The sequence below is a fragment of the Balearica regulorum genome, chromosome Z (genome assembly GCF_011004875.1).
Source record: "Balearica regulorum gibbericeps isolate bBalReg1 chromosome Z, bBalReg1.pri, whole genome shotgun sequence".
NCBI lineage: Eukaryota > Metazoa > Chordata > Aves > Gruiformes > Gruidae > Balearica > Balearica regulorum.
The window spans coordinates 61,734,741-61,976,028 of record NC_046220.1 but is presented as its reverse complement, the minus strand read 5'-3'; the positions used below and the strand labels follow the sequence as shown (position 1 = coordinate 61,976,028).

The following is a 241,288-nucleotide window of genomic DNA, read 5'->3' as shown; positions in this document are numbered from 1 at the left end:
CTCTTTTCTAGCAGACAGCCATTAACCTGCATCATGCAAAATGTTGCAGGGAGAAGCTGCAGTTGATGATAGTAATTTAAAGTTTCCTTCTTCCAAGGAGCACAGGGCATTTGCTAAGTCACTAGAAAATCGAAGAAATCTGCTATTTTAAATGATATGTCCCCCATGGCATATAAAAGGCATATCCCTGTTTTGTGCGGTGTCTCTGCAGGCAGTATTCGTTACTGTTAAGGTACAGGTCAGCAGAAGACTAAAGTATATGCTTAATTCTCATTAATTTCTATGGTTAAGCACATGCTTAGACATTTGGCTAAACCAAAGCTTCCTTCCCCTGTTCTTCGGGATATGCTTGGGCCCTATTCCAAAGCCTGTTAAAATTTGTCTGAGACCACCCACCAACTGCACTGCATCTGGGATTTCATTGCATAGCACTCAGCCTACCCTAAAATGTCAGTGTTCCACAGAGATGTGCTTCTACACTTACGAATAGCTGAGTGCTTGACCAATCTGGATGTCAAAAACAAGCAGTCCAGAAAGGAAACTGCTTTCTGCTCCAGGACATCTCTGAGTAGCTGTCTGGTCTGCAGACTACTCTTACTGCCTAAAATGAGTGAAGAGATAAGCTGGGTTTATTTTGAATCCCTGCTTGGGTTTCAGACCACTCACAATTAATCCTCTAGTTGCACTGGTAGGTTGGGGCTCACTACTTACTTATGTTTGTGTTCCACAGCTGGTGAGACTCCCCTTTCCACCAAAGGTAAGCAGAGAGTAGAAGTGGAGAAATCTCAACATACCACAACTTTTTCCATCTCTACGTAGCATAAGATCTTGCCAAGCAGAATCTTTTTTAAAAAATTATACCATTCTGCCTTTATTGTTTATTTACTTACCTAGACCCAACCAGCCATGGCACTGCATTAAGTCATCTCTACTGCCATTACGCAGTTCAGAAGAGAAGTGTGTGGGCATGGAGAAGGGAAAGGACTTGCCCAAGGCCACGCAAAACAATGGCAGAGCCAGAAGCAAAGCCAGATCTCCTCAGCCCCTGTCCTCTGACTGGAGCTTGCTATTACAGTGAAATGCTGACTGAGAGCAGTTTCGTCTCTTGTGGGTAACTTCAAGCAAAACATTCATGGGTAGTTTTGGAAGTTCAGCCTCTTGACTGGCTTATTCAGGGTTCATGTCTCCAGAGTTCCTCAGTGGCACATGAGATGCTGAGCGGCCGGTGTGACGGCATGTTTCTGGCAGGGCAGCACACCCTGCCTGGCTCCAGGCGTTGCTCACAGAGCCCATCAGGCTCTGAGGACATTTCCATGGTTTGGCTCAGAAGCCAACATGGCTTTTTTGGGGGGGAGAGGAAGGATTGGGTATTCAGCTGTCTCACAAAGACTGAAATAACTGCCAGCACTCCAACAACACAATGCAGTCATTGTCCTTTCAGCCTTGTCCTGTGTAAGGATACCTAGAAATGGAGAAAGAGCTTTTAAGGCACTGTGGCACACATGAGGATACAACCCCTTGGTGGGTGCAGGCTGCTTTTATCTTCTCATCAGAGTAAAAAAAAAAAAAAAAAAAAGAAAAGTTTACTATCTAACTAGCCATGAGATTTAAACTGGGGCAAATAGGAGTTTGATTTCTTTTCAGATAAAAGAGATGTTACAAATGAGAACTTTATCTTGCATGGAGGCGTGACAAAGTATGAGACAGAATCCTTCTTGATTACAATCTTCCATCATTTTGATTTTATAATTACTGAATGGAATCAATCAGCTTTCAATTGTTACCTTGGCGAAAGATTAAAACATCATTACTTGTCATACATATTTCACACTTTAGCAAATTTTAATAAACTGAATGCATGAGAAATGGTCATATTATCTTTCATGGCACTGGGATGCTAATGACATTTCTATTGATTTTAATTCGCATTTGTTGGTCAAAATAACTCAGATTCAGGCAAGGCACAGACTCCCATAATCAACACTAACAAATGAAGACTGCTGAGCACTGGAATGGCTAAAATGGAATCATTAATCAGAAATATCATAAAATAATTGCCAATGAGCTAGGGAGTCTTATCTTCCTAATGACCATCCTTTATGGTCTATCGATCCATTTGTAAGGGGTACATGTTGGTGATCTCTCCGTGAGAGTGCTAGGAAGGAGGTAAAGAACAGCACCACAAAGTAGGCGACACAAGACGAGCAGGACAAGCCGTCTGGGACAGAGCTGCCCATCAGCCACGACAGCCATTTTCACTGCCCTGGCATTTCGGTGGGAAGCTGGGATGCCTCCTCAGGGATCTGGCCTTGGCTTGCTGTGGTGGAGACCTTCTCTTCATGGCGCTCATCGCCCAGGTCAGCCAGAACAAGCCCTTTGGACTTGCCAGCAGTGTCCCTGCCAAACCACAGCTGGTGCCGGCACTAGCCTTTACGGCTGTGGCGGTAAATCCCACAACACCGTGTGTATGCCAGGTCTTGTTCCTGTTGTGCTAGCCTGGTCTGTGCAAGATAGCAACACCTCTTCCACGAATAAAGTGATGGGGAGCTAGTTTGGGAGGTTTTTGGTGGGTTCTGGATACCTTTTAAATACAAATTATAGGACAGCCTGCTTCTCTTACCACATATAACGTGAGTAAAGCAATACTCCAAGTAATCCAACTAACGTAAATAATCCCATCTATTAAGACAAGCAATTACTACCCAACATTCCTGAAAGTTTTAGAAATCTAGTGCGACCAGCACTTCTTTGCTGAATCATGTTTTGTTGTTTGAACTCATATTGGTGCTTTCTCTTCTACTTCTAAGCACAGCTTAATAGCAATATGATGTAACTAGATCTTGAATTACTCAGGCTTCATTACTATTATCAATACATTACAGAACATTTACTAATATACTCTGAAATGTTATAAATAATTAAAACTTAAATATATTTGTTGAATTAATACAGCACATTTTGTGATACATTTTTTTCCTTCTTCTCCTATGGACCAATATTGGGATGCTATTAGCCTACAGACCTGCAAGCTTTTAAAAATCAACTCATCTCTAAGCCCTTGAGGAGCACCATTAACACCAATAGAGCTAGACACAGCATTAAAGTGGAGCACATGCAGAAGTGCTTGCAAGACCAAGGTTTAGCTTTCCTGACTACTACTGATCTCCTTGAGCTCCCATGTCACAGTGGAGTAAGTAGGTTTACCATCGCATAGGACAACCCAATAATACCATCTCAAGACTTTCATGTTTTAATGCATGCACTCACAGACATACACAATTCACTGATTTACAGCAGAACTTCGCCAGTCACGGAGCACATCAGCAAAACTACCCTAGCTGAATTACAAGCTGATCTCTACAATTACCACCAGAAACCTTAATTGTCCCTCTCCTCATAGTCACCAAACATAAACATGGGTGGGTGGGAGTACTATATGTCATGGTTTTAATGTGTGTAATGCAAAACAGTATACTTATTAGTGCCCTTAAATAGGGGGTGTGTGTTCTAGTGGTGCTGTGGTTTTTGTTACACAAGTCTCCCACACAGAACTATGGATGTAGTGTTGTATCTCTTTAGTAAATATTATGATTTGAGACCCAGCTTTACCAGGCATATAGAATGAATACCTGCTGTGGTAATCCTTAGAAACCATGCCCTGTCCTGTTACACAATATATGTGCACACATAACTGTTCAACAGTCCCTGCCCTAAAATTGCTAACTCATATGCAATGCATCATACAGTGGCAGATAAAGTGGATTATACATATCATTCACTACAAATCATTTAACTACATAAAGAAAGTGAGATGTAGGTACTTAGAAAAGAAAATGTGGTGTGTTCCTTGGTATATCGCTGCTGGAAACAAAGGACAAATCCCTGCATTCCCTCTGATGTAGAGATTATCAGTTACCCAGTGAATCTGTCTCCTCCAAGAACTACACTGTGAGCACATGCAAGCCAGGGTTAGAGGCTCACTTCTATCTGTACAGTACTGAATGAAATCCAAAGATACCAGGAGGGACAGAGGGGACCTCTTTAGAGTTTGGCATGGATGAGTAGATGTTTACAGATGATGTGAAGTGGAAACGTAAGAAAGAGCTGCACAAAGCTGTATCCACTGAGAGTTTGACTCTCAGCTTTTTAAAAAATATATCAGGGGTGAGTGCATGTCACTGGGTCATGATATAGGCTTGGGTACCACATTTCAAGGCTGTTTGAGTCAAGTTTTCCTGATACTCTCCCTCTTCTATCAGACATGTCTGCTAAGTTAACTAAGGCATTCCTGTAAGCAGCGGAAACATTACAAGAGCCAATACTTATTTCAAGATCTAACTCTGCTAAAGGTAAAATACAAATACATATGGCAGGAAAATTGAACTGAGCTTGGAGCCGTAATGAAGGGAATCACAGAAGTAGCCAGTGCTCTGGGCCAGCAACACCAAAACCCAATGGACTGTAAATATTAATCTTCTCCCACTCCAAGATGATAAAACATGCTTCCCTTGTCCCCCTGCACATCTTCAGAATGGGAGATACGATAACCCTCAAATGCTTTGGCAGAAGCACATACTACACTGGGTTTTTATGCTTCTTCATGCTTAAAATCACTATTCCAAGCAAAGCCGCTCATGCACTTGCCTTCAGTTTGAGGCCCCAGGCTAGCTCTCCCAAACAACTTGTTCATATCCATAAAATCAAGAAATTCCGGCCTCTGAATTTCCTTGGCAACGGGTGAGCAGCCAGCAAAACAGCCTCTGATATCAGCCCGCAGGACTTCACATCCTCACCAGGAAAACGTGGTACCAGGAAAACAAAACCACACTAACTCACCAGGAAGCCAGCAGCATTTTTCTTCTGATTATAGCGGCTCAGGAACAATCAGGCACTGTCCTTCACGTCCAAAGGCACAAGAAGAGACACTAAGTTTTATCTTGTTGATGATTTGTTGATTAATGGCTTCCTAACAGTCGAGGTCATTTACTGCAAATCCAACATGACTGATGCAACACGCTGTGGTAATAATCTCACATCAGAGGGACATCAAAAATGAGCCTCCAGGACAGAATTGTCCCTTTCCTATTCCCACATAATGGCTATTTATAAAGCTACAACAAGTCTCAAAGTGTACCTTGAAACACTAAATTTAAACACAGGAGTCTGACTTGCAAAGTAAAATGAATGTAGAAGAGTTTACTCACTATATGTTTTGAGCTTCAGAAGCCTCTTACGGTATCACTGTTAAAAAAAAAAAAAAATCAATAAAATTATGGCAGTGACACAAAACCAATAAAGCAGATAAATTTGGACTCAAGGACTCACTCTTACACTACATCAGTCCCTAAGAGAATAAAATGTGTTGCTAAACTAAAGCCTCATTAAGATGTCATGTACTCTTCCTGTTTTCCTTTCCATGGTCACTGGTTACCAGAGTTTTTCCCTTCTAATCAGTTCCTTTTTAATATCTTGCTCATACTGGGAGAAATATTGGCTCTAGAGCCAGTGTGAGATTTTCCACGTACTTCAGCAGGGCCAGGACCTCACGCTCTGATTTTATTGTGCCTGTGGCTTGGCATAGCCCTGCACCTCTGCCCACTACCTGCCCTTCCCAACACTCTGCACACCAAATACCCCCACAGTTCCATCGGTAGCAAGAAAAGCCTACCTCTTACTAAGTACATGGTTCATATACATATATATGTATGGATATGGATGCAGGTATGGATATGCATATGTAGGTATGTACATCTCTGATTCCAAGGAACGATAAAGTATATACAACTAAACTAGATGTTTTGAGTATGTACGTGTCCCACTGCCCTGTTAGCTCACACAGTTATCCTGCCCGGGAATCCAGCTGCACAGCCCAGTCCACTTCAGAGCATCAGGATGCTGGAGAGATGTCATCTCCTGGTCACCAAGTTTTGTCTCCCCTCTGCTCTGAATTAGTGGGACTTGGACCGCAGTTCCCATGGGTATGATACGCGGTCAGGGCCACGGGCACATTCCTGTCCTTCCTTCACTGAGGTTCACGGCTCTCCTGGGGCTCTCATTTTGTGTAGTCCTCTGCTTGCCTGGTCACAGGCTGACACGGGTGCGTCACCACCAGCAAGTTTCGGGGCCAGGGAGGGGCTGCAGGTGAATGGGACTATCTCCCGTAACTTGTTGATTTTGCCGTTCTCTGTTATAACCATAATATGTTTTTAACATCTTTATAGATGTATATGGAAGTGTCAGTTCTGTTGTTATTATGTATTGCTAAAGAAGCTATAAATGCCTTATGACTCAAGCATCTCCAGCCAGAAGAGAAGAGCTTAAAAATGGAACAAAATTGCCAACTATAATTTAAATGGGCAGCTCTCCCATTGAAAAATGCTTTTCAATTTAAACTCTATTAACAGCGAATTAGGAGATCTCCCATCACAGTGTTATTGTTTATTTTAAAATGAAAACTAAGAACATAAAAATACTATCAGCAAAAATGTTTGATATACCCAGAAATAAATTAAAACACTTTATTACATTTTTTTTACCCCCAATGGTTATCTTATAGTCTCCAGCAATTTAAATTTAATAGACAAAACTATTAAGAAGGTAGTGTAAATTGAAATTTTGGGCCAATTCCTCATTGCTCTGGAATCAATGACAGAACTGCCATTGATTTCCATATGATCAGGATTTAGACTAGGGTGTTTGTATTAAGAGTATAGAGGCTGACCCTTGACTCTTCGCATGACCGATCTTCCACTGGTGTCAGGAGGAGAACACCACAATCAATACCTGTGAAATAAAAGTTTCATACTTTCTGCCTGGATTCACTTGTAAAAAATATATCTAGATATAGATGTAATGTGTATGCATTTTAGGGATAAACGCATGCATACATTTGTGTGTAGCTGCAGATGCAGCTGTGTGTACACACGTATGTCAGCCTAAGTATCCGACTGCACTTCCAAGGTGGCAAAGAGACTGTAATGCAAATGGGAAGCTGGCTCTGGGGATTTAGTCCCTGTTAAATAGTTACATGTGCAATGTAGGGTTCAGTAAAACAGGTAACTCAATAGTCCACTCCTGCATTTTTATTTGCACAGCAACCAGAAGCCTGAGGCATAGTTTTCAACTGTCCAAAACTACTTGATTTAGAAAAATTACAACATCACATGCCTTTTCTTCCAGGAAAGATTCTGAAAATTCCTCATTTCAGTCTGGCCAGAAATATAGTAACACCAACCCTTCTCATAACACATGGGTTCTTCAGTGATAATGTCTAAAAACAAGAACTGTAAAGAGATACAAAAGAACAACAAAAAGGCTAGCTAGAATTTTGCAAACCTCAAGAAAAACACTAACAGTAATTGCTTTCACAATTAAAATGTTCCAAATCATTGTAAGACAGCCAAGAAAGCTCCTGGCTTTCCTTAGTTTGAATATTATTTTTTATTTTCATATGAATTGTAGTGGCTCAGTCATTCCTTGATCTAGTTTTCATCAAAGCTTGCTTTTCCCATATGGAGTTTTTAGCAAAGAATTTCCACATGTTTACAGTAAAGAAACGTGACTTCTCACAGTCCAAGGCTGCTTGTTTTTCTAGCTCATATTCCTTGTCATACGCCCTGAGGGCTTGGTCTCCATGAACCAATGAAACCCCAAAGATCACCAATAAAACCTGATAATAACTAACAGTGTCAAAACATTTAGGAAAATGGGACAATGCCCTTCAGTGAGCTACACTTTCTAAAAGCTGCCTAAAGAAAGAAACAAGTGTGTAGGCTGGGGTTGGCTCTTCCATGGCTTCAGCAGCAAAACCTGCTCCATCCCCTGGGTTCGCTCCCAGTTCTCCTCTTCCTCCGGGCCAGCGCCTTCAAGCCCAGCTCACAGCACGCCCCCGATGTGGCAGCATGCTGCGAACCAGGCAAGCTTCTCGATGTAGTTCAGCTCCTTCGGTGTCAGGATGCTCATGCACCACCAGCCAAACCCGCTCCCAGGTCTGCATGTCCATTAAAGAAAGCAAAGGAGGGAGAAGTAGCACCAGGAGCCGCTGAGCTACTGGAGTCTGGTTTCCTGACGCTTTGCCTCTCAGGCTTGGGCTTTCTAAGCGAGCACAAACTCCAGGTGAAGCTTTCTTTTTGAGGAACATCCAAAATATCCCTTTCCCATGTAGATTTTCTATAGGGTTCAATAAAGGGTGAACACAGACAGGCACCGGCCCCTCAAAGGAGCCCTCCATGGCATCTCTCCTCTCTATCCAGGCTGTCATTTTCATGAGAATTATTTGAAACCAATGCTTCTACATCTTTGGCTGAAATTAGCCCATAGGCCCAGGTGAGAGGTCAAGCATACAGACACAGATGCACTCTGCATGGCTACAACAGCCCTCTTTTTGTGGGGAAAAGGGGCAAATAGGATGGGTCTTGACCATTATGGGTACTGATGCCAAACTTCCTGACAGGAACACATACAGGCAACAGCATGTTGTTCTCTGGGTGCTGGAGAGGATATCAAGCTGTAAGACATGTTAGTCATCCCAGTTAAATCCCCAGGCTTTTCCTCAGATCCTTTCATGCAATGTGGCTGCCATCAGAGCTGAAATCCCTCTCTCCTGGCAGCTCAGCCGCCCGTGCTGCTCTGAGCCCTGCCACCCTCCTCACTCCATCCCCTCTGCAGCTTCAGATTTCTCCAGCAGTCACATCTCCAGAGGTTATAGGGTCAACATATCTCCTCAGTGAGGGTGCATCGCCCCCCTGACATTGCTACCTGCATGGGGGAATCTGCAGCAGCAACCAGGCTATAGCCAGTTTTGCACCAACATCATTCCAGACTCATGAGACAGGTCTACAGGGTAGACCAAAGGGAGGAACAGGCCTGCTTTGCCTCCCTCACAAGACGTGAGCGATGCCATCGTGCAAAGCGTATGGCCACTTTAGCCTGATGATGGGCTGAGTAATCCTTCTACGTGCATGCAGCATGCACTCGTTCTAGCTAAGTGTCTCACCATAGCATACTCATGCTGAGCTGCTTGATGTCCAACCATCTCTCAGCACAGGCAGAGCAAGGACCATCCCTCCAGCCTGCCCCATGGCTGTGTTTTAATGGCTGTAAGACTCAAGCTCTCCATGTCGTGGCACATTTCAAGTGCTTCCAGCTGCTCTGGACATGAGAAAAATGAGCCTTGGTAACAGGCTGCACTAGAAGGACCGAGACATGACATCTCCCTCAGCTCATAATCCCAATAATTGTTTATCAGGAGACAGAGAGCAGCTTGATCATCTCCAGTACGGACTAACTACTTAGCCCAGTGTTTTTTCCTGAATTCTGGTAATCTCCTTCTTTCACATCCCATCTGTCTTTACACTCATGACCAAATCCAGACCTGGCACAGCAGGCCACTCTGTTGGTTTCAGCAGACCTGTACTTGTGGATGCCAGTGTCAGATCTTGCCCTTCATCATCCATGCTCCTGCAGGGCTACCCATCAGCTGCTGCTCTCTGAGTGTGCACAAAGCAATCGTTCAAACAGGAGCATCGGCTCCAAGTGAGCTTAGTCTTCTCGGGCTGTTCCAACGACCTTGACTAAATCTTTTCTCCTTTTCTTTGCTAAATCCACCTACTGAAAGAAAGGCCACTTCAAAGGGAGACTCTCGCCCTGCCTGACATCATGGCATGTTGAGATAATTCGGAGTAGTTATGATAAATGTTCTGACTACTGGCATCAAGAAACAAACAATGGGCTCACAGCAACGTAAGATTAAACATGTTTCCACAATTATCTGGGGAATTGTCTTGCTGACCATGTCATTTCTTGCTATTTTTTACTGCCTGAAACAAAGAGAGAACCACAGAGGGTTGTGTGAAACACAGCTGCAGTGCTTTAGACTCCCCTCCAAAAGGCAAGGAAGCTCTGTTAGAAGAGGGTTTTCACTTGTGAGGTAAGAAAGGACATGTTTGTAGCCTCTACACTACAGGCTTCCCTTGGTCCATTTGGGAGGGAAGCAGTGCTGCTTACAAAGGGCTAACTCTCGCTGATGGGAGGGTAACACTGCACATTAGCTTGTTGGAGGGAGGATACACTCAGTAAGGAAAGAACAAGCCTGGTGGAAAAAGCCAAAAGGTTTTCCAGTGAGAGGAAGCATGGCTTGCCAAGCCAGAAAGCAATGCAAGCTTTGATCCCAGCCACCAGCTGTGCCAAAGAGCCTGGTACTCTGTAGACCAGCCATGAAAACACTCAGCCTTGCCAAAGAGCAAGTGGGAGCAGATGGAGCAAGTTGGGGAGTACAAAAACATGAGCTTAGAGCTGTAGACAGGACCAGATTATGAAAGAAAAAAAGCAAGAAGTAGCTCATCGGAGCACCTTCATCGTAATTCAACTGCTCATTTCCTTGTGATCCTCCCCCAGTATGTTTCTTCCTTTGGTTTCCATTTCCATTGCTTCTCCAACAAGGACTTACCACTTGGGTTCCCCTCCTTCCACAGTGTCAGGACAAGCTACCTCATTTGGCCCCCAGCAACTCCACACACATCCTCCTTAAGCCAGCCACCCTCCATTGCACTCTGTCTCCAGCCCATGAGATCTCACAGGGTAAATTAGCTGTAAGCAGTCATGCTGATGAGTTTCCCTGGGAGGAAAACTAAACCCACACCCCAAGATAGCCTGGGGGAACCCACTGTCCATAGCCACACGTGCCAGAAGCCAGTCAAACCGTTTCACAGTCTCAGTCCAGTGCCCAGGCATGTTCACCATTTAACTTCCTATCTAGGTTCACTGCTGCTGGACGTGTGATTTTCTACCAGACTGTTTTCCTAAGCATTGCCTACAGGTAATTTCATTGGCTTTGCATTCGTCCTCTCCTAAGATACTTTTACTTGTTGGGCAGCCTTACCGTAGAGGTCCTAGAGACGTTCAGTTCCCAGAGTTTTGTGAAAATATGCAGCCAGGTGGAGGAGAGAGACCTAGACTGGCATCCCACTAGGGAAAAGTCTTCAGTATGAGTTTGACCCAACTACCAGGCAATAGAGAATCCACATAGATCAAGACCATTCTAAATGCCTCAATAGCAGGAACAGTTTCATTCAGGCCTCATTAATGATTCAGTGGTTAAAAAGTCATTCTAGACAACCTACATATCATTAATAGCTATGGTTTTGGCAATAAAAATGTTCCTTTGTTCACAGTGCCTTTTTTATTTCTCTTACCTCTTCTCCTCACCTTACCTGCCTACATAACGATGTTTTTTAAATTAAAAAAAAAAAAAAAGTCTTTTATTCAACCCTATGTTCCAATATGGGCAAAAATGTATCCTCAGCATAAGTCCTGGTTCTCCAGGGACCAGGCCTGTTATATCTTGTCAAAACAAGACCTGAAGAACACCAGTATGGATGTTAACAAATAACGGTATAGGAAAAAAGCATGATACATCCCAGGACAACATAAAAGAAAACACCTGCCTGTTCAAGCAGTACCTACACATACACAGAAGAGCTCAACAATGGTCAGAAACCCTCTGCTCTGCATCCTGATAAAGTAGACCGGCTGTGCCCTAGGGGCCTGCAGAAGAGGAGATGAATGTGTAATGTGAATTCCGCCTTCAATTTATGGCTTAATTTTAAAATAACTGGAAATAAAACATGAAGAGGAATATCACCCACAGAGAGTAGTCTGAACTCTGCTTTCTATCACTTTCCTACAGCTTCCATTTATCTCTGTCAGCATGGAGAGCTTTCTGAATATGCCTGTTCTATGAGTTACACATCGGGCCAGGCTTGTTCCCAAGACTGGGCTTGCCCACCATCCACGTTGTTTCAAGCCCATACATCTGCAGTCCTCCACAGCCAGGAGCCTGAGGTCCAAGCGCTTACTCGTGGGCTGTACACAGCTTAAACTAGTACAAAGCCAGATATAGAGAGGCACAGTCTACCAGAACATAGCCCAAATATAGGAGGTTTAAAGCACATTTTATTATACTATTTTTAACACATGCCCAGGGGCTTGTTTTTTAACTATCTGGGGGGAGGCAGGAGGGTGGAGAGGCAGATCACAGCGCTTAGACAGTCTATTGCCTTGAATTCGTTATGTCTCCATCATCTCCCCTGCCTGCATTACCGGCTCTCTTCAATTTTCTACTAGTGTGAGAAAATGTAGGTGGGCTGCTGTAGACCGACCATTAATGTTTTTATCTCCGTCTCATCCAGGAGGTTGAAGAGTATAATGTTTTTTATCACTAATGTTCACGTGTTCGCGACCCCATAATTGCTGCCTTCAGTCATGCTGGGGAAGGGGGAAATTAGAGGCAAAACGCTGTTAAAAGAGGTTTGTGTGGTTCAGCTTCTCAGCAGCATGTGTTCCCTGTTACTCAGGACTGTCACAGGGGAGGGAAGACAATACAATGTAAGAGCTAACTGAAGCTGCTGTTTTCGGATGGAAAGTTAGCATCATGCATTTGTCTCTACTTACACTAGCCATGCTTCATGAGTTTCCTAAAGTAGAATTCACTTCGTCAGCAAAACAGAACATGTGTTAATTTACATCCTTAGGAAGGAAAGCAGTAAATCATTTCTAATGGTTCAGGTGCTCTACTCATAGCACCTAATTAATTCTGACTGGAAAGTTACAAAAAATTATCTGAGACATTTTCAAGTATTTATTTCAGCTTTATTATTAAATAAGTCATAATGAATGAGGAATTGACCTTGTGGTTAAACCACTGGCCTGGGACTGAAGTTCAGTCCCTGACTCGGCTCCCTGCAAAACCACATCATTTCACTGGCCCTTGCCGTATGTTCCCTCCACTAAACTTTTCAGCAAACCACACACATGACCTTGGGAGATGCTCAGCTCTCTGCATGCACTGCTGACATCAAAGAGCCAGCCCCTGAAAGGGGGGATGCGAAAGGGAGGACCCATCTCTGGGGTTTCTTGCTTTTCTCGAGGAAAACCCAGCTCAGAGTACAGACTAGGTCTCAGCGGGACCACGCACCTGAGCACAGAGCTAGGCAGGGGAGGCTGACTGCCCTCCAGACCAGAGGCGCCGGAGCCGGCCACAGCCCCACCACCAGCCCCATCTGTACCGAGTACGGCAGAGCCAGAACTGCGCTGGGAAGATGGCGTCAGGCCCGCAACGAGCATCATTGCTTGGTGCCACCAGCACGCAGCGGGGAGTGGGGGGAAAACCATTGCCAGGGACCCGTGTTAAGGAGTCCGAGTAACAAAAGCTGCTTATATCTAAACAAAAGTTTTCTGATAACGCAAAATTAAACTGACAGGAAGCAACACACATGCTAGAATGCAGACTAACAGACACTTTAGGATTTGTTTTATGTAAATTTGAACAGGCACCTTCCTCTGTGACCGGTTCGATAAGGAACACAACTCTCATTCCAGCACCGCAACCTTGTGTATGTTTTCTCAACTTTTATTTTCTGCTACATTGACCTCAGCTACAAATTTCCCAGCAAAAACACAATAGATGGTTTATGTCACATTACAGGAAATCACGAAAGCCTCTATAGTGACCCTGATTTTCAGGCGCTTTGCTGATTTTCTATCAGTCCTTCTTTCCCTTCTCACGCCTGCTACGTAGTTAATATTAGAGCTTTATAACAGGAAAATGTCAGGTTTAAGTCACAATGAGGCTTTCTTGCTATGTCATTTATTTTCTCTAAATTACTACAACAGAGGCTTTTTTTTTTTTTGCTTCCTCTTCTATGACTGTAACTTCACTAGTTTACATAGTAATATACACAGATACACAACAGCAGCACAAGAAGAGATGGCGATTCAGAGTAATCCAGTTCTCAACATTATTTCAGAGACAGCTGCCCCCCTTTCCTCGCTTCCTCAGACACCAATCCTGAAATTTTCTGCAAATTGCTGTGGGTCAGTTTAGTATCACGACTGAAGTGAAATCCATGGACCACTGATGTCTGCACACTCCCAGTAATGCCGCTCTCTGATCAGTTGTTCTTTGCTTGGTGAAAAATTAAAAAGCATGTCTTGCATTAGAATCAGAAGGAAGAAACACAGAAGTCTTAGCAAAGTCACTGTCCTCTCATGCTCAATCAGAAAGAAAAAAACTTTTCTGCCATTCCAATTATTTAGTTAATCCCAGTGAGCTTTTCCTGGAACAGATATCTGTGTTGCCATTACTCAATAAATATGAAGCTATTAAGGTATTTTCTAAACAAAACTCTTAATGAAAGCACAACTTGGAATAAATGCCCATCAGCAGCACAGCTCTGCCAGAGCTCCCCCACCAGGACATTTGCCACCATCCTGAGTGTGTTTCCCCACAGGCTTCTCTTGTAAATCATGAAGTCTCTAGGTTTGGGTCTATTCTTTCTGAGACTTTAGTTTCTGTCTCCTTCAGCTGTGCCTGCAGACTCCAACTCTGCTCTAATTAATAGTTGTTTATTTTCACCATTCCCTTGAACAATCCTAATCAGTTTCACCAGGTGTTTTTTCTTCTGCAATTTTGTTTTTCAGTTACCTGCCCCCTGTCTTTATAGCAGGGCAGTAGCCATCTATGTGTGCAGTAGTGGTCCACTTGAATATATCAACACCCACTTTTAACAGCGCTCACACTGACCCTGGCAGGGTCCAGTAATGTCTATTTTCACAACTAGGGGAAACACAATGTGTTTTCACACATAACAGAGTTCACATGCTGACACCAAGACACCTCTTGGCCAAACCAAATACCACTGCACTAGGCTGACAAGCCAGGGGTGGATTTCCAGTACATCAAGACCACGAGCAGATCCACACTCACGTAAGCTCATGTCCAAGGTATGCTTCTGTATGTACAGGTGAGACAGGACCACCAATGTGGCAGGATACATGTCCTCCTGGAGGGCTCCTTTGAGCCAGGGCTCCTGCCAGGGTGCACAGCCTGGGCAGGGGTGCCCTGCCACCACTGTAGCGCAGGACACCCAGCACCACCAGAAGCCAAGAGGATGCCACCAGACATGTGTTGAGGAGGTGCTCGGTGGGGGAATTGGAGGCCAGCGCCTGGGACAACACAAGGCTTCTGTGTGCTGTCACCACACCAGGAGAGCCACTGATGGGCGGCAGCCTGTCCCAGCATGCCACATATTCCCACCCTTAAAAAGTGTTGAGGACCCATGCATGCATCCCCTGGTCTTTGCAATGCTTTCATTTAACTCCCACCTCTATTTTTTTGTGTTTATCCCAATTTAGGTCCCAGAAAGCTCTCCTCTGCACCTCTCTCGCTTTTTTCTCTTTCCCTCTCTGCATGGCTGTGACCCAGCTGGTGGATTCTCACCCAGTGCCTGCTCCCACAGCGCCTGGTCTCCCTACTCGGCTCCCCAGCCACCCACCCAGCCCTGCCTCTGGTTTGCATCCTCTCCCTTCTGCTGTTTGCCAACATCTCCATCTCCCGGACACAGCGCACATAGCATGTAAATTTTATATTTTTTTATAATTTTTTTGCCTGCCTACAAACATTATTGACATCTTCTGGCTGATCCATGGGCTTCAGGGAACTTGAGGTTGTAGATTAAACTTTTAAGGCCTCTTCATAAAGCAGCTGAAATAGCAGAGCAGGCATGTCTCTTAATAGGCTTATGCTTGCCATGCAGAGGTCCCCACCAGCACCGGGAAAATCTGTAAATCTGCAAATAATAAAAAAAAAAATCTTCACTGACCAGTGAAATTCTGAAATTTTCATTTGCCAGCAGCCATACTCATCTGTGCTCCCATCCCTCCATCTCTTCCCAGTTCAAGTCTACCTAAGCTCGTTACTTCAAAGAAATCTATCATGCAGCTGGCCATTGCCAAGACTCATTCACCACATGATGCTAGCAGAAGCAGACTTGAAATAGGCAAGGCCAGTATTTACAGTCCCCCTTCTTCTCACCTCTTCAGTCTCTCCTCTCTAACACACTCGAGCTGTATCCCTTCCTTGCACCTCCACTCCACCTCCCTTCATATCAGTTGATTTCTGATTTCTTTGTCCTGCCTCAGTGCTGAACTAAGGACCAAAATCATGTGCTGGGATGTCCTAAAACCAGGGAATTTGATAAATGGCTGGAAGAATGCTGCTAGCTCACAGTATGGACATTTCCGACCTTCTGCCTCAATTTTCCCATTAGTTTCAACTGGACATTTTAGTCCTCTGTGATCTTCTGTAGCATCTCTGTAAACTGTGACACACTTTGTGTGTCATCCAGGATGTTGTTCCACTTTACCTGTGAGCGAAGCGACCCCTGTGCAGAGACCCAACTGGTACACTGGAGGTGGGCTGAAACCAGCTGGGTGTCTGGCACTTCACTGATAAATACTAAAACACACCCCTGTGAAGGACTTCCCAGCTTCATGACTGTTACCAGAAAATCCTGAGCAACCTAGTGCATACATGATGAAACAGCCATGTAATAGCTTTGCAAGCAAGATCAGGCTTGAGTAGAAGCATGGTCCTGTTGATGCCTTGTCCAAAAAAGTGGGGGCATGAAGGGACAGAGGCTGACTGTCAACACCGGCACAGGTGGGAGCACCAAGAACTGATTATTCAAGGCAGTGAAAGCACTCAGGCATCCAACAAGGCACATATGCCAAGGTTTCTGGTTCATCCACCAAATCAGCAGGCTGCTGGGGGTGGACTCCATTTCAGTTGACAGGTCTCAAACAAAACATCTGATCCCAGCAATCTGCTTAATTAGAAATGCATCTAGGAAACTAGGACCACACCAGCCTCCTGAAGTGCAAGGGAAAAAAAAAGAATAGATACTCAGTGAAGGATGTGCAGCAATGGTCCCAACAAAAATTAAAAGACTGAATGTATTTTTGGTGAAAGCGCTTACAGACTTGAAGCAGTCAGCAGGGAAATCTGCTCCTGCAGTTTGATCCTGGCAGTGGTGAGGACAATAAGGCTTTGCATATAATAATACAAAATAGATAGGCTTGCATTAAAAAAAAATGCAGTTCCACCTCTCCTTCTAATGGAAACAAGTTGCAAGACTTTATATATATTTGTAGGGCATGATTTGCCCTTAGTGAAGCCATGTTGGTGGTAGCTATCACTAAGGGCAAATCAAGCCTGACAAATGTGGTGGCCTCCTATGATGGGGTTACAGCATTGGTGGATGAGGGAAGAGCAACTGACATCATCTACCTGGACTTCTGCAAAGCATTTGACACTGTCCTGCATGACATCCTTGTCCCTAAACTGGACAGACATGGATTTGACAGATGGACCACTCAGTGGATAAGGAACTGGATGGACAGTTGTACTCAAAGAGCTGTGGTCAATGGCTCAATGTCCAAGTGGAGATCAGTGATGAGTGGTGTTCCTCAGAGGTCAGTATTGGGACTGGCACTGCTTAACATCTTTGTCAGGGACACGGACAGTGGGATTGAGTGCACCCTCAGCAAGTTTGCCGATGTCACCAAGCTGTGTGGTGCAGTTGACGAGCTCGAGAGAAGCGATGCCATCCAGAGGGACCTTCACAGACTCGAGAGGTGGGTCTGGGTGAACCTCATGAAGTTCAACAAGGCCAAGTGCAAGGTCCTGCACATGGTTCGGGGCAATCCCAAGCACAACTACAGGCTGGGCAGAGAATGGATTCAGAACAGCCCTGCAGAGAAGGACTTGGGGGTACAGGTGGGTGAGAAGCTCAACATGAGCTGGCAATGTGCACTTGCAGCCCAGAAAGCCAACTGTATCCTGGGCTGCATCAAAAGCAGTGTGACCAGCAGGTCAAGGGAGGTGATTCTGCCCCTCTACTCTGCTTTCAGGAGATCCCACCTGGAGTACTGCATCCAGCTCTGGGGTCCCCAACATAAGAAAGACATGGAGCTGTTGGAGCGAGTCCAGAGGAGGGCCACAAAGATGATGACAGGGCTGGAGCACCTCTCCTGTGAGGACAGGCTGAGAGAGTTGGGGTTGTTCAGCCTGGAGAAGAGAAGGCTCTGGGGAGACCTTATAGCAGCCTTCCAGTACCTGAAGGGGGCCTGCAGGAAAGCTGGAGAGGGACTGTTTACACGGGCATGGAGTGACAGGATAAGGGGTAACGGGTTTAAACTGGAAAAGGGTAGATTTAGATTAGATATCAAGAAGAAATTGTTTACTGTGAGGGTGGTGAGGCACTGGAACAGGTTGCCCAGAGAGGTTGTGGAGGCCCCATCCTTGGAAGTGTTCAAGGCCAGGTTGGATGGGGCTTTGGGCAACCTGGTCTAGTGGAGGGTGTCCCTGCCCATGGCAGGGGGGGTTGGATCTAGATGGTCTTTAAAGTTCCTTCCTACCCAAATCACTCTATGATTCTACGATTCTAGGTACTGACCAACTTCTACAGATGGAAAGGGTGACATAACACAGTGCAGCCAATTCCTGATACCTGTTCTATCCAATTCCTGCCAGCACAGTGTCCTTCAAAAATGGGTTACTGGCATGTATCATTTCATTAGTGAGAATGGCTGCAGCATACTTCCAGTATCAGATGGTATGATACAGCTCCATTTTCAGCACACCAGGAACTCCAAACCCGCTGAGCCCTGGCAGGGCCTTCTCTGCGGCACCACCTGCGAACCCGCCGTGAGGCAGGCTGCACAAACACTTCCTTTAAAGCACCGTAAAAGCAAAGTAGAAAACCCGAGTATGGGTTGGGAAAGCGAGTCACAAAAAACGTGTGGCAAATCCCTCTGTAGCATACATGCAGTGTATTATATAATTTTTAAAGCTCAGACTCACTCGTGGTCTGTTCGCCTGTGCCGAGGCAATTCTCGGCTTCCCTCCCCAGTGCAGCGCTGCCAGGTGCACAGCGCCACGTACGAACCACCGCAGCTCACTAAATGGGGGGAAAACTGTTCTCTATGGAACAACACAGTGCAAAACGATCAAGTTTCTATTCGCACCGGACACCCAAGACAAGAACAAGGCAGGACGCACAGCCGACCGCCGCCGCCCGCCACCGATGACCGAACCAGACCCTCCGCGGCCCGCAGCCCTCCAATGGCCGGCAGCTCCGCCTGGGCAGCGGAACCCCGCCCCGGCCGGCGGCGGCCCCGCGCTAACCCCGCCCTGAGGGGTCCCTTCCCGCGGCGTGCCCGGCCCCGCCCCCTGCCCGCTCCGCTGGGGCGCCTGCGTACTGCGCTCGGCGCATGCGCGGCCGGCGGGTGGCCTACGGTCCCGTCGCGTCCCGTCCCGTCGGGTCTGGTCCCGTCCGGTCCTGTCTCCGTCCCGCAGCGGCGGCCGACCGGCCGCGGAGATGAGGTGCCCCCGCTGCGGGAGAGGTGTGCCGTGCCGCGTCTGAAGCGCTCGTACACCTTCCCTCGCCCCGGCATGGAGGAGAAGTACAGCGGGCAGGCGTTGGCCGGCGGCGGCGTGCTGGGGCCCGTGGATGTGCCCAGCGCCCGGTAACGGCGGCGGCGGGGGGTAGAGCGGCCGCTCCGCTGGGTGACGGCGGCCTCGAGTGAGCCCTGCGGAGGGAGGCTGCCCGTCGCCGTCCCTCCCTCTGGAGAACAGCGGGCATCGCCCTTCAGCTTTCCAGGGGTGACGGGAGCCGGCGGCCTCCTCCGAATGAGGCGCAGGGCCGCCGGGGAGGGACTGGCAGCGGGGCCTGGGCAAACTGCTCTCTCTCCTTTTGCAGGCTGACCCGGTACATTGTGCTGCTGTGCTTCACCAAGTTTTTGAAAGCCGTGGGGCTATTTGAATCTTATGACCTTCTGAAAGCAGTCCACCTCGTGCAGTTTATCTTTATAGTGCAGCTGGGGTGAGTGTGCAGGGGGTGAAGCGTTGTCTGCTGCTGTTACAGCATGCTCTGTCTACGATATTTGTCAGTGTCAAGCTTATATCCTACATTATGTTACAGATTAATTGAGGAGGAGAAGTCATAGCAGTGGATCCAGGAAATACTCTGTTCGTAGCAGTGTTTTTCCTTCCTATCTCTGATCACTATAATTTCAGAATCATAGAAATCTTCAAGGTGAAAGGGACCCATAAGTCCAACTCCCTGCTTCTTGCAGGACTACTTAAAACTAAACCATATGACTAAGAGTGTTGTCCAGTTGCTCCTTGAGCTCTGACAGGCTTGGTGCTGTGCTCACTTCCCTGGGGAGTCCGTTCCAGTGATCAGCCAACTTCTCAGCGAAGAACCTTTTCTGATGTCCAGTCTGAACTTCCCCTGACACAGCATCATTCCATCTTCTTGTGTCCTATCGCTGGTCACCAGAGAGAGGAGATAAGCACCTCTTCCTCTGCTGCCCCCCTTGAGGAATTTGTAGGCTGAGATGAGGTCACCCCTCAGCCTTCTCTTCTCCAGGCTGGGCAAACAAAGTGACCTCAGCTGCTTATGCTCAGTCTTGCCCTCAAGACCTTTCACCATCTTGGTTGCCCTCCTCTGGACACACTAATAGTTTGATGTCCTTCTTATATTGGCTCTTGACTAGCTGGCTACACTGTGCTTGATGCACCGCAGGACATAGTTGGGCCTTGTGGCTGCCAGGGCACACTGTTGACTTATTTTGAACTTGCCATCAACCCAAACCCCCAGATGTCTTTCTGTGGGGCTGCTCTTCGGCCTCTCATACCCCAGTTTCTACATATTACATATTACCCCACCCCAGGTGCAGAATCCAGCACTTGCTCTTGTTAAATTTCATACGGTTGGCAGTTGCTCAGCTCTGTAGTCTATCGAGATCTCTCTCTAAGGCCTCTCTACCCTCAAGAAACTTCAGTGATTTTGCTACTTGAAAATTGATCATACTATGACAGCACTGATCATAGGAAACTCGGGCATGTGCAAATTTTCTTAAGAAGGGTGTGGAAGACGAGCTTTCTTCCTTATTATTTGTATTCCCATAGTTCTTGTGAGCTTCAACCGCTATTTTTGCCTGATTGAGAGCTGAAGTATAGAAACTAATAGCAAATATACAGAAACAGCCTTCGCAGACACATCCTGCTTCATGTTTGCCTGATACAATGTGGAAGAGCGTTTCTGTAACCAACTTAGCAGACTTGGAACATTTGGAACTTCATGTTTTCCTTTTATTTCAAATTTGTTTATATTTCTGAGCTTCTCGTTTATATGTTCCCGAGCACCATAGTCTTTTTCCCCATCACTAACTCTTGATTCCAGTTGAGGAAGATGCATGCTGTTTCTTAACTTTTCTAATAAGATGCTGTATTCAGCATTCCACATGTGAATAAGCCTTTGGGTGTATGTATCTTGTTAATAAAAAAAGATAGCATTGTTTCTCCTCAAAACTTCTGAGATCAGTTCTTTTCATTTTTGTAAGTCACAGGTAGACTTCTCATAAGCCATTCTCTCAAGAACTTGCATTTAAAGTTGACCAGAACTGAAGTTCACTTGTCATCACTTTTGTACTGGTATCTGACACATGTAATGCAGCAGGGAAATTAAAACCAGTGAGTGTGGTCAGTGTGGCCTTTTAGTGAAAAATGTAGAGGAAGCCATTTTGTAAACTGAGCCTGATATGGGACACCTAGTTATTTAGAGGTGATGTGAATAAAAAGCTGACTGCTAATACACTAATAGAGAAAACTTTCTCCTTTTAACAGGTCTGCATTTTTTATGGTTTTGTTTCAAAAACCATTTTCTTCTGGAAAAGTGGTAACCAAGCGTCAGGTGAGTTGACATATGTAACAGTGATTCACATCTTTGTAGATATTCTTGACAACATACTCTTGCCAAAATGAAAGCACAGTAAAGGTTACTCCACTTGGAAGATATGATAGCAACTTCCAGAATTGTGTAACTAACTTTGCATCTAGTGTACCGTTTTTAGCTTTTGTCAGCTCCTTTTGAGAGTATTGAGAAAACATTGGTCCTTGGCTCCATATAAGCATATATTTTAAGGATTGGATTTTCAAAAAGAGCTTAGTCTACTTAGCTGACTTGAACAGTTTACAAGGGCAATTTCTGGACTGCCAGAATGTCAAAGTGTTCCAGTCATGTCTCCCACAACAAAAGAGTGTTTTCTGCGTGGTGTGTTGTGATGAGGGGCTTCTCTAGCTGCTCTTCAGACCTGTGTGTGAGTTCCCAGTATCCCGAGAAAGGCAAGGCTGGTACCTGCGGTTTTGTAAGAAATTTTCTTCACCTGCTCCATATTCATCTTGATTTTATGTAATGGTGCGCGCAAAAACTTGATCTATGCACAGTGTTACCTGTGTATGTGGTAAGTTGAGAGAGTCTGAAGGATAGCCTTAGAGGTCTTCCAAATGTCAACTGCTTTCATGATTAGACACATGGCAGAATTTTGAAGTGTGAACAGCAATTCATTGCATCTTTGATTTGTGTTCAGAAAAATCTGTGCATGATTTCATTATTGCTTAAAATTTAAAAAGTCTGGATTTTGAAGATGCGATGTTTGTGATAGGCACTTTGTCTTGTTTAATGTATTTCCAAAATGAATTACTTCTCTTCGAAAACTTGCATTTAAAGTTAATAATGTATTGAGTAGCTGAATTATAACCTGCTTCCTGTAGAAAGAATTTAACACATGCATAAATATCTGTAGACTTAAGGTCTTAGTCTCTTTATCTACCTCTATATATGTTTATCAGATATATACAATAGATTACAAAATAAACAGCATCTTTGACAGGTAAATGGACTTGATTTTTTCACCCTTTTTTCAGCCTTTTTGTTAGACATCTCAGATTATACTATAGAATACTGTGGTAGAAAAGAAGTAAGTAATACTGCTTCATAATATGTCTAAACAAACCTTAGTTGCATGGCAAGGTAGATAGGAAGGCAATCATACTCTCAATTTTCTAGGGCATATGTTTTCCCCTCTATTTCTACAGCTACTGTGCCACAAGAATGCTAATAATGGAGTGTTTAGTTTGAAACTGGAGAAAATGATAATGAAATACCTTTCTTTTGTAGTGGATCAAAATTTTTAAACATGCTGTTGTGGGATGTATCATTTCACTCTTGTGGTTTTTTGGCCTCACTCTTTGTGGACCACTGAGGTAAATATATATTTACTGTAAATAATGTTTTCTCTCTTTAAGCTTATTTTTGTAATCTTTCCCTGTCTTGCTCCTTTGGTTTTTTGTTTTCTGTCCATCAGCCTATGATGCCAACCTCTTGCTTTATTTTTTGAAATTTTAAATGAATCTTTATGCTTTTTCCTATGACCTCTGCTATGCTTGGGAAAAACTACATATAATTTTCTGTAGAACTTGTAATTTTCTTCATTCACCCTTTGACAAGATGCCAGTGAAATTCTTGATAATGCTTAAACTATTGATGTGAGTGATACAAGATCACTGACTGTTGTGCTGACTCTGGTTTTCATCACTTCTATAGACTTATTAATGTAACCCCAATTGTTTTAACTGTTTGAAGTCCATGGCTTGACAGCTAGTGATAGCAGCTTGTATTCCTGTGCCAGGTGACTAGAATGAATTTCTGCAATTGTTGTAGGGCACTGCTTCATCTGGTCATATATCTGTGCTATGTTGGAATTTGGTAGTGTTAGTGCATATACTCAAAATCACTTGTGCTGTTTGTTAGCAGTACTGAATAACTATAAAAGAGTAACATTAGACTTCTGAAAATAAAGGTTAACATATTAGAAAGGATCTTTCATTAGAGAGAGGAATGTAAACCCTTAAATGATACATTTTATGAAGTTGAAGTTTTGTTCTCTACACAGGAAAAGGCATACCTGAGAATAATAGGATTTCTTTCAGAAATATTGTAGTGCCTTTCTGGATGCTAGCTGTCTTCCCAGACAGAACCAGTAACATGGGCCCTAGCAGCTTGAATTGTTGTGCAGAGAATGGCACAAGCATTTGGTAAACTTGACACCATTTATTCATGTTCTGCTCTGGAAAGCTGTCAATATAGCTAGTGAGTCAGCTTTTGCTATCTGAAGGAGACAATGTGCAAGTTAGAATTTCGTATCTTCAGCGATTAAGAGTTTCTGAGGTTGCATAAACTACTAGACCATCAACACCACAATAAACAGGATGTAATACAACAGAACAGGACCTCTTTTTTTCTGGGAGCCAGAGACTTTGGTTTAGAGGAGGTATTGTAATGGGAATAATAATTCCATTTTGAGAAATTCAGTATCTTCTTGTGTTACTATAAGAAAGTACAGTTTAAAGTAATCTATAAATGATTGATTTTAATCTGTTCCTTGAGTTAGGAAGTTCTTTGTTTTGTGATATGTCTAGCTGTCTGCAGCTAGATCTATCGTTGGTGAAGGCAAATAGATTTGCATTTATCCTTTTGAGTTGTTTAAACTTACTGTTGAAATCACAGGATAAATCTTTGACTGCTGTGTCATTGAATTTTAGCTGATGTAATATGTATCAAACTTGTGAGATAAACTCCTTGTAAGTGGACTTAATTGTTTATTTCACTTTTTTATAGGACATTGTTGCTGTTTGAGCACAGTGATGTGGTTGTGGTATCACTCCTTAGTGTCTTGTTCACAAACTCAGGTGGAGGACCAGCAAAGGTATTTAAAAATTTATTTTATTTACCATATGTAAAAAATACTGAATGCTATAAATTCAAGTACTTCTTTACCCAGAACAAACAGTGTTCTGGACCTATGTTAATAGAAACTGTGTTCTTTTTTTTTTTTTTTTCCATTTAATTAGTGGTGAAAAGATGTACTACTCAAAAAATGTTACATTAAGAGAGAAACAGTGGGTGAAACCATCAGAGATCCATAGCAGATAGCTGAGAAGTTTTTCTGTTTGTAGACAGAAAGGAGAACCTTGAGAATTTTTGCACCTCCGCATTCTTTGTAATGGGATTGTGGGTTCAAACTGACCAAAGGACATACATGTGTGTAGTGGTCCTGGCCTTTTAAGCACGGAAGTCCAGCAGTACAGTCCAGATCCTTGCCTAGCCTCGTCAGTGTCTGTAGCTTTTCACAGCCTTGATTTTTTTCTGCCAAAAAGTTCTCTTTAAGTACTTTTAATGTCTGCGTGAGCCTATATGTGCTGAATACTTGGGCCCAGTCTTTCACTTAATCAGAGATCTGTACTTGGAACGTCCTTTGTCTGAGTCCCATTGCACAAAATTTTCCAAGGTGTTCTCAAACTCTGCCTAATCAGCCCTAAATGGAATGGGCTTATCCCAAAACCTAGCAGTCTTAGCCACGTACCCTCAACCAGCGATAGCTGGAGGAACATAACTTAGGGTGTTGTATACCTGAGGCTGGAGTACTTGCTGTGTAAGAGAAAGCCTGGCTTTGGTGCCACCTTGGGCTGCAAGTTTTGAAATCTCTTGTCTCGTAACTGCTGCTGGAGTCCCCCAGTCACTTTTAGGTTGACCTTAGAGTGAGTGTCAGAGTCATCTGCTCTGACACTCTGCCTCCCACCCCCTTTAAATTGAGATTCTTAGGGCATCCAGCAGGAAGGTCCTCACCTAGAAGACAAATTGTTTTTCTTCAGCCGTCCATCCAAAGGCTAAATGTAGAGCTTCAGAGAGATTCTTTGTCAGTCTGTGTCTTGGTGGGCCAAGCTTGGCAGTTACGCTGCATATCTAAGGCAGCAGCAACAAGGGAGCAGTAACCCTGTCCTCTCAATGTTTCAGCTTTATGAATTGAACTGTGGCAAAGAAAAGTCAACTGACTTTCTGAAACAAGAATGTGATAGCTGTATTTGGCTTAAGAAAATGAATTGTAATGGTATTTTTTAGCTGTAGAGCTCAATGTTTTGCGAAGATGATGAATACCAAAATTGCAGTGGTTTAAGTCAGGGTGGTGAAAGCTCTGGGAGCTGGGATTTCAATTACCTCTGTCCCTTCCTCATGAAGACTCTGCAGAGCTCTACTTTCTCTGAGCCTTTGCACAGTGATCTAACCTTTACCTCCCATGAGACAAAATACTATGATTTGTCCGCTAGGTATTGTTTATAGCTCCTTGATGCTACAAAATACTAAATCATCAGGCTTAAGGAGTTCTGCATTCTGGCAGGCAGAAACATACCATGAAGAAGGAAGCAGTCATCCTAGATGTTCATAAGATACAGGCTTCTGGCTTGTTACAGTGGTGATTTGCCCTGAGTTACCTGGTAAATCTGAAAAATTGAATATATATTCAATTACATTGTCAAGGTCACTTTTTTTTAAAAAAGGGGGTTGCTTCATGTTTTTCTTACTGAATTAAAATATGCTTACATTGATCAGGATGAGGGGAAGGGAGGGACTGATTTCCTGGATTTTTTTTAACAGTAATCTGTTATAGAATGTTATAAAAATATTTGGATTTTTTTTTTGTTCTTTTTTTTTTTACAGACAAGAGGTGCTGCATTTTTCATCATAGCTGTCATCTGCTTACTACTTTTTGATAATGATGACCTCATGGCTAAAATAGCAGAACATCGTATCCTTTCTTGCTATGTGTAAGAGCGAGTGCCCATTATTACCGGAGCAGAGAGAATGTGAAGTTGAATTAAATATGCTTGCATTTTTTAATAGGAATCTTACCTTTCAAGAATATTATACCATGAGATTTTACTTCTACATCTAAATACTGATATTTACAGCCAAATGTTGCTTACTTTGTTGATAAAACACAGCTATAGATTTTAAGTTGTAGTTAAAGGCTCCCTGCTCGTTTGCATATATCAGACTACTTAGGATTGCTACAAGCTTTTTTGATCAGGTCTTTTTTTTTCTTTTTTCTTTTTTTTTTAAGAAATTCCAGACATAATGGCTGTAGCCTAAGTGTGTGCAGTAGATGGTTGACAGCCTGTCTGGCAGTCTGATATACGCAGAAAGATTGTTTTGTGCTTTTGCAAATGTGGTAATCATCTGCTAAACTGAAAAGGGATGTGAAATAGCCTGCAGTAGCTCCGACAACAGTTGGCTATAAACTGCAAATGGAAGCTAACTAACTTGCTTTCAAAGCCACTGAGTTAATTGGAAGCAATTCTGAAGTAAGTTTTCAAGAGGTCTTCTCATCATAGTGTACTGACAAAAAGTGGTACATCTAAGTGGGCAGTAAAAACAAACAAGGTGAAAATAAACTTTCTCCAAAAAGGATGAAAACATGGATTTACAGATGCAAATGGTATATTCAGGAATAGTATTGATTAATCCACTGAGTTTTCAATGAGTAAAGTAATTGTTAAAGTGCCCTCTAGTAGTTTTCCCAAAAGCTGTTGTTATTTTAATCTTTGCTGGATTGTTCTTGTCAATTACTCTTTGTTTTCTAAAGTTTAAATATCTGGAAACTGGAAAGATATAGATGATACTTACACACCTTACTGGTTTAGTGCTTTTAGTGAAAATCAATCTAATTTTTTGCTGTTGAGTACGTTTTTTGAAGTCTAGTTGCCAAAATTACCATAAATCCTGTATCATGACTACTGTGCAGTATTTAACAGTGACTATGTTCTCATGTTTTAATAAACTCTTTATTTTTTTTTTTTTCAAATATTTTAACTATTTATTTTCTGTGGAAATATTTTCATCTTTCCTAAATGTTAAGGATGTGAACTTCGCTTACTTCTGCTTCCTGTGGTCTTCTGCTACATCTACCTGTTCTTTGTTGTTTGGGTTTTTTTAAACTATCAAATGAAACTCTTCCTTAATTTTTTTTTTTACTTAGCTGAGGGGCATCATGACAGTGCTCTTACCCATGTTCTGTATACAATCATTGCTTTCCTGGGTGTTGCAGATCACAAGGTAAAGAACTTGTGTTTTAGTAGGTTAATATTTATTTAAGTTTTTTAGGTAAGAATTTCACCAGCTCAGAGCTAATTCAAGCCTAAATCAAAACCAAAAAGTTCAACATCCGCACCTGTCCTGGTTTCAGCTTTCATAGAGAGTTAATTTCAACCTGTGTAGCTGACAAGGACTTTGCTGTAATGCATAACCTAAAAAATCTCGTGAAAATTATCATAAAGTACTCCATGCCATCAGTGTTCTGGGTGTTCATAATGCTTTGCCTGCAATATGTTTCTTGGTCACTTTTAGGTCTGTGTTTTGTTGCTGCTTCTTTATCTTGGCACAGTCTTTCTTTTATATTAGACACTCGTATTTGAAGACACAGATTCTCATACTTCTCAGTAGTATAGTCCCATTATAATTGATGGCAGGAATAACGGAGTATCAAATTCGTACTGTATGGGATTTACCTGGCTGATTGAGTTGTTCTGTTAGCTTAGTCTTATTGCTAAAGCGGCTGCACTGAGGACTAAAACAGGAAAAAAAATAAATAAATGGAGCATCTGAGAAAGTATTAATATAAAAATAAATCAAATGTTAGAGAGACTGGTTAACTGTGTGCAAAGCAATTGTGATCTAAGGAAGATGAGGTGCTGTGTGCCAATCTTGTGATTCACTTACAGAACAATTTTGAAAGAAAATTTTGTGAAGAAATATGGTATGGTGTAATTAAAGGTAAGTGAATGAAAAGGTTATGAAAGGATTAGAGGCCAAGGTGACGTCACTTTTGGAGTTTACATATAGTTTCAACACTTTTTTAATAATGGAAGATGGGAAATGCAGTTTCGTGTGATTTTTCTTTTTCCTTGGAAGCTGTTCATTACCAGTTCGCTGCTGTTGTATGCCAGTTAACACTATTGTGAGTTTTAAACTTCAAGTCATATTAGGCTGTTGTGAATAGTGCTGAGGTATAACCATATATGCTATATTACTGTTTTTAACTGGAGTAACAATTAGAGGAAATATTTTGTCTTTGTCTTGGTAAGTTAAGGAAAGCATATTAATCTTTTTTAATGAAGTGTCACTTTGTTTGGAGGGAGGTATTTGGCTCTCAAAAAAATGCTAACGGGATCCCTCTGTATTTCTAGGGAGGAGTACTGCTTCTGGTACTCGCATTGTGCTGTAAGGTTGGTTTTCATATGGCTTCCCGAAAACTATCTGTAGACGTAGGTGGAGCCAAGCGTCTTCAAGCTTTGTCTCATCTTGTTTCCGTCTTTCTCTTGTGCCCATGGGTCATTGTTCTCTCTCTGACAACAGAGGTAAGATAGCAAGTATAAAAATAAAGCATTTTTTGTGATGGTTCTGCTTGTGAAGTGCAATTTAAATCTTTCCTTTAAAATATCTTTTAGATTACCATCTTTATTTTTATAGTAAGCTCTGTTTGAAATTTTTCCTCTAGATTTTGATGTGTATCTGCATGATACCTTAATTTCCTTTGTTGTGTGATAACTTTATTTCATCTTTGTAGCTTAGATATTATATCCTGGATTCATATACTAACATTGTACAAGTACTAATGACTGTTTAAATACAGAGCTCTTTTATTCCTGAGGTGTAGATTATTGTGATTTAAAGACATATTCGTTATGCCTGCATGCTTAGGGAGAGTAGATCATTGCAAACATGGTGTTGCACCCTCAGCAAGTTTGCTGACAATACCAAGCTGTGTGGTGCGGTCGATGTGCTGGGGAGAAGGGATGCCATCCAGAGGGACCTTGACAGGCAAGGTGCAAACCATATGAAGTTCAACAAGGCCAAGCGCAAGGCCATGCACATGGTTCGGGGCAATCCCAAGCACAGCTACACGCTGGGCAGAGAATGGATTCAGAACAGCCCTGCAGAGAAGGACTTGGGGGTACTGGTGGGCGTGAAGCTCAACATGAGCTGGCATTGTGCACTTGCAGCCCAGAAAGCCAACTGTATCCTGGGCTGCATCAAAAGCAGTGTGACCAGCAGGTCGAGGGAGGTGATTCTGCCCCTCTACTCTGCTTTCAGGAGATCCCACCTGGAGTACTGCATCCAGCTCTGGGGGCCCCAACATAAGAAAGACATGGAGCTGTTGGAGCGAGTCCAGAGGAGGGCCACAAAGATGATGACAGGGCTGGAGCACCTCTCCTGTGAGGACAGGCTGAGAGAGTTGGGGTTGTTCAGCCCAGAGAAGAGATGGCTCTGGAGAGCCTTATAGCAGCCTTCCAGTACTTAAAGGGGCACTACAGGAAAGCTGGGGAGGGACTTTTTGCAAGGGCAGGGAGTGATAGGTACCAAGGGGTAATGGGTGCTATAAACTAAGAGAGAGTAGATTTAGATTAAGTGTTAGGAGGAAATTGTTTACTGTGAGGGTGGTGAGGCACTGTAAGAGGTTGCCCAGAGAAGCTGTGGCAGCCCCCTCCCTGGAAGTGTTCAAGGCCAGGTTGGATGAGGCTTTGGGCAACCTGGTCTAGTGGAGGGTGTCCCTGCCCACAGCAGGGGGGTTGGAACTGGATGATCTTTAAGGTCCCTTCCAATCCAAACCACTCTTATGATTTTATGATACGGCATTGCTTTTAAACACATGAAAATATTTAAGGTACTGTAGTGCATGTTACCTATATGTGCCTTTCTATAGCTCAATGTTGGTTTTGTATGATAAATTAAATGTATAAAAGTATTTATGTTTTGATAGACTACTGAAAACATTTGTAACGTAAGCAAACTTGATTTAATGTTGTATATACCATCACATCTAATGGTGAACAGTCCTGTTTGACATGTATTTTTTTTGTTGCAGAGTAAAGTAGAGTCTTGGTCTTCTCTCATCATGCCATTCATAACAGTCATCTTTTTTGTTGTGATCCTGGATTTCTACGTGGAGTCCATATGCTCTGTCAAGATGGAAGCTTCCACATGCGCTCGATATGGATCCTTTCTTATTTTCATTAGTGCACTGCTTTTCGGCAACTTTTGGACACATCCAATAACAGACCAGCTTCGAGCTATGAACAAGCCACCACACCATGAAAGCACAGAGCATGTTCTTTCTGGAGGGGTGGTAGTGAGTTCTGTCTTCTTCATTTTATGTACGTATTCTTAATTATCTTCTAATAAATCTATTGTCCGTGTGACTGGGAAGCCAATCAGAAAATGAGTGTGTGCAGAATTCTTTGGATGAGCTTTTATGGATTCTTTTGAATGAAAAGGGCCTGTAACTTTGTGTTCTTTTACAGTCTGTCTACCAAAAAAAAAGGTAATAGATCTGCTGTGGAAATGGTGATCTAATCTTACATAGCAATGAAATCTAATGATAAATTTCAAGATGAGGTTGACAGTCATTTTGGTATCTGCAAATTTTATGTAAGCTTTGATTGCTGATAAAACACATTATAAAATAGCTGTGAAACTTAGAAACAGCAACAAAAACTTCAATACTTTCCTTGCAGCTGCCAATATCCTGTCCTCCCCCTCCAGGAAAGGGCAGAAGGGTACCCTTATCGGCTATTCCCCTGAAGGCACTCCTCTCTATAACTTCATGGGTGACGCATTACAGCAGAGCTCTCAGTCGTTACCCCGGTTTATTAAGGAGTCACTGAAACAAATACTTGAAGAGTATGATTCTAGGCAGATCTTCTATTTCTTGTGCCTAAATCTGGTAAGTGCATGTTTGTTTTTTTTTTTTCTCAAACCAAATCACAGTAGTATGTACATAGTCCAGTAAGAAGACTTATTCTTTCAAAGTTTCCCATGATTGATGGTTTTTAAAGTGACCTTTGATAAAGCAGTTTCCTTAGATGGAACATTAAAATTTAAGATTCTTATGCTAATTTTACAGTAAGTGGCAGGTCATTTTGTTTTGTGGTCACGGTGTGGCACTGTTGCTGTGTGTAACAGGTATACTAGTAAGTAAATACTGGTATGATGGTACATTTAAGATTGAGGTATCTTGATGTTACCAGTGGATAAGCTGAAACTAATAAGGCCTTCAGAGAGGGAGACAACAAAATACTAAGTGTAGGATTGAGTAGTGTCATTTTTTAGTAGACTGGTTTTTTTTCTAGCTAGAATTTACAAAATATGTATAAACAGCATTGCTTTTACACTAATAATAGATCAGAGTTGTTACATTGTTTAATGACAAAATACTTCAAAGTGGTTTTTTTTACAATGTTTAAAATTCTAAAAAACTTTCAAACTTAGGTTCAAAAATATTTCTTCATAGACTTGGAATATATAACTTATTTTTGTTTCATTGGAGGAAACAGAAAATGGGCTAGAAATACTTTGAACAATGTCTTTGCAAATTATTAAGTGTCCTATGAAAAGAGTTTCCTGCTAGCTACCAAGATGTTAAATTGCAAGTTAATGTTCAAGGAAAAATTCAAACTCTCTTTTATTTTAGGCTTTCACTTTTGTGGAGCTTTTTTATGGAGTATGGACAAATAGTCTTGGTCTTATTTCTGATGGATTTCACATGCTTTTTGATTGTTCTGCATTAGTGATGGGGCTTTTTGCAGCTCTGATGACAAGATGGAAAGCAACTCGCATATTTTCCTATGGGTATGTATGTTAGGTTCTTTAAGGACTATCTGAAAATTATTCTGCTTGCTCATTTTCAAAATGCCCTGCTATAAAGATATCTTTGGGATGTTTTAATAGTGCATGCTTCTATGGGTTTTCTGCTACGTCTCTTCTGTTCCATTTGTGTTCATGCTATTCCCCTCGTATCCCTGTGAAAAAGTGTCTGAAATATAATTTTCATTTATCTCTACAGATAAAACCTTACCACTGTGAATACTATTTAGAAATTGCCTCACTTTATATATGTGTGTATGTCAAACAAAAATACATGTTGAAAGTCAGTGTTTATATGAGGATTTCAGTTCTGCTGACATCATCAAAATTTGTATTGTTAAATTGCATTGCAGTTTAGCAGTTTGAAGCCCTAAATGTGCAGTATATATTAAAAAAATACATTATTATAGTTTTATACTATTGGTGTTTGGACAGTTGCAAACTAGCTACCTCTTGGTCAGAGATAAATAACCCAGAAATTAAAGCATGATTTTATGGCATTGAGGAAAAAAAGCAAAGCAATCTTAATGCTGTATTAAATGTATTATAACCTTATTTATTATAACTTTGAATTTTGTTCAGAGTACCCATTCTTCACTGTCAAAAGTATGTATGTTTGCTTTCAGGTATGGACGTGTAGAAATTCTCTCTGGATTTATTAATGGCCTCTTTTTGATGGTAATTGCTTTCTTTGTCTTCATGGAATCAGTGGCCAGACTAGTGGATCCTCCAGACATAGATACAAATATGCTAACTGTAAGTTTTGTCATTCTGTTTGAATGTTATTTGGCAGTTAATGGTTCATTTATGTTCTTCTTAATTAAAAAAAAAGTTGCATACTCGAAAGACCTAATCTGTGCCTTGACTTTTTAACATATTTTAATTTTAAAATCCAAACTACATCTAATTTTAATATAGAAAAATAGATCAGGGTGAATATAATATTTAATTGTAACAGTTAAATTGAATTTTTTTTCTAAGATGTTACAGCTCTAATCTCTTTAGGTGATGGTCTTTCTCCAATAAAAGATACTAAGGAAATAATCTGTACAAGACTAAATTTGATTCTGCTATTATGTATACCAATGTCAATTATTACAGAAAAGATTTTGCATTAGTCTCTGAGAGACCTAAAAAATCTGCCAGAATTCATTTCAAATGTAATAATTTTCTTCAAACTATTTATTATTATAGAATTCTGCAAATCCAAACCTTCATTTATCACTTCTCCAGCTGCACTTGTTTTCTCTCCCCCATACACACAAGAATTTGTGCTCTTCTGCTATCTTCAACAACAACGAGAAAGATTTTTACGTAGGCACAATTAGAATTGTGCATTGCTGGAATCGAGACCTGATTTTTTTTTTTCTTTTTAATCTTCAATATTTGCTCCATTTTCACTACAGATTTTGTTTCTTGGGCATGGGAGGGGTTACCCCCTCTACATGAGCACAGTTTGCATAGCCAGGGAAAGGTCTAATAACCCCAAAGTAGGATTTGCTTAACTCTTTTATTAGTTGGAATTACTCTTACACTTTGCTAGTTTTTCAAGAGAGGAGTAGAAAAATAGGCAGACCGATAAAAAGCACAACTTAACCAATGAAGAGTAGTTGCTGTCTTCAGTTAGGTACAATTTTAGATGAGTGTGTGTGTCCTAGATACAATATGCAATTTTGGGGTTTTTTTGCCAATGAAAGCGAAGCTTGTATTCAAACAACTTCATCTCTTTTTGAAAGAAATCAAAATCAATCGCCCCTTCTTAAAACTAAATTTGCTGTCTTGTCCTGAATTGTGGATACTGGGCTTTGCACTTTGTTGGCGGTTATTGGGTGGGTTTTTTGGGAAGGTTGGGGAGAACTGGATTTTTTTTTGAGAGGGGAAGAAAATTCCTTTGAAACCAGCTTGTATAAGGAATATGATAAGGAATCCACATTAGAATAATCCTTCTGTTGATGTTAATGCTTCCACAGTTTTCCTGAATTAGGTGCACAGTGTTTCGGATTGCCATGTTCTAGAAAATAAATGTGAACACCTGGGAGGATGTAGTGATGTTAAAGACTTTTCTCCCTCTCACAGCCAGTCTCTGTTGGAGGGCTGATCGTAAACCTCGTCGGTATCTGTGCCTTTAGCCACGCGCACTCCCATGGGGCTTCTCGGGGAGGGTGTCACGCACACGATCACAGTCATTCTCACCACGGGCACAGCCACGGCCATGGGCATGGCCATTCCCACAGCGACCATGGGCACAGCCATGGACATTCCCATGGGTCTTCCGGAGGCATGAATACCAACATGAGAGGCAAGTACAGACTGTTGAATCATAAATGATGTCTGTGATTTCTATCCGACTTTGAAGATTTTTCACTATCAGACCCCATTCTCCCCATCATTCTTAAAATCTCAAGAAGTGATGTGACAGCAATTTAGTGTGTGTGAATTTCCTCAAGCTGTTTCTTCATTAATAAGTTTAACATAATGAAAAATAACTTGAAATATTTGCTTGCTTGGCTTTCTTAGATGTAGGCTAAGGACCAATAAAAAGCATTAATCTACAGTCTTTGTAAACGTTAATGAACAGTCATTGTAAACCTTACGGAAAGAGCTTGTAAGTCCATGGTTCTATAAAGATACTGCTATGCTTCAAGGTATCATGTGACAGCTAGGTGTAAAAAAACTGGGGAGGGGATAAGAAGGAGAAGAACAAATGCAAACCAGCAATCTAGAATATGCTTCTACTTGTGATGCAGAAAATAAGGTGGTAAAGATGAACTTTCTTTTTCAAATCTAAAATCAGAAGCTAACCGAGAAGGGTAATACATACAAAATTTCAGCATAGCTGCTACTTAGAGTTTTTTCCCTAGTCGTTAGAATGTAGTTGTTTACCAGCTGCCTGGCTTATAAAAAAATCCATAAAGGAATAAGGTTTTTTGTGTAAGCTTGTCAGAGCATAAGCTTTTTAGCTAATAGTCTTATATTTCATTGGTTATTTTACATTCTAATTCAGCTGGCTATTCTGTTGTCTGGCATTTTTGTGAAGTCTGCCTGTACTCTTAACTGTTTCAATATTCTTTCAGTCCTGACACTTAACTAGCACTAATCTTACAAATGGTTAGATGTTATTTTTCTGTGTCCTTTGAGAGTATGCTGAGAATGCTGCCCACCATTAAAGCAGTACAAAGGATTACTCCTAGCAGATAGACAATCTTCTTGTAAAATTGGAGCAGAGTTGGCGTACAAAAAACAAATGATACATTAAAATCTGTCCACAATAGCAGGCCAAGGCATTTACACTGATCTTTTTATCCTCTGTTAAGAATCAATGAGTACAGAGTTAAATGATTATGCTGTATAGTACAAATCCCACAAACAATTTAAAGACTTCACATCAGGTTTAACCTGCGAATGCCTGCCTAGATCATTGTGCTGTAGAGTAAAAATGTTTGTGGTTTGTTGGGGTTTTCTTTACATTGATTTGTAATTAAACATCAGAAAACTAAATGTTCTGTTTAGTTTTGCACCCAATTAGGCAGACAGTTGCCTCTAGCTAGGGGTGGTTTATTATATTTAATAAACCGTACTGTTTCTGCTGTTGAACATACATGTACATTTTAAACAGGACTGTTCAACTTAATCACTTAGTTTATTTTGTTTTCAGGTGTGTTTCTGCATGTGTTAGCAGACACTCTTGGCAGTGTTGGTGTTATCGTATCCACGATATTTATTCAGCAATTTGGATGGCTCATAGCTGATCCACTCTGCTCTCTTTTTATTGCTACGTTGATTTTTCTTAGTGTTATCCCACTGTTGAAAGATGCCTGTCAAGTGCTTTTGCTGAGGATACCTCCAGATCAGGAGAAGGATCTGCATTCTGCTTTAGAAAAGGTCAGAACTACAATTCTAAATGTTTTTGAATACAAGCATACAAAACTAGAACTGTTTTTTAATAATTATTAAATTTTAGTAGTTCATTCTGACTGCTTCCATTGTCTTAGACAACTTCATGTCTCAAGTTGTTTTAAATCTGTTTTGCAGAGGTATGACAGGATTAGGAGTTCTACTGATCAAGTTATTTTGCCACTAAAAAAAACTTGTCATGTTTTTTTTACTTTTAAGGGTAGCTCATGGTTTCAGACAAGTATGGTAACACTGTGGGAAAGGTACCTAGTAGTAAGAAAGTAACGTAGCAATTCCCAAAAGCTTGAGGCCTTTTTAAACATAATGTGTACAGATCAGGCTACAGGATTATATCTTGAGCCTGTAATTGCAGGTTTTCTTACTTGCCCATATCATGAAGGGCATGCTAGTTCGCAGGTGGGATGGCAAGAGTAAAGCTGTTTTTTCTAAATACTTTTTCATTCTAGTCCATTCTCTTCCTGTCTGCTGCAGTACCGTATCTACTTTGAGGCTGTGCTTAGTCTTCATGTTGGCTCGTTTGAAGTTTCTGCCCAGAATCATAGTGGAGACCTCAGTGTGGAGAACTCTCTGTCAAAGAACTAGTTACGTGGTCTTTGAGGATGCCATCAACTCGAGGCAGCAAGGAAGACTATCCTGATAGTGTCCTGTCAGTTGGTAGAGTGGGAGATATGTTCTTTTCTGCCTGAGAAAGAACAAATGGAGATTGACTGGGAGAGACTTGTGTAATGAAAGTGAGGTGCAAAGTGGGGTTTCACTTTTTTATGAGGGAAGACAGAAAGCACTTCTGGGAGACTGAGGAAGAAGAAAGTACTGTTTGAAAACAAATGAAAGAGAAATTCATTAAAAGATAACAGGACAAGCATTTTTAAAAGTATGTCACAGTAAAACAATATGCTTGCTGTAGGTTGACCCGAGCCAGCTGCCAGGCATCCACACAGCCACTTGCTCACTCCCTCCTTTGCCACCACTACTGCTGGTGGGACAGGAGAGAGAACAGGAAGAGCAAAAGCAAGAAAAATCTGGGAGCATTACAAAAGGAGTTTAACAGGTGAAGGAGAGAGAGGAGAAAAAAATAAGCAGTGTGCCACCTTCCACAAGCAGACCAATGCCCAGAGTCTTCAAGCAACAGCTGCCTTGGAAGCCAAAAAACCCCCTTCTTCTTCTACTCCAGTTTTTATTGCTGAGCAATGTGATATCCCTCTGGCCAACTTGGGTCCCCTGTCCCAGCTGTGTCCCCTCCCCACTTGTTGCCCACCCCCAGCCTACCCACTGGGGTGAGAGCAGAGTGGGAAAAAGAGAAAGCCTTGAACAGTGCCCAGGCACTGTTCAGCAGCAGCCAAAACATTGGTGTGTTATCAAAACTGTTCTAGCCACAAATTCAAATCACAGCACCTTACCGGCTGTTGTGAAAAAGGTTCGGTCCATTCCAGCCAGACCCAGTATAAAGATCAATTTAAAAATAATGATAAATTATGTGAAGCTGTTATGTCTCTGAATTGAGTCCAGATATGATAACTAAACAGCTGCTTATCCTGGATAGCAAGGTAACATGCTGTAGAAATGGTTAAATGCCGGCTTTCTGGTTGGTCTATTGTTATTGTGATCTGTACACTAAAGCAGTTTTTTCTCATCCTATTTAACATTGTACTCTGGGTTTTTCATTTAGTTTGACTTTCAGCTTCTAGTCTTTGACAGTAGTAGGAAGGTGACCTTTCAATACTACATATTTCTGAATACAGCTTAGCTGGAAAGCTGCTTTGCTCTGCAGCTTTGTTTCGCTGTGGAATATTTGCCAGCAATATCCGTGTACATACACAAGTTTAAAATGTGTTCTTAAATTAATTGTTGCTAATGTGATTTATTTACAGATTCAGAAAATAGAGGGAGTTATATCCTACAGAGATCCTCATTTTTGGTGTCACTCTGCAAGTGTTGTGGCAGGTACAATACATGTGCAAGTGGTATCGGATGTGATGGAACAGAGGATTGTACAGCAGGTAATGTGCAAGCTTTTTAGGCCCTGATGTCTTAATTACTCACTCTGTAGCCCTTTTTCAATCATAGACTGAAGTTTGAAGCTGCTGTTCGTGATTACTTTTGTAGTTCTCGGTTCTCTAATGCTGTACTTCCCCATGCCTGCTAGCTTGGAATTAGTTGCATAGAGAGTTGTTTGCTAAAACATCTGCCAAAACAAAAAAGCGTGGGATTGTTTTTGCTCACTGTTAGTGAAAGTGGCACTAATCTGCTCTGTGAAAAGTTGGACGAGGTGTATTTCATGCTGCAAAACAGGCAGTAAGCAGTGGGGGTATCTGGATGCTAATTGTGGGTTTATAACTGACTTAGGAATGTCTGTCTGCCTTGGATTTTTGTTTTCCGTAAAAAGATACTTGTTTCCTTATGCACGACATTTGAGAATTTCCTGTTATGCAGAAGTTGCAAAGCCATACCGACTGAAGCTAGTCTTCACTTTCCACAAAACTGAATTCTTTATGATGATTTTTTTTTTTACTCTACAGTATTTCAGAGCCAGAATACTGCAAGTTAACATGAGATGCATATGGAGTGTAATACTAATGTTAACCAGACTGTTCTGTTCAGGTTACAGCAATACTGAAAGATGCTGGTGTAAACAACCTAACTGTCCAAGTGGAGAAGGAAGCTTATTTCCAACACATGTCTGGACTCAGTACAGGATTTCAGGATGTCCTCGCAATGACTCAGCAAATAGAATCCATGAAATACTACAAAGATGGTACTTATATCATGTGATAAAAAGTTGTGTTTGCCAAAGGAAGCGTAAATGGTGAAGCTGTAGGTAGGATTCCATATGCGTATTACTTTTTGTAAGGAGATCTTGCACATACGTGTACAGAAACAAATGTACTATATATTTTAATTTTTTTAAGCATACTATCTTTATTAAAATTGGATCAAGATGCTTTCATAAAGGAAGTAAGATGGACTTAATATTTGCTGTATATGTGAAAATAATGGAAATCTTAAATGCTGTACTTGGTGTTTATTAAACAGAAGTCTTGCAACTTGTGGATGAGCATGGATGTATTCCATACTTCCTCTTAAGTATGGAACATCATGATTATAAATTCATGTTAGCAGTGGGAAATGGAAATAGTTTATATTGGAATGCAAACATACTCAACTAAAAATATTTTTCTTTCTTTCAAACATAGCTTGAAGACTTTGAATGAAAAAAATGCACATTTATGGGCAGTAAAAACGTGAAGTCATGGGGTTTTTTTATACTAATAGTAATATACAGTTTTTATATTATGTCTCAGCATGCAAATCTGATTTCTAAACTTAATGCATCAGAGCAAATAGATGTTACCATTTTAAATTTATATTGTTATTTTTTTAAGGAGAGAAATCCACAGGTTAACAGTGAGAAATTGGGAGGGGAAAAAATTGCAGACACTTTTCTGTTTCCTGGGAAGACTTGGAATCAAAAAAACACTCTGTGAAATATTTTTTTGTACTTTTTGTATGAATAACTGCAAATGCAATAGTTTGAAGCTTAAAGTGATTCATCAGTGAGCATCCTAGCACTTCCCTAAACTTCACCTCTTAGAGATCTGTTATTCTGTCATTTACTTGCATTTTATTTTTTTTTCATAATACCATAACACAGCTGCAGGTATACTGTAGCCAACTATACCTTTGTGTATTACCCAAGGAAGCAGTGCTGCTTTAGAATTATAAAGTGTGCTGGTAGTCTGGGACTTGGCAAGTTGCTGAAATGAACTGTAAATCGAGACTTCTTGACTGGAAAGAGAAAAAGTGTGTTTAAGAAAGAATTATGCATGTTGGGGTCTTACTACAGCAAAGAAAACAAATCTCTGTCTTTAGTGAAAACCTGTCAACAGAGTAGTAATATATGTCTTCAGAGGTAGTTATCCTTACATCTGTTTATAGTCTTCTGTGCCCCCTTTTCTCCCTGTCTGAAGCCCTTAAATATTTTCCTTGGAATTTGGCAGGTCAGTTCAATGGTTAGCAAGAATGAGTATGTCTTTCATCGTTCCGTGTATCACAGCAGTCTTACTTTGTTATGATGTTTTCTTGTTCTGGTATTTAGGCTCAGGACCTGAACATTATTATAAACACTGGGCTTGATGTGAGTGGGATTTGAGGGTAGAGTGGTGTAGAAACTACGTGATAAGGTAAGATTCACCAGCAATGCAGTGTGAAATGCCCTTGAGCAAATCTGCTTCTCTTGTGATCGCACAGTTTATATAAACAGTCTAGTTTATTTTGTAACTGTTAAAAAAGTTTGCATTCCATTCTCTTCCTCCGGTACTGTGTTAAAACACTAAATGCAGTACAAGACTGACTTGAAAAACTGGCCAGAAAGTCTCTAGAAGTTGTATTGCTTTTACAGAGAGTGATGAAGATTGACTGCACTAATCACAGTCCCTCATTTCTCAGGATAGTGCTGCAGAACCAGACAAGTTCTCAAAACTTGATCCTGTTTTCTTCCGATTTATGCCTTTGGCAGTGGTTTTCTTACCTTGCCTCCTCCAGAAGGCTCAGGTCAGTTGAATAACAGTGCTACAATTACACTCAGCCTATAAGCAGGTTGATCCTTTTGTTTCTGAAAACCATTTTCAAAAGCTTCAGTTAATATTGACATGTGCCACTCACGTTTGAGGTGATTTTACTGGACAGCATGTCACCAAACTGAGCAATAGCCCCATCGTGATAGGTAGATGAAAGGGGGGGGGGCAATTCTTTCTTTTTAAATCACGTTAGCTTAACATAATTGAAAAGCCTTCCTGCATGCCACAGCTTTCTCTGAGCAAATGCTGATTCCTGCTTCGGCTGCTAGCAACAGGACCTGAAACCAATCAAGGCGGCTGGGACCAGGTTAGATGATCACGGCAGTGAAGATGAGCTCATGGCTGGAAACTTCACAGCCACCCTACACCTTAACAGGCATTTGGCAGCTTTTTGTGCGTGACCCAAGGTACACACACGGTGTTTTTCCTGGCTACCCTGACAGGGAGACAATGGCAATAAATAAATGTCTATCTTAAATGCGCTTAACTAGAGCCCGTATCTGGCAATAATCCTCCAAAGGCGGGTTCGGCCTTCCCCCACACGAGATCTGTTAGAACTGCGCTGTAAGGGCAGGTTTTCAAGTCGCAGGTACAGGCCAACTGAGTTGTATTTTAATTAATGCTATGGTGGGGGAGTTTTAAGTCATTTGATTTGTACGCAGGCATCTGCAACAAAACTCTTTCAAAGATGAAACAGATTTAAAGCAAACTGCAGCTCTGTATGGTATATCCAGCAGCAAGCAATATATATGTATATATAATAATGAAAAAATAAATGCATTTTCCAATAACGTTTTAATTTTACGTAGTGTGTCTTGACTTTTCCAGTCAAAACATGAACCGTGATGTAAGTGGGAAAACGCGTTAAGAAAAAGCCCCTATAGCCTGAGAGCTCTGGTTTCGCCTCCAGGACCTGACTTGAGGTACACAGCCTGAGCTTCAAAAACACATGTCCGGGGCCTTTGCCGGGCGTTTCTCGTGTCCGAAGGCCTCGACCTGGGCGTCGGCTGTTGACAGCAGCCCCTTGTGACGTGACGGAACCGTCACCGAGAGGTCGCCATCAAACGCCCTTTTCCCCGTGCTTCTGTCGTCGCGTCTGTATCCCCCCCGCGCCGGCCCGGCTCTCCTTGTACCCCCCGGGAGAGACTGCGCGGATGGTCCACGCGCTCCCGTGGCGGCCGGGACCCCCGTGGGGAGAAAAGCCCGAAACCGGCCCAGGGGTGCGCGCGGGTGGGTCACGCACACACCGCCCCCCGCACACCCGCCGCGGGCGTAGCCCCGCCCATTCTTCGAAGTCTCGTGGCCGTCTGGCGCCGGTCGCCACGGTAACGCATTGGGGCGGGGCCACGGCCAGCCAATAGAGAGGCAGTGGACGGCCAATGGGCGGTGGCGGTCGAGAAGTTTAAATGCGCGGCGGTTGGGCTGGTTCTGATTCTCTGGCTGCTGCTCCGTCATGGCTCTCAGGCTTGGCAGGGTAAGTACGGGACCGGCCGGCACGGCACGTACGGGAGAGCGCGGCGGAGGAGAGCGGGGCGTCGCGCCCGCTGCTCGCCCTAACCTGGGGGCGCGGGGAGCCGGAGCGGCCGTGCGGCCCCAACGCGTCCTCCTTCCCTTTCCCCTTCCCCCCGCACAGAAACCCTCCGACTTCGCAGGCAGAGGGGGTGCAGCCGGGCAGCCCTCCTGAGATCTTCCATTCACCCCCATTTCCCCTCGGTGGGGAGGGTGGTGGTGTGCGCGCACGCTTCTCCTGCGGCACCCCCTCGGTTCTCCCCGGCTCCCCTTACATCTTCAGGTTTGGGGGGGCGGGAGGAGCAGTCGCACAATCCTTCCCCCGACTCCTCTCCTCTAGCCCTCCGGTTTCGGGCGGGGGGAGTGGGGATGCGTGTAGCTCTCCCCTACTTCCCCTTCTCCAACTCTCCATTTTCGGGAGTGCAGCTGTGCAATCCTTCCTGTCCCCCCTCCGCCAAACTCACGGGGTGCAGGGGGCAGGCCCGGTACCCGGTCCCCCCTCCGCTTCCTCCCCTGTCACGGTGCCGCTGACCGCCCTCCCTCTCCCCGCAGCACACTCGCTCCTCGGCCGGTGCCGCGGCGAAGAGCCGCCCGATTGTCACCAAGCGCGCGGTGGCGGCCGCCAAGATGGCTCTGCTCTCCCGCACTGCCCTGGGAGACATCGGCAACCGTGTCACTGAGCAGAAGACGCGGACTGCCGTGAAGAAGGCAGTGACGGAGGGTGGCTGCAGGCGGGAGCCGCCCACCAGGCCCACGTTCTCCACATCCCTGGTGAAGATGGCTACTAGGGGGACGATGAGGCCCGCTGCCAAAGAGGAGGTGTTGCCACCAATCCTGGAAACCAAGCTGGAGCACCAGCCAGACCCATCCCAGGTACCATCCACAGCCTCCCTGGGGCCATCTGCCCCCTCCCCGGCCCCGGTCTGCACAGCTCCTGTGGCAGAGGGGCTGAGCAGGGGGCACGGGCTCACTCAGTGCCCTGAAATAGGGGTCGTGAGCCCCTGCAGCACTCCCACTCTGCAAGGCTGCTGGGTTCAGCTCACCCCATGGGAGCCTTGGCTTTGCCCACACTGATCCCAAATTTCCTTGTAGTTGGAGCCTCAATCTCCAAGCCCCATGGAAATATCTGGATGTGCCCCATCAGAGGACGTGCTGTGCCAGGCTTTTTCTGATGTCTTGCTTGATGTGGGAGATGTAGATGAGAAAGATGGTAGCGATCCAAACCTCTGCAGCAACTACGTGAAGGACATCTACAAGTATCTGAGAGACCTTGAGGTTGGTAGGAATAGGTCAGAACTGCAGGGGCCATCTGCTAACACTTAGAGTGAACCTCTCATTATAGGTGTGGCTTGGGGCTGGTATTCACTCACTTTCACCTATAAGTGAGCACTAATAAGTGATCCCTCAACTTAAAATACAAGATTAAACTCAGCTGATAACATAAACAGACGCTGGTTGTTAGACCAATCAACTAGTGCTACTAGTATCGTGCTCTATTTCTAGCCCATTTCTAGTAAACAAAGAGACCTTGTGCCCTGGTGGCCCAGCCTACTGGCTATGCCTGTACTAAACTTCTTGATAAGCCTTAAGAAGCAACGCAGGCTAGGCATTGCAAATGCTTCACCTAAGTGACTAGATGTATTAACCCTATTCCTTCCACACAGGAGAATCAACCAGTCAGACCCAAATATCTGGCTGGCCAGGAAATCAATGGGAACATGCGTGCCATACTAGTAGACTGGCTTGTGCAAGTACAGGTAAAATTCAGACTCCAGCAGGAGACCTTGTACATGGCAGTTGCTATCATGGATCGCTTTCTGCAGGTAAGTGTCTCTTGCCCAGTGTCAGGCAATGCTAAAGCATAATGAGCACTGATCAGTAACAACACGCATGGTTAGACATGTTACCCTTAACAAAATACAGTTGACCAGCAAAGGGCATCTGATGTCCAATTGTACGTACCACGTAACCCTCTTGGCTATGAACAGTGACTTGATATATATGAAAAGTGCTTACCTCCTCTCCCTGCTTTGATCTCAAAGCCTTCTAATGCCCCTGCAGATGTCAATAGGTAACAGATGATGTACAGTTATTCTGCAGATGCCAGTATGAACATCCTGAGGTAGCCAATGTAAGGCTTGTTTTACCTTGAAAAGCTGTGTTCTGAGGCAAGTCATTCAGATAAATCTCTACTGCTTATTACTACAGGACAACCCTGTTTCCAAGAAGATGTTGCAGCTAGTTGGTGTCACAGCTATGTTCATTGCCAGCAAATACGAAGAGGTATTTCCCCCGCTCATTGGAGACTTCACTTATGTAACTGATCACACTTACACAAAGCTCCAAATCTGCCAGATGGAGATGAAGATCCTGCAAGCCCTGGACTTTGGTCTGGGTTGCCCTCTCCCTCCACACTTCCTAAGAAGGGCGTCAAAGATTGCAGAGGTAATGCTGAAAACAAGTGTTACTTTAAGCAGCATCTGGAAAATGCAATACTTGACTGTGGCAGCTTGTTAAAATGGTACAAAACTTGTGAGTTTTTCAACAGTTTAGCAACTGAGCCTGTTTGAGGTCTGTCTCCTGTTTAGAAACAGGCCTTGTTTGTCTGCTTTAGTCACGTGTGCCTAGTCCACCCAAAACCACAGTTAAAATGCCTGCCTGGTACTGCACGCGACTGCTAGATTGCCATTGAAAGGAGTGGTCCAGGACTGAGCAGCCTAATGCAGCTCAGAACTGCTCTGTGATTAAGTCACTTGAATTTCAAGCCTACAGCTCTGAAAACGTTCGCTGAGGAAGTATTTCTTCCTGCTTGACTGAACAAAGGCTTGACAGAATGCTCTTGCCTTGGAGATAGCCAATACTCAACTCTGACTTGCTGCAGGTGGACTTTGAACAGCATAATCTGGCCAAGTACCTGATGGAGTTGTCCATTGTGGACTATGATATGGTTCACTTCCCTCCATCCAAGACTGCATCAGCTGCTTCCTGTTTGGCTCTGAAACTCCTCAATGGAAGCGAGTGGGTAAGTCATGCTGTCAGACCATCTCCTAGTTTGGGACTCTGTCTGCTTGTGCACCAGCTTAAAAGGCCATTCTAGGCCAAGTGTCTATGCTTTCCACTTCCCTCATGGTATCTCAGCATCTTCTTGTCTCCCCGTGGCCCATTATAAGGGGACAGAAGTAGGGCAGTAACTGTTAACCCTCCCCTGTGAGACAAGAGACCACAATTGCCCAAACCCAACAGAAGACAAAGAACTCAGCATACTCAGATTGTTCTAGTAGGTTTGTCTAATGACTTCCCTTCCTTTCAGACACCAACTCTGCAACACTACATGGCTTATACCGAGAGTGATCTTCTCCCAGTTATGCAGCACATAGCAAAGAACCTAATTCTTGTGAATGAGGGCATTACCATGCATAAAGTAAGAATCTCGCGGTGCAGGCGGGGAGTGTATGTGGTTAAGTATCAATACGTGGTGCTCTGAAGCTGGCTTAGCCAATGCTGTCAGACTTGGATCAGACCTGCTTATTTCAGCAGAAGATTTCTACCTTGCCAAAGTGGCGTGAGCCAGCCATGAACCGGTCCTGTGTGCTAGGAGGGGCTTGGCTTGAGTGCCAAGCCTTAGATGAGCTGGAGTAGTGGAGGTTTATGAACACGGTAAACTTAAGCAAACTTCTCTTTCTGCAGGCAATCAAGAACAAATATGCCAGCAGCAAAAATGCCAGGATAAGTACCATTGAACAGCTGGATTCATCTCTTATATGGAATCTGGCCCACCCTCTGATTAAAAAGTAATAACTGCTCTGTGAACTTATACTAAATGTTAGCACTGTGTATATACTGTCTCCTGTATGTATGTTTTATGCCTTTTAATAAACTAGCATTGTCTTTTACTTGTATTCCTTGTGTGCGTGCAGTTGACTTCCTCCCAGAGCTGAGGCCTCCCTGCGGAGGCAGGCGAGAGGCGCCAGCCCAGGCCGGGCTCCCGGCCCTCCGGGGAGCTCCACAGGCAGCAGTGCTGGCGTGGCGGCACCTCGCTCGGGTTGGAGTGCGGCTCTATTAATTTAGTATTTATTTACTGTCGTAAATTTTTGTTAATCATCAGCTCCACCTCTAGGAAGGTACTGTGTCTTCCCTTAGAAGTGATCATTGTTCTTTGCCTGCCACCCTTGCCGTTTTTTCTTTTTAATTACCTGAAAAATAGCTGGGTGGAGGAGCTGCTGTCGTCTTCCCTTCTTGTGCCCGCCACAGGTAAGGGGTTTAGGTTTTGTCGTGGGGTTTTTGTTGGGGTTTTTGTTGGGTTTGTTGGTTTTTTTACTGGGAGGTTTTGGGTGGGGAATAAGCTCAGCGACTGGCGCGCGCCGCGCCGAGCCCCCGGCTGCCGCCCCACAGCAGCCTCCTCCCGCAGCGCCGCCTGGCGGCCGGGCGCCGGTAGAGAAGAAGAGTTCCGCAGTTGGGCGGAAGCGGGGGGGGGTGTGGGTGTGCTGGGGAGCCCCGCCTCATCAGGCAGAAGCAATCGCCGGCAGCGCTGCCGAGGAGCGCGCGCGGGACGTTTGAAGGCGCGGCTATGGAGTCCCTGCAGCGGGAGCTGGGCGCGGCGGCGGCCGAGGCTGAGCCCGAGCCCGAGCCGAACATCCTGATGCTGCTCCGGTCAGTGCTGGGGCGGGCGGGGGGGGGGGGGGGGGGCCGGGGGGGGCCGGGACTGCGGCGGGGCCGCCTCAGCGCCAGCTCTGCCGGGCCGCGGCGCGGGCTCTGACCGTTGTCGCTCTGCTTCTGCGCCAGCCTGAGGGACCAGATGAAGCAGCAGCTCATGGAGTGCAGCGCTGCAGTTCGTGCCGGTAAGCTTACCCCCCTCCAACAACCCCTTGTGCTTCTTCTCAACGTGATGTTACGGGAATAAAGAATGCGATGTGGCCAGTATATCTGTTTTAAAAAATACATTTATTAGAAGTGCTCGTTGTGATAATGAAATGTTTTTCTTGGCTGAGCACCTCACTGGCTTTTTCTAGACAGCTCTTGGAGACGTGTTTGATTATTGCGATTATTGCCCGCTGCCCTTTCTTCTCTTGGGTTTTCACTTGGGGTTCCTCTGGCACGTGACGACAGTTGTCAGGAATCTGATCACTGGGGCTGAAGTCTCACCAAAAGTCTGCCAAAGTGTTTGGCAGCAATACTGATTTAAGGTGTTTCTTCCTGTTCCCATTGTGTTTCCGTAACCCGCGTCCTCTTCCACTGAACCAGTCAGCTGCGTGTACAGAGCAATGCTGTGAGCCAGCTCTGGCACGTCTAAAAAGAGCTAAATGGAAATATTTTAAAGCCTAATTACTTCTCTGGTGCAGCTGATTGATACTGTAGTCTAACAGTGGAAGATTTGATAAGACGTGGAGGTAGGAATAAGAAATACCTTGTTAGTATAGCCATCAAACTACTTATCCTTTACGTTCTGTCGATTGTATTTAAAAGTCTCGGTTGTGCTTTCTAGTGATGTTCTTTCTTTGCAGGTCAAGAAATTTGCCATGGTCACATCCTTGAAGAAAACTTTACCATGAAGTATGTCATTGAATAATTTCAAACTTTTGATGTGTTTTAAAATAAACAGGAGAAGGGTTGAGAACTGAACTTGGAGGTTTTCTTCTTTACTCCTTCGTAAATCTCTGGATTAATGATCAGTACTTTGCAGGAGTCTAGTGAAAATAAAGGAAATTAAGAGAAAACGCAGTGAAGAAATATTTTACTCAGTCTCCTAGTGTAGTTCTGTGTCTGATGTGGCTTCTAAATTTGCAGTCCTTCTTGTGATGGCTAGAATTCACTAATATGCATGTTAAAATACTTCTGACCTTAATGATTTGTGGTTTACAGGAAAAAGTCTTGCTTTAAACAGATGGAGACCAAGTTAAAAATGTGATACTGCTTTACAGTTTTTTATCATCTTCATGCTGTTTGGATGGGCTTTTGTTGTGTTGTTGTTTTTTTCCTTCAGTAATGGACAAGATTTGCAAAGAAATGTGGAGGAAGCAAAAGTGTCTTTCCAGAACAAGACATTAGCCTTGCAAAGGTAGAATTTTCTTCCTGTTTATTTGGAGGTTTATTTTCTGTTTGTTTATGTGTGCACACATACATGCACATATACATAATTCTGATTAAAACAGGAATTCAAAGTTACATGGTGTGTGTTCCAAACAAGAGAGATTTTAGTACCATTGAACCAGTAGGAATGCAGATGGAGATACTGCAGAGAACAGGGGAAAAAAAAAAAAAAAACAACCTACAAGTTGAAATGTGTAAACTCAAAGGTTCCTGCAAAATTGTGTGAGTCTGACGGTATGAATCGGTAAACATATTTCTTGGTAGTCATTTACAAATGCCTGTGAAAAGGTGGAAGTAGGTCTCCTCTGTTACATGACTGTTCATTTGAATTCCCACCTTTGCCCAGTTTCCCTTCTGCAGACTCTGGGATTAATGGTGATTGACTATGGCAAGAGAGAACGGAGTTGTCACTCTCACAAATAATCATTGATACACCTTTCTTGTCCTGAGAGTTAAGCCCCCTTATTTAAGTGTGATATTTAAAAGGTACTGAGTATTGTATGTATATAATTCCGATGTGGAAGTGGACATAAATGGAACCTTGGAAATACCTCTTCAATTATTCCTCTAAATTTATTTCTCTCAATTTCTTATCAGTTCTCATGAGTTATATGTTTCTTCCCCATACTATGCAGGATCCAACTTATGGTTGCACTCCGAAACAAAATGAAGCAAAATGACGATGACTCACGGTAAGGTGTTCTTGGGGAAAGGATGGCTAGAAAGGAATGGACTTTACACAGTTTAATGTGACACGTTTCTACGTTATTTCATTGTACCTTTTTTAAAAGCAAGCTTCCTTCTTCTAGTTTTTACTGAATTATATACAGTCCACCTTCTGGCTAGAATCAGCATGATCAGACCTCTTATAGACAGGGTGGATTTACCCTGAATTCAGGGCTCTGAATTAACTAACCTTTGATTACAGAGGTCATAATTTTTGATTCACTAGTGAGAACTGTTTGTAGTTTACAGTTTTTTTGTCTTAAATGCAGGTAACTCATGCATTAATAACAGCTGAGCACATATTACAGGCTTATAACAGAGGCATGCCTCTGCTTTGCTGCCTTTGTTAATTAATTGTGTAGGAGCTTAATGTCTTTGAAAAAGAACTGAAAGTTTCCAACATGTTTAAAATCAGTTTTTAATTTCCTGCCCAATATTGACAGATGCACACATATGAAGTCTAATATGAGAAATTTAGTTTCTGTCAGAAATACAGCTGAACACATTGCATCTCCACAATGTTCCCACCATGCACCAGAATTCAGGAGCTCCAATTGTTAGCCATTCTTAGATGGCTCGGGTTCCTTGGTGCTTTCCAAGCTCTATGATTTGAAATGTTAGACAGACCTAAATGAAATGTTAGGAAAAGTGAGAGGGAAATAAAGGGATTATTTGGCCCCTACAATAATACTTCATATAATAACTGTAAAAATGAAAGGGTACAGTTTGTGTTTAAAAAAAAAAAAAAACAAAACAAAACCATAGCCAAACAAGTATGCTTTATTTTGGCATTCGGGGAAATAAGTATTTTTTTGTTTAATCCAAATAACCTTGCTTAAACATTTATGCTCTTGACTCATATTAATGGTGTTAAGATATGCAACTGTGTTTCTTTCCTTAGAATGATCATGGAAACTATGAAACACATAGTAAAGCTCAGTGTGGCAGTAATTGAGTATCAGCAGGTAAGTGGTAGTCATAGCTTCTGTTGCATTTGGGCGTGTTTACCAACCTCAGCACCAGCAGGAGCACAATTTGAAAGTAACAGGATGGCACAAGGGAGTTAAAATTACTGAAGTGATTACTTAAAGTTAGTATGTAAGAAAGTCTGCTTCTAGGGCTGCCCTTAACTGCTGTGGTGGATTGAATTATCATCTTTCAAAATTTTTTGAAGCCTAGAGTCTAGGAAACACTCTTTTGTTTTGTTTCAGCAAGCACGTGAGAAGGAACAGAAATTGCTTGACATTAAAAGGAAAAGATTATGTAAGTGTCTTAGTTATATTGACTTTGTTTTATATTTGAATGTACAGTTCATATTTTAAAGTTCTTCCTGTAGCAATATGAATTTACATCTGAAGTAACTGTGAAGCTCTCCAACACAGTTGGAAAGGCTGAAAACATCTGAAAAGAGTGGGAAGTACTGTAAAAATGAGCTGATGTGTTGTGTACTTGAGCATGAGACTGTCATGTTAGAATGAGAGATGCAAGAAGATACTCTAAAAGAATGTGGTGGTGTTTCATTATTTAGGGTAAACTCCCCATAAAATTACATATCACTTAGTAATTTAAATCAGTCCTACAACACCTAAGGGATTTTTAATTTTTGTCAGACCACACCTTTATGAAATGCTTGCAGAATAGAGGAGGGGATTTACTTAGAACTCTCATAATAGTGTACATGTTGGTATTCAGTAGACTTGTTAGAGTGAGTCAAATTTAGATGTGAAAGTCAATCTTTACAAATTAATAAGGTAAATATGTTTTTTGAATGCTCCTACTGTCACATGACCAGGTTTGCCCACAGTTTTAACAATAGTTGTTTCATGCATAGGAAGTGGTGCATATGTTGACAGTAGTGAACAAACACAATGAAATACCTGTCTTCATAGGGAAAATGAGCATCCCCGATATCTTTGGAAATAAGGGAAGGCATGCTGTGTCAGCATTCTTTCTATGTGTGAACTGTCCCTAAATGGTTTTATTCAGTCTAGTTTTTAGTCTGATTTCCTATCAAAAGCTAGTAATAATCACTGTTGTTGTCCATATGTCCCTTGTGTGACTTTAATTTGGTTTCAGTCAAATTTGAAAAAGGGGAAAAGGTCTTAAACACCTCTGCCTATAAAAGTTGTGACAACCAAAGAAGTCGTGTAGGACAGGTGTTCACATTGCTGTCCATGTCTGATGGAAATGCAAGACAGCATACAAAGTCCTTTCTGTTTTGCTAGCATCCAGGGAACCAATTAATGTATTTTGATACCAGGTAGCCAACAGCACATGGTGCCTCCTGTGTGAAAGGGAGATCTTGAGGTATATTGGAGGGAAGGGGTGGAGGGTGGAGCGTGGAGTTAGGGTTATTGCAGTGAAAGTGCTTTAGACGTCTGTGAGGAAAATGGCATATCATTAGTTCTACTGCTCACCTAACTACTTCTTAACACTTCATTTTCCTAATAATGGAACAGCACTAAAAAAAGTTGGAGAACAGAAACTACTGCAAATTCATACCATGATGAAAAAACAAAAGGAGGAACAAGCATCTGTGAAAGTGACCAAAATGATGGAGAAGATACATAATGACTTTGAAAGAGAGAGACAGATGACTACAATAATTCAAAATGTGTTCCAGGTAATGTATTGTAGCTTTTAGAAGCAAGTTTGCAGTTTTGCATCACAATCAAGATAACATAGTGTATGGTAAATGTAGCTTCAAACAAAATTGTGTTTTCTGAAAACTTTAAGTAATGATGGTACTGGAAAAAACTGCTGTGTGAAAGGAAAACTATTGCTTTAAAGGCTAAAAGCATGAAGTTGTCACAAACTTCTTTGGGATAATTATTTACAGAGTTTAGAGGCAATCTATCTTTATTCCTTTGTTCCCTTAAGAGTACAAAAATAATGCATTCTCTCAGAGAATGTCTGTCACAGCGCTGGCTGTATTTCCTTATGCTGAGAATCACCCCTAGACCCCCTGCAAATCAGTTCCCCCATCTCACAGTTAAGAAAAACAAGTAGTTTTAATCCCATGATACCAGTGAGCCAGACTGCTGATCCTCAATCTGCCCCTTCTGACCACACGGCGCTTCTTTGTTTGTGTCACCCAACGCAGCCTTGGCCTGCAGCCATGGCCATTCTCCAAATACTTTCAGGGGTGTAGCCTTCAACCTTTCAGTTCCCATGTATCAGATGCTGCCAACTAGTCCATATCCACACAGCTGGTTGGCAGGTGGTCTGGAGTCACACGAAGTGAGGAAGAAAACCTCATGATTTGGGGTAGGGTGGAAGGGCCTCCTGCAGCATCCTGTGCTGAGAGGGACTCTACCGAAGGTCATGTATGCTGTCCTGCAGGCTGGTAATCTGCCTCTCGCTGTGTGATCTGTCCTGGTCTCCGTCACCTGGCCACGTAGAGCCGTGACCTAAGGACTAGGATGGGAGGCATGGTGAATTGCAGTTGCAGTGCTCTTGAGTTTAGCAAACGGGTTATGAAATCCCAGTTAAGGGCACACAAAGTTTATTTAAAAAATTTAAACTAGTGAGAAAAGATAATATATTGGAGGGCTTCAGGTAGAAGACAGGATATAACCATGTTGTGAATTTGGATAATCACAAGAATTTCAAGGACAGAGAGGACAGGACAAGGGGAAACAGGCACAAACTGGAACACAGGAAGTTCCATCTGAACATGAGGAAAAAGGTCTTCACTCTGAGGGTGACCGAGCACTGGAACAGGCTGTCCAGAGAGCTTGTGTATCTGGAGATATTCAAAACCCACCTGGACACCATCCTGTGCAACCTGCTCTAGGTGATCCTGCTCTAGCAGGGGGGTTGGACTAGATGATCTCCAGAGGTCCCTTCCAACCCCTGCCGTTCCGTGATTCTGTGAGCCACAGGTTTCTGTATTGCATGCTATATCTACTACTAGTTTGCTTTGATAACAATGTTACATCTCAAATGGGGAACAAGAAATTAAACATTTTATTGGGGTTTAGATTAGATTCCTAGAATTATCTTCTGGTTTTGTATTCCTGAAATCTTCTGAGCCATAAGTAGAGCAAATCTTCTTTGGTTAGATTTAATAATTCTCATTTTCAATCCAGAATGGCAGGGTGAGATGTTAACTGTGTTATCTTGTGTTTGAGGCAAACTTTATTTCGGGTGGGTTTTGGTGGGTTTTGTTGTTTATTTTTTTAAAAATCCACAAAAAAACCCCTCAAAACCCCACAAGTCTAAATTTCTATATTTAAAATAGGGACGGCGTGCAAGCACCTCTAGGAAATTCAAAGCACTGTTGGGTTTTTTTTTTGCCTATGTAATGACAAGAGGATCTAAACTGATACTTCCCTTTCTCCTCTGCCCCTTTTCCCGCTACTTGAAACACTGCTGTGAATTTCAAGGGCTTCCAAATTAAAAATTAAAAACCAGACAGCTTTTGAGAGATTTTACTAGGAATAATCCTTTTAAATGCTTTTTTTAACCAATAATATTTTCTTTCTTATAGAATATCATAATTGCAAGCAGAGTTAACTGGGCAGAAGATCCATCTTTAAGGGAAATTGTTCTACAGCTTGAAAAAAATGTCAATTTTATTTGAACCAAGAGTAACGGTGTTTCATTTTATGCAGTATATATAATCAGTGTTTTAAACTTGGTAGATTAATGTGCATCATGAAAGCACACTTTAGGAATTTGAAAATCTAACCTTTCTGGAAATAGTTATTCTCTCTAGAGACTTGGAATGTGGCCACGCAACTCTGTTAGTTAAATTTAATTAAATTTAACTCCTGGCACACAACAAATGTTTTAACACATAGCTGTCCTGTCCCAAGAGCTCATTTCCCTCTGAAAGGCAGCAATAACACAAGAAATAGGAATAATGTCTATATTTCCAGCTTTTATGTAAGGCTTTGCCCTTTCTTTCCTCTTCCCCTGGGCACCTACAGGATGCATGACCCTGCTCTGCCCCTGCAGAAAGCCCAAACTGCAAAACTTAGTTAACACAGTCTTTGGGGTTTTGTTTGCTTTTTTTAATTAAAGCATGATGTATAATTTTAAATACCAAAAAGATTGTACTCTTAATTGTAACGGTCACTTGTGACTGTGCTATATGCTGATTAGCTAAGCAGAACATCCGGCTGTAGGTGCAACCGGTAGGTGCCATCCCATGTAGCAAAATGACAACCCTGGGCAAAATGCAGATAAAATGGAAGAGGTGACATCATGCTATCGACTGTGCTGCTGAGCAGTATTTTTAAATATATTTTTCTATTGATACATGCATTTTTGCTTTATGTTTGGAGAAAATTAGTCAAACCGTAGTGAAATATTGTTGCTTTCAATTTAGTAAATGAATAGCAGCTTTTAACAGGTGGATGGGACTTGTCTTGATCCAATAAAAATAAACCACTGTTTTACTCGAAGTGTTCTGTGGGTTGTTTTGTTTTGCTTTATTTTGTATTTTGGCTTAGCTCTAGGGCCGGCCCCCGCCCACAGCGGACGAGGCCCCGCCCACAGCGGGCGTGACCACGCCCGCTGTGGGCGGGGCCTCGTCCGCTGTGGGCGGGGCCCGGCGCTGCCCCTCAGGCGCGGGCGGAGGGACGCGGCGGCCGGGGGTCACCATGGGCAGTAAGATGGCGGCCGCCACAAGGGTTGTTCAGGTAACGGCGCTCGGCCTGCGGAGGGAGAGGGGCGCGGCTGAGGCCAGCAGCCCGATTCGGGCGGCGGGTCTCGCCTTGCGTGCGGCCGCCCGGGCCTGAGGCGGCCGGGGCCTGAGGCGCCGCCGAGGAGGCCGGTGTCCTTGGCGCGGGGGAAGGAGTGTGCGGTGGGGCCCGCCCGGTGTCGCCGGTCGGTTGGTGCCGGTGCCCGGTTCTGTGGGCCCAAAGGATGCTGTAGGGCAGCCCGTTCCCTTTTGTACGCTGTTCAAGAGGGGAGGGCGTGAGCCAGCATCTCCTTTGTAAGCCATCCCGCTTCAAGGTGAAGGTGAGGCGTGGAGGCTTCTTCAAAAGACGCGTTTCAAAAATGAGCTGCGTGGCTTCGGCTACCAAGCTTTATAATTTATAGTTTTTTCTTAATGGAAGTTTTTTTAATCCCGTCCAGCCAGCTGAACAAATATGTACAGGCAGAGCAGAGTGAGCGATTCCATGTGCTGAAACTCTATGATCGCGTTTATGCGACTCTGGTAGCTGTTTCTGCACGCACACACCCTTATTGCTGTGAGAAGAGGACGAGAGCACTTTTTCCTGCTCGGGACGTTAGAGGGGAGGAACGCCTTTAAAGGTGAAATTTCTCCGTGGGTGAACATTAAGAAGTAGTCAGTTTATCAGAGTGGTGGTGCAGAAAGCAGTGGTATAGAAGTGGTGGTTTAATACGTTGTATGTTCTGTTTTATTATTTTGAAGGTAATGTGTGTCTAGAAATATATTTTACTCTCCCTGTTTCTCCTACTACCTTGCCTTGTTCTAGGTAGTCAAGCCGCATACTCCATTAATTAAGTTCCCGGACAGAAAGAGTAGTCCAAGACCTAAAAGTAAGTTATTTAATCTCTAGGTACAACTTGCGCCACCTTTCTTTGCATTGTTTTATTTAAGAACCAGTACACAGTTTTTCTGCTTCAACTACATGACTGATTTTGAGCAGGGTTTCTGAAGCATGCTTGTTCTAATTTGAAGGCAACTCTTTGACTCTTCCTTTACAGATGCTATACAACTGTGGGAATAGACGTAATACATGCATGTCTTCATTTCTGGGTCAAGGCAGATTCCTGAAGATTTCCAGTGTCATTTTTCTACTTGTATATAAAGTCCCATTTTTCCAAAGTTGCTTGAAATGATTGTGCCCAAGTCAGTTTGAAGCAGTCTTAGGTATTCGGTGATATTTGCAGAAATTATGTTGATGATGTGTTTACCTCATCTCTTTTCTCAGTTGGAGTGTGTGATGTCTGTGGTATTTAAAACCCTGATTACAGCTGGGAGACCCATCCCACTGTACATTTTAAGAAGTGTTTCCTTGTGCTGCTAATTAATGCTGAGAAAAAATTAATTTCATTGCGATCTTTGACATTAATTTTTATACCTATAACTATGTTGATATTTATAGGACTCACAATACTGTTACATTTAGACATCAAAGTTACGTGAGTGATATGTTGGTTTAATATTCCTTTTGAGTCAAGAAAGCATTTGAAACTGAGGTAGGAGACATCTTAAGAAGCTCTGTTATGTTATTCTCACTTGTTTAGAAATTATTCTGTACCATGTTATTTGCCACAGCATTATCATGTTTGTGATTTAGAATTCTGTATGTTATGTACAGTTCAGCCAAATCTACCACCTCTCATGCCAGCAAACTGCTTTCTCAAAGGCTTGAAAATGTGTTACCTCATTAGCTCTGCATCCTAAGATTTTTGTGACTGTATCTTTTGAGTATGTTAGACTTTTCTACCTTAATCAGGATCTGTCAGCTGATTAGTAAATTGCAATCTACCTCACCTTGCTTGAATGCTGTAGCAATAACTGTGTTTCGCTGTACCAGACTGGTGCTTCTACGTAGCAAACCAGAGCTCTGCAGATCAAGACTATGCTTTTAGGGACATGGGTGCTTGAAAGGGCAGCCAAATTCTTTTACTGTATTACTACAGCAACATGATGGTCTCAAAGAGGGAAGGGAAAAATTTAGAGACTGTATCTGAGCTAAAGCAACAGCAGTATTAAGTCTGGTACTTTTGAGTCCTGACTTCTGATGTTTTTAATTGGCTAATGCATCTACTCCAGGTACACTTCAGACTTTGAAACATGCAGTGGAGGAAAATGCTTGACAAATCTCTAGACATTTTTGTGATGTATGAAACAAACTCAGAAAAACTGTTTCTTGATTTTTCATATATAAGATGTGTTATTTCTTGAAACAAAAATACTTTGTAGTAATTACCTGCCAAAACTATTCCAGCTGTGTGTTGTTAGAAAGTTGACAAACAGCTATTTCTTCTGTTTTCATCCTGTGTTCCTTCTGTCTCCTGCTCTTAAATTTTAAAATTTCAGCTTAATGGCATGCCCCCTCTTCAGAATATGCTCCTTCTGATGGTCTCTCTTCTTCCTCACTGTTTGGGACCTTCCATTGTTCCTGAACCACCTGATCAACTTGGGACTTTCGGATACAGTCTTCTGACTGAGAGCTGCTGAATGTGCCTCTCAATGGTGGCTTTTTTTTTTTTTTAAACCAATGGTGGTTTGATCACATTGCTGCAGGTGTTTGATCTCCCAATCCTGCTATTGACTCAGACTCACTGTGGCTAAAACTGGCTCCTCTCCTTTGTCCTCATTGATCTTGTTGCAGGCAGGAGGGAGAGAGGCAGGCAATGCTGTGGTATTTTAACTCCTTGCCTTCTTTGACTCATCCAGTCTTAGTGCTGCTTATTTAATGTAGTCCCTCTGTCCCAGCTGTTCAGGTGTTGCATTTGTCTTGCTCATTTTTCAGGAGCATTGAAAGGGGCTTCCTGTGGAAGCATTCTGCTTTATCAGGTGTTTTAACCTTATATATAGAGGTCTGCGTGCTTACGAAGTAAACAAATTGCTGTGGGACTGCGTCCTGCCTGGTGAGGTAATTGCGTACTTCCATTGTAAAATCAGCCATGGTGGGACAGGCTAAGATTCAGCATGCTGACACTGACAACAGTGCCCTTTTGTTATCTGCTTCCCTTCCTCAAACTTAAGGAGCCTTCTCTAATGTGAATGCCTTAAGTCTAGCTCCTGGCCCTCGCCTGTGAAGTACTTCCTGCACTCGTTGGTCTCTGCATTTTGCTAACATTGGTTACTGGTGCCCGATAGTTGGTGGTCATTCTGCACATCATTAACAAAATTTGATATGCTGCTACTTTGTAATATTACAAATGGGTACAACGCTGCATTGCACGTTATGGTATGTTAATAGTTGGGAGCTTTATCTTTCTGTAAGCCTCTACCTCTTTTTCACTTGTCTGTCTTTACAGTCACAGTAAACAAAAAGCAGCATCTCAGTGGATCTTAGTTAATTATGTTACTTATCTTTCTACATAATTGCCTACACACACACACAATTTGGATATTTCATGCTTTTTCTCTAAGTACAGCTTCCCAGTGAAAAAGTCTTTGTTAGGATGTACACTCATTTATCTTCTGTTTCCATATCGGTGTTTCTGCCACTCAAACATGCTTTCTTTCACTGTCTGAATTTTTTCACTGTTTTTAACAACAATAAAAACAGGTTGTGAGAAGTAGAGTGTCTTAATTCTTTGAAGTATTTGTTATAATGAAGAAAATAATCAATAACTGGTAACTTTTATTGGGTGCTCATTAATTAATTTTAAAGCCTTGCTGTATCTCTGTAAATGGTTTTGCAATCTGGGTTTCAGTACAGGAATCTCTACAAGCAAGTGTGCCATCTCTCCATGCTTCAAAAGCACAGGGGTCTGCAGGAGGCAGATCACTGGCATTTCAAAATATTTCTGCTGTTAGTAGAGTACAAGGTACACCAGACACTTCCGAACTAGCAAGAACCTTACCTCAGAAATACAGAAGGAAACTTATGTCAGATGAAGAGATTGAATATATTCAAGTAAGTTTCATGTGTTGGTGTGTATTGTCTGTATCTACCTAGCATGTAGCTTATTTCTGCACCTACTTCAAAGTTTCAAATCTGGTATCTGTAATTCTCGGTAAGGATGCGATCCCAGCTTTCATGGCTTTGATGCCCAATACGCAAACTACAAATTCTTAATACACAAGGTACCCAACTCTCACTAATTAGTAGCTTGTGGTGTCCCTGAGTGGAGACATACGGACTTAAAAAAGACATGCAGATGGCTGTCGATAGGCATAGCCAACGTTAATCCCTGTCCCTACCTGTTTTGTAACAGCTGTTTAATGTGTAATGTGAATGGGCTGGACAGGAGCACAGGAGTCTGCTTTCAGACCAGCAAAGGCTATTTTCAGGTGACTGAAGTCCAAAATATTTCTCAAACTAGTTTTTATAAGTTATTTATTAGTAAGTTAACTCTTGTATTTCTAGTAGTGGAAATATTTTATTAAACTTGATACAAATATCTTCTTCAATATTTGCAAATATGGCATTGTACACGAAAGGCAAGAAAAATCTGTTTTTGTTCCGTAACAATTCTCATTTGCCATCACTGATGCTTAAAAAGGGAGAATGCACAAAATTTTAAGAACTTGTGCACACAATACGTGTGAGTTCAAAATGAAAAGACACTTGCACAGCTTTGTTAAATAAGGACACCTACAGTGTAATCATGTTAGTAGAAGACATCCGTTTTCCTGCATATATATGGTAAGGGTATTACAATTAGAAATAAAATTAGTTATTTCCCATAGTAACACATTTCTTGACCTCTAGCATAAATTTTCTAATGGTGAGTTGTAAAATAATTTTGTTGGCAAATAATGAATAACTTTCTGGTTTCTCATATAGATTGTAATGCCTCACCTTGATTTTGTTTTTACTTTGGAATTTGGGCAGTGAAAAATATTCTAAAACTGGTGTTCACTGCTGCTGTGTTTGTCAGACCTTTCTAAAGTGAGTTACAGGTCAGATTTCTTCAGAGTGAGAGAAGCGGAAGCAGCTGTAACTGTAGGTTGCAGGTGTCATTCTTTTTGTATTCTCTCCTGGAAAAAATGGAGCTGATACTGGTAGATGCTGATATTTGACACTCTGTGCATGTTCTTTTATAGATTAAAAATCAATGTATAAATCAGAAATTAAATCTAGAACTTTGTTAGTCTGTAACAGTTTAAAAGATTTGATCTTCTTTTCCTCCTTTTTTAGTGGAATGTATTTAACTGTCTGCTTTTCTTTTACAGCGTGGAGGTCCAGAATAAGTATGGACGGTAGTTCGTTGGCCACCATTGAGGAATGAAGCGTTGTATTCACAATAAAGGGATTTCCTTAATTAAATAATTGTATACTAATAGCTTTAATAAAAACCCATACGAAGGGTGAGAAGTTTGACACAACATACCGTATATTAATTTGTGATTGAGAAGGATTTTCTGTTGATGGCTAACCGGCAATTGAATATACATGATGTCCACAGCATTAAAATATTTTTCTGATTAGCCGTTTGCAAACTTGACAATATAACTGAGTTACTTTCATTTTCTACTTGAAAAGATGAATTTGTCTCCTCAGGGATGATTTTATGGGCAGGAAAGGGCCGCTGAAGTATTCTCAGAGATGGCTGAGGCACTGTGGTTGTTCTCAACAGTTACACAGCTTTGGTCGCGCAGTTGCGTAGCAGCCGTTTTCCCTGAATATCAGATCTGAGGTTGGGAGAAAACTCAAAACAGGTTCTTCTGGTGTAATTTAAACCGTTAACTGTTTGAGCAGACAGCCCTTCGGGTCCAATTACAGTTCTGGATGTCATCTCTGAGCATGTGGAGGAGAAGGTTATCGGGGTGGTGAGCATGGATTCACCGAGGGGAAATCGTGCCTGACCAATCTGATAGCCTTCTATGATGGCATGGCATGGCTGGCTGTTGGATGAGAGGAGAGCAGTGGATGTTGTCTACCTTGACTTCAGCAAGGCTGTTGACACCGTCTCCCGTAACATCCTCATAAGCAAGCTTAGGAAGTGTGGGTTGGGTGAGTGGACAGTGAGGTGGGTTGAGAACTGGCTGAATGGCAGGTCTCAGAGGGTTGTGATAAGCAGTGCAGGGTCTGGTTGGAGGCCTGTAGCTAGTGGTGTGCCCCAGGGGTCAGTACTGGGTCCAGTCTTTTCAACGTGTTCATCAATGACCTGGATGAGGGGACAGAGTGCACCCTTTGCTGTGCAAGTTTGCTGAGGATACTGAGCTGGAGGAGCGGCCGATACACCGGAAGGCTCTAGGTGATCCTGCTCTAGCGGAGGTCCCTTCCGGCCCCTGCCGTTCTGCGATTCTGCGCTGTACCTCATCCGAAGGCTTAATTTGCAGCGCAATGGTGCCGTGCGGGCCTTAGCTACGGCCTGTGACGTGCCAGAGGGGACCGAGCCCGTGCGGCCGGAGGCTCGTGCCGCGGGCAGGTGCAGGCGCCGCGCGGGGTCGCACTTGGTGCTCAAGCCCGGCCGCACGCGCCCCGCGCCTCCTCCGCCTCACGGGGGTGGGGGCGGGGCCTCAGGCGGCTCTCGCGAGGCGCCCTCAGCTGCGCGCGGGGGGGGCGGGGCGAGGGGTGCGGTGACGCCGGCGGTTGCCAGGGGCGGGGTTGGCTCGCGGGCCGGAAGCGGCGCGGCGCCCGGCGCTGGCGGTGTTAAAAGCCCCGTCGCCGGCCTCGCCGCTCCCCTCCGTTCTCCCCCGGCGGCCATGGACGCGCGAGCGCGCGCTAAGCGCTACGAGAAGCTTGACTTCTTGGGGGAGGGACAGGTGAGCGGCCGTTGGGGCGCGGCGGGAGGGAGGCGGAAGGTGCGTGTGAGAGCACCACAGGCTTCCCCTGGCCTGTCAGGTGCGGGGTCCCCTCTGAGGGACCAGCCGGGGCCGGCCGCCGTGCGAGGGGCGATCAGGAGGTGAGGGCCCTGTTGTGACCGCGGTGGCCGCGGCGGGGTGAGCCCGCGGCCCTGTGGCCGCTTGCAGCCCGGCCCAGCCCCGTCTCGCCTGCCGCACGCAGCGGCGGGATCCACCTGCGAGGCGGGGGGGGGGGTACCGCGGTTGTAGGGCGCGAAAGGAGGCGGCTGGGGAGGCAGGTTGTCCCCCGCCAGCCTGCTGACAGCGGGGTTTCATGGCCCCCTCCTGAGGGAAGGGCCCGGCGCGGGCAGCTCTCCAGCCTGCGGAGCTGGGCTCGGGAGCCGCCTCTGCCACGGCAACGTCCCGGGCCCGGGGAGGGCTGCGCTGGCACGCGCCTTGTCTGCCCCGTGGTCACGGGAGCCTCTCTCGTTCTCCTTAGTTTGCTACTGTCTATAAAGCGAAGGATAAGAACACCAACCGAATCGTGGCTATTAAAAAGGTGAGTGTCGGAATATTTTGGTGTTGTGTGATCAAGTGTCTGGTTGCTCTTGACTTGCCTAATAATATTTTTTTTTTTTAATCGGCTTAATGGGTAATGGGAGAATATATTGTTTCTAGAGTGTTTTGTTTAAATGATCTAGTTAAGCTGTCTTTAATACTTTCTCCTCACCCCCCGAAGAAGAGAGACTAGCTTCAGCCTTACTACGTTTCTGACTTTCTAAAGGGTTACATGGTCTGTAACTTGAAGTTTTGGTTATCTGTTAAACAGATTTATTTTTTTTAAAAAGCCACATATTTCCAAACATCAGACTTTATTAATCCTTGATAGTGGCTGGTTATTTAATCTTTCTTCTTGCTGTGCCTGATTTCCTTTAGTCCAGGAGTGTTACTCCTGATTAAGTTCTTTGGAATGGATGGTAGGTTTTTGACAAAATTTTACAAAAGTGATATTAGATCTGCAACTTACCTGTTCGAATAAAAATGCTGAAAATGCCTATGTTGTCATACAGGGTTTTACTTCATACTATCTGAAGAGATTTGAGGCAGTTTTTCTATTAAAAATAGGTAATTAGCTGTGCTATGTGAGGGATAAAAGTGTACATTCCGGTACTTTGGTTAGTTAAAGGGCCTACTTTACTAGATGAGTTGAACCATAACAATAGTAAGCAATTTTGTTTGATATATTAATCCCTTTTAGCGTTATAATACTTTTCCTGTATGGTTGCTACTAGTAGCCGCTATTGTGAAAAGCTTTCTTGTTTGTATCACAATATTTTTCTTAACTTTTATCATCTGGAAATATCACTGGCAGGATTCTGGACTTGAAAATTTCAGGGCAGTAGATGATTGAGACAGAAGGACTTTAGGCTAGCCCAAGTTTACAGAGTATGCTAATTTTCCTAGAATCATTCGAAGACAACTGTCAATTACTTTGCCCTCATTTCTCCCTGGGGACAAGCTCATTAGTGTTATAATAAAGTTTTGTGGCTACAAAGCATTTTATGCTACCAGCTTGCATTATGTCTGTTTTCAGTGCCATCATGACTATTTTTAAGCTTTTATAAAAGCTAATGCTGTATTTTAAGCTTTTTATTTAAAATTTTAAGCTAGTTATTTTTTTAAGGGAAAAAAAAAAAACCCACCAGCCCCAATCCTAGCTGGTAAAGTGCTTCATGGTACTGAAACTCATTCTGTCTTAGAGTAATACTAAAGAATGTATCTGCTACTGTTGAGGCAGATGGCTTAACCTTATATAATATGAAATCTTTCTTTTCAGATTAAACTGGGACATAGATCAGAAGCTAAAGATGGTGAGTTTAAAAACAAATTCATGCTGCAGAAGATGTGCTTTCTTTGCTTTGCTTTTGTAAATTGGTACATTGATTTCCCACACCATAACTTGGCTGAGAAAAATGAGCTCAACTCTTTTAGTGTAAGGCTTAATAAAGGATTGCTTCCTAAACTGCAGGGACAGGAAAAAAAAGCCAGCATAGATAACTGCATGCATAGTATATGTCTAAATAGGAGTATGTAACCCACTAGCTTCTCAATTTAAGTGGAATACAAACATGAATATAGCATACAGTAATAGTCTTTACAGCACTGAGTTTGGGACACCTTTTTGTATTGATGCATCTCTGCGCCTTAAATATTTAGGAAAGGTAGGAGTATTTATCTCTGCTTTCAGATATTTCCTTTGTTAAATTTTTGTGATTTATGATGAGACAAAAGTTAATAAAAACAAGAACTTAAAGCTCTTGTCTCTGTGTGGGTTTGTTTTATGATGAGAAATCAGGGCTATAGAGCAGTATCTTTTGATTCTGTGCTCTGACTAGCCATATGCCTTTAGGCATGGTTGTTGCAAGTTAAAACCCAATAATGCTGGTCTTCTCTTGCAGCCTGTATGGTACAGTAGAATTTTGTATGTTTGTAGGCTGCCATCCTTCAGGGATCCTGCATCAGCTCACCAACTTTCCAGTGAAGAATCTTTGCTCTCAACTTTCCAGTTCCTTTCTAAGGGAAGAATTTTTAAAGAGAAACTGAGCACTCATGCCAGAGTCTCACAGTTGAGCCAACTGCCAGAGTAGTGATCCATCTGGCCTTCAGTGGACTAATGTCCTTTAAGGACAGTCTTTACTTTTGGCCTATACAATGTCTAGCTATAGTTCAAAGCTATTATTAAAAATAGTGATCATGGTGGTTTCCTTGTGCTATCTGATAACCTGGTGTACTTTTTTTTTTTTAATCTCAGGCTTTGCCCACCCAAAATCAGCCATTGTTGACTTGATTCTAAAATAGGTAAAGCGGGAGTGTAAGGTAATCCGTGTAGCTTTGCCCAAAGTTTTGCTAGAGTACTACGTGTTGAATCATATCCCAGGTTTTGGGAGAACACTGTGTTTCAGCTCATGTGCAGCTGAAACTTTCCATGCAACATACCACAGTAGTATTTGCTTGCTAGTCAGTTTTCATACAAGCCATACATACCAGTGTTGTTAAGGGAGGAATCGTTACCCCACAGGATTCATGGTTTGGTGCGGTGCAGTCACTGTGAGTGTCAAAGTGCACTATCATCCTCCCACATCCCCCCCCCCGGTGGTTCTTCCATAAAACCTGGCTATTAAAGGATTGAATGTGGCACAAATGCATGTGCCTTGCCTTAGTAAATAATGCTATGTCAAAAAGAAATAACATTCATGAGGTTTGTCAGTGTGCCCCTCTCTGGAAGTGAGACTCATTGAAGAATTGATATTTGCAAGACGTAATTTTTCTTTAAAATAAAACCAAAGCTTACAACTCCCTGAAAAAGGCAAATTTTTTTTTTTTCCTAGGCTTTTGCTCAAACTTTTGTGTTTGCCAAAATGGAGGCACGTTGCTTATAATCTAAATCTGATTACTGTGGTGTAGAATTTATTTGCTGTGGTAGAAGGTTTACGTCCACTTTTATTCTGCAGCAATCTGCTTATACTGCAGTCTACTTGTATGTAGTAGTAAATCATCAGTGAGCAACAGAATGAGAGGTTTCTTTGAAGCTTAATCCAAAATTTTTAACTTTGTTCTGTGTCTCTTTTTTTTTTTTTTTAATGTAGGAATCAACAGAACAGCCCTCAGAGAAATAAAATTGTTACAGGAGCTAAGCCATCCAAATATTATTGGTGTAAGTAAAATGAATGCTGTTTCTGGAATCAGTCCTCAAATATTTCTGGTACAGATTCAAACTGAAATTTAGAGTTAGTTGGGTCATGGAGACACTACTTAATTTTATTAGAGCTATTTTTTCCAGCCCAAGTTGGGCAATGAAACAATTGTTACAGCAAAACACCTATTTCAATTACAAAGACAAAGTAGTTTCTTTTGAAATCCTCTTACTTTTTAGCCTGGGGCTATGTTGTTATTAATGGTGGGGAGAATTGTGGAAATTTAGATTACCTGATTTTGCATCTCTCTGATAGACTTGCAAATGAGTGCAGTGCATTATTTACCTGATTGTTTGCTTCACGTTGAACTGGTGACAGCCAAAAGCAGGCTTTTGTAAGCAATGGTACAGTGGATTCATGTGGCTTATTAGGTTTTAGAGCTGATACCTGAAGTCTCTGTTGGCAGGAGTAAAACCTGTATCTTTTCAGTTGCATTTAGGTTGACTTAAAGCTGTGGATACCCAGCTGGAGCTAAAGATATTTTAAAATTAGCTAATAGTTATAATTTGAAAGTCTGCCATAAATATTAGACCAAGTATGAATTTTCCAGATATTTCATTTAACTCTTTCAGAGTGGAAATATGGTTCTTTTCTGGATTGTGAACTTACTTTCAAAGTGGTTGCTTTAGCTATCAAAGTTAGAGAATGTGCAGAGAAAGACAACTAAAATGGCAAAGGGCTGGAGCATCTTTATGAAAAAGTCTGAGGTTCCTCATTCTGGAGATGAAAAGGCTGGTAATGGGGAGGCCTACAAAACTGAGGTGGTAGGTAAAGTGCACGCAGAACTGATATTTGCAAACCCCTAATACATTAATAGAAGTAAGAGATGTGTTTAAAACATATTTGTGTCAGGGGAAGGGGGTGTGTGGAAATTGTACTACCTTTACACAGTGTAGTGAATTTTGATTTTGTTGCCACAGGCATTGCAGAAGCAAATAGCATCAGCAGTTCAAAAAGGAATTAGACAAATTCATGACCAGCAGGTCCAGAAGCAGGTTGTACCCCCTTAGGAGTCCTGATAAAACTGTTGGAGAGGTTGGAAGTGTAAGGGGCATGAATTACAAAAAGTGGCCAAGCCTGTAGGCTCACCTGCCTAGTATCTCCTGTTACAATGGCATCTGCAGAGGAAGAGCATGAGCACATCACTGCTGTTACAAACTGTGCTCACAACTATCTTGCAATCAGGTAATTCACGTGGTCATCATACTGCGACAGTAAGGAATGAGCCACACCATGGAGAGAGAGCTTACCTTCCTGATCATGAGACTAGAATACCATGCTAGATGATGTGTTGTTCTTACTCAGCATCACTCTTGTGTTCTCAGATTAAATACAGCTTCATCCCAAGAAAGGGTCATTTGGATATTCTCCAAAGAGGTTTATTTATCCTAGAAAGCTTGCTACAAAGATGAATACACACTGAAGAATGTATTTGAAAGGAAGTTAATAAGCCTGACACTTAGAATTTATAAATACTACATGCTTACAGGAAGCAGATACAGAGCTGAATCCATGGGAAAACTTAGTCTGGTCTCAAGAAAGGGTAGGACTTTTGTAGAACACTAAAGTTTGGGGAGAGGACAAGATGTGCATTAGATTATCTATTGTAGCTAACACAGTAAAGTTAATTCTTTCTTTTTTTTTTTTTTTCCCCCTAACTCCAGGAAGAAGGGGCAATTGTGTAAAATGTACCATGCTTAATGGGGATTTTTTTGGAGAGTGAGTTAAGAAGCTAAACTAAGTAAGAATTTTTTGTATAGCAAGTTGAAAAACATAAACCAGTTCAGCAAGGTGAAAATCCACATGCAGACTACAATGGTGCAGAATTTTAGAAGACTGACAATGTGAGAGTATGCTTCATCATAATGTATTTTGTTTTACAGCTTCTAGATGCATTTGGACACAAGTCCAATATTAGTTTGGTGTTTGATTTTATGGAAACGGATCTTGAGGTATGATTTTTTTTTAAGATTTTTATTTCAGTATCTTCAAATGTTTTTTTGAAAATACTACTTTAACAGGCTTATATTTGCCCATGTTAAAAAGGTGATTTTCATTATGTCAGTTGATTTAGATCATGTCTTAAAAGTAGTTTGAATAATTTGACAATTTTTGTGAGTTCTCAGCTGATAACGCCTTTACTTTTAAATACTTGTCAGCGTGATCTTCAAGAAACAGATTATGTTTACAGTGTCAGTTTTCTGAGACTCCAGTCAGAGCATACAACCTCAGTCATAGATCAGCATCTCAGAATGCAATTGCTAAGCATAATATCAAACATGTTCAAGTAAGTGTGATACTGAAGTATACCAAGTTATGAGGTGGTACTGAAGTCACACGCACCTGAACCATTCTTTGAAATGTAGCAATGCTAGAGGTACTTGCAAATCAGCATCTTATATGTTTCATTCTCAAAGACTTTAAGTCAATTTGTCTTTGCGGAAGTCTTTGTATGAGATATTTTGGTGCAAGATTCTTCATCTTGGAAGTCTGTCCTTGACAGCAATTCATGTCACATCTGTATATGTGCACATTTTATCTACTCTGGACTGAAATTCACGTAGTTGTTAAGCTAGCTCATCACACATATGCTGTTAAGAACTAGGACTAGCATTTAAAATATTAAAAGAAAGCATTGACAGGCTTGCTGAAACCTAGATGAATGTAAGACTGAAAAGGTTAGATCAGTTTTTTGCTAACAGAAGTTAAAGTAATGAGTAGAGTCTCTAGAGGATTTATTCTGTTTACCTAGTAACTAAGCAACATTTAGAGCTGAAAAAGATACAGTGTACAAAAAGAGGAATGAAATACTCTTGTACTACACAATGCTGTGGTATGCAGAGCATTTAACTGTATTGTGGGGCCACCATTTGGGACTGCACCCTGTTGTGATCGGCCATGTGCTGCATACATGAAATTTTGTGTAGTCTTAGCTATTTTGTAAGTCTCAAACAACTTAAAGCTTAGGCAAGGCTGTTACTGAATGTAGAAAATGTAAGTAGATTTATTAAAATATAGTAAAGTGGCCTTACCTCCTGGTCTCATTGGAAATAGATGAGGAAACTGTTGCATTTACAAAGATTAGATGTGTAGTTTGCATGGAGAAAGAAGGAATAAGTGGGAACATAATTTCAAGTTTACTGACATATTTATCATTTCTATGTGTAGATCTTTGTCTTGTAAGTTTGGGTATCAACCTAGAACTGAGATAAAATAATAAACTTCTGTTTCCTACCCATTTTCTCATTTGCTCATTATGCAAAGTTGATGTGCACTATCTGGACTCTCCATTTCCATTACCGATCTCCAGAATACACCTGTTTTTCTGGAAAAAGGGTGAGAATGGTAGACAATATGTGACTGCTAGTTCAGACTTTGTCTTAATGAATGAAATAACTTTTGAGCTGAAAGAGTGGAAGTAAGTTAGTCTTGCATGGTAAGCTTTGTTATCAAACTAACACTTTACAGGTTATTATAAAGGATACTAGCATTGTGTTGACGCAATCTCACATCAAGGCATATATGCTGATGACACTTCAAGGATTAGAATATTTACATCAGCACTGGATTCTACACAGGGTAAGCATGTATTAAATTGACAGCCTTTATGCTGTAACAAAAGTCACATTTGATAGAATTTGAGTCTACAGTCTATTGAGGTTAGTTTTGAAGTTCAGACATTCTTAGTCCGTAAGCATTCATCCTAGCTGTTTTGGAGAGACAATAGCAGTACCAGGAATATTAAGAATTAATAATGTGGTTATCATTTAGATATTTATATAAAAGTGTCTCAAGTTACACATGATTTTGACTAGCACTGAACTGGGTCTGGCTAGGATGGATTTAACTTTCTTTGCAGCAGCCAGTAAGGTGCTCTATTCTGGATTTGTGGCCAAAACGGTTGTGATAGCAACAGCCAAAACATTGGTGTGTTGACAGTGCCCAAGCACTGTTCAAGGCTTTCTCTTTTCCTTCTCTGCCCTCACCCCAGTGGGTAGGCTGGGGTTGGGCAACAAGTGGGGAGGAGACGCAGTTGGGACAGCAGACCCGAGTTGGCGAGAGGGATATTGCATGCCATGTAACACCATGCTCAGTAATTAAAAACTGGGGTAGAAGGGGTTTTTTTGGCTTCCAAGATGGCTGTTGCTTGGAGACTCTGGACATCAGTCTGCTTGTGGAAGGTGGTGAATGACTTCCATTGTGTTATTGCTTGGGTTTTTTCCCACTGTCCTTTACCTGCCTTTATATTGCTCCCAGAGTTTTCTTGCTTTTGTTCTTGTTCTCTGCCCTATCCTATTGGGAGGGAGGTGGGATGAGAGCAAATGGCTGTGTGGGTGCTTCGCTGCTGGCCAGAGGTCGACCTGCAACACACTGTATTAAACTGTCATTTCCATGATCTCTACAGTTATTTGAAACATTTGCAAGATCTTTTTATTATTTGTTTGGCACCTATGCAGTTGCTGTTCCTGCAGCAAAGCTAAAACCTATGAAGAGGCAGTTTGGGTTTTTTTCAAACTCTGCAGCTTAAATATAGTATTCAAATGGTGTGTTTCACTACAATTTTCATGTGTAATGGAATACTTGATTTCCTGGGGTTTTTCCCCTCACAATGTAGACTTAGGATAGAATCAAAAGTCTGCATTTTAGAATACTGTTATGGCACACGTGCCAGGAGGTTCAATATATGTCTGTTTTTATCAGTACTCACTAAATTCATTTTTTGCTTTCTGTACTGACAGGATCTTAAACCAAATAATTTGTTGTTAGATGAAAATGGCGTTTTAAAATTGGCTGACTTTGGCTTGGCGAAATCTTTTGGAAGCCCAAATAGAGTTTATACACACCAGGTAGTAACAAGGTAAGACATTGTTACGTAGTGATTGTGTAGCTGTTTTGCACTGTTTCTTGAAATATGTCATGTCAAATCAATGTCTGCAAAGTTTGGCATCTAGCTGCTGTGATATGGCTGTAGTGGCAAAAGCCTCATAAAGAAAACTCAAGAAGGCATTGTTCAGCAAAGTTTCTGTAAGAACTACTGGAGTATCCATCATGGGAGTTGTTCTGGGGTATGGTACTCTTTTGAAATGCATGGAAATAATAAGTATCTGCCTATAAGCCTGGCTTTCAGAGCAAGACAGCTGTTACCTTCTGTTAATCTTGAGACCTAGAATCTTTTCTGTAGCTAGTCACATTACCTATTATGAAACAAAAGCTTGAACCAATTAAAATAATTATTAGTGTTATTTACAGCATGCTTATTTAAGATATGCTTTAAAAAGCAGGGCTGCAAAATATGCAGGGTATTTCCTTTTGTCTGCAGTAATGCTAACTACTCGGTCAAAGCTGGTTTGTTTTAACACCTCTATTCAAAAGGCAGAAATGATACAGTAGTTTCAAATGTAGCATGTATAAGAACATGGCATTAAACTTGATTGTTCTTAGGCAGTGGAAGTAGCTGTGTTAAATAACTGCTGTCAAGGTTCATTTTGCATAAAACTAGTTTCTATACTTAGGTCTGTTGGTATGGAGATTTTTGGAAGCTGGAAGGAATCCTATCTTTGTGTCATTTCTTCAACATCAATTTTAAAGATAATTTTGGTTTATAACATGCCAGCCTGCCCGTTAAATGCTTTTTCCTTTGCACATTTGTAGTTCTGTTGCTTGTTAATCAGCTCAGTTGAAACTGTAGTTAATTTATGGTTATATGTGACTCTGTGGTGAGGAATGCACAATTTTGTTCAGTCTTTCTTAAACAAAACACTTTGCAGGGTGGAGTACAGCTCTTCAGTGTCTGGAAAATATATGGGCAGTAGCAGTATCCTCTTTGTAGTTCTTGCATTGCTACAATATACAGCACTTGGCATGAGCAAAGCCAGGTGATTTTCCCAATATGTGTTTTCTTTTCAGGTGGTACCGAGCCCCAGAACTATTGTTTGGTGCTAGAATGTATGGTGTTGGTGTTGATATGTGGGCTGTTGGTTGTATTTTAGCTGAATTGCTCCTCCGGGTAAGTCTTCAAATGTAAGCGTTTTGTATTTGCTCTTCAGTGCATTACAACTCCGTATGTGGGCTTCCTTTCTCCTGCTGACAGCAGCAGGTGAAGGCAGTTAGGCTATTTAGGAAAGGAGAAAGAAGAGAGGGTGAAAAAATCTTCCAAAATCTTGGTATCTGTAGGGAAAGTGAGGTTTTGGAATAGACTAAGGTTCCATAAGCATCACAATTACTGGAAGTCTTTAAAAACATTGGATAAAAAAATTGCAACAAACTGTTGCAGTCTTGCCTTGGGGAAGGTCAAGCAGGTAACAGGACTGGAGGAGTTACCCTTTCACACAGCCTTCTAGTTTTCATTTGCTAGCTGTCTAGAAATATGACATTATAGATACATGCATACTCTGTCCCTTATACATTGTTCCACAATAACTGTAAACAGCTACCTTAATTGTGGGTTTATTTGTAATGAACAGAAGATGGATGTTCTTGACTGTTGTTGACAGTACTGGAATGAAGCTGAAGGTTAACATTAGGCTAATCCTGTGCCACTCCTGAGTACAGTACACAGAAGTAATGGTCCTTAAGTAAGCTTTTTGGAGGGTAGGGACACAGACATAGCTGAAAAATTATACTGCAGGCTACTTCTTGTTATCTTCCATGAGTATGTGACTTCTCCTTGGTTTTTGCACTGTACTTTAAATGTTTGTGTGGCCATGTGGTGAACCAAATTGGGGAACTAGTCTGTCTGAAAACACCTTGAAAGAAATCTTTTGCCTTGGTTTATCACACAAACAGGTGTGCTGGTATGATTTGGTTGACAATTCAGAAATGGAAATGTACAATGACTGTTTAAGCAGCATTAGTGATGTGTACATAAATATGCATTAGACCTGCTAAAGTTGGATAAACTCAAGGAAAGTCAGAAAGCAAATCAATTACTGAATTCTCTCTATTCTTTGGCTTCTCACAGAGCAGAAAATGTGTCATGGTTCAGTTTTATTAACTGTGATAGTTTTAAATGCGTCTGTTCTTTTTCTTCCTAAATGTACTAGGTTGGGGGACAATGCAACTTCTGGGAGCTTTCCAAAAGCAGTTTATGGTCAAGGGGCTTTTATGACACCAAAATGTAGTACACTGCCTACTAGGGATGTTCTTGACAGTTTTTCTGTCCTACTTAGTTAAATACTGCCTCTAATTCTTCATAATATTGCTTTGGTCACAAAGTCTCTTTTTTTCTTGCATTGTGTGCCTGATGCACAAGCTGAACAAAGGGCAATTATGGCCTTTTCTGTCTTCTGCCTGGTTTAAATGAAACATGATCATGATTGGGCAGTTTCTGTCCTAGGGGGTCACTGTTCTCCCTCATGCTGTGATCTCATTCTGTCGTCTAACTGTTACTTGTGTAATCCATTTACAATTCACTTTAAATGTTTTGAATATATATAAAACCTAAGTTCAAGGACCAGATGATGGCAGGATCATTGTGACCAATGAACTTTAAACTGGCAACTGAGATGTAAAATCTTTCTTCTCCTCTGTTTAGTTATTTTATGTTAATGTGGTAGTGGTTTAATCTTATGTTTAGCTCTCTGCTGTCAAGTCAGTGATATGAAGCCTGGGTTGCAAGAAACTTTCAGAATCTATTTGGACATTACTAGAATGCCTCAAATATTCAGTCTATCTCTTTATGGGCAGCTGGTATACAAAGATATATATAAGGGATAGTTCAAAGCTCTTCTCTAGAACTGAAGTTCAGAAGTTAATTCAATCAAATGCTGTTGCCTTCTTCCAGGTTCCTTTTTTGCCTGGAGATTCTGATCTTGACCAGCTGACAAGGATATTTGAAACACTGGGCACTCCAACAGAAGAACAGTGGCCTGTGAGTCCTTTTATTTAACAGACTGACATTAGTTTTACTTGATACTCTCTATTTTAGCTTTTGAAATAAAGGGTGTATCAGAATACTTGAGTAGAATGCCAGAAGGCAGCTGCCTGATATCACAATGCGGAGGATAAGCAGCTGAGATTTATTGTTTCTCTTGGCAAATTTCTGAGCAATATAGCAGTGTTGTTAGCATTAAGCAACAGTAATGAAACTTCGTGGTTTCATTTTTGTGTGTATCCAGTTTCCCATGGCTATTGGTATGAAGTTAAGATTGTTGCTTAATGTTCTTTAGATGCTTGATTAATAATCTGCTTTGATCTGAAAGGCTTTAATCACTTTCAGAAGTAGGAACAATTTGTAGTTGGCCTGGATAAGTTATAGCTTTGGGATACAGTAAAAAACACCAGACCAACAGCTTTAGGAATAAATAGTTAAACTCAGAGTAACTGTACTGTAACAAATACAATTAGTAGTACAATTACCTCTGAGATTACAGTGAATTCAGTAATTCATGAATACCAGAACAAACTTAGTGTCAGGGCACGCAATGATCTCCTTAACCATGGTTATCAGGCAGATTGACAGGAAGCAGGGCATGGCTGCTTTGGATGTGCAGCTTGGACCAGCTGATGGGTACAGAGGGTCCAGAATTCCCTGATCACACTGTTGTCTTTTGTAGTTGAGTTGTGGAAGCGGTCTCTGGACTTGATAACCAGTCGTCACATCATACTTCTGCTCCCTCTCCACGCTGCTTTTCCTTTGTGTGAGTGGTACTCAAATGCTGTGGTATGCGATCACCAAATGGAGCTACAGCCATATGGAGAAATATCATATAAGCCACTACTACTCCCATACAATTTTGTTGTTTTGAGATTCTAAGTGAAACGCGTGAAGATTTTTGCAATGACATTTCTCCTTTCTTTGGAGAGGTAGAGTTGAGATATAGGTGGGGAAAGGAGATCTGCTAGCATGACAGAGATAATGCATTCTCAAATTAATTTGCAAACCATTTCAAGAATTGAAATCTTTACTGTCAAGATTATAACTGAGCACACTTTTCATTTCAGTGTTAATACTTACTTTGCTTGGATAAACTTACTGAAGTGTGATGACTAGAGATTCAAAATACGTAAAATACCATGTCTGGATAATTGTCTCCAACAAGATCATTTTTATGATAGAATTTTAATACAATGGGATTGATTTCATACCTACAGGGAAAAAGTATGCAATTCATCTGTTTTACTGCTTGACATATTTCCCTTCCTTCCCCACACTCCCAAAATAAAGTTTCGGTTGTGCATTTCAAAAGTAGCTCAAAACACTCATGATGATCAACTCATTTTGAGGAGGAAGACAGTCTATCAACTTTGAGAAAATGCAGACTGGCTCTTTTGTGAATCTTGCCTCTTCCACCTTGTCAGTCTGCAAAAGAAAAAGGTGAAGCTATTTCATTTGTCTGCACCTACTCTAAAGTTCTGTCATACTTCCTTTCTTTGTTAGCAGTTTTTCCTTTTGGACTGGTCACCACTAAAGCAAGGGAAGGACAAAACACTTGGAAAGGAAAAGTGTGAAACAACTGTAACAGTTTTTTTTTTTAAAAACAAAAGTCTTTATGACATACTATTCCTACACTTATTTCAGTGACCAAGTATTAGCAAGGTGTTTTGAAAGACAATTTGCTTCTGCTGAAAGGCAGCCATGTGAAGTTCCCTTTGTGTGAAAAGCTGAACTCTTTCTCACTTGAAAAACATATTTTCCATTTTTGTCTTTGTAGGGGATGACGAGTCTTCCAGATTATGTCACATTTAAGTCTTTCCCTGGAATGCCGCTTCAACATATCTTCAGTGCAGCTGGTGATGATTTGCTCAATCTTCTGCAAGGCTTATTCACATTTAATCCTTGCACTAGGGTTACAGCTACTCAGGTGTAGTATGCTTGCATTATGTCCTCATCTTCCTTAACCTACTGTTAATATCAGATAAATGTGCTTTGAAGTCAGTAAGCCAGGTTTGAAATGAAATGTCATGTAGCTGTGTCTGTGAAATACTAGAAACATATTTCCAGCATTTTGAAGAGAGAACTCTGAAAGGCATGAATAATGCTGACTGATCGTCTCCATTTCCAATGTAGAGCACAGGTAACAACTGAAAGGTGTATGAGTCATGGCCTTCAGACAGTTGTTATACTTGACATTCAAAATTGAGTCACCTAACGCTTGAAATTTAAGACTTAACATAGCATATCTTACTCCCTGGTTTTGAAAGGTTTTCGTTCTTAATTCATCCAATGTCATCTTCAATTTTATTTAAACTTTTTTTTGATTCTTTTTTTAACATGAAATTCTGTGGTGATTTAAACCAGCATTCTGATCTGAATATCCTTTTCCTTTATACTTGAGTGAAACTTATGTCAATTTCACTATTCCTTCACGGGGAGAAATGAAGGACTTCAAAATGTTCTAGTTAAGAGTATTGATTTTTGCTATGAAGAAGATAAAGCAGTTGAAGTTTCAAAACTGTATTTCTGTCACCTTACACGGTTCAGAAAGCATGTAAGAGACAAAACTGTCTGCTCAAGGTCAGGGCTCCCTCATTGCTTGTTAAACAAGGCAGATCCTAATCCAGGGGATCAGTGTATGTGTTAAGTGTCTTTTTACTAGAAGACTTTTTTCAGACCACATTCAGGTTTTTTGTCACAGTCTTTAAGAACTTTCAATATAAGTTTCCAAATAATTACTTCTGCTATGCTTGGGACATGTCTGTACTAGTTTGTATGTATAAAGTCATTTTACAGGTCATATTGTAGGATGGTAACTGGAATATATGATTTTTCTAGTCTAGTATTTTTATTGACAATGCCACAGTCTAAGGCAGGAAACAACTTCTGCTTGCTGTGTTGGCTTGATTTATAGCTGGCACCGAATACCATGTAACTGACATAAGCAAGAGTAATGATTACCTGAGACACAACTTATCCTCTTTTCCTTAACCACAGTTTATGGAAGCTGTGGAATTCCTAAAATTTAAAATAGGATATGTAATTCCACTACATGAAATTAATCCTGCTCACCTGTGTTTGTCTTCTGCTCTAATTCAAACTGGTTTTCCCAGTTTACAGTGTAGAAACAGCACAGTTACAGGAATTTTCAGGAAGGACTTAACTTACAAGCTAGCAAAACAGATGGTGTCCTGGTCCTGGATCTGATCAAGACTTCAGATACATTCTTTTAATCTTTCTTTGTTCGTTTCTTCTTTATCATCTTGTGCCATCTGTCTATTCAGAATGTAAGCTCTATGGAGATAAAAACTTGCTGTTTGTACAGACTACCTGCAGTGTAGTCTAGAGTTTTATTAGGATGTCTGAACATTAGTTAAAAATAACAGTACACAATTATCTCTTGGCTTACAAATCAAAGTGTTCTGCATAGTCAGAGAACACAAAATCTTGATTTGCCCCAAGGCCACCTGCTAATATATGTGTCCAAACAGTTTAGGAGTCCCAATTGCAAGTGCTTTATTTCATTGTAACCTCTTTATAGATGGTGTTCTGACACTTCATACTAATCACTTGGGTATTTTTCTTCTATTATCATTAAGGCATTGAAACAGAACTATTTCAGTAACCGACCAGGACCCACACCAGGAAATCAGCTGCCAAGACCCAACTGTCCTGCGGAAGCTGTGAAGGAGCAACAAAATGCACTTATAAATCTAAAAAGGAAAAGAACAGAAGGAATAGATCAAGGTAACCTCTTAATGTTTCACCTGTTTTAAAACAGAAGTTACGTGCTCAGAGAGAATGTGAGACTTTCAGTGTTTCAGAACAAAAACTCTCTGAATAGACTACATTCCTGGGCATCAGCACCATCAGAAGCCCTTTAATGATTTATGCTTTAGAGTGAGAATGACTTAGTTCTGTGTTCTAACAGAATTGGTACAAAAAAAGGCTCTTTTGTGATGCTTAGGAATCTATTTGTTAGAAAAAATACCTAATTCCATTAAATAATAGTGTGGTACTACCCAGGAAATTATAGGTGATTATGATGCCCTTTTTTTTTTTTGAGACATCTTACTGAGGTGGAAATAACTTAACTTTACATCACTTAAAAAAAAAAAAAAAAAAAAAAAGCAGGGGTGTGAGAGAGACTCATGAATCATAGAATGGGTTGGGTTGGAAGGGACCTTAAAGATCATCCAGTTCCACTAGCTCAGATTGCTCAAAGCCCCATCCAGCCTGGCCTTGAACACTTCCAGGGAGGGGGCTTCCACAGCTTCTCTGGGCAACCTCTTACAGTGCCTCACCACTCTCACAGTAAAGAATTTCTTCCCAATCTCATCTAAATCTACCCCTTTTTAGTTTAAAGCCATTACCCCTCATCCTATCACACCATGCCCTTGTAAACAGTCCCTCCCCAGCTTTCTTGTAGGTCCCCTCTAGGTACTGGAAGGCTGCTATAAGGTCTCCCTGGAGCCTTCTCCAGGCTGAACAACCCCAACTCTCTCAGCCTGTCTTCATAGGAGAGGTGCTCCAGCCCTCTTACCAGCTTTGTGGCCCTCCTCTGGACTCGGTCCGACAGCTCCATGTCTGTCTTGTACTGGGGCCCCCCAGAGCTGGACGCAGTACTCCAGGTGGGGTCTCACACGAGCGGAGTAGAGGGGCAGAATCACCTCCCTCGACCTGCTGGTCACACTTCTTTTGATGCAGCCCAGGACACGGTTGGCTTTCTGGGCTGCAAGTGCAGATTGTCAGCTCATGTTGAGCTTCTGACCCACCAACCCCCCCACCCACCAACAGCCCTGAATCCTCAGGGCTGCTCTGAATCCATTCTCTGCTCAGCCTATAGTTGTGCTTGGGATTGCCCCGATCCATGTGCAGGACCTTGCACTTGACCTTGTTGAACTTCATGAGGTTTGCACCTTGCCTGTCAAGGTCCCTCTGGATGGCATCCCTTCCTTCCAGTGTCAACCACACCACACAGCTTGGTGTTGTCGGGAAAACTTGCTGAGGGTGCACTCGATCCAACTGTCCATGTTGCTAACAAAGATGTTAAACAGTGCCGGTCCCGATACCGACCCCTGAGGAACACCACTCGTCACTCTCTGCTCAGACATCAAGCCGTTGACCACAGCTCTTTGAGTAGAAGTGTCCAGCCAATTCCTTATCCATTGAGTGGTCCATCCATCAAATCCATGTCTGTCCAGTTTAGGGACAAGGATGTGATGCAGGACAGTGTCAAATGCCTTGCACAAGTCCAGGGGGATGATGTCAGTTGCCCTTCCCTCATCCACCAACGCTGTAACCCCATCATAGGAGGCCACCAGATTTGTCAGGCACGATTTACCCTTAGTGAAGCCATGCTGGCTATTCAATAATCACGTCCTTATTTTTTTGTGTTCCTAAGCATAGTTTCCGGGAGGATCTGCTGCATGATCTTGCTAGGCACAGAGTGAGACTGATCAGTCTGTAGTTACCCACGTCTTCCTTTTTTCCCCTTTTTAAAAATGGGGGTTATGTTTCCCCTTTCCCAGTCAGTGGGAACTTCACCCGACTGTCATGAATTCTCAAATATGATGGAGAGTGGCTTAGCAACTTCATCCACCAGTTCCCTGAGGACCTGCATCTCATCATGTCCCATGGACTTGTGCACGTTCAGGTTCCTTACATGGTCTCAAACATGATCTCCTACAGTGACTGGTTCTCCTAGTCCCTGCCTTTGCCTTCTGTGACTTTGGCAGTGTGGCTTGAGTACTTGCTGGTGAAGTCTGAGGCAAAGAAGTTGAGTACCTCAGCCTTCTCCATATTCCAGGTAACCAGGTCTACTGTTTCATTCTGGATGGGACCCACATTTTCCCTAGTCTTCCTTTTATCATTGACATACCTATAGAAACTTTTCTTGTTGTCCTTGATGTCTCTTGCCGGATTTAATTCTACCATGGCTTTAGCATTCCTAACCTGATCCCTGGCTGCTCGCACAGTTTCTCTGTATTCCTCCCAGGCTACCTGCCCTTGCTTCCACCCTCTGTAGGCTTGAGTTTGTTCAGGAGCTCCTTGTTCACCCATGCAGGCCTCCTGGTGGTTTTTGGCTGATTTCTTCTTTGTTGGGATGCATCGCTCCTGAGCTTGGAGATGACCCTTGAAGACTAACCAGCTTTCTGGGGTCCCTCTTCCCTCCAGAGTTTTGTCCCATGGTACTCTACAAAGCAGGTCCCTGAAGAGGCCAAAGTCTGCTCTCCTAAAGTCCAGGGTAGTGAGCTTGCTGTGCACCCTTCTCGCTGCCCTGAGGATCTTGAGTTCCACCATTTCATGGTCACTGCAGCCAAGGCTGCCCTTGAGCTTCCCATTCCGCAGCAGCCCCTCCTTGTGGTGAGAACAAGGTCTAACATGGCACCTCTTCTCATTGGCTCCTCTATCCCTTGGAAAAGGAAGTCTCATCCATGCATTCCAGGAACCTCCTGGATTGCCTATGCGCTGCTGTGTTGTCCCTCCAACAGATATGGTGGTAATTGAAATCCCCCATGAGGACCAGGGCTTGTGAATGTGAGGCTGCTCCTTTTTGTTTATACAGGGCCTCATCTGCTTGGTCTCCCTGGTCAGGTGGCCTGTAGCAGACCCCCATTATGATGTCCCTTGTCCCTGTGCTCCCTTTTAACTTGACTCATAAGCTCTTGCTCGGCTCCTCGTCCATCCCTAGGTGGGGTTCCATGCATTCTAGCTGGTCATTGGCAGTGGATAACATCCCCTCCTCATATCCCTTCCCTGTCCTTACTAAATGACATAGCATGTTGGTCTTTCAAATGACAGACTGGAGAATGTAAATCAGGTTCAGAAGAGAGATTTCTGCTTTCTCTCTTATATTAAGCAAGTTAACAGTTATGACCGCTCTAGGTAAGGAACATTAAGCACATTTCTGTGACCCTTTTAAAAGGCAAGCCTATTTCCTAACATTTACTTCTATATAGATCCTCCAGTCTTCCCCAAACAGTAGTGTGTATTTTGTATCTTCATGGCAAGAAAAGCTCTGAGGACTCAAGACCTGTATCAACACTAAATTACTCAGACCTTCTAGTAGAGAGGCAAATACTGGTTCTTAAACTTGGAGTTGCTCTTCTCACAGCTGGAATACGCTAGAGAGCAGCTGTCAGGTTAGCATCAGCTTTTTGTTACTGCCAGTATGAGACTCTGTTTTGATACAAGAATGATATCTTTTTGGAATGGAGATGCTTCCATGCAAGTGCATTTCCTCTTCAGAGAGATAACTACATTGTTAGAGTTTAACTTACTTTTTTTGACACTTTGACTTGTTTCTTAGATGTGTGTCAAATTAAAAGTAAAAATGCATTACTTCACTGTCTTAAGATTCTAATCTCAAAGAAAAAATTCATCAGTTGACTATTTGCATGCTCTTTGACCTTAGTACTATGGGCCAACTGACCTGTGGGAGCTTGTCAAGTTACCATAGCTTTTTAGCTCCTTTTGCAAGGACCATGTGAGGGTCTGCGATTAGTGTTTTGGAGTACATGTCCTAAAATATGCCTGTTAACTAAAGGACAGGAAAGAAGAAGAAATGCTTCCTTGAGTTCTGTGACTTAACCATTTGAAGTCTTGCATTTGACAATGAGCAGTTTCCAGAGCTATATCAAGCTAGAACACTAATTGCTATAATACACCCTGGAACTTAGCAAAATGGACTGAGAGATTACTGAAGGGTACCCTCTTATAAAATGTTGGCATCAGGGTCTGGCTGTGAGGAGGAAGGAATTTATGCTATTCCCATAAGTGCTGTTTTTCCACAAGAACAAAACCCTATAGCCTGTGGGGTGTGTTCACCAAACTTAAATGTGCAGCAGCTGTACTTCTTAAAAAAAAAAAAAAAAAAAAAACAGCCTCTTTATTGTCAGAGGAGAACTATCACTAGATGGATGACTGGCTGTGAAAAGTATTAAGCATGCATCATTTCTAGCTCTTGCTACCATTTATTTCTGATCAGTGAGGTATGTGGAGACACTGATGCTATCATGACATCATTGTCCATCTTGTCCACTCTGGCAAACACTTAATCAAAAGCAGCACTCCTTCCCCAGGAGACCAATTTCTTAGTTCTATTAATCTGCATTTCTACAGAGCTGTAGGTTCACAAAACAGACTGAAAGATACAGTATTAAACTTTTTTCTTTTTAAACGCAGTATAAGGCATCTATCTAATTTCAGAACTATTCTACATTGGGTTGGAAAAAAAAAAACATTCTATTAATATCTAATGTTAAGAATTTGTATTGTTTGGGCATTCATTTAAAGTTCATGGGTGTGATTCAATGTCAGTGTATTTCAAAGGAGACCTCTGCCCATAGGGCAGGAAAAAACAGTTGGATCCTTTCGTAGTAAGCTTCATAGCCGTCGCAGAAGGCAGCTATGGTTTATTCTACGTACATTATAAATAAGTAGCACATGAAGAAATGAGAGGACAAGATGTGGAACAGGATCAGAAAAGTACTGCTGCCCTTATCTCTACAACTGATACTAAACAGAGACATGGTTAAAGAATGAGGCAGAGACTAAAAGGGCTGTCACTTCCTGCAGACAGCTTACTGCTGGGTAGTGACAGCATGTACGAAAAATCATTACGAGTGTATGTGTGGTGGGACAGAGTTAAGCCTTAGAATAGCTTGCTTTTCTTAGGTTTAAAAGTAGAATTAATTGACAAGTTTTTTATACCAACAAAGAGGAATACTTAATGTATCCCAAATGCAGTTAACACTTAACTACAGAATTTTGGACTCATTTGGAGTACTTGTACTGATTCAAGTGAGCTTTGATTCTAGCACTCTTTCATGGATTTGTTGGAAAAAGTCATCATGTACTGCTACTGCAGCAAACAGCGTTAAGCAGCTGAGTAGATGTATCTTGAGAACAGTATCAAATGAATACGAAAACATTGAGGGGGGGGCTGGACCTGTTCTCTTTCTTAACAATGTGATTTACACTTTTCAGGATTACCAAAAAAATTGATTTTTTGATTGCTATGGATGAAAATGGGTGAAAACGGCCTGAGTCCCAACCATTGAAAAAACATTGTAATGGTCACTGGATGGTTATTTTGTAATATTTTCATATGTAAAATATGAGTTTAATATTTCCTTACTGAAAGGATATCATTATCCTTACTTCTGTTTTTAAATAAAAGAATTGTTAACCAAAACAAGAAGATTGCTTTCTCTGATTTGCCGTCTTGTTACTTTGACTTATGCTTTGAAGTAGTAACTGTCAAACCTGCTTGCTGGCTATAGATTTACACAGGCTAATTTTGCAGAACCTTTATTCAAATAACACCCTTCTCACCTGGAGCTTAGATGTACATATGATTGTCTACAAGCCCTATAGTAAATACTGGGAAGTATTTATGTAAGGGAAGGGCAGGATGCTTTTTTGTTCCAGAAGACTTTGAGGCTTATAGAGGAAGAGCAACTGTGTTCTTGCTCCTGTTACTTCATTTTACTTCTGCCTTAAGCCAACCTGAAGTATGCTGTTCTTGTAAGGGACAACTGTTACTAGTCTCCCAATACCCTACTGTGTTCTGTATTGGTTGTTGGCATTTGAAAATTAAATTTCCTACTAGGATCTATTTAACAATGTAGAGAAAACGTTTATCAAATAACATCGGTTACAGCAGTGTTTACTGTCTGTGTTATCAAACATCATCATCCTGAATGCAGGCTGGGGGATTAAGAGAACTGCAGTCCTCCTTCTCACAGGCATATGTACGAAAATATATTAATCTGAATAGGGTGGAGACAGGAGTACTGTACACTTGTTTGCATTGAACTTATCTAGGGCAGCATTCTGACTGGTCTGCAAAGCTTGGAAACCTTCAGTCCCTAAAACCAATACTGCATTTTTCAATTAGTATCCTAAGTATTTTGTGTTATACGTAGAGTTTGCATGGCAGTGACAAGTTTGTCAGCTCTGCTTTGAGAGTAACACCGTTCCCTTCTTGTCACATGCTGTGTGTGCCTAGATGATACCCTTCCCTGAAGGAAACCTTTTCCAGTGGGATAAGTAGCAATCCTCTAAGCTTCTATTGGCAAAAGTTGTAGAGTAGGTACTGAGTTAGATGGGTGATCGGTGTTTGAATGTACAGAGAATGGTTACTGTGCTGTGTCAGAGTGGGATTGAAGAGAGGATATTTTGTGACCAAGGCTACTGTCTTGTATGCTTTGAATTCTGTGTTTGCCACAGCAGATGCTCAAAAATAGCAATGCTTCTACATAATACAAGTCCAGGAGATGTTCCCTTCCAGCTCCCATGCTGCAATTCATTTGGCATACTGTGCACTGCATGTATGGTTGGGGTCTGTTCTATACTGTGAGGGTATACAGTAAGTCTTGTTTTCAGCTGAGTTCATGAATGAAACTGCCTGTGTCAGGGACTAAAATTGCCTTGCTTTTAATGGTGGTGGTGTGCATAGATAAAGTGTATGTACATTACAGAGTAAGATAAGATTAGAAAAAGGATCAGCACAATATTTTTTCTTAATCTCAGGCTTTTGGATAGTTTGATTTAACTTTTGTGACTTAGATCAGAACTCTGGAAGGAATATTTGGGACTCCTGGTGAATATAACTTAATATGCAATCATACACAATTAGTCATCTAAATACTGTTTAATTTGTGACTTGGTTACCTTGTAAGCTTTATACCATGCTAATCATGCTTCAGCTTTGGCAATCTGTCTTTTATCACACCAACTCACTGAATATACAGATACTGCAATCTGCTTGGCTTCTATTCAGAACCACAACAATCAAGGATGGTTTGTCTTGAGCCTGCAATGTGCATGCTTGTGCAAAATGGAGTGTAATCTAAATGCCTTCTCTTGGGTTGAGACAGTTTTTCTGCCCTTGCCACTGTTTTATCGTGAGTTACTGGCCTTTCTTCCTGAAAGGTTAGTACTCTTCTTTGTAAACTTGATAGCTCTTACCTGAAGACTTAATGGAATTTGAGTAACTTGTATGCATTTACTGATACTGCTTATATAACTGAATTAAAACTTTGTTTTCTTCCTTCCACTTTGTTGCCACAATAAATGTAGCAAAACTCATTGTATGAGCACCCAATACAGAAGGGGAAGGTGCTCTTGGTTTTAAACAAAACTGATTTCATTTTCTCACAGATACCAGGATTACTTGTGGTGGCATGGAGAACAAGGACTGCTAGCTTTCACATCGTCATCTTGTCTCACTAGTTCTTGATTGGTGCCAGTGCTGTGTGATCCCTGCAGCCTTTCTGTTTTGAAAAAGAAGGCTCAGAGCCAGACTGAGTTCTAACATAATTGTTGCTTTGCATGTGTGCTACACTCTTACCCATGGTATGGCCTTGATGCTGTCAGCACTCCAGGTGGCACTTCCAGTTCTTTCCTTTTACCTGTATTTGCTCTTGGCTTGGGACTCTTCCTGTTCTTTTGACTTACTGCATGTACACTGCTTGCTTAACTCCTGTTCTTCCATTTCTTCTGGTGCAGAAATGTTTATGCTCCACCTGCTCCAATGTAATGATTCATTTACAGACCAGGTTTCACATCTCAATATTCATTTGCTTCTCCAAGAGAAGGGAGGAATTGTTACAAAAAAGGCTGTAATTAGGCCTGCTTTTCTTTGAATCCCTCCATTCCCCCTTGTATTTCATACTCAACTATGTCGACTTCACCGCTGAGGTAAAGTATTCTTTCCATATGGCTTTAATAAAATCATAGGATAAAACAGGGATAGCTTTGGATGTAGCTTGTTGGGTTGAGATAGTTTAGCCCTCAAAGAAGTTTCTCTGAGTGCTTTGAACACTTTTGGCAGGCTGTGTTTTGACATACACCTTGCTGATATCCAGTAGCGTGAGAGGCTGGGGAAAAGACATGCATGACTGCGGTCTCTTTTTGGCTCCAAAATACAGCACTGCCTAGAAAAAACATCTCTTGATTCTAATCTTCCCAAAAATCTGCTGGGAATTAGATGTGTTCCTCCTGTAGCCCACCAGCACTACCACGAAGGCTCCAGAAGCAGCTTAGTTCTCACCAAACTTTGATCATCGTATAATGCCAATTTCTCATTTTCAAGCTTTCCCAAGTACAGCTGGAATAAAATCGCAGTTTCGATGCTGTTGAGCTAGCCTCATATCATCTCTGTGTTCAATTCTAGTATTCACTTTTTTTTTCTTCTATTTGTGAGCAATTTACTCAGAAATTTTCTATTTATTCCCTTTTAGAAACTCAACTCTTTCAAATAAAAGGACAGGGGATTGGGGGGGCGAGGGGGAGTGGAGGGGATGGTGACTGTCTGTCTCTTTCTTCCAGAGTCGAATCCACAGGCAGGCAGGTCCTGCAGGATTTTCTGAGAGGCTTGCTGTGTGGTCGGCGCAGAGGCCGTCAGTATTGTGACCATTTTCTCTAGAGCTGTTGGCTCAAATTGTGCCCAGAAACCTTCATACTAACAGCATTCATGACTGTGATAAGAACAGAATGGTATGCCAAGCAGGGAGGAGGAGAAAACTCTTAAATAGAAAGCATTAGTAGAATGTGTTTTATTGCCTACTACAAGAGATTGGTGCCGCTTCAGTAGGGACACTGACAGTTATGCTCAGCTGACTTTGACAACAGGTCATCAGCTATGTGCTTTTGTCTTGGGAAACCTCCAGTTTGGGCCAAGCTGGTAGGCACGTACTGTCAGAGAATACTTATGCCGTCCTGCATGGATTTGCCATCCGTGAATGAATCCGTCTCTCTTTTTTTGTTTTGTTTGGTTTTTTTAAGGAAAGAGTTCACTGATAAAGAAAATGAACAGACAATTAGCAAAATATTGCAATGTGGCAATTCTGAAGAAGTGTACTACTGAGTTGACAAATATAAAACTGTCTTTTTCTTGCTACTTGAAACTTACCCATGTGCCCAGGAGCTTCCTCTGGTTTTCTCACATCAGCATCCTGAGGAAGTCAACAGTGCAGAAAGACAGTGACACCATGTTTTCTGTCTTTATATGTGGTGGTAGAAACCGGTTTTAGTCCATCAAACTTAATTGCAGGAGTTGAAATGCTGACTTACAAGCACATCACCGTTCCCTGCCACTAGAGGCAGTGTCTGACAGAGTAGTAAGGTAGATGGTCGGATGTGGTAAGAACTGTGTGATCTTAACCCAACGCTTGTCTCTGAGAGTCATCGCCCTGCCAACTTGAAGCTCCTTGTAAGGATGGAGAACTGGGCTGTCTCTCAGCATGCAGCTTAGGCCTGCTTAATGTCATATTCTTGTAGAACTTCTTTAATAAGACCCTTTATTTTGACCTTATCTAGTAATTTGGGTTCATGCAGGCTTCCTTTCTTCCATCTGTCACTAACTCCAGTAAGACTTACTGCCTCAAGCCAGCACCAGACTCCTGCTGGTTACCTGAGTGTCAGAAATGTGTAAATGTATTGGTAAATGCTGCTGTCTCCTTTTCTCATAGTGCAATGTTTCCTTAGTGTCACCTGAGTTAAATGTCTATGCCAGTTATTTGTAAGGCAAAGGTATTAGCTGTTATTCAGAACCTGAGACATCATATGATAAAAATAGTGATTGAAAAGCTGTACTGTATACAGTTGCTGAGAGGTCAGAAAGAATGACATTTATAATTGGCATTACATGGTATTATGCTAAAAAAGGTCAACAAAGAGTGTGCAAGTGCAGCACCTGGAGAGCTCAGTGCAAAGCTGTGTGATATTACTCTTCTGTGCTTTGGTTACAACAATTAACCTACTCAGAAAGGTTTTGTTAGTGCATTTCTTTAATAGACAATGCAGATTTTAATCCACTTTAACACTGGAGTGAATAAGCAAGCAGTTTATTAAACTATCAGTCTCAAAATAAAAGGATTTTTTAAAGCAAATTTGCCTGGAAATACAAGCCTTGTGGGGTTTTTAATACTAAAATCTTAAAATGCTATGAAATGCTGGTTTTCAAGTCCACCAAGTGATCTAAAACATTTAATTTGATCAGAATCTAACCAAATTTGACTACTTAAGTGCATAGATTTATTTTTCTTTTGATTTTTTTTTAATAACTACTATCAGCTAGAAAATATTTGTGTGAATTACAGAACACTAATAAAGATATAGTGGAAGATACTGCCGCTTAGTATTATGACCAACCTGATATTCTGGAAGGGGCAGTTACATGTGCACATCTGGCCCCACATGCACTGACGGTCTCTGTTATTGGCCCCATCTTGGAGATTTATAGTTGTGGGATGCACTTGCCTTGCACTGGCAGATCACTCTGCTCTCTTTGCTGCTCTGTGTGCCTCCCCCCACCTCCACACACAATCTTGAAGGTGATCATCCAATTATAGCAGTAACAAATACCGGGATATTCCCATTTGTTTTTTGTCAGGTCTCCAGCTGGGCTATACTGTGCTGTGGCAGCTGCTCCTGGCATGATTTCTAGGTACACTGGCTTTTGGGAAATGTCCAAAGGTCATGGCTTCTGGAAGCCCTTGGCTACCTAGGTGGATTTGGGTAGAAGTGTGTCCATAACCCAGGTTTATTATGGCCTGCAGCCACCTAGACTGGGAGAGAAGGATGGTCTTGCAGTCACACACAAGTAAAACTCATAGGTGGTAAATAAGTTCTTTTTACTGTGTCATCACACCTTTGCATGGTGTTCCCCTTTACTGGAATACCTTTTCCGCAAGAAACTATTCCAGCAAACATCCTAGCAGTTAGGTCATTCGCTGTGTAAGAGGTCTGGTTGGGATCTGAGTGTTGGTTTCCAGAGCACGTGCATGCACGTGCACAGACATTTCCCCTCCTTCCCAAAACCACATTTTTGACTGGTGTCTTAATTGCTAGGCCCAAGTAAAATATACGTTTACCTAAAAAGCAATTTCACATCTTTTGTATTTTAAGAGGCACATAAAGTCTAAATTTACACTATAAAAATGAACTAATTTTATGTACATGGCCACCACGATGTGTAACAATCTGGTTTTGTTTTCTTTCTGATTGCATTTACATTTGGAAAGATTTTCTGTATTTCATTTCACCTGAAAAACTGCCAAGTGGTAGATTTTTCCTTCTCATTGGATGCAGACTTTTTGTGCTCTTCTCTTTGCCAGTTGGCACAAACCAAAATCCTTTAATTACTGAGCAATCTTGAAATTACAGAACATTGAAAGCATCATTCCAAGTTGCAGCTTCATTTCAGAAGGTGTGAACAAAACAGCACAATTCCTAATATTCTCACCCTAAAATACACTGAGTTGGTTCATACTATGCAAGTACTGAGGAAGCAAAGAGTCCTTGAGCATTCCTGGTTAGTTATGATTTCCCTGTGCTAAGCCAAAAAGCTTTCTGCTTCACCACTAACATCTTTTGAGTTCTCTATAGTAACACTGTATTCTTCTCACAGAAGAATGTGAGAACCTCTGCTTCTGTTACAATAATCCACATAGAAATGAGTTGGGAATGAGTAAAGCGGATGCATGTAAAGGTGCAACATCTGCCAGTGAAATCCAAGTTGGGATCCAAGGGTAATGTCTTTCCTGGTGACTTGAGCAAAGGTGCTGTGCCACAGAAGATCACTGGTGTGTATGAAGCTGGGCTGGATGTCTTGCAGACAGAGTTTTGTAGGCTCCCTGAAAGTAAGTGGCTCAAAGCGACATGCTTCTGGGGCATCAGGTTCTGCTGCTCTGCTCTGCTTGCGTACACACTCAGTGAGGAAAGTGGTTTGCTCCCAGGGCACAACTGGCTTCTTACCAGGGTTTTTTCTGGGAAGTGCCACATGGTTACAACTTCTCACCCAGCACTTTGCTTTGTTCCTCACTCCCCAGCACCTGAAGTGAGGCCAGAGCTTTAACTCCATTCCGGGGTACTCCTTGGCTGTCTTACTTCCTGTGGGGCCACTTCTCACCCCCATTCTGCCCTACTCATTAAATCTCTTTAAATCTCTGTTCGTAAAATTCCTTAAAAAAAGCAAGGCCAAAGCATCTTGCCTTTCTCTTCTAATGCCATGGACTCCCCGTCACTTGAAAGCCCTAAATCAGAATTAGCATCTCTTGAAAAGAGGCACTCTTTACCTGCCAAAAGGAACAGTTTGAGGCAGAATTACTGGTTGAAGATGTCTGGCCAGCAAATCAGATTAGTCTTATCTGATTTCAGAATATGTATTTCATGGGTAAACCTTACTCTAAATGCATGGATAGTTTCAGAGTGACAGTTCTTTTCATGCAGTAACATCTGCTCATTGCTTTGCTATTAGCCTGCTTCATGCTTGCCAGCAACACAGCAGGAAAGTTCAAGCCTTTCTGGTGACAAATTTTTCACTCAAAAAGCCAAGGTGCAGATCCCAGGGCTCTGGGGTGCCCTAACTGATTGGAAAGTCCGTTACAGAGCTCTGCTCTTTTCTTCAGTGCAGAGGCTGGGTTTGTTTGTGTCACTGGTAACAGTGCTGGCTGGCATTAAAAGACCTGCACGGGCAGTGAATTAATGGTGTTCCCCACCCAGTGAATGCTTGTTGCTATCCCAGACACGCTGACGTGTGGAACAGTCAGTTGTACTCTTCCACTACACCCGTATGTCACTGTCGTGGTTTTACCCCAGCTGGCAGCTGAGCACCACACAGCCGCTCGTTCACTCCCCCCCATCGGGATGGGGGAGAGAATTGGAAAAGTTAAAGTGAGAAAACTCACGGGTTGAGATAAAGACAGTTTAATAGGTAAAGCAAAAGCCACGTGCACAAGCAAAGCAAAGCAAGGAATTCATTCACCACTTCCCATGGGCAGGCAGGTGTTCAGCCATGTCCAGGAAAGCAGGGCTCTGTCACGCGTAACGGTTACTTGGGAAGACAAATGCCATCGCTCCAAATGCCGCCACCCCACCCCCCTTCCCCCAAGTTCCTTATAAACTGAGCGTGACGTCATATAGTATGGAATATCCCTTTGGTCAATTTGGGTCAGCTGTCCTGTCTGTGTCTCCTCCCAACTTCTTGTGCACCCCCAGCCATCCCGCTGGCAAGGCAGTGCAAGAAGCAGAAAAGGCCATGGCCCCGTGTAAACACTGCTCAACAATAAGTCCATAGAACAAAAACATCTCTATATTATCAATGCTGTCTCCAGCACAAATCCAAAACATATCCCCACACTAGCTACTGTGAAGAAAATCAATCCTCTCAGCTGAAACCAGGACAGTCACCTTCATCAGTCTCTCTTTGCAAGACAGTTTCATTTTTTTTAAATTAAACCTCAGATTCTCCTTCATGTTTTGAGTTCATTTTGCAGATGTGGAAATTAAGCAAAACCTGACCAGTCAGCTTCTCGTGATCGTGTAAGAAGTCTGGAACAAATAGATGAATGCAGTTTTGCTGAGTTCGTAATATGCTGTGATGCTTGTGTTTCCATGTCTTGACCACATGCTTCAGGAAGCTGACTATGTTCCGACATTAAAAACACCAGTGGTTTTCCATTGCGGGTTCGCTGGCCGTGCTGCTTTCCTGTTTGTTGCTCAAGTCTTGATTCTTTCTCTTCAGCCCTGCCCCTGGGGAGAGGAGCTGTAAATTGGAGCAGGTGTGCTGAGACTCCAACCCCCAGTCCTCACCTGAGGAGCCCTCACCTGAGTTTGGGGCTTTCACTGCTCCCGCAGAGCAGGAGTGTCACTGCATCAGTGCCAGAACTGTGGTCAGGTCCCCTGCTATGCCCGCAAGCGGGTGTCCTTTGCAGCTAAATGACTGGCTAGCTGGCTGAGAAATACTCTCACAACAGTGGTAAATGCCCCTTCTCTACCAGAGTATAAAGAACGTCTGCTTTTTATAAACTGTACCCTTGTGGTAACTCCAGTCCTCTGGTCCCCAGTATAACACCAAATTATGTAATGCTGATTCATCATACAATCTGCTTCCTAAAGCATTGACTGTCTGTCTACACACATGACGGAAGAGGAAGGCGTTTTACACAATACACCCTGCAACCCATACCAAATGCCTTTTTGGTAGGTGTAGCTATGTTATTTACACGTATGTGCCTGTATGCAGTTTAATAGCTTTTAGTTGCACTGAATTCCTAAAGCTCGGGCAGCTTAAGGAATTTATTTAAAGTTCAAAATAGTTATTTTAAAAATTATAGCACACACAGAGAGCAGCAATAAAGCAGACAAGGCGAAGGAGTCTTTCCACAGAGATCTTCATTGTTAGTATTGGTGGCTTTGTCTGCAATGGCAAGGATATCCTATCGTGAACTGGGAAGCCAAGAATTCGTCAGCTACTCCCCAGGACTACGCCTGGTTTCTAGCAACTGATGCTGAAGAAAGTATTTCGGGAACACCAGGAAAGATCTCGGCTCATTAGGAAAGCACAGCCCTCAAGCCGTGCTTTGAACAAACACCACTTCACCGTGAAGGTGTGCTGGCAGCGTAACGGCCGTGGGATGCGGCAAAGCAGTTTGAACCCCAGGTTGGTGCCTTGCAGTGTTAAACTTACACCTGATGCCTGGTCTTTTAAGATCCGCGTGTTTATATGCCTTATTCAGTGAATTCACTAAATCCAAGCTACTGAAACCCAGGTGTTTTAGCGGGTGCGGGAACAGGCAAGTGCCGTGAGCAGTGTCCCTGCGAGCAGGACAGCCTGCGGAGGGCGGCCCGGCAGGATTCGCTCCACATGTCACAGGTGTAGCTGGAACCGCCGCTCCTGCCGGCTCAGAACGAAGCCCGAACACGCTGCACCGGCCGCTGTGCAAGACAAACGCGCTGCCGCCCTCAGCCGAGGCGCAGTTCCCCCCGGGCCGGGCGGCGAGGGTCGGTGCTCTCCCCACCGGCGGACGTGGGGCTGCCGGTCCGGAGGGGGTGTCCCCCTGGCTCGGGGAAGGAGGGCCTCCGGCGGGGCAGGTCGGCTGCCGGAGGAAGCAACAACAACCGCAGCAGCCGCGGCAGGCGAGCGGGCGAGCACCGCGGCGGGCGTAACGCAGCGATTCGGGCCGCGGAAACGGCGCGGACCCCCCCCCCCCGGCCCAGGCCCAGGCCCCCCCCCGCCGCGCCGGCTGACGACAGCGGAAGCGGGGCGGCGGCGTTGGGCCGAGGGCGTCGCGGCCGGCAGCCGGGCAGAGGCGGTGCCGCTCCGCCCGCGGCGGCGGTGGCCCCGCGCTGCACTGCCAAGCCCAGCCCAGCCCAGCCCTGCCCGCTCCCGCATGAGGGAAGCAGCGAGGGAGCCAGGCCGCGCCGCGCCGCCGGCATGTCCGCGCCCTGCTGCGCCGGCCAGGTAGGGGTCTGAGGGGCGCGGGGAGGCCGGCAGGTGTGCGCGGCGGGCGGTGCGGGCCCCAGAGGCCTCCCCTGCACCGAGCCCGGGGAGCCGGCGGTGGGGGCTCGCCCGGGGGCTGCGACGGCCGTCACGGAGAGCAGGGAGCGAGGTCCCGGGGGAGCACCCCGCGGGGACGGGGTGGTGACAGCCCCGCCGCGGGGGGACCGAGAGCCCGGGGCGGGACAGGGCCGGGATGCCGCATCCCTCCGCTGTCCGAGCGGAGCCGGCCTCCCCAGGGCAGCGTAGCCGTTTTCAGCAGCGCTTCGGAGGGGGAGCCGAATGCGGCGGGCGTGCCTGTCTGTAAAGCTCGGCTCTTTCAGCGTGTGTAGTTTGTTTTTGCGGAGTTTCCTGGCTGAATTCCCCTCGTGTTTCAGGAGGGCAGGCAGCTGCGCCCTGCATGTCTCCCCAAGGCGGGTACGGGCGGCGGGCAGTCGCGCTGCTTGCGGGTGTCCGCATCAGGAGCGGCGGTGGGATGCGGGCAAAGAGGCGGACATTGAGAGGAACCTTCCCAAAAACCTCCATTGCAAGGAGCCATTCCCAAAGGGGTGACGGATCACTTAAAGCGAGAGGGGGCAGGTTGGGAATTGCCACTTGTGCCTGGTGGTGGTGAGATGAAGCCCCGTGCTGTAAGAAGTGGAGAATGGTCTTATGTTCTCTCTTAGCTGCAGGCTGCCTGGCACTCCTCAGGCCCTTTCAGAAACTCCTTTAATTTATTTGGCTGGTGGAAAGATTTCAGCAAGTGCAGGTGCTAGCGGGGGGAACTGAGAGATGAGAGCAAGTGGTGATGGAAGGCGGTGCAGGACCTACACCCCTCAGCATCCAAAGGATGATGAATCGGTGCTCCGCATCTTAACTGCAGTGCACCTGTTTTCTTGATTGAGTCTATTCTAATGGATGAAGGACTGTGGAATGGGGGGAGAAGGGTGGCTGTGAGGCCCTGTCCAGATCTCCTCCTTGGTTGCACTCAAGGGAAGGACTTCCATTCCTACCAGCTGCCTCTGTAGCCTGGTGCTAGACTGCTTCTCCCCCAGGCACTTGATTTTGTGCTTTATTTCCCCAGATCTCCACTTTTGCAATAGAAACCCATTACTACTTGTCCTGTCTGCAACAGACTAGCCAGTGAGCTTATTCCTGTTGTTTTATGTATTTAAACACCTTGCGGTCCTAATTCTATTGGTAATTCTTAACCGGTCACTCTGCCCACTCTCAGCATCTGATTATTCTCTTGCTTCTGTGTGAACCACTTGGGAAAGATCTCAGATCTTTCCTAAAGGTTGAAAATGTGGGCTAGATTTGGTCTTCCAGCTGCAGTTCCTGTAATCTTCAGTGGGCTGGGAGAGCTACTGAGCGTGCCTCTGCATGCCCATCCTCCTGACCTCCCCTGCACTTTACCAAACAGCCCTGGGAGCAGTAACTGCACTTGCTAATATTCCCCTTAAAGCAGGGGGTGTCCCTGACTGCTGCTTCGAGTGCATTTTGGCAGCGTATGAAACAAGTTTTGGAGCAGCCCAACAAAGTGCAGTTAGTAGGTGCTGTTTCTGCAGTGGTTCGTGGCTGTTTGCATTTCCATTGCTTTTTTTGGTGTAGCTCCTGGAGAAGTAACTTAATACCAAGAGGATGAAACCATTGTGAGAGTTGTGTGATGAACGGCATGGTTTTAGCGTGACCAAACTTTGAGGCATTCTTAAAGCCACCGTTCCTACTCTGTGTAGTAATATCAGATAGTAATGTGGTTTATTGACACTGATGTGTCACTTTGGAGTCTGTAAATAAACTGAACTCCTTAGTAATGTTGGAGCTAAAGCAAAAGCCCTAAAGTGGATACGGTCATAGTGCCAAAATTATGCAATACCTCGGGGAGATGTATTCTGCTGGCGCAAGCACTGGTTTTCATGTAAGACTTATCTATGCTAAATATGGCATATTGCTGGAGTTATACCAGCAAACTTAGTGGATAACTTTTTTATAGGCTAAGATGATGAATGGCATAAACCATGTTTCAATAGCATGCAGTGTAACTTTTTTAAAAGGAAAAATGGTCTTTGCCTTCATGACTTGATTTATTCCAACCTTGATGAGGGGATGTTTGTTTAACATAATTAATACACAAGAAAAACGAAAGGGATAGAAATTCTTCTCTTCACCCAACTTCCTCAGGCATTTTACAGTACAGTTAATCAAGCTGGAAAATCAAGAAGGAATTTGGCCTCTCCTTAAATGTTCCCCTGAAGATGAAGTTAACCCTGTCTCCAGAAACAGAGATGATGTGCTTTAGAAAGGATAGAACTTTATATGAGTCCTGAAAAACAACACTCATGTTGGGTCCCTCCTTTTTCCCTAAAAATATACTGGTTTAATGGGTTTGATATCCCACGGGTGGGGTTTTTTTGTGTGAAGTATTTTCACCCTGTATATATCTTATATCTGCCTCCCTGTTTCTGTGGGTCTGCTTTCCTAGAGCTGACTGAGAACTTTGATATTGTCCTTCTGAGCTGTGAAAGTACAATTACCATGCATGGGTGTCTGTAGTTGATGTCAAAGTTTCGTTATGAGTTAATGTGACTTGACTATCCGTTTTTTCTCCATTCATACGCCAGCAAATTTTCCTGGTGTGAAGTAGACAATGAGCGATTGGTACTTTAGGTTTTAGGTCAAACCGTGCTAAACATCTAGTTGATAGTGCCTGTTGGAATAAATGCATTCAGCCCAGACTCCTGTTGTTAAAGGACAGAGCAGCAAGCTGCCAAACTTCAGTGTGCATTGGTTATGCTGATTTTGCACTCAAAAATTATTTAACATTACTGTGTGAATTTTATCTTTGCCAAGTAGACTCTGGGAACTTGCTCTCAAGGAACTTGGCCATTTATAAATTTTAATTTCTGCAGTTGGTTTTTATCGGGCGATGTACAACCTTGTTTTAAAGAGAATTGCGATTGTTAGGTTTCTGGCTGTAATAAGCCTGCTAAACATTTCTTCTTTTGCTAGTGTTTTGTTGGTAGACCTATTTTGAGAATGCAGTGAGAATACAGTTTGGCTTGGGCCTCCATAATGCTTTTGATTACATAAAAACATCTGCTCAAATTGACAGGAAACAGGATTTTACATTTGGCTTTTCTTCACTAGTTATTCTCAAGAGAATAAAATTGAGATCATGGTTAAGAAAAGCAGCTGTTGCGGAAAATCACTATTACAATGAATATGTTTTTTCCAGAGTTAAATAAATGTAATTTAGATGGTTAACATTAATTGGGGGGGGGGGGGGGCAGTATGTTGTAGCTGGATTGTTCAAGAAGATGGATTTTTCAATTAGAACTGGTAGTTATTAAAGCTTATAAAGCTATTTTTGTAGGTCTGTTAAATCTTGAGTGCTTTAATACTGTTCTACACTTAGAAATCATATCGTGTAGTAAATGCAGTAAGATGTGCCGCAAGTGAGAGTATCAGATTTTAATTTTATATCCAAACCACTGAGGGTTTAAAAAAAAAAGCCTCGGCCAATCTTAAAAGTTCTGGGGCTTGTGGCTTTTGGGGCAAGGGAAGGAAGCCCCTCGTACACTCCGGGGCTGCCAGCCTCTCTGGCACTGCCTGTCTCCATCTGCAGGTTGAGAAGGAAGGGGACTTGCAGTCCTTTCTTCGTGGCCTCGTGTTTTCATGACATGGTGAAAAGGGTGGCTCTGTCATCCTCATCCAGGTTTGTGTCCTCCGAGGACGCTGGGGCATTGCTGGCCCACGTGCGTGGTGTGATGTGCTGCAGCACTAAGGGATGGTGCCGGTGGCATTCCTGGCTCCGCTCCACGTGCTGCTCCCCAAAACATGTCTCTCCTTCTGCAAATGGTCTTCCTGGGTGAGAAGGGTTTGGTTTAATTGTGTTTAACCTGAGCGAGTCAGTTAAAAAGAGAGAAATTTAGCTGTGGGTCTTACCCCCCTCACAGCTGCTTTTCCACGCCTCTGCCACCGCTGTTAATCATGACTGTAGATAAAACTAGCTGTCTGAGGTCTGATGTGGAGTGTTGTAGTGTATTCCACTTAGATACAGTTATGAAAAACAGACTGGGGAAGAACTTTTTTCCTGTTTGCAGAAACGTGGAGGTTTGGTTTTGAACAAATGGTTGCCTAAACAACTGAATTAGCAAAGCCTGGTTTTCTGCAGCTTTGTCCATTGGTTGGTATCTTGGTTAATTAAGGTTGCTATCTTATGCTAATTCCCTTTCTAATAAATACTGAACTTGTGTTGCAGCCTTTTCCTTGCTGAGGGTTGAGAGGTCATTTTTCTCTGCTAAACCTTTTGCCTGTTTTCAAGGAAATTATAAGAATGTCTGTGATTCTGTAACGTAGTATCTTGGAGGCCCTCATCTGCCTGCCCTACCTGGATAAAATTTGCTGCTGGAGTCCAAAGTGATTAGACAGGGAGGGAAGAGCGACCAAAAGACAATGAGAACCTGTAAGTGTTGTATCGTTTGACAGCTAGGTTGGAATCCTTTCCCTGGCACCTCATGAGAGGAGGAAGAGACTCTTACTTATTCCAGGCAGAAAACAGTCTTTCTCATTGCTGCTTAATTTCCCATTGCTGCCTTTTCCTCTTGCATCTGACAAGTTGGATGCATTGTGGGTTTAAAGAAACAGCTTAAACACCCATGGATCTACAGTGGAGCAAAGGCAGTACAAGAACAAGACCTTCACTTTTAAGGCCAAGGGGATACTTTTCTGCAGAAGGATATAAATCTTACTGCTGCTTTTATTTTAACTTTTGCAAGTGTAGGTATTCCAGGGTGTTTTTTCCATTACTGAGACTTTGATTACAATGGATGCACTCGCAGTTGTGGTGCAAGACATACTTGTTTCAGGGGAGCAACTGAATGAAAGCCTGAGCTGTGACTGTAGTATAAGCTGAAGGTCTCGTCAGGAGCTGTAACTGCTGTCATCTCAAACACATGCTGAGGCTGGATGGTGTTCTCAGCTTAGCCACGTGAAGACACTTGGTCCTTAGGTTGCTTCCAAGGTCCTTCTCATACCTGAGTTAATGGCGCTTCCATTTCTTTCTCAACTGTGCAGGCTCTAATATGTTTTGACATGTTAAATGCCTGGCCTCCTAGATTTTTAGGCTGTGATCGACCATTCTTGCTGACTGAATTTGACCTATGGCATTGTTCAGGTCACCCAGAAATAGGCTTCAACATCAGCTCGTGCTATAGCATGAGGGATCCAGCTAGCCAAAACTCTGAGGGTCTGTAGCGTTCACCCAGGACCGCATGCAGGGCCACGGCGGCTCCATATTTGCTTTGGAGGGAGTCCTGGCACACCTAGCAATCTCGTCATTTTTATTAGTGATGACAGTGCTGGGACTGATGTTTGCAGTTTAGTGATTGGAACTTCCAGCAATTGGAGATGGTGTATGCTTAGTTATTTAAACATGTAAATATTCACAGTCAGAATCATGAGGGGAAGGTTTGTACTTCTTTCTGTCCAGTAGGACGGATCCAAAATGTGTCAACCTGTTCTCTCTCTCACTGAGTTTTAACAGGAACCGGTCTTAACAGTTTCTGAAGACACCCATCTCATGGTTTTTTGCTACCTTGGCTTCTCTCATGTTACAGTCACTAGTAAAACAGTGGTTCAGCAATACTATTCAAATGAGATTCAGGGTAAACAGTTTGGGTTCCTTCTTTGATGAGTGGGAGAAAAGACCAGGTAATTTAAAGGCTCTCTAAGCTAGTGAAGAAAGCCTCACCAAGAACCAGTGCCTGGGAACTGTAGCGGACGAATTAGAAGGTGAGGATTTTTTTTCCTGTTTTTTAATGATAGATGTAAGTAACCAGAGGGACAGACAGTCCACTTCATGCTGCTGTCAAATCCAGATGGTCTATTGTAACGGAAAACAGCTATACTACTGGGGAGCTGGGTGATGTGATATGCTGCGAGGCTGAAGTCAGACTAAACAATTGTCTTGATTTTTCCAAAATCATCAGGAGAAGCGCAGTTGGGCAGTCTTTAATTTAGAAATTTTGCAGTGACGTTGTTTTCTAATGCTCAGCTGAGTCACCACTTAATAATGTTTGAGCATGGATACAGAAGCTGATCACCCTCAGTTCAGTTTAACTTCGGCTCTGCCGGCACCTGGCAGTGGCTCACCCACATTTTAGCTCTTGGCAATAGCTGTCCTAGATGCTGCTTTCTTGCCTAGGTTTTGAGCTGCTTGGTGCTGTATGCCAGTTCTGCCCCATGGTGGAGGGCACAAGCCCTTTGCTTTGGAAACTCAGCTCAGGGCAGGAAAGCCTCACTGGAAAGCAGTGTTCAGGCAGCCTCTAGGCTGGTGTCACTTGTCTCTGAAGTTGGTTTTAATTTTGCACAGTTTGCAGTGTGAGGTGTGCTCCTAAAAATAGGTCATCGGTTGATTAACTGGTATGCTGGTCACAAAACCTCTTGACTTAAGCCATGTGGGGAGTCTGAATATTAAAGAAGCATTGAAAAACCAGTTAAGTTAGACAAAGGACAAATCCTCTTTGATGAATTTAGTTACTTCAGGGGGACAAACCACTGTGTAACCATGTGACCCGTTGAAACCTTTGCAAAATGTGTACGCACAGCCGGGGTTTTCAGTAATAATCTGAGCCCAGCTCCTCACAGTTGGGACACTGTGAGGGCATCAGGCATCTCTTGTTTTCATGAACCAGTGCACTGGCAAAATGGTTCACTGGCTAGACACTCACTCTTTCCTAAAACTGAAAGTCCAAGGGCAGGTGTGTTTAGGTGCTTCAGGACACAATTCATGCAGGGCTGTCTGCTTTGCTCTTCCAGCCTGCTTGAACGCTCTGTGTAGCTGTGAGAATAGATGTTTGGGTATTTTTGACAGAAGTTGCGGTTAACAGCTCAATGACCGCATTATCTGCAAATCTTACGGCCCAGATAATGCTGGTAGTCAAGTAATCAAGCAGTGCATGAAAAACTAAGCTGCTGTAGGCCCCCATGAAAAGAAGCTTCAGCAAGGCACATTCCTGTGCTCCGCGGACAGGCCGGAAGGCATGCAGTCTCCCCAGCTGCTCCGGCCAGGCAGTCATTTAGGAGGGAAGAGATGAAAAGCTACTAAGTCTTCGTTTCATTTAAGTATGCACTTTTTTTTTCCCCAATGTGCTCTTCTTCCCTTTGATTTTTACCCAAAAGGAAGAGAGCTTTGTTGTGATAAGCCTGATACTTCCCTACGGTTTGTATAATTTACAAATACCATAGGCTGTTTTGGGCAGTGATCATGAACTCCTCACTTTGTTTTAATGGCTACACAAAATATTTCCTAAGACCTATGAGATTTTTTTGGAAACATCTATGGAAAATGCCTTCTAAAAATGTCATTGTCTCTACAAAAGCAGTAGGCAGGACACGTTCACTTTACTTTTCAGTCTTGTATGTAAATAGTTACGTGCGTGCTTAACATTACCATCATGCCTCGTTCCACTGATTAATCAGATTAGATCACAGCTTGCAAAAATTAAGACTTGTGTGTGGCAGATGTTAAGGTTATGTTGGTGGAGCATTCACTGTTGGGAGCCGATAGCTTGTGCGCAAGTTGGTAACCCTGCTTTTACCCTGTTTTGTTAACCTGTCTAACTCTTGTTAACCATAGGTACTCCCCAGGCTGGCATAAGATGGGAATGTGAAAATACGTCCAGGCCTGCCTGTACTTGGAAAAGTGGTTTGCATGAACTAGGGCTGTTACATAGTCTGCTTGCTGGTGTTCCTCACTATGTGGATGTAAAAATTACTGTTCCTCTGCACTGGCAGGAACCTACTGCACTAAAATGGAATGAGGCAGTAGGAAAACACCACTGAAACATCTGTTGAGGGAAGGGCCAAAGTATGCGGGACTGCTGTGAGGCATTCACCTCTGCTCTCCCCTCCCGCTCGTGCACCATGCCTTCACTTGAAATGGTAAAACTCCTTCTGCCGTTGCATAATAAATCAGAAGTCAGCAACTGAGAAGGATTGATATGTCATTTTTCTTCCATACACACACACCCCTTTTTTTTTTTTTTTTTTTTTTTTTTTTTTTTTTTTTTTTTGCCAGTAGGTTGCTTTGTTCGGTCACCCCCAGCAACAGAAATAACTATCAGGGCTACAGAGGTGCTGGTGCCAGGGTAGGAGGGAGCAAGTGGCTGGCAGAGGAGAAAGGCTGGGGGGAGCCAGTGGCTATTAAGCCAGCCTAGCTACCAGAAGAAATGTCTGTCAAACTGCACATTGAATATTTTGTAACAGAAAAATTTCCCACGCAGCTTTCTACAGCTGCTGTTGTGAAACCAGTCAAGTCAGCCATCATCCAGGCAGTTAAAATCATGGCGCAGTCTGTTTTCAAGGACACTAGGTTTTCAAGTTTTGGGATCTCAGGCAAGCTGGCACTGCCCCCTCCTTGAGCTCCCAAAGAGCAGCACTGAGCAAAGCAGGCAGCCGATCTACGTTCTAGAGGCCTGGTGTCGTGGTGGGTTAGCGTGAGGGAGCTGGCTGATTGTAGGTATTTGTGGAAAGCATAAATGTTTGCATAGTGCTCATAATAATTGTCAGATTGTGGTGTTCACCCGGTGAGGAGATGTAAAGCTAGAGAGGGAGCCAGGGTGGCTGTACTTCCTGCTTGACTTGTGGGAGCCTTTGCATGAGAAAGACATGAAGCCAGAACCTGCTGCAGCATGACAGATTTCCTGCCAGAGCAGCCTGGCTTTTGGAGGCCATTATGCTGGGCTCTTGGGGACCCTGGGCTTGGAAGGATCACAGGACTTTGAAGGAGCTCTGTAGGTACAGACCAGGATTTTCAAGATCTGCCTACTGGCAGTGATCACAGACCTTGGGTTGTCTGGATTGTCTATGTCCTGAAAACTGCACAGCACCTTCCTTCTGCAAAACCATCCTTTGGAGGAGGTTTTGTTTAATGATGAGCTAAATCTGTAAAAGATTTATGACATTACTTGCTTTTTTCCACAGCCCATTTTTTTAACATGGGAAGAATTTGTTACCGGCTTGCACTTTGCACCAGTGGGTTCTGAGCTGACCCAGCCCTCGCTGGTGTTGAAGGCAGAGGTGAGGCGAGATGGGCCATGTCCACAGTAAAGCATGTGACATCAGAGGAGCTGTGTAGTTTAACTGCAAAGGCTGACACAACCTTTGAACAGAAAACTCGTTATAGAGGTTGGCTTTGAAGTCTGTCACCCAAAGATAACATCTTTGAAACCTCTCGTGTCAGTAGGTTGTGGCAAGCATCTTACTCTTTGGGACAGAGACTGTTTTCATTTATTTTTGTGTAACACCTATTTCATTGTTGCCCACTCTGGAATGTAGTTAGTCATAACCAGAGTTTAAAAAAAAAAAAAAAAACAACAAAAAACAAACACCAAAAAAACCCCAACCCCCAAACCACCAAATTTGGGACTGTGGCCGAATAACCAAACCAACTTTCTATGTTTTCCACGGCTATTCAGAGTGCTTAAAGGAGTGCATCTGAAAAAAGATGGAGACACTGCTATTTTTTCACAGATATTGCCAATTTATAGGGTACACGCTCAGTATTAGAAACTATCATTAAAGTCACTATAAGTAATATGGAACAATGCATAAATGAGCTATATATTCTATTTAAGTATTTGTTGCTTTAAATAGCAGCTCCGGGGACTCAGGACTGGAATAGCAGACACATTGCTGGATGTCGATGAGATTTCACTGGCAGAGCTGTCTAGCACCTGGCTTAGGAAAATGTTGTTCCCCTTACAAATGCCAAAGCTGCATACCTTTTTATTTCTGTACTATAGTTTTTAACATTACGGTGAGCATGGCCAGCAGTTGAAGTTCATCGTGGATACTTTGCATCTGGCTGATACAGACTGAAAGGCCCTTTAGTCTTAATATTTTCTTTTTTTCCCCCATAACTCTGAAGTGGATGGATTATACTTTTCTAGTATGTTTTTGTTTTGAAATGTTACTATTCCATTTGTTTGCTGAATCAGTAACTTGCCATAGCTTCCTTATTTCTTGGACTTATATGGATGCCGTAAAAGTTAACTTAATTTCGCTACGTATAAAAAATAAAATTGCCATTCAGCCACCCCTGCCTTCTATTTTGAAACTATACTTGCATGATGTGCTTATGCACATAGTATTTTTAATTTCCAGCTTTGGTGCCAACATGAGCCCATTCTGTTTATTCCCCACAGTTGGAGCTTTGTGTGTTTTGGGGAAGATATCTGTTTTGCAGCAGCAGCAGTTTTAGCAGCTGCGTGCTTTGAGGCCCCTGTCTCTCTGGCATGAGATCCAGCATTGAACTGAGAGGAGGGCAGCATGAGAGCTGGGTTGGCTGTCCTCGTTTTATGTCTTCTGCAAACTGAAGAGCTGTTGTCAAGCGAAACAAGGGCCCATCTGCTACCCCCTTTCTGTGGGGCTGAAGGCAGGAAGCCTGAGCTGGGGTGTTGCAGCAGATAGTCATGGCAAGGAAACAATAAGCTGGGAGTCTTTTCAAGACACTTCTTCAAAATATTTTGGGGCTCTTTGATCAATCAGTCTGGTTGTGAGATTCTGTGGAGTTACATTAGATCTGCGTGTTTGCAAACATACATGTGAAACCCCCTTCACCAGGTGAGCCGTTGATGCTGGAAGAGGAAGTGTCCTGGGAGGAAAGCAGCTGTAGTGGTTTGGTGCCTGATGGCACATACAAGCTGGTGAAGTTTGCCTGGGCGACTCAAATGTGGCACTTGTGCGTTTTGAATCCCTTGGCAAGGGCTAAGAAAAGTCATCCATCCTGTACAATAGCTTGCTAGAAAGCAGGGGGAGGGGAGCCCCTGAACATCGCCGTGGCCCTTCCAAGGGCTAAGGAAATGCTGGGAAAAAGCATCCTCGGTGTGCTCAAGCCCCTGTCGCTGGCAGCACACAGCCCCTGTGCTGCACACTATCCACAGGGAGCCCCTTGAAAATGGGAGCACTGAGGGGTGAGGTTGCTCTGGCTTGGCAGCAGTGAGACCTGAGAAAGAGGTTCCCTACTCCTGGCTGCCTGCTGATGTCCAAAAATCCCTCCTGTGGCTGCGGCTGCTGGGAACCATATGAAGCTGCTGCTCATTGCAAAGAAGGGCCTGTCCGAGGACAGTGCCACCTTATGTATAAAAATAAGGCTTATATTTGTATTTTTATATATGAATTTTCTAAAAGCAGAAGGCAGGGAAGGTGAACCCAGCTTCTTTGAAAGTTAATGATACTGTTCACAGTAAGGAATTAATAAGCATCAAGCTAGATCACTTTTAGGATTTATTCAGTACCTTTTTCCCTGTTGAATAGGGCAGTTATGTGCTTTTTGCTATGCTGCTTGGTTTTTTCCTTGGTGCACCCTTAGTTGCAGGTAGAAAAGAGCTAAAATACACAAGGAATTCTGTCTCTGATAACATTTAAACATTGGAGACAGTATCAACTAAAGTGTGATATGGTGTTATTTTCCTTGCAGCTGTGGATTTTTTCCTTGCCATCTTGCACGTGGAGTCTCTGCTTTCAGATTTGCAAAGCATATCTAAATAACCATGAAGTTGCATTTCTTCTCTGGCTTTCCTCAGTACAAGAGGTGCCATTGCATTTTGGGTCCTTCAAGCTCAGCTATCTTTGCTTTGTTTGCAGTAAGCCAAGTATTTCCAGATTCTTTCTCTACTGTCCAAAATATTTAGAACTGTTAACGTAATTTTTTGTTTGTTGGCTTGAGTTTGTCTAGAGGTTTTTTGGTACCTGTTGTCTGTTTTTAAAGCCTTCAGCAGAACTATCCCAAGGTGTGGCTTAAACAGTTTTCTCTTCCCCCTTTAATTTGCTCAAATTTTTTAGTGGCATAAAAATTCTGTAGGGGGGAAAAAAAAAAAACAAACCAGTTTTTGTCTGTGTGTGTACCAGAAAGGGCACCTTAAAAAGGACAGTATGGTTCTGGTGAATTGAAATGAATCTGTACTGGTTGATTTGAAACAAAACCTCCACCTTGTCTTAGAAAGAAAATAGTTTTGTCTGCATGTTAAAAGCAAACAGTTTTGGAGTCTGTGCCCTTCTTGTGCACATTTGTTTTTTCACTAAGAGTGGAGAGAGTGTATTACAGCAAATAAAGCCTTACCATTGCAATGCCTGTTCTGGCTGAAACGTGTCAGGACCACAAGCTGCACAGAGATAGCAAAGAGCAGGATTAAGAAATTGGGAGTGGTTCCTCCTCATCCTCTTCACTCTCATCCACAGCGTGTGGGAAAGCTAGAAACTGATGTGTTTAAACCTAGTGACTTTTGGTAAACAAGACAGTCTGCTTCCACTTAAATACTTCTCAGCTGGGAGGAAAGGACTTAAGAAATTCTGGAGTTTTACAGGAAGTCTCCCAGCTCCCCTGTCTGACTTTTGCAACAGAAACCTAAAGACAGTGATGGAATGACTTGTGTTTTTTGTCTTACTTTCCAGTTGGCCTGCTGCTGTGGTACTGCTGCTTGTTCCTTGTGCTGCAAATGCTGCCCCAAGATAAAACAGTCAACCAGCACCCGCTTCATGTATGCGCTTTACTTCATCTTGGTGACTATCATCTGTTGTGTCATGATGTCAACAACAGTAGCTAACGAAATGAAAACACACGTAAGTAAGAGAGATGAACCCACTGTTGCCCCTGGAAGGAAATGAGAGACTCCTTCCACAGGTCTTCACATATAGAGGTGCTCCCTTAGAAGAGGAGGTCAATTCCCTTCACCCATCCATTTCCAAACCCAGACGGGATGATTTTCCATGCTCAGCCTTTTCCTGTCAATTGCTCACCTATTGAGTGTGTTTCACAACAGTCAAGAATCACAGCACTAGCAGCCTTCCTCCTCATTCCTCGTGTGGAAACCCGCTGCAGTGAACCCATCTCAGGTTTGCTGCACGGGTAGTGTCACTAGAGGCTATTAAGGACCATGTTATAGTAGAACAAATCAATTCCATCTAACGTTGAGCTCATTTCTGGCAACTTGTTTAATAGCAGAAGCAGCAAATTAGAAAATAACTCTTCAAGTGTTGCATTTATAATTTTAATTCTCTATTCTTGGTGCTGTGTGACAGACTACCTCAATGTACAATGCTGTGTATCCTTTACAAGGGGTTTTCTTCAGTGTGCGTTGAGTCATCGTGTTCACGTGGTCTCTAACCACAGCAGATATTGTTCATCTGTAATTGTCTTTTTAATTAAAAAGCTTCAAAAGCATGAAAGGAGCTGTGGCTAAAACTAGATATTAAAACTCAAGTTTCTCTCAGAGTCTTAATATAACTTTTCTAAGCTAAATGCTCACCAGCCTGCTTGCGGTCACATATTAGACCTGTGGTACCACACCTTTGGTTTGGTTTCTTAAGCCACCCAAGTTGCTCTCAGTAGCGCAAATCCTCTCTTGCCCTCTACAAACTACAAAAAGAGAAATCTGGTTTTAAGTAGAGGGAACAATGGCTGGATTGCTTAATTCTTAAAAATTAAGTTTCTACACCAAACATGGCATCAGGCCTGCTTTGAGAATGTGAATGTGCTTGCCCTGGAGGTTCAGAAGACTTCCCTCACTGGTGACATCTAGTTGTTTTGTGTTAACCTTCCCAAAAGGGAGTGCTGATGGGTGCGCAGTTGAGGCTGTTTCCTCGTTTAACCAGTTGCTGGTCAAGTTGATGCCCCGCTTACCTTCTGTGCTTGACTTTCAGTTGTCTTTGAAACACTTCGCTCTGCAGCAGCCCTGATCCAAAAGCTGGTGGTAGTGCCTGCAACACAGATGAACCAGCGGGCTGGGCTTATGACTAGGCTAGTTTGAGGGTTTCTGTGGTCTGCTGCCAGTGATTTTTCTTTATTCCCATTATACCCTCTTTGTATGTTCTGCCTTTGTTTTCTTTCATTTAATAGGGCTTTACTTGAGTTATCCTAGTGCCACCTTCTTACCCCTGACCACCAGAAGTTGCTGACAGCCCTGTAAGACCCAGTAGAGACATACGCTTGCCTGTGAGCTGCGACTGAAAAACTGTTCAACATATGCATGCTGAAACTGCTTGCCAGGAATTACTTTGACTTACTAGATGCTTAGCTTGGCAATAAAGTGAATAACCCAAGGAACTCAAGTGTGTGGGAGACAAATTACGTGCTCATATCCAAATTTCTTAAAGTCGTTTTCCATCAGTAGTGCAGTTTTAATGCAGCTTGTATCCCAAACAAAAAATACTCGCTCTTTATCCCACAGAAAAGTGATTCAAGAAGCCTTCAACAACATGCTTTTCAGTATTGCCAAATTTCTTTTCCAGTTCGTAGTCTTGAAAGCTCAGTGTGGGAAGAAATGACACAAAGAGTAGCTGTTAGTGTGAAGTGGAAGGAAAATCACCCTCTTAATTTAGAGCATTTGATGTCCTTGAATGGGAAATGGACCATCTGAAAGTAGGCTTTCTTTATCTGCTCTCTAATTTAATAATTATGTTCAGGACTATTAAAAGTTCAAAGGCTCCTGAAGCTAATTCAGCCCAATTGTAATAGAGTGCACCTTGAAAATACTTATTCAGACAAACCAGTGTCAGCTTTCCAGTGATGAACTGTTTGAAAGTGCTGGGCACTTACTGATTCCTTTGCTTTTGGCTGGGTCATGGAGCACTCCTAGCTCCTGAAGCCAGACTGTAAGCAAACACTTTGCATGATGCTTCTAGGACCTCACCTTCTCTTTCTTGAGAGGAGACAGAATTTTAATTAATCTTAATCAGAATTTTTAAATTTTTGTAGTAAAATAAATTAAAATTTAAAATATTAGTGCAGTCCTTTATGGAGCCGTAATCTTGGCAGGGAACTGTGTGTCTGCTTTACCAGTTTAGAGTTCAAATACTCCTGCCGATGTTATGTGAATCTCTCTTTTGTCAGTGAGAAGTGTTTTCAGTTGATTTGCTATAAATTCCCAAGTCTAAAGTAGCTCTAAAAATATTTGTTGTAGCATGGTCCTTTGGCGTTATTTTGAGAGGAAGCAACAGAAAACATACATCTCTTAATGACACCTTAAAAAGAGACTTTTAAAAAATGTTTGTATTTGTTCTGCGATATTTATCTACCCCCATGGTCATGCATTCTGTCTATTAAAATACGTTCGTGACAGGTTTTCAGATCCCAAGGTGCCAGACTCTGCAGGTGCCCGCTCACAGCTGGGGACCTGCTCTGTGCCCTGCAACATGGCTGGAAAAATGAGGCACTGTCCCAGGGAGCTCAACTTCCACATCCTCACCAAAGTTGGCAGGTAGACGAAACCATGTCAGTGGGAGAACACGGTACCTGTGGAGTATTTGGTTATGGTTTAAAAAACCTGGGGTGCTAATCTAACCAGCAGTAGTTTGAGGACATCGTATTTTGTGGTGAACTGAAGAATTGAACAGTGTCTTGTGCGAGGAGGGGAGGTTTTTCTCTGTTGTATTCACTCTTCTCCATCTCCTGAGCTGTTCCCGTGTCCACGGGACACCAAGGGAGAGGGGTTCAAAGGATTGAATTCTGAAAAATGTGCAAAGAAACCAAGGCATTTGTGTTAGATCTCTGGCGAAGAAGGAAGAGGCAGTGGAGGGGTAGAGAAGGAGTGGATGGTTTTGATGAGGAAAATATTTTGAATATGAGTGTGTAGAATAGCTTTCAGAGAAGCAAGGTTGTGTATCAAGGCAAAAGATGGGGTAGAGTATCAATCAAGGCATAAGAGCCTCAGTGATGGGGACAGAATGACAGAAAAGACAAATATGCAGTTACACAAAATGATTTAGAGACTTGACTCTGGTCCAAAATGAAGCGAAGCAGGACCCAAGTCTTCTGGTGGTCTCAAAGGTCTTCTGTGCCTCGATCCATATATTATTCTTTTTTCCAGTTATTCTGGTTTTTTGAAAAACAGGTACAGCTTTACTCACAAATGTTCTGTTGAAGGAAAATCTTGCATTTTACAGACTTTCAAAGGATAATTGAGAGAATTGTTTTGGTTTGTTGAAATAGTGTTTTGATTTATTTTTTTAATCAAATTTTTAATGTTAAAGCTGTTTCAAAACTAGTGGTTTCACCCTGAAAATATTCTTGTCGTACTTAAATAATGAAAGGAAAAATAAGAAGGATGTTTTCAGGAAAACAAACACCAGTAAAAATCAGTTCAGTTGTGTCAAAGCATTTCAGTTGTAGATGGTTACATGTTCTGGCAGAGCATCCTTTCAGGCTTGTTTCCCCATGCAGGTTTATAACTTGGCCCTTAACTGCATTATAGTATGTTAAAACCCAAATTTGCTACTAAAAATGAGGTTTTTAAGTGCAGATGCCCGTTGCCTATTTCTCAGAAGAATTTAGCCATTAATGCAAGATGGCATGTGTTTTGGTCCAATTGTTTTTTGTTTTTCTATTCCATTTCTCACCCACTCAAGGCAGGCAGGTTTACCTGGGGTTTTTGCCCTTGTCTCTCCACCTATACAGATTTTGTTTCATGTTTCCTCCATTTCCAAACCAAAGTTCATCTGCCATGTTCTCCCTCTGTTGGATGAGGATGTCCAGATGAAAGCAGTCTCCTTCAGGCTCTTCAGGCCCATTTCTACACAGTTTTTCCTTCCTATTTCCCCTGTGATGCTATTTCCCACCCTCCTGCATTCACACATTTGGGTGCAGACAGACCCAGTCTCAGAGGTGGCCAAGCCCCAGCCGGCTGGAACCTGGATGCGGTGTGGCTGTGTTGGCTTTCTTCTTGCACTGCACATTTATTTCTGGCACCAGCAGCTCACAGTGAGGGCAGAAAGCAAGTTCAGGGCAGTCTGTCCCTGTTTCTGTAGATGTTGCCATCGTCTCAAATGGTTTCACTGCACTTGGAAAATTACCAACTTTGCTGTGATAACTTCATTGCTTGCGTAGCAACCCAGGCGTTTACATTATCTGAGCGGATACTGAGTTTCTGCAGCAAGACGGTTTTGTCCCCTACTCACGAGGCCAAAGAATTTAGCTTCCATTGATTTTAAAGGTATAAAAGTAGATACTTCACTATATCAAACTTGGCAAATAACTAATCTGTGACTTTTAACAGCTGGCCAAACTATCCAGCAAATGGAAAGTCTGGTAAATCACATAGGTTGGGCAGGCTGCTCAGCAGCTGAACATGTTTCAGAGATACAGAATTTTAAAAAAAAATTAATATTTTTTAATCTTCAGTAAAGAAGTCATATAAGCCTTGATAAATTGTTCCCAGCAGTAGATCGTCCTCTCACGAAAACATGCCCTTTTCATTACATCAGCCCTTTTGTCCCCAGCATTGTGCTTGTATTTATTATCTGCCGGGGCCCCCAAGAGTTTGGTTTTATTCTTGTTTTGTTCCTTCAGGATCACGGGTCTCCAAAAAGGGCATTCAATCCCACAGGACTATTCCTGTGGCCATCACTTACTACTGCATAGTGTTGTGCGTACTACAGGACAGCTGAGCTCTTTGTTGCTTGTGTAGGCACAAACTGAGCTATTGTTCTAGTGAATCCATCCATTTCCTCTCAGCCAGATCTGTAAGGAAATTACTACTAAATGGAGAAAAGAACATATAGGGTCAAAAATCCCATCAAGATCTCAGTAGAAACCTATACAATTAAATAAGATGCCCATTTACAGTTACCCAGAGATCTGTTTTTAATTAGCTAGCTGATTAATCAAGTTCCATGGTATTTTTTTGTTTTGTTCTGTAAGTCTCATAAACAAAATGCTGCTTGGTGTCAAGTACAGATCTTAAAGAAATCTGTCTCCTTGGATAGTAGTATCATCTCTATCACACAAATATCTGATTTTCTCAGAAATATTTTTAGTTCAATATTATGCATCGTATTAATCTCTACTGACTGATGGTTATTATAAGCAGAGAACTGGAAAGCATTAATTGATAGCCCAGTTGCTTTCCCTGGCATTGCTGTGGCCCCTTGGCTTGCCCTGGCATCACAGTGGCATTGATAGGTCTCTGAATTATTCCAGTTAATCCATTTGCTTGTTTTGAATGTTGGCATTCAAATGTTTGTCCAGTCTGACATTTCATTGCCTTTCAAGACCTGGGAAAGGCATCGCTGATGCTGCAGACAATTTCTCAGGAGCTCTCTAAAATCTCTTGGATGGAAGTTAGCCACAGTTAACTCATTTACTGTCCAGCTTCTTACACAGTGGCTACTCATCTCTGAGTTACTTCTGAAAGAGCATCTCATAGTAGCCCAGCTTGAATCCATTCTTGTAACACCATGCAGCTGCACTGACACCTGATTTTCATCTCCTAGGCTGTTTCTGGCTCACCTAGGATCCCTCAGTACTGTAGTTACGTTTGCTACCCTTAGCACAGCAACTCAGTGTTGCTGTGAGCTGCTAAAATATTTGTTCTTTTTGGGAAACTGCTAGGAGGGTTGTTTTGCTCCTGACTGGTTTGGGTTGCTGGCACAGGATGAGAAGTTGCATACCCTGCTGAGGGAAGCACGCTTTCAGAGCCTGGTGGCTGGAAGCCGGCAGTTTATGTGTTTATCCCTTGTTTCCTGCATCTCAGATGGTTTTCTGCCCTGCTGGGAAAGGAGCCTGATCACTTGCTCTCAGGTCCTGCTTGTTCTTTCCCTGACCAGATTTTGTGTACCGACCTGCCTGCTGAAGGAAGGAGAGAATACTTTCTTTACTAATGTCTTGGAAATGTTAAAGGACGCTGTTGCCAACAATCTTCATATATTTTTCCTAAGCAAAATGTGGCGTGGCTGAATGCTTTCTGATTCCCGTTTCTTTTGCCCGAGTTACTTATTTGTGCATGTTGTGTCCGGGCACACATTGTCTTCTGTCTCCTCCAGTTGCCTTTGCAGGTAGCAGCGATCAGCTCGAGGGCTTGATGTGTTGCTCGACTGGTCTCACCAGCCTCAGCTGAGGGCTCTGTGTGTGCAGAGAGGCCCTTCTTTCTTTGAAACGAATGGTGGTTTTCTAATTAAATGCCTGTATTTCTGCACAGCTGAATGGCTCCTTTGGCAGCAAGGAGGGGTGTCTACACTGAGGCACCCCACAGGAGTGGGTCCTGGCCACACAGACCTGCTTTTTTGAGCATCCAGCATCATGTCTCTCTGGTGAAACTGAAGCCAAAATGGGCAGCTGTTTGTTTTCCGTCGTGGCGAGAGCAAGGCCTCAAAGGCAAATATTTAATGAGTCAGGAGAAAGGTGGAATTTTCCTACCTCTCTGTTAACTTAAAGCAAAATCAGGGCAACTGGCACAACTCCCTTTCAGAGGCTGTGATGGAGGGGAGGGAGCTTGCTGCCCCCATTGCTGCTTGGGTGTGTTTCGGTCTGCGTTTCCACCGAGGGCAGCTCAAGCCAGAGCTTCCTGCCCTGCAGCCCCATTCATACCCGTTCAGCTGGTAAAACCACTGATCTGGCTCGTGTAAACTGGATTACTGAAGCAATCAAAGTGTTTTGCTTTAAAGCATGGGAAGAAGGGAGAGCATCCCTGGGGTGAGGGGATAGGCAGTAAGGAGCAGGGATGGCTTAAGCCAACAGAGCTGAAGAAAAGGTAAGTGGACTTGTACCTGAAACATCTGGAAGGAGTTGAGAGTGGAGGCTCTGAACAACTGCAGTCCCTTGTGGTTTACATTTCTTTACGTTCCTTGAAACCTTTAAATCCAGGCTGAGGGGTATCAAGAGTGAAAGGTGTTAAATGAAGCCAGTGAAAAGTCAGTGGTGCATAGACTTAGACATGCTTGGTTACGAGGAGCCCTGTGTCTTATCTAATGGCTTGTAATGTGTTATGCTTTTCAGATTCCCTTCTACAAGGAGATGTGCAAGGGTATTCAGGCGGGCGAGATGTGCGAGAAGTTGGTGGGATACTCTGCAGTGTACAAAGTCTGTTTTGGAATGGCCTGTTTCTTCTTTTTGTTCTTCTTGTTCACTATCAAAATTAACAGCAGCAAAAGCTGCCGAGCATACATTCATAATGGGTGAGTATTTGTTTGATTGCTTAATTTCCACTTCTCTTTACAGGTTTGTGCTGCCTACTTGCCAGTTGGGTGTAGGAAGGAAAAAAAAAAAAGTGATTTTACTGCTTTTGTCAGAAATAATGCAGTCAAATTAAAACTAAAGTGTCAGTCATCAAAGGCTGTTTTTTCTGTTGTTGGGCTTTAAATAGAGATTTCTCATGTTGGTTGAATTGAAGACCTCTAATTCCTATTACAACCAGATGATTTATTTTTTTTAATTTTTGTTTTTTTTTACTCTCGTCCAGATTCTGGCTTTTTAAACTTATACTTCTGGCAGCAATGTGCTCAGGAGCCTTCTTCATTCCTGATCAGGACACTTTCCTCAATGGTACGTCCTTCTTGTTTTGTTGTGCTGCTTTATTCTGTACTACCTTGTGAGTGCTTATAAATGCTAAAGGTCTGATCAACGTGAACATTACTGTATTTCTTTAATTAAAGCCAGTATAGTCTAGGTGCAAAAGGAATATTTGGAGCTGCTTGAGGGGAACTCTGTGCATAGAGTACGTGGTCTTCATGTGAACGTGCAGCAAAGAGCATGTTTTTTTCTGACCAAGAGCAGGCCAAATGGGTAGGTAAAATACCACTGCAGTGCTGTCTTGCAAGTTCTTTAAGAAGCGGGGAGCTGTAATGGTGCACAAGACATTCTTCACTCAAGAAGGCAGAGCCGCGTGTTGGTCTGGCTTGTGCAGGTAGCTCTGCCGTGGCTTGGCAGCCAGGGACCGTGCTGCATGGTAGAGAGGTGGCAGTGCAGGAGGCACCTTGGCCTGCTGGGCGATGGTGTTGGGTGCCTGGAAACCTGCAATGCCACAAAAGAATTTGGGATGTTCTTACCTTTCAGGCTGGTGGTGTAAATGTGGTAAGGTAAAATTAGGCTTCTTGGGGTGTGTTGCGAGTGCTCTGCTGAGGGTGCTGTGCCTGAAGCATTTCCAGTTTTGGAAGATGCCCTGGCACTGCACAGGCATGCTGGTACTGCCCAGTGCTTAAATGCCACCTCTAGGGGGGAGCTTCTCACAGCCTCTTGTGGGCTAGGAGCAAAAATCCCAGTGATACCAAGATGAGTTTGTGCTCTTTTTTGCCAGGTACATGTAAGCCCTTTGAGCTTACAGGTGGAAAGGGGTGGGATCAGTAATGCAAAGGAGCGGTGTGTCTGCTGCCTGCTTCCACTGTTTGGTTACCTGTGTTGTCAACACCGATCTCCTCTAGACAGGGTGTCTAAAAGGGGAAGAGGAAGGAGTAACATGGGGAAGAGAATAGAGTGGGCAGACACTGTGTTCTGGGAAACTAAGGTAAAAAACACTTCAAGTAAACCACTGATAGGTGTAATTCAGCTTCTTGCTCGTACTAGCCATTTGGTCATAGTTCAGTTTGATGCCCCAGAAGTGAAGGGCTCCTTAGGCCTCTGCGAGGTCATGGGATGGCTGCGTGTGCTTGTCCTTAGTATCTAATCACTGTTTGGATTAGAAAGATGTAGCGGTGCAACGCCTTGTACTTGTGACCAAGCGAGGCTGTCTATCATCTTTGCAAGTGATGCTTTTCATTGTGAAAAGTCATCAAGAAAGGAAGTGTTTGGGAAAAATGGGAAACAGCACTTTTTGTGCTCGTTAGAATGCTGTTTCTCAACAGCAGTCTAACCTACTGTGGAGATACAGCATAACAAGCTTTCTTCCCCAAATTAGCTCTTGACTTTTCTGTCTAAAGCTGCATTTTGCATATCCTGCTAAACTGTCCTCCAGTCAGCCCCTGAACTTGAGATTTACAAATGGTTTGGGTATTGTGTGGTTTTGTTTTCCCTTTTTTTTTTCCTCCCATCAAGAAACTTACACTTTTTTTTTTTTTTTGGAGCATTCTCTTTTTCTTCCCATGCTTAGCAGTTTGTTAATCATGGAGGAGTGGTATTACATGCAAGCACTAGGTTTGTGTGGGCTGTAGCGTTAAATCCACACTGGCCAGGCTAACCTTATCGATGATAGATCCATAGAACAATCCTGCAGTGTCCTGCCTGTGGCAGTGGGGGACCCTGACAGTCAGGCTATTTAATTACTCACTCTGGTGGTGGTCTGCTTTTTTCTATTCTGTCTCTCCCAAACACACGTGCACACCTTGTTCCCTGCCTATTTTTATGTACTTTTTTACATGCTAGCTGCTTCTTTGTTTTGCTTATTTGAAGAACAGCATGCTTATCAAGTGCATGTAATACATTTAGCAAAACCAGACAAATGTATTTTTGCTTGCTTTCAAACAATGAGTTTATGGTACAGTAATAAATAAATAAACAAAATCTCTACATCATTTGCTAAGGGTAATGTGCCCTGACTGTTCTGTTCTTCCACTTCACTTATACAATTTTTTTTTTAAAAGGAAAACACAATGGTAGGATATGACTGAACTTTGTGAATGCGCTTCCTTGGTTATCTTTGCTGAAATCAGCTGCACACCTGGAGTCATGCATAGTCTATGCACTGCACAGCAGAACAAGCTGTATAAGCAACTAAACATTTAAATAGGTGTCTGTATTTCCTCAGAGACTTCTGATGTTGCACATAAAAGATCTGTTGTCCAAGGTATCCAAACAGCTACCCAAATACAGTATATGTAGGTCAATGGTTAAGTAGTCAAATAACCTGTCTTAAAACTAGTCAGTGAATACTAAGTGTTCCCGTCTCTTTAGGAGTGGCTCGGGACAGCATTTGTAAATAGATAAGCCCCACCTTTGTTTTTCTGTGGTACTGGAATCTGGAAAGGAAGAAATTGCCCTATTTAGTACTGGGTTCCAGTACCTTGCAATTTCAGGGTTTAGATTCCTGTGAAATGCCTTCATACCACCTCCTTCCCGCCAGTCACAAATAAAAGGTTTCAGTATTTTGTGTCTGAATATAGTAACTCATAGTATCCACAAAAATTCACTAGGTTAGGGAAACTTGGTAAATGTCCTAACAGGCTTATTTTGAAAGTGTAGCACGTTGCAAGCTGAATTCATCAGGGAGCTAATCTTGAGTTAGCTGAGCTGGCCTTTCAGCTGAAATCTCTCATCTCCTACATCTGTGAGCTTCAGTTATTCAAACCGTGTAAATGCTTCACTGCATAGACAATAATTCTATTTTATCTCAAGGGAAAGGCGACTGCAGTTTGACCTATTTTCTTCCTCTCTGCCTTGCAGCCTGGCGCTACGTAGGAGCAACAGGAGGTTTCCTTTTCATTGCCATTCAGCTCATCCTGCTTGTTGAGTTTGCACACAAATGGAATAAAAATTGGTATGTGTTGGGCAAGTAGTTATTTGTGTAAAATTCTGGTGGACTCCTGAACAATACATTTCTCGTAACCAAGAATTTAAAAGTAGCATGGATGTAATTTCTCAAACAAGACACTTTAATGTCAGTATTTTGAGCTGTTCATCTTTGCTTCATCCACTTTTCTCCTTCCCCAGCGGAGAGGTTTCCTCTTTATTCACTTCTACTCTGCTGATTTATTCTTAACCTGAACTGCGTCGCTTCCAACAAGTAGTAAAAAAACCTGAAACTCTTACTTTTAGTTGTTTTGTATTTTATGTGAAAATATACCTGCTAAGAAACAGAGTGGTGCAAGAGAATAAAACTGGATTTGCAAAAAAGTAGCAGTAAAACTGTGTGCAGTGATGTAAACTGGTAAATCCTGCTTTTTTGTGTCACAAATGCACATCAATTTTTTTTTTTTTTTTTTTACTTGACATAAGAACTGCTACTTTCTCTTCAACTTCTTTGCTTTCATCTAAATATGCAAGATTCCATTATCAACCCACATGTACCCCATTTTGGCATTGACTTAATTTCTGGTTTAAGCATATTTACTATTACCTTTCTAGCCCTTAGCCTCTCATCAATTTAAAATATTTTAACTGTCCTCCCACATATACGCGGGAACTCCTGCCTCTACCTCCACCTTTTCTGTCTCTCATTTCTTCCTCTACAAACCTTTACGGTCCTCTCTTGTTCTAGTTAGCATACTGACTGCTAAGAAAGAGTCTTAGCAAACCTTTGGGCTTTTATAGATACTTGTTTTCAATGAGAAGAGGTGGCATCTCTTTATACCACAGATATTTTTACTGCTAATTACTGTAGCTGCTTTTCTGTTGATGAAAGATTTCCAGCAGCATTTAATTTTAGCATTCTCTACATCAGATATTCTTTAAAAAATAAGTCATGTTTCCACAAAACAACAACAAAACCAATAAACCTTCCATGCACCAAAAAGCCATTTGTGACAAAAAGACTTTTTTAGTTGCTACTCCTAAAAAAAAAAAAAAAAAAAAGGAGGATGATCTTTTCACCTTCTGAACATCCCTTGCAGATAGTACAACAAGATGGACCACACTTTAGCTGAGGGAGACTGGTGGAATAAACCCAAATGGAGAGGAGGCTTTTTGAGCAACACAGTAGTAAAACTGTCAAGGTAGTGCAAGGGGCAGAGGGAGGCTATGCCAAGCAATATGCCTTTGCTGTCCTTGGGTGAAGAGCTCAGCTCGCTAGCTGAGCCTGGGGCACTCCACGTTCCCACTGAAGAAATCCCTGAAGTATTGAGCTGAGATGCACTGACAGGCTGATCCCAGACATTGGGAGTTCTAGGAGTCACGCTGGGCTATAATTACAGAAACAGCTGGGCAAGATAATGCAGAAGATAAACACTAATGTTAAGTAATGTTTCCCTCTGTTTCATGGGAGGAACCTTGCAATGGCCTGTGTTGGTATAGTCATGTACACATGCTTCAGGAAAGTAAGCACTGTCTTTTGTGTTTGAGGATATGAACTATTCTGCTATTAGAATTTTACTATTTTGGGAAGGGAAGACACAGTTAAGATGCTCGCATCTCTCTCCCCAGGACTGCCGGTCCAAACCACAAGCAGATGTGGAATGGTTTGCTTGCGCTGGTCACTCTCATCTTGTACTCCGTTGCTGTGGCAGCCCTGGTTCTCATGGCTCTCTTCTACACGCGCTCAGAGGGCTGCATGTACAACAAGGTCCTGATTGGTGTTAATGGTGGCCTGTGCCTCTTTGTGTCGCTGGTGGCCATATCTCCCTGTGTCCAGAATCGTGAGTCCACTGATTTCTTCTTCTGGGTTTCTGGTGCTGCCACAGTTGTGTGCCTGAAAGCCTGAACCATGTTCTGGGCAGAAAGACCAACAATAGTTCAGAGCTGGTGCTGCTTTTGCCCCTGACCCTTTATCTGCACTGTGAAGTGCTGTTGCTGGTCATCAGCTCAGCTGCTAAAACTACAGAGGTGTGAGACATTTTGGGTGTGTCATCAGACAGTCATATTGTAAAGAAGGCTCATGTGCTGATGGCTGGTAATGTGTTGTGGAGCTTAGACAATTCTTGCAGTGGTAGCAATTGAGGTAATAGCTTTTAAACTCATTCACCATTGTTTACCATTTACTTCTGACTGCTCGTGATTTACCATCTGTAAAGTTTGCATCTGGAGGAGTTGACAGCAGTATTTCATGCTTCGGTTTATTTTATGTGTGCTGTTAGTATCTTGCATACATTAGACCTGGAAATAGTAATTTGAGTAACTCCAATACAGATTTTACAGGCAAATAAAACTATCATGGCAGCTAGTCAATAGCTTTTGGAAAGCTGGTGCTTTTGGCCAGAGCAGAGTGGTGATTCTTTACTTACGTGGGAATCTTTAATGCCTTTCTAAAACAGCCAGCAGAACTAAAGGACAGACTCTTTTCTCTTTACATGCCAGTGGAAATGTATCTAAACTGTCTCAAAGACTTATGAACTGCTTTAAGTAAAACATAAAAGATACTCTTCAGAAAGATACTAGTGTGCTGTTCTCTAAAGGATATGAATTTCTTTTTAAGTTTGTTAAAATGTCTGTAAAAATCACTTATTTTCCTCTTTCTTGTAAAGGCCAGCCCCATTCTGGTTTGCTGCAGTCAGGAATTATCAGCTGCTACGTTATGTACCTCACTTTCTCAGCGCTATCCAGCAAGCCACCAGAAACTAGTAAGTTATCTAATGCTTTATGTAAATTCTTTTAGACATGCAATGTATTAAAAGCAAGAATTTAGCAAACCTGAGTTAACAAATTAAGACATATGGGAGTGCTGAGTTTGGTCTGTTCTGACCTATGCAGAAGAAATTGCAAATACTAAAAATAAATCAATGCAGCAGAGAGACCATGCAATTGGCGCTTTCCATGTATCTTAAATGCTTTGGTCTAGGGGAGCTTAACTTACCTTGGGTGAGTTGCATCTGTTGCACCAGAGTAATTCCAGCCTTTTTCCTTACAGACAAATTTCCCAGAGTCTTGTAGCCTGTCCTTCATGTGGCAAGTGCATGTTCTTGTATGATAAGACATGACTAAATGTTTAACGTGTTTGGTCACATGATGGGAAAGGAGTTGGAACAAATGACTCTTGGATGCCTCTGGAAGAAGCTGAATGATCAGCTCCATCCAAAAGTTCACTAGGTCCACCACCAGGTAGTAGGTGCTGGCCATCAGAGTTGGATACTAAAATCAGTTCTTTTCTTCTAGAATTGGTATGATAGATAGCCTTCATTCTGGACTCCTAATAGAGCAAAAACTTGAATACCATATGTCTTTTGTTTTGAGAGGAAACATTCTGAAAAAGGACTTGGAGTTATGTTGCAGTTGTTTGAGATGATGCTGTTCTTCAGCAGAGTTCCTATACTGCACTTGGCTTCTAACCATTGCCTTTGCAAGCGAGCAGTAGGGAACTCCCTAGAGTTTTAAGTTCTTTGTGCTACAAAAACACAGCAAGGCTTTACAAGCACAACTCAAACTGTTTCCTCTTTCCAGGTAACATTCTATTCACTTAAAGAGGATTTTTTTTCAGTTCAAATTACTAATGCTAAAAACCCCTTCTTTATTATTGCTCAACTTTTAGTGTTGAATAGTTGAAACAACAATAACTAGAGGAAAATAAGTCTTTTGGCAGCAAGGAGAAGTTTTTACAGACACCTCCCAAGAAGAAAGGGGAGAGATGGGGGAAGAGAATCTCTCTCTGTCATACTTGAGAAGGCACAGGCACACATACACAAATGTATTCTAGAGCTAAGAAGGAAAAACAGATGGTATTTAGATGGAAGATTTACTTACGGAGCTTACACAGTGTTTTTGAATGAATATAGAAGATAATTTAGAAGACATCTGAATTACTCATAAGACAGTGTGAAAAAAGGGGAAGAAAGTGATGTATGGTATTAAATCATTGGTCTTGTGTTATTTTATGCATGTGACAGTCAAAGCCTTCAGCAGTTAAGTGAATGCTCTGATTCTTCTTGCATGTATTGCAAGTGTGGTTATTGCATTTGTCAGAGTATGCATCAAGCACTCTTTTGGAGACCTCCTGAATCCTCCTTGTCTTCCCAGGCCAGAGAATTCTCTCGGTTGTCATCTGCTCTCAGCGATGCTCCTTTCTCCCCTGTCTGTGTGATAAGAACTCTCGTATCAGCCTGTGCAGCTTTTGCAATGGCATGTGCTGGAGAACATATGGGGTGCTGGCACTAAGTAAGGTGTCCCATGCGCTGTGGCTCAGATTTGCCATGGCAACTTACCTAATGTTGACTCGTTCCTCAAGGAAGGACTTGCAAACTGGCCATCTTGCAAACCAGGCTTGAAGAAAATGCAAGCTACAAGTATTTATTTGCAACACCCAAAAAGCAGAATTGCAAATGTCTTTAGAAGGAATGGGCAAACAAAAGGTAGTATCTGTTGAACCTGTGCTTATCACAGTGTACCTTACCTTATTGGTTCCAGTCTTAGCCAAAAGGCCTGCCAAACAGTGAACCTGCCTTACTGCAGAGGTGAGCCTGATGGACACAGGTGGGGGATTCTGCAGGTCTCTGGCCAAGCTGTTTGTGTCTCCAAAGATGATCAATGAAGGTGGTGAAGGGTCTAGGGCACAAGTCTTACGAGGAGTGGCTGAGGGAACTGGGGTTGCTTAGCCTGGAGAAAAGGAGGCTGAGGGGAGACCACCTCGCTCTCTACAACTACCTGACAGGAGGTTGTAGCCCGGTGGGTGTTGGTTTCTTCTCCCAAGTAACAAGCAATAGGAAAAGAGGAAATGGCCTCAAGTTGCACCAGGGGAGATTTAGGTTGGATATTAGGAAAAACGTCTTCACCAAAAGGGTTGTCAAGCACTGGAACAGGCTGCCCAGGGAAGTGGTTGAGTCACCATCCCTGGAGGTCTTGAGAAGACATGTAGATGTGACACTTAAGGACGTGGTTTAGTGGTGGACTTGGCAGAGCTAGGTTAACAGTTAGACTTGATGATCTGAAAGGTCTTTTCCAACCTAAATAGTTCTATGATTCTATAAAAGCTTGCCATCCCTTCTTTGGCTCCCACCTTTGCCCTGTCCCAGCTGCGTGTCCATAAAGCTGTTTGTGCAGCCCTGCTGAACCACACAGAGGTTTCCCCCACCAGGTCAGGGGACTGACTTGCAGTTTAATTTTAACCTGGGTGTAGCCTTTGCTACATTTTGCCCTCTGCCCCTACAAACAGTTGTGCTGAGACAATGGGGATGCAGAGTGGCTGCTGGAAGGAAAGAGGAGATGGGAACAGTTTGCTTTAAGCAGGGTTGGCTCAAAAAGCTCTTGATTTGAGATAAGGTGCAGATGTAATCTCTTGTTTTGGAGTGATGCTGCAGGCTGTTGCTCTGCTTTGCTTTGACCCCAGGTAGACACCAAAAAGCCAGATGCATCTTGGAACATTGAAGACTGAACTGGTTTCATTTCAGGGACCTAGAATTAGTATTTGTGCAGATGTTAAGATAAAATCTTGCCTGGGACCTAAAAGTAGTGTTTGCTTAGATGTTAAGTCTTGCCTTTAACTGGTGCATCTCCTTTTCTTTGTTGTTCAGTATATCAGTCTGATACAGGACAGCTACACACCACCTTTTTTCACTGAATATGAGTGTCATACTTGTCCTCAAGGCACCCCTGCTGTTAAAGAAATTTATGGTCTCAGATCTGTACTCAGTTGCTGTTATATGGCTATATAGTCTTGGGTCAAGTGTTGGTAAACTTCCAACTTCTTATTTCTTAGTTCACCAGACAGTCTTTTTCCTTGTTTGTCTGCTCTGGTCAAACAAGAAATTTTAGTACCCTAGTAACTTGCATTTTTGTTTTGCCTGAAACACAGAATCTGCCAGTTCAGATTTACAGAATATTTTTCTGTATGATCTTTTTAAAAGATAAATAGAAACTACTGATATGTACCTACCCAGTGTCTGAAGCAATAAAAGTATTTTGCTGAAAACTTTCAGTCTGAAGACTACTTTGAAATGCAGTGAAATGAGCATTGCTAACTGTTGTCTTTCTTTTGTGAAGTCCTGGATGAAAACAATCAGAACATCACAATCTGTGTACCTGAATTTAGCCAAGGCCTACATAGAGATGAAAACCTGGTTACTGGCCTGGGTACTACCATTTTGTTTGGCTGCATTTTATATTCTTGGTAAGTCTGTGAGTTTGCAGTTACCTTGCTATAAATGCAATGTTGTGGTCCAGCTAGCGAAGGCTTTATAGCAGGCCTCACACAGACAAAGTAATGGGGGGAAGTAGAATAGAACTGAGCTGGAAGGTTCGTATTCTCCTTAGTTTCAGAATGGTAAGATATTTTAGCCAAAAATGTTCAGCAAGATAATACAACGTTTTAAACAAATGTATTTTATTAAAACTGAATAGAGCAATTTACATCTAGAGGTGGAGGGAAAAAACTTCCAGCTGTCCATGATCCCAAACAGTCTCAGGGTGCTTTGATTCTTCATTTACTCTTCCTGTAAGAAAAACTCTGTGCAGTTATGTCAATCTAAAAAAGCTATCTGAAATTTCTGTAGCCTCCTGGCAGAGGCTGTTACTGTTCCTTGACGGTCTACACAATGAACAAAACTGTTTGGGAGGGTTTAGGGCTTCCTTTGAACAAGTGATGAGCACAGTCCTGCCATCAGGATTTGCCAGCAATCTCCTGCTCTAAAAAAATCTATTTGTGCCCATATAGTTGGGATGCTCACCTTGTGTTACTGCAGCTCACATCAAGAAATTGAGTCATGCTCTGGGGTGGGGAGGGGAAATGATTGAAAGGTGATGCATCTCTTGTTTTGACTGTGCAGGTTCCCAGGAGACAGCACTGCCTGTCTGCTGCAGGTTTTTGAGCAGGTTCTGCTTCTGAATCAGTCCACTTCACAATTCACATACTGAAACTCCTTCATAATTTTGAAGTGAAAACAAGAGACTTTCTGAAGAAGTAACACAGCTACTCTTCTGCTATAAAATATGCATATGTGTTCCATTTAATTCTGATATCATATATATGGATACTATGGGTCATGGATCTAGTTCACATTACAACAGTATTTCCAGGGCCTCAGGAAGGTGTTTCAGGAATGCGGACTACCTTCACATAGCCTGCAGGGGAAGTGCACTACATAGCTGAGGAGATAAGGCAGCCTTCAAGGGGAATGTTTTCAAGTATTGCTTATTAAGACTTAGTGTACACAGCAAAGCATTAACACATCTCCCTGTGGCCAATGGGAATTTTGCATTACACATCCTGAAACGGTAAGACTGGGCAAGAAATGCTTCTAATCAGAAGAAACTAGAAAGGATTCCCCCCAGACAACTGCAATGATGCAAGAAGGGGATTTCCAGTGACTGGTACACTGACAATAGTGGTTGAAATTTACTTTTGAAAACTCACTGCTCCCAGTGACCTGTTATTTTGCTGGCAAAACCTATAGAGAAATGCTGAGCTAAAGTTATGGCTGTGAAGTTAATATGAAAGCATAAGTTCTGCACAGCAGGGGACATCTCTTCTGAATTGCAAATTGGAGTGTGTAGCCCTTTGCTCCTGTCTGATGTGATGAATTTACCACTTTTCAGGAGTGACCTACTTTTAAGCTGGTGATTCAGGCTGAGTTGGCCAGTGGCTGTCTGTCAGGATGGTTAATGCTTGTGCAGAACAAACTTTTTGCATGCTTAGTGCTTGATGCTATGTCCAGGCAAATGCTTAGCTTAGACATGGGACTAGACTATGATTGCTGTGGTGTTGAAAAATCACTCTGTCGGGCTTGTACTTAGGCTGAGAGTTTTGACACTGTCTTCTTTTACTCCTAGTTTGACCTCAACAACACGTGCAAGCTCAGAGGCGCTGAAGGGAATATATGCAACACCTGAAACTGAAGTGAGTTCTTGCTTCCTCCCACGGGATTTCTGTGCAGAGCTCCTCATGTGCTTTTTTTGCTGATGTTTTCATGGCTAGGTAATCTGTAATCAGGTAAAAACAAAAGCTTGTTTGTAGCATGCGTGCTGTGTGCCTCTGGGTATGGACTCGTTAGAACGCTTGTCCACATTGGCCCTTCTGCAGCTCTCTCCCATGGAGCTGCCTTTATGTACTGAAATAATTTGCTGCTCTTGCAGTTTATTTAACATCCTGCAGACTTCCTGTAAATCTTGTTGTGCTTCAGACAAGGTCATGTCCTCTCATGCTGCTGGGAAGCTATCAGATAAAGAAGTGGAGGCGTTCTCAAACGTTTTCAGTCCTGGTTGCCTTTGTTCTCATAGCAACTGACTATGATCCCAAGTTCCTATCTCTTCTTTTTATTTCCACACATAAGTACTTCTTTTTGCCTATAATTTCATCTCGGATTATATTTCTTGTCCCTATTTCTTCATTCCACCTGCCTATTTCTTTGGCCTTCTTATCATGGGATCACCCAGAAACACTGGGAAATGAGTGGTTTTTTGCTAAGTAACAGTTACCCCTTACTTAGGCTTGCTGGTGTATCTCTTCAAATGTACGTGTGTGTTTGGAGGATGAATCTCCATCCCTAGCTCTGTCTATGTTGCTGTTACTTGCATCTGCAGTTTTAACGTCTATTTTTCAAGTCTTTAATCAGATTGTTGTGAGAACCCAGAAATGCAGAAGTGTCTGATGAGACACTTGGTGTTTGCAGTAGCTGGACATGGGGAAGCAAAACGCGTTTCACTGTGGGAACATGTCAGTGCCAGAGGAGCTTCCGTCTGGCAGGACGGTGCGACTAGAGCTGAGCACCCGGTGGCCCCTCGCACCAGCCCCAGCCCTCGCAGGCTCAGCATCCAGCGTGGAGACACGGCTTGGGCTGCCTCAGGCAGATCCAGGCAGGACCTGCGCCTTCCCACCCTGTGCTGAGGGCACCGGGGAGAAAACTGCCACCCTTCACACTCACCTGCCTTCCCTTGCTGGCATTACACCAGAGGAGGTCTCACGAAAGGGCTTGGGGCTGCGGCGCGTCCTGCGGCAGGAGCAGCGGGCAGGTTGGAGGCAGCTGGCACAGCGCGGGCACTGGATGTGGCACCTTCATCCTGGGAAGATCCGGCTTCTCTGCCGCAGTGCTTGCCAACGGGTTTCTTTCCAGACCGTTCGGTTTTAAAGAGCAGTGCAAGAGCTGCTGAACATGAATATAAGGCAGTGACTGGTGAAGAGCAACTAATTGGACTCTGATTCCCTTCCCAGTGGCAAAGGGCCCTTGTCTCCTGGCCAGGAGCGTGAACATGGCTCTGCAGTTGTTTGTGGTGTACAGAGGGTCTGTCAGCATCTGTGCTGAAGACAACTGAGCATTATGAGGGGTTAGTGGTACGTGTGCCAGCGTTGCTAATTGCATCACTCTATGTGTGCAAGGACTTAATTGCAACTGATTAAAAAGTTTGAGGGAACCCAGGACTTGATTTGGAATGTGAGTGCGGGCCAAGGGGAGCTCAGGCTGGCATTGTAGGTGAGGCTTGGCACAGCAGTAGAAAGAGATATGGAACGAGGGTTTTATTTAAATTCTCAGCCAGTCTTGTAAAGAAGAATGAGCTTTTTAGTTTTTCGTGAGTTTGTGAACTCAGTGAGTACATGTAATCGTGGATACGCATGGTAAAAACCGCCATTTGATGTTTCCGTTATACTTTACCTTAAAGGCTTACTATCTGATTTTTGGGGGTGTTAGGAAAACTTGCAACTGGCCTGTGCTGACCAAGGAGAGAGGCTAGAATGCAAAGTATAGAATTACAAGAGTAAATATTTATTCATGCATATGAAGCATCCCAGCCAAACTGGGGCACTCCAAATGTGGTTTTACACAGGGTCCTTATACCCTTCAAGTATTCAGGTATAGCATGATTTGACTAATCACTAATACCCACATCACTGATTACTAGTCATAGTAAGACTTTGCAAAGCAACTGTAATTCTGCAGTGTTCTTGCCGCTTGTCTGTTCATCCGGACATCCCTGGAGTCAGTCTTGCAGTAGTTACTTATCTGTGATGTTGGGAGGGTTTCAGAGATGTGTCAGAGGGGCTAGGTTGCTGGCATTATCTTGATTGTCCAGGGGTATCTTTTATCCTTCATGGACAGCTCTAAGCTTCCAGGAAGCTTATTTCCTGAGCCAGGATGTCCTTCACTTTGTTTTACTTAAGCATGAACAATACCAAAGTCCAGTAAAATTCCACTACCTCATTACATTGTTGTGTATACTGTGAACTAATACATGTTAACAAAGTTAATACACTTTCATATTATAAAGACTGATTGATAAAATAGGGAAGGGAATTTTCCCAACAGGGTTCATTATCTTCATCAGACTACAACCAAAATAAATCCCAGGTTAGGATTTTATCAGAACAAATAATGTTGGTGATGCCTACAGAAACTGCTGACTTGTACTGTGATCTGGTGCGGAAAATGCACTTAGTTATATGTTGATTGGATAGTCAACACTCTCTTCTCATTTACATTACCACTCAACACAAGAAGTTTAAATTTCAGCTTTCCTTTTACCATTGGTTTAAAAAAAAAAAAGAAAATCATCTTTTAAATAAAGCAGTAAAACCATCTTTCTGCTTTTACTCGTTCTTCTTGTACTCATTCTGATGCCATTTCAGCAAATTCTCACAAAGATAAGTACATTTCTGACTTAGGCTTGTGCAGTTGTGATTTCCAGCCTGTGCAGCAGGGTTTTAAAAGTTCCATACTTTCATTTCAGTAGAGAAATTATTTATTTAAGAAGCATTTAGATGCAAGTCTGAAGAGGTAAGCCCCCTCTAAACTATTAAAGTACAACCAACTTTACTGTAGCTTTTTGACCACTTTCTCATCATTATTTGCACCAGTGTTTGACCTTGAGTTATGTAAAACAGATAGAGTAATTCTTAAAGAATGGTTAATTTGCTCCAAATCTTACTGAGTAGGTTTTTCCAAAGCTTAGAAACTGCTGTTATGAACTACTTGGCAAATCCTAATTTGACTTTTATGCTGGTTGGAAATAGAAAACCAGACTTTTGTAAATTAGTGTCGGTAATGTACACATAACAGACCTTTCTTCACCAGCTGTTCTTCTTTGCTGTAGCACAGACTCTTACCCTTCCTGTTGTCTGTTCCACAGGTAGCTCGTTGCTGCTTTTGCTGCATGCCTGACGGAGACGGTAATTATATTTTTACTGCACAATTTACCTCACTTGTGGCTTTCAGACCAAAGACAAAAGAGTAAGGGCACAGCTGCAGATGGAGAGTGGCTTGTACCCTCCTGTAGCATATCAGACTGAAGCAGCTGAAGTGCTCTAAGTTAGGCTAGGGAAGGAAGCAAGAGATGTAACAATACCATTTTAAAACAACAGGGTAGTTAATAATTCTTTAAAGAACATTTAATTACTGCAACATACAAAGAGTAATCTCTGCTTTTTGCATGCTTGTGGGTGTGACTGACCGCTGGATTTTTGGCTCAGCAACTCTGCAGGGACTGCCGTTCGGGAGTCAGTTAGGAAGGGAGTGTCCTGTTTGCAGACCTGGTACAATCAGGGTTATCGGCTTGGACTTGCCAGAAGAATATCATACAGGTAGAGCAATTTAAATGGCCCAAATGCTCAAAAACTAGCCAGTAGGCCAGGAAGCTGATACAAGGCAGGATTTCAATGGCAGTCCAATTTCTTTTACTAAAGGCTTAGGCTCATGCCCTGAGGGCAAGGAAATGTTCAATTATTGCTTTGTGTCATGCTTTCCTAAGTCACAGCATAGATGTTTTCTGTGTTTGTAGTGAAGCCAGCTGCTGTTTTCAGTTCTCATTAAATTTGCAAAAGTTTTTTTTGTTTCCTGTCTCTTACAGCTGATGCTGAAGAGCACATTGAAAAAAGGGGAGGCCAGACTGTGATTTACGATGAGAAGAAAGGCACAGTGTACAGTTATGCCTACTTCCACTTTGTTTTCTTCTTGGCTTCACTCTATGTAATGATGACAGTAACTCATTGGTTCCAGTAAGTATATTTCTTTAAAGCTGAGAAATTAATAGCTCTCTGCATTGAGATGGGGAGATGTGAATGGGAACTTCTGCCATTAGTGTGTCTCCTCTCCTTAAGAAGCTGGAAGAGACATTGCAATTCTTGAGCAAGATCTTGCTCTCTAAAAGGCTGCTCTCCCCTGCTTCATGTCTGGATTAACCTAGTTGAAGTCTGTGACCCACTTGGAAAAACAGAGGATACTGCAGTCTGAGATATGAATAGTGAGTTTATTGCTGCTTTTTTTTTTTTTCCCTTAACAGTTATGAAAGTGCTCAGATTGAAAAGTTCTTCACTGGAACCTGGTCTATCTTCTGGATTAAGATGGTCTCCTGTTGGGTTTGTGTCTGTCTGTACTTATGGACTCTTATTGCTCCACTCTGTTGCCCAACCAGAGAGTTTTCGGTGTGAACATGCAGAAGGTCCTTCTGTGGTTTTCTCCCCCCACCCCCACCCCCCCCCCCCCAAATAAAATACAACTGTCATTTTGGAATGATGAAACACCTATTGTCCACTACCATAATGTACTAGTTAGTAACTTTTTAGTCAGACTAAACAAATGATTAAAGACTTTTTTAGCTTTTTTAATTGTCACGAACAAGCATTGCCCAAGGGAACAAATCTGTTCCAAAACTTTGTAACATTGATGTGTCGAGTGTAGGAAACACAGTTGTTGCATAAACTGGAATAAGCGAAATACTTTTCAAATAATGGACAATCTTTCTCTGGCTTTATTGGCAAGAAAAGAAAAAAACTATGGTGCAGATGTATCTTCTTCCTTCCTGTGAATGTTGGATATCTGCTAGCAAATCTGCATTCTTTTTTATACTCTTTTATTAACTGTGTCTTTTACAGTTTGCAGTGATGATTTGGACTGCTGTTTTGTACAGCATATAATTCTTGTAAGTAGTATCTAGATATTTTTTTCTGAAAATATAACTAAATACTTCTGTAGAAATAGAGAATATGTAAGAATTTGACTGCCAAAGCATCTACTACAAATTGTTTATCTAAAAATTAAATATATTAAGTTATTGTATACCTAGATTGAGAAAGGAATGTACCAATGATAATAGAGTATTTATTCTATTACAACTTTAAAAGGCACCTGAATATTTTATGCAATTCAGATCTAGTCCATTTGTTAACAGAAGGGGATTCTACACACAAATTCTTAAATTCTGAATTTTGTCCAACATTGCTTTGCCAGCTCACTTGAACTGCAAGTTGTGTGTACTGCACAGGGGTTTAAGATACGGTACATTCTTTATTCAGAATGTTTGCTGTTGAGAAAATACTAATTACAGGAGCACTGCCAGTTGCTGTTAAATTTAGCCGTGGAGTGCTCATTTACTTTTATACCCTGCTGTTTCAACTTGTGTCTAAAGATCTCCCAGGATCTTCAGTTCTGTTTCCATTACTAATTTTATAATATTTTAAATGCAGTGATGGTCAGAAAAGGGCTATAGTGTGTCATCTTCCTTTTCTGCCTGTGTGTTGATTGGAAAGTATTCTTTCTAACTGCTATATTTTTATATTCTTCTGTTGATGTTAGTTTTGCTGTTGGGATGGGAGTTAGCCAACCAATCCATTAATGGAGACTAAACTTCTTTTGAACTCCTGTTCCAAGCAGTGGGGTAAGCAGTCAGAAAAAGAAAACCAGAAGACACAAATGTAACAGCAGCTGCAGTAGTACAAATGACTGACTTGACAATGTTAAATCCTACCATGTCACTTTTGTTTGCTTTAAGCAGATGATTTGGTAGAACAACAGCTCCGATGCCCCAAATGCTGAATAAGGTTGAACCCACTACAGTTACGTAGTGGGTCCGGTGGGATAAATTTATCACTTATGTTAGTCACAGAGGTTTTGTCTTCTCTCTCTATATATATATATACACACGTACAATGTGAAATACGCAGGATATAAACAAAATCAACTGATTTAAAAGTTCTTTTTTTAAAAAAAATATGATTGAGCCTTAAATCTCCACCCAATGCTTTCTGCAAAACAAAAAAAAGCACAACACAGGGGCCAATGAGGTGGCCAAAATATTTGCATGCCGTACTTGTTCTGTTGCAATAATTGATGGCTAATGCACACCTGGTGAGTAATCCTAACATAACAGATCTCAATTCTGCTCTTGTTTTCATTACTGTTTTAGCTGCCTTGTTGCTATGGTATCCTAGGGCTTCTGTCCTGCCTGGAGCTCGCTAGGAGTGCAGTCTTCCCCACCCCATGCACTCTTACCTCAAACAAAATCTACAGGTCTGCAGTCCTGTATGCTTATACCACCTACACCAGTGCTTAGGAGCCTCAAAATACATCTGTCGTGAGATCTGAGGGAAGGAGTTGTCTGTCCAGAGGTGGTTCTCTTGCTGCTCTTCTCCTTGTTTGTGCCTAGGGGAAAACAAAAAAAAAAGCAGTTAAGTTTAGCTTTGACATTGAGTTAGAAAAACAACAAATAGCTCTTGAGGGGGAGGCAGATTTTGTTCTTTCCTTTTGCTTCTGCTGGGAGGTTCTGAGCTTGCCAAGAGCTCTGCTAGCATGGGGGCCCGTCAGAGTGTCTCTGCTTGCATTTGGAGTCCAGCCACGCAGATCCTTGTGCAGCAGAAAAAGACTTTTGTTAATGTGTTCACAATCTAGAAGCCTTTATCTGTCCCATCTCTAAGATAAGAGCTTATGGGCTGTGCAATGATGACTAACAGTTGTCCCACCTAACTCATAGCAGTTATTCTTACAAACAATCTTGATCCAGTGCTAGAGCTGTGAGCTGCAGCTGAGATAGTCCAGGCTCTTGTTCCTCCCTTGGCGAATGCTGTTCCCTAAAGTTTAGAGGCTCGCAGGAGTTGCCTTGTAGTGCCCTATGTGTTGTACTATGAGAAACCAAACATATTTTTTTTTTAATTAGCAACGTTTTTTATAACAGAACAATCTGGACAAGGAGCTCTATAACACAAGGGATGCATTGTGTCAAGTTATAAGGCAGGGAATGGTAACTGTTCTCTGGTTCAGATAGCAGGCATCCCAGTCATAACTGTGGATGATCTTAATACATATCTTGGCCAATAGATGTTCTTATTTGTTTACTAAAACACTTATTTTATGCAGGCAGTATCTGCCTGCAGATTTTCTTGTGCCCATTTTTTTTATATTTTGTATTTTAGGAAATAGGTTTTGCACAGAGGAAACAGGGTTGTAAGAGGGAAGTCCACAGTGAGGCATGAGTCCATTCTTTTTACACAGCACTTGCCTCACTGAATTGCTCCTTCATCCTTCCCTTCCACCAACTATTGACCTTAAGCATCTAGATCTGTGGATATATATAGAGTGGGAATGGGACAGTGACTGACTACACTGCTTTGTCTGCTTATCAGCAAATGTTGTGAGAAAAGACACCTAAAATAACTTTGAGGACCTGTGTGTCCATGCCATGGCCCCAGATCCAGCTGTGGATCTCCAGGCCTTTCCAAGGAATCAGGAACCAGTGGCATCTGGGCGTGCAAAGCTTCTAGTTCCTCAGTGAGGCACAGCTTCCTGCTGCCCAGGCAAATGTTACAGCCTTAGCGTTTGCTGTAAAATCTGTACTGTGAACTTCCATGTGCAACTACTTAATAAAATCCTTGGCTAGGGTCTATGATTCAAATGCCCAGCTCATAGATTCCGAACAGTTCATGTAAATGGGCTTTTAAAGCCTTTTTAAGAAGTGCCTTCACACCTACTGCTGTGATAGCTAATAATTCAGGTGGCACTGGAACTGGAAAGCCTGAACTGAGCCTGCGACTGGGTGATGCTGCCTTGTACATGACACTGGTGTGTACAAGACACAGTCAGACCCATGGTGCATGTGGAAGACCAAATAATCTGTGCTTGACAAACTTCTGGGGATGAGACTGATTCAGGTATTACTATGCAGTGGAAGATGAACTGGGAGAACTCACAAATAGCCTGATGCTTTTGTAAATAAATGACTAGTTGTTGCTTACATTTACATTTAAAATGTAAACAGTTAACTTTCTCTCCCCATACCTGAAAGTGTGGGTAACTGCTTGGCTTGAGGCGGTTAGCTGTGTGGTGTCTATCCTGCCTTGTGCCACGATTGTTCATTGAATTTGTTCCTGAATGTAAGCAAGCAGTGCAGCATTTCTGGCTCCTAGTATTTTTGGGCTGTGTGAAGTGAGGAAGCTGTTGTTAGAAAGTCAGGAAGACTAGAGAACATGTCCTGTACTAAATTTCCTCTAGTTAAGCTTGAATTTGAACTAATGCCATCCTTTAATGGATTCTTGGATGAAGAGACTGCGTTAGCAGAAGTTACTATGGCTGAGAAGGTGAAACAAGTTTATTGGCATTTTCCTACTTTTTCAAATTTGCTATCATAAGAAAGGTTATTTGGAACCTCACTGCTGCACTGCCATCTGAGACTGGAACAATTTCAGTTTTTCTCATGAAGGCAAGCGAGAGTCACAGTCATGACTGGTTCTTTTTTGGGGTGAAATCAATAAAATGGACTCAGAGAGCAAGTCTCTGAATCCAAATAGCTGGACTAAAAAATGAGACCATAAAACCTTATGAAGAGCATGTGGAAAGCAGATGGATATGCTTGTTTGCTGTTTACCACCTAGTTCCTCAAAGCGTGCAGGCAGCCCTTGCAGCTGGATGCCAACTAAGGAATTCTACCATGATTGCACATCAGAGTTATTACATGTTTGTGATACTCTTAACTTTGCACTTCAAGCATTTCCATGAGGTTGAAAAAGCTTGTACTTGCCCAGCTAATTCGGTAAATCCTGGCTGGGTTGGTCCACTTTTGTCAGAAACGGGTAATTCAGTGTTGCTGATCTATGCTTAGTCCAGAGAGAGGGTTTAACCCCTCACATAATCATAAATACTGCATGTCTATTTATTTATTTATTTTGTGTTTTAGCACCTTCCTACAAATCTAGAAGAGCTTTGAGAGTATAAGCTTTGCACGTATAACTGCTTCATCAGCCACTGGTACAGCCATTTCTGGGCTAGAACATTGCTATTAATGAAGCAACCTTTGCACTTGCAAAAAAGCTGGTTAACAGTTCTCTGGTTTTGACCAATATATCACGAAAATTTGGGAACTCAAGATAGTGCTGCTTGAACTTTGGCTAGCAGCTCACAGTGACATGGGCATCTCTGAGCAGATTGGTAACAAAACTGACTGCTTTTAAAACATGCTATAAAGAATTCAAGCTATAAACTGATAGGCTTTTCTCCTAAATAAGTTGATGAAGCAAAATACCACAAGACTGTACCTGTGTGGCTAGATGAGATTATCTGCAGCTAAAATTTTGCTCTCATCTTTCCTTCTGGGCTTTAGAAGCGATGTCTTGTGCTTGCAGGCTGTATCTCCTTATTTTATTTGCCTTTTTCTCCTTTTGTTTTTTAAAGGCATTGTAAACTTGCTTCACTCCCATTGTGCTTCCTGTCAAATTGGATGTCTTTGGTGCTAGAAACTAGCAAAGACTTCTTTGCCAGGTCTTGTTGATCCTTTTCTTTATATAGCAAGGCAACCTGCTGTGTTGAAGCAAAGTCAAGGATCATAATTTCTTATATGGATCAGTTTTCCTCTGTGAAAACTGCTGCTTTGTTTTCTGAAGTGGCCTACAAGTTCTTGTGGGAGGAAAACACATAATCAGCGTCGTGACATTTTACTTTGTGTTTTCAATTTTGTAAACAGTAGTTTGAACCAAGTGTTTCACATGACTGTACAAGGGAATGCCAGGGGTCAAGTGTTTAGAAAGCTTTGGCTTTTTATACTCGTAACAGGATACATAGCTTGGGAACTGGTATGTCTCTGCATTTTCAACATGCTGATGGCAAGCATACCCGAGTGCCCCAGGATGGGGATGCAGACACACTGCACAGGGTTTGAAGTAGAAACTTTGGGAGACTGGCATGACGGTGGCTTTCTAATGCCCGAAGAAACTCAGTAGGTTTCAAGTAGGCCTTAAATCCAGTTTTGCTTTTTTTCAAACGTGGTTTCCACACCTGTTCAATAATGATATTTTTTAAAAGTTGGAATTTATTTCAGATATAAGCCACGTTGGCTTCTCCCCATTTGCCAGTCTCTGACAGCTCCCAGTGCTGTAGTGTACAGCTGTTTGCACAAACTTTTTCAGAGCCACAGTCACCAGCTTTGAAACCACTCCAGCAGCTCAAAGCTTCCAGGGCTTTTGCTCGCCAGAGCTGTGGGGTGCAGCACTGCAGCCATGCTTTTGCCAAAGAAGCCTCAGTGTGAAACCAAGAATAGCTTTGGAAAGCTATGGGGAGATAATGTCTCATTATTCATACTTTATTTTTCCTCTTACCAATAGATGTCCAGGTGTCGTTGGATATCCACTCAAAGTTAAAATGAGGAGAACTAACTCTCAGAGAAATTTGTTCAACTTGTCATGTACAAGCTGAGAAAATACTAGGAACATATGGGTTCACTGTCTGCTTTTTGTTTACCGCCAATGAGTGGTGTTTGGTCTCGTATATGCCATGTTCAAAAACTGGATGCAAAGTAGTCAAAATGTAAACACTTTTTCTTAATGGTGAGGGGTTTTTATTTAGTCTTTTTCAAGGTTCTTAATATCTCAAGGGGACTTTTTGGTGTGTATGTGTGGTTTTATTTTATTAAACTGTAGCCCAGTGAAGTGGAGGATTGCTAGTTTATTTAACATTTTTTGTGAGTGTTGTGATCTGTAGTAACTGTAACACTTTGACTTTTAAGAATTGGTAAAAATTTCAGAATTTTAAGATCGTATTGTAAAATAGTCAACAGCTTTGCCTTTCTAAAGCATGTTAATGGTTTTTTATGGACACTTCCTTTTGTATACTGAGTGAATGTATTGTTAGAGATTTAATGTTTAATGGACCAATAAAGTTTTTCGTACATTTGAAATGAATTGTTGTGATATATAAAAGATGAAAAGTCAACTCATTCTAGGAGAAACTTTAAAAATATGTAATTATATGAGCTAAGCAGTTACTGAGCCATTAAAATTAAATTGGTTGATCTCTTTTGTTCACTACATTCAGATGTTGTTTAACAAAAAAAATGTTGGCCTATGGAATATTACATGGCTTTGCTGTCCATGTTATTTTTTGTACTCCTCCAGAGCCTGATCTCAGAAGATGGCAGGTTGCACAGATTTGTCCGTGGCGTCTGCTCTGTACAGTCCAGCTGTCTGAGATGTGTCAGATACTTCTGACAGCACAAAAATATTTTCCAGGCCAAGTATAGCACTGAAGCTCACGCAGTTGTTTGAAACAAGTATCTCTGATTTTACTTTTTCCCTCATTTGCCCAGATAGTGGAGTAGGTAGCTGCTGAATTTGACAGCTAGATCCACACTAGTGCTGTGTCCACATGGGTCCTGGTCCCTTGCTGCTCACCATCCATGTTCAGGCTGTCATGGAGTCCTGTTTCAGCCTGTGCCAGCTGCAGCCTGCCTGCTGGTACTGGTTGGACCCATGCCACAGAGCTGACCCAGACGCACACCAGGACACAGATTCTGTGCGGTGTTTCAAAGGGTCAAATGGTGGCTGGTGTTCCCTGTGCAGCTCTGGTGCATGCAGCTGGGAAGCTATGTGTTTTGACTGAGGCACAAGGCAGAGAGCGGTTCCCAAGTGGTGTTGAGGGTCTGCAAGAGCCAACCACCTTCACTCAGCAGCCTCTGGCCTGTCTGCCCACCCCTGCCTTCTCCCTACCCTGCGGCATCCTGGAGCAATGTTCCGGTGTTTCAAACCAGATGAGCAGGTTCACCGCGAGCTGGGGGAAGAACTGGCTGAAGGGCAGGGCTCAAAGGGTCATAGTGAAGGGGGCTACACGTGGCTGGCAACTGGTTGCCGGCAGTGTTCCTCAGGGCTCAGTTCTGGCGCTAGCTCTGTTCAGTGTATGTATCAACGATCTGGATACAGGAATTGAGTGCCACCATCAGCAAGTTTGCTGGTAATACCAAACTGGGAGGTGCTGCTGACTCTCTTGAGGGACAAGAGGCCTTGCAGAGGGATCTAGATAGATTGCAGCATTGGGCACTCATCAATGGCATGACATTTAACAAGAATAAATGTTGGATTGTGCACCTACACCAGACAGAGTAAGGCCAGGCACAAGTATAAACTGCGAGGGGAGTGGCTGGAGAGCAGTCCTCCTCCAGAGAGGGATCTGGCGGTGCTGGCCAGCAGCAGTCTCAGTGTGAGTGAGCAGAGTGCCCTGGCAGCTAAGAGTGCAAACCACATCCTGGGGTGCATCAAACACAGTGTAACCAGCTGGTCAAGAGAGGTGATCATCCCACTGTATTCTGCGTTGGTGCAGCTTCGTCTTGAGTACTGTGTGCAGTGCTGGGCCCCACCATTTAAGAAGGATGTGAAGGTCCTTGAATGTGTCCACCGGAAGGCAACAGAGCTGGTGAGAGAGCTGGAAGGCATGTCCTGTGAGGAGCAGCTGAGGGCTCTGGGTTTGTCTAGTTTGGAGAAAAGGAGGCTGAGGGGCAACCTCATGGCTCTCTGCAGCTTCCTGAGGAGGGAAAGTGGGGAGGGAGGTGCTCAGCTCTTCCCCCTGGAATCCAGTGCCAGGACACGTGGGAATGGTTCAAAGCTGTGTCAGGGGAAGTTTAGACTGGACATGAGGAAGCATTTCTTTACCGAGAGGATGGTCAAACACTGGAACAGGCTTCCTGGAGAACTGGTCCATGCCCCATGCCTGTCAGTGCTTGAGGCATTTGGACAATGCCCTTAACAACATGCTCAACAGGACTCTGAACTCCAAAGCAGTGGCAGCTGCTGCCCCAGCTGAGCACAGCCCGGCTGCGCAGGCAGTCGGGGCAAGAGAGAACCACATGCTTGGTTTTAAAGATGTGGGATTGCAGCATCTTTACTTGCTAGAGGCCACACATGGAGCAATGTCTGCATTACACAATAGCCCAGAAAGAGGTGGTGGTGCAAGAGGAGCTTGTTTAAACACACATAGGGACTGCACAGTCTCTGATGGAAGCATGAGGGGCAGGAGGTTTCCCAAGCCCGGACTATGACCCTGGGACAGATCTTTGTCTGGAATGGCCGGACTTTGCTTGTTCCTGAACTTGCGGGCTTTCTGGCAGTTGGTGTGTCAACACAGCATAGTGAGCTCCAGCATCCCATTGTAAGGGACCAACGGCACCTTCTGAAACAAAAGAACAGTTCTGGCTGTCTGAGCTGTGACTGTTTCTGTGGCTACCAGTTGAGCAAGCTGGTATGTTTTCTGTCGGAGATTAGAAGCTCACAGCTTTATGCAATTACCTTCAACAGCACAAGAGCCAGAGCCTGTATCTCATCTTCCAGCTTCCGGTGACTGACGGCTGTGGCGTAGACCAGAAGAGAGCCAGGAAACGGGTAAGCTCAAAGGTGGCAAACTGGTGTGGCCAGCGGCCAGGGTGCTCCCTCCCAGCCGCTGCAGCAGGAGGAGAGCCTCTGGCTGCAGGCAGGAGGGCTGGGTGCAGGGTCAGAGTCTGGCAGGGGTTCAGAGGCTGACTGCAGTCATGTTTTCTGATGGAGCTGACGCATGCTTCGTGCTCTGACCAGCATATGCTGCAGGCAGGCCAGGGTGGGCCAGGCCTGTTGCATCCACTTGTGCAAAATGTACGCGCTGCAGGCCAGGTGTACCCTGGCTGTGGTGTACCCATGGTGTGTGTGAGTGTGGTACAAGTTAGCACCTTCTGCCCCAGTTGTGCCCAGACCATTCAGAGAGGATTTCTGCCTGGAGAAGGGGCTCCATCCAGTGAAATGCAAACGGAGTCACTGCTTTATGGTCTGTGTTCTTGTTCATAAGTGAATGATACTGCAGTTACAGCCCATGTTCAGCTAGAAAAATATAGGTTTTTCTCATCTTTTAAGCATAAATTGACAATGTCTTCCATGTTGCTCCAAAGAAACTAGCCTTTCAATCCCCTGTTGAAAACCTGGTGAGTGAAGTTGGGTTTGGTGAAGCCAAGGGGAAAGGAGGACTTAAACTGGAAGACCTCTCATGATGAAGCGCTGCGCTGGGCATTGCTCCTGCATCATGCTCTTTGCTGTGGGACTCGGGTCCCTTGTGGGACACGTCCCAGGGCCGCGCTCCTCCCAGAAGCCTTGACAATGGTGGACAGACTAGCAGTGAAATCTCTTCCCATAGCCAAAGCCTTTGATAGAACCATAAACCTTAAGGGTATTTTTATTGTACCAGTAAACAGAGAACAGTAAACTTCTTTTTTTGTAGTTTTGATATTATCACCTGATAATTTAACTCAGCATTTCCCCTGTATTCTTGTGCTGGGAAACAGCCATGGCTATTCATTTTCTCAGAGCTACTTCTGATTTTTTAAACCCTCACTGTATTCCTCTTCTGTGTATCTCCCCCCCCGCCCCGGCTGAAGTACAGTTTCCCATTGTCCTTTTTAAAGTAATTATCCTATAGGCTGCAATATCCTTCTCTTTAGCTGTCCTTGGAGCTTCTCCTCCCTTCCTTTCCTAGCTCCATTGTGAAAAAGCATGTGGTAGAAATGTACATGGTATCCAACACCTTTCTATACTTTGAATTACAGAATTATAGAATGCAGTGATACAATTTTCTGGGGCTTTTTGTTTTACATTCCTTTCCTAATGGCTACTAACACTTAATTCAGTGTATCGGGTTTTTAACTCGGTGACTGACTTTCATAAAATTGCTGTACCTGCTGAGAGAGCTTGGCTCCAAGTAGGGACAGCAGCCCAAAAACTGGCTTTGTGTATGTGACAGTTGGGATTATTTTCTTTATGATGTAGTTGATTCTGCATTTATCTCCATATGTCTTTTTTGGTCTTAGTCACATGCAAGTCATAAGATGTGACTACAATGACCTGCAGTCAGCTTTTTTGCTTTTACAGGATGTGATAGTGTTGTTACTCATAGTTTTCTGGGAGTGGGAGGGCAGGGAGGTCTAACAGAGTTCTTAGAGGAGGTCTGCCAAAGGTAACCAAGTCTCCAAAGGAGTTAAACTGCTCTAAAGGAGATGAACTTTTCCCTAGGACGACTGGAAACGTACCAAGAAGCCCTTGGCTTGGCCCGGCACCTCCCAACCACTTCATGCATGGATGCAACCTGTTGTTTCTGACATATTCCAGATGATAAACAAAATTGCACCTTGTTCCCAACCCTGTTTAATACTGAAACCAAAATTGCAACAGATTCAAACTTTTCCTGAGGACGTTTTAAGCAAGTGTCATTCCATTACATGCTGCTCCCTAGATTTCAGGGCAAATTTGAAAACAAGTGAAGCCCCAGTCTATTTTATCTCCTTTTTATTTTCACTTTTATACAAAAAAAAAAAAAAAGTCTGACATAGTCACATCAATGAGAACAAGCTGCAGTGTGCACTCTTGCAACAACAATCATATAAGGATTTAAAATACATTGTTTTATTTTTTGCAATAGCAATGTTAGTTTGCTTTTCCTTCTTAAATATCACCAACGCCAAATTGCTGAGCTTGAAATTCTTGAAAGTCCTCTGGGATGGTGTCTAAAACAGGAAAATATGCAAAAGTTTAGTGTCTTCTGGCAAAATCAAGGAGCACTTAAATTAATGAATTACCCATCTACTCTTTTTTTCAGGTAACATGCCTTTTCTTTTGTTTATACATTAAGAACGAATAGGGAATGTTTTCAGTTTGAGCTGTACACCACAGAAAAGCACAGAGGGGCTAACAAGACAGGGGTGCCGCAGTGCCAGCCCATAATGAAATACTATCAATCTTTAAATTACATTTCCACTCAAAAACTTTGTGGCTTCCACTTCTATATTTTTATTAATAAACGCTGACCAGAAAGGGAGAAAAGGTGGTTGTCTTGCTTTGCACCCCAGACACGTTTGTTGTGTCAGTGTCTCTATTTCTCATGTATCCTCATTCAACTTCCCCGTGACGGTTTCCCATGCCACAAGAAGGGACAGAAACATTAACCCAAGGACCGATAGCAACTGGTAGAAAAATTTCAGAACTGGCGAAGGGAGCTGGCGATGGGTCAATGTCGTAAGAGTAACTACAGTTCTGTTTGAAGCATTGAGTTAGCAGTGCGCCTTTGCCAGCTCCCAGAACATTTTATCTGCGGAGCCACAGAGCTAACTGTAGAGCTCAAGCTGCAGCCAAAGATGGACCCACAGCAATGAAGCTCAAGGGGCCTGACCTCAGCTTTGATTATTTCCACCTTGATGCTGCACAGGTAACTCTAAACTCAAAAAAGGAAGTAACTATATAAATACACACAGTATACACAAAAAAAAGGGAGTAAGTCCTCTGCTTTTTGTTGATCACATCTTTTTCTAAGGCTCGAAAATTCTTTTTAAGCTTTTTCTGCAAATGTAGGAAAGCAAGGATACTCGGGGACTGCAGAGACATCTTTGGGTGGGTTTCATTGACTTACTGCAGCACCTGCAGCAAAGCCACTGCATGCTCACCACCAGGAAAGTATCTGTGACTTCACTGGCAGCTTTGAAACATGCTTTCTGGTAAACCACCTGCTGTTTGAGACTCTTATCAAGTAATTTTTAATTGTAAGCACCACTGGCTAGAAGTTCCCCTGCAAGCACCAGCCTAGGTGTAGCGAGTGCCCAAGAACCAGGGTCCATCACCAGAACAAGCCACAGAACCAGGGTCTGCCAGTGCAGCAGCTGCGTCCACTGCAGACTCAGGCTGGGCTTCTTGGATCCACAGAAAGCAGACAAGGAAACTAGTCCAACTTGGCTGGTAGCTTATTTTCCTAAGGCTGCCTTGGTCACGTAGGAATTGATGCTGAGAGGAGGGAGGCAGCCCTCCCAACCCCACTTCAAGCTAGCTGAACTGCTGCCAGGGCAGACGTACCCTGCCATGGTCAGCTTCTGTGTGAGTGACCAAGGTTTGACTTATTCCACAGAGGGGGAGATCAGGGCTAAGCTGCAAGGCTCTTACTCCAAGAAGAGTGAGCCAGCCCACTTCCACAGAGCCTGAGAAGGATTTCTCCGTGGGAGGAAGGGCATCTCATGATCTTGTCCTCCCACAGACAGGAGCAACCACCAAGTACACAAGCGACACTGATGCCTGGTGACTGAACCCACTGGCTCTCCAGATTTATTTCACCTCGTATTCACAGCTCGAGGCATCCTACATACATGATGGCTTCAGTATATTGTGCATGTACAACTCTTCACAGTTGGTTGGTTTTAAATAACGTTTCTAATTCTCTGATGACAGCTATACTACTTAGTTGGCACAATCTCTGCAGCAGAGTGACTGCTCTGGGAGGAGCGGCTGTGAGGTGTTAGTTCCCTTCTGGCTGGGCTGCAGTGTGCTGCTGGTGTCAGGGGAGGCGTTTCACAGCTGCGAATAACTTGTAAATGAAAAGCAAAGGAAAGGATGTAAAATGGCTTAATCCAACAGCCACGCTACTGGTTCTTCATGGTCACTTGCTAGTTGTTAGTTAAAAAAATGACATAGGAGCAACATTACCATTGCAGCGATATTTCAGGTTGGACCAAATAATGTTTTCCTGAGAGAAGCAGAAAACGCCAAGCCGTCCTCCACGCATCGTGGTGTCTATAGTTACACCAGAGTCTGCCACTAGGTCAGAGCCTTCATAAAATCTTGCCCTTAATAAAAGCAAAGAGCAGCTCTGTTAGGTCTTTTCCAAGGCTGCAACATTCATAAAAGTAATATTTCATTATCTGTGGTGCCTCTAGCCTTGGACGTGCTATCCTCTCATGTAGCCCAGGGGAGAAAAAGCAGTTAAGATAGCTCTTCTGTAGGCTGGGAACTGGAGCTACTCTGCGTGCTGGCAAGAGCTGGACAGGGAGACTGTTTTCGTGGTGGTTCTTTTTTCACATATCCTATAAAAGCCTGGGAATGTTTTTTCCTGTCCTCAGGCTGAGAGCTTCAACTCTTGAACATGTCCACAGTTGATAGTTATAGGAGAAAGAGAGAACCAGATTAGATCAGTTGAAGAAGGCCAGATGGGTACTGTCTCACACAGTCTGAAGCTAAACTTCCCCCCCCCCCCCCCCCCCCAATATGCAAAGTTTCAAACAAACTGTTTGGAACCTTAAATTTGACTGTGAGATTTCTTTAAAAATGTGAATATGATTAACTCCAGGAAGAGTTTTGATGATCTGGCATCTTCTTGTTAGAAAACCCATTGGCAAATTCCCAAATAATTCTGGGAACAGCTGCACCCTGCCAGTTCCCCAGCACGTGCCCTGTACCCAGGGCTGAGTGGGACCACACTGGAGCCAGCTGAGCTGTTGCAAAGCTCGCTACACCAAGCCCTCAGCCTCAGGGGTACTGAGTAAACGACTTAGAGGATGATGAGCCTGGAGGGCCCCGGTTTGGATGAAGACACTGCTGATCTGACATGCCAGAAAATAGCAAGTGGTGACTGGAAAGAAAGTTCCTGTGTCTTTTTATAAAATAAGAAAAAAAGAAACCAATTCCTGTTATGTTCCTGAGCTTTTTTCCTGATTTGCTGAGGCAGTTCAAAAGTATCTGTACAATGAATAGAGCTTCTTGTCTTTCAAATTTCCGTGGGAGAGGCTGGCTCAAGTGATTTTTTCCTTGAAAACCTTTCCAGAAAACCTTTGTTAGACACATATTGTGGTCTGTGGTATCTGGCCTAAACAGACCGCAGTGAGATGTGGACAGAGAGCTGGCAGATGTTCGCTTTAGGCCTGGCTGCCTTCAGTTTTTGAAGGATTTTGTGACACTGATTTTGCCACTTTTCCCAGTTGCAGGGGGGAATTACTTAGGCTGGCTAAAGAGGATGCAACTACATGCAGATGTTTGCTCATGAAGCAGCTTCACAAACAGCTTGGTATGAAGGAACATTGCCACCCAAAAATCTGTTCACTACTGCCCTGTGGCTGGGACACAACAATTGACAGTCTCAATGTTCTTAATCCATTTTAGCATAAAGTCAAACACGCTCGCTCCAATTACCACTGAGATGATGCTCTGCACCAGAAAAGTGGAATAATGATACCGTCAAGTTACTGCATCTCAGCTGCAGGGAGCTGATTTTTTTAAAACAACAACTGACTTGATTTACCTGTATTTCTGTTCTATTATAAGGTTGCAAAATCTGAGCTGATGATGCCAGAGCAGTTTATTTTTCACATTTTTACATCAGCTTTGAGCTACATGTGTAATTCCTGCTGATCTGGATGACTGCTGAGTGAAATGTTTCCTCCTGAATGGCAATTATTTTTTTTTAAATACATTTTTCTTTTTCAAAAACCAAAATAAGAATAGATAATATGCATTACATAGCTTTGACAAACTTTCTGAATATATACTGTGTAATCTCAAATCTATCATGTCAGGATAATTACTCATCTTAGTTAGGATCACAGCCTTTAAGTAGACAATTTTTATGAATTCCATTATCCCAGAATATGTAAATGAACTATCACAATTCCAACAAAAGTATTCTAAAAGATCAACAATAACAAAGTTTGAAATGCATTGTTTTTCAGATGAGTGGCCAGTAGTAGCTTGGAAAACAGGGTACTGAAGCCAGAAAAGAGCTTACAAGTGTAGGGCATAGTTACAATAGCCAGATTGTGGAAACTCCAGTTACAAACAGGCTTAGCTTGGAATTGTCTTTCCTAGGAAAAGAATTTCAGGCTGAATTTCAGAAGTCTCACCTGTTACAAGGCTTCATCAGTGCAAAGCCCAGACAGATTATAAATTCTCAGGTTATCATCTGAACTAAGTGTTGAGAAACAACAGTTTAGGCAGACACGTATCTGTACTCACCTCCTCTATCCTTTCCTCTCTTACCTGATATAGCCAACCTGGGGTCGGTGCTGCAAGAACCAGCGGTAGGAGACTTTGTCTTTCCACCCCACATTTCGGGGGTCCTTCCATAGCAGCCTGACCTGATCACTGGTGTCCCCCGTGTGCCAGAGGGAGTTGCGGAGGTGCTCGCCCGGGCCTGTCTTGGATTTCACAGCCTGCAGAAGTACAATTTTCCAATGCTGACCACAGAGAAATGTCACTTTCAAGAGCTCTAAGCCTTTTTGTAGTGGGCAGCAGGTCTGCAGAAGCACCCTCCCTCCTGCTCACAAGCCCCTAACTTCTCTTGAAAAACTGCAGCCACTGCTTGCATGGAAAAGCAGCTGAGTGCCTGGACCAAGGAGAAGGAGGCAATTTGATCAGTTACAGTGAAGGCACAATGAGAGCAGAGACTAAATGCTCCAGATGATGAGCAGGGGCAAGACTGGAGATGACATTCCCTAAAAACCGGTGCTATTAGCGGGGCTGCATGGCAGCCGCCTGGCTTGGCAGTTTCGACCCCCGCTGCAGGGACAGAACAGCGGTGGCTTGGCCGATGCACGGCATGACGGCTTATCCCATGGCAGTCAGATGGCAGGGTGGCATGGCCAACACGTGGCAGGATGGCACAGCCAGGCTGTGCTGACTGCTGTGTCCCCAGCTTGGAGCCAAGACCAGTACCTTTAGCTGAATGCCGGGCTCTGCAACAGCTCTGAAGGGAGTTGCTTGCCAGTACGTCTGTTCAGTCTGTTTCCACATTACCACATAAAAGCTAGAGCTGTCTTGATAGCCGAAAATAAAGCCAGCGTAGTCATCATCTGTCACCGTGTTCACATGAAAAGTGCCCTCAAAGTCAACACCGTTAAAAGCTGTGTAACCTGAGGATACATGCAGGTTAAAAACAAGTCTACAGAAAATCCATTCACATTCTGTAAGTTTTCTGCCATAAAACTTGAATGTCAGGAGAGGGTACATACCAACAGCAAGGCCAGGATCGCTGTTCATGGTCTGCACAATTTCCATGCCCTGTAAGAGTAAATTCAGGGTGGTTAGTGCATGTGACAAGCTGGTCTGCCTAAGCCTGGCAGTCTCTTCTGGCCTCCCTCTAGCATCCCCTCCATCCGCCTCCCCCCTTTGCTCACAACATGTCTCTAACACTTGTAGCTCTGAATTAAGATGAGCACTAAAATCAAATACTAATGTTTCAGCTGCTTGTGTGCCCTGAGTCAGGAAGGATTTTTCTTTTCCCATTGCAGAACTGGCCATACTGGTACTCTGATACTTTCTCGACTGTAAAATAGTCAACCAACCAACAGCTTCCACTTTTCACTTGTGTGGCAGAGATCCAGCAATTACAGAGACAGTTTTACTGTGGTTTTCAAATTATCTTTCTCAGTCACATAAGAAAGCCCAGATATATTTTTACCTGGTTCAATACCACCCAGTTGGGATCAATCTGCGCATCCCCCTCTGGGTCCAGCACCACTGTCTGATAGGCCCTGAAGTCTGTCAAGGTGATCTCTGCATTCTCAGGGCACACATCGATCCGATCGATCACTGTATCCTGGTCAAAATCAGACTCGCAGATATCCCCAACTCCATCACCTGAATGCATCGGAGAAGTGAAAGCAGATTTATGGTGCAGTAAGTAGACACATCTGGCTGAGCCACTGGATCATGGTGTCCAAGAAGCAGGTGGAGTCTCAGCCCTGATGGCCACACTGCCCGGAGAGGGGACCTGAGGACTCCTGCGTGTTGGGGTCCCTCCTGGGATGAGTGTATGCACACATGGTGACTGTGTCGGATCCTGGTGCACATGTGTAATGCCTGGGGAAGGATGTAGTGCCTAAGCACCGAAATAGCTTCTGAAGGCCCATCTTACCATTGTCATCTTCCTGCCCTGGGTTGGGAACCAGCCTGCAGTTGTCAGGGCCTGGGGGCAAGAGGTCAGGAATGCCATCATTATCATCGTCCTCATCACACTCGTCACCCAACCCATCCTTATCCGTGTCCAGCTGGGAGCTGTTAATGATGGTGGGGCAGTTGTCTGTGCTGTCCTGGTGCCCATCGCCATCGCTGCAAGAACAGAGACAAAAAGAAATGGCACACCAGGATCAGCTCCTGCCTCTGCATGGGGGACAGCACAGGTACCTGAGCAGGAAATGCACTGGAGGCACCCCCAGAGCTGGAAACAGACCAGTCGGGCACCATGACCTGGTGTCAATCAGGTGGCTAAACAGTGAGGAGACAAGGAACAGAGACTGTATGATAAGGTGGCAGGAAGATGAAGACTAAGCCTGGAGCTATAAAAATATTCAGGTAAGGAAAAGAAAAAGAAGCCTTACATGGAGTGAGAAAAGGTACCAGAGCCCATGATTCCAAATGACATCCACTCCTAAAGGGCGTGTAAGGCACATCCAACATGTGCATTGTCACTAATCAAAAGACACCCAGGAGACAGCAAGAGCTCAACAGCTGGTGACCCTTGTCACACATGTTGTCCACAAGTGTCTTGGTGCTCATGAATGAAAATTTACGGGAGACTGTGTATAAGCACCGGAAATCAGACTTGCTTAAAAACAGGCACCACTTCCACCCTCCTGCATAGCAAGATATGTTAGCAAATGTGACACCCATCTACAAGAAGGGCTGGAAGGAGGATCTGGGGAACTACAGGCCAGTCAGTCTGACCTCAGTGCTGAGGAAAGTTACGGAGCAGATTATCTTGAGTGCCATCAAGACATATGTACAGGACAACCAGGCAATCAGGCCCAGCCAGCATGGGTTTATGAAAGGAAGGTCCTGCTTGACCAACCTGATCTCCTTCCATGACAAGGTGACCCACTTAGGGAATGAGGGAAAGGCTGTGGATGTTGTCTACCTGGACTTTAGGACAGCCTTTGACACCATTTCCACAACATTCTCCTCGAGAAACCTGCTGCCCATGGCTTGCTCAGGCATACTCTTCACTGGGTAAAAAACTGGCTGGATGGCAGGCCCAAAGAGTTGTGGTGAATGGAGTTAGATCCAGCTGGGGGCCGGTCACAAGTGGTGTTCCCCAGGGCTCAGTGCTGGGGCCAGTTCTCTTTAATATCATTATCAATGATCCGGGTGAGGGGATCGAGTGCACCCTCAGTAAGTTTGCAGACAGCACCAAGTTGGGCAGGAGTGTTGATCTGCTGGAGGGTAGGAAGGCTCTACAGAGGAATCTGGACAGGCTGGGCCAATGGGCCAAGGCCCAACTGTATGAGGTTCAGCAAGGCTGAGTGCCAGGTCCTGCACTTGGGTCACAACAACCCCAGGCAATGCTACAGGCTTGGGGAAGAGTGGCTGGAAAGCTGCCTGGTGGAAAAGGACCTGGGGGTGTTGGTCGACAGCTGGCTGAGTATGAGCCAGCAGTGTGCCAAGGTGGCCAAGGCGGCCAACAGCATCCTGGCTTGTATCAGAAATGGTGTGGCCAGCAGGACCAGGGAAGTGATCGTCCCCCTGTACTCAGTACTGGTGAGGCCGCACCTCGAGTGCTGTGTTCAGTGTTGGGCCCCTCACTACAAGAAAGACACTGAGGTGCTGGAGCATGTCCAGAGAAGAGCAACGAAGCTGGTGAAACATCTGGAGCACAAGTCTTATGAGGAGCGGCTGAGGGAACTGGGGTTGGTTAGCCTGGAGAAAAGGAGGCTGAGGGGAGACTTTATCACTCTCTACAACTACTTAAAGGAGGTTGTAGTCAGGTGGCATTGGTCTTTTCTCCCAAGTAACAAGCAATAGGACAAGGGGAAGTGGCCTCAAGTGTTACCAGGGGAGGTTTAGATTGGACATTAGGAAAACTGTCTTCACTGAAAGCACTGTCAAGCACTGGAACAGGCTGCCCAGGGAAGTGGTTGAGTCATCAGAGTAAAGAAGTTTTTCCTCATGTTCAGATGGAACTTCCTGTGTACCAGTTTGTGCTCACTGCCCCTTGTCCTGTCACTGGGCACCATTGAGAAGAATCTGGCCCTTTCCTCTAGACATCCACCCTTTAGACATTTATAAGCATTGATGAGATCCCCTCTCAGTCTTCTCTTCTCCAGGCTAAACAGACCCAGCTCCCTCAGCCTTTCCTCACATGGGAGATGTTCCAGTCCCCTCATCATCTTTGTAGCCCTCCACTGGACTCTCTCCAGTAGTTCCCTGTCTGTCTTGATCTGGGGAGCCCAGAACTGGATACAGAAGTCCAGATGTGGCCTCACCAGGGCAGAGTAGAGGGGGAGGAGAACATCCCTCGACCTGCTGGCCACGCTCTTCTTAATGCACCCCAGGATAAAAATGGCCTTCTTGGCCACGAGGGCACATTGCTGGCTCATGGGGAGCTTCTTGTCCACCAGGACTCCCAGGTCCTTCTCTGCAGAGCTGCTTCCCAGCAGGTCGACCCCTAACCTGTACTGGTGCCTAAGGTTATTCCTCCCTAGGTGAAGGACTCTGCACTTGCCCTTGTTGAATTTCATATGGTTCCTCTCTGCCCAACTCTCTAGTCTGTCCAGGTCTCACTGAATGGCAGCGCAGCCTTCTGATGTGTCGGCCACTCCTCCCAGCTTAGCATCCTCAGCAAACTTGCACAGCAAAGGGTGCACTCTGTCCCCTCATCCAGGTCATTGATGAACATGTTGAAAAGACTGGACCCAGTACTGACCCCTGGGGCACACCACTAGCTACAGGCCTCCAACCAGACCCTGCACTGCTTATCACAACCCTCTGAGACCTGCCATTCAGCCAGTTCTCAACCCACCTCACTGTCCACTCACCCAACCCACACTTCCTAAGCTTGCTTATGAGGATGTTATGGGAGACGGTGTCAACAGCCTTGCTGAAGTCAAGGTACACAACATCCACTGCTCTCCCTTCATCCACCCAGCTGATCATGCCATCATAGAAGGCTATCAGAGAGGTCAGGCATGATTTCCCCTTGATGAATCCATGTTGACCACTCCCAATAACCTTCTTCTTATATATGTTTCATACAAATATTAAGGTTTGAGGAAGAAAATAAAACATGTTCTTTTCAAAATCAGGAAAAAACCAAGGCCATATCTATGTAAGAGTAAAACAGCTGCCAGCTGGAGGCCTTAGCAGCTGCTGGCCCAAGAATGGGAATGCTCCCTGCAGAGGCAGGGAAGTGGACTCCCCGCACTTACCATCATCCCAGATAGCAGCACCCACCAATAGCCCTGGGGTGAGACCCTGCAGCTGTCTGTGGCTGGTGAAATGCTGTCCCAGCACAGGATTTATCACTTCACTTTCTTCTTGCTTTAAGTGAGGAGCACGGGGAAGACATGCCACCACCGAAGCTGGTTATGTAGAAGCTGCTTCCAGCCAGGCATTAGCAGTTTGTCATGGGGCATGGTCCCCTGAATGCTCATGGCACGTAAAAGACATAGAGGAGCCTTGCCACTCTTGCTGTGCTAAAGTAAAGGTGTTTATCTGCAAATGTTTTACACTTGATAACAAAATTCTGCTTCTGAAACACTAAGTTCTTATGGAAAAACATACAGACCTTAACTGTGAAATTTCTGCTAAAGAAAATAAGAAAGTAAAGAGGAATGAAAAATAAAGAAAAGAAAAAAAGATGTTTCCTCACTAAGAAGCTCTGAGCAGTGCTCTGGGTTTTACAGATAGAGAACTGCTCTGAATGTCACTTCGACAGGAGCTCACAGGAAGCCTATGTGGACATGGGGCTAATGGTGAAGGACTCCGTGACTGTACTTCTACAGGGAAGTGAAACAACAAGGCTGATAAATCATAACACTGTTTTTGAAATAACCTCTCTTTGAGGAGGTATTGGAATTAAATCCAGGCTAGTCTGAGGCTTTACAGCTTTCCAGTAATCAGTGGCATGCTTCAGCTCAAGACTAGCCTCTTCTACTTCCCTGCTGCTGTTACAAGCCACAACACAGCATACCTGTCCTGATTGGTATCACAGGAATCTCCAACCAGGTCATTGTCAACATCTGACTGCAAAAGGAAACAGAGAAAGTTCCAGCATCAGCTGTTGAAAGCATCTACTAAAACAGCAGTATTAAACCAAAACTCAAACAAACAAAATACAATTAAAATAAAAGGATGGAAAAACATTTGTTTTACAAAATGTCCATCTAACCAAAAAGTTAGTTTTATTAAAGAAAAAAAACAGACAATGAGTAAACAGGGTTAAACCTAATTGGGGCAGTTCAAGCAGGACTCCTCAAGTACCAGAAAAAAGTATCCCTCATTTCTAACCAAGGTTGATTTCTTGAGCAACTTTAAAAATCTACTATGTTACTCTAAAGTTTCCAGCATTTTTTGTTAGTCACAAACTACTTAATCAGAACTCAAAATATGTGAAAAGTCTCAGTGACTTCTCACCTAGGGCTTAATCAGAAAATACATGAAAATTCTCACTGACGTCTCACGTAGGAGCAGTGAAAGTTTTGCTAAATAAGGATACCAGCATTTTGTCCTAATTAAAGAAATACCAAGTATAACTAAATGACATCACTGTGTGGAATCTGGCATTGGACTCCGTGGGACTGGAGCATGCCCACAGTTCAGAGCATGCCCACAGTTCAGACCATGACAGCAGAAGATATTGGCAGGGTAGAGGTGCTAACAACATCCCAACTTATAAGAATACACCTGCTGGCTCCTCTTTCCCATGTCAGGAGAATTTTAAGCTCCATAACACTTTCCTGAATACCTACTGAAAAAAGATAGAATGGTTTGGGTTGGAAGGGACCTTAAAGATCATCTAGTTCCAACCCCCCTGCCATGGGCAGGGACACCCTTCACTACACCAGGTTGCCCAAAGCCTCATACGACCTGGCCTTAAACACTTCCAGGGATGGGGCAGCCACAACCTCTCTGGACAACCTGTTCCAGTGCCTCACCACCCTCACAGTAAAGAATTTCTTTCTAACTTCTCATCTAAATCGACCCTCCTTCAGCTTAAACCCCATTACCCCTTGTCCTGTCACTACACTCCCTGCTAAACAGTCCCTCACCAGCTTTCCTGTAGGCCCCTTCAGGTACTGGTAAGCTGCAATTAGATCTCCCCGGAGCCTTCTCTTCTCCAGGCTGAACAACCCCAACTCTCTCAAGCCTGTCCCCATAGCAGAGGTGCTCCAGCCCTCTGATCAGTTTTGTGGCCCTCCTCTGGACTCTCTCCAACAGCTCCATGTCTCTCCTGTACTGGGGCCCCCAGAGCTGGATGCAGTACTCCAGGTGGGGTCTCACAAGAGCAGAGTAGAGGGGCAGGATCACCTCCCTCAACCTGCTGGTCACACTTCTTTTGATGCAGCCCAGGACAGGGTTGGCTTTCTGGGCTGCAAGCGCACACTGCTGGCTCATGTTGAGCTTCTCATCAATCAATACCCCCAAGTCCTTCTCCTCAGGGCTGCTTTCAATCCATTCCTCGCTCAGCCTATAGTCGTGCTTCAGATTGCAGTGACCCACGTGCAGGACCTTGCACTTGTCCTTGTTGAACTTCATGTGGTTCACATGGGCCCACCTCTCAAGCCTGTCAAGGTCCCTCTGGATGGCATCCCTTCCCTCCAGCATGTTGACCACACCACACAGCTTGGTGTTATCAGCAAACTTGCTGAGGGTGCACTCAATCCCACTGTCCATGTCCCTGACAAAGATGTTGAACAGCGCCGGTTCCAGTACTGACCCCTGAGGAACACCACTTGTCACCGTTCTCCACTTGGACATTGAGCCATTGACCACAACTCTTTGAGTGCGACCATCCAGCCAATTCCTTATCCACTGAGTGGTCCATCCATTGAATCCATGTCTCTCCAAGTGAGAGATGAGGATGTGATGCGGGACAGTGTCAAATGCCTTGCACAAGTCCAGGTAGATGATGTCAGTTGCCCTTTCTTTGTCCACCAATGCTGAAACCCCATCATAAAAGGCCACCAAATTTGTCAGGCATGATTTGCCCTTAGTAAAGCCGCGTTGGCTGTCACCAGTCACCTCCTTATTTTCCATGTGCCTGAGCATAGTCTCCAGGAGGGTCTGCTCCATAATCTTGACAGACACAGAGGTGAGACTGATCAGCCTGTAGTTCCCTGGGTCTTCCTTTTTACCCTTCTTAAAAATGGGGGTTATGTTCCCCTCTTCCAGTCAGTGGGAACTTCACTGGACTGCCAGGACTTCTCAAATATGATGGAGAGTGCCCTGGCCACTTCATCTTCCCTCAGGACCCTTGGATGCAACTCATCAGGTCCCATGGACTTGTGCACCTTCAGGTTCCTTAGATACTCTCGAACGTGATCTTCTCCTACAGTGGGCTGTTCTGCATTCTCCCAGTCCCTGCCTTTGCTTCTGCAACCTGGGCAGTGTGGCTCAAGCACTTACCAGTGAAGACTGAGGCAAAGAAGTCATTGAGTACCTCAGCCTTCTCCATATCCTGGGTAACCAGGTCACCCGTTTCATTCTGGAGGGGACCCGCATTTGCCCTCGTCCTCCTTTTATCACTAACATACCTATAGAAGCTTTTCTTGTTGTCCTTGACATCCCTGGCCAGACTAATTTCTATCAGGGCTTTGGCTTTCCTAACCTGATCCCTGGCTGCTCGCACAGTTTCTCTGTATTCCTCCCAGGCTACCTGCCCTTGCTGCCACCCTCTGTAGGCTTCCTTTTTTTGTTTGACTTTGCCCAGGAGCTCCTTGTTCATCCACGGGCGCCTCTTGGTGGTTTTGCTTGACTTCCTCTTTGTTGGGATGCATTGCTCCTGAGCTTGGAGGAGGTGACCCTTGAATATTAGCCAGCTGTCTTGGGCCCCTCTTCCCTCCAGGGCTTTGTCCCATGGTACTCTACCAAGCAGATCCCTGAAGAGGCCAAAGTCTGCTCTCCTGAAGTCCAGGGTAGTGAGCTTGCTGAGTGCTCTCCTCGCTGCCCTGAGGATCCTGAATTCCACCATTTCGTGGTCACTGCAGCCAAGGCTGCCCTTGAGCTTCACATCCTCTACCAGGCCCTCCTTATTGGTGAGAATAAGGTCCAGTGTGGCACCTCTCCTCGTGGGCTCCTCTATCACTTGGAGGAGGAAGTTGTCATTGACACATGCCAGGAACTTCCTGGATTACTTGCGCTCAGCTGCGTTGTCCCTCCAGCAGATGTCAGGGTAGTTGAAGTCCCCCATAAGGACCAGGGCTTGTGAGCGTGAGGCTGCTCCTATCTGTCTATAGAGGGCTTCATCTGCTCGGTCCCCCTGGTCAGGTGGTCTGTAGCAGATGCCCGCTATGATGTCTCCTGCCCCAGCCCTCCCTTTAATCCTGCCCCATAGGCTCTCAGTCGGCTCCTTCTCCATCCCCAGGTGGAGCTTCATGCACTCCAGCTGATCATTGACGTAGAGGGCAATGCCCCCTCCTCGTCTGCCCTGCCTGTCCTTCCTAAAGAGCCTGTACCCTTCCATCCCAACACTCCAGTCACAGGAGCTATCCCACCACGTCTCTGTAATGCCAATAAGGTCATAGCCTTGCAGGCGCACACACGTCTCCAGCTCCTTTTGTTTGTTCCCCATGCTCCATGTATTCGCGTAGAGGAATTTCAGTTGTGCCCCCGTTGAGGCTGGCTTATTGGCTGGGGTGGCTGGGATTCTTTTGATGTATCTTCCCAGTGTTACCCCATTGGTTCCTGTTGCATCCAGAGCCCCTGGCTCATCTCTAGGCTTCAAGCATGTTGTAGTGCATCCAGCATGTCTCTAGGCAGTAGGCTGAGGGCCCTCACCAGCACCCCATCCCTCCAACCTCCATCATCCCGCAACATGTTGCTGGCAAGCCTGATGTTATCCCCCTCCCCCTTTGAGCCTAGTTTAAAGCTCTGTCGATGATCTCCACTAGTTCCTGGGCAAAGATCCTCTTCCCCATTTGGGAGAGATGAATCCCATCAGGGTTCATCAGGCCTAGTGCCGTGTAGGCCATTCCATTGTCAAAGAACCCAAAGTTGTGGCGTTGACACCAGCCACGGAGCCACACGTTTATGGACTGTGTCTGCCTGTTCCTCCCAACATTTCTGCCCTCAACTGAAAGGAGGGAGGAGAATATTACCTGTGCCCCCAAATCCTTCAGTGACTGTCCTAAGATAAACACTGTCTTGCATCTTTTTGGACTCAGCAGACCCTCTCCCTAAACAAGGGTATTTTTTCCTTCTGCCTGCTAACCTGATTTGGGTTGCTGATTGTAGGGCAGCTGTCACAGGCATCACCAACACCATCATTATCCTTGTCCTCCTGGTCTTGGTTGGGGATCCTCTGACAATTATCTAAGAGGTTCCTAATACCTAGCAAAAAGTGGATTAGATGTTAGTTAAAAACAATTCTTGTATTTGTTATTGGACAACGTAAAGATCAAGAACAGTAAAGATACTATTCCTTTTCAGCAACTACTTAATCTTGCAATGACATTATAAACCTGCACAGCAAATCTTTCTTGTGTGTGCATCCATTCATTTGATAGAAGTTAGAAACATCTTGCTAATGAACAGCTTTCAACTCATCACACACACTTCATTAATTACACACAATTCATTCTATCCTGTTCCTGTATCACAGCTTACAGGATGGGACATTTCATCTTCATTATTACCTTTGAAGGTTTGTGATTTTTTCACTTCTTTCAAGCCTCCCACAGCAATGAAAATAATAAATTATGTAGCTCTTGGGCACCTGGGACAGGCAGCAGCTGGGTACTCTGGGATTTGTTTGCACCTTTAAGGAATTACTGAATGACTGATGACCTTAACTTATACATGAAACATAGTTTGGTTTTTCTGTTACAGTGTTCAGTGCTTCCGATGGAGGCTAAAAGATATTCATTAATCTAAATGAAAAGGATTCCAGACACAGGTTTCATGAAGAAAGACAATGCATGGCATGACGCTTAGTAGCTGGTGACAGGAAATCTCGTCACGTTCTGGGCAAGTTTCAAGAATATCAGAGAAGCTGAAAGTAAAGAATTACTAACCATCTCCATCCATGTCATCATCACAAGCATCTCCTTTCCCATCACCATCTGTGTCCCTCTGGTCATTATTCAGGACATTGCGGCAGTTGTCACAAGCATCTCCAAAGATATCTTGGTCGCCATTTCTCTGGTTAACATTAGGAGCCAAGACACAGTTATCCTGCAAGAGACATAGATCCATATCAGACATGAACTGAACCCCAAATTTTTAATTTCTACTTTAGTGGATTTATATAACTCCTGTCTTTATTTCTACTCTCACAAAAAGTTATTACTGTGAGCAGTTTGATGTTTTATGTGAATATTACTTCTGGATCAGATTTCACTGGCTCTCTCAAAGCTCTGATGTGAACCACACTGTGGAAACCCAAAACATAAACACCCAGTGTCATAAGGCTTCATTTATAGCTTTGACTTCTGATTCTCATTTTGGATGCTTCCATGGTGAGCAACCTGTTTTGGTACCCTGGCTTCCTTCCACAGTCCTTCTCAAAAGCTGCAGTTCAGAGACTCTGACAGGGTTTGTAGATGCTCTCAGTGAAAGGCGGTTGCCCCCTTCTGGTAAAGAATCAAACCAAAGCTGAAACACTTGGAAAACCACGACATTTTGATGCAAAAAAAGTACAAGTTATTTTTCCATCAAGCAAGCTGCTGTTGACTCTCTAAGACCATCAGGAGGCATATGGAGAAAACTTTATTTCAAAGTGGTGTAAACTTTCCTCTCCCATGTAGCGCACATCCTCTTGCACACATGGAGGCAGAACAGAGCTTACCAACAGTATAGAAGTTACTTGATTGCAAAGGTGCTGAAGCTGCATATAGATTGACAGTTGAAGGAGGATTTAACATCTTTCCTTATACAACATTAATAAAATCAGTTGCTTCAAACTACCAGAAGTTGGGTTGGCCTCTGTGGCAAAACAGCCTGAGACAAACCTTCTGTGATTGCTAGTCTGCCCTAGCTCCACATGGACATTTCTACTCCGGGCAGAGTGTTCTTGTTGTCTTTCTTGGATTAAGTGCATTAAGCAATACGACAGAAGGATCTTAATGTAGAACAACATTGAATATGTGAGGATACAGGGTGAACACCAAAGATCTTTCAGGGTCTGAAATTATTCCCTGATATATTCTGCAGTAGTGTACCCACATGGAAATCTCTTTCACTTGGAGAACACAATTCAAAGCTTTTTCAAGTTATTGGCAAGACACCCATTAATTTAGGTGGGTTTTGGATCCCTCAAGGAATGTGATACCAGATCAATCTGCTTTTTAAAAAGAAAAACACTTATGCAAGTAATGTTCCTGAAGGCCATGCTATGGGAGGGCATGACAGAAGGACACTAGTTCTGTATACCAAAAACTCTAGAATTAAATGCTAAAATATAATAATGGAGCATACACTGGCGGGATTTAAGGCTGGGTGAGACTGCCTGTGTTTTTTAGGTCTTATAATAGTGAGCATTATATAAAAGAAAAAGACAGGATTTAGAGAGCTGCTGATAGTGGTGGGTATGGGATAATCTCTGGCAAATAGTAGGGAGCCAGATTTCAAAATCACTGCCTATTGCAGTAATGTGAAACCCTTCTGTTTGCACAGAACCTGGTGTATACACAGCACCTGCTCATTGGGAATGCCATCTCCATCTGCGTCGTCATCACAGGCATCTCCAATCCCATCACCATCAGCATCTTCTTGTCCAGAGTTTGGGACAAATCTGCAATTGTCCTAGACAAAAAATGAGATGTGTCTGGTGTTCTATGGGTAAACAGGATGCCTTCATAATTTGAATGACTTTTTCTATTATTGTTTTAATTAATCAATTAATAAAATTAAATACAATTGATCCAGAGGAATTCAGTAACTTGAAAAAAGATGAATACATCTAGTCACTTTCCTTCTACTCTTCCTCTACGTGGTCTGAATTAGTACAGGATTAAGAAAGAATTTCTTACCTTTCTGCAGTTTTCAGCAGAACAGGAGAGTTCTTCATTAGGGTAGCCGTCAATGTCAACATCTTTTCCACAAATATAACCATCACCAGCCCAGCCAATGCCACACTATCAATGAAACACCATACTAGTACTACCAAAGGGTTAATGAGTCACTGCAGCAATATTCAAGTGGAAAACCCTACTCAATATTGAAAACACTAGCACACGGAAGGCATGGACAGACACTAAACTACAATGAGTAAACTACAACTAAACTTCAGCATCTCTCAAATGTGGAAAGAAAATCTTTGTTTCAAGCTCTCTATATGTAGGCACAGCTAGAAAGAGTTAAGACTTGATGTTAAATGGAATGTGTGCCTGCAATACCTAATGATTTCACTGGGAGCTATAGATTTCTTTTAGACACTAATCCAAAATCAATTTTGGCTAATCACCTGCAGGTGGAGAAAAAGAGGGGATCTAGGCAGAATGTTCACCTAGCATCTCAGCTAGGGGCCCATGGTTAGATGGGATGACTGTTTTGTTCAGTATCTCAAGAATACGTCTGAGGAAGTTTTAAGACAAAACTGTGCTGACAGTTACTAAGTTTGCATTAGCAAAGCACGTGCATCTGCACACGAGTTTCTCCTAGCCAATTAATTTGATACTGTTTCAAAGCAATGCCTGATTTGTGTTGTAACTGAAGATACATGCATAGAACTGCATGTCAAACTCCAGCCTCCCCTTAAAATGAGGACTTGCCTAATACAAGTATCTAAACGTCTTCCCATTATAGCATGGACTTAAAATATCCTAGATTAATCTTCTTTGAAATAGATGTACTTAAAAATGAGACCAAAGCAAGTGCCAGCAAAAGCATCCACTGTATCCAAATTTAGGAAATAGGATTAGTCTCTTGCTTCCCTGTGCAAGCTGGAAAAACTAAGTAATATACTTCAGTTAGACTCTCACAATGAAAGTTTATATGCCACTTGGTGCTCCTCTGCTCCCACAGCTGGAAAGCACAGTACAGCCCAGCTGTGCCTAGAATCTGTGGTCTCACTTGGAAAAATACCATCTCTATCATTAGGGAAATACAGGCACGTTGGCTATGCAGAGAGGGTCCCTACACACAGCTATGTAGCTGGACACCAGGAGATGAATCTGTCCTTGTGATGTCTTCTGTAGAGTGCCACTTGACAGTCCTTTCTGAGACTATAGAAAGTCTATAAAAGCTATTCCCAAAAATCTAATTACACAGGCACAGTAAATATGGTACATGAGTATGGCTGCCTTACAGACATGCTTTAAGAAGAAAACAGTTGCAAGATAGACTCAGCCTGGTTATTTTCATAGCTGGGCTGGGCCAGTGTGCCACAATCTGACACCCAATTTTGTACACCCAATTTTGTACTGTAAATTTTGTACAGTTTAAACAGCCAACTGTATAAAATGACCACAAAGACTTTCTCAGTTCCAGCCTAAAAAAGGCTATTTTTCACTGTACAAATGTATGAATTTGTGAACTCACAATACATGTCACTTCTCCTCTCCTCTCCTCAATACAACGGGCATGGACACTGCATGGATTGAGGGCTCGATTTCTGCAGCTCCTCTCAGCCCGGCATCCCCTGGCTTGGTCTCCTGTGTATCCTGGTTTGCACTGGCCACAATGGTAAGACCCCTGTAAGAACAAAAAGTTACTAGCCAGCCTTTTAACAGGACTTCTTTTTCTTTTAAAGCAAGCATGTGAGCAAGATTCATGTCACACTGCTTATGCTGTGCAAATGTAGTTTTTCATTGAGGCCTCTTGCAGTATGAACAAACTTTATTTTCTATGTGAAATGCAGGTTTGGCTCCCACAGTGCACACTGGGAAATGTGCTCAACTCTTAGATCAGTCTTTTATTAAGCCAGAGAAAAGTCATGTAGCAGCAAAAGCTTCTTCATGATGCCTTGTCCTTGCCAGCATCACTCTGAGCTGCCTCCAGGTGGCCAAAACCTTGACTGGATGCTCATAAGAGCATTCAGTGTAATGCAGGCCCATCAGTTTATTTAAACTCGACTGGGCATAGCTTTTAATCAAAGAGAGACAAGAAAGTTCATCATGTCTTTGCCCCATTTTATTTAACTTAAATGTTTTAAAGCCAATTTGAGCCAAATCTTGTTCTTCAGAAAAGAGGTCGAAGTTCAGAGGTCGAAGACACAGCCACATTAATTTACATTGCAATAAGAACATCCTTGTAACCTTTTGCAGTGGTTTACCTAGATACACACACATATATATTTGATGTTTGTGCTGCTCTGTTGTGTAAACAAACCCAAAGGAGCTAAGCCAAGGAATCTCGGTGTGTGCTGGGACAATCACTGTATGAGATACACAGAGATAAAGTCTGATAAGAAGGGGTCTTCTTTAGGCATCTAATGCGGCTTTTGTCCCTGTCTCACATACTTGTAGATTTGTAACCTATGACCTAAAAGTTAATTGAAAATAATCTTTTTTTTTCCTTACAGAGAATAATTATTTTTCACAAGTCAAGGAACAGAAACAGGAAGATCTCTGACAAACTTGCACATCTATCCGTTTGTGAAACTGAGGTGCTTCACACAACTTCACTCTTCCCATACAAAGCCTGTTGGAGGAACTGTCAGGTTTGTCCCAGTCCATCATGATAGATACTTTTACCACCCAATTCAGCATTATTTTTGTCCTCTGTTCCTCATTCCAAATTTTAACTCTGAGCTGCCTGCATACTTTCAGGCTGAAGATGAAGATATATAGATGACTGAAGAGTAAAATAATCACTGGGGTATGCAAATGGTATGGCTATATAAAACATACCAGCCTGTGCACTTTCTCCTAATGGATACCAGGGTATTATCTTCTGGAGTCTGCTGAATTTGCTCAGTATATTCTGTCCTATATCAAGCGCTGGTATGCATTAAAATAGCCTTTAAGACAGTACTTCCAGACTAAAATGTTTCTAAATGGAGACTGCTCTGCTTTGACAGATGGCAGGCCACCTGTTGCCCTCTGCAAACAGGGCCTGATGGCCTCCTGAAGAGGACTAGTCATGTCTAGTCATGCAATAGGATACAACATGTGACAGAAATGTTCTATATATATATATAATAAAAAAAAAAAAGAAAAAAGAGAGAAACATATTGAATAGTGAAAGCAGTCCTAGGAAAATAAGGTTATTCACAAGGAAAACACATCACTTCAAAAACTAGTGATAGCCTCAGTGATACCTAGCGGCAAAAAGGACCACATTTACACTGAGAGAATACTTCTGACCCTTCTCTTGTTATGGACAAAGCCTGCTCTGTGCAATCAGGTACAGCAGAACAGTATTTGACAGTAGCCTAAGTGGGACGTATAGGACAACCAGGTGATCAAGCCCAGCCAGCATGGGTTTATGAAAGGAAGATCCTGCTTGACCAACCTGATCTCCTTCCATGACAAGGTGACCCACTTAGGGAATGAGGGAAAGGCTGTGGATGTTGTCTACCTGGACTTTAGGACAGCCTTTGACACCATTTCCACAACATTCTCCTCGAGAAACCTGCTGCCCATGGCTTGCTCAGGCATACTCTTCACTGGGTAAAAAACTGGCTGGATGGCAGGCCCAAAGAGTTGTGGTGAATGGAGTTAGATCCAGCTGGGGGCCGGTCACAAGTGGTGTTCCCCAGGGCTCAGTGCTGGGGCCAGTTCTCTTTAATATCATTATCAATGATCTGGACAAGGGGATCGAGTGCACCCTCAGTAAGTTTGCAGACAGCACCAAGTTGGGCAGGAGTGTTGATCTGCTGGAGGGTAGGAAGGCTCTACAGAGGAATCTGGACAGGCTGGGTCAATGGGCCAAGGCCCAACTGTATGAGGTTCAGCAAGGCTGAGTGCCAGGTCCTGCACTTGGGTCACAACAACCCCAGGCAATGCTACAGGCTTGGGGAAGAGTGGCTGGAAAGCTGCCTGGTGGAAAAGGACCTGGGGGTGTTGGTCGACAGCTGGCTGAGTATGAGCCAGCAGTGTGCCAAGGTGGCCAAGGCGGCCAACAGCATCCTGGCTTGTATCAGAAATGGTGTGGCCAGCAGGACCAGGGAAGTGATCGTCCCCCTGTACTCAGTACTGGTGAGGCCGCACCTCGAGTGCTGTGTTCAGTGTTGGGCCCCTCACTACAAGAAAGACACTGAGGTGCTGGAGCGTGTCCAGAGAAGAGCAACGAAGCTGGTGAAGCATCTGGAGCACAAGTCTTATGAGGAGCGGCTGAGGGAACTGGGGTTGGTTAGCCTGGAGAAAAGGAGGCTGAGGGGAGACTTTATCACTCTCTACAACTACTTAAAGGACGTAGTCAGGTGGCGTTGGTCTTTTCTCCCAAGTAACAAGCAATAGGACAAGGGGAAGTGGCCTCAAGTGTTACCAGGGGAGGTTTAGATTGGACATTAAGAAAACTGTCTTCACTGAAAGCATTGTCAAGCACTGGAACAGGCTGCCCAGGGAAGTGGTTGAGTCACCATCCCTGGAGGTACTTAAAAGACGTGTTAGATGTGGCACTTAAGGATGTGGTTTAGTGGTGGACTTGGCAGAGCTAGGTCAACAGTTAGACTTGATGATCTTAAAGGTCTTTCCCAACCCAAATCATTCTGTGATGCTAAGTGAAAGGTCCAACTAGCTTCATCGCATTAAAATGGTTGTCCACCCGTTCTATTGCATCATAACATCTTTCAAACCATTTCTACTTCTGCTATGCTTGGTCTCCTGGATTTAATATCTACAGGTATTAAAAGTGTTGTATCCATTGCAGCTCTCCTCCACTTTGTACTTATTTAGAGACGTATCTGGTACTGTATAAATACCTTAATGAATGAAAGACATTACTCCTATAAAAAAAGCACCTAGGGGAACATCTTGCTGCAGTAGTTCCCAGGTGGGAAGAGATGAGGGCAAGCGAAGGTTTAATCTTTCAAAGGAGGTTCCTTGCAGTCACATACTCATAAACACACATAACTGGATGATGTGGAGAGAAGAGTTCCTGCTGTTCCTCAGGGAAAGTGATAAGGATACAGCTCTGATGGACATGTTAATGACAAATCAAGTACTGATTTTTTTATTATTAGCGAGGAAAAGAGGAAAGGATTCTTTGGTTTAGATGAAGCCAACAAACAAATTGTATTATTTAGCTCTCCAATCAGAGCCATAAATCCAATCGTAGCCTCATAGAATTTTAAAACAATGAATTTTTTAAAGCCGCAAATGAAATGGTGCTTACCAAAGTGTTTATGCAATGAGAATTTGGAACACAGAGTCCAAGTCCACCACTCTGACATTCATCAATATCTAAGCAGACCTAGCAATAAAACAAATCAACATGTAATAAAAACAAAGTCAATTTGAGATCCAAGTCTGAAGAAAAGCCACTGACATTTAAGTCTAGAAAAGAGTCATAGCCCCTCCAAAACTACTCTCAGAATGGCACAGACATACCCATAGGCTAACTTTTCAGTGGATCTCCAGACACATATAAACCCTGAAGAGACTGTGATACAGAAAATTTCAAAATTAGGATGGGCTTCTTGTTCATCCACAAGGGTTTCAACAAGAATTATGTTCCCCTTGTAGGGTGCTACAGGAACATGGAAAAAATGACTGTAAAATAGGCCTTTTCTGTCATACTCTTCCTAGTTCAAAGCCAGTTTACAGAAGTCAGCAGAGCTCCCTTTAAAATTGATCAGAGATACCTATGAAGATAATGACATTTTTTCTTGTCGCCATACCAGTCCTGAGTATTAGACTGTTAATATTTCCATTAAAGCCAAGCAAACGCAACTCGGATCTTCTAATTGAAACCCTCTGAGCTCTGCCTAACTGCACAAGGCAATTATGGAATGACTTAAGTATAAATAAAATGTAACACAGATGCATTGATATAAACCAGTACCTTGCAATGACAGTTGCTGCAGGGATGCTGCCACTCACCTGCTTATTGCTCTTGGCATAGCTGAGTCCTATCCCTTGCACGGTTTGTCCTGTATATCCTGGGGGACAGGTCTCGCACTGGAAACCTGGAACAGTGTTCACACATCGCACACCAGGGAAGCAAGGGTTGTAACGACACTGCAAAGAAGAAAATGAACCGAGCACATGTTTGTGCTTCAGTAACATCCAGACTCTGAATATTTGCATAGATTCTCAGTCAAAGGCACTGCTACATGCAATGTCTGTATGTCTTCAGTTCAGAGTTGGGTGACAGAGGAAACAGTGTCTGCAGGTATTTCTGACTCCAGTAGGTCTTTGGCTATCTGTAATTTAAGTAACATTTGCAGTCTTCCATTATAACCTGTAGTTGATGCCATAAGCTCTGATCAAAGCAATTCTTCCTTTTGCTGGGCAGGCTCAGCTCCCTCAGAGGCTGAGACACCCCTGGAAGAGTCCAGACCACAGTATCAGGAAAGCTGCATAACTCCAACCCACCAAATGGTCCTGCAGTTGTGTTTTGTACACACAGAAGTGGCAGCAGAATTTCCCCTCATTTATATTTGGGCAAATCTCATGGCCAGAAGTAATGCAAACGTGAGCCAGATGAGCAGGTATGTGTCAGTGGCACACACATTTCTAGAATGGAGGACCACAAACACCCCCCAGCACTTCTCCCAAAATACCACATGCCCACAGCATCACCCTTGGCCTGAAGGCACCATTTGCTTCAGTGCCTCATGCGGTTTTGAAGAACAGCTGTGACTCATTTCACTGTCCTTGTGGGTGCCAGTTTAGGAACCACATCCCCCATTGCTGCCTCTCCAACATCAATACTAGCTGCTAGGTAATATTTGTAAGGGTACTGGAAACATCAACAAGTCATCATGCTGCATATGGCTCAAAGACAAGAATAAATAAGAAACATGAGAAAGAAATATAAAACCATTTTTAAAATATGCCTCCCCCCCCCTCCATTGCTAACAGAAAAACATCTGCAAGATGGAGGGAGAACAAGCCAGAAGATATCCACCTACAACAAACATACAACTTGTAACCAAACACACACACAAGGGAGCAAGAAAAGGTGCGTTTAATTTCAATAGCATTTGACAAAGATTTGTTAGAAGTAGGTCCACAACTAGCATAAGGAAAATGTAAAACCTAGGACAGACATTTTGTGCTCCTGATTTGCTGTGGCTTTTTTATTGTAGGCAGCAGAGGGCACTCAAATTACACTGTACATACAGCAGAGCTGCAGCTCCCAAGATACAGGGCATCAACATATGAAAGTAACATCTTCAAACTGGTAATGAATAAGGGAGCATATTGCAGAGATGCTAACAGCCTCAGAAAAAATGGTAGCTTTTAGTGAGGAAGCTTCTATTTTGTCTTTATCAGAATTTGTATGCTAGCTCCTTTTTAAATACCAGTTACTAGGTAGTACAGAAATAGTTTATTCAGTTGAAAGGTGCTCTCCCAGAAGAGATTCATAGACTTTTCAAAAAAAAAAAAAAAAAAAAAAAAATATCACTTCTTAGTCTCAGCTAACTCAGGAAAACAAATAATATGACACATCCCCTCTTATTAGACAATGAAAAGCTACTGCAATTTATTATTTCTTTTTTTTTCCCCCTGCCCAAATATAAGTGAAAATCCAGCCTTTAAAGGAGATATTTACTGGTGAACAAAACTGCACCAGACTAGTCGGTATTTTAGTAGCAGTGTTCACATAAAGACCTCATATAAGCAAGACACTACCTCCATGATACCGTTTTGGCAAAATTTCCTTGCTGTTTCTATGTGAGCTCAGGTCTGCCATGTGGAGTGGTGGCAGGAACATAAAGGCATGTCAATCTCCAGTGGCAGAGCCTGACTGCTCACAGAAAACCACGTTAACTTTGGGAGACTACAGACCAGTCTCGGTTTGTGTTCCCCCTGCTGCTGTCATGTGTAGAGTTGCTCCAACCCTGAAAACGGCAGGGAGGAGATTATTGGCATGCTCTGCCTCAGTGGGGGTATGGCTTAGGAGGTGGAACCCATCCGTACTGGCGGGCTCTACCTAGGCTGGCTTGAGTATCTCACCATGGTTGCCTGTGGCATGAAAATTGCACCACAGCTGTCTCAGCTTCACCTCTTGCATTCACATTTCAGAGTTTCACCTCCATTTTTTGCACCTTCTGTTGCAGCAGACACAGTCCTTGCCATGTGAGGCAAAACAAAAGACACCGCCTACAGCTCAGGAAACTGCCACTCAACTCACTTTCTCTCCCCAGTGTTTTTTTTTCACTGACAGATATAAATGGGGCACATTGCATCCTCTCTGCTGCTGGTCTGCAGGAGGGGGTAAACCGAAAGAGCAGTCAAAGCACATCTGTTGGCTAGGAAGGAGAAAAAAGGAATTGCTTTTGCTGTTTTACATTATTAGGCAGATATGGTGGTAGTACTGTGTTATCCACAAGCACAGTTAATGACCTAATTCTCCTGGTTCCCTGGTCTATCACATCCAGATGCTTTTCCACAAAAATCACTAAAGAGCAGTGGCAAAAATCATCACACAGAAAAAATGTGGTTAAGCTGTAAGTGGTTTTGTTGTTTGTGTTCTGAGTAAGTGTCACGTTCCAATTAACAAAGGTTTTATTTAGTTGTTTAAGATATTATAAATTTATTAACTCAATCCTCAATACAAGCAAGCTCTGAATTTCTAACATATAGCACAAGAAAAAAAAAAGATTTAAGTCAGCATTATCAGCTTTCAACACAACCATAAAGAAGCAAAAGGAACAATAACAATAAATGTTTACTTTCTTTCATAGACTTTGAAGGTAAGGCTGAAAACATGGCTCCAGTTTGGGTTGAAGAGAAGACTTTGGTCTCCAAGGCTGGTTCAGGACCACTACAATTTAAAGAAACAAAGCCCATATTGACAAGAAGTGCTTCTGCAGTTCTGCCCATAACAGAAGCTACTGCATCTTCTTGTAGAACAGAAACAACTACATCAAAAACTTGTTTTGGTTGGTTTGGGTTTGTTTGGGTTTTTGGGGTTGTGTGGGTTGTTTTTTTTTCTCCAAACATTAAAGTCCTTTAAGTGACTTCTAAACTCACCAGGGTATTTCAAGTTTTCACACATAAAACCTCCATAAAGTTGCAGCAACAGCAAAATAGGGAGGTAGAATCAAATCAGAATGAATTAATATTCACTGTACAAGCAGTCAAGAAATGCTGAAGGCAGCAAGCATCAGCAACCCATTAGTATTTATGAAACAGTTGCTTTTTAGCTTTATTTTTTCCTTTTTTTTTTTTTTTAATTCAGTGAAAGTCACTATTTTACCTCATCGATATCTGAGCAGGTAACTCCATTTCCCGTGAGCCCTTCAGGGCAGGGGCCGCACTGAAATCCCTCTGCTGTGTCCACACACCTGACTCCCCTGAAGCAGGAATTAACTTCACATCTGGGTTTACTGCGCCTAGGAAGCTGAGTTGGAAAATTCACAGCTCCCAAACCTTTAATGCAGAAAGAACAACAGTTTCAGCAATTGAAAGAAACATCCATCATGGTTTTCAGCTGGAAAGCGCTCTGAAGAGATCCCCAAGATGCTGCACAGCAGGGGCTTTGTGTTTCTGGCGCACTGCTACCAGCTGTGCTGTGGCTGCAGAGACTTCATGCTGGGAATGGCCCAACAGCTTGCTGTGTCCCCAGACAGGGGAAATTAAAGCTATTTTGTTAGGTCCACGTACTTCTGCTGGCTACACATGGAAGCCCTCCTGCTAGGTTAGTCCCAGCACAAATCTGCTGCTGGCCAGGGAAGGAAACTCTGAAAGCCAGTGACTTCAGATGGCCTCAGGGACCCAAGTGTGATGGTACAAGGCATTTCTCTGGCTAAATTGGCAACAGCACCACTTCATAAGAAAAACAGTGCTATGGTTTCGCAAGAGCATATCTGACAGTCTACAAGTAAGAGGAATAAAGCAGCAGCAGCTGGCAGCCCACAAACACACAGCAGGAGATGCAAGGAAACTGGTTTAGGTACACACAGACCGACCTTGGGAAAAATGAGGTTTTTTGGGACTCTGGCAGGTGCTGAACCTTGGTACTGACATATGCAGGATTTAAAGACTTTTTCTTTGGCACTTACACATAAAGGTTAGCCTGTCCGGAGCTCAACTTGAGCTTTGATGAGGCTGACAGACTGGGAGAAGAAATCAACTGAAAGGCTTGATGAATTTAAGGCCTTTCACCCCACCCAGTGAGGGAGTACTTTGGTTTTTATACTGAGTGCATGTGTGCACTGATTGTCAGCTGTGCAGGAGGGCCATGCAGTGGCATTTGGGAAAGCATGAGCTTCTTCCATTTAGTGAAAAGATGGAGACCACCCTTAGGTGGTCTTTACTGCTGTTAACCAGTGACTACCTACTCAGAATCAGATGGCTTTCAGGTGGACTGCATAGCACCTTACTCAGACTGACAATACCAGCTAAAGCAGAACATGGTTCCTTCCTTGTCCCTCAACTAAGATTGTCAGTGAGATTGTTCATTGCCCGGCTGGCAACGTCCCTCTCCCCAGGAACATCTGGCACAGCTTTGTGGCAGAGCGAGAACTGCCAGTACAGGGCGAGTGGTACTGCTTGGTTTAGTGGGGCTTTATCCCCCAATTGTCAGGTGTTTGTCAGGTCTATGGAAACTGAAAGCTTTTTCTCTAATGAAAATACAATTTAAATTTGTGTCCAATACATCTATAACTTTGTATACAGTATTTTTTAAGAAGTACTTCTTAGAAACCACATAAAGCTGATACAATCAATGCTAGTTTTAAAACAACTGTATATCTCATCTGGTTGCCTTTTACAGGCAATAACAGGAATACTTACCACATGCTTGGCACTCAGCTATGGTATTTCTCAGAAAAGTTGTTTCTTTGACCTTGAGGATATAGAAAACAAACTTTATTTGGATACAGGCAGCTCCAGGTTGCACCTGGTTGCCAGAAAAACCATTACAATTTTCCCCAAGATGCCACTCAAACCATGCAACATAGGTACTCTCTTGAAATTAGATATTCTTTGCATTCCATAAAATTAAGGACAGTGATAATGGTTGTACTTCAGGTCAGCCTTCATCAACAGGACCTTTAAGAAGGACATGCTTAACAAAATCAGCAGTTCCAGTTCTGACACTCACCAGCACATGGAACAAATGCAATTTCTGTTCTGTGCAACAAACCTGCCTCTATCTAACAGTGGGCTAGGATGGCTACGCTTGTTCCTCTCCACTTAAGACACTAGATTTTATGGATCTGAATAAGCAAGTCCCCTACACTCCCACATTCATTGATCCTCCATAGCAACCACAGGGTACCAGGACCTATATGGTTACTTCTTTATTGTGCCTCTGAGGCAATGAACTTTACACTGGAGTTTATTGTTTATGTGAATTCTGCCCCGACTCTATAAAAAGTGGCCATCTTGGAATATTTCACATTGAAGCCTTTATACAGTACCTGTTGTCTGAGAAGGTCTTTTACATCTCCCAGTATTTGGTTCATCTGGATCATCTGACTCATCAGCTGCCTATTAAAATCACCTGCAGGGAAACAGCAGCAAAAAAAGAGTGCACAATGCATATAACTCTCCTTCATTTGCCATCATAATTTCTAAGATTCAAGATTGAAACACTGTGAAGAGCCATGAAGGGCAGACATTACTGTTACTTAAGCCATGGAGGAATCCTTAGAGCAAACACAGTATCTAGCTCCAATTTTTATAGTGATTTGCATGAACTCAAGGCTCTTTGGACTGAACTCCACTGGGTACCACAGAAACAGGCAAAACAGAATCCTCTCCACAGAGAGAAAAGCGGTCTGTGATTTTTCTACCATCATTTCAGTGTCAAGGCTCTCCAGTAGGACCTAATAACACTGGCAACTAATGCTACCAGTACCACTGGTTCCCCCCAGGCCTGAGACCAGCAACCCTAAGTGAAACCTTAGGATTTGAAGACTGGGTTTTTGTGATAACCCATTTGGGACAGGAGGGAAAGGTGGGGGCACTAAGTATCTGTGCATACGATGGAAAGTCACCTTCTGTAAATGTATTCCATGTCACTACAACCGATTCCTGCACACATTACAGGGTGAAGTTACCCAGCTTTCTGAGCAAGCTCACTGTGCAGCTCTGACCATGCATCAAGAGTACCTGCTCTGACAAAAACAGTGCTTTTTATACCTGTGATAGTCATTTGGCTTTTCTTCCAAGGCAGCTTATCACACTGTACACAAGTTTCATTTGCTTCTGGGGGGTGCAGAGTTTGTGTGGACTCACAGAACATCTACTCAACACACTATGAACTCACAGCAAAGCCAGTTCTCAACAGCAAGTGACAAATTAAAGACCTCTAAGACAAGACCAAAAACTTACATCTCTAATGAGCCACAGGGAAGGACCAGAACCAACCCAAGATCTTCACATGAGACTCTTATTGGTTAAACGAAACATTAGTTTTGATCCAGTGACAGACATGAAGCGAGAGAGCATGTTTAGCACAGTAGCTCATAGTAGTTCCTGTTTGTAGCTCTCTGGAGCAGCTATTTGTTTACTTCTCTAAGTCTGTATGTCAAAACAAATTTCACAAATATATGCTCTTTTACATTCTATGCAGGCAGGGTATTTTGATATTATGTCCAATGGCTTTGGGGAGGTTTATTCATGCGTTACTTTTGTAAGTATTGAAAGCTTATATGAAAAATGCTTTTCTTAATATTTACCTCATTGCTTTGTACTTCAAAGCATGTCTAACTGTTTCCAAACATTCTAGTGGGAGTCATCCAACTCCTCACATACTACGTTTTCTTCATTTCAGATTTTCTCATCAAAACACTGAACAAGTTTAAAGACTTGGGAACCACCTGTTCCAGAACCTGCCTCCTTTCTATTCCCAACCTTGTCTTATTTTTATTTGGGAGGAAGGCAGCAGGACTTAATATCATGGGTATTTCGGAATCCCATAGTGAAACTTGGCATGCAGGCTGTTGGGACAGATGCTGGGGTCTGTTCTTGTTTTGCTTGGGTTTTTTAAACAAAGAATGGTTTAGGCATTATTGATTGAGACTTGCAAAAAAAAAAAATCTCAAGATTTCAGATACTGTTTGTTGGCTAGCATCTAAATCAAAACCAGATCTATTCTGTACAGTTAGGTTTTGCAGACTGTTAAATTTTAAGGTGGACTAAACAGGTTATACTGCCATGAACTACATGTCCTCTTTGCAAATTTAGACTGCAGAGCAGAAACAGGTGATTTCCCATAGGTTTGTGGTTTGTTTTGTGGATTTTTTTCTCTTCCATTTAAAGCCAAGTCCCACAGTAGGCCCTGCCTGCAACTGAATGACCAGTAATCAGTGATAAGATCTCAGAGAGACCTTTCAGGGAGCTGTTGGTCCACAGTATATTGTGGGGTGGCTTTTCCCTGGAGTGAGCAGGGTAAGCAAAAGGTACAGCCTGAAGCTATACAGCTATCCGGTCCTACCATGTAGTCTCTCATCCATACTCCACCTACTGAGGCAACTCCACAGTTCAGCTAGTCCCTAGCTCTATACTCTGAGTCAGTAAAAGTCCAAGTAACAAAATGGCTTTCACAGCAATAATTAAATTCAGAGAGAGTTCTGAAGAACTACTGTCCAACAGGGAACTGAAGTCCCTTGACATGCTTATTGCCTGTAAGCCTGAGGTCATGTCAAGGAGCCACCTTGTCTTTCTTTTCCCAAGACCTTGTGGTATAGAATCATAGCATGGTTTGGATTGGAAGAGGCACTTAAGGATTATCTAGTCCAACCTCCTTACCATGGCAGGGACATGTTTCACTAGGTCAGGTTGCTCAAAGCCCCACCTAACCTGACTTTGAACACTTCCAGTGAAGGGACATCCACAACTTCTCTGGGCAACATGTTCCAGTACAGAGCCCTGGACTTAGAGCAGGTGACCAGCTTTGTTGCACAGCCCAGGCAGGGCAAACACACAAACACTACCTTGTGTAATTGCAGGTCACTGTGAAATGCCTCATAGAAACTTCTTCTAGCTCTCTTAGGAGCAATACTGGCTCAAGCACCCCACTTGTCCCCATCCAACAAAGCCAAAGCCAGAGTCCTGAAGTATCATTCAAAGAGATTGTGGTTACTTGGCCAGAGATCCAACCAAAGTATGGGTGATGGGGGACAAGTGAAATGCCTGTCAGCCTATAATCTTCCACCAAAGAAGCTGCATATGCAAGTTGCACATGGAATTACAAAGAGGCAGGTTCAAAGTAAACAGGAGATATCTCCTCTGACATGGGATTGACTTCTTGCCAGGAGACATTCTTGATCATATATTCAAAACTGACTGGACAGATTCACAGAAGGAAATGTATATTGAGTACAAAACACAAAGACTCCAGCTTTGAGTTGAGAGCTCTGCATACAATGAACTGCTGGAGAATAGGAAAACTTTCAGGGAAAACCACACTATAACTCCACTGCCTTATACTTTTGCCCTTGGGTCTATATTGGCATACTGTCTCTAACAGTAGCAAGGTTAAAAGAACCTTTGGTCTGGTGCAAGACAGCTATTTTTTTACACTATGTCAGGTTCAGGTACTCTACATGACCCAGATGATGTCCAAACATCCCTTCTGACCTGAATGACTTTGTGATGATTACACGCAGCATACTAATCTCATCTACCAAACTCAGCACACCTTGTATTGCATTTTCCTACCCATACAGGAAGATTGAAATACACATGTTCAACCTCTGGCTGATCATCATATTCTCAACTACACTTCTTAGGTGTCTCCGCCTCACTGACTGAGCATGGAGGAAATGCTGCTGTCATAGCAGTGAGCAGTGACCAGGCACGCAGTCAAAGCCGTATACAGTTATTCAGGTCCAAAGCTCTCCCAAGGATTTTCCAATTAATATGGAAAACACATGCTTTTACCAAGATACATAGGTCTCACACACCCATACAGCTAAGCATTTGCATTCCAGCTTTTTCTGGATGAAGGCAAAATTGTGGTTATCTGATATATTGCTGTTATAACAGGATGTCCTGAAGCACATACAAAGTGCAAGGCAGCTGAGTTAATATTGCTGTTGGAACATTTGCACCTTTTCCTTTGGTGGATTTGACTATGTAGACTTTGGATATATTGATGTGAGCTGTTTTATTATTATTATTAATATGATATTAATTCCACTTGAAGGTTATAAGCAACTGAACTTGAGAGGGTCAGCCAGGTGGAGGCAGCCAGGGAGAGACAGTATCTCTGTCTGTATTATTACCATTTGTATTATTGATTAATGAGCAAAAAGTTACAAGTGAGAAAGCCGCAAGTCTGCAATCTGGAAACCTCGCTCAGAGAGCTGTGAGTTTTTCCAGGAGGAAACGCTGAATTACCCTTCTCTTCTGTGTGCAAATGCCCATTGATTTAGGGAAAGAAACAGATCTTTGGTGATGAAACTCTGTATTTTTTGCCTAGGTGTATATATGTTAAAGAGCAAGAAAACAGAAGCATGTGCAACTGAGGATTTACACAGCTAAAAGGCAGAACAGATTCTGCACACCACTGATGCCTACATTCATGTCATGTACCCAGCATGTTCTCAAATAAAAATTGTGTATCTAGTTTCTATTCTAATCAGAAGTAGCAATGCTGCAGGGTTGGGTTTGGCAGGGGAGGACACGAAAGGGTGTGAGAGAGAGAACTTCTCATGGATCCTATTTCAAACCTTGAACTCACTATTTTTCCCCCATGGTTGTGACACATTAACATATTGCACGTAGTGTGAACCCGTTTTTCTCCCTCACACCCACAGCAGAAAGGCAGATCAACAGGGACTGGAAAGGGATACAGATGGGGCAGAGTAGCCCAGGTTTGCTGCCAGGAGGTTAGAGAGCACCCTCACCCATCACAGAGAATTGCACCCAGCCCCTGGGGACCTGCGGGAATCCCAGTAGCCTCAGCTCCTTCCTTTCCCCTCTGTCCTTAGCTCAGTCTCCACAATGCTTAGCACAGGCAGAAAAGGAATTGGTTTTGGAGCAGCTTTCCAGTCCAGCAGGTGACAAAAGCCTCGGCTAACTTGCAGCAGGACTAGTGGCTGCCTTGCAATGGCTTTTCCCACGTGGACCCGCAGGCTCTGTAGCCGTAGCACGAACGTGCTCTGCAGTCTCCTGTGTCCCCCTTCACGCCTTACTCCTCCCCTCTCCAGGACACTCCAGTGATCAAGAGAAGATGAATACTGGTCAGGCAGATAAGTACATTGATAGGTCTTACTACTCTATCCATCTAGCTATTTTCACAAAGCGTTTAGCAGCGTGTCACATTTAGGACTACTCCCTGTCTGCAATTTGAATACTTAAGATATTATTAAGCTGACACAAACAGATCACGATCACAAAAGTTTGTCTTCCAAATTAAGCTAAAAAGCCTTTTTTAATCATTAGAGACTCCTCCTTCACAACAACTCAGTCACTGCTGCTGTGACAAAGCAATGCTTTCTCTCCGAACTGAGCTATTTCTAAAACATTTACAGGAAATTATCATGGCTGTAATTCAGTCAAACAATTGTTATTACCTGTCTATAGAGCTTCTCCACATTTTTAATATTCATCATATTAGCTTCTTTGCAGTAGTATCCTAAAGAACAATTTTAACTCCTGGTTGCGGGTCTTACCAGTGTACTGAGGAACAGGTTCAATTTGTTGAAGAAAACAATCCTGCAGGTTCCCCACTTGGGCAAGTGTTCCTCCAGTTACCAGTTTCAGCTCGTCTAGCGTATCCTGGACTCACAAGAAAAACAGAGCTCACAATTCTGGTACAATGATGGAAAAAATATGAAATAGCAGACAAAGTAAATTAATTTTTTAGAAAGGTTGTCCATTTCCTAAGCATGCAGGGCTCCATCCCCTTCAGGACCACCCATCACCATCTGAACTGTAATAAGATCCCCAATCTTTGCCTTGCAGATTTTCACATAGCTGTGGTTTTATTTTGAAGGGGTTTTTTACTATTCCAATTCATATGATCTCACATACCAGGAAGTTCATATATTTTTATATCTGCGGCATATAAGAATGAGGGGTTTCTTTGTTGTTGAACTGAATCCAAAGCAGCCTTCTCCCCCCCACACCCCCCCAACAGGTTTACATTCAAGTCAGGAACATGGGTATCTTAGTGATTCTCCATACAAACAGGCTCATTTTCAAGCCTACAATGAAACAAAGCAAGGTGGCAACCTTGGTGGCAGAATGCCTTTGCACCTTCTAATACATATTTTGCATTAATGATGATGGAAGATGCTTGTGGAAGATACTGTTTCCCTCAGACTGACAGTGTGGAGGTGACAGGAAGCTATGCCAACCCCTGGGTGGCAGACAGAGGAAGAAAAACTTTCGTAGTCAAATAGATGGGAGTTGGACTCTTGCACCACATGAGTCCTTCCCCTTCTTTTGTCTTTTTAGTCCATGTGGCTTATCATGAAGAGGAAAGCCACATACACAGCCAAGGGTTGCTCATACTGAACAGCTGTAATAAGCTGGCAAAGAGCTGCCCTTGCTGCATCAGGTAAGTCCTTGCAAAAAAAGTCTAGTCCAGGTGTTTCCTGGGGACTGAAGTGAGGGAGGTGGTAGGTTTTTACTTTTTTTTTTAAATTAGCTAAAAATTGCATTTAAAACAAATAGCATAGCTATTACTGGGTTCAATGAAGCTAAGATTTCACCTGTTCCATAGGGACTTATATTTACATTTATTTCACAAGTTAATACTCAAGTCTTACTGAATCTTGGCTGCTGCGAGGGCTGAGGAGTGGATTCAGTGATCCAGAGGATCCCTGGTGATCCCTTTAAGTGCTCAGCTTGCTCCTAGTTTTCCCCACTTACCTGTGGCTTCTCCTGGAAAGTACGCAACTCTACCGCCGCCGCCGTCTGAGACAGTGAGGAAAATGCTTTTGGCAGATCCTGAACAGCCCCTACTTGCAGGCAGTCCATATACAACTCTATTGTGCTCAATCCCTGCTGCAGGCCACTCAGCCACAAGATGACAGCATGGGGTTTCCCATCAGCCAGCTGGATGTTGCTAAAGATCACAGAATTCAACCTCCCATCGCTCTTCAGATAGCGCAGCACCACTAGTACAAAATACACAGAAGGATTATCAGAGTGTAGCAAATGACCCGAGGCTGATCAAGGAAGATCCTGTGGAAATCTGGAATTGCTCTAGTATTTTTCCACGTCAGCTTTTGCAAATGCATCCCATATGCAGATATGAATGTTAATAATAAACGGGACATTGACTTTCAGACCAGGATTACCAGGACTCTTGTGTGACTCCCTGCTTGTGAAGCTTTGCTGCCTGCACATTGCTTTGTCCAGGCCCCTCTAACTGGCTTAACCAATGTCACTTTACAGGGTATAACATGCTAAGATACAAGTGGTAAAGGGTGCGGCAGACAGCCTGCAGTCAGCAGTTTGGCAAGTGCATATCTAATAGACCTAGAAATACTCTGTAGCAGAAATGCACAACTAGCAAAATCTGTTTCAGTGATGCATATTGCATTCAGTGATGTCATCGGACAGTATATCCAAATGCATCATTCAAGAAACCAAAGGAAGCATGATTCCATGCCAATAACCTGCATTTCTCTGTAACAAATAGTAAGTAAAAACAAAATATAATGCAGAAAAGACATAGTCCACCCCTAAAGATGACAAAGCCCCCTCTCAACTCTTTTTTTAAGGCATTAGCAAACGACCTACTTGATAATTCACACAACAATATCTCATTTTATGAAGTAAAATGCACCATCAAAAACCACAACAGCAGACAAACAAAACCTCTTACATGCTGTGTAATATTGAAAAAATGTCTCCTTCTTAAGGAAATTGGATCAGTAAGCTATGATCTGCAAGCTAAATCTCTTAGACCAGCTAGCTGGTTCTCTCCACAAAATCTCTCTCTGGCTCTGTGAATGCATATCTGCAGAAGCAATGAGCTGTGTACATCTAGACACAGATGCTCTACAATATTAAACAGACCTTGTTTTAAAATTCCCACTCATCACCAGCCTGCATCTCTCTTATTTCCTCATAATAACAGTCATGTGCATTGAGGAGTCAAGCTGCACAGAGGCTGGGCACCTGAACAGTTAAGTGCTGGCTCTTGTGAATATCTGTTTGAAGTTCATAGAGGGCTGCTACTGTTTCATCAAGTGAGCACTCATAAATACTCTGACCTTCAAGAAACACCTACACTAACATGAGGTCAACTAAAAATTGTGAATATAGTGCAGGGAAAAACTCATATTAGCTTCACAGCTAATAACATCTACTGCACTTATCTCATTTCTATTAATTTAACAAATTACCTTCCCATCTCCCCACTACTAAATATATCCTCTTCGATGCTGTGATAGCTCTGTTAGTCGGTGACCTTCTGAGTCACTGGGTACATGTTCCCTATTGTTTTTCTAATTGCTCAGTCTAATGATTAAAAGAATCCAGATTTATACCGGCATGAGCGGGGCAGGGTATGGCTCCATCTCTGAAGTCTACACTAGTGCTAAAGTCTCAGCAGCTGTGATCAATATCAGGAATGTTTTCACTGCTGTCTATGTCAAAACACTGCCAGAGCTGAGATTTCCGCAAAGGTGTATGAGGTCACCAGTAACTTGCTAAAAGTTACTTTGCCAACTTTCTTGGCAAACTCAAAGATCTAGCAAGACAGAGTATGTTGCAGGCATTTTACTTATGTGAATATTATGCACACTTGGTCACAGGAAAGCAAGGTCTTTGGATCTGGGCCCTGCATTCAGAGTGACCAAACACAGCAGTAAGCTAGAGAAAGAGGAGGCCCAGAATGGACCCTGCCAGAAGAGTTTTGGGACAAGGACCAGTCTAGCTTGGATGGACAATCAAGTATTCCTTCCTCAGCCAAAGCCAAATATCCATCTGGTAAACTAGAGTAGGCTTTTGAAGGCAGATTTTACTGGACCACAGCCTCTGCTTCTGTAAGATTTAACTCATCCAAGCCCCCGTATTATGTGTTTGCTGCTAGGATGTTCTACACTGACATTCATGAGAGCAAGTGGCTCACCTGTACTGTTTTAAGAAACAGATTTTCAATTAAACTATTAATCCTGGCAGTAAATAGGACCTGCTTCACAGAATTGTTGAGTTACATCACTTTTATGCACTTACTGCTGTTTGTTCCATAAAGGAATCATTCAAAAAGGGTAAGAAACCCACAGATGCTATTTGCCTCTGAAAAGCACGTTGGTCTAACCAAAATAAATTGAGCAGTTGCCCAGTAATTCAGATCTACGCTTTAAAAACATGTAGGCATTGTGAACATTTTACTATCAGGCATACCACAACAAAATCAGAACATGAGCAAACAATTTGGAACACAGCGCACAAATGTGGCACTTTAAAGGGTAATTAAGGCCTCTTTTGGGCTACTTAGATCAGATTTGGGTGCGTAAGTGGCAATACCATGCAGAAGAAGCACTATACACATATGCATCTTGCCAAAACCATAGATGTTTAGACCCTGCATTTTGCTAAGACGCCAACATTGGCTCACCACTTCAGTGATGATCTCCAGTCTTGAGAGGATCAGAAACAGCCCCCACACTCCATACTTTCAGCAGACATGACAATCTCCTGCATGCAGTTTAACTTACTGTATGAAGTAGCCATGTGGGACACCTGACACTTCCAGAGAAATCACACATGAGAACACTGCCATATGCCTTAAACAAGGTGTACTAAAGTAATAAGGAGGTAAAAAGGCCTCCATGGTCTTTGCCTTGCTGCAAAAAGCCTCCCTCTGTTTGATCAGTCCTTTACAACAGGTAAGTTACAGATGTCCCCTATCTGCTCAACACTGGTCACTGACAGAACAATTTTTCTTCATGCTGCCTATCTATATGCCACGATCCTGTCATGGACACTTCTCAAACACAGCACAAACATACTAAGGACAAAATCAAACCTTCCACCAGAAAGCCTCTTAAGTCCATTAGTTAAAGCATAACAGTAACCATCAGGCATGTAGGTATTCTTGAAAATCAAGAGAAGAGTTTGCGTGTTCAAAATTGTATGTATACAGACATATTTGTGTACAGACATATGCATTCCTATATATATACACACACAAATAACTTTTACACACATAATCATGTGTGAGAGGGAGAGAGGGAATATGTGTGATCTATCATTTATTTAGCAATTAGGTAAGTCAGTGTTAGGAATTGTATGACACTGATAAGGCTGTGCGACCACATCTTACCCACCCCCAACACACATGTAACACAAAAGTTCTTATTCCATGACCTCAGAAGGATTTTGGCAGATCTGATAAAACTACCAATATTTTATCTAACTCATTCCTCTACATTTATCAAGCAAAAGCTGTGCTTTTCTTCAGCAGATAGAATAATTTTCCTTTGTATAAACTGAATTTTCTCAATAGAGTTTCTCAGTCTACTGGACTCAGCTGCCCAATTACAACACTTGCAGCAAAAAAATTATCATAGCAGTGGTGAAGTCAATGGAGCAACACTAATTTACATCATTTGACAATTTTTCGCTGAACCTTAAAATTGCAATATATCCTAGATCTGGTCTAGATGGCGATGAAAGCTCTGCATTTGTAAAAGTCTGCTGAAGTTCCTACTCTACTTTCTTATTAACTAATTTCAACAAATGGAAAACAAACGTGTTAATTCATCCAAAAGATCTTGTGAGTGCTAGGAATGTTTGTCCAGCATCGTAACATCTTAACCTCCAGGGTCTGCAGAACAAGAACCTGCATTTCATATGCATGAGGCAGCATGTGCGTGTGTCCCTCACATTCCTGAGTAATAAGAACCAGTGATTGTCCCAAGGGAAAAAGAAAAAAAAAAAAAAAGAGAAAAACAAATTGACTCCTCTTCTCCATACTCCATTTTTTCCCTCCTTTCTCAGCATTGCTCAGAGCAAGTACCAGGCAGAGTGGCGATACCAGCTGATTGTCAGGTCAGCTTCCCCCGGCCAGGAGAGAGCAGCATCCAGTGAGAGGAAGGAAAGAGAGTGGAGTAAAAGGGGATTTAACCAACATTTTTATCTTGGGGGGACCCTAAGTGGTGACAGCATGCAACAGGAATGACTCAAGCACAAAGGTTAATGACACAGTTTTCAACATCCATCTGTGACACATTCATAACTATGGATCCAACACTAGTTTTCCCCTACATACTCTGAACAACTCACCTTTATTCATCCGTCCCATTACCGTAAATTCAAAATACTTGCTGTTGTCAGCTAACGAATACAGGCCAAATACAGTGGCTGTGCTCTTCGGCTGCAGTTTGAATGTTGAGAGCACGTACACGTCATTCAGCGTAGGATCGCCTAGTGCTTGTTGCAAGAAGTTCGTTACCACTCTCTTGTTGGAATATGGAAGAAGATCAAAAACTGAAAAACAAGCAAGTTCCAACAGCAATTTAAATATAATAATGACCAAAGAAAAATGTTGTCTGAAGCCATGTGTATTTGGTTTGCATGGCAAGGTTTTGGTAGCAGGAGGGCTACGGGGGTGGCTTCTATGAGAAGCTGCCAGAAGCTTCCCCCATGTCCAACAGAGCCAATGCCAGCCAGCTCCAAGACAGACCCACTGCTGGCCAAGGCCGAGCCCATCAGCCACGGCAGTAGTGCCTCTGGGGTAATGTATCTAAGAAGGGGGGAAAAACACCATCAGTAATTGTAGCCAGAGAGAGGAATGAGAAGATGTGAGAGGAACAACTCTGCAGACACCCAGGTCAGTGAAGAAGGAGGGGCAGGAGGTGCTCCAGGCACCAGAGCAGAGATTCCCCTACAGCCCCTGGAGAAGACCATGGTGAGGCAGGCTGTCCCCCTGGAGTCCATGGAGGTCCATGGAAGAGCAGAGATTCCACCCGCAGCCTGTGGAAGACCCCACGCCAGAGCAGGTGGAGGTACTCAAAGGAGGCTGTGACCCCATGGGAAGCCCACGCTGGAGCAGGCTCCTGGCAGGACCTGTGGCCCTGTGGAGAGAGGAGCCCATGCTGGAGCAGGTTTGCTGGCAGGGCTTGTGACCCTGTGGGGGACCCACACTGGAGCAGTCTGTTCCTGAAGGACTGCACCCTGTGGGAGGGACCCACGCTGGAGCAGTCTGTTCCTGAGGGTCTGCACCCTGTGGGAGGGACCCACGCTGGAGCAGTCTGTTCCTGAGGGTCTGCACCCTGTGGGAGGGACCCACGCTGGAGCAGTTGGGTGAGGAACTGCAGCCCCTGGGAAGGACTCACGTTGGAGCAGTTGGTGGAGGACTGTCTCCTGTGGGAGGGACCCCACGCTGGAGCAGGGGCAGAGTGTGAGGAGTCCTCCCCCTGAGGAGGAAGGAGCAGCAGAGACCCCGTGTGATGAACTGACCACAACCCCCATTCCCCGTCCCCCTGTGGTGCTGGGGGGGAGGAGGGAGAGAAATGGGGAGTGAAGTTGAGCCTGGGAAGAAGGGAGGGATGGGGGGAGATGTTTTAAGGTTTGGTTTTATTTCTCATTATCCTGCTCTGATTTGCTTGGTAATAAATTAAATTCATTTCCCCAAGTCAACTCTGTTTTGCCCATGACAGTAACTGGTGAGTGATCTCTCCCTGCCCTTATCTCAACCCAGGAGCCTTTCGTTGTACTTTCTCTCCCCTGTCTAGCTGAGGAGCGGCTTTGGGGGCCACCTGGCCTCCAGCCTGGGTCAACCCACCACACCACCCACTGGAGATTGTCCACTCTTTGCTAGTTCCATATGCATACTTTAAAATGAACCCAAGTTGTCCTACCTAAAATAAATAATACAAAAATGAAAGTTAACACTGTGAAGATCATCTTTACAGATCATCTAGTCCAACCCCTCTAGCATTAGTAGGGACATCTTAGGCAATCTGATCTTCCATGCAAAACTATTCTATGATTCTATCACAATATCATAAAGATTTTGTTACAACTGATCATTTTTTAGAAACTTTTTTTTAAAAGGAATTATTGATAAGTTACTAACATAGAAATATCTAGTCTTCAAATTGAAGTACTCAGATATTTCCAGATATATCACTAGAATTCTCTTCTGAGTATGCACCTCTACAGAAAGCTTTTAAACTTATTTCTGCTTTCATGATTTCAGATGCTTGTTTTCACATTTCAATTAGACTGAGGAACTAGCACCAAAATTCTCGGAAAGATTTCCAGTGTACTTATACTAGGAACCATTTTGATGGCATTTGCAGGGCACCAATTAAAATGCTAAAAAAACAAGTAAGCAGTATGACGTTTGTAACCTTCTCACTTCACTGACTTCTCAGAAGATATATTACATAAATAAGACTCATCTTTCCCTTCTGGCACAGATAACAAAGACAGACAGGCCTGACAAAAAAAAATAACCCTGAAGGCACAGTGAAAGCTGTTTCAAATTCTTCTTTTAATTTTTGCACAATGCATCAGCAAAGAGTCTAACATGATACTTGTACGTATGTCAGCTACCGCCTTATGACACTGAAACAACAAACTGGGTTTTCCCTCAATGTTCCTAAATCCATGATGTCTCCAAACTCAATAAACTCTTCCTCTAGGTTTCTTGATAATCTCCTATTTCAACCTACTGCTATTAAAATAGCATATATATTATACCCTTCCAATAAAGTCTGAGAAATGATGACGCACAAGTGTTATTTAAATATAAGAGCGTATTCAGCCATAGTATACCACGGCCACTCCATAGGCCTGTCATAGCTGGGCCATATTTTTCTCCCACACTGGCACAATACTGCAGAGCTGCCACCGGAGAAGAGCCCTAACACCAGGCAGACAGCAAAGGCGCATGACAGCACATTGCACCTTACCTTGACTCAAGCCCATGATTGTACCACTAGGATTAGTTTCCCAGGTCAAAAATGATGGATCTTTACAGATGAGTCTTTTCTGCCCAGCACAACCTCAAAGCTGTCATCATGGACTAAGGTGATGTGGCCATCCTACCGATCCAGTGTTTCCACACACTACAAGCCGGAGGAGACTGAAAAGCACTCAGAGGACAATTCCATGGGCACATAGACCTACCCACAGGCACAAGGGAAACCGTCTTCCCTTGAATTAGAGCCTGGGTTCATGCTGCTTCCATTGCTCATTCTGGAGCATCCATTCATCTAGACACTAATGTCATTTCCAAAAAAGAAAAAAGTGAAGAGCTTTTTCCTTCATTTTATGAAACCATGGAAATACAGATCATCGCTTAAGCCTACACTTGCACTGGGTCCAAGGATCCAAGGACTCTACTGTGAGTTTTCAGGACACCATACAAAAAGAGTCAGGCCCTTGATTTGCATGCATTTGTAATACTGTTGTCAAACAATTAAGAAATATGTATCTGAGATGGACCTGGTCAAAGGACTTCTCTTTCACTCAGTTCAGATTTACAGCATCCCAGGACAACCACTGCTCCCACTGAAACCAGTGACTCACACAGCAGAGGCAAAAGGCTAGGAATTTAATTACATTTAGCACACACAGAGCAAAGCAATTGCCCAAGCAAGAGACAGAAATGCAACTCACTACTCTGTACAGCAGCATTTTCCAGGTTATAGTCATTCATGAAATCCAGCTGTGTCTTCTCAGCTGGAGCACCGCAATATACTATGTAAGTCTTTGACAACACAAAATATAGCTATACATTTGGTCCAATCCTTCTAGATATATTGGCTGACTTTATATCAATTCCTGTGAGACTAATTAATCTCTGCTAGAGTCAAACACTTAAAAATATAGGAGAAGTATTATAAAAGCAATGACTAAACACTGGCAAAGATCCGTCTAACCTTACGGAAAACATTTATCAAAATTTTTTAAATTTGCATATTTAAATGAATGGTCAAGTTGGTTTGGTAGTTGCATTTTATAAAGCCCATTACCTCAACCAGATCCTTTGGCACCGTGTTATCAAACCCTCTCTTAGGATATCTTCATTGACCAGCATGTAGATGCAGTACGTGACCAGATCCATTCTTTAGCAGAAATTACACACATGCTAGCAAAAGCGGCTAGCAGAAGAGCAATGGGGTTATGGAAACTAATTTTACGTACTTAGTAGAGTTGGCAGAGAGATACAGCTCTGAGACCTTACAAAGGCAGTTGCTTGTTTGGAAGGAACAAGAAAAAGAGATTCACAAGAATTTCAGATTTCATTTTTAGAAAAATCTAATATTTTTGTTCCTCGCCCTGGAAAGGCAGACTTGAAAACAAATGGGTAGAAAAGGACTGCCAAAGCTGAAAGGCACAAGCAGCTAGTTTCAATCCATGCAGCAAGAGTGAGGACTCAGGCACGCCTCCAAGAACGCATGTGCATACCCACCATGCTAAACCAAGCCCAGTCGTGAGACGGATCAGGAATTCTCTCCCCTGACTGCTTTCTTTGGTTTTAGAAGGGAACTGCCCACCCTCCTATGAAAATACTAACAAGGTATCAGATACACCTTGAGACAGTGGCAAACCACTCTTTGGAGGTCTGCCCAAAAACATCAAGGCTAGCTCTTCAGATAGGAGCTGAAAGACACAACGGGAAGTCCTAAGAGGAGGCAGCACAGAGGAATGAAATTAGTGGCACAGGAGAGGGTAGACCTCAAAACAAAAGACCCTTTCTTTCCCTTAATTCTGCTGCCATGTCACCCCAGCTTTTTGAGACCCTCCAAGGTTCTTCTGCAGTCACAGCTAACCATAATAACTGTAAATGTAAACACTGCTCCACTGCTGTTAAGCACTTTTCAAGATAATTAATGATGGCTTAGAGACCTGGAGTGAAACCCTAACCCCACTGCTATGATTTCTACTGACAGTAAGAAGGTGAAAATTTCACATGTTGAGTGTGGGGTCTTTCACTGGCCACTGCTGCCAACAAGCTGGAAATCTGCCTCTGTTTCTTAAAATATGGCAATACCCTGCTTCTCAATATGACAATTTTCTGAAACGTTTTTACATCAAGAAGGACTTTAAAAAAGGCTTTTGGAAATGCAGCTAAATTAATCTGATTGGCCATCTTATAGATCTGCTTCACTTAACTATTGAATAACCAATTAAAATGTCAAACATAATTTCATAAGACAATGGCGGGGGTTAAAAATGCAGAAAGAACCAGGAGCAGCTTTAAGGCTCCTGGAGCAGCACCAAGTTACATTAACTACTGCACTCAGCAGCTGAGCAGGTTCCAGTCACAAGCTGCTGCTGCTAGGGAGCAATAGTACTCACTTTATGCATGCTCTAAAACAAAGCATCCCCGGACTTACTATGTGCATAACATTAGCAAAGTAATGCTGGATTTAGAGGGTATCTGTTTCCCTATGCACTTTATGAATTAGAGTTTTCCCAATTAGTTTTCATAGCTTAGCAATTTGCTTTGCATGTATGAGAACTTACAACTGAAAAGTGCTGTTCAGACGTTCAACACGCGTACTAGCGCCCCTACAAAACCAGACCACCTTTTGCTGACTTTGGGGGGGGGTAGCTGATAGAGCGGTCACACCGCGACCTCCTCCGGTTCCCACCGTGAGTCCGGCGGGGCAAAGCAGGGGTGGGGGCGCCCGCGGGGCCGGGGCAGCCCGACGGCGGGGCGGCTCCGACGGCGCTTTCCGCGCCCCGCCGGGCAGCGGCGGCCCCGCTGCCTGCGACGGCTCCCCTCGCACCTGCAGAGCTGGCGACTCCCCAGTCCCCCTTCTCTGCCGGCATAGGGCTCCCGGCGGAGGGAACGGGACTCTGCAAACCCAAAGCTGCCTTGAATGAAAGAGGGGAAAGAAAAGCTTGATCAAACAAGGGAAGCAGGGGCGGGGGGTTGGGGCCTTACCTCGGGGGGCGGGCGAGGCGGCGCGGCCCGGGCACAGCTGCAGGGCGAGCGGCAGGAGCAGCAGGGCAGCGCCGCGCTCGCACCCCATGGCGGCCGCGGGGCGGGCAGGGCGGCGGAGGACGGCGCACGTCTCTGCTGCGGGTCCCGCCGTTTAACGGGGGCGGCCCCGGGCCTGGGGAGGGACGGCGGCAGGCGGCAGGCCATTGGCCGGGGCTCCCCCGGCCCCTGGGGGCGGGCGGGGGCCGCGCCGGGCAATGGCCGAGCGCTGGGGTGGACCAGAGGGGAGCGAACCGTCGGGTCCTGAGCCGGGAACGACTGGCGTCGGTGGGGTATCTGAGCTCGAGCAGAGCGGGGAGATCTCGCCGAGGGCCAGCAAAATCAACACCTGTGGGCGTCCCCCCGGAGTCTGTCCTTTGAGGAGCCCTGGAAACTGAAACGTGTTTAATGGTGTTGAATTCAAAATGGATGGGGATGCTCTATGTGTGGACTTGGCCTTGGCAGGAATTTAACTTACCCACTTTTCATAACCGAAGAGTGTCACCACAAGGGGTCATGCAGATTGCAGACTGGAGCAAATTTGGTTTCTAGCAGACTGACTGGCAAAATGAGGAAAGTATCATCTGCTCCTCCATTTCATTTAGAGAGCTCAGGAGCACTGGGAGAGCTCAAACTGACCGGATTGAGGCTACTGAAAAAGACTGCTTGTCTTAACAACCCCCCCAGACCTGATGACTCAACCAAAGTCAGTTTTAAAAAAAACTTCTACTTCCAGCTACAACAATTTGCAGTATTGTGTGTGCCCCCAGGATGTCATGATTCCCATTGTTTCTCCTCTACTCCAGAAAATTCTAGCCTCTGCGTTGCTGATGTTAAGAAAGCAGGGGAGAAAGGGAGCAAGCCCCTTGGGGGCTGAGCAGCTGTGCAATCAGCCATGCCCACGTGAAACTACCCATCAGGCAGGCCACCCTACCCTCTCCCCCTGTGCTTTCTGCTCGCCAAGGAAGGGGTCTCCCTCAGGACCCCATGGCAGTAGAAGACCTACAAGGTGCTTCACCCACTCAGGAGCTGACAGCACATGGCAGGCATCCCAACCTGCTGCACGACTCCCTTTGTCCTGCGCCTCTCTGTGTGCTTCAGCCCTGCGATGAACCTCTGTCACATCAGAAGAAACTCGGAAAGCCATGGCTGGCCCCCTCACAGCTTGCTACCCAGCACGCAGCTGGAATAGCTGGAGCTGTCTGATATTATTTACATCATAAAAAGAAGGGCAACAATAGGAGGGAAATTTTATGTTAAGTGAGGAAAGTGGTGTTGATTAATGTTCAGTCACATCAGACTCAGCATATCCAGCTAACGAGCACCGCAGAGAACAGCCCTTGGGGGGCTCATTGTGTGCAAGGCAAGACCCAGCACACTGCATGGCTGGGGCTGCAGAGTGCACTGTGAAGGGTCTTCCCAAGCAGCTACGTCACCGCACGGAGCACAGGTGTGGGCTCCTCTCCAACACAGGTGCAGTGGGACTGTCAAATACCTGCAGCTGGCCTATACTCACATGCCCTTTAGTTGCCCTCCCCACATGGTGTATACCCTATAACACATCCTACTTCTTTGCTTATTTGCGTAAGTGTTGACCCACTCCTGCGGTGGCTCATTTATTCATCAGTCCATCACCAGGCTGGAGGGTACTTCCCCCGTACCCAGCGTGTCCCAGCACAGTGCTATTCCTCCTCCTCACCCCGCTGCACTTCTGTATGTCTCCAGACAACAAGAAATGCCTCGGCCTCACTCCCACCATCCTTGCCCCTGCAGTGGAAGTGACAGGATGATGCGGTGGCGTCAGCAGGCTGGCAGAGAGCTGCACAGTGGAGTGAGAAAAACAGAGCAGCAGGTGCAGAGTGCTATGGAGCAGGGAGAAAGAGGGAAGCTGAAAGGGGGTAGGGCAGGACACAAGGACATGGAACAAAAAAAGGAAGGATTTACAGTGCCACAAGCTCCCTAGAGAGAAGCCTCAGCCCAGAACTCATCCCCAACCTAAAGGATGGAGAGGAGCTAATGCTGCAGAGGCTAATACATGGACCTGGAACGGCACTGATGTTGCTCTACTATCTATCAATGAGAAGCTCCTCATCACCAAAGAGCATTCTTTGAAAACATAGGCTTAAATGCCTGACACAAAACCATCACAAAGGTCTGCAAAATCATCACAGTTCTGTATTAAAGTAGTCAGTGACTATAGCAGACAAAAAAAGGGGGGGATAAAAGGATAGTAAGGTTTTGCTTTCTCCTATCTAAAGTAACACCATCCATTATTTGCAACCATTTGCAAAATTATTATGTAATTTATTTTAGTTTATGAAAACATACAAAATGTTTTCTTGAAAAAATCCCTTCTCTGTTAAAAAAATATTAAATAATTTTAACTTACCATTTTTACTGCTGATTTAACTAGGGAGGAGTCTCTTGCACTGATGCTGATCAACCCCATGGGAGGAGGATCTTGTTAGTAAGCATTATATACTCGTGTTAGATTTGTGAGGACCATATTCTGTTCTTGCTCTACATGTGCTTATCCTTTGTGCTTGTTCAGCAAGAATGCAGGTGGAAGTACTATTTGGCAAACAGAGCATGCTGCACAATACAATGTACATAAACTGTTCACAATGTATATAAACAGAAGCTTAAGTCCATGGTTAGGTTAACTTAGCCAGTACACACAAAGGTCACTGCAATTTTTCCAGTTTTCATTTCTATGCTGAGTTTTATTATTGGAGAAAGTTACAGACTGAAGGGGATTTTGTGCTCCAGCACAACCTTCTTTAAGGGATTTTCACAAAATACAATGTTTATCTGCTGTCTCTGAAAGAGGCTTTTTGACCTTCTAATTGTCATTTTCAATAAAAACTAGCTATTGCCTTTTCACTCTTGTGTATTCTCTGAAGTACAAACTCCAGCTTAATTTGCTGGAGGTTAATATCTTGGATAAGAATCAAAACATGATTATTAGAATTGTGTTTTCAAGAAACTTTCATAAAGTCAGTAACATTTTGTAAGGAAGTTTCTTACAGAAATATATGACTGTAACTTTTTATATAGGGTCTGCAAGTAAACCTCAACCATTAAAATATTTGTCCTGCTTACTTCACATAAATCAATAAAATTCAAGCATACAGAATACAGAGAAGCTGCCAACATTATAGGTTTTGCTTTACAGAAGTGTCTGTGACTTGTTCGAATTCCAAGTGATAGGGTAGGGGAAGTAGAAAGGAATCCCTGCTGCTTAATTCAGCTTTCACATTTTACTCCTAATGTGCATCAGAAGACTATTTTATGGAATGATATAGATGATTAAAAATCAAGATTCATGGGGAATCAAGACATAGAAGTCTTAATGCAAGTGAAGTATCAGCTCTAAACCACATCCTTCCACATTTATGTTGACACTTCTGGGTTTGATCCTGTCACATTTTCATAAAAACTTTGTGTAACATAAGGTTTCAAACACGGGTTTCAAAAGATTTGCTTTTTCAGAAGCACAAATTGAAGCCTCACTTTTTCAAGTTGAGGCATATATCCATTCTCAATGCACCTATTTACTTTTCATTTACACTAATAGGAATTCCACTCAGGCAACCAAGAGGAAAAAGTTCCTGAAGAGCTGTTGGATGGGGGAGGTAAGATGCAGATTGCCTTTTTTTCCCATCTTTGCTTAGGTCTCCACACCAGCACAGAGAGAAATTGGGCCCTAAGGCAATGCAAAGAAAGTTTACCCTGCTATTTACCTCCTAAGCCTTCTTGCAGCCTGCCTTAAGAAGAGCTATAAGCTGGTTTGTCCTCCTTATAGAAACGGATGTTTTGTATCACAGCTGTTAGGACCCACCCTTGTCTCCAGAGCTTGCACACCTCAGCAAGGCAATCACATGGTGAACAGGCCAAAGCGAAGTATAGGGGTAGAAGGTAGCTGGTCCTTGTAGGGAGGAAAAGAGAAGAAAGGTGTCCTTAAGAATATGTACCTTAAAGACCTTTTTATAGGGATAAATATAATGTAGCTTTTTAAAAAAGAAAATAAATTTTTGCTACTGTTAACATTGCCAGTTGTGTGTTCTTCTGAGGATAGAAAATGGATACGTGTTTCTTTTCCCATGTTCCTCTTAAACTGGAGCAGAAAGATCTCTGATCTGTGTCATTGATTTTCATAATGACATTTTCTGCCACAAATTTCCTGCAGATCTGAAACCACAGATCTCCCAGGGGTGGGGGGGTGTGTGTGTGTCGAAGAACAGATGAAGCTCTGCCTTTACTCTCTTCATCTCTTTATGCATCCAGCGCTTGAATAAGGGTGGTCAGTACAGGGTTGGGGGGGAGGGGCGGGAGAGAGGGTGTCAGTGTGTGGTATTTTTTCCTTGTGTGGGAAGGATGGAAACATTTTACTTGACTTAGTATTTAGACGTGCTGTGGCATGTCTGCATGAACCCTGAAATGAAGCAGCTGACAACTTAAAGCTCCACAGTAAAACAACAGACTGAATGGGTTATCATTAGAACCTGGTCAAAACTGCTACCATATGATTGGAGTTCCTTATTTTAAAAACCAAATTGCTGATGACTGCTCTTCATATTTGATCGAAGGCCACATTTTTTGTTCCTGTAGAAAGTCACCAGCCTCGTGTGTAATAACAGAGCCAGAGAGCTGGGGTTCAGTAATGCCGTGGCATAAGCCGCTGTGTTTCACGAGTAAAACGACGGTACCTCACGGCGGGCGAGGTTTCCTCACACATTAACGGCTTCGGGCCGCCGATATCCCCTTCCCCTCAGCGATGCCTCCAGCGGCCTCGGCAGCAGGAGGCGGTGATCAGGGGCAGGGCCGGACACCCTTACGCGTGGGTCCCCACCACCTCCCGGCCACACGAGCCCGAGGGGCGCCGGCGGCCCCTCAGGCGTGCACGCCCCCCCTACCGCCGCCTTCTCCCTCTCCGAGATGCGGCCGGGGACGGTCGGGCGCCGCCATGCGAGGGCAGTAGCACCGCGCTTCCCGGACCGGCGCGGACGGCGGACAAGATGGCGGCTCCCATGGAGCTGAGCTGCTGGGGAGGCGATTGGGGGCTGCCGTCCCTGCACCCGGAGTCTTTAACCGTCATGGTAACGGCCGGCGGCCGCCACCCTCCCCGGGAGGAAGGGAGGGAGGGAAGTAGGGACGGCGCCCCGGGGCTTGCCTGCCGCCAGCAAGGCTGTCCGCGGGGCTCTGTCCCTTCGGGAGAGGCGACGCCGCCGCCGAGGGGCGCGCACGCCCTCGTCGCCCTGAGGCCGGGCCTGTGCCGGGCAAGGGGCCCGCCGCGCTCGGTCGGGGGTGGAAAGTGATGGCGGTAGGGCCCGCGGCGTGGCCTGGCAGGTTGGTACGGTCCCCGGTTCTTTCTCCACAAGCAGCCGCCTCGCCGCGGACCGTGGCGTGCTTCCCCCGCGGAGCCGCGGGCAGGGCTGCTGCCCTTTCTGAGGGCGTCGTATTTTCCCGGGGGCTGCCTGGCCTCGGCTTTAACGGGCGGCATTAGGGCACCTGCCGGCGCGTTTGCTTTTAGTCGGTCTTCAGTACCCAAAGCCATTTAAAACAACTTGTAAAGTGCTTTCTTACACGCAGTGACTGGATGTTTTTTTCCCCGCAATCTTTTATGCAGGCTTATGCCAAATTTTCTGGTGCTCCCCTGACAGTGAATACTATAAATAACTCTTGGAGAGCTCCAAAAGGTAAAATGTTTGTGGTTTTTTTATTCTTTTAATCATAGCCATGTTATAAATGTGGGTTCCAATTTCTGAGTTTGCTTTGGTTTTGTGTTCATGAATGCGACCTGCCCCAGGGAAGGCTACCTATTTTCATGATACACCAATAAATGACTTTACAGGATGCAGTGTGATGAATTTGTGGAAATAAAGTAACGGAAGACATAAATAAAGTGTCTCAAAGGACACTTTATTAAATGTGTATGGGTGAAGCAGTGGACAGTCAACAAAGCAGTGGTGCCAAGTGCATACCTGTTTCTGTCAGGCAGTCTAAATTGATGCTGCAGTGCAAGCAAATTTTTAAGCTTTTTGCACTTTGCATATTTATAATGATAGTAACTAGATTTGTGTATGGAAATAGTGTTCTTTAATTATACGTAATTTAATGGGCTGGTACAGTTGGAAGTGGAATGTGAGCCTCAAAGAGTATAACTTGCACCAGCTGGGATATTTAATACTGTGTTGAGTTAGGTTGACTCAGAAAAGGTGACTAACAATCTAGTTCTAGAGAAGTTGAAGATAAGGTATCAGAGAGGACTTACTCGTGTTGGTTACTTCTACTCATTGCAGATCTGTTTGCTCAGAATTTAAGTTACTGTCTTGGTGTATTCCAAAGAGGTAAAATCACTGCCAGGTTAAAGTATTCTGTCATTTACACTTACCACGTCATCAGTTCAGGCATTTCTGTGTCCATGCAGAAGTTGCACTTTTGACTCTTGCTTTTCAGTGTATTGTTTTCTGTTAGCAGAAAATACTAAGAACTAGCTGGGTGTACTTGCCAAAAGTTCGGTGGCTTTCTTCATAGCCAAAATATATAAAATCCATTTAAAAAATAATAAATCCAAATAGTAAGTGTTGCTGATAATTTGTACTTTAATAGTATTCAGCAGCACAGCCATGTTAGGCTCATTGTGGCAGTTACCTTGTGAGCATAAGATAGCCCCTGTTACAGAGATTTAACGCTACAGTCTTTGATCCTGCAATCTGATAAGTAAAGGCTGAAGAGTAAGCTTCTGGTAGAAGGGAAGTGCTTGGTTCTGGAATAGTTCATGGTTATGCAGTGGTAGCTTAGGCAGTGGTTATAGCAAAGCGAGAGAAAAGGTGGTTAAAATGGATTTGGAGGGAGGAATTGGAGTAGAAAGGACAGGCCCAGAGGTGAATGAGTTGAGAGGACAGTTGGACTGGCTCGGAATCTTTGTCTTAAAATGAACATCTGAAATCCAGACAAGTATGAGATACTTAGCAGGACACATTGGCTTCAATCTCATTTGATGTGGGCCGTTCTTTATCTATTGTTTCTACTGAAGGCCAAAATATACTAAATGTATTTGTGACCTTGGTGGAACCCCCATGCTGTATAAAGCTTAGTTGTGTGTACATGTTAGGAAGATCAGAGCATGCTATAGAGAAAAGGAAAGTAGATGAAGTGACTGATTGCTGTCTAGTTATGTTAGAACTCATCCATATAAACTGTTGACTGTGTTATTTTTGCCTGCTAGGAGATGTACCGGTCCTGATATCAGAAGACACTGTTATTTCTCAGCCAGCAAAAATACTAAACTTCTTAAGAAAGCAGGTAGGTCTCTTTCAAAAGATTTTCTGAGATTCTGTTTTCTCTGTCTTACAGTGCCTCTGCATGTCCCCTGTATACATTGATACAGGCTTCCGAAAACCTGGAATTCAGTTCAGACCCAGTGCTTTCCTGTTTTTCATACATGCATGAGAATTGCAAAATGGTGGATAACAGATTGCTGCTTGAAAGTTTGATTGTTAGTTATGTGAAAGATTTAAAAATAGGCATGAGAAAACTGTTCATTGAAAAGGACAACAAACTGGCCTTAATTGGTCAGTTTCTCACTGAGCACCCTGCTCTTAATTATGTTGTTCGTCTCCCAGTGCTCTTTTTTGGAAGGGTAATACATACAGCGTTGTTTTTAGCCTATGGAGTTTTTCTGTATCTTGTAGTGTAAAAATGACTGCAAGCATTTCTTGATGTACATCATGTTATTGTGTAGTCAACTGCTGCTTGCCTTTTGCAGATCTCTTAATGTTTTATTCACAAAGAATAAAGCTATGTGATTTATTCTTTTCACAAAGTGTAAAGATGTCTAATAAAGCATGGCATCATCTTTTTACTTCTAATATGGTTCTCCAGCCCACTATTGTGCTTTTATGTGAGAAATTCAGTTCCTGCCCAGTCAGGAAGATTATCTGATGAGTGCCATGTTAGTGAAACTTTAAATCTTTGGGGGGATGAAAAACACAATCTGAAAACTGTACATTTGAGATGGGATTTTAGACAGTTGTTTTAAAATTCAGGAGTTTCATAGCTATTTAAATACCAAAGATTCCTTAATGTTGGGGGAAAAGAAGGTTCCTTAAGTATAACAGTAATATGCTTGCTTTTCAGATATCTAAGGGTCAGCACTGACCCTTTTTTCCTAAATTAATGAAGCAAATCTCTTCTCCCCCAAAAAAACTTATAAACCCTTTTAATGTACCTTAAAAGGATCCGGTGTCAGAATTAAAAGTTCAGTCAGCTGTAACTGCATTAATTTAGCTGTGCATCTGGTCCCTTATATTGTTAGCATCCAATTTCTAAACTTTTAGAATGGTAATTAAAAGCAAAAGATGGGAATGCTTGCCTTTTTTTTATGCTTATACCAGCTTAAGTGCCAGATGCTTCTTGAAAAATAAAGATGGGGACTTGCCAGAGGTTTGCTACATCCGTAAGTACTGAAAAAGTTCCTCTGTGTCACTGGACACTTGCTTGCAAAGCAATGGGAAGGAGACACAAGAGTTATTTTGGGAATAGGAGGACCCAAAAGAATGGGAAAGTGGAAAAGGGAGATGGAAGGAGGTTTGACAGAGCTGGCCTGGAGAAGTAAAGACATTCTAGTGAGCACATGCTTCTGTCCTGAAAAACGTTATGTTTACTAACTTGATAGCTGTTGAGTTTGAAACAACTTTCGGTTGCATTGATAAATCTTTTTGGAAAGTTCTGTGTAACACTATTTCTAGTATGGTTTGGGTTTTTTTTTAATTCATAGAAATATAATGCTGATTATGAATTGTCTGCAAAACAAGGAGCTGATACGCTGGCATATATTGCACTACTTGAAGAGAAACTGCTTCCTGCTCTGGTAAGTATTGAGAAATACTTTATATAATGGTCAGAATTTATGGAAGTGAATGCTACACGAGGTGCTTAACATGAGAGACATTAAAGTTTCTCAGCCATAGTTCTGACTGGAATGTATTTGCTTTGTTAGTCCAGTTTTGGAAATACTGCCTAGCAACTTTTGAAAGAAGTGTGTGTTTGTGGGGTGTGAAGTAATAATAATGAATTTATGAAAGACATTTTAAAAGGGCACCTGTGAATGTTTTTTCTTTTAGATATTTTTTGGGAAACAGTATCCTGAAAACAGCTTATTGTGGCCATGTTTTGTTTCACTTGATTCTTTTGAAAAAACTTTGAGTAAGATGTGGTATGTCTGATGTGGGCTGTACAACTGTGGAAGCTTTTGAACTGTTCGGTTAGAGCTTTTGACAAATTAGAATACCCATTAGTAGTTTAATTTTTCAGTTCTAAATAACACATGGCCACATGCCCTCTCCAATTTAGTTGAAGTACATTGGCACTCTAAAAATCCCCAGACATTGGATCTCTTGTATGACTTTGGCTTCAGTTTGTACAGAAAAAAGTATTGTGACCAGATGGTATCATAGATTAGCCTCTTCAGCTGACCCACAAAGTTTCAAATTCATCATTTCATAATATGTTTTAAGATTTATATAAAATTTTAAAAAAAATTAGAAAGTTCAAACCTGATCCTGTATGTCTGCAACTTTTTATGTAATATATTTTCTATGTACAGTGAGTGTGTATGAGTGTGTATATATACATACACATACATAAACATGAGTGTGTATTTAATTTTATGCACCTGTATATAGGTCTATGTAATATCTTTGTTGTTTGTCTTTAGGTGGGAGGTAGCTGTTGCCTTAACTATATACTCCTACACTCAAATGATTAGTATAATCCTTTATGGAGCCTGATTGCTTTAAGTTACAATGGTTCCTGGTGTGCTTCTGCTTCTCTGACAGAGATCTTACACACTGAACTTTTAAGAGATGCCTACTATTCTTACTCAAATTCCAGCCATGTTTTTTCTTATGTTGATACAGCTGCACACTTTCTGGGTTGAGGCTGAAAATTACTGCAGTGTGACAAAGCCATGGTTTGCCTCAAGGATTGCTTTCCCACTGAGTTTGTATATGCCTGGAAAGATGTCCAGGGAAGCGCTGAACAGGATCTTGCTGACCAGGGGAGGGCCTCCACTCTACAGTCTCACTGAAGTGGAAGCACAGGTATGTGTTGTGTAGTAAAGAATTTGTAAGTTGATGCTGTCCAAGACAAGAATTGAAACAGTCTAGCACGCTGTGAAATGATGAACGATGCTGTGCATACTAGCCTTGCTACACCTAGGGCTCTTAGTCTTGTGTCTCATCAGATATACAGGGATGCCAAGGAGTGCCTAAATCTCCTGTCGAAGAGATTGGGAACATCTCAGTTTTTCTTTGGAGATACGTGAGTGTGATTTTTTGGTTTTTTTGTGTTGTTTTTTTTTTTTTAATGACTAATAAACCGAATACACTTAAACTTTTTTTTTTTTTAACCTACCAGAATGTTAAAAGTGCTGCACAGTAGTTTCATGTCTCACACTCTGCTTTTCAGATAAATCTAAATGAGCAAACAGGGCACAAATGGGATCTTTGGAGGCAATGCGGTGTCTCCCTTATCCTGCATTTTTCCCACAGAGAGGCAGATGATGCCCACAGCCGCTAAGAAAATGCGGAGTGCTTGATGAGTTAGTGTGCACTAGAGAATGCTTTTCTAGCCAATGAATGTAACCTCCTGTGCTTGTATGCAGAAAAAATGCTTTAAGCCTGAGGTGTTACCACTGTCTTCATGGGAGGGGGGTGTAGGTCTGGGAGCGCTCGTCTTCCTGTGGTGTGTGTACAGAGCAGGAAGCAGACGTTGCCAACAACATAGCACCAGCAGGTCCTAAGGACGATCTGTTCCTTTAGCCACTGAAGTCGGACCACTTCATGAGAGAGGATCCTGGTCCCCTGGCATACAGCTTGGCTTTTGTGGTGCCAGAAATGGGTTTTAGAGTGGCTTGTTTATCAGTGTACGTGGCAGCATGACTAGATTTTAGTGCTGAAGTTACTGTTTCAGCTTGCCAGCATGCTTCTAGCTCATAGGTGCTGAAATCATCAGATAGTCTGTACAAAGCATTTACCAGATTGATATGAAAAGATGGAATGCCAGAAGAGCTGGCTATGTCCTGAACTGAGTTGTGTTAGACATCCACAGAAAACGGTTACGATGTAGAGGTCTTAATGGCTGAGCTCAGTCACTTCGGGATTTTGTTTTGGTTTGTCACTCTTTTCAGGCCCACCACCTTGGATGCCTTTGTGTTTGGTTTCCTTGCACCAATTTATAAAGTGTGCTTCCCCAGAGTACAATTACAAGAGCATTTGAGACAGCTTCCCAATCTATGTCGATTCTGTGATGATATCTTAAGTTGCTACTTCAGATTAACTGTCTCAGGTAAGCTGTGTTTCTTCTCCCCTTTTTGTCATGTATAGTCTTGTTTGGATTAGGACTCCAGGATTCCATCTGTGAACCATGGCAGAATTAGATTTTATGTCATTTATGCTAGAGCTTCTGTGAGGAAATGAGGTAGAGGAACTTCCAAAATTGTGCAGAAAGGATTAAAAATTAAAAGCAGTTTAATTAAAACTGAGTTTGACTCAGTTTTAGATTCTGTCAAGCATTGGCAAAATGCACGTGTATCTGTGCTATGGCTCATGCTTAGTACTTCTGTTTTTCTTGGAATGGCTTTTCCACTTAAGTTCTTCTTAGGTTAAAAATACTGCATGAACTTTCTCTCCAATGTGGGATTAGTTTTTAAGGATTTAAAAGCTTTTGTAAATACCTTTTCACTCTTCATCTTTCTACCTTCACTCTCCAGGCCATTCTCCGGCTGGACAGGATACAGCAGATGCTAATCTGCAGAAACTCACACAGCTTGTAAATAAGGAATCCAACTTGATTGAAAAGGTTATTTTTGCTTCAGTCTCTAATTTTGCTGCTTCGTTGTGGTTACTTGTTCACAGATATTCTTGCATCGCAACTGCAACTGTACAGTGGACATCTTATTTTAATTGATTCTTTTCTAGTGAGTTACTTTGTGTAGAGTGGCAGGAAGACTATTATGTCATTTGAAGGGAATAATTAATGAAGCCTTGTACTTAATAAGTATTTTTATTACAATCAAAAGAACATTGTCTTTCAAGTGCACATACCAACAAAAGAGAGGTGTCTTTCTGCAACTGTACATTTCAGCAAAGGAGGAAGCAAATGTTTTGATCAAAACTCATAACTGGTCCTGCAAGTTAAGACCGATCAGCAGCTCTCTTGCTCCCAGCTGAATACTGTAGTCACTAACCGAGTCACTCTTTCTCCAACTTGTTCTGCATCTAGCTTTTATTTCTTTATATTCTTTGTTTATAAGGCTGTCACTCAGCACCTATCAAAAGCTATACAACTTATGTCAGAAATACTTGTGAAGGATTACTCTTCTGATGCAGACAGAATACCATAACTAGAAGGATAGAAGGCGTTTTTTCCTGTGCATGAAATAGAGCACTAAGTGTGATCAGCTTCTGTAGCATTAGGTATTGATTGTATCTTGTCTTTGTGGTATTGAAGTGTGACTGTGGAAGTTCTTAAGAATGGGTTATGTAGACATTTATCAGGCATGATTTAGGTAAAGCTGAGCCTACCTTGAGGAAATGGGATGGACTAGACAACCTCTGGAGATCTCCCCTGTGCTGTCCTCTGTGATTCTCTTTATTCTGTAGTAACTAGACTCTTTTTGATACCACATTACACACAGGGCATTAGATTGATTTCCTATTGAAATGTAAAATCTTTATATTCAGAGATTAATTTTAACCTGTCTTTGAAAAGGTCTTATTAGAAGTTCTTTAGTAAATACTTTTCGAAATCTATAACTAATCTAAATTCACCCAGCGCCTCCAGAACATTTCTAATTTGAAAAAGATTTGTTCTTGTGATGTGCTGAACATGCAGAAGCATCCACTGATGTTAGCAGTTTGACTTTTGATCTGCCTTCTAGCAGCATTTGGCTGTTGTACAAAATTGAAACTTTGACCTCTTAGAAGAAGGTAGCGATGTTGCTTTCTTCAGTAATCATGATGAAATTATTTGAGCAGAAGCACACCTATTTGCCCTGAGTTTGATGCACCATGTGCTAGCGGAATGAATAGCAGCTCTAACACAAGCTTGTATTTGGAAGTGGAAAGGAACCAAGGCATCAGTTTTGGATGGGGCTGAAATAACAGGGTAAAAAATACCCCAAGCCAGCATTAATGATGGCCGCCCTGACATATAGACTAATCGTATAATCTATATTCTACTGTTTGCCAGATCCGGCTCTCATTATTTCTCTGCAGATGGACGACAATCTTCGTAAGAGTCCTCAGCATCCCCCTCGAAAGCTAACAACACTCAAGCTTGCTGCAGGTGGAGAAGGAAGCAGTCCATTGAATCGTTTGTCACCTTGACAGCTTTTGTTGCCCGTACACATGTGTTTGCCTTCAACTCTTCTGAGCACCACAGTAGATTTTTTCACATGAATGTGTTTTGCAAGGGGAGAATCTGCTAATGGGTACAAGTAGGGAAGAAATATAGCTTTACAATCTCCTATCTACCTGTTCTTTTAAGAAGTTGCATAATTCAGGCTGACCACATACTAAGCTGAGGCAAAAGTAAAGAAGAGGCTTATTCCCGCAGATGCTGAAGTGATTTTGTACAGCATATTTTTGCCTTTAGCCTACCAGAAGTGTTGACCAAAAGTTAAAATTCCACTTATGGAATGTTCACTGTTATTTTATTTTGTGGGTTTTGATTTTACTGAAATCATGTTACTATATGTGAGTGGGTATACTTTTGTATCTGACTGACAATTACATAGTTTAGTTGAAAAATCAGTGAAAAGACTGAAAAAATGAAATGTTGCCCTTGATGGCAGCTGAGAAGTGAAAAGCAATGAGAAGTTAAATATTGTTTTATTGTACTTTCATGAACACTTGCAGATCTTGTGTTTTAAGGTTGTTTGTATTTCTGAAAGCTTGACATGTTGTACTTTGAGGAGGATTGTTGAAAAGTGTATATACTGTGGGGTGTACAATGATGTACAATGCTGACATTTCACAGGTACTTGGTATTAGTCCTGTGTGAAACAGGCTTTACCTGTGCACAGGGTAATAATACCACATACTGCAAAACTGTTAAGTCAAAATCACAGGGGACTGGTAGTGAGATGGAGAGGTTTGATTAGCCTCTGTCAGGACAAGAGACTGACTAGCAAACATACTGCCTCTCTGGATTGAAGGGAACTGGTTAGGGATTTATAAGAAAGCTTACGTAGGCTTTCAAATTTGTCACAGATGCCTTTGAATTAGTTTTGTCTTTTTTTATAAGCACTATAGTGCATTCAAAAATTACAATAGATAAACATCCAAATTTTTGTTGTTTGACAGTCTAGTTCAGAATTCTTTTATCTCTGCAAAGTTTAATACATTGCAGTGCATACTTCTGTTTAATTAAGGGGCTTGGGTCTCATTACGTTTTCTCTTAGCAGCAGCTTTGCCAGTTCTAGAGGCCCAAGTGATTCTATTACAAGAGAGATGCTGTAATTCTCTACTGGCAACTTACTGGCAGATGCTTCATGAGTGGGTGTAAAGAGAATTAGTCAAGGAGATTGGCCAAAATGGCAGCACTTGGGATACAGAATTCCAATAGCTGCATGTATGGGGATGTCTGTTCTGTTTTTTTCCTTTTTCTGGCCAAATCAAAATAGTCTTGCACCTTCTTTTCCACTACTAGTCACGTTTCAGATACAGAGATAAATTATTTCCTATTTATAAAGACAAGACTGTAGATCGTGTACATACCGTGCTTTCAGACTCTATATGTCAGGAATGTAATATCTTTAACATTTCTTAATTATAATTGAAATGTTGGGCTTCTAATGAGCACTTTAAAATAATGTTTAAGTTTAATGCTCTTACTAGAGTATTTGTTTCAGTGATTTGAAATTAATCTAGCTCATTCTCATGATAATTCTATAAACCGACAGTCCACTACATGTAAAAGTAAGTCAAATGTTTAAAATTTTTACTGCCTGTATCTTGACAACGTTTAAATGAGATCAAGTCACATGGCTTTAATTTATAAATATGGCTATGGAGAATATGCCTTAGTTGGTTGCTTTTGTGAATTATCGTTAAAATCTCTTTGTAAAAAGGTCATTGTTCCAAGATTAAAATTTTGGATTTTTAGTGGAGTTTTGGTAGTGCTTTTTATGGAAATTATGTCAGGTTTTTTGAACATTTTTCTTTTTCATTGTGAAAAGGTTTATCTTGTCCATAAGAAAAAAAAAAAAAAAAGAAAAACTGCTGACTGCTAGAACAAGAAATTGGAACAATTTAGTGTATGTATGAGGTCAGATTCTAAATTTTAATCACAGTCCTTTCTTTCAACACAACTGCTTTTGGAAAGGGGGAATGGGGAAGCACTGGTTTTCTAATCTTACTAAGTGTGAGCCTTGGGCTGTGTGACAGCAAAATTTTGACAAACCAATGCTGGAGTAACTTCATTCACTGGATGGCAGAGGACAGCGGGGCCAGAGATCACAGCAAATATTGCCTGCAGTAAAATGCACACCATCCCAGACAACCAGTGAGGTTGCACAGCTGTGCACTTCCTTTTTTTTCCTTTTTATTGAAGGTGAATTGAAAGCCAAACTCCTTTATATGGAAAGCATCATCTCTGGCCTGACAACTTAGACTTGCCCGTTAGTTAACCGGCATATTTTGTGTGCCTGAGTTTTGAAGCTGGGCAGTTAATGATGTCCAGGATGGGGGCAGCTCGAGTAACTGTAGCTGTCTGCACCTCAAGTAGTCAAAGCTCCTTCTCTGGCTAGTGGAGAAAGATGGGATCTAGGTGCGATTCATCTTAAAGTAGATGCCTGAAAGTGCAAAGTGAATTGAGTCCTGAAAATGCACGTCTGCTGAATGTAAAGGAAGCCGTAGCTACCTGCCTCAGCCATCGAGTGAAAACCGGCCATGGTGACTGCCCTTTCCTCCACCACCTGAGGTTGCAGGTGGTCCACAAACAGGGTCAGCCCTTCTAGCCAAGCAGCAAGCGTTGGGCCATGAAACCGTTGTACGCAACCTGCTTCCCATGCAGAGCAGCTGGCTGCTGTACGTGCTGCAGCTCTGCAGCCTCAAAATACTGGGCTTTTCGTGCACACGCCTACAATGCGTAAGTGCAGGATGTACCCCTGGGTTTCCCTTGTCTTGCTGCTGCCAGGGCAGCTGGTGGGCCTGCTCCCAGCCCTCCCCCTGGAAGGTGGTGGCTGGGAACAGGTTATTACCAAATAATAATAAGCAACTCATCCAGCCTGACAAGCTTTTCCTTGAGGAGGAGGCTGCCAATTGTAAGTGAGGTGAACCGCTCCAGCGGGTTGCAAATTTAACACCTCTGCTCCCAGGCAATCTTGCAGTGAAAGTGTATGTGTAGATGTCGTTAGGGCAGTTCTGTGTCTTTCTGTCAGCTGGTTGGAGGAACATGTATATCTCTGAAGAAATAAGATGAAAAATGTTATGAATGAATTGCTACAAATATGGTCTATTTAACATTTCCAGGGTAGCTTTAAAAATGTCTTTCCCCCCCCCCCCCGAAAATATTGTTACATTAGGTTTTTATATACACTTACACACTGGTGAAGTCACATCACTTTTGCTAATGTAGCTTAGCACTCCATTAAGAAAAACACCCAGTTGTATTTGATTCCTGGTTAAAACAATTTCCAGACTCACTTGAGTAGGTTTTCTTTCTTCCTTGGTATTATTCTTGGCATTGCAGTAAGAACATTCGTAGTATTGGGGTTTTTGTTTTTGTTCTTTTGTTTTTTTTTTAATACAGAAGGCAGACCAGCTTTTTATGTTAGCCTGACAAACTACACTGCAGCACAGATGTGGCTGGTCTGTGCTGTTGGCAACAAGTTATCCAATCCCTAACATACTTCAAGACCGTGTTGACTAGTAAGACCCTGAATAAAAAATGTGCTGTTTCACAGTACAAATGCCCAGTTTCACAAATCATTTTAGTCCATAGTTAGTGGTTAGTCTGATTCAGCAAAATGCTCCATAATCCCACTTGGTGCTAACTGATGCCAGTGAGGTGATGGATTTTGGTGCACTTGCTGGAGCCCTGATGCAGGATCAGGCCGTTCAGCGTAGCGAGTGTTATTAAAGAGCTGCACAGGGGGTTGAGCTGGTGAAATACCAAAGCAGAGAGCCCAGAGCTTTCCACTCGGCATCCGGCCCCTGTCCTCATTCAGCCCTAACTGTGCCAGTGGAAAAGCCACTCCTCCACCCGGCTGGTTGTGGCATTTTAGCCATGGCGGATGCTCTGGCCTGTGTTGTCAGGATGGGCCAGGTGTGTGCCTGCTGGGCAGCAGCTTTAAGCAGCTTCAACTCATTAAGCATTTTGCCCTCGAAGCAGGTGAGGGAGCACCCACGGGGCAGCTTTGCCTGCAGAGCTTGGGAGTGCTAGTCAGCTGCTGGGGAAGGTGAGGAGTGGCTGAGCACAGGCGGGCTTCTGGGCGAGAAGCTATTCCCCGAGCCAGCTGCTTGCCATGTCATGTCTGCCGTACAGGCCTCTCTGCAGCACTGCCGTTCTGCAGCTATGTGAGACCTAGTGTCCTGGGTTTCAGCGGGGATAGGGTTAATTGTCACAAGAAACTGGGAGGGGTCACAGCCAGGACAGCTGACCTAAACTAGCTCAAGGGATATTCCATACCATATGATGTCATGGTCAGGATATAAGGGGGGGAGCTGGCCAGGGAGGGATTGCTGCTCAGGGACAGGCTGGGCATTGGGTTCCAAGCAGTGTGCAAATTGCATTGTGTATTTCTATGTGCTTTTTATTAGCACTGTTGTTGTTATTTCCCTCTCCCTTTGCTGTCCCAGTAAACGGTCCTTATCCCAACCTACAAGTTTTACCTTTTTCTTCAGCTTCTCCTCCCCATCCCATGGAGGAAGGGAAGGAGTGAGCCAGTGCCTATGTGGTGCTCAGCTGCCAGCTGGGGTTAAACCACAACACCCAGCCATGCAGGGATGATGATGACATGGGGCTTGATGCTCTTGTGGTACCTGGTGTCCTGTCTGGGCAGTGGAACAGCAGCCAAGCCCCACTGTACTGGTCTCCTTGCACTAAGAGACCTGCCAAGCAATGGGGGGGCCAGGGCAGCCTGTTCTGGAGCAGAGCTCTGTATCAGAGGCAGCTGCAGGGGAGGAAGGGGAGGTTTTGCACCACCTCTGAGATGTGTTAAAGCAAAGAAGGGAAGAAAGAGGTCCACTGTTCCCTGTACCACACTGGTTTGCTGTTTCTGCCTGGAGCAAAGCTCCAAGGAACAGATCCCAAGTCTTGAGTGAAATCAGAGCAGGTTGGAATGAGAAGCTGGGAAGAAGAAGGAAAGAAAAGGTTAGGAAGGGGCATCTGCTTTCACCCTCACTGACCTGTTTGTTGTCTGAGAGATTTATCCGTGTCACAGTACTTGGGACTGTGAAAGACTCTGCTTCAGTAGCTATGACATACTGCTCTTGTGGACAAAAAGTGGGGAGAATTCAAGGACTTGCTGGAGGTTTCGAAAAATAAATAAATTGCTTGTAATGTGCTAGGCCAGTCTGCCTCAGCACAAGACCAAGTGAGCAAGGTTTACTGAGTTTCATTAAAAGCTAGGCTGAAACTAGGAATCAATAATGGGAAAACTTTAGTTCCACAGTAGGATCTTGCGGTACATCAGCCTATGGCAGAAGGCTGTTCCTCAGCACTGTTCAGCTCCCTTTTGCTCATTCCCTCGTTAAAATCACAGGGATTCTTTTTTTCATTATGAATGTCAGTGTTCCAAATTTTTACAATGTTGAAGTGTTGCATTTGGGGTATAATGGTGATTTACTGTTACCAAAATACAGAATGTTTCTGGTCCTTCAGTTAAACCAAGAGTGCAGAGAAATTGCATGCCTCGGGTATCAAGCGGGCTCATTATGTAGAAGCAGTCCCTATGTAAGTATCCGGTGCTCAGCTCCAATTTACCAAGCCATTTTGACAAGGGTGGCGGGGCAGCCTGCCAATTCACACAAACACTGCACCGTTTTTGTTTCCAAGAGAGCAGAGGTGAGAGAGGGAGAGTGCACTCAAGGAAGCACGAGTCTCTGCAAAGCTATGCCTTACCCAAAGCAACCTTCAAACAATGGAGGTAGAAGCCCAGCTTCCCTCATATTGTCATTTGCTGCGGTGAATAATAATGTATCAGCTGCTGCCAGCTGTTTTACTGTTGGCACAACAGCAATTGTGCAAGTGTTAATAATGATCATGTTGGGAGCTGCCCTTCGCTATTTGAGGAATAGGGTCATAGAATCATAGAATGGTTTGGGTTGGAAGGGACCTCAAAGATCATCTAGTTCCAACCCCCCTGCTGTGGGCAGGGACACCCTCCACTAGACCACATTGCCCAAAGCCTCATCCAACCTGGTCTGTTGTTCTTACTCTGCTGCAAACAACGTCCCCATGTCTGCCCTCTTACCTTTGATGGATCACTCTGTTGACTTACACATAGCTGTTATCACCTACGCATGTACTTACAGGGTTTTGGCACTTGCAATTATTGCTTATTTAGGTAATTATTTCAAACAAATGTGACTGATTTTCTTTTCCCTATGCATTTTAGTTGTTTTTATTTTAAATCTTAAGTCTCCTCCAACCTTTTTCCATTCCTGCAGTCAGTTATTTCAACTTATATTTAACTTGCACTTGAATGCCATGGCATTAAAGAGTCATATGCTAAAGGGAAAGTCTTTATATTTTCATATGGAGTCCAGCTATGGGGTGTCTTTGTGGGAAGGGAAGGGAAGGGAAGGGAAGGGAAGGGAAGGGAAGGGAAGGGAAGGGAAGGGAGCTTTTCTTGTCACTGTTAAAAGGCAAGATTCATATTTTGTTAAACTGGGCTGCATATGTTCAGGTCAGGATTTCCCAGTGAATTTTGCTCTTAGCTGTGACCACAGTGAGAGGCATCTCTAGAAATTTCTCCAGTAGCGCGTTCACTGCTCAGCAGCAGCCGTGGGGAAGAGTAAGGGCTGCAGCACCTCCATGGCCAGTGACACATGTTCTGCTGAAACTTGCTGTTGGAAAATGCTAATTTTTGAAACCTATATGCTGTACAAAAAAAAAATGTACTGTTTTTGGCAGGAAAGATTTCTCATACCCAGACAGGAATTTGGAGAGGGGGGGAAGGGAACTGATGGATGCAGAACAGGCACAAATTGGCCTGGAATAGTGGATACTCTGTGATTATGTGGGAGACGGATTTCAGCGCTCTGCTCTGAATTAAGGAAAGTGGGAACTCATTTTGACTGCTCCACAGCTCTAGGCAAGTGCCTGAGCCAGTGGATTAGTAGCTTTTCTGCAGTGGCAGAGATACTTTATTTTTCACAATAATCCTTGAAAGGTCCTGTTTCCTCAGCGCAGGATATGAAAAACTCATAAATCCCCCTGACTTCCATGGGGTAAGAAAGCAGTTTCCCACCTGTTGTATCTGCTTCCTTAGTGGCTCACAAGGATTATTCTGTTTATCTGGTCTCCTTATTTTAGCTGAGCCAGGTAGCTGTCTTCACAGAGGGAAGACTCAGTGTTGGAATGGTGTTGGCAATCAGCAGCACCTACTGTAGACAACATAGCAACAGAGTGAGGTGCTCAGAAAGACTGAGGCAGGCAGGATGCTTGCTTTTTCTTCTTGAAGATTATTTTGTGGGAGGCACGATACCTGCTACATACCACCTCCAGCAACACGCAAATCTTGAGAGCAATCTCCAAAGGCTTTGAGCTGTTTGCAGCCCTGTCCAGTAGACATCTAATGCCACCAAAGATTCTAGGGAGCACAAGGTCAGCTGGGATTACAGCCCCCCAGTGACAGACAGTGGGAAGAGGAGGGCATTACCCACTTTTATCCTAATATTACCAGCTCAGCTTTCTCTCAGGTCAGCCTTAGGTCACATTTAGGTACACTTAGGTCAGTTTGGTGTAGAAGGCCCCTGTCTTATGTTAGTGTGTCTTGACACTGGCATTGTTCCAATTTGCTCTCCTGCAGTCTTACCAGCCTGAGGAAGACTCAACCTAAAGTTGCCAGGTGTCCATGTAATTGCTTGTTGGGTTTGATTTTAGGAAGTTCCAAGACACGTTAGGATGCTCCCATCACTGCTTTTACAGCTTTTGCCCTGGGATTTAATGACGAGTTGGCAGTAGGACAGGAGACAAATACGGATGCCCTGTCTTTGTCTTTGGGCACTGGAAATTCACCCGTAGCCATGACTAGCACTGACACACAGCTTAAATGAGAGAAACTGTGATATCAGTGACAGAAAAGCGGGGGCAGAAGTCTCTTTTACTAACTCGTATACTTCATAAAGGAAAACAGTTGATGAGAAGCCCATGGCAATTTTAGGGATTATTGTTTAATGGTCAGTGTAGACTTTGTTAAGAGTGTTTCTCCACTGTCCATCCTTTTATCAAGATGGTGTCAGTCCTCTCCACTGACTATTGCCAGCGCTTCTCTGCTGGGTTTCTGAGTGGGCCAGATTCCTGGAAGGAGGCTGCTGGGTGCTGGCGGACTCTTGTGGTTGCAGGAGAGGTGGGTGTTCCTGAGAAATGTGAGGGGCTGGTTTCCAGGGCTGGGTTAAAGCACACACCAAGTTTCTAAAGCGATTTGTAGTCTGGAAAACTTTTGCAGAGTATGAGTTTGCTGTTTTATCTGGCAGAGTAAAGGAAGATTTTCTTACCTCCTTCACAGTAAGGGCATGCGTTTGTAGAAAAGTCCTGCGTAAGTGCGTTTTCCCCTGTCAAGCTTCTAACTCGCAGTTGTGGCACTCAAGATTCTTGCATGCCTGTTGGTTTCTTGTGCCTGGCAAAGTTTGACATAAAAGAAAAATCAGGTCTGAGAGATGCTTTGTTCACCATTTGAGTAAGAAAATTGTCCGCTGGCATAGAGGGAAGTGTTTTATTTCCTGTATTCACAAGATGTACACTTGGAGAAAGAAACAGTAAGTGCCAGAATGACATCTGCTTTCTGAATTGTCAGGCTACAGGAAGGGGTTTTGACAAACTTAGAGCCTGCATTGTTTCACCCCCTCTGATACTGTGTTAAAGCATTATTGAAGTTGTGTATTGCCACAAGGGGGACGGTACGGAACAAAACCAGACCACATTTCTTCCAAAGACCATTTGAATGAAATAAAATAGGCTATCGTCCTGGAAGTTACCCAGAGAATGCAAACCATCTGATTTTCTTTAAGCAATTAGCTAGTTCTTAACAATAATGATATCCTTCACATTCTGTTTCAGTCAGTTCAGTGTGGTCTGAGATTTTAATAACTTTCTTGTGTATTTTCAGCTTTAGTAACACTTCCTTCAGTTGTAGTTTTACCAGATGTCTCCCTGGGGCTTGGTTTGAGATAATTCCTACAAAAATCTAGGTAATTCAGCATATGAAGGTGACACAGCCTGGAAAGAATTGATATAAAGTCATTTTAAATTGCTATAGATGCATTTAATTTGCCTACTTTTTTCTTCTGACTACATCTGATGGCAGATGTGTTAACTTGCCCCCACTTTCTCCCCTCCCATGTTTTTACAAAAGGGATTTTTTCTTGGTGCACTTTTGCAGAAGCCTCTGGTGCTGTCACAGGTCAAACACCAACACTGTATAGATGGCATAGCTTGACCCAGCATAAGCAGTTTCACTCCTTGTGCTCCTCTGCCCTTCACCCTTTTTTAGGACCTTCCCAATTAGTTGGTAGCTGAATTCTGCAAGAAGGTACTGGTAACTTCAGGTACATCACAGGAAGGTACCCCACAGTGCCTGGTGGGATGTTGCCTTTTGGAAGGAGAATAGGGTATTTTCCTAGGCTCTCCTTTACCATATGGATAAGGATACAGTGAACTAAATATTTTTGCAAAGAAATGGATGAGCTTCTCTTGTTTAACTCTCAGAACAAAATGACATGAGTTCTGACATCACTGGTCAGGCACATACCTTGAAGAAAGTTTTTTGCAAGGTACAATATTATTTCTTGGACCTGCAGCTTATCATATTATCCTTACAAAACGGTGTGCACTTAGGACTTACTTACCTACATTTTTTCTTACTATGTTTTAGTATCTTCTCACTAATGCACTTGCACACTGAAGCAAGACAAAGAATCTTTAGTGCTGAGTTATGTCTATCTGAGCCACACAACTGTAGGTTGGGCAGTGTGTGTCCAAAGTTTGACCTCTGTATCTCCCAGCCTGATGTGCAGCTGCGTGACCTCTGGAGACTTACCTCCAAGGTGCCCTTGGAGGGCCCAGCTGCTGATGGGATGACTTTATCTGTCCATCAATGGTGAAAGCAAGGAAGTCATTTTACAGCTCACAGTATTACTCCACAGAACTTACAAAACAAGAGCTGAAGAAGGCTACTGTATGGGGAGCCTGGCATCAAAGAAAGACTCGGAGCAGCAAGCAGCATGTTCACAAATACAAAGATAAGATCCTGCATGAGGACCTGATAGCAGGGTCATCATTTCAGAGTCAGAGACCACTTTTAGCACCTCATGCTAAAAGTGTGTTCTTTTTCAAGTACTTTGACAGAAGACAAAGATACTCAGAGTACTGGAAAGCAGATCTGAAATGTTGGTTGATTCCTGAAAAGACCTATCAGGTAGACATTCTAAACCATGTGTTCTCTGTTTGTTGAACTAACACAATATTTTTTTTTACCTCAGAACTTCTAAAAGTAAGAATTACCTGGGGCTTTTAACAAAATTATTCAGACAGAGAAACATAAGGATTATTTCTTGATGGAAGCATTTATGTAACTTCATCATGATTTAATACTCACCCTTTGAATTTCTTTGAATAACATTAGTTGTGTTAGAGCATGAGTGAATTTTATTTTCCTTCCTTACCAAACAACTTCCATCACTGGAACCTGAACATAGTTCCGACTTCTAATATTTTGTCTTCCTGAGGAGTCAAGTGTGTAAGGCAGAGCTGTAGGGTTTTTTAATAGAAGGTATTTTAAAGTATTTAAGGCTTTGGAAAGAAGAGCAGAACTTCAGTTGCTGTGGAAGTGCCAAACCTGATGATGTGTTGTCACAACAGCTAGTCTCAGTTCTCGGCAAGCCTGGAGCAGGGCGATTGCAGATTTTCCCAGGGAAACAAAATGCTGGCTGTCACAATATGAGCAGGTAAATGCACTTTGATTCTGTTCAGGTTCCAGAAGTCAAGTTCTCAGTCATATTGAAATTCAATATTTATTAAACAAAGATCTATTGTATATAAATGAGGCCAGCTGATCAGGCGCTAGGGTTTGTGTTCTAAAAGTGAACCAGAGTGCCACATTGTTTCAGTACTGACTCAGAAAAAAAAGACTTTTTTACTCCTGAATCACTAACCCTATAAACAACTAGTATACTGTCCATAGGACATTTTATAGCTACTAACACCTGTGGCTTAGTTTAAAAGATGCAGTGTAAAGGTTGTGCAACAAAGCCAGTTTGCAACCTAGAGCCCATTACACCACTGCTCTCCAAATTCCAAATTTAAAACTCCATTTGTAGCATGGATGCTCTTAGCTAGTGACATTTATTTAGCATGAAATCTTTTCCTCCAGGTCAATATTCCTCCAGACTAATGAAATAAAACTTATGCCTTATATTTCATGAGTCATAGTGATTTCTGTTTGGGCTATTAAATGAGCCATTATGTTGATTTTAACAGCATAATGAAGCTCTTTCACATTCTCAAGTATTGAGAGGAAGCTATGAAAATATTTCACCTGCAAGGGAGAGTGTGCTACTCATTAGACCTTTCACTTTGGACAAGCAAGAAAGAAAACTTTTAGACTGCACATCTACTGACTGTTGATCTCTGCTGATGTACAGCTTTTGCTGAACTTGAAAAATACACCTAGAAATTAAATATACATAGAAGTCATAGAACAAAGGCAGACCTTCTTGTTGGCTTGCACTTCAGATGTAGTTAAAGAAGATGGGGTCCTAGGTTTCCTTATCAATTTGAGCTTTGTGAATCTTGATTGGCATCTCTCTCACACTGTCTTGCTCAAAGAAAGAAAGAAAAAAAGAGATGTATAAAGTTTAACTGTTGCTGCCAAAAAGCAAGAACACCGAAGATATCTTTTCAGTTGCCCCAAAGAACCACTATGCAAATAAAATATTGCCATTACTACTCCTGCGCTAATAGGTCAGCGTCAACAAAAAAGCACTCCTGATAAAGTACCTCTCACCAGTAACTGTTGTAAGAGCCTTTCCTGTCTGCAGAGTGAAATGAAACTAAAGATTTATTTTTCTAGTCACTGGTATTGGTAAATAACCTAACATGAAAATTAAAGTGTCTGCTCTAGACATGGCACTCTTTCATCTATCTCAGCTCTTTAGCTGTGATCTTAAATACTGTGTAGAATAATGTAATATGTCCATAAAACCGTATTTCCTTAAGATTTTTCCCCATAGTCACCACTACCTTAATTAATGCAGTTGGCAGGGACTAGTGGGAGCTCATTATGCTTAACCTCTATAAACATTTGCAGCATGCAGGGTGCCTATTCCTGTTTGAACCACTTGTAAAACTTGGATAGTAAACCATCTGTTCCTAGTGTTTTCCCAGGGTACAAATGGGATCCAGGAAAAACAGAATGTTTTGCTAACTGTAAACCAGATACCACAATGGTGATCAGACTCCAGTTTCCTTTAATGGCTTCAAAGTATTTAAATTTGAATCACTTAAGTACATGATGCAGTAATATGCATGCAAAAAGCATTGAGGCTGAAAAAATGAAGATGGCTCATTAGAGCAATGCTTATGTTCATGAGAAATAATTGGAGAGCACTACTTTATGCGCACTCATTATTTTGTTCTTCCAAGAAAAGACATTACAGAAGTTTATCTGAAAATTGACTGTTTTAGAGACCTCATCAGTTAAAATGAAAGGCTCCATCTCAGCAGGCACTTGATGTGCTGTAGCACCTCTTGCAGACCTTTGCATCATAGAAACATCCTGGGTCTGCTCATTATATAGCTCTTCGAGGAGGCAGAAAAGTTGTCCAGTGCTTGGGCAAGTGTCTGGCTTGACGTGAGCAGTGCCGTGACTGCTGCTTCAGTGCCCAGATGTGCCCACAGCTGGTGGGCAGTGTGCTGTGGAGGGGGCAAGGCAGTCCAGCTCAGGGCTGCCTGCAGGGACATGTCTGTGGCAGGATGCCCAAGCCTCTGGGGAAAGGAGGAAGGGGCCCTTGCGAGGAGTGGCTGCCTGCTCCGTTGTCTCCAGGTGGAGACCATTCCCTGCAGGATCATTTCAAGGGAACCCAAGGCCTGGGCATGCCCTGCAGCTGGAGCAGGAGCGCTGTGGTACCACCCTGCCTACTCTGGCACTCTGTTCACTCTCTTCTCTCCTTCCCCCAGGCTTGAGGTCATGGTCTGCAGCCTCCTAGACCGTGGTGGTCAGACTCTGGCACACAGCACCACCACAGTGTTGGCTGGAAGGGGCTGCTGGAGGTTTCTCGTCCCTCCCCACCCAGAGCAGAACTGTTGTTAAGTTGGACTGGGCTGTATCCAGCCAAGTCCCAAAAGACCTCCAAGGAAGTGGCTCCACACTGTCTCTGGTGAGCCAATCTAGTTCTGCACTGCACCCTGGGAGACGAGGCTCTCCTAGAGTGCCATTTGAACCCCTGTGAGAAGACCATGTTGGGTGTTAATGTCTTTCTGTTGAGTTTCCTCTGGAAGGCTGAAATTAACTGCTGCATTTTCTTTCCGCTCCACTTCCCAACCTACATGGACACAAACCACATGCAGGCAAAGACCCCACCCAAAGCAGCGCCTAAAGTGTTACAGGACAAGTAGGTGTATGTAAGCAAGCACAATTTCTTTCTTCAACAGATCATCAGAGTAGGCTTTTCCAGAACCTTTTCAGGGTTTGATAGGCAGAGCAGTATGCTGCAGAGAAGAGAGGGTGAGCTGAGGATTTTATTTCAGTTGGTAACACTAGACTTGGAAGCTCTACACAACAAGGACAAAAATCTTGGTTTAAGTGGCACACAATCAGAGCACTGATACATCTTCACAATGCTGGGAGGACCTGGGAGATATACATATGGTACATTATTCAGCACAACAGCTTATTTGAGGGTGTAACATATGCCAAGCAAGATGACATCAGATCTTAAGAATCTACATTGCACATTGCTGAGCTGATAACCATGACAGTTCTGAAAAGTGGGAGGAAAAGGATAAATAGAATTTTGAGCAGAGGGTGGCAAATGAATTTCAACAACTGGAATATAAGAGAAGAAAAAAGTTTACTTGGTGAAATGAGGGAACTCAAGTAGCTGAGGAGGAGTCTGTCTTCTCAGAGTGTCAGAAAATTGCAGGCATCTAGAATGGGATTTGGCCACTGCTGCAGAGATTAAGTTGTGTGTTTAACTGGCTTGTTTTTGGTGAAGAGAGATCTCATTTCTTATGGTTAGCATAAGCACAAGTAACCTTTTCAAGAACTATACATTTACTATTAATAACGCATTGGAGTTACTATAGATTTCTGTCATGAGCTGCTGGTATATTGAGTAGGACACTATAAGCCTGATGCTATGTTTTACAATGACGTATTTTCCAGTTTTGCTGGCTTGCTCCCTTCAGCAGGGATTTGTTTGGTGTTGCAGCTCCAGTAGTGATGGTAATAGCTTCCACTGAAGTGGATCTAAGTATATGCTATGTAACATCCTTTCACCCACCACTGGGTGTGAAATAAAGGAGTTGTTGAAGTGTATGAAGTATCTATTTAAACCAGATTTGAACATGAAATGAAAAATCATTCTGCAGCCAACTGAAACAGCATGGAAACTTTGCAGAGGTAGATGGTAACTGCCTGAACTGGAATCCAGCCAGTAAATCCAAGCTAACATCCTGATGCAAAAGCTTTAGTAGACACTCACTCCTACAGAGAGAAAGGCACTCCTGAAAGGGAACAGCAATAAGCAGTGAGAACTTCTCTTTCATGCCTCATATCAGAGACAGCATCATTTGCAGCACACTCCCATCATGCTCTTTCAAAGTGGACTTTGCTTAGTCAGCCAGTGCCACCACAAGTTGCAGCATGCAAGTCATCCTTGCAGGGCTTTCATCTAAATGCTGTCCTGCTTCATTTGCAAGAGATAACAAGTGATGGGGTGGTTGCTATTGACATGAGTAAGTATTACTACCTTGCACAGATGCAGTCCAGGTGAAATAGTTCGAAACTCTAGCAGCTCCTAGTCTGGAGAGAGGCTAAGTGGAGGTACTACCTCGGGGGCAGCACTACCCAAGGATGTCTGTATGTGGCAGGCATGGCTGGGCTCACATGAAACATGCTGGCCAAAAGCCAGTGCAAAGCTCCTGACAGCTGTGCTCTGCTTCTTACTAAACACTGAGCTTCTCCTTTTACTGGAGCAGCTCTGGCAGATGAGAATGAACCCGTTTCAGAACCATTTCAAAGTGTGGCTCTCACCCAAATACTCAGCAGGCCAGACCAGCAGGCAACCTTGGGCATCCTTTGACATCACGGTCATCACCTTACTCCCTGAAAACCACAAAGGGCAAGATGAACATGGGCTTTCCTCACACTGAAATGCTGAGCATAGGTATGATCATGCAGGTTCACATACTGGCTTCATGACAACAGCGGGACTCCCACATGGTGAAACTTCTGGGACAGCATGTCTCTGTCCAGCCTGCTAGCCATGTGGGGCAGTGCTGAGCACATAGCTATGACCTTTCCTAAATGTGAGTTTTTAGATGCTGTCGCCGCTTAGATATTATCTCAGCTTCATCTCATCTCTGTTCTAATTTTCATCTCCCATTGGCAGGACAGTGGAGACATCTAAATGACACCCATGGTGGCACACAGAGCCAGTATTTGTGGCCCCAGAGGCCCCATATTGACCTCTCAGTGTGGCTGAGAGCCAGAAGACACACACCACATACAGTGAGGAGCTGAGGTATGGCTAAGTGACTGGTAGGGAGAGGATGAGCCAATTAAGGCTCACTGCTTAATTATAGGCTGAGGCTGAGCACACAGCTGCATCCCAGGCTGTGAGGTACCGGAGTCCTTCCTGCTGCAGATCCAGGCCACCCAGCCACTGCACACTAGTGCACCTGCATGAGACCAAGCCTCCTGTTTGCATGGCTGTTCCTTCAGAGATGTGGCCAGCTGTCTCTGTCTCGCAGCATTTCAAAACTAGCATGACAAGCTCTCACAAACTGGTAGCTAAAATTCACTGGTTTCACACATTTTGCACAGTAGAATTCCTCCCGGGAGATAAAAGCTGTGCCTCTAACCCTTGTCTCTGCTCCATTGGCTTCCCAGTTCACCTTCCTGCTTCTAGTAATGTTCACTCCAGGCAAATGGAAAAGAGAGATTACCTCCTAGATAGCACAGGAGGAAAAAAAACCCAAAACAACAGCCCAAAGGCAAGGTTCATGCTCCACTTCAGAGCGCTGCCTTCCCTGTGACTGCTGGTGAGGTCCCCAGAGCCTCTGAGAATTCACAGAGAGCACTGCAACATGTCACATCTTCTCCTTTGGGACAGTGTGACTTCCTGACTGAGAATCAGATTAAAGATGTATCTTTTTCTGAGCTATTTCCAGAAAAGCCTCTGTTCACCCAAGCACTACTGAACTTTGATGATCTGTGCCCAGAATGTGCACTGTTCACTGCAGGGCTCTGCTCCATGATCTGGACAGCCCCGTGTTATCAGGGAGGCTTGAGTAACGCTGTGACTTGCAGGAGGATGCATTTCATGGGTTGTCAGGTTGGGAGTTTAGGCTCATTTTAATTTGCTGTATTCTCTTCAGCAATTGCTGTTCTGACCAGCTGAGCACAGATCTCCGTTCTCCCCAGATCAGACCTCTGCTGGGAGATCAAACAGGACGCCAGTCACCCTTTTCCACACAGACTGAGAAATGTGACCTGATGGCAAACAAGCATTTAACACTGGTCCATGGGCCTAGTGATGCTTTTTGTGCGAACCTTTGGTCCACAGCATTGGCAAGCAGTTCATACTCTTGGCACATGCTTGCAGGACCCTGGGCTCAAACTCACTTGAAGCTAACTGTGCCCTGGTGGGAAATGATAGAGACCACTGGTGTGATTTACAGGTACCTCAGCCTACAGACTCAAAAAAGAGAGCAATAAATAAACTATTAGTGAAAGAAATAGAGGAAGAATTTGTCATCAAGTGGAAAGATAACTTCTTGAGGAATACAGAAACTGTATTTCCTACTGCAGTCTTTTGGAAACTAGAGATATTTCAGAGCAATTAGAAGTTATGCTTGTTATTTAAATGGCAGTAGAGCTTTTCTTATGCTCATGTTACCCAGTCAAGAAAAAAAAGAACGACTGACACCAGACCTGAAGCTGACAGTGCCCAGCTTTCCAGGGGCTCCTGGCAAATATTTTGAATATTCTGTATTCTGTATTCTGTAGCCTGTATTCTACCCAGTGTCTTGTTCACACTGCTGGGGAAATCTCCACAGAGGGGTTCTGGAGGCTCTCCTATTCCCAGCAGACTGTCCCATTCTGTGGACAGGAGTGGGGCTCGTGCTGTGGGACGAGTTGGTTATGTCAGGCAGCCTTTTCCCTCCAGGTGGAGACAGTTACCAGATTTGGTGGTTTGTTTGTTTGTTGGTTTTTTTCCAAGTGGTTCTGGGGACAAAATGTTGCTGTTACGACTGCATTTCTGCCAGTCTCTGAAAAAGCAGATGTGCCATCTGAGCAGGGCTGATTGTTGTATAAACACTCAGCATTTTCTGACAAAACCACCCTTTGCTTCCTCCTAAACAAAACCACTCAGCTGTGTCCCTGCCACAGGCAGGAACATCAAACTTCTCAAACATCGGCAGTTTTTGAAATTTTGGAAAGCCAACACTAACTGAAAAGGCAATCAAAGTGTTTTCATAAGGTGATGTTAAGTATATGCCTTTGCATTATAAGCCCTTATCATTTCTCTGACAGACTTCTAGGCCAGTATTCATTAGGACAATGAATGCTGTTCATCGCCCTGCAGGGCATGGTAGGGTCTGGGCATCAGTGCTGTGGCAATAACTCTGCCTCCTCCTGCAGACCTTCTCCCTAGCGCTTTAGATGAGTTGTACTGTACGTAGCAGAGAGTAAAACCTATTGCAAATTCAGTGTGCTGGGCTTGACCAACTGTGGATTTAAAATATGAGCAGATGGAGAAAACCTCCATATTTACTTCTAATTACTTCTCACGTTGTTAAAACCCTCCATAGAAAGCTAAATTAGAAGTGATGGTGAGAAACATGAGATTTTAGATTTTACAAGGCACAAAAAGCCTCCCCAGTCAACATGGCTATATGAGGATTTTTTTTTTCATCTACCTAACCATTTAAGGATTATCACCTCTTGAACTAACCAACTGCTCCATGACCCCACAGTTTGGAAACTGCCATAATAAGAAGACACACATATACCTGTGTACAATGTCACCTATGCTGGGTTATGTGCTACTCTGTTATACTTGGATTTTGCACCAGCTCTGTGTGTTGTACTTCATTTGACAGTACTGTATCTCGAGAGTTTCTCCAGGATGAAATAGGGCAAAAAAAAAAGAGAGTGTTGTTACATACTCAAGATGCCTGGAAAAGGGCGTTGATGCTTTTTCAGCTGGAATTTCCTCTTGGAATTTCTTCTTAAATAGGTGAAGACCCAAATAAGCCACTTGAGGAAAGTCAACAGCAGTTCCACATTCTATCCCATCTCACCAAAATAGTCAGCTACCTTTTTCTTTCATCTGCTGTCAGGTGCAGATTTTACATCACCTGCCACAGCTCTGAGATTCCTCCTTGGAGGTCATACGAGGGCTAAGGCTGACATCGTAAACTAAGTGAGGACTTTCAAGACCCTCCCTATACCAATTCTACCCTGGTAGAATAAAAACTGATCTGAGCAATCCTCTAGGATCCCAGCACAAAGAATGAGAATCTGGTGATGGGCCCCTGTTGTAGCAGTATTAAGGCATCATTGAAATAACAGTTAATATTGATAACTGCTGACTGCAGAGATCCTGCCCTCCTCTAACCCAACTAGTCCTTCTGCTCCAAGATGTGTAACGCAGAGAAGAGGCTCAAACCTGGCAGCTGTAGGTAGTTAGCTCTCATAGCTTGGTCTTCGCATTCATCTGCTCCAGGCTTGGCTCTTCAAAATAGATAGTCCTTCTCTCCGTCTGGCCTCAGAAATCCACTTCTGCTGCAGGAGATGATTGTCCTTCATATAATGAGCTGATTTCCCTTTTGCTTTTCAAGATCCAGACCCATTTCCTCTCTGCACCAGGGTGGACACAGCAGGACTACACTGATGCTACAGTGCGCAGTAGGAGCGATTTCCAAACCACCAAGTACCCTTTGACATGGTATCTGCTAACAGCTTAAGCCAGACCAAGACACTTTCAGCCACCTCACTCAGCCAGGACTAGGGACTCAGGATGCTTGTCCCTTTGGTAAGGCACAGCAATTGACACAGGAGGCAATTTAATAATAACCTTCCTTGCTGCTACCCAGGTCCTCAGGGGTTCAATGGTCCAGTAGCTGTGGAAAATATTTTTTTCTTCTTAGAATTAATCCAGCTGTGAGCTGGATGAACTGACATAGAGGCCTCTGATCACCACTAGGTGTTTGCAAAGTACCTAAATAACAATGTGCTCCTGCTTGTAAATCTGGTCTACATTCCTGAAGAAGGGGGTGGGGGGGATAATTCAGCCAGTGTTGGATTTGTGTGGTTAAGATGATGGATAACAAATTTTGTTTGTGCATCCCCAAATACAGAAAACTGCTCCTTATGACCCATGGCTTCTCAGAGGTTTTGTTGTTGTTGTTTCCTTGCTTGTTTTTTACCCTAGACAAATGTGATATTCAGGGTCCAAGTTTTGCTGATGGAAACCTCGCACAGGCTTATTAAGTCAATGCAGAAGTACTGGTAATGGTTTAAACTCTTCTTCAGATGCCTACTGCTTCTTGTCCTGCTGCTTAGCTGGTTATTTTACCTTATTACAGCCACTGATCCCATTATTTCTCATCACAAGTTTTGCATACCTTACTGAGACCAAGTCTCAGGCAATGCATTACTACCAGAGAGCTGAGCTACAAAGGACATGCATGGGTTGATATGGGAAAGTATGCTACAGAGATAAAGTTCCCCTTGAGAGCAACAGGAGTGGGCCATCAGTCCCAGGGACATAATTTGCTACAACTTTGTGTAATGTCTAGCGCGAAAGGACCTCGGCCTAGTAGATGCTCAAGGCACCATTTCCATGAATAATATTGCAGCAGCAGGAGTTTCTAATTAAATGAGACAACACATCACAAAACAGGTAAGAGCTTGTAGTGGTGTCAGGGACATTACATGACAATGCGTATCCCTCTGACAGCTGGTGCCAAGCACCCCAACTTGTCTTGGGATACCTCTTTCAACAACCCCGTCCGGTGCCACCCAGCCAGGGGAGGGGAAAGGACTGTGCCAATTACAGCAGTTACTCTCAGCATTAGGAACAAGGGGATTTTCTTTGCATTAGCCTCCCTTCATCCAGTGCTTATAACCCGTTCACCCTGGATTTATAGGATAACCTGGCAAACCTGTATCAGCACAGGTATATTCTTAACTAGCAAATGTCCATTTTGCGATACCAATTCCTTTGGCTTACTGAGATCATAACTGAAAAAATTGTCCCATTACCTTGCTATGGAAAAAGCTCACTTTCGTTCACCACACGTTAACTCCTGTCAACATACACAGTGTAAAAGCCTTGTGGCTTAACACAGCTATTTTAATATTGATTCAACATATGTCAGTTGGGACTGGATCTCTACCCGATTCATCTATTTGCCTGTCTTATCCATCTGTCTATAAATCTAATTTGTTACGCAGACATTTCATTCCAATATGGTCTTAATATATACTATGCAAACAGCCTCTGCTGATCCATGCTCCAAGCAGAGAACAGCACTTGTGTTTTCAAAAGGGGTTGCAGCCAACAGAGCAAATTGTAGATAACAATAGAGGATCACAGATGAACCAATACCTAAACACAAGAAAAACTAAATAATAGTTTTCTTAAACCTCAATAAAAGTGTGGCTGTGCAACATTCTGCATTTGGCTGTTAAAATAGCCTTGCATGTATTTCCATTCAAGCTGTTGCAGTCTTTAATGTGTTATGAAGGTAGTGACAACAATAGAAAATAAGAACAGGACATACAGCTCCAGACTAGATTTCTTCATTGTTTTATTTGCTTAATAGCAAATTTGAGTTTTCAAAGCCATAGATTTAGTTAGCCAATCACTGGAGATTTAAAAGACAAAGATATGATAAATGCCTGGCCAGCATTCTTCAAATATAGACCCCAGAGATTTTCATTTAAAAAGCTGTAACAAGACCTGGCCAAAAAATATTTGAAAGCGTTAATAAACCAAATTATAACATTAACCTGTTCAATATTAATTGTTTTATAAGAGTGAAACTATTTAAAAAGAGAAGAATGTAATATATTCCTTCTTCTTCCTTCCTGGAATTAAAATTATTAAGTTATTATTGAAACCTCAAAATAACAAATGCCACTTAAAATCAATTTTGCAATAAACAGAACCAGCTCAGACCTATCCCTTTTATTACAAATAAAGTTGTCATAGTATAATCCCAAGATCTACCACACATCTTTGCACATATAGCCTTTCCAGCATTTGTTGATAGAAAAAAGGAGAAAAACGTGTCTGTTAGTCCACAGACTTTAATAAATCAGATGAACAGTACATTCACAGGATCATTTTAAACACACAGGAATAGTAGGTTTCTGAAAGAAGCAAACCAAGGATGACATTTGGATAAATTTTGATGAGAACCCTCTGGGAGCTGAACATGAAGTTCATATAGCTTGTTCTGCTTTCCATAGTTTTTTACTCATGCCGATACTAATTAATTCCTTAGGTAGTCAAAAGGCAAATGAGAAAAAACATTGGAGTATGTTTGACGGACTCTAATCCTGCAAGGTGCTTGGTACCTTAAAAAATAAAGCATTACTGAATCCAGAATGGCCTTTGAGTACGTAACACACAACTGAGGCTGTGCCAGTTGGAGAGACGGGCTTGGATGTCATTAGCACAGCAGTCACAGCAACCTAGGGCTTACTAAAGAGCCTGGGTGAGCACAGCTGTGGTGACCCCACCTGGTTAGCTGCTCTGTCTAACCAGCTAACTAGCTTCAAACGTGTTCCCATGCATCTGCAGAGGAAGCTGGAATGCTTCAGCTGTGTAAGGTGGCCATCCCTGTGTCCAGGCACTGCCTCCCGTGGGCTGCGTGGGAGCAAGTGCCGAGGAGAGGCTCTGGAGCAGATCCCGCGTGATTGAGTCCACATTCCCTGTAAACCCTCTTCTCCACCTGCATTACTATGCGCTGTCCTCTTTTGTAACAGTCCTTATGCTCAGCCAAAATGGCAGCAGCTACAAGAGAGAGAGAATAAAGGGAAGGAAGGAGCTGAAGAGTAGTCACCCTCCCTGCTGTTCCTGGACTGAACAACTAATACTCTTTTTATATTCTATCACACTGCCTGTTAGCAGCACAGATGGTAAAAAATACCCCCAAATGCAAAGGAGTGCAAAATAAAGATATAACCATGTGGAACCTAGACAGGGTGACTGTGTGGGGTAAGCAAACAGAATACATTTGAATACAGCTAAATGGCAAATCATCCATTGAAAACTGCAAAGCATAGTGTAGGTTTGCAGAATAAGGGAACTCATCCCAGCAGTTTGAAGAAGGACGTGGGGTCATGGCAGACACTTTGCTAATTGCGAGCTCCCTGTGTGACACAGGGGCCTCAACGGCTAAAGCAGGATGTGAAAATGGGCCTTGCAAAGAAGTTGCCACATGTCTGTCTTTGACATCGGTGCAAATTCTGGAGTGCTCAGCTGGCTCCGGATACCCGCAGTTCAGGAAGGATGCTGGTGAATTAGAGCCTGTCAGAGCAGAGCTAGGAATGATTAACAGATCGGAAAATGCCTTCTAGTAAAGGACTGCAGGAGCTCAAATCTGTGCGGCTTAGCAGAAAAAGAGGGGTTTGGATGTTCTTGATGACAGTCTAAGAATACTTGTAAGGCCACAGAAATAAGATATTAAGTTTCATTATTCTGGCAGAGAATAGTATAGGCAGATTCAATGGCCAGATGTTGAAGTGTGATAAACTCAACCAGAAATATGGCACTGTATTCTTAATAGGAAGAATATTTAGTTTTTTGGGATCTCTTTGCAATGTTGTGGTGGTTCCACCTCCGTGGAAACTGTAAAATGGAGAGGGCTGGTTTTCCAACTGGTCTGCTCCAACAACAAGCTGAAATGAATTCAGGATGCTTATCTGGCCTAAGTTTTAGAAAAGCTCAGACTGGACAGTCACAGCATCTTTTCTGGGTTTTCAGCACTGGGACACTTGCATCTTCCCTGGCCCAGCTTTCTTGAAACTACAGTTCATCTGCATGTACTGGGCCTACGTTTCATCCATAAAATTAAGGCTTGTTCCTGGAAGTAGATTGCTCAAGGTAACTGGCCTACGAATAACAGAGAAATCAAAAGGTTTCAGTGCCTGAAATCAGATATTACTATTGTCTGTAGCAGCATGCAACTTGTTTGCTAATGAGCTCATTAATCGTTCGCTCTCTAAGATCTTGCCTTTGAGGTTAGATAAAAGCTGTTCTCCAAGGAGACTTCCTCTTCCTTGGCTACTTTTCTTCCCTGGGAGCAAACACAAAGCCCGTGCAGAAGGGTTTGTTTTGAGTCAGGAGTTTGGCATTTGTTGAAGAAGCCAGCAAGGGCATTCCCTTGACATCCCAAGTGGTGGTAACATTGGATAATTTCTGATCGTAGCCCCTAAAAGATTTATTTCGCTTAGAGGGGGTGGTTGCTGAAGCTGTTCAGCAGCTGGAGGGGAGATGACTCGCAATTGTGAGATAGTGCTCATGCTCTTGCCCCCAACCCTGAAACTTGGATGGATCACAAGATAGTGTTATGGGGCCTTGGGAGCAGGTGATGCAGGAATAAAGCCACGTGCATTATGGACTCCACTATTTCTCTCTGCTGTGTCAAGCCTTTAAGAGAAATCCATGAGAATGTTTCCAAAGCCCTCATCATGGTTAGCTTTTACATGTGGCCTGTTCATGCTGCTGCATTTTCATGGCCTCCTTTTTGAGGTACTCCAGAGGCCAGAGGAAGGCATATCAGCTGGAGTCCAGCAATGGGAGCGAGACCATGGTCTGTACAGGCCCAGGGGCTCCCCAGGGACAGGGCAGAGCTGCTGAAGATCTGCACACTGGGAGCTAAACCCCTTACCTATGTTTCTGTGGGCAAACCTGACATGAAGGCTTCGCTACTCCCCAACAACATGCTCGTGTTTCCCTGAAGGGGAGGTTTCTGGCTCTGGATTTGGGGTGTGGGAGGGAAAACAGTTGCAATCCTTTGATGGGGAAGAACTCATCAGTGAAGACCTGATCTTTACATTGGGGTGGAGGTGGGACTGGGAGGCAGTGGGGGGGAGAAAAACCTTAACTATTTTGATACATTAAAGGTGGCAGGTGCCTATTTTCTGACACTGTTACGCAACCATTTTACATGTCCCTTTTTTCCTGGCCCTCAACATATGGGAAGAACATTATTTCTTCCTTTTTTAAAAACAGATGGAGGCTGCTGGTCGCCACAGCTCTGTCAAGAGTCAGTTCACTATTTGGAACGTACATAGACTGGGTAAAATATATTCCTCTTATGAACTGGCTAATCTTTGAAATTTAAGTTTCCTGAATTTCCTGAACCATCTTCAAAGAAAAGCAGTTGATGCTTTTTTCCCTCCTCTTCACAATCAGGCTCTAGAAGTCAAAGAACTCGGAAAACAGGAAATTAAATGAATTACTGCAAAATCCTGCAGTCGATTCTAACTTTGTTTATACAGCTAATGAAGATAATATGTTCTCATACAAAACCATAGAATAACTACACTGCTCAATTTTTTTTTTTGCATGTAATTTATTTACTTGCACTATACTTAGTGTCAGAGTCCTTTTTCTCTAACCTTTATTCATAATAAAAGAAAATGGGTATCTTTCATGTAAGATCTTTGGAGCATTAGCCTCACAAGGACTTCATCATGACACTCTCCGGAAGCTCGGCAGCTTGTCAATGAGATCTTCTGCGCTCAGTTTTCAAGAAATATGTTTCCATGCACATACCAGGAGATAGAGGAGCAGTTTTTAAGTAAAGACAGGCCCAGTGATGACTCCCAAAAGATTAAGGCAAGAGACCGAAAGGATGGAACTTCTTAAAGAATGAAGAAAGCTCTGCTAACAGATTGAAAGTATTACTACTCGCTGTATCACTCCAACATTTCTGTTTGCTGACAACGATCAGCATGCCTCTGCTGGGCTGGAGTCAACAGATGGCACAGTGTGCCTGTCCTTCTAGGGACTGTTCGGTTGTGCATGGGCAATGAGTTTTCTTGGTTTCAACCCAGGCAGATCTCATCTCCGAGGTGGTCATGACTGCTTCATATCCTGGCTGAAGCTCCAGCAGAGAAGCTAGTTCTGGATGTACACAGCAAATTAACTGGCCTGAAGTGTGGCTTCCTACTGGCACACTCCTCCAAATTAATTTTCAGTTGTTTTTCTCGGAAGAGACCATCATCTTCCAGGTCTAGCACCTTCCACAAGTGTCTGGAATGCATGGCTTCTTAAAGAATATAAAATGCTACTCAATATTTTGTGAAAACAAGTGCCAGTGAGATACCCAGAGTGGGGTTGTATTGGCATTAGTGTGTGACATGGGACCATGCTTAGTTAGTGAGAAAACCTGCCATATGGTATCCTTTGAAAATCTCCGCCCCCGAGCTATGCTGATACCTACTGGCAGGTACAGAGATTTGTAACAGAAATACTACAATTCTAAGGTAAAGTGGAACTATGCACGTGAAAGCAAGAGAAAAAATCCACGGACCAAGGCTTAAAAGAATGACCCGTGCTCATAGACAAGGACATGACTGTAAGCGATAAAATTGTTAAATACAGAGGAATGTGTTGTTTACACGAAGACCAGAGAGCCTGTGCTCTGATAAAATCATGCTCTGGTGCCAGAAGGATGACAACAGACATACGGCCCGGTGCATGTGCTGTTCTTCTTCCAGCTCTCCCAACAGGACACCAGACCACAGCTGCACAGATACCCAAAATTGGGAAAGAAAACAGTCAGGAAACTTGCCTATATGTTTTACTGCTTTGGAATATGTGTGTGTGAGTGTCAGCAGGTAGAAACAACTTACACAGAGATTTAAAATTACATCTATCCTGGTTTCAGCAGGGATGGAGTTCACTTTCTTCCTAGTAGCAGGTATAGTGCTGTATTTTGGATTTAGGATGAGAACAATGTTGATAAGACACTGATGTTTTTAGTTGTTGCTATGTAATCAAGGACTTTTCAGCTTCTCATACTGCCCCACCAACAAGAAGGCGGGGGGCACACAAGAAGCTGGGAAGGGACAGAGGCAGGGCGGCGAACCCAACTGACCTAAGGGATATTCCATACCATACGATGTCATGTTCCATATATAACTGAGGAGGGTGGGCTGGGACATGGGGCAGCTTGGGCACTTGCAGAACATTGACTTCCGGTAATGAGAAATTGTGCTGTTCATCACTCGTTTTGTTGTTTGGGTTTTGGTTTTTGTTTGGTTTTTTTTGGTTTTTTTTTTTTTTTTTTTTTTTGTCTTATTAAACTGTCTTTACCTCAACCCAAGAGGTTTTGGGTTTTTTTTTTTCATTTTCAATTCTCTCCTCCATCCCACTGGGAGGGGCAGGAGTGAGCAAACGGCCATGTGGCAGTGTTATAGAATCATTAATCATAGAATCTTTAAGGTTGGAAAAGACCTCTAAGATCATCAAGTCCAACTGTTTTAGTTGTCTGCCAGGTTAAACCACAACAAAATCCCACTCCCCTTTCACAGGGTCTTGCACTTAGTCTTCTTACACTAATTTCCTACACAGACAATAATTAACACTTTAATTTACAACTGGGAACTTCACCTAAAAGAGCCCACCACTGGAGCTTTGTTAAGAGGTACTTGCCTTTCTCAATATTAGATCTCAAAAAATAATAACTGACAACCTATTATACCCAGAGGCCATGGGAGCTAGCTCCCACCTGCGAGACATTTTGATTGTCTGTTGCTTGAGAAGGATGACAGAAGGTGGGATAAAAAAAAGGCATATTTGCACTTTCAAAATGTCATTAGTCAAATGGCTGTCTAGGCCTGTAGCTCCAAACATGTAAATCAATGCCCGTTTGGGAGCTCAGAGCGCACACTTCTCTTTTCACCTTGTAGGAAGTTATTAGAAGAAGTCAGTAGGAAAACTCCCTGGTGTTCTTGACCTGGAAAGAATGCTGGGGCTGAAATACTATTGCCTGAGGTGCCAACACAAATAGTTAGGGGGAAAAGTCAATGCCATAGCTTGGAAGGGTGGGAGGGGGACAGGATGGGATAGGTTACTGCAATAGCAGAGAAAAGATTCAAGACCGTACTGTTCTGTTCCAGTAGTTAATGGAAATGGCTTCTGAATGAAGTGAGAATAAATAAAAATGCCAGAAATCAAGCTTTACGCTTGATATACCTCATTACTAGCTGGAAGGTACAAAGGCAGAGAGAAAGGACTTCTAAAGAAATGGTAAAAGTGCTCATACTTTAGAAAAATAAACAGAAGCATCTGCTAACTGTGAGGCAGGTGGTCTGAAGTAAGCAAGTGGAAGTAAGGGGGAGAGCTCTCCCTGGGATCTGACTCTCTTAGCACTGAGAGCAAGTGCTCTGAATCTGGGAGCAGCGCAGAGGCAGCTATGACAAAGAGCCCATGAAAGATGAGGTCTGCCAGATCACTAGAAAAACAGGAGTAACCTCACTGGAAGATGGAGTAGATCAAAACAGAGGAAATAGATGCCAAGTAAAGGTGATCAGTGCATAATTCCTGAGATCGCTGCTGAATGGCAGAACTCCTTAGGAGAGGTGGCATCTATAGCTTGGTATCTGCAATACTCTTTTTATATTCAAAGCAAATCTTATGCCAGTTGGATTATAATGGCAAACCTGGAAACTTTCCCAAAGATGAACCTCAATCCATGACTGGAATGACTCAGAGTCACTTCCTTCGGTAGCTGGAGGGGCAGATAATTCACCTAACATGATGCAAAACCCTTGACAAGCTGCAAAGGCAAGACTCGTGATAGGTCTGTACTAAGTCTGTACAGATTTAACCATGACCAGTGAAACAGAACAGAGGTTTTGTATTGCCCATTTGGTATGAATCTCGCTTGTGTACAATATCAATGTATCACAGGGGCTTCAGAAACTCTTCAAAGGAGTGCAGTTCTTGAACACCAAGAAGGGACTGGACCTCTGTACGTATGACATTTAGGTAAGGGAAACCATTACATCAGTAACACACAGAAGACAATTGAGGATGCTGTACAAGAATGATGTGAAGGAAATGTATATCATCTAGTAAATCCAGCTAATATTCTTAGGGTCTTTGACTGATATCTGAAGGGAAGAGCACATCCAAAATGTGTCAAACCTGAAATGTCACTGCTAAAAGTATGTCAGGACTGTGCAGTCCCCCATGCAATACACTTACAGAGGAATATCATGACTAACCTGATCTCAGACAGTTTCTTAAAAGAAGACCCAGAAACACCTGTGAGGATTTCTCCTGACCACATCCTTCAAGCTGTATTTGATGTCATTTCCAGGCACACAGCCACTGCAGCAGATGTTAGTAGTTTTGGTGTTGGTGAGTGCGATACAAGCTATGCAGAGATGAGTGGAAGCCTGGAGTGAATTGTCAGCTGGTTATCAGGCACCAAAGTTTAGGCAAAGAATATTTAGGGAACATACAGCTACCTGTAAGACATTTGCTAAGCAAGTGTAGATTCTCAATACCTTCACCGTCAAAACAGGTCACAAGCACCTTGTAGCCTGAATAAACAGGAGCTGTATAGATTAAGAAGTTGTGCCTCTATAACCTGCACATCCATATTAAAAGAAAAAAATCAACAATTCAGAGACTCTGTCTTGCTTACCAGAACAATCCCTTTATATTACATAGCATTGCAGAGCCAGCTCAGTGGCTATGGCTTGAAAAGATCGTGACAGTGTATTATAGAGTCTTAGGGGTAAATCCCATCCTACCATAGGTAGCCCCGCTTAAAGCACATGGGACTGAGGGACACCAAATCTGCAAAGATTTAGGCAAGGTCATCTTTAACTGTCAGAGGAAGAGTGTGACCTACCCAGACTTAAACAAATTCTGATGAAAACCTGGATCATCAAAAGTACCAGGCAGCACTGGCTAAGAGCTGCCCCCAGGGAACACGCCTAGCTGAAACACAGCTGAGCATGCAACATGAGAGCTGAGGAGGAATTTTCTGAAGAACTACTTTCTCACAAAACCTGCCCACTTCAGAATAGCCAAGAGCTTTCTGGTCTCCGTTCTGAGTTTTTACATAGGAATTGCAGGGTGAGAATTCAGCTGGCTGTTCTTAACAACGGTAGCATCATTGGATGGTATAAACAGGAAAGGACATCTGGAGCTCATCTGGAGCTCATCTGGAGCATCATCATCATCCAATGTCTCGCTCTGCTGAGAGCTCTGACAACTCCAACAGTTCTCTCCTTAGGACCTACCAATCACCTTTTCTCAATGCTTTTTGAATTTCTGTGAATAATTAAGTATCAGAGTCCCATGGATTGGAACTTTAGAGATATGGCTGCACTGAGGAACTACTGGTAGCTGTACTACTGGGTGGATGAGACAATAATTTTTTCATGCCAGATCTTAGTCTCACCCCAGTTTGGAAGAGAATTACCACTGACACCTTTAAAAAATTCAGTAGGATAAAATCCCTGGCATGTTCTTAGGAGCACAGGGTCTAATAGGAACAGAGTGAATCTTCACCTGGTTCTAAATACAACTGAATGTAGCTCAGCAACAGTGTTATGGCCTTGGTGCGTGGAAGATTTTGAGAACATTTTCAGAGACTATAATGAGACACCTTCAGAATTTGATAGATGAAAGAAAAAAAAGTGGTGAAAATCCTCCTGAGTGCCACATAATTAAATCTCAATGATGGGTGAAGTTGATGATTCATGGGAACCATTAGGCTATTTTAAAATAGCAGTTCCTAGTAAGACTACTCATTGTCTTCACAAATCTCAACAACCAACTACTCAAAGAAATCAGCTCTACTGCTATTGCAGAGAGCACTCAAATACCCTAGTCATGGAGTAGGGCTCTGTTTGGGGCAGATGATGTACAAATGTGGACAATCGCCAGTCTCCAGTCTCTATGCCCTCACCCTTGCCACAGAGTATAGTACAAGCCACAGACACCAACACCTCATCTGACTAAGACCCTTGCTCTGCGCCAAAACCCTTAGGGTTTTTACTGTCTTGGCTACAAGCCCATGTGGTGTGTCCGTTTCTAGAGCCTCTATCTAGGCTCAGGTTCTTCTGAATGAGATATCTATTGAGGGGTGAAGGCCTGACTCAGAGGAACTCACAGAATGGTGTTCAAACAACCTTCCCAGGGACTATCTTGCTCAAGAGATGTGGAACCAATACTGCATGTCCAAAACGGTCATTATGCTTGGGTTGCTGTGAGTTTACATGTCATTACCAGTGTCAGTTCTCATCTTTGTGACTGAGCACAGCATTTGAGTGAAAACTGTTTAAAGGCAATAATACTTATGTCTTATGACAGGACCTGAATCTCTAGTTGAAGTTTTTAAAAATAGCAGGTATTCTATCCACAATGTAAAGACTCATGACAACTGGAAAAAAAAAAACAGAGCAGAATTAATGGCATCCATGGTTTGCAATAAAATCCCATTATGGTTATCAGTCGTCTGCAGTCATTATCAAGAACTAGGACATACTACAGCTAAACTCCTCAGCAAATTCCAGACCACAGTCTTGGTAGTCTACCAGTTTTTTCCACTAGGTGCATATCAGTAAAGCCTAGGGATCTGAGAGGATATCCAGATTTAATATTGCAATTTCTATTGCTTGAAGCCTGAAAGGTGATACATATTCTTCTAGCATCTTGTAGTATCTGGAATTCTCACTGGTGATCTTTCTGGCATGGTTTTTTGTGGGACATGCTTTATTTGCTACCAGAGTGCTACAGTGAAATTTCAGCTACATACATGTGATGAAATCTTGCCTTTTCATGCATGCATTATCAGTAAGACAGAACTTGACCTCCTGAGAAATTCTTGCATCTTCTTGTCATAGCATTCCTGTTTCTCAGTCCTTCCACTTGTCCTTAAAAATCAGTTTAAACTACTTCAATAAAAATTGAAACCAGTTGCTAATGAAGACAGAACCCATTTATCCTTTAGGCCCAGAATAACTCCCTCCTCCTCCTCTATTTGCCCAGATGTATCTTTTTGCAATATTTTCTCATCTTCTCTCTCTGATGGCTTATAAATCCAGGTCATTGATTTCTCTTAAGTTTATCCCTTCTGTGTGGTATAAGGACAGCTAGCACACTAGCATATTAAATTTTTTAAGGTACATGACCAGATGGGATTCAATATGGTAAGAAGAAAAGGGCAAAGGCAGGAAATGCAACTAGCAACTGGTTGGTGGATGAGGGAGGGGAATATTCCTGCAGGGAGCAAACTAAGAGATGGCAAAGATCTTGAGTTTGCTGCAGCATTCCTGTAGAAAAAAGCTTGATCAAAATGACCTCAAAAAGTGGAATAAAAAAGGTTGAAACCTAAGGTAGACACTGAATACATTTTTATCTCTCCTAAATGGACAACTAATATAAGATGCTTATCTTAACACTTTTAGGGATGCTCAACTGTAATACCAATTCTACATAATGTGAGTCTGGGCCGGTGCCCTTTCCATGGTACAAAGTTTTGCAGGAAATTTTAGTTTTCAGGCTCAAGTTTTCCCTGCTTATGCTCAGAAAACAGCTTCCCAGCAGACCACACAACCTGCTGGACGTAACACAGAGAAGGAGACCAGGTGAAAAGCAGGTTATAATTTTGAACATTTTGGCTCCATTAAGGTGGTGTCAGAAGCGATCCAGATAGTTGGTTGTTTGAAAAGGGGAACTGAAATTCTCCTTTCTTCTTGATTGCAAATTATCGCCAGAATATTCTCCTATTGTGGATGGTGAAACGGACTTAAAAACCCCACAACAACCTCTTAGATCAAGCAGATGGGTAACAGCTAAAAGCTAACTCGGCAGAGAAAGTCTGCATGATCCCACTCCTCTATTCCTGCTTTTGCTTGGCTTAGGTGGATGTGACAGAGTAAGGGCAAGCCATGGCAGGATCCAAGGCAGAAGGGGGTTTGCAGCAGGAGAGCATCTTTCTTGGCACAAATGAGAGCCAAGAAAGAAAGAAAAGAATAAGCAGAGCTCACAAAGGGAATGCATGTTTACAGAAGTAGAAAAGAGAAGCGAGGAAGCTCCCCCCACTGCATGTGTGCAAGGAGAGGCTCATGCTCAGAGGAGCCCTATTGCTTGTAAAGCTTTGTCAGACCAGAGGGGCAAAAAGATGAGCAGTTCTAGGTTTGAGCAAGGACCCTGGGGCAGTCTAATCCAACACAACAGCAATACAAGGAGTTAGTTAAAACAGAGTACTCACAAACTAATCAGACTAATCACTTTGGGCTAAGCATGCTTACTATGACACTCTCCCACTTCCTCACCAACCCTTCCTCAGGCAATTTCTCCTTGTTTGTTCCCAGCGGAGCCTCCAGTGTGTCTTCTTGGGTAACCACACTGGGAGCTAATGGTGTTCAAGTGCATTTATTCCTCTATCCTTGCTGTTGTTCTGGGCTCAGAACTTCTCCTGTTTGGTATGTGATACATAAGCATTGATACATTCAAATTGCTTTTCAAAAGCAAGTCCTATCCACACACTGTGCTGCCATGCACATGCAAACAATTATCCAGTCATATCAAGTATAGTTTAGCCATCCAGGTTATTTATGTCTAGACTTCAAAGACTGCTCTACTGGGCAGGGGATATTCAGTGGTCTCTAGAACTAGTTATTTAAGTGTTTTTCCTTTGAATGCTCTCATCTGACTACTACAAACACATGAACTATAATGAGACAGCTGTTTGAGGCTGCTACCTCCCCATGCTGCTACAGAGGATCCATCTCTACATCCTAGCATGAATTCCTATCTCACAGCAAGCTGTACGATATATTATGAAGGTCAGCCATTTGGGAACACATGCAAAGAGAAAGCACTTTGTAGCTTTTTGCAAGCCCGGGAGTATTATCAGACTATGAACATCAGATTTCTCCATTCATGTACAGACCTCCAGACTGATGGCTCATGGGAAACCTCAGGTGTTACTTTGGCAAGTACTGGCTTCCAAGAGAAAAATCAGAGCTCTTTTCTGCAGTGGCTCAGTAATGAAGAACACAAGAAAATACTTGGTAAACACATTATTCATGCGGAGGAAACAGCTCTTTTGCAGTTCTGGGAAAAGAAATTATTTAGTCTAATTTTGATGTTGGAGTCTGCAGACAATCACTCTAACATAGTTCCTTTTATCATCATAATAATATGTTTTCCATTCCTACTGCATATTTTTCTCCCTGCTAGATATGAAGTATTATGCTCTTGGGTTTCTTTAAGAGCTCTTTTTCTCTTTCAGTGCTGGTTTCTAAAACCATTCATTTTTATCCTGTCCTCACTTTACTGCTTAAGCATTCGTAATGTTTTAGCATTCCATCTATTTTAATTGAAAGCTTAGCCAATCCAATAAAGGCTGTTTTCTCCCTGTTTAGACTGATGATGTGGCAGGATTAGAATCTGATCCAGGCTGCTATGGGGTAGTTGGCTTATCTTGGTGGGAGAGCTGGAACTCAATGTTAATAAATTGCTGCAAGAAGAAACTGTTCCAAAGCCACGCAGATTCCTCACAGCACTTCCTACTCCAAACATCCTCACTCCCACTGGAAAGAAAAACAGTGCAGAAAGGTGGCAGTGCTCCTAAGCTGTGCGACTAGAGCAGGATCTTCTCAGAGGAACAGCCTCTGAGCAGCCTCTGGCTCCACTGGCTGGCATATGACAACCCTAATAAAAGTGAAGCTATGAGTGGGCCCTGACTGATATAGGATGAGGACTTTCCCCCTTGATCATGTGTAACTGGTATGAAATCTCTACCTACCTCCAGTATCTGCCCTTGGGAGGTATTCCAGTTAGAAACTTTTCACAACTAAGTGAGGAAAGTAGGGTGTTAAAAAGTGCCCAGTCTGTGCAACACTCAAGTAAAAAAAAGTGAAGTTGGTGTGATTTAAGCTGGAGAAAAACAAACAAATAAATAAGTACAACAGAGATCACTCACTTTTTTTTTTTTTTTTTTTAAAAAAAAAAAGCCTGTTTCTTCAGAGTAGCAGATTTGTGAAAAGACCTTTGGTAAAGGACCTGTTGTATATTGTACTGGTTCAGAGAGGAGCGGTTTGTTCCTTCACTGTGTTAGCGCTTGAGTCAGTGTCCCGTAGGAAGATGGGTACATCAGCAATTTAATTGATATGCTGTGATTCATTAAGCATAACAGTTTGGAGAAAGCTCAGCATTTGGAAAAGGAAGGTAATTCAAATGCTGATGCACTCTTAGCTCCAGATGCAATCCCTGTCTGAAGGTGTTGACTGAAGGTATCCAGACAGAGGACACTGAGATACTGAGGTTTCTCAAATGCCGTGATGCTCAAGTCAGGATCTGGTCCCCAGAGCACCCACTGTTCTCACTTGGAGGCTTAGCTCAGCTCTCTGCTATTGTTTATTATGCTCTTCTGAACTGCCCAATATCCTAAGACTTTAACCTAGTGAATAACGTGACGGAAAATATTTCTCCTTCAAGTATTCCTGTAAAACTCTAGGTGACTTCTCTCCAGTGTGGCATTGGGTAACTAAAATACCTAGCCTCAGGCATCCAGCATACCGATGTAGTAGGCTGTAGTAAGAGTATCTCTCTTTTCTCCAGCTGAGTTTCCAGATGATCAAACGTCCTGCACATAGTGGATTCAAATTCCTAGAAGCCAATTGTCTATTTTCCAGAGGGATATGAAGCATTACCTTAGGTCATAAGACATACTCCCTGCATAAGGAACTTCATCCTACAGAACAGAGTTAAAATATATCCCAAGCCAGATACTCATGGACAACAGGTTTGAACTTGGCCTCTTCCACATGAAGGCTGCTAATAGACAAGGGGTTATCTCAATACATTACTTCGTTAACTTGATTGTGTCTTACTTTCTTATGTCACTCTTTCCTTTTTTTTTCCCTGAGGAGCGCTTTTTTTCCCCTCAGTTGCTTTGGGATCTCCATCTGTCTTCATGTAAAGTGCAAGCTTCTTAAATTACTCATGGTACCTGTACTTTCTCAACTCTTGCGATGTCCCATTTTGAAGAGAAAATTAATGCTTTCAGCAAACAAAATCTTTTTGCCTTCTGGGTAGAATATATATATAAAAAAATCTGCTTATTGTTATTCCTCCTTAATATTTTTTCAAAGGAAAACCCCAGTAAGATTCCAGGTCCACATCTGTCAAGCATGTACACAGACCAGAACCATGCCACTGAACAATGAGCTATTGAAAAAAATTGCTTTCAAAATTTTCTTAATACATTAAGGCATTAGCTGATATGAAAAGCTTTCCACCTAACCTGGACACAATTAATTACACCATCAGTAAAAGCAAACATTATTTTTCCAGTCAAACATGAATTAAGGCAAGTCCGCTCATTTCTGCTTAATGAGGATCACAAATTGTTTTGCAAGTATATTGGTTTTGTCTTAAATCCTATCAGCGCAAACAGGCAGAAACCAATTAGCAGTTTATTAGTGTGTTAAGGTGTTAGTAATTATTATTATATAATGAATCAATGTTTCTGCATTAGCCTTCCATCACTGATTAAGCAACACACTCAAATACAGACTTACCTCCAATTACAGGAACAGTCCTCTGAAGTTAGGCTTGTGTTCAAGCGTGTAAATTATAAAATGCATGTCATGTTCAGCATAAGGGCTATAAAACCAAAGGCACTCTGAAGCAAGGAAAAATTCAAGCTGACGTGTCTCCTACTGTTGTGGCTTTTCAAAAGGTACAGATACTTCCATTTCTGTTCCTGTCCTCACTACCATGTTGTTAGTTAATGGTCAGTCAATTCAGAATAACTTTGTGGGGAGAGCAGCGAAGACAATGGCTGCAGGTCCTAGAGCAGGGTGTTAGGTAGCAGTGCAAAGCCCAGTCCTCACATCTGCTTGGAGCCCCTTGCACTACCTCTGTGTCTCTGAGCCACCTGTGTATCAGAGCAAGCTGAGCAAGAAGTGCCCTAAGCCTGGTAAGGCATGAAAAGGGAACTTTACAAAGAGCTCTGTCTGAATTTGGAGATGAGCAGTATATACTTCTCACCGGGGCTTCAGGCCTCCAGCCCAGGAGGAAGACAAGCAGATCTGAGCAGTGCCTATGGAGCAGTCATGAATGGTCAAGGCCAGGCTGAGCAAGGTGCTTTCAAGCTGACCCAGGAGAGTTCTCCACCACTGACAGCGGGGTCTGCAGTCTGGTCAGTGCTGGCATGGGCAGCATGGCTGCCTGTAGCGTTTCTGTACTACCACACTAGCCGCCTGCCCAAATCCATCCCCCTCAAAGGGGGATGCAGACAGCGATTTGGAGTTGAGAACAACAGTACTGCCTTGCACATGTCTTTCACTTGTAAAAAATGACTGAAGCAGGCAAGTGTTACTTTTTTCTTTTCTTTTCTTTTTTTTCCCAAAAGAGAAGAGCCAAAAGTTTCATCTTCTCCCTGAAGTGATTCATTCTGGCAAGTTTCATCCTAAATGAAATAGACTTTTAAAGATAGGTAACATTTGCTGTATCAGAGAGTTTTATTGCCTGCCTTTATAGTGCTGCCATTTCTTGGGGCTGTCCTTTATTGTACCAATCAGTGACCTACTAAATGGTACCAGATTAATGAAGTACTGTAAATTCGCTTCTTTAAAAGCCCTAAACTTGACAGAAATCCTTGTGTGAGCAGAATAACACATTTTGAACCAAATAACTCATTTTAAGCATGCTTTTCTTATGCCAGTGAAAGGTAGTACCTATTACAGGGAAAAAAAAAAAAAAGGTACAACTCTTATTCAGTATTTTCTCTTTGCCATGTCTGTGTTGGCTCTGTTTCCTTTGATATTTTTGGGGTGGAAGAATTTGACTCCACTACTGTATCCACTGGAGAATTCGTGACCTAGCTGATGTTCTTATCAAGAGGCAAAAATGAAATGACTAAGGTCAAAAGTGATTTCCTCTGTGTTACTGCTGAAGACATTCTTTATTGTCCCACTCATTTTCAGAAGGAGGAGGAGAGAAAGAAAGCTTCCTTGTCTCCTTAAATCTGTGAACAGTGTTTTATCCACTTAACCAGCAAAACAGGGTATAGAGGACTGCTGAGTTGATCATATGTTACCCCCTCACTGGGCTGTGAAGCCCCTGAAGGCACTCAAGTTGCTCCCCATGGAGACAATGTGGTTGAAGTACTCAGATGCCTGTGCTCCCCAGACCCTCCAAATCTGTCCCCTTGCCCATGCTTTTGACATTTCTACTCCTCTTCCACCATGACTCACAATCCTGCTGAAATGAGAGAAGTACAGTTAACACACTCACTCACTGCCTCCATCGGTTGGGTTAGCAATCTATCTATAAGTAACTCTCAGGTGGATGAGCTTCATGGTAGCACGGTGCATCTCTGGTATCTTCCACCCCAGAAATTCCTTCCAACCCCAAAGTGGTGGGAGGTGGTGTTGGATGGGGGAAGATCTTCACACAGTTCTTGTGAGTCTGCACCACACAGGAGTGGTGGAACTGCTGATGGTCACCCTGTATCTGGCAAACAATGCAATTTCATCACTTTGTACCAATGCTTGCCCTCCAGAAACACCACAAAGGCAATGTTTCAGGGGAAACACATCTCATCGCAGCCACATCAGTTTAGCTTTTATTCGTCTATCACGAGCACCCTCTGGTTTTTCAGGACAACCAAAACCAAAAATTCTCATCAAAGGCTTTTGGTTTTAGACTGTCCTGTGACATGAGTACTCAAGCTGTAATCACCAGGATCCTCTCACCAGATATGTGGTTCGTTCTTTCTGCTACTAGCTCCCTGCGCTGAGCAGCATGCTGCAGAAACACATGTGTATGTGAGGGCAGGTGCAGTGCCCACTGCCTGTGCTGGTGGCACAGGAAAACTTGCCACTTTCCTTTCTCATTACCAGACCAAAGTTATCACCAGTATCTTGTATGCATTTTTTTTTCCCCCCAGGCAATTGTTTTTCTTTCATGGGCTCAAATAAATTGCTGCTTTGACAATAAAATAAAACATCAATAAGACTCTTGTTAAATCTACAGCTGGTAAGAAGCAATGCAAGGCTGATTGATATGCATTGCCATTTTGGAGTCCTGCAACATAGTCATTTACTCTGTGGCCACCTCATAATAACCTTTCAGCAGTCAGAATATCCTCTCTGGAGGCCTTCAGTGCCTCAGAGATGTAGTAACTACCTCCATTTCAAAAGATACAACTTTCTCAGGAGCTGAGCTGAGACTCTGAAAGTTGCTCTTCAGCCATGCCAGGAGCTAGGGAGCATCTCAAAGCTTGATGGTATTTACTCAAAGTGCGAAGAGTGCTTTTCAGAGTTTGCCTTCTCTGATGTGAATAGATAGCAAAACCAAAGCACAACAAGCCTCAAGAGCTCACCAGCCCATAAACCATGATCATACAAGTCTCTCCCTTTGGCAAAGAGGGTGATATTATGAACAATATACCAGAACTGTTAATTTTATTTTTCATCAGTACTGGAAAGTGTTTGGGTGTCAAAGCAGTACACAGCAGGTTCAGATGCAATGCGAAGTCTATCTCAGCTCCCCAGAGGAATGAAGTGATATTAATTTTTATGCAAACATTCACATCAGAGTTACTTGTTGCTTGTTTTCACATATAAGTAACCAATATATTCTTGGAGGAACTTGCACAGCCTCACTTGAACCTATCTTAGTGCCCAGATTGGGGTTGTAGACTTGGGCTCATCCCCTCCTATCTTTAATCATCTGGCTGAGGTGATAAAGCTGGGAATACAAGTGCTCTTTGACTCACTAAAGTGACTGGAGGAAACCTGCAGAGGACAAGTCGGCTCAACTGAAAGCTGAATCATCTTCTCAGGTGCCACTTCTCACGACTCACCCCACACATACGTCTGTGCAAACACACTTCTAACTTAGGCATGTTGGTCAAGTGGGCCTTGCATCATCCATATAGCTCTATGGAGACAGTAGTGATGTATCCAGTGACATGCCTTTAAGTGCTTCTCCTCAAGATTTGAGATCAATACCACTAATTTGTGCCTAAATTTTAACCATTACCGTGTATTAAATCTGCCAGATGCAAGTCAATATATTCTCTTGCTAACAATCTCCTTCTGTCTTCTTGTTGACAAGCCTTCCCTATGGCCTCCTTAAACTAGCAGAGGTTAAATATATACGAACTATTTTAAAATAAGAAGCTTTAAGAAAAAGGAAGTCGGAGCCTGTGTTACTGTGGCAGAACATATATCTGGCAGTGCTGAATGCAAGCAGAGAGCTCATTGCAGTGGGAGGTACAGCACCGTAGCAGCTGTATGAACTTTTGTATGAACAAAGTGGAAGGAGGGAAGGCTCCTGCACAAGACACAAGACAAGATACTCTCCAGTGTGCCAAGTCTCTGTCCTGAGCCCAAGTATGCCCAGAGGCTGCAGCACTGAACTTGAAATTTAAGAGAACTGCAGTATGAGGACTAAGGAGCCTTAAGGCACTTTTTGAAGTGGTAGAGCAACCAAAGGTCGTGGAAATGTCCCAAAGGTTGGTCAGGAGCTTCAGCCTGTTTGCCGAATTGATTGAAACTTGAAGGGAGAAGCCTAGCTTTAGTCTGGGTGAATGTGCTTCCCAATATGTTCACATACTTCTGGAGTGCCCATTTCTCATATGAACCTTTTTTTTTTTTTTTTTTTCCTATCTCATGCTCTTTGATCTATACAGGATGGAAGATCCTTGACTGTAGGGTCCCACTTCAGCTATTTCCTCCCCATGGATATGTATGCTATGACATTTATAGATGCAAGCTTTTATGTGCATGCTTACGTGGATGGGAAGTCAGTGGCTAGGCTGAGACAACACCTGGAAGTGTGTCCCTACTCTCAGCCCATTTTCTGCCTACACTCCTTTTCCTTTTTGGCTCTCCCTGATGATTTCACTCCAATACTATTCTTGGTTTGTAATGTCGTTTCTCCTCTTCCATCCACTCCTTTCCTTTCATTCACTTCTGTTTCTTCTCTAAGCTCCCTGAACACCTTTGTTTCCCACACAGAGGTGGCAGCATAGGGGTTGCTTGTCTATTTATATTTCCCTTTTGATTTTTTGTTTTTGCCCTCTCTCCAGTATGTGTTTTTCTTCTTTTAGTTCCCCTTTCTGAATCACTTCTCTGTTTTGGTCTTTGCAGAACCATTATCCTCTGAATCGTCTTTGCTCTTGACTATTCAACACCCTCTGGGCTGACTCAGCCCAGGCTGTGTGGGAACTGATTGGGAGTGAATCAGCAGCTCAGTGCTCAGAAGGGAATTAACAATCTATTTACTCTCAGATGATTCCTGTCTCTCCACCTCCATCTCCAGTGACCATTTTCCAAATAAAACTATTTATAATCCTCAGATATATGAACAGGCAGAGTGCTAGAGAGGGGCTGGAAAAGTTGTGTTAAGGCAGTAGGTGGCTGAAACCATTAAAAGTTTCAAGTGGCAATAGCTAAAATTAGTCCAAGTGGAGAGAAGATTATTAGCTAGGAGACTTAAGGGTCCTACGCAGCAGGTGGTCTGTTTCCAGAAATCAAAATGTTCTAAAACCCAGCAAATATCTTTTGCATTCAAGTGTTATTTTTATTCAACTCTAATTGCAAAAATGGTGTTTTCTCATGCAGAAGTATCACAAAGCAGTAACACCAACACGTACCTATACAAGATGGGAACTTTTATAGTATACAGACACTTTTTGTGATGATGTTTTGAAGTACAGTTTCTGAACACTTCATTTCCAGCACAAAGGTCCTCTTCACACATGTACTTGGAGCAGCCAAAGGAAGAAAAACACAGAATGTGCAGAAGATATTCTTCAGCAAAACCAGATTCCTCTACCTCTACCTCTGCCTCTGGGGAAATGCTGTTGTTAATAGGATGCTTCCTAATTGTTTTTCATAGTTTAATATTATTGTACTGCCTGCTGTTCCCACTACATTGGATGCATGAACTTGTGGGAATATACTGTCTGCTGTTGACAAGGGGATAAACCAGGAGCTAGTCTATTAAAGCCAAGGTCTTGCAATAGCGTAAAGGGGATATAAGCGATCAGAGGACTGATTCTGCAGAGGAGAGGGTGCTATTTCTGTAATGGCTGCAGTCCGAATTTGACAGATGTTCCTCTAGATGAAACTGTGAGGTCTTTCCCTTGTTTGTAATGTGATTGGAATGAACTTGTTCTGTTTTGTTCCCCTTTAAAATGATTGTGATCAGTGGCTCAGAGTCAATTAGAAAAAGCAGAGCCTTGTCATTTCCCTGAGTTATTAGGCTTAGAGAACAGGATGATCATCCATGAAAAAATGCTTCTTGAAAATTCAACAAGACTTTTGTGCTTCACTCTCTGTGCTTTGCCTCAGTTGAACACATGTGTACGGCTGGCCTGTAATTACACTACTGCCAAATGAAACAAATTGAAGGGAGAGTACAAAACATAATACCAAAGTTGGAATAGAAAGCATTTGCTTTGAGGAAGCATCCTTTGATTGGCGAGACGGAGGGTCCAAATCCTCATTTAGGAGGAAATGCCTCAAAATATTCTCCCTTAGGCATCTGGTAAATATTAAGTTTTTAACCAGTTCAGTCTGAAATGGGCTTTGAATGTTAATTGTAGAAGCAACCCTCCTTGTAAATACACTGTCACAGGTCTGCCACAGAGGAATGGAGAGAGACCAAGCCAGCATAAATTGCTAGTAACTCAATTTCTTGAAATAAAAATGTACCACAGGAGAAACACTTGCTTGGCTTCCACTTTCAGAATGGTTCCCAGGTGATTAGAAAGCAGCTTAAGAGAGCTGGGAATACAAAAGAAAAAGAAGACAAGATGGTTTGGGTTTTTTGACACATTTTGTTGTGCTCACCAGGGCAGGTAATACACTGACTTCAAGAAAAGTTTAGCAGAGAGTTGAAGGGATTATCGATCCTTCAGTTACTACTTCTGTATCATTAGAGGGGAGGAAAGGGAAATATTAGGGTTTTTAAGCAGATGAATAATTTCTAACAGGTCAAACCCATTTCAATGGGTTTTACATTTTGGAGGTTAAGGTTTTACTTAAGAACAACTGAGCTTTACAGAGCAGTCCCTGGAGAAGAACAATTCAGCTGTTCAGAAGCACACTGACCTGCTGAGCAAATGCCTAGAGGATTGGAAATAGAATATATTTTAGAGTCAAGAAAATAAGAGATCTTAATATTTGCGTTTTCTTCTTCACTCAGGGAACAATCCCATTACAAACATCATTACAGAGAAATTGTCTACCTCTTGCACAAATAGATTATTAAGGAAAATGTATCCTAAGACAGGCAGCTAAGGTCCAACTGACAGTATGTTTCAGTGTCACATATTGTGTGGCACACTGGTTGATGAGAAAAAAATGAGAAGAATGAACTCCGAATTAAAACAAAACAGAGCTGTTTTCTCTGCAGACAGAAACACTAAGGTATGGACATTTCCATTCAACAGAATAATCAATTGCATTAGCCTTTCAGCTGCTCCTGGTCCCAGTGCAGTTGGAGCAGGATACAGAGTCATTCTAGGCTCCTTTCTTCTGACTGAACTTTTTTTTTTTTTTTTTTGGACCATCTGTTCTGCATATCAAATTCATAAGAGAAAAATCCGTTCAGTTTTAGAATTTAAAATCACTTTATCTCCCTCTTCTCTTTTCTTAGTCTTCTTGTTAGTTCTAATTTTAAAGATATATTTGATATTAACAGTCGGAGACTATGTTGAAGTGAGGAGTTGTGCAGCCAGTTAGGGAGACTGTATACACTTAAAGTTTAAGGATACACCTTCAGACCTGAGTCCTTTAGTGCTCATTCCGCTTTGGCTTGCTGCAGCAGTAGCAGAGGCAGCATGATGGGGGCGGTTCACAAAACCCCACACAGAGGTCCCCTGAGACTCACCATCTCAGATCCCGGTGGGAGGCAGGGACATGTGTGCAGATGTATGTGAAGCCAGCTAAGAAGCATCAACTACCTGCCTAATGGTTTACTAGGGCTAAAGGTCCAGGTTAGGCCGTACAAATATGAATCCACCATCTCTTCCCAAGGGCTCAACTTATGTCAGCTTGGATTTTCTGAGGCATTTAACAAGTGGCATAAGAGAAAAGTCACATGGAGAAATAAATCAGAGCTCCACTGGTGATGGTGGCTGCTGCTGCCCAGAAAGGAAGAGGGGCACAAAAGAAAAAGAGGTTTAAGCTGTGCAGAGGGGAAAGGACAGTGTCACAGAGCCTAAAATATCTTTTTATGCACCTGCAGCATTGGGGCATAAAAGAGACGACTGCTGGATGACCCATCCCAAGCCTCGGGAAGATTTGCTATGCTCCACGCCAAGATCCCCAGCCCCACGGAATGGCAGATTAATTGTGAGGCCACTCCTTTCTCTTGCTATTTTTTGGTGAAGGAGTGAATTTGTTTTTCCGAAGAGATGATCAGGACTGACTCAGACTGCCTGGTATTTGAATGATACTGGGAAGCTGGCCTCTGTAGAAGCTAACTATAGTCATTAACACAGTGAAGGTATTTTTTTTGATACTGCTTCTAGCATGCATTCAGAAACATTACCATACCACCAAAATA

At 43.1% G+C, this 241,288-nt stretch overlaps 8 protein-coding genes across 13 annotated transcripts; 7 read left to right on the top strand and 1 right to left on the bottom strand.

Annotated features, from left to right (window-relative positions):
- The first annotated feature begins 19,154 nt into the window (after nt 1–19,154).
- On the top strand, nt 19,155–41,515 carry SLC30A5 (solute carrier family 30 member 5). Of its 2 annotated transcripts, XM_075739262.1 has the most exons (16): nt 19,155–19,365; nt 19,599–19,721; nt 21,530–21,596; nt 22,863–22,948; nt 24,363–24,450; nt 26,241–26,328; nt 27,559–27,635; nt 28,766–28,936; nt 30,445–30,733; nt 31,094–31,302; nt 32,050–32,207; nt 32,849–32,978; nt 34,299–34,521; nt 35,878–36,104; nt 38,006–38,134; nt 38,736–41,515. In XM_075739262.1, exons 1-16 carry the CDS (start codon nt 19,292–19,294, stop codon nt 38,904–38,906), a joined length of 2,310 nt encoding a protein of 769 aa, XP_075595377.1. In that variant the 5' UTR covers nt 19,155–19,291; the 3' UTR covers nt 38,907–41,515. The 2 variants fall into 2 exon arrangements, with proteins under 2 accessions (XP_075595377.1, XP_075595378.1); XM_075739263.1 differs by lacking the exon at nt 19,599–19,721.
- Nucleotides 41,516–42,064: 549 nt separating this feature from the next.
- CCNB1 (cyclin B1) lies at nt 42,065–46,095 on the top strand. Of its 2 annotated transcripts, XM_075740471.1 has the most exons (9): nt 42,065–42,185; nt 42,773–43,093; nt 43,313–43,495; nt 43,885–44,043; nt 44,429–44,503; nt 44,576–44,665; nt 45,102–45,242; nt 45,531–45,641; nt 45,908–46,095. In XM_075740471.1, the coding sequence occupies exons 1-9, from the start codon at nt 42,165–42,167 to the stop codon at nt 46,013–46,015; spliced, it is 1,209 nt and encodes a 402-aa protein (XP_075596586.1). In that variant the 5' UTR covers nt 42,065–42,164; the 3' UTR covers nt 46,016–46,095. The 2 variants fall into 2 exon arrangements, with proteins under 2 accessions (XP_075596586.1, XP_075596585.1); XM_075740470.1 differs by having other exon boundaries at nt 44,429–44,665.
- Nucleotides 46,096–46,407: 312 nt separating this feature from the next.
- On the top strand, nt 46,408–54,444 carry CENPH (centromere protein H). The gene is made up of 9 exons (XM_075739271.1): nt 46,408–46,870; nt 47,003–47,058; nt 47,722–47,770; nt 48,201–48,275; nt 48,943–48,999; nt 49,935–49,998; nt 50,245–50,296; nt 51,493–51,656; nt 53,526–54,444. The coding sequence occupies exons 1-9, from the start codon at nt 46,788–46,790 to the stop codon at nt 53,616–53,618; spliced, it is 693 nt and encodes a 230-aa protein (XP_075595386.1). The 5' UTR covers nt 46,408–46,787; the 3' UTR covers nt 53,619–54,444.
- Nucleotides 54,445–54,580: 136 nt separating this feature from the next.
- KGD4 (alpha-ketoglutarate dehydrogenase subunit 4) lies at nt 54,581–60,153 on the top strand. The gene is made up of 4 exons (XM_075739272.1): nt 54,581–54,681; nt 55,486–55,549; nt 58,409–58,611; nt 59,874–60,153. The coding sequence occupies exons 1-4, from the start codon at nt 54,643–54,645 to the stop codon at nt 59,889–59,891; spliced, it is 324 nt and encodes a 107-aa protein (XP_075595387.1). The 5' UTR covers nt 54,581–54,642; the 3' UTR covers nt 59,892–60,153.
- Nucleotides 60,154–61,237: 1,084 nt separating this feature from the next.
- Nucleotides 61,238–82,263, top strand: CDK7 (cyclin dependent kinase 7). The gene is made up of 12 exons (XM_075739269.1): nt 61,238–61,409; nt 61,927–61,986; nt 63,265–63,298; nt 65,075–65,142; nt 67,066–67,134; nt 68,651–68,761; nt 69,922–70,040; nt 71,090–71,189; nt 72,966–73,052; nt 74,836–74,985; nt 76,658–76,805; nt 82,050–82,263. Exons 1-12 carry the CDS (start codon nt 61,350–61,352, stop codon nt 82,073–82,075), a joined length of 1,032 nt encoding a protein of 343 aa, XP_075595384.1. The 5' UTR covers nt 61,238–61,349; the 3' UTR covers nt 82,076–82,263.
- A 9,869-nt stretch (nt 82,264–92,132) lies between these two features.
- SERINC5 (serine incorporator 5) lies at nt 92,133–128,060 on the top strand. The gene is made up of 12 exons (XM_075741023.1): nt 92,133–92,313; nt 104,785–104,952; nt 112,100–112,278; nt 112,563–112,645; nt 115,475–115,568; nt 117,170–117,381; nt 118,207–118,302; nt 121,652–121,778; nt 123,437–123,503; nt 126,725–126,764; nt 127,442–127,589; nt 127,874–128,060. Exons 1-12 carry the CDS (start codon nt 92,287–92,289, stop codon nt 128,019–128,021), a joined length of 1,389 nt encoding a protein of 462 aa, XP_075597138.1. The 5' UTR covers nt 92,133–92,286; the 3' UTR covers nt 128,022–128,060.
- A 10,846-nt stretch (nt 128,061–138,906) lies between these two features.
- On the bottom strand, nt 138,907–184,334 carry THBS4 (thrombospondin 4). Its single transcript, XM_075739258.1, has 22 exons — nt 184,197–184,334; nt 178,574–178,777; nt 174,203–174,450; nt 172,999–173,104; nt 167,794–167,876; nt 167,165–167,216; nt 165,627–165,799; nt 162,299–162,436; nt 161,592–161,669; nt 157,854–158,006; nt 156,344–156,448; nt 156,009–156,116; nt 154,388–154,547; nt 153,586–153,704; nt 149,347–149,399; nt 145,297–145,490; nt 144,841–145,019; nt 144,392–144,440; nt 144,096–144,292; nt 143,421–143,593; nt 141,099–141,238; nt 138,907–139,138 (listed from the first exon to the last, which is right to left on the bottom strand). The coding sequence occupies exons 1-22, from the start codon at nt 184,282–184,284 to the stop codon at nt 139,077–139,079; spliced, it is 2,862 nt and encodes a 953-aa protein (XP_075595373.1). The 5' UTR covers nt 184,285–184,334; the 3' UTR covers nt 138,907–139,076.
- Nucleotides 184,335–189,172: 4,838 nt separating this feature from the next.
- Nucleotides 189,173–199,410, top strand: MTX3 (metaxin 3). Of its 4 annotated transcripts, none has more exons than XM_075740102.1 (9): nt 189,173–189,331; nt 189,862–189,931; nt 191,464–191,540; nt 193,015–193,107; nt 194,156–194,338; nt 194,482–194,558; nt 195,427–195,584; nt 196,009–196,097; nt 197,516–199,410. In XM_075740102.1, exons 1-9 carry the CDS (start codon nt 189,251–189,253, stop codon nt 197,624–197,626), a joined length of 939 nt encoding a protein of 312 aa, XP_075596217.1. In that variant the 5' UTR covers nt 189,173–189,250; the 3' UTR covers nt 197,627–199,410. The 4 variants fall into 4 exon arrangements, with proteins under 4 accessions (XP_075596217.1, XP_075596218.1, XP_075596221.1 ...); XM_075740103.1 differs by having other exon boundaries at nt 197,490–199,410; XM_075740106.1 differs by lacking the exon at nt 196,009–196,097.
- The last annotated feature ends 41,878 nt before the right edge of the window (nt 199,411–241,288 follow it).

Coding starts and splice junctions, on each gene's coding strand:
- SLC30A5 (XM_075739262.1), top strand. CDS start 19,292: ATGGAGGAGAAGTACAGCGGGCAGGCGTTGGCCGGCGGCGGCGTGCTG. Junction 22,949..24,362: donor ACTCTTTGTGGACCACTGAG/GTAAATATATAT, acceptor ACTTTTTTATAG/GACATTGTTGCTGTTTGAGC. Junction 36,105..38,005: donor TGCATTCTGCTTTAGAAAAG/GTCAGAACTACA, acceptor ATTTATTTACAG/ATTCAGAAAATAGAGGGAGT.
- CCNB1 (XM_075740470.1), top strand. CDS start 42,165: ATGGCTCTCAGGCTTGGCAGG. Junction 42,186..42,772: donor TGGCTCTCAGGCTTGGCAGG/GTAAGTACGGGA, acceptor CTCTCCCCGCAG/CACACTCGCTCCTCGGCCGG. Junction 43,094..43,312: donor ACCAGCCAGACCCATCCCAG/GTACCATCCACA, acceptor ATTTCCTTGTAG/TTGGAGCCTCAATCTCCAAG.
- CENPH (XM_075739271.1), top strand. CDS start 46,788: ATGGAGTCCCTGCAGCGGGAGCTGGGCGCGGCGGCGGCCGAGGCTGAG. Junction 48,276..48,942: donor AAGACATTAGCCTTGCAAAG/GTAGAATTTTCT, acceptor CATACTATGCAG/GATCCAACTTATGGTTGCAC. Junction 49,999..50,244: donor CAGTAATTGAGTATCAGCAG/GTAAGTGGTAGT, acceptor GTTTTGTTTCAG/CAAGCACGTGAGAAGGAACA.
- KGD4 (XM_075739272.1), top strand. CDS start 54,643: ATGGGCAGTAAGATGGCGGCCGCCACAAGGGTTGTTCAG. Junction 54,682..55,485: donor CCGCCACAAGGGTTGTTCAG/GTAACGGCGCTC, acceptor GCCTTGTTCTAG/GTAGTCAAGCCGCATACTCC. Junction 55,550..58,408: donor GAGTAGTCCAAGACCTAAAA/GTAAGTTATTTA, acceptor TCTGGGTTTCAG/TACAGGAATCTCTACAAGCA.
- CDK7 (XM_075739269.1), top strand. CDS start 61,350: ATGGACGCGCGAGCGCGCGCTAAGCGCTACGAGAAGCTTGACTTCTTG. Junction 67,135..68,650: donor TTATGGAAACGGATCTTGAG/GTATGATTTTTT, acceptor AACACTTTACAG/GTTATTATAAAGGATACTAG. Junction 71,190..72,965: donor TAGCTGAATTGCTCCTCCGG/GTAAGTCTTCAA, acceptor GCCTTCTTCCAG/GTTCCTTTTTTGCCTGGAGA.
- SERINC5 (XM_075741023.1), top strand. CDS start 92,287: ATGTCCGCGCCCTGCTGCGCCGGCCAG. Junction 123,504..126,724: donor ATGCAACACCTGAAACTGAA/GTGAGTTCTTGC, acceptor TCTGTTCCACAG/GTAGCTCGTTGCTGCTTTTG. Junction 127,590..127,873: donor ACAGTAACTCATTGGTTCCA/GTAAGTATATTT, acceptor TTCCCTTAACAG/TTATGAAAGTGCTCAGATTG.
- THBS4 (XM_075739258.1), bottom strand. CDS start 184,284: ATGGGGTGCGAGCGCGGCGCTGCCCTGCTGCTCCTGCCGCTCGCCCTG. Junction 165,800..167,164: donor AGCTGAGTGCCAAGCATGTG/GTAAGTATTCCT, acceptor TCTGCATTAAAG/GTTTGGGAGCTGTGAATTTT. Junction 139,139..141,098: donor CCTGAAATATCGCTGCAATG/GTAATGTTGCTC, acceptor TTCCTGTTTTAG/ACACCATCCCAGAGGACTTT.
- MTX3 (XM_075740102.1), top strand. CDS start 189,251: ATGGCGGCTCCCATGGAGCTGAGCTGCTGGGGAGGCGATTGGGGGCTG. Junction 193,108..194,155: donor AGAAACTGCTTCCTGCTCTG/GTAAGTATTGAG, acceptor ATGTTGATACAG/CTGCACACTTTCTGGGTTGA. Junction 195,585..196,008: donor CTTCAGATTAACTGTCTCAG/GTAAGCTGTGTT, acceptor TTCACTCTCCAG/GCCATTCTCCGGCTGGACAG.